At 43.7% G+C, this 272,265-nt stretch overlaps 8 protein-coding genes and 1 pseudogene across 26 annotated transcripts; 4 read left to right on the top strand and 5 right to left on the bottom strand.

The window, feature by feature from the left end:
- Nucleotides 1-52,410: 52,410 nt before the first annotated feature.
- On the bottom strand, nucleotides 52,411-57,351 carry LOC121556346 (junctional adhesion molecule 2A-like). The gene is made up of 10 exons (XM_041870253.2): nucleotides 57,049-57,351; nucleotides 55,056-55,121; nucleotides 54,533-54,643; nucleotides 54,201-54,350; nucleotides 53,896-54,083; nucleotides 53,672-53,780; nucleotides 53,387-53,497; nucleotides 53,277-53,295; nucleotides 53,100-53,136; nucleotides 52,411-52,917 (listed from the first exon to the last, which is right to left on the bottom strand). The coding sequence occupies exons 1-10, from the start codon at nucleotides 57,095-57,097 to the stop codon at nucleotides 52,879-52,881; spliced, it is 879 nt and encodes a 292-aa protein (XP_041726187.1). The 5' UTR covers nucleotides 57,098-57,351; the 3' UTR covers nucleotides 52,411-52,878.
- Nucleotides 57,352-82,568: 25,217 nt separating this feature from the next.
- Nucleotides 82,569-84,299, top strand: mettl21cb (methyltransferase 21C, AARS1 lysine b). The gene is made up of 4 exons (XM_041868939.1): nucleotides 82,569-82,641; nucleotides 83,263-83,426; nucleotides 83,618-83,735; nucleotides 83,882-84,299. Exons 1-4 carry the CDS (start codon nucleotides 82,569-82,571, stop codon nucleotides 84,277-84,279), a joined length of 753 nt encoding a protein of 250 aa, XP_041724873.1. The 3' UTR covers nucleotides 84,280-84,299.
- Nucleotides 84,300-86,335: 2,036 nt separating this feature from the next.
- On the bottom strand, nucleotides 86,336-93,893 carry LOC121556355 (annotated as a pseudogene).
- A 742-nt stretch (nucleotides 93,894-94,635) lies between these two features.
- LOC121554249 (transcription factor Dp-1) lies at nucleotides 94,636-118,401 on the bottom strand. 6 transcript variants are annotated; one of them, XM_041867723.1, is made up of 13 exons: nucleotides 118,308-118,400; nucleotides 117,398-117,465; nucleotides 115,919-115,997; nucleotides 115,713-115,779; nucleotides 115,236-115,339; nucleotides 110,096-110,217; nucleotides 108,381-108,546; nucleotides 106,134-106,280; nucleotides 99,039-99,107; nucleotides 98,459-98,610; nucleotides 97,907-98,073; nucleotides 95,836-95,917; nucleotides 94,636-95,730 (listed from the first exon to the last, which is right to left on the bottom strand). In XM_041867723.1, exons 2-13 carry the CDS (start codon nucleotides 117,433-117,435, stop codon nucleotides 95,592-95,594), a joined length of 1,332 nt encoding a protein of 443 aa, XP_041723657.1. In that variant the 5' UTR covers nucleotides 117,436-117,465; nucleotides 118,308-118,400; the 3' UTR covers nucleotides 94,636-95,591. The 6 variants fall into 6 exon arrangements, with proteins under 6 accessions (XP_041723657.1, XP_041723663.1, XP_041723669.1 ...); XM_041867729.1 differs by having other exon boundaries at nucleotides 118,362-118,380; XM_041867735.1 differs by lacking the exon at nucleotides 117,398-117,465 and having other exon boundaries at nucleotides 118,308-118,401.
- Nucleotides 118,402-119,902: 1,501 nt separating this feature from the next.
- Nucleotides 119,903-127,041, top strand: LOC121554285 (DCN1-like protein 2). Of its 7 annotated transcripts, none has more exons than XM_041867807.2 (7): nucleotides 119,903-120,051; nucleotides 121,909-122,125; nucleotides 123,799-123,967; nucleotides 124,430-124,560; nucleotides 124,771-124,853; nucleotides 124,987-125,083; nucleotides 125,591-127,041. In XM_041867807.2, exons 2-7 carry the CDS (start codon nucleotides 121,951-121,953, stop codon nucleotides 125,671-125,673), a joined length of 738 nt encoding a protein of 245 aa, XP_041723741.1. In that variant the 5' UTR covers nucleotides 119,903-120,051; nucleotides 121,909-121,950; the 3' UTR covers nucleotides 125,674-127,041. The 7 variants fall into 7 exon arrangements, with proteins under 7 accessions (XP_041723741.1, XP_041723732.1, XP_041723749.1 ...); XM_041867798.2 differs by lacking the exon at nucleotides 119,903-120,051 and adding an exon at nucleotides 120,176-120,616; XM_041867815.2 differs by lacking the exon at nucleotides 119,903-120,051 and adding an exon at nucleotides 120,183-120,620.
- Nucleotides 127,042-129,621: 2,580 nt separating this feature from the next.
- Nucleotides 129,622-136,018, top strand: LOC121554319 (growth hormone-regulated TBC protein 1-A). Its single transcript, XM_041867837.2, has 8 exons — nucleotides 129,622-130,134; nucleotides 132,382-132,527; nucleotides 132,663-132,827; nucleotides 133,124-133,248; nucleotides 133,515-133,611; nucleotides 133,941-134,113; nucleotides 134,195-134,380; nucleotides 135,670-136,018. Exons 1-8 carry the CDS (start codon nucleotides 130,061-130,063, stop codon nucleotides 135,772-135,774), a joined length of 1,071 nt encoding a protein of 356 aa, XP_041723771.1. The 5' UTR covers nucleotides 129,622-130,060; the 3' UTR covers nucleotides 135,775-136,018.
- A 520-nt stretch (nucleotides 136,019-136,538) lies between these two features.
- On the bottom strand, nucleotides 136,539-146,397 carry LOC121554329 (lysosome-associated membrane glycoprotein 1). The gene is made up of 6 exons (XM_041867848.2): nucleotides 146,032-146,397; nucleotides 139,881-140,083; nucleotides 139,661-139,789; nucleotides 139,122-139,188; nucleotides 138,574-138,741; nucleotides 136,539-138,337 (listed from the first exon to the last, which is right to left on the bottom strand). Exons 1-6 carry the CDS (start codon nucleotides 146,084-146,086, stop codon nucleotides 138,198-138,200), a joined length of 762 nt encoding a protein of 253 aa, XP_041723782.1. The 5' UTR covers nucleotides 146,087-146,397; the 3' UTR covers nucleotides 136,539-138,197.
- An 8,314-nt stretch (nucleotides 146,398-154,711) lies between these two features.
- On the top strand, nucleotides 154,712-160,036 carry LOC121554376 (T-cell surface glycoprotein CD3 zeta chain-like). Its single transcript, XM_041867937.2, has 7 exons — nucleotides 154,712-154,820; nucleotides 157,987-158,081; nucleotides 158,291-158,335; nucleotides 158,469-158,540; nucleotides 158,644-158,679; nucleotides 158,864-158,923; nucleotides 159,257-160,036. Exons 1-7 carry the CDS (start codon nucleotides 154,763-154,765, stop codon nucleotides 159,407-159,409), a joined length of 519 nt encoding a protein of 172 aa, XP_041723871.1. The 5' UTR covers nucleotides 154,712-154,762; the 3' UTR covers nucleotides 159,410-160,036.
- A 4,759-nt stretch (nucleotides 160,037-164,795) lies between these two features.
- LOC121554336 (POU domain, class 2, transcription factor 1-like) lies at nucleotides 164,796-184,949 on the bottom strand. 8 transcript variants are annotated; one of them, XM_041867928.2, is made up of 16 exons: nucleotides 183,995-184,949; nucleotides 182,721-182,792; nucleotides 182,186-182,277; nucleotides 178,088-178,183; nucleotides 177,046-177,228; nucleotides 176,691-176,777; nucleotides 176,100-176,229; nucleotides 175,826-175,917; nucleotides 175,548-175,721; nucleotides 175,219-175,360; nucleotides 174,962-175,116; nucleotides 174,445-174,636; nucleotides 174,194-174,299; nucleotides 173,737-174,064; nucleotides 171,378-171,478; nucleotides 164,796-167,712 (listed from the first exon to the last, which is right to left on the bottom strand). In XM_041867928.2, exons 1-16 carry the CDS (start codon nucleotides 184,023-184,025, stop codon nucleotides 167,438-167,440), a joined length of 2,256 nt encoding a protein of 751 aa, XP_041723862.1. In that variant the 5' UTR covers nucleotides 184,026-184,949; the 3' UTR covers nucleotides 164,796-167,437. The 8 variants fall into 8 exon arrangements, with proteins under 8 accessions (XP_041723862.1, XP_041723805.1, XP_041723814.1 ...); XM_041867871.2 differs by having other exon boundaries at nucleotides 176,082-176,229; XM_041867880.2 differs by having other exon boundaries at nucleotides 174,445-174,639; nucleotides 183,995-184,948.
- Between the last annotated feature and the right edge of the window lie 87,316 nt (nucleotides 184,950-272,265).

A 272,265-nucleotide genomic window follows, 5' to 3' on the forward strand; every position in this document is an offset into this window, starting at 1 on the left:
TCTGTCCTCCACTCGTTACCTGTATTAATGGCACCTGTTTGAACTTGTTATCAGTATAAAAGACACCTGTCCACAATGGCCAAGACCAAAGAGCTGTCAAAGGACACCAGAAACAAAATTGTAGACGTGCACCAGGCTGGGAAGACTGAATCTGCAATAGGTAAGCAGCTTGGTTTGAAGAAATCAACTGTGGGAGCAATTATTAGGAAATGGAAGACATACAAGACCACTGATAATCTCCCTCGATCTGGGGCTCCACGCAAGATCTCACCCCGTGGGGTCAAAATGATCACAAGAACGGTGAGCAAAAATCCCAGAACCACACGGGGGGACCTAGTGTATGACCCGCAGAGAGCTGGGACCAAAGTAACAAAGCCTACCATCAGTAACACACTACGCCGCCAGGGACTCAAATCCTGCAGTGACAGACATGTCCCCCTGCTTAAGCCAGTACATGTCCAGGCCCGTCTGAAGTTTGCTAGAGTGCATTTGGATGATCCAGAAGAGGATTGGGAGAATGTCATATGGTCAGATGAAACCACAATATAACTTTTTGGTAAAAACTCAACTCGTCGTGTTTGGAGGACAAAGAATGCTGAGTTGCATCCAAAGAACACCATACCTACTGTGAAGCATGGGGGTGGAAACATCATGCTTTGGGGCTGTTTTTCTGCAAAGGGACCAGGACGACTGATCCGTGTAAAGGAAAGAATGAATGGGGCCATGTATCGTGAGATTTTGAGTGAAAACCTCCTTCCATCAGCAAGGGCATTGAAGATGAAACGTGGCTGGGTCTTTCAGCATGACAATGATCCCAAACACACCGCCCGGGCAACGAAGGAGTGGCTTCGTAATAAGCATTTCAAGGTCCTGGAGTGGCCTAGCCAGTCTCCAGATCTCAACCCCATAGAAAATATTTGGAGGGAGTTGAAAGTCTGTGTTGCCCAGCGACAGACCCAAAACATCACTGCTCTAGAGGAGATCTGCATGGATGGGCCAAAATACAGAAAACGTTTGACCTGTGTCATTGCCAACAAAGGGTATTGAGAAACTTTTGTTATTGACCAAATTCTTATTTTCCACCATAATTTGCAAATAAATTCATTAAAAATCCTACAATGTGATTTTCTGGATTTCTTTTTCTCATTTTGTCTGTCATAGTTGACGTGTACCTATGATGAAAATTACAGGCCTCTCTCATCTTTTTAAGTGGGAGATCTTGCACAATTGGTGACTGACTAGATACTTTTTTTCCCCACTGTAACCCTAGGTGTAAAATAGTAAATAATGTCTATTTCTCCGAAAGTTTTAAAATGTCAAGAAGAGTAAAACAAGGTTGTCCACTATCGGCATATCTATTTATTATGGCCATCACAATGTTAGCTATTAAAATCAGATCCAATAATAATATCAAGGGATTAGATATCCAGGGCTTAAAAACAAAGGTGTCATTGTACACTGATGATTCATGTTTTCTCTTAAATCCACAACTTGAATTCCTCCACAGCCTCATAGAGGATCTAGATACCTTTTCTAACCTCTCTGGATAACAACCAAATTATGATAAATGTACTATATCACGAATTGGATCACTAAAAAATACAATTTTAAAATTACCATGTAGTTTACCAATAAAATGGTCTGATGGTGATGTGGATATACTCGGAATACATATCCCAAATGAAATAAATGATCTCACTCCAATATATTCTAATAGAAAGTTAGCAGAAATAGATAAGATATTGCTACCATGGAAAGGTAAATACCTGTCAATTTGTGGAAAAATCACCCTGATCAACTCTTTAGTATTATCCCAGTTTACCTATTTGCTTATGGTCTTGCCTACGCCTAGCGAACAGTTTTTTAAATTATATGAGAAAATAATATTCAATTTTATTTGGAATGGCAAGCCAGACAAAATTAAACGGGCCTATTTATATAATGAATATGAATTCGGAGGACAGAAATTATTAAATATTAAAGCATTAGACCTATCACTAAAACCTTCAGTCATACAAAAGTTATACTTAAATCCAAACTGGTTTTCTAGCAAATTAGTAAGATTGTCTCACCCCATGTTCAAGAATGGCCTTTTTCCCTTTATTCAGATTACAACCTCTCACTTTCAGTTATTTGAAAAGGAAATAATCTCCCAAATATCACTATTTCTAAAACAAGCCATAGTAAATTGGTTGCAATTTCAATTTAATCCTCCAGAAACTACAGAACAAATAATGCAACAAATATTGTGGTTAAACTCCAATATACTAATTGATAAAAAAACTTTATTTTTTAAAGAAAAAAATAATAGATATAATCTTCATAAATGATATCATAGGTAGGACTGGTGGAGTTATGTTGCACCTGCAGCTAACAAAAACATATGGAAATGTCTGCTCTACCCAAAATTACAACCAAATAATTGCAGCATTACCGCAAAAATGGAAGAGAAAAGTGGAAGGGGGAAAAAGTAAGGAACTTGTCTGTCGCGCCTGCATTAAAGAACATAATTGGTTAAAGAAAATTGTGATAAATAAAAAAGTATACCAGTTTCATTTAAGGACCAAAGGATTGACAGCCGTCCCATATAGATTGCAAAATATTTGGGAAGAGATATTTGACGTACCGATTCCATGGCATAGTGTTTATGAACTGATACGCAAAACGACTCCGGATTTTAAAAAAACAAACAATTTAATTTATTTTATAAAATTCTTGCTACCAATAGAATGTTATTTATATGGGGGATACAATCTTCCCAGCTCTGCAGATTTTGCTGCGAAGAGACAGAATCATTAGATCATTTGTTACTGTCCATTTGTCACAACTTCCTCCGAAGCTGCCTCCTCTCCTTGTTCGGGCAGGCTTCGGCATTCGTCGTCACCGGCCTTCTAGCCACTGCCGCTCCTCTTCTCATCATTCCATTCGTTTTGTCTTGTTTTTTACACACACCTGGTTCATATTCCCTGATCAGTCCCTGTATAAGTATTCCCTCAGCCCCCCATGTCTTTGTGTGTGACTGTTTCCATGTGGAGGTGCTCGGTGCCTCTGCCCCCCATGTCTTTGTGTGTGATTGTTTCCATGTGGAGGTGCTCGGTGGAGCATTATGTACTTTATCGCCGGGATATTCACCCATGTGTTTTGTTTTCCCCAGTGCGCCGTTAAGTCGCACTGTAGTTGTTTTACGCATTGCTGCGAACCGCTGTATTGGCCGAATAAACCATTATTCTGTGATTTACACCTCCTGCACCTGACTCCGTCCAATTCACCCACTACAGAATCACACACCCAACAGCATGGAGTCAGCAGGAGCGGGGAATATGCCTGTAGTCTTTGAGCGGGTCCGGGAGCATTCCAACATGTTAGCCAGCTTGGGTGAAGCGATGGATCGGGTTCTCCAGGCTGTCCAGCGCCTGAAGAGGAGAGGACCCAACCCTGCGGAACCAGCTGAGCGACCAGATCCAGCCACCCACACACCAGCACCCAGAGGTATTCACTTGTCTCGACTGAGGGAATACGATGGGACAGCGGCCCGCTGCCAGGGTTTCCTCCTGCAGCTGGACCTCTATTTCATCACCATCAGCCCTGCTCCATCGGATCGGGAGAAGGTGTCCGCCCTCGTCTCCTGCCACTCGGGGAAAGCCCTGGAGTGGGCCAATGCGGTCTGGAGTGAACGGAGAGTTCGCTCGCCTCTTCCGGGCAGTCTTCGATCATCCCCCCGAAGGAAGAGAGGCGGGCGAGTGTCTGGTCCATCTGAGGCAGGGGACGAGGACCGCGCAAGACTTTGCCCTGAAGTTTAGAACTCTAGAAGCTGGGTCCAGGTGGAACGAGCGGGCCCTCATCGACCACTTCCGGTGCAGCCTGCATGAGGACGTCCGAAGGGAGCTAGCCAGCCGGGATACCACGTTGACCTTCAACCAACTGGTGGACATGGCCATCCGGTTGGACAACCTGCTGGCTTCGAGAGGACGTCCTGGAAGGGGCCTGCCCGTTTCACCCCCCTTCAACCCGGATCATGTTCCGATGGAGCTGGGTGGTGCAGCGTTCCGGAAGAACGGAGGACGACAGATCCAGTGTCACTCTTGTGGCAAGAGGGGACATTCTGCTGCACGATGTCATCAGAGTTCCTCTGGTTCTGGAGGTGGCAGGCAGGGCACTCTCGCGTCACCCCAGGTAGCGCAAACCCACACTCGTTCAGAGCCCTCTGCTGCACATTTCACCATCCACGTCAACTTCCCTGACTACACGGTAATTCCTCAGTGTAAGGCACTGGTCGATTCAGGCGCAGCTGGGAACTTTATGGACAGGTCTTTAGCTCTTAGTCTACGTATTACATTGGTTCCCCTGTCCATTCCATTGCCCATCAAAGCACTTGACAGTCGACCATTAGGGTCAGGTTTTGTTAGGGAGGTTACAGCACCAGTCACTATGATTACGCAGGAGACCCATGGTGAGCAAATCACCTTTCATATTCTTGAATACCCCGATTTCCCTGTTGTGTTGGGCCTTCCCTGGCTAGCACTACACGACCCCACCTTTTTATGGCCGCAGAGGGTTCTCACGGGGTGGTCGCGAGAGTGTCAGGGAAGGTGTCTAGTTGTTTCCATTGGTGCGACCACGGTGGAAAGTCCAGACACTACCTCCACCGTGCGCATTCCCCCCGAATACCTCGATTTGGCGCACACATTTTCCAAAATGCAGGCGACCAAATTACCACCCCATCGGGCGGGGGATTGCGCGACAAACCTCCGGTTAGACACTGTGCCTCCCAGGAGTCATGTACAGTGGGGAAAAAAAGTATTTAGTCAGCCACCAATTGTGCAAGTTCTCCCACTTAAAAATATGAGAGAGGCCTGTAATTTTCATCATAGGTACACGTCAACTATGACAGACAAAATGAGAAAAAGAAATCCAGAAAATCACATTGTAGGATTTTTAATGAATTTATTTGCAAATTGTGGTGGAAAATAAGTATTTGGTCAATAACAAAAGTTTCTCAATACTTTGTTATATACCCTTTGTTGGCAATGACACAGGTCAGACGTTTTCTGTAAGTCTTCACACGGTTTTCACACACTGTTGCTGGTATTTTGGCCCATTCCTCCATGCAGATCTCCTCTAGAGCAGTGATGTTTTGGGGCTGTCGCTGGGCAACACGGACTTTCAACTCCCTCCAAAGATTTTCTATGGGGTTGAGATTTGGAGACTGGCTAGGCCACTCCAGGACCTTGAAATGCTTCTTACGAAGCCATTCCTTCGTTGCCCGGGCGGTGTGTTTGGGATCATTGTCATGCTGAAAGACCCAGCCACGTTTCATCTTCAATGCCCTTGCCGATGGAAGGAGGTTTTCACTCAAAATCTCACGATACATGGCCCCATTCATTCTTTCCTTTACACGGATCAGTCGTCCTGGTCCCTTTGCAGAAAAACAGCCCCAAAGCATGATGTTTCCACCCCCATGCTTCAGAGTAGGTATGGTGTTCTTTGGATGCAACTCAGAATTCTTTGTCCTCCAAACACGACGAGTTGAGTTTTTACCAAAAAGTTCTATTTTGGTTTCATCTGACCATATGACATTCTCCCAATCCTCTTCTGGATCATCCAAATGCACTCTAGCAAACTTCAGACGGGCCTGGACATGTACTGGCTTAAGCAGGGGGGACACGTCTTGCACTGCAGGATTTGAGTCCCTGGCGGCGTAGTGTGTTACTGATGGTAGGCTTTGTTACTTTGGTCCCAGCTCTCTGCAGGTCATTCACTAGGTCCCCCCGTGTGGTTCTGGGATTTTTGCTCACCGTTCTTGTGATCATTTTGACCCCACAGGGTGAGATCTTGCGTGGAGCCCCAGATCGAGGGAGATTATCAGTGGTCTTGTATGTCTTCCATTTCCTAATAATTGCTCCCACAGTTGATTTCTTCAAACCAAGCTGCTTACCTATTGCAGATGCAGTCTTCCCAGCCTGGTGCACGTCTACAATTTTGTTTCTGGTGTCCTTTGACAGCTCTTTGGTCTTGGCCATAGTGGAGTTTGGAGTGTGAATGTTTGAGGTTGTGGACAGGTGTCTTTTATACTGATAACAAGTTCAAACAGGTGCCATTAATACAGGTAACGAGTGGAGGACTGAGGAGCCTCTTAAAGATGAAGTTACAAGTCTGTGAGAGCCAGAAATCTTGCTTGTTTGTAGATGACCAAATACTTATTTTCCACCATAATTTGCAAATAAATTCATTAAAAATCCTACAATGTGATTTTCTGGATTTTTTTTCTCATTTTGTCTGTCATAGTTGACGTGTACATATGATGAAAATTACAGGCCTCTCTCATCTTTTTAAGTGGGAGAACTTGCACAATTGGTGGCTGACTAAATAATTTTTTTCCCCACTGTATATCCCCTGTCGCAAGCTGAAACGGAGGCTATGGAGAAATATGTCTCAGAGTCCCTGGGTCAGGGGTTCAAACGTCCCTCCACTTCACCCACCTCCTCAAGTTTATTTGTCATGAAGATAAAAGATGGGGGTCTGCGCCCTTGGATTGATTACCGTGCACTTAATCAAACTACCATTCGATATAGTTACCCTCTACCTCTAATTTCCTCTGTTATCGAATCAATGCATTGGGCGCGCTTCTTCACGAAATTAGATCTCAGGAGTGCGTACAACCTGGTGCATGTCCGGCAAGGGGACGAATGGAAGACAGCATTTAGTACAACCACGGGGCACTATGAATACCTGGTGATGCCGTACGGGTTGATGAATGCTCCATCAGTCTTCCAGTCCTTTGTGAACGAGGTGTTTCGGGACATGCTTGGTCGCGGTGTGGTGGTCTACATCGATGACATCCTGGTGTATTCCACTACGCGCGCCAAGCATGTGTCCCTGGTTCGCAGAATGCTTGGCCGACTGTTGGAGCATGACCTGTATGCCAAGGCTGATAAATGTCTGTTCTTCCAACAATCCGTCTCCTTCCTCGGATACCACATCACCACCTCAGGTGTGGAAATGGAGGAAGACCGCATTTCAGCCATGCGTAGTTGGCCGACTCCAACCACGGTAAAGGAGGTGCAGCGCTTCATTGGCTTTGCCAATTACTATCGGAGGTTTATCCAGGGCTTTGGTAAGGTCGCAGCCCCCATCACCTCTGTGTTGAAGGGTGGGCCGTCCCGGCGCCGCTGGTCTGCTGAGGCTGACAGGGCTTTCAGTAACCTGAGGGCTCTGTTCACCTCAGCCCCGGTACTGGCCCATCCCGATCCATCATTACCGTTCGTAGGGGTGGTCGATGCATCCAAGGTAGGGGTAGGCGCTGTCCTATCCCAACGCTCGGGTACGCCACCCAAGCTCCGCCCGTGCCTTCTTCTCTAAGAATCTCAGCCCGGCGGAGCAGAACTATGACGTTGGTGATCGGGAGCTGTTGGCTGTTGGCTGTTGTCAGAGCCCTGACAGCGTTGAGGCACTGGCTCGTCTGGACTGACCACCGTAACCTGGAGTACATCTGGGCATCGAGGAGGCTGAACACTCGCCAAGCCAGGTGGGCCTTGTTCTTCACCCGGTTTGATTTCACGATGTCCTATATACCAGGCATGAAGAACATGAAGGCAGACGCACTGTCACGGCTGTACGACACAGAGGAGAGGCCCATTGACAACACCCCCATACTCCCGGCCTCCTGCATTGTGGCGCCGGTTGTGTGGGTGGTAGACGCAGACATAGAGCGGTCATTACGCACAGAGCCATCTCCACCTCAGTGCCCCGCTGGGCTTCGTTACGTGCTACGTCCCCCTCCTCTGGTCACCCAGGCATTTGCCGTACAGTGCGCTGCCTGACCGGGAAATACTATTGGCCTACCTTGGCTAAGGATGTGAGGGTGTATGTCTCCTCCTGCTCGGTGTGCGCCCAGAGTAAGGCACCTAGGCACCTTCCAGCGGGTAAGTTACATCCCTTACCAGTTCCACAACGGCCATGGTCCCATTTATCCATTGATTTCCAAACTGATCTTCCCCTCTCTCAGGGTAACACCACCATCCTGGTCGTTGTGGACCGCTTCTCTAAAGTCTGCCGCCTCCTTCCTCTGCCCGGTCTCCCCACGGCCCTGCAAACTGCGGAAGCCCTGTTTACTCATGTCTTCCGGCACTACGGGGTGCCAGAGGACATCGTGTCTGACCGGGGTCCCCAGTTTACGTCCAGGGTCTGGAAGGCATTCATGGAACGTCTGGGGGTCTCGGTCAGCCTGACCTCTGGGTTTCCCCCCGAATCTAATGGGCAGGTGGAACGGGTGAATCAGGATGTGGGTAGGTTCCTGCGGTCCTACTGCCAGGACCGGCCGGGGGAGTGGTCGTGTTCTTTCCAAGGGCCGAATATGCCCAGAGCTCTCTCCGCCACTCCCCCACTAACCTGTCACCAATTCAATGTGTTTTAGGGTATCAGCCTGTCCTGGCACCGTGGCATCAGAGCCAGACCGAAGCTCCTGCGGTGGACGACTGGTTTTGGCGTGTGAAGGAGATGTGGAACGCCGCCCAAGTCCACCTCCAGCTGAGCCCGTGGTTTGTGGGGCCGTTCAAAGTGAGGAGAGTTAACGAGGTTACGTATAGGTTGCTACTCCCTCCTGATTATAACGGCGCCGGAGAAGATGGCTGCCGTTTTACAGCCCTCTAACCAATTCTACTATTATGTGTGTTTTTTGGCATTATTTGTAATTGATTCTGTACATAATGTTTCTGCCACCGTCTGTTATGACCAAAAAAAAGCTTCTGGATATCAGGACAGCGATTACTCACCTCGTATTGGATGAAGATTTTTTCTTCAACGAGTCGGACGCGAAGGATAACCTACAGACACCTGACAAGGCCCAAATCCCCGTCATTCACATGAGAAAGAGACAGAGTGTCACGATCGTTGGAGGAAGTGGACCAATGCGCAGCGTGATGAGTGAACATACTTTTAATTTAGATTCACCACACGAACAAAACAACAAAATGATACGTGAAGTCCTAAGTAACAGACACAAACCATACACGGAACAAGATCCCACAAAACACTGTGGAAAACAGGCTGCCTAAGTATGGTTCCCAATCAGAGACAACAAGCAACAGCTGACACTCGTTGCCTCTGATTGAGAACCACCCCGGCCAACACAGAAACACATGAGCTAGATACAGAACCTAGAACACAAACACAATGAAACAACACACCCTGGCTCAACATAACAGAGTCCCAGAGCCAGGGCGTGACAGTACCCCCCCAAAGGCGCGGACTGCGACCGCGCCAAACATAAACCGAACAGGGAAGGGCCGGGTGGGCATTCCTCCTCGGAGGCGGTTCCGGCTCCGGGCTTGACCACCACCCTCCGTAGCGCCCCTGGTCCGGTCTGGCCCCGCTGGCTGGAGCTGGACTGGACATCGGTGGAGCGGAATGCTTAAGCTCCGATGTGGAGCAGCTGACCGGTACCTGACCAGGCACCGGTGACCCCGGCACGGGCTGTGCCGGACTGACGACGCGCACCACAGGCTTGGTGCGGGGAGCAGGAACGAGCCGGACCGGACTGACGACGCGCACCACAGGCTTGGTGCGGGGAGCAGGAACGAGCCGGACCGGGCTGACGACGCGCACCACAGGCTTGGTGCGGGGAGCAGGAACGGGCCGGACCAGGCTGACGACGCGCACCCCTGGCTTGGTGCGGGGAGCAGGAACGGGCCGGACCGGGCTGACGATGCGCACCACAGGCTTGGTGCAGGGAGCAGGAACAGGCCGGGTCGGGCTGGCGACGCGCACCATTGGCTTGGTGCGGGGAGCAGGAACAGGCCGGGCCGGGCTGGCGATGCACACCAATGGCTTGGTGCGGGGAGCAGGAACAGGCCGGGCCGGGCTGGCGACGCGCACCATTGGCTTGGTGCGGGGAGCAGGAACAGGCCGGGCCGGGCTGGCGATGTGCACCATAGGCTTGGTGCGAGGGACAGGAACAGGCCGGACTGCACTGGGAACACACACCACTGGACTTACCCGGGGATCAGGAACGGGCCGGACCGGACTGGCAACACACCTCAGTACCTCTCGCCGTGCCTCTTCATTTCCCTTCCCTCTACTCGCCAATGGCTCCCGTAACCCAGTGGCCTTCTCTCCTCGTCCACTAACTCGCCCCTTATCTGCCTCCAGCAGCCCCGTCGTCCACGGTGTGAGCCCCCCCCTAAACATTTTTTGGGTTTGTCTCTCAACCCGTGGATATGGCCTCCATGGCTCTCGCCAGACTCTCCATCCTCTGCTCCCAAGTCCAACCTCTCTCCTCCTCACGCGGTTTGACCCAGTCGAGGTGGATATCCGCTAGAGTTACCTCTGGCGTTGGCTCCTGGACACGCTGCTTGACCCAGTCGAGGTGGATATCCGCTAGAGTTCTCTCTGGCGTTGGCTCCTGGACACGCTGCTTGGTCCAGTTATGGTGGGATCTTCTGTCCCGATCGTTGGAGGAAGTGGACCAATGCGCAGCGTGATGAGTGAACATACTTTTAATTTAGGTTAAGGCTGATCATGGCTCACATCCACACCATTATCCCAGAAACCCTAGACCCACTCCAATTTGCATACCGCCCCAACAGATCCACAGATGATGCAATCTCTATTGCACTCCACACTGCCCTTTCCCACCTGGACAAGAGGAACACCTACGTGAGAATGCTATTCATTGACTACAGCTCAGCGTTCAACACCATAGTGCCCTCAAAGCTCATCACTAAGCTAAGGATCCTGGGACTAAACACCTCCCTCTGCAACTGGATCCTGGACTTCCTGACGGGCCACCCCCAGGTGGTAAGGGTAGGTAACAATGCATGGCCAGGCATGACTCCAGCACCTTCATTAAGTTTGCCGACGACACAACAGTGGTAGAACTGATCACCGACAACGATGAGACAGCCTATAGGGAGGAGGTCAGAGACCTGTCCGTGTGGTGCCAGGATAACAACCTCTCCCTCAACGTGATCAAGACAAAGGAGATGATTGTGGACTACAGGAAAAAAAAGAGGACTGAGCACGCCCCCATTCTCATCGACGGGGCTGTAGTGGAACAAGTTGAGAGCTTCAAGTTCCTTGGTGTCCACATCACCAATGAGCTATCATGGTCCAAACAAACCAAGACAGTCATGAAGAGGGCACGACAAAGCCTATTCCCCCTCAGGAGACTGAAAACATTTGGCATTGGTCCTCAGATCCTCAAAACGTTATACAGCTGCACCATCGAGAGCATCCTGACTGGTTGCATCACCGCCTGGTATGGCAACTGCTCGGCCTCCGACCGCAAGGCACTACAGAGGGTAGTGCGTACGTTCCAGTACATCACTGGGGCCAAGCTTCCTGCCATCCAGGACCTCTATACCAGGCGATGTCAGAGGAAGGCCCTCAAAATTGTCAAAGACTCCAGCCACCCTAGTCATAAACTGTTCTCTCTGCTACCGCACGGCAAGCGGTACCGGAGCGCCAAGTCTAGGTCCAAAAGGCATCTCAACAGCTTCTACCCCCAAACCATAAGACTCCTGAACAGCTAATCATGGCTACCCGGACAATTTGCACTGCCCCCCCACCCCCACCCCGTCCCCCTCTTTTATGCTGCTGCTACTCTGTTTATTATTTATGCATAGTCACTTTAACTCTACCCACATATTACCTCAATTACCTCGACTCTGCACCGGTACCCCCCTGTATATAGCCTCCCTACTATTATTTTATTTTACTGCTGCTCTTTAGTTATTTGCTTTTATTTTTTTTGCTTAACACTTTTTTTTATTTGTTTTACATTGCATTGTTGGTTAAGGGCTTGTAAGTAAGCATTTCACTGTAATGTCTACACCTGTTGTATTCGGCGCATGTGGCAAATAACATTTGATTTTATTTGATTACCGTATTAACCCCTCGTTTCAAGTATCTCTCCTCAGGCCGGTGGTGGCTGGTTCGCTCCAGGAGTCTGAGGTGCGGGAGGTCCCTCTGCCCCCTCTGGACATCGAGTGTGCCCCGTCGTACTCTGTCCGTTCCATCCTGAATTCGAGGCGTCGGGTGGGGGGCCTTCAGTACCTCGTGGAGTGGGAGGGGTACGGTCCGGAGGAGCGGTGCTGGGTCCCGGTGAGGGATGTCCTTGTGTGTGATTGTTTCCATGTGAAGGTGTCGATAGCTTGGTGGAGCATTATGTACTTTATCGCCGGGATAGTCACCTGTGTGTTTTGTTTTCCCCAGTGCGCCGTTAAAGTCGCACTGTAGTTGTATTACGCATTGCTGCGAACCGCTGTATTGGCAGAAAATAAATAAACCATTATTCTGTGATTTACACCTCCTGCGCCTGACTCCGTCCAAATCACCCGCTACACCATTTGTAGCTTGTTATTTTCAATTTACAATCTGTAGAAACAATGAGAATAGAAGGGTTCAGAACTTTTGTGAAACATCACAGTACAGTTGAAAAATGTATGGAAATAGAAATCGTATATGGATGGTGTTAAGAGATAGATGGGAGGTGTTGAATGGAGCTGAAGGATGGGACTAATAACAACTAACAGCAACTAATAACAACAAGATAACTAATGTAGAGCATACTGTGTCCATAATAAGTATATAGGTTATAGGTTGAGAGCTTTTGTGAAAGAGTTAGAAAGATATGGCATAGAGAAGCAAAGCGGATGGACATCATGAAAATGATCGGAGAGGTTGAGGGTAGAGGAAGTTCAGGAGTAAAAAACAAACAAAATAGAATTATTGTAAAATTCACTGTGTCCATAACATTTATATAGTATGTATAAGCTGGAAGTAGAGGCCTAAGCGTTGTTGTTCACTAGTTTACTCCAATTAGGGAAGGGGTGGAAAAAAATGTATGCACTCACTAACTGTAAGTTGCTCTGCATAAGAGCGTCTGCTAAATGGCTAAAATGTAAATGTAAAATGGGTGGAGGGGTTGGAAAGTAATAAAGGGAAATATATATTTTTAAAGGATATGTATATATATGTATGTACACCACTGTTCAAAAGTTTGGGGTCACTTAGAAATGTCCTTGTTTTGAAAGAAAAGCAATTTTTTTGTCCATTAAAATAACATCAAATTGATCAGTGTAGACATAGTTAATGTTGTAAATGGCTATTGTAGCTGGCAATGGCTGATTTTTTTATGCAATATCTACATAGGCGTACAGAGGCCCATTATCGGCAACCAACAGTCCACCATTGACTGGTTACATCAATATGTGTCTTAATGTTGATGTTACGTTGGTGGTGATATTTAGAGAATTATTTATTTGTTTCAGGGTAGGTTTTAGCAAAGTGCAGAAATGCCTTCTTTCCAATAAGTCTGGGCCATACAGTGGCTTGCGAAAGTATTCACCCCCCTTGGGGGTCAAGTTTTCTGTTTTCTTGTCTTATTTCTTGATTGTTTCACAATAAAAAATATTTTGCATCTTCAAAGTGGTAGGCATGTTGTGTAAATCAAATGATACAAAACTATTCAAACCCCCCCCAAGGCAAAACTGCACCAGCTCCTTCAAGTTGGATGGGTTCCGCTGGTGTACAGCAATCTTTAAGTCATACCACAGATTCTCAATTGGATTGAGGTATGGGCTTTGACTAGGCCATTCCAAGACATTTAAATGTTTCCCCTTAAACGACTCAAGTGTTGCTTTAGCAGTATGTTTAGGGTCATTGTCCTGCTGGAAGGTGAACCTCCGTCCCAGTCTCAAATCTCTGGAAGACTGAAACAGGTTTCCCTCAAGAATTTCCCTGTATTTTGCGCCATCCATCATTCCTTTAATTCTGACCAGTTTCCCAGTCCCTGCCGATGAAAAACATCCCCACAGCATGATGCTGCCACCACCATACTTCACTGTGGGGATGTTGTTCTCGGGGTGATGAGAGGTGTTGGGTTTGTGCCAGACATAGCGTTTTCCTTGATGGCCAAAAAGCTCACTTTTAGTCTCATCTGACCAGAGTACCTTCTTCCATATGTTTGGGGAGTCTCCCACATGCCTTATGGCGAACGCCAAACGTGTTTCCTTATTTCTTTCTTTAAGCAATGGCTTTTTTCTGGCCACTCTTCCGTAAAGCCCAGCTCTGTGGAGTGTACAGTTTAAAGTGGTCCTATGGACAGATACTCCAATCTCCACTGTGGAGCTTTGCAGCTCCTTCAGGGTTATCTTTGGTCTCTTTGTTGCCTCTCTGATTAATGCCATCCTTGCCTGGTCCGTGAGTTTTGGTGGGCGGCCCTCTCTTGGCAGGATTGTTGTGGTGCCATATTCTTTCAATTTTTTAATAATGGATTTAATGGTGCTCCGTGGGATGTTCAAAGTTTCTGATATTTTTTTATAACCCAACCCTGATCTGTACTTCTCCACAACTTTGTCCCTGACCTGTTTGGAGAGCTCCTTGGTCTTTGCGGTGCCACTTGCTTGGTGGGGCCCCTTGCTTAGTGGTGTTGCAGACTCTGGGGCCTTTCAGAACAGGTGTATATATACTGAGATCATGTGACACTTAGATTGCACACAGGTGGACTTTATTTAACTAATTATGTGACTTGTGAAGGTAATTGGTTGTACCAGATCTTATTTAGGGGCTTCATAGCAAAGGGGGTGAATACATATGCACGCACCACTTTTCCGTTATTAATTTGTTATAATTTTTTATTATTTAGTATATTAGTTATTTTTTACATTTCACTTCACCGATTTTGACTATTTTGTGTATGTCCATTACATGAAATCCAAATAAAAATCAATTTCAATTACAGGTTGTAATGCAACAAAATTGGAAAAAATGCCAAGGGGGATGAATAGTTTTGCAAGGCACTGTATTTACTGTATTACTAAATACATTTTGAATTGTGTTTAGTTGACAATTCAACCAAATATCAACATTTAAAGGACATGTATCTACTGCTTGGATAGTTCCATCTGAGCCACTAGCTTAATCCCATTCTTTAGCTTGAGACATGAATCCAACATATAATTTGTAAATTGTCGACAAGTTAATGGGCTATTTATTCAGGCTTTGCCTGATGTCCTTTGTGGTGGGCTATCTCATGAATTGATGTGATGTATTTAGGTGAGCGGACACCTGGGGCTCCCATACCCTATAATTCTATATCTTTGTGTGACTAATTCGTATACAAGTAGACCAGAGGGGCCGCGTCCCTGATTGGCAGATGAGTGGCAACCCAGATTAGAAGCACCTGCTGCTCATCTGTTGTTCTTTACAAATGCTGTTTAGAATTAAAGAAAATTGTACCTACACACTGAAAGCTGTAAAGCCGAAATGTCTGTGTACGCTATCCCTGATGCAGTAAACATTTCAAAACATAGAAAAATGAAGTAAGCTTTATGCAACATATTTTTGAGTGCGAACCAATTACACCTCTTTGTTTGTCTGAATTTGCGGGTTTTACACACCAGCCAAGCTTCCGGGAGAGTGCAATGGTTCTCTTTTGATTATTTCTTGTATTTCAAAGGTGACATTGAATTGTGTTTGGAATTGTGTTTTTTCAGAACAGGTTAGTCTATCTTTAAAAAATCCCAGTAGATCCATGCATATTCTTTGCAGTCATTAAATCATGATGATCAAACTATCTAAAGGTGCAAAATGATGGGCAATTACTCTTTTATGCATATTTCACAAACGATTTCATACACATAGTTCACATATAATTCCTGATTAAAGAAATACAATTAAAATAAGCACATTGTGTGCAGGATTCATTCATTGGTATCATCACAATCCAATTCCATGTATTCAAAACACAAGCTGGTTTCCTCATAGTTTTGGGGACTTTCCATTGGCGCACAGAAACACAATTCACAATAGAAATAAGGAAAGTTGAATCCAATGGAGGAACACAACTGATATTGATGTATAGCCCTCATTCCAGATCAAAGCAAAGCTCTATAATGATAGGTCACAATGTTTGAGATTTCTTTTTTTTTGTTGAAATATTTTTGTATTATACAGTTTTTACTGTGTCCCAATCTTTTTAATTAACTTTGATTTTTTCAGGGGAACCCAACTTAGACCAGTGTCTCATTTACAATGGTGCCCTGAGGACAAAAATTACATAAATACAACAACAAAAATATTTTAATAATAATAATAATTCAGGTAGGCACTTTCCTTCATATGATGTGTGAGTGCCCTGTAGTTCATAAAAATAAATTTAAAAAATGCATGAATGTAAATATTAAATGCTTCGCATCTATAATAATAATAATAATGATAACATCTACTATGTTACTTAACGATGATAGCTCCTTGATTCTCTCAATCAATCAGACGATTACTGCTGGCAGGCAGCACAGCCTCAAAAAATATGTATCTTAGATGGCAAACACCTCACTCTCTTCCAATTCGCCATTGGTGAGATGATGATTGACTTAGAAGTAACCCAAAGTTACTTAGAAGAAACCCAACTTCATAAAAATTTGACAATGCCCATTGCCTAGATCTTTCCCTATATTGTACATGGTATGACACTGATTGGGTGATTTAGACTTTTGTGCACTAGTATTTACTGATTGCTGGAAACAGTGAACACAATTGCACACATTTCTCTTCTGATGTAAACAATGTGTTAATATTCTGTGAATAAAACACTTAGCAGTGAATTTTGTATTCACTGATGACATTTGTATTTATTGTTTTGCAAAAGGGTGTCTAAGATGTGCAAGTCAGGTACTAAGGCAAGGAAATGATCAGAAGTTCTGTAAATGCAGTTGAGCATTTGATCATTGCTGTTCTGCTATAGATACATTTCAAAAAAATTTATATAGATATTAATTGCCCATAATTACGCACCTTTGGATAGTTTTACTTCCAATTTTGATCATCGTGATCTAGTGACTGCAAAGAAAATGTATTGATCTACTGGAATACAAATATTTTAAAAACGTTCTGTTTTGTGTCCTTGGACTCAACAGATAAGTATGGTTGCGTTAATCGTTTTGCAGGCAGTACTGTTCTTTTGATGAATGTATTTCCAATTTTTAAGGTATAATATAGTTTTGATAAATGTATTTATGTTTTGAGAAGGCAACTACATTTTGAAAACGCATTTACTCTTTTGCAAAAGGCCACAGTTCTGTGTCTTGTGGACTCTGTTTAGAAAAGTGACAACACTGTTCCAAAAAAATGCTTGTACGCAATTGTTTTCAACCAAATGTCACACTCTCCCTCTTTCCCACTGGGCTTGAGGCACAGTGGGATGTAGTGGAGGGGTTAGAGTGCCAGTGAGTAATCTACTAGAAAACTACACTGCCTCCTCCCCCTTTCCCTCATCCATCCCCTCTCCCACTCATTTTCTCTCCCCCCCTCCTCACCCTCCTCCCTACACAGAGGCTGGTGGTGCAGCTCTGATCCAATCTGACCAGACAACTCTGGGGACAGAGGACACACAGCTAGGGCTATTTCAACACTCAGGGCACATACATACACGTACACAGCCCACACACACATACTCTCACACACATGCAAAGGTCACAGTGTGACTAACTGACTGACTGACTGTGTGACTGAATGAGTGACTGATAGCAAGAGAGTGCCATGGAGATTACACTTTTCACAGACACAGAGGTCACACTCACAGTGATGAAGGAGGGAAGAGAGGTTGGAGAGAGGGTGAGAGAAGGAGAGACCCTCCACTGGGACAACAGTCGTAATCAATGGGAAAGAGGGGTGAGGAGGGAGATTGAGAGAAAGAGAAGAAGGCAGTCAAGAGGGAGGTTACAATCAAAAGGAGAGAGTGATGTAGGAGGACTGAAAGACCGAGACTTGGATAAGTTGATTGTTGAGAGCGAGAGAGAGAGAGCGAGAGAGATGGAAAAGCGAAAAGAGAAGGCTGGAGTAGAGTTGTGACATTTTGTACTTCCTGTAATCAGGGAAAGCGCTCTCTCTCATCAGATGCCCTGAGGTAGATATACCTTCTCCTTTAATCACAGAGTCAGACAGAGAGAGGGAGGAGAGAGGGGGGGGACAAAACTTCTCTCTCATCTCCACTACTCTCCACTTCTCTTTGTTTCCTGGACGGTCTTTGAATGGGGCACATGGCCGTGAACTAGTGACACATTTTAATGCCAGGTGTAGCTACGACTTGCCCAGATATGATTGTAATGTGATCCTCTGTAGTCGTATCTGTTCATCCCAGCCAGGTATAAGCAGGATATGTTCTGACATCCTGACAGCTCTCTCCGTCGCCCAACTCCCAACCCTTTGTTACCTAATAATCCACTTCTCCCAACCGAGCATCCCACAGGATTAGGAGGGCCATCTCCAATAATCCACCAGAATTGTGTAATCTTCTGAACACAACAAAACCTCCCTATTTGAAGTCATGGCTCTTTTAATTTCCTAAAACTGCAGTTCTGTTGCTACCTTGTGATCGTACCAAAGTGCATTACATAAATGAGGTATAACTGCTGTAGAAACTGGATATGTTAAAAATAAATGGTGTTTATCTTACTATGATATCCCTGACAGTTTTATGGTTTAATCATTGTTGTGTTGAAGCACCATTATGTGGCTGGCTGAGTGTAAGCCTCTCTGTCTGTTTGTCTGTGAGACTGGGCTGTTTATTCACCTGATGAATATTCATCCGGTTTGTTGTGGAAAAGTCAATCCAAAGATTAAGGCAGAGACTATTTAATGATTTAATAGACAAATATTTAATACAAGCAGCTGCAGGGGAGATCTACCTCTGATTTCACAGGGAAGAATTCAAAGAATAAATGGTTCCATGTCCCTTATATAGTGGGAGGTAATAATACAATCATATTGTTTACACAACAGTTCTTTCAATAGAAGCAATGGTTCCGGAACACAATGGCTGTGTAGGGTGCAGACATACCAGGAGTCTATGAAAGGCATAACATCACAGTCCAACACAGAACATATCACCCCATATTCTGCCACCACAGGTTGATTTGAAAGCCGAGAGAGGCCTGTGTCTCTGTCTGTCTGTCTCTGTCTGTCGGTGTGTGTGTGTGCATCCGTGAGTGTGTGTGTGTTGTGAGGGATATTGATGATCTGAGGGCCTTAAGGCGACTCAAAGCACATAGCAATCAGGTCTTATCATGGTCTCCTTGGTCAGCTAATCACTCCCAGACAACCACACAGGTACCACCTCCTCACCACTCTACACATATTCTGAATCCCATATCAACCCCTATCCCCTACACAGGTATAAGCAATATGGAGAAAATTCAATCCAGCTAATCAAAAGGCGAAGTGTAGCTATTACCATATATTTTCAAGTCTACAGTTAGCAGTAAATGCAGAAAACCCAATTCCTCAAATAAAAATACAATTGAATGGCATGTAAGGCACGGACACACTGGTAGCCTTTGCCGCCCGAGAGTACTTAGCCCCTCTGAATAGAGTGCCAGACGTAATTTTAGAACCGAGTGCAAACCGATTCAACATGTAGAAACAGGCGATAATATCGTCAGAAAGACTCCTACCGGCGGACGGTCCCTAAAACAAACTGCGCCGAATGAACGGCAAACGAACGGCAAACCTTCATTCGGTGAGATGTGTTTTCTCCTTAACGAAAGATTTGTATCCACAAATAAATGTCTGGCATACACATATCACAGCCTATACACATCTCAAGGAAACATGAAACCTTGTGGGTATCAAGGTGTAAGCAATATAGAGAAGATTCCACCCAGAAGGCAAGGTGTAGCAATTACCATATTGCTTAAACCCAAACTTGTCAAGTCTTCAGAAGTGGAAGATTTAACCTGCTGAAGCAGTTGGTAACGGAGCTCTCTGAATCCTTGCCAGCAACTTATCAGGCATAAGTGTCCAATAACACACACGCTGACCAATGGAAGGAGAACCAAGCGTACATTGTCCCTACTCTGAATGATGTCACCCTACTGCGGAGGTGCAGGAGGGTGAGGGTCTGCTGCTGTCTTTCTAGACCCCAGAACTAGGGGAGTTCACGGTAGTGGGAAGAAAGGCGATGTACACAATACTTCTCTTGCTATGTCTCTCAGAATGACCTTCTTGATCCAAACCAGTCAGGTTTCAAGACTGGTCATTCAACTGAGACTGCTCTTCTCTGTGTCACAGAGGCACTCCGCACTGCTAAAGCTAACTCTCTCTCCTCTGCTCTTGTCCTTCTAGACCTGTCTGCTGCCTTTGATACTGTGAACCATCAGATCCTCCTCTCCACCCTCTCCACCCTCCCCGCTCACTCTTGGATTGCGTCCTACCTGACCGGTCGCTCCTACCAAGTGGCGTGGCGAGAATCTGTCTCCGCACCACGTGCTCTCACCACTGGTGTCCCCCAGGGCTCAGTTCTAGGCCCTCTCCTATTCTCGCTATACACCAAGTCACTTGGCTCTGTCATATCCTCACATGGCCTCTCCTATCATTGCTACGCAGACGACACACAACTAATCTTCTCCTTTCCCCCTTCTGATAACCAGGTGGCTAATCGCATCTCTGCATGTCTGGCAGACATATCAGTGTGGATGACGGATCACCATCTCAAGCTGAACCTTGGCAAGACGGAGCTGCTCTTCCTCCCGGGGAAGGACTGCCCGTTCCATGATCTCGCCATCACGGTTGACAACTCCGTTGTGTCCTCCTCCCAGAGTGCGAAGAGCCTTGGCGTGAACCTGGACAACACCCTGTCGTTCTCCGCTAACATCAAGGCGGTGACCCGATCCTGTAGGTTCATGCTCTACAACATTCGGAGAGTACGACCCTGCCTTACACAGGAAGCGGCACAGGTCCTAATCCAGGCACTTGTCATCTCCCGTCTGGATTACTGCAACTCGCTGTTGGCTGGGCTCCCTGCCTGTGCCATTAAACCCCTACAACTCATCCAGAATGCCGCAGCCTGTCTGGTGTTCAACCTTCCCAAGTTCTCTCACGTCACCCCGCTCCTCCGCACACTCCACTGGCTTCCAGTTGAAGCTCGCATCTGCTACAAGACCATGGTGCTTGCCTACGGAGCTGTGAGGGGATCGGCACCTCCGTACCTTCAGGCTCTGATCAGTCCCTACACCCAAACGAGGGCATTGCGTTCATCCACATCTGGCCTGCTGGCCTCCCTACCTCTGCGGAAGCACAGTTCCCGCTCAGCCCAGTCAAAACTGTTCGCTGCTCTGGCACCCCAATGGTGGAACAAGCACCCTCACGACGCTAGGACAGCGGTCACTCACCACCTTCCGGAGACACTTGAAACCCCACCTCTTTAAGGAATACCTGGGATAGGATAAAGTAATCCTTCTACCCCCCCTTACCCCACCCCCCCAAAAATAAAAAATAAAATAATAATAATAATATTGTAAAGTGGTTATCCCACTGGCTATAAGGTGAATGCACCAATTTGTAAGTCGCTCTGGATAAGAGCGTCTGCTAAATGACGTAAATGTAAATGTAATGTAAATGTAAAGGTGTCGCGTGCGTCCTTCCTGGAAGGGGTGAGATCAACGAGGTGGGCCACTTTGTTTGGACCAGGCGCTTTCCCGAAAGGCTGCTGGCGGTCTCTATATAAGCTGCCAATTGATAAACAGACAGCTGACCTCCAATGGAGGATAATACATGGGGTGATAGCCACCAACTGACATCTGGTGCACCTAGATCCTAGCGTTGGGGAGGGGTGTCCATTCTGTCCCGAGTCTGAGTTGCTAGCGCATTTTTTTGTACAATGTCCCAGACTGGAGGGGCTGTTTACACCGTTAACCAGCTGGTTTTCTGCCTTGGAAGAGGTCTTCTCTTCCCGGCTGTTCGCTTTTAGACCGAAGTACAGTTTTAGGCTCAGGGGACTGGTAGTCCTACTTAACTTCATATCAGGAGCACCCAAGCTAGCTATCTGGAAGACCAGGAAAAATTGCATACAGGGACAGGGGTCTGTGGATGTGGTGGGAATGCTCAAGGGGATGCTGGCAGCAAGGCTGAGGGTTAAGTATGCCCATTAGAGGCTGGTGGGGAACCTTAGGCTCTTCATTGGTACATGGGGCATTGTGCTCTGTCAATGAGGAGGGAGATCTGGAGTTTTTAAATGCTGTTTACCATGTTTTCTCTTACAGGCTGGTACTTTTTGAGCATGGCATATGAGGGCTGAATGGTGATGTGATGTACTGTAGTGTGGCGTCTTGACCCAATAAAGGGGATTTAAAAATTTAAAAAAATATATATAATAATAATATTTCTCTATCCTCTCTCTCTCTCTCTTTCCTCTCACTTTCTTGCTAAGTCTCTTCTCTCTCTCGGGGGGATAAGTTAAAAGCACATTACTGGGGCTACCTGAGAGCTGAGGATTCTTGCTGAATGTTAAACAGTCTTATCAAATGGCACTCTGCATGACATCGAAGGGCCCTAGACATTGCTTGTGTCACGAATTCAGCCGAGGCTGCCCCTCCTCCTTGCTCGGGCAGGTTTCAGCGTTCGTCGTCACCGGCTTACTAGCCACTACCGCTCCATTTATCATCACTCCATTTGTCTTGTCTTGTCTTGTCAATCACACACACCTGGTACTCATTCCCTCATTAGTCTGTGTGTAAGTGTTCCCTCTGCCCCCTTGTCCTTTGTGAGTGATTGTTTGTTGTGAGAGTGAGTAGCTCGGTTGAGCTACTATTTTCTTGTATGCAGCCAAGGTTGATCTTCCCTTGTGCTAGTTTCGTTCTGTCGCTATATGCGCTACATTATTGTACACTGAATAAACTCTTGATTTCTGTGTTTTACCTCCTGCGCCTGACTCCGTCATTCACACCTCATCACAGGTTGTCATAGGCAGGCTAATTTCTGTCATCTGTTCAACTTCATATTCAAGATGATCTTTTAAAATATTATTCCAAATGATGGGGAATTCATTTTTAACACGTTACAACACACGTGCACACACACTGTCTCACCACATGGTTTTCAATCTCAAATCCGACTGTGTCATAAGTCTTCATATACAGGCTCAGCCATGGGTGAAGCTTGTAATGATTAGTTTGGGACGCCTGGATCAATATGTGAGCTGAGCTCCATATCGGCAGCTGGGGAGATGGTGTGTGTTTTCTGATCAGGCGCAATGGTGCAGGAGTTATGACTCAGAGGCACTGCAGCATTAAATACCCTGTACACACACACACTCCACTCTCCTGAACTGAACATAAATATGGTCCACAGTGCTGAGTCAGAGGCCAGAATAACATAGTTCTCTATTGAACAACAAAACATTGTTTTTCCTGGTCCTTATTACACCTGGTCCTACTAATAAGGTTTCATAAAAAGGCGCCTCTCAGAAGGTCCTATTACAGTCATTAGAAATTAACAGACAAACTCTCTGTTCCCATTGTAACTAGCTAGCATGTTATTGTCAGAGTCCTTTAAAGCAACAAATCCCTTTGAAAATGGCGTATGAGGCATCAATATGAGTCAGAAACGGTTATTCTAGTGTCAAAATTGACTACAAAGTGTAAATAGGATAATTTTGGTCATAAAATTGAGTTTTGAACATCCGTGCGTCACACTCAGTAAATGAAGGTTGGGCTTTGATTTGACAATGTCCATTTGCCCACTAACATGGGGTGAACAGCTGCAGTGATTGCTCTCTATCCCAGCAGTACCAACTGTTCACATAAGACAAAACGTTGCACATCCTCGGCCAAAACGTCAAAATTAATTACAGATTTCTTGAGTTCGGTTAGATTCATTCTGGGGATTTTGAGGAAGTGAAATAGGCTTCCGCGTCTACAGTGTCTCATGTGGGACAAACATCATTAACCAAATGCGGAATCGGTCAGGAAACACACCTCTAAGACTGAAATCTAATTTTTCTAATGGACAACAGAAAAACATGTGCCAATTGGTGTGTTCAGTGGCTCTTTAAGACTGATACTGTGCAGTGGTAGCTCGGTTGGTAGAGCATGGAGCTTGCAATGCCAGGATAGTGGGTTCAATTACCCATACGTACAAAATATATGCACGCATGACTAAGTCGCTTTGGATAAAAGCATCTGCTTTCTAAATATTAATCGAAACCAAAACTGAGAATAGATACTGAGAAACATTTGCCAAACAGATTAGTGAAACAGTCAAATGGCAACAGAAACATTGAAAAATAATGAACAGAACCAATACTTAAACAAACATAGACATGTATTACACACACCACACAGAGTTACTGTATTTCACTTACGCACGCACGTGCACACACACATACTCGGGCGCGTCCTCAGAGCATGCGCAGACCAGCTAGCAGATTCTCCATGGACATATTCAACCTCTCCATGTCCCAGGCTGTAATCCCAACATATTTCAAAGTGACCACCATTGTTCCAGTCTTCAAGCAATCTAAAGTAACCTGCCTCAATTACTATCATCCTGTAGCACTCACACATCATCATGAAGAGTTTTGAGAGACTGGCTGCATCACTGCCTGGTACAGCAAATGCATTGCCCTTGACCGCAAGGCTCTATAGAGGGTGGTGCAGACGGCCCAGTCCATCACTGGTGGCAAGCTCCTACCATCTAGGACCATATCTCAGACTGGACAATAAAAAGAAAAGATTAAGATGGGCAGTCTGAGATATGGCTTTTTCTTTGCAACTCTGCCTAGAAGGTCAGCATCCCGGCGTCGCCTCTTCACTGTTGATGTTGAGACTGGTGTTTTGCGGGTACTATTTAATGAAGCTGCCAGTTGAGGACCTGTGAGGCGCCTGTTTCTCAAACTAGACACTCTAATGTATTTTTTTTTTACCCCTCTCAATCAGAAAGATTTCTGGCTCCCAGGTGTCTTTTATACAGGTAACGAGCTGAGATTAGGAGCACACTCTTAAAGGGAGTGCTCCTAATCTCAGTTTGTTACCTGTATAAAAGACACCTGTCCACAGAAGCAATCAATCAATCAGATTCCAAACTCTCCACCATGGCCAAGACCAAAGAGCTCTCCAAGGTTGTCAGGGACAAGATTGTAGACCTACACAAGGCTGGAATGGGCTACATGACCATCACCAAGCAGCTTGGTGAGAAGGTGACAACAGTTGGTGCGATTATTAGCAAATGGAAGAAACACAAAATAACTGTCAATCTCCCTCAGCCTGGGGCTCCATGCAAGATCTCACCTCGTGGAGTTGCAATGATCATGAGAACGGTGAGGAATCAGCCCAGAACTACACGGGAGGATCTTGTCAATGATCTCAAGGCAGCTGGGACCATAGTCACCAAGAAAACAATTGGGTACACACTACGCCGTGAAGGACTGAAATCCTGCAGCGCCCGCAAGGTCCCCCTGCTCAAGAAAGCACATATACAGGCCTGTCTGAAGTTTGCCAATGAACATCTGAATGATTCAGAGGAGAACTGGGTGAAAGTGTTGTGGTCAGATGAGACCCAAATCGAGCTCTTTGGCATCAACTCAACTAGCCATGTTTAGAGGAGGAGGAATGCTGCCTATGACCCCAAGAACACCATCCCCACCGTCAAACATGGAGGTGGAAACATTATGCTTTGGGGGTGTTTTTCTGCTAAGGGGACAGGACAACTTCACCGCATCAAAGAGACGATGGACGGGGCCATGTACCGTCAAATCTTGGGTGAGAACCTCCTTCCCTCAGCCAGGGCATTGAAAATGGGTTGTGGATGGGTATTCCAGCATGACAATGACCCAAAACACACGGCCAAGGCAACAAAGGAGTGGCTCAAGAAGAAGCACATTAAGGTCCTGGAGTGGCCTAGCCAGTCTCCAGACCTTAATCCCATAGAAAATCTGTGGAGGGAGCTGAAGGTTCGAGTTGCCAAACGTCAGCCTCAAAACCTTAATGACTTGGAGAAGATCTGCAAAGAGGAGTGGAAGAAAATCCCTCCTGAGATGTGTGCAAACCTGGTGGCCAACTACAAGAAGTGTCTGACCTCTGTGATTGCCAACAAGGGTTTTGCAACCAAGTACTAAGTCATGTTTTGCAGAGGGGTCAAATACTTATTACCCTCATTAAAATGCAAATCAATTTATAACATTTTTGACATGCGTTTTTCTGGATTTTTTTGTTGTTATTCTGTCTCTCACTGTTCAAATAAACCTACCATTAAAATTATGGACTGATCATGTCTTTGTCAGTGGGAAAACGTACAAAATCAGCAGGGGATCAAATACTTTTTTCCCCTCACTGTACATATATACATACATCCATACACACACATATCCTTTTTTAAATGATATTTCCCTTCATTACTTTCCAACTCCACCACCCCTTCCCCAATTGGAGTAAACTAGTGAACAACAACGCTTAGGCCTCTACTTCCAGCCCATACATACTATATACATTTTATGGACACAGTCAAATTCTACAATAATTATATTTTGTTTGTTTTTACTACTGAACTTCCTCCGATCATTTTCATGATGTCCATCTGGTTTGCTTCTATATGCCATATTTTTCTAACTGTGCTCTTTCACAAAAGCTCTCAACCTATAACCTATATACTTATTATGGACACAGTATGCTTTACATTAGTCATCTTGTTGTTATTAGTTGTTGTTATTAGTCCCATCCTTCAGCTCCATTCAACACCTCCCATCTATCTCTTAACACCATCCATATTGGATTTCTATTTGCCATATATTTTTCAACTGTACTGTGATGTTTTACAAAAGTTCTGAACCTTTCTATTCTCATTGTTTCTACAGATTGTAAATTGAAAATAAACATTTTTGCTAAAAGTATTATTATATTATTGATCGATTGACTATGACTTTTCAGATCACCCAGTAGTGCTATCTGCAGGGTTAGATCCAGGTAAATATTGCAATCCGTTAGCCATTCCTGGACTTCTCTTCGCAGCAAAATCTACAGAGCTGGAAAGATTGTATCCCCCATATAAATAACATTCTATTGGTAGCAAGAATTTTATATAATAATTTAAATAGAAAAATTCTAAGTTTTGAATCCGGCGTCGTTTTGCGTATCAATTCATAAACACTATGCCATGGAATCGGTACGTCAAAAATCTCTTCCCAACTATTTTGCAATCTATATGGGACGGCTGTCAATCCTTTGGTCCTTAAATGAAACTGGGATACTTTTTAATTTATCACAATTTTCTTTAACCAATTATATTCTTTAATACAAGGCCTTACTTTTTCCCCCTTACACTTTCCTTTTTCCATTTATGCGGTAATGCTGCAATTATTTGGTTGTCATTTTGGGTAGAGCAGACATTTCCATATGATTTTGTTAGCTGCATGTGCGACATAACTCCACCAGTACTACCGATAATATCATTTACGAAGATTCTACCTTTTTTAAACATTTTGTCAAAACAAAAACTTTTTTTATCAATTCGTATATTTGAATTTAACCACAATATTTGTTGCATTATTTGTTCAGTCGTTTCTGGAGGATTAAATTCAAATTGCAACCAACTTTCTATGGCTTGTTTTAGAAATAGTGATATTTGGGAGATTATTTCCTTTTCAAATAACTTAAAGTGAGAGGTTGTAATCTGAATAAAGGGAAAAAGGCCATTCTTGAACATTGGGTGAGATAATCTTACTAATTTGCTAGAGAACCAGTTCGGATTTAAGTATAACTTTTGTATGACTGAAGCTTTTAGTGATAGGTCTAATGCTTTAATATTTAATAATTTCTGAACTCCGAATTCATATTCATTATATAAATAGGCCCGTTTAATTTTGTCTGGCTTGCCGTTCCAAATAAAATTGAATATTTTTTTCTCATATAATTTAAAAAACTGTTCGCTAGGTGTAGGCAAGACCATAAGCAAATAGGTAAACTGGGATAATACTAAAGAGTTAATCAGGGTGATTTTTCCACAAATTGACAGGTATTTACCTTTCCATGGTAACAATATCTTATCTATTTCTGCTAACTTTCTATTAGAATGTATTGGAGTGAGATCATTTATTTCATTTGGGATATGTATTCCGAGTATATCCACTTCACCATCAGACCATTTTATTGGTAAACTACATGGGAATGTAAAAATTGTATTTTTTATTGATCCAATACGTAATATAGTACATTTATCATAATTTGGTTGTAATACAGAGTGGTTAGAAAATGTATCTAGATCCTCTATGAGGCTGTGGAGGGATTCAAGTTGTGGATTTAAAAGAAAACATGAATCATCAGCGTACAATGACACCTTTGTTTTTAAGCCCTGGATTTCTAATCCCTTGATATTATTGTTGGTTCTGATTTTAATAGCTAACATCTCGATGGCAATAATAAATAGATATGCCGATAGTGGACAACCTTGTTTCACTCCTCTTGACAGTTTAAAACTTTCGGAGAAATAGACATTATTTACTGTTTTACACCTAGAGTTACTATACATGATTTTAACCCAATTCATAAGAGATTGTCCAAAATTGAAATGCTCCAGGCATTGATATATAAACCCCAGTCATACTTTATCAAATGCCTTTTCGAAGTCTGCTATGAATAGTAGGCCTGGTTTCCCAGATTTTTCATAGTGTTCTATTGTTTCCAGTACTTGCCTTATATTATCTCCAATGTATTGCCCATGTAAAAAACCTGTCTGATTAGAATGAATAATGTCCGACAATACCTTTTTTATTCTATGCGCTATACATTTAGCTAGAATTTTTGCATCACAACACTGAAGTGTAAGGGGCCTCCAATTTTTTAATGGACTGGATCTTTATATTTTCCACTTGTATCCTGTTTCAGTAATAATGAAATCAGACCTTCTTCTTGAGTGTCTGATAATCTACCATTTACATAGGAGTGGTTAAAATATGCTAATAACGGTCCTCTGAGTATATCAAAAAAGGTTTGGTATACCTCGACTGGTATGCCATCCAACCCTGGAGTTTTCCCGGACTTACATTTACATTTATGTCATTTAGCAGACGCTCTTATCCAGAGCGACTTACAAATTGGTGCATTCACCTTATAGCCAGTGAGATAACCACTTTACTATATGTTTTTTTTTTTTTTTTTTTTGGGGGGGGGGTAAGGGGGGGTAGAAGGATTACTTTATCCTATCCCAGGTATTCCTTAAAGAGGTGGGGTTTCAAGTGTCTCCGGAATGTGGTGAGTGACTCCGCTGTCCTGGCGTCGTGAGGGAGCTTGTTCCACCATTGGGGTGCCAGAGCAGCGAACAGTTTTGACTGGGCTGAGCGGGAACTGTGCTTCCGCAGAGGTAGGGGGGCCAGCAGGCCAGAGGTGGATGAAAGCAATGCCCTCGTTTGGGTGTAGGGACTGATCAGAGCCTGAAGGTACGGAGGTGCCGTTTCCCTCACAGCTCCGTAGGCAAGCACCATGGTCTTGTAGCAGATGCGAGCTTCAACTGGAAGCAAGTGGAGTGTGTGGAGGAGCGGGGTGATGTGAAAGAACTTGGGAAGGTTGAACACCAGACGGGCTGCGGCATTCTGGATGAGTTGTAGGGGTTTAATGGCACAGGCAGGGAGCCCAGCCAACAGCGAGTTGCAGTAATCCAGACGGGAGATGACAAGTGCCTGGATTAGGACCTGTGCCGCTTCCTGTGTAAGGCAGGGTCGTACTCTCCGAATGTTGTAGAGCATGAACCTACAGGATCGGGTCACCTCCTTGATGTTAGCGGAGAATGACAGGGTGTTGTCCAGGGTCACGCCAAGGCTCTTCGCACTCTGGGAGGAGGACACAACAGAGTTGTCAACCGTGATGGCGAGATCATGGAACGGGCAGTCCTTCCCCGGGAGGAAGAGCAGCTCCGTCTTGCCGAGGTTCAGCTTGAGGTGGTGATCCGTCATCCACACTGATATGTCTGCCAGACATGCAGAGATGTGATTCGCCACCTGGTTATCAGAAGGGAGAAAGGAGAAGATTAGTTGTGTGTCGTCTGCGTAGCAATGATAGGAGAGGCCATGTGAGGATATGACAGAGCCAAGTGACTTGGTGTATAGCGAGAATAGGAGAGGGCCTACAACTGAGCCCTGGGGGACACCAGTGGTGAGAGCACGTGGTGCGGAGACAGATTCTCGCCACGCCACTTGGTAGGAGCGACCGGTCAGGTAGGACGCAATCCAAGAGTGAGCCGCGCCGGAGATGCCCAGCTCGGAGAGGGTGGAGAGGAGGATCTGATGGTTCACAGTATCAAAGGCAGCAGACAGGTCTAGAAGGACAAGAGCAGAGGAGAGAGAGTTAGCTTTAGCAGTGCGGAGAGCCTCCGTGACACAGAGAAGAGCAGTCTCAGTTGAATGACCAGTCTTGAAACCTGACTGGTTTGGATCAAGAAGGTCATTCTGAGAGAGATAGCAAGAGAGTTGGCTAAAGACGGCACGCTCAAGAGTTTTGGAGAGAAAAGAAAGAAGGGATACTGGTCTGTAGTTGTCGACATCGGAGGGATCGAGTGTAGGTTTTTTGAGAAGGGGTGCAACTCTCGCTTTCTTGAAGACGGAAGGGACATAGTAAGTGGTCAAGGATGAGTTGATGAGCGAGGTGAGGTAAGGGAGAAGGTCTCTGGAAATGGTCTGGAGAAGAGAGGAGGGGATAGGGTCAAGCGGGCAGGTTGTTGGGCGGCCGGCCGTCACAAGTCACAAGATTTCATCTGAAGAGAGAGGGGAGAAAGAAGTCAAAGCATAGGGTAGGGCAGTGTGAGCAGGACCAGCAGTGTCATTTGACTTAACAAACGAGGATCGGATGTCGGCAACCTTCTGTTCAAAATGGTTGACGAAGTCATCCACAGAGAGGGAGGGGGGGGAGGAGGATTCAGCAGGGAGGAGAAGGTGGCAAAGAGCTTCCTAGGGTTAGAGGCAGATGCTTGGAATTTTGAGTGGTAGAAAGTGGCTTTAGCAGCAGAAACAGAGGAAGAAAATGTAGAGAGGAGGGAGTGAAAATATGCCAGGTCCGCAGGGAGTCTAGTTTTCCTCCATTTCCGCTCGGCTGCCCGGAGCCCTGTTCTGTGAGCTCGCAATGAGTCGTCAAGCCACGGAGCAGGAGGGGAGGATCGAGCCGGCCGGGAGGATAGGGGACATAGAGAGTCAAAGGATGCAGAAAGGGAGGAGAGGAGGGTTGAGGAGGCAGAATCAGGAGATTGGAGGGAGAAGGATTGAGCAGAGGGAAGAGATGATAGGATGGTAGAGGAGAGAGTAGCGGGAGAGAGAGAGCGAAGGTTGCGACGGCGCATTACCATCTGAGTAGAGGCAGAGTGAGTAGTGTTGGAGGAGAGCGAGAGAGAAAAGGATACAAAGTAGTTGTCGGAGACATGGAGGGGAGTTGCAGTGAGATTAGTAGAAGAACAGCATCTAGTAAAGATGAGGTCAAGCGTATTGCCTGCCTTGTGAGTAGGGGGGGATGGTGAGAGGGTGAGGTCAAAAGAGGAGAGGAGTGGAAAGAAGGAGGCAGAGAGAAATGAGTCAAAGGTAGACGTAGGGAGGATAAAGTCACCCAGAACTGTGAGGGGTGAGCCATCCTCAGGAAAGGAACTTATCAAGGCGTCAAGCTCATTGATGAACTCTCCAAGGGAACCTGGAGGGTGATAAATGATAAGGATGTTAAGCTTGAATGGGCTAGTGACTGTGACAGCATGGAATTCAAATGAGGAGATAGACAGATGGGTCAGGGGAAAAAGAGAGAACGTCAACTTGGGAGAGATGAGGATTCCTGTGCCACCACCCCGCTGACCAGATGCTCTCGGGGTATGCGAGAACACATGGTCAGACGAGGAGAGAGCAGTAGGAGTCGCAGTGTTTTCAGTGGTAATCCATGTTTCCGTCAGCGTCAAGAAGTCGAGGGACTGGAGGGTAGCATAGGCTGAGATTAACTCTGCCTTGTTGGCCGCAGAACGGCAGTTCCAGAGGCTGCCGGAGACCTGGAACTCCATGTGAGTCGTGCTTGCAGGGACCACCAGGTTAGAGAGGCAGCAGCCACGCAGTGTGAGGCGTTTGTATAGCCTGTGCGGAGAGGAGAGAACAGGGATAGACAGACGCATAGTTGACAGGCATAGTTAAAGTCTTTAATTGCATCCAGAAGTTCCTCCTCTGTAATTTCACCTTCACATGAGTCTTTCTGTATGGCTGTTAATTTTACATTATCAATAGAAAAACATCTCTACAATTTGCTTCAGTTAGAGGAGATGGAGGTGACTGAAATTAAAACATATGCTTAAAGTACTTTGTTTCCTCCTTCAAAATATCATTTTGTCATGGGTGACTCCGTCATTTGTAACCAGATTCAATAAATTATTTTTGGTAGCATTCCTATGTTGAAGATTAAAAAAGAATTTGGTGCATTTTTCCCCATATTCCATCCAGTTTGCTTTATTTTGATAATATATTACACTTGATATTTCTTGAATAAGTTTCTCCATTTCTTTTTGTTTTTCCTCTAATTTATTCTGAGCCTCTATGTTACAGTTTTTATTGCTATCCATCTGTTCTGTTAGACCTTCTATTTCCTTTGTTAGTGTGGACTCTTTTGACCCAAATTGCTTTTGTTTTTGAGATGAGTACTGAATTGCATGGCCTCTAAAGGCACATTTAAAGGTGTCCCATACAATATTGGGATTTGCTGTACCTATGTTATGTCAGAAAAAATCTGTTATAAATTCCTCTGTCCTAGTTAAAAACAAGTTATCATCCAATAGGCTTTGATTAAAATCCCAATTTCCTCGCCCACGTGGAAATTCAGTAAGAGTAATTTATATTCCAATTATATGATGGTCCGACCGCATTCTGTCCCCTATTGTCAAGGCGTCAGTGTAGGACGAAGTCAGGCGCAGGACACAGAGCTAATCGAAAAACGTACTTTACTCGTAGGTATCTTAATGAACATACCTCCACGCAGGGAGGAACAAACCCGCTCACAGATGACAACCAAAACATGGACAAACACGCACAACACACAGTGTGAGCCAGAGGGTTAAATAGGGAAGACCTAACTACATGATGGGAAACAGGTGAGACCAATACAGACAAAACATGTCAAACATAGAAACATGGATCGGTAGCAGCTAGTACTCCGGTGACAGCGAACGCCGAAGCCTGCCCGAGCAAGGAGGAGGGGCAGCCTCGGCTGAATTCATGACACCTATCAACACTTTTTAAACTTTTGGTGCCAACGAGAATGACATCAGAAAGAAGTCAAGACGACTAGCTTGATTGAGTCTCCGCCATGTACAGTGGGGAAAAAAAGTATTTAGTCAGCCACCAATTGTGCAAGTTCTCCCACTTAAAAAGATGAGAGAGGCCTGTAATTTTCATGATAGGTACACGTCAACTATGACAGACAAATTGAGAATTTTTTTTCCAGAAAATCACATTGTAGGATTTTTAACGAATTTATTTGCAAATTATGGTGGAAAATAAGTATTTGGTCACCTACAAACAAGCAAGATTTCTGGCTCTCACAGACCTGTAACTTCTTCTTTAAGAGGCTCCTCTGTCCTCCACTCGTTACCTGTATTAATGGCACCTGTTTGAACTTGTTATCAGTATAAAAGACACCTCTCCACAACCTCAAACAGTCACACTCCAAACTCAAACTATGGCCAAGACCAAAGAGCTGTCAAAGGACACCAGAAACAAAATTGTAGACCTGCACCAGGCTGGGAAGACTGAATCTGCAATAGGTAAGCAGCTTGGTTTGAAGAAATCAACTGTGGGAGCAATTATTAGGAAATGGAAGACATACAAGACCACTGATAATCTCCCTCGATCTGGGGCTCCACGCAAGATCTCACCCCGTGGGGTCAAAATGATCACAGGAACGGTGAGCAAAAATCCCAGAACCACACGGGGGACCTAGTGAATGACCTGCAGAGAGCTGAGACCAAAGTAATAAAGCCTACCATCAGTAACACACTACGCCGCCAGGGACTGAAATCCTGCAGTGCCAGACGTATCCCCCTGCTTAAGCCAGTACATGTCCAGGCCCGTCTGAAGTTTGCTAGAGTGCATTTGGATGATCCAGAAGAGGATTGGGAGAATGTCATATGGTCAGATGAAACCAAAATAGAACTTTTTGGTAAAAACTCAACTCGTCGTGTTTGGAGGACAAAGAATGCTAAGTTGCATCCAAAGAACACCATACATACTGTGAAGCATGGGGGTGGAAACATCATGCTTTGGGGCTGTTTTTCTGCAAAGGGACCAGGACGACTGATCCGTGTAAAGGAAAGAATGAATGGGGCCATGTATCGTGAGATTTTGAGTGAAAACCTCCTTCCATCAGCAAGGGCATTGAAGATGAAATGTGGCTGGGTCTTTCAGCATGACAATGATCCCAAACACACCGCCCGGGCAACGAAGGAGTGGCTTCGTAAGAAGCATTTCAAGGTCCTGGAGTGGCCTAGCCAGTCTCCAGATCTCAACCCCATAGAAAATCTTTGGAGGGAGTTGAAAGTCTGTGTTGCCCAGCGACAGCCCCAAAACATCACTGCTCTAGAGGAGATCTGCATGGAGGAATGGGCCAAAATACCAGCAACAGTGTGTGAAAACCTTGTGAAGACTTACAGAAAACGTTTGACCTGTTTCATTGCCAACAAAGGGTATATAACAAAGTATTGAGAAACTTTTGTTATTGACCAAATACTTATTTTCCACCATAATTTGCAAATAAATTCATTAAAAATCCTACAATGTGATTTTCTGGATTTTTTTTCTAATTTTGTCTGTCATAGTTGACGTGTACCTATGATGGAAATTACAGGCCTCTCTCATCTTTTTAAGTGGGAGAACTTGCACAATTGTTGGCTGACTAAATAAACATTTTTCCCCACTGTATATCTCACTAGATCAGGATATTTAAGCCTCCATATATCTACTAGTTCTAATGTATCCATGACATTCATGATTTCCTTAAGAGCATGATGGTGATTGTTTGTAGTGTGATTTCCTTTACGGTCCATTGAGCTATTTAAAACGGTATTATAATCTCCCACCATAATAATAGAGTCTTGAATTGCTTGCAGAGTTGATAATTTATTATAATAATAATAATAATATGCCATTTAGCAGACGCTTTTATCCAAAGCGACTTACATTATATATATTGTCAAAGAAGTGTGGATCCTCATTATTTGGTCCGTAAAAGTTAATGAGCCATATCTGTTTATGGTCCAATAACATATTTAAAAGAATCCATCTACCTTGCGTATCTGTTTGGACAATTTGCACATTCGGATTGAAATTACTGTTCATTAATATCATCACCCCTTTTGAGTTTCTTTGCCCATGGGAGAAGTATATTTCGCCACCCCATTCCTTTTTCCACGCAACTTCATCTAGAATTGTTGAATGAGTTTCCTGTAAACAATAGATATTATATTCCTTCTCTTGGAGTCATGTAAATATTGTTCTTCTTTTGTTATTATCTGCTAAGCCATTACAATTATTACTGGCTATACTTATTTCACCACATACCATAATGGGATACTAGTTTCAAATCTATTTATCTTTATATATGTTTGTAAATTTACCAATAAAAAATACCATAGCGATTGACTGTCCATGTAGCTGTATCATGATATTTGCATTGCTACTAAGTAACCCTCCAGTGATCAGCATACCACCCCCGTCCCCCCGAATCCCTAGGCCCCCGAGAGGCCAGGACCCATCCATCAAAAACAGCACACAGTGCCACCCACAAAACAGAAGCAGGTCATCCGCCAAAAGCATTTCCAATGCTCTCACCTCAATATATATACATTTGAAGTCGGAAGTTTACATACACTTAGGTTGGAGTCATTAAAACTTGTTTTTCAACCACTCCACACATTTCTTGCTAACAAACTATAGTTTTGGCAAGTCGGTTAGGACATCTACTTTGTGCATGACACAAGTCATTTTTCCAACAATTGTTTATAGACAGATTATTTCACTTATAATTCACTGTATGACAATTCCAGTGGGTCAGAAGTTTACATATATTAAGTTTACTGTCCCTTTAAACAGCTTGGAAAATTGCAGAAAATTATGTCATGGAAGCTTCTGATAGGCTAATTGACATAATTTGAGTCAATTGGAGGTGTACCTGTGGATGTATTTCAAGGCCTACCTTCAAACTCAGTGCCTCTTTGCTTGACATCATGGGAAAATCAAAAGAAATCAGCCAAGACCTCAGAAGAAAATGTGTAGACCTCCACAAGTCTGGTTCATCCTTGGGAGCAATTTCCAAACGCCTGAAGGTACCACGTTCATCTTTACAAACAATAGTACACAAGTATAAACACCATGGGACCACGCAGCCGCCATACCGCTCAGCAAGGAGACGCGTTCTGTCTCCTAGCGAATAACGTACTTTGGTGCGAAAAGTGCAAATCAATCCCAGAACAACAGCAAAGGGCCTTGTGAAGATGCTGGACGAAACAGGTACAAACGTTTCTATATCCACAGTAATACAAGTCCTATATCGACATAACCTGAAAGGCCGCTCAGAAAGGAAGAAGCCACTGCTCCATAACCGCCATACAAAAGCCAGACTACGGTTTGCAACTGCACATCGGGACAAAGATCGTACTGTTTGGAGAAATGTCCTCTGGTCTGATGAAACAAAAATATAACTGTTTGCCCATAATGACCATCGTTATGTTTGGAGGAAAAAGGGGGATGCTTGCAAGCCGAAGAACACCATCCCAACCGTGAAGCACGGGGGTGGCAGCATCATGCTGTGGGGGTGCTTTGCTGCAGGAGGGACTGATGCACTTCACAAAATAGATGGCATCATGAGGAAGGAAAATTATGTGGAGATATTGAAGCAACATCTCAAGACATCAGTCAGGAAGTTAAAGCTTGGTCGCAAATGGGTCTTCCAAATGGACAATGACCCCAAGCATACTTCCAAAGTTGTGGCAAAATGGCTTAAGGACAACAAAGTCAAGGTATTGGAGTGGCCATCACAAAGCCCTGACCTCAATCCTATAGAACAGTTGTGGGCAGAACTGAAAAAGCATATGCGAGCAAGGAGGCCTACAAAGATGACTCAGTTACACCAGCTCTGTCAGGAGGAATGGGCCAAAATTCACCCAACTTATTGTGAGAAGCTTGTGGAAGGCTACCCGAAACGTTTGACCAAGTTAAACAATTTAAAGGCAATGCTTTAAATGTATTTGGCTAAGGTGTGTGTAAACTTCCGACTTCAACTGTGTATATATATAGCTATTTAAAAATATATATCCATTCAAATATCTTGCATATCTTATTTTCCATCATTATCGATTAATATGCGTAATAATGTCGGCAGTTCATGCGTAGGATTTTAACCTATAACCCGGATTGCCATTGTATTACGTTACATTTTTGAAAAGCAATTATTATTTTAGTAAACAATTATTGTGGTTCATCCTATATTCTCCCTAACATCCTTACCCCCTTGCAACAGATGTGGGATAAACATACACGCACATACTCTAACACACTCAACCCCTTTCCTCCACAATCAACCATAAGATCAGATGCTCAATGGTTGTTACATCCCAGAGCCCAACTCAAAAAAGGACCTGATTTACGAAAGCATATACAGTTACAGCTGTTTGAGAAAGCATGCAAGATTGAGCAAAAATGGACACCAATGTGAGATTAGATTAATCTATTTAATCTATGTCAAGTCCTAGGTGATGGAGATCAGATCCAAACTAGACTAATCTATTTGTCCTCTTGCTCAGTTGTGCACCAGGGCCTCCCACTCCTCTTTCTATTTTGGTTAGAGACAGTTTGCGCTGTTCTGTGAAGGGAGTAGTATACAGCGTTGTACGAGATCTTCAGTTTCTCAGAACAAGAATAGACTGACGAGTTTCAGAAAAAAGTTCTTTGTTTCTGGCCATTTTGAGCCTGTAATCAAACCCACAATTGCTGATGCGCCAGATACTCAACTAGTCTCAAGAAGGCCAGTTATATTGCTTCTTTAATCAGCACAACAGTTTTCAGCAGTGCTAACATAATTGCAAAAGGGTTTTCTAATGATCAATTAGCCTTTTAAAATGATAAACTTGGATTAGCAAACACAACGTGCCATTGAAACACAGGACTGATGGTTGCTGATAATGGGCCTCTGTACAGTGAGGGAAAAAAGTATTTGATCCCCTGCTGATTTTGTACGTTTGCCCACTGACAAAGACATGATCAGTCTATAATTTTAATGGTAGGTTTATTTGAACAGTGAGAGACAGAATAACAACAAAAAAATCCAGAAAAACGCATGTCAAAAATGTTATAAATTGATTTGCATTTTAATGAGGGAAATAAGTATTTGACCCATCTGCAAAACATGACTTAGTACTTGGTGGCAAAACCCTTGTTGGCTATCACAGAGGTCAGACGTTTCTTGTAGTTGGCCACCAGGTTTGCACACATCTCAGGAGGGATTTTTGCCTCACTCCTCTTTGCAGATCTTCTCCAAGTCATTAAGGTTTCGAGGCTGACGTTTGGCAACTCGAACCTTCAGCTCCCTCCACAGATTTTCTATGGGATTAAGGTCTGGAGACTGGCTAGGCCACTCCAGGACCTTAATGTGCTTCTTCTTGAGCCACTCCTTTGTTGCCCTGGCCGTGTGTTTTGGGTCATTGTCATGCTGGAATACCCATCCACAACCCATTTTCAATGCCCTGGCTGAGGGAAGGAGGTTCTCACCCAAGATTTGACGGTACATGGCCCCGTCCATCGTCCCTTTGATGCGGTGAAGTTGTCCTGTCCCCTTAGCAGAAAAACACCCCCAAAGCATAATGTTTCCACCTCCATGTTTGACGGTGGGGATGCATAGGCAGCATTCCTCCTCCTCCAAACACGCCGAGTTGAGTTGATGCCAAAGAGCTCCATTTTGGTCTCATCTGACCACAACACTTTCATCCAGTTCTCCTCTGAATCATTCAGATGTTCGTTGGCAAACTTCAGACGGGCATGTATATGTGCTTTCTTGAGCAGGGGGACCTTGCGGGTGCTGCAGGATTTCAGTCCTTCACGGCGTAGTGTGTTACCAATTGTTTTCTTGGTGTCTATGGTCCCAGCTGCCTTGAGATCATTGACAAGATCCTCCCGTGTAGTTCTGGGCTGATTCCTCACCGTTCTCATGATCATTGCAACTCCACGAGGTGAGATCTTGCATGGAGCCCCAGGCCGAGGGAGATTGACAGTTATTTTGTGTTTCTTCCATTTGTGAATAATCGCACCAACTGTTGTCACCTTCTCACCAAGCTGCTTGGCGATGGTCATGTAGCCCATTCCAGCCTTGTGTAGGTCTACATTTATAACATTTTTGACATGCGTTTTTCTGGATTTTGTTGTTGTTATTCTGTCTCTCACTGTTCAAATAAACCTACCATTAAAATTATAGACTGATCATTTCTTTGTCAGTGGGCAAACTTACAAAATCAGCAGGGGATCAAATACTTTTTTCCCTCACTGTAGATATTCCATAAAAAATCATCCGTTTCCAGCTACAATACCCGTTTACAACATTAACAATGTCTACATTGTATTTCTGATCAATTTGATGTTATTTTAATGGACTAAAAAATTGCTTTTCTATTGAAAACAAGGACATTTCTAAGTGACCCCAAACTTTTGAACGGTAGTGTACGCTGTAACGGTTTTGACTTGAGGTTATTTATAGGGGTGCCAGGTAGGTTGTGCCTACCAGAGAAAGCATGGGTTTCTCCTTTTAGTTTGGGAGGGAATGAGTCCCATCTGGTCCGTCAAGTCACACCAATACAAAGGACTTATGTAAAAGTCAAGATGGAAATATACTTTTCATAAACCCCTTAAAACCTTGGAAAGAACTTCAAACAAGTGTATTCTTTTGCGTGGTTGTATTAACAACATAAATGATCACACACACCCACACACAACAATATAACAAATCAATGCACTTATGTTCATTTAGAAATGTCCTGTACCTCGGGCATAAAAAAGAGTCCAGCCCGGTAAATAAGTTCAGTGACTCAAGTGACCTTAGTCCCGCAACGTTTGTCCGTAGCATAAACCCAGTATATTCATACACTCAAAATAACACTTATTTTGTAACACAACTATAAAGCGTATCAAAGACTACCCAAAGAATAATACGTCCTCACAACTACATAAATCACAGTATACATCACCCCAAACAAATGAAATACCGTGTACAAAAAGTTGTAGTCAGTCGGTCAGTCAGACAATCCGCCAACAGCTCTCCAGCGGAGAAAAGGCCACGAAAACCAACGGAGAAAGTTGTAGTCAGTCGGTCAGTCAGACAATCCGCCAACAGCTCCCCAGCGGAGAAAAGGCCACGAAAACCAACGGAGAAAGTTGTAGTCAGTCGGTCAGTCAGACAATCCGCCAACAGCTCCCCAGCGGAGAAAAGGCCACGAAAACCAACGGAGAGTTGTAGTCCACAGACGCACAGAGTGGATCCAATCCTGGGTAAACTCGCTTTAAGGCTACAAAACACACTGTAAGGCAACAAAACAAACGTCATGGCGAAGCTTCATCAACTGAAGGTAGTACACATCCTCATTCATGTCTCAATCACAACTTTTTTCTTTTGCGCAGCTGATGCTGGCTATTTAATGAGGAATTAAAGGGGAAGCGCCCTATTAGAAGGAGAAGCACTGAGACGGTTCAGAAATATTCAGGGCCGTCACACACCCCCTCCCCTGGAAAAAGCCGACCATTGCCCGGGAAGGCAGATCTTGGTCGGGGAAACCGAGAAAGGTCTCCTCATCACTTTCCTCTACAAAAATATTCATTACTTTTTGGCGCTCACGCTCCTCAGCTGAGGGGTCACAGGCATTAAGCCGTGAGACTTCTGGGTCTGGGAATCCGAGAAAAGTCTCCTTACTTTCCTCTTCAAAGATCTCCAGGACCTTGCGGCGCTCAATCTCCTCCAATTCCTCAGCCGAGGGGTAACAGGCCTTAAGGCGTGAGACATGGACAACGCGCATATCTTCACCTGTGTCCTCTTTCACCACTCGGTAGTTCACAGGGCCCATCTGCTCCACAATCCTATATGGTCCTTGCCATTTAGGAGCGAGCTTGGCCGAGAAGAATTGTTCAGCTTTCGAGTAAGGATGAGAGCGAAGCCACACCCGATCACGAAGCTGGAACTGCATGTCTCGTCTGTTCTTATCATAATTTCTCTTCTGCTTGAGTCGAGCCTGGATCATGTTCCTTGAGACAAGAGCTCTCAAGTCGTGGAGATGGACTACCTGGTCATAGCAAGCAGCGTCTGGAGTAAGCTGCTGGGGCTGTAGCACCATATCCAAGGGTCCTCGGAGGAGACGACTTAAGTTCAGCTCTGCAGGTGTGACTCCAGTGGACTCTTGCACAGCAGAATTCAGGGCAAATCGAAACTCGTGAAGGTGCTTGTCCCAGTGTTTGTGCTGGGTCCCTACATAGGAAGCAACCATTGTCTTCAAGGTTCGATTTACTCTCTCAGTGAGGTTGGTCTGTGGGTGATAGGCTGTGGTCAACTTCTGTCTCAGGTTCCATCTTTGGCAGGTCTCTCCAAAGAGATCAGAGACAAATTGGGAACCTCGATCAGACAGGATGTAATCAGGCACTCCCCAGCGAGTCAAGATCTCTTTCGTAAGGATGTTAGAGACGGTCCTCGCTGTGGCCTGACGCAGGGCAAAGAGCTCAACCCACTTGGAATAGTAATCAACAAAAACAAGCATGTACACATTCTGATTGGAGCTTCTAGGAAATGGACCCATCAAATCCACTCCTAACATTTCCCAAGGTCGGGTAACCACAGTTTGCTGCAACTTGCCAGCAGGTTTTCTACCTTCTGGTTTGTACATTTGACAAACCTGACAGTTTCGGATATGTGACTTCACATCCATACTCAGATGTGGCCAGTACAGTAATGCTTGCAAACGTTTGTAGGTTTTGAACCTGCCCAAATGACCAGCTAATGGGTCTTCATGGAAATGTTGAAGCAGTTGAAGGCGTAGAGTTTCAGGTATGTACATTTGGTAGAGTGTTCTGTGAGGTAGTTGTACAACTCGGTAGACTTTGTCTTCAATGATGGTCAGCTTTGTGGTAGGGTTGACCATCTTTTCTCCATCTTCCAGGATAGTCTGGTACAAAGCCTGTACTTCTGGATCATCCTGTTGGGCTTTCCAAATGACCTCATCAGAGATGGGAAAGTCAGTTTTGGGTGAGTCTCGACTGCTAGACAGGACAGTAGCACATGTAAGATGAGGGCCACCATTACCACAAGCAGGAGCTCTGGATAAGGCATCTGGAACAGTGTTGTATTTTCCTTTCCTGTATTCTACTGCAAAGGTGAACTCTTGCAACCGTAGAGCCCATCTGATGAGCCTGGTGCTTGGTTTGTTGGTCTTGAACACCCACACAAGGGAGGAATGGTCAGTGACCACAGTGAAGTGTCTTCCCTCCAGGTAGTACCTCCACTTTTCCAAAGCCCAGACAACTGCAAGGCACTCTTGCTCGGTTGTGGAGTAGTTCCGTTCTGCTCCATTCAATGTCCGACTGGCGAACGCTAGCACTTCTTCAGTACCAAGTCCAGTCTGTTGGACTAGGACAGCACCAAGTCCAACATCACTTGCATCAGTGTAAACAACAAAAGGGAAATCAAAGTTGGGATAACCCAAAATGGGAGGTGTGACGAGGTGTCGTTTCAGGGTTTCAAAGGAGTTCTGGCACTCTGCCGTCCATCGGAATTTCGCTCCTTTTCGCTTCAACCCGTTGAGGGGTTCTGCCACCTGGGAGAAGTTCCACACAAACCGATGGTACCATCCAGCCATCCCAAGGAACCGTTGAAGGGCCTTGAGTGTGGTTGGCACAGGGAAGTCTTGTACAGCCTTGGTCTTTTCAGGATCCACATGAATACCATCACAAGACACAATATGGCCAAGGAACTTCAGGGAGGTTTGGCAGAAGTTGCTCTTCTTCATGTTCACTGTCAGACCAGCTTCTCTTAGCTTGTCCAACACTGCTTGAAGGTCTTGAAAGTGTTGCTCTCTGTTCTGGGAGTAGATAATTATATCGTCCAGGTAGACGAAACATATCTTCCCTTTGAGCTCACCTAACGCAATCTCCATGAGTCTTTGGAAAGTGGCAGGTGCATTCTTTAATCCAAAAGGCATCACCTTAAAGGAAAACAAGCCCTCAGCACAGACAAAAGCAGTCTTGTCCTTGCTTTCCTGGTCCATCTCAACCTGCCAATAGCCACTATTGAGGTCAAGGGTAGTGAACACAACAGCGCCAGACAATGACTCCAGGATCTCGTGGATGGTGGGAAGAGGATAGGCATCAGTCTGGGAAACATTGTTGGTCTTCCTATAGTCCACACAAAATCTAAGACCACCGGTCTTTTTTGGAATGAGGACAACAGGAGCAGCCCAGGGAGAGGAGGAACGTTCTATTATATCTTGTGTCAACATATCATTAATGAGTCCCTTTTGGATGATTAGCTTCGCTGGGGACAAACGATATGGCTTTTGCTTGATCGGCATTTCCTGTGTAAGGAATATTTTGTGCTTCAGGAGTCCGGTGCGTCCTAGCTTTGAAGTACACACATCAGCATTATTCTGCAGCTGTTCCAACAGCCTTAACTCCTCTGGCTGTTCCAGCTGAGCTCTTCTTACCGCCTGTAAAAGGAGATCATCAGAAGGATTACCCAGGGTTAGTGGTACCGTAGCAACGGCAGAGAAGACTGCCACATTTGGACCCCAATCATGTAACTTTGTAACTTCTGATTGGAAGAAATGCTTCTTGCTCGGATTGTTTGGAAACCAGTAGCAATTGTGTGCGATATCAATCTGGACACCGCTGAAGTACATAAAATCAATTCCCAACACGACAGGAAAAGCAAGGTTCTTGGTTTGTAGGATAACCGAAGGAATCATATAGGAGCGGTTACACAGGCGGAACTCCACCTCACTCCATCCAAGTGGTCGTTTAGCCTCACCGTCAGCCAGATACAGTGGACCTTCTGTCCACGGCTTCAAGTTGTATTTTGGACCTTGAACCTCCTTCCACAGTTTCTCATTGAGCAGTGTGTAGGATGACCCGGTGTCCAGGATGGCTCTTCCTGTCCATGGGCCTATGGACAGGGGTAACACCAGCTGGTGTGGTATTAACTGAAAGGAAGGGGATGTCGGCGGGGGGCGTAGGCAGTGACTCTTGAGGTTTCAGCTCTGGTCAAAGCACCCAGAGTAGGATGGTCGTTCCTGCGAAGTGTGTTAGGTGTGTTGGCCTGTTGTGATTTGTGGTTTCTGGAAGGGTTTACTTGATACGGTCTTGGACATGTAGCTGAAGAATGTCCCTTTTGGCTACATCTCCAACAGAACATGGGAGGGGTCTTGGCTGGAGACTCTGGCTGTGGTTGATGATCTGGCTTGGGTAACTGTTTGGGTGTCTGTTTCTTTCTCTGTTCATATTGCTGTTGGCATTCTCTGTCCTTCTCGAACTGCTGTCCCAGGCGAACCAGTCCATCGACAGTGGTGACTCTTTCTCTGAGTTGACTGGCTAGTAGTGGGTTGATGTTCTTCAAGATCAACTTAATGACCTCTTCCTCCTCAATGCCAGGTTTCCACCTTCTGCACAGGGAGTGGTAACCGTATGCAAAGTCACGGATATTCTCATTCTCCCTTTGCACTCGATTCCTGACTCTGTCTGCCAGCTCATCTGTGTAGTCCTCAGACAGAAATGCAGAGGAAAACTTGGCCTCAAAGTCAGCCCAGGAGGTAGTGGTGAGACGTGCCACATCCCACCAGTCTCGAGCTGTCCCATGCAACACATTCCTCAATGTGGCAAGGAGTTCTTCGTCAGCCAGGGGATTGAGGGCAAGAAAGTCATGACATCTTTCCAGATACATTAGCGGATCAGGACTGTCATCCTTTTTCCCAAAGGTGGGAAATTGCAATTTAATGGGCATCGCTCCCACATGACGTCTACTCAAATCACCATGAACAAAAGAGCTAGGAGGGATTGAGGAAGTAGAGGGTGAGGGAGTTATGGGACCATGAAAATGAACACCAGGATGCATGGTGGATTGCATCCTGCAAGGGGGTGGCTGCAGCATGGCCTTGTCTTGGCTGTTCTGAGGTGCCCGCTTGGCCCTCAGTGGTCTGAACAGAAGTGGACACAAGAGAAGCACTGTGCAAGGAGTTGTGCCTAATGGAGGCCATGTCAACAGACACATCATCCAACATTTTAACACAATTAGAGAGCGCTGTCTGCAAGTGGTCTACAGTGTTAACCAGGGGAGAAAATACAGAATTGACGTCCTTGAGGACCTCAGTGTGATGATGTTGCAGGCGCCACTGGAGAGTGGCAGTGAGTTGGCTTTGTTGGTAGTCAAACTGCCTGTCCATGGCACCAGTAATTTCCTGTCTTCCACTCTCACTGAGCTCTGTCAGAGTGTGAGTTAGAGTACTCAGTGAGTTTCTGAATTCCATGGCACTCTGTTGTTGCTCTACACTCAGACATTTGAATTTATGATGGATTAGAGTTTGGAGATGTTGTTGAGTCTTACGAATATCAAGGATGTCACCTTGAAGTTGTAAGACTACAACCTCTGGAGATAAACCAGACAATGGAGGAAGGTTGGGCGTCAGAGGGAGGGCTAGCTCAGTACTTTCACACAGATCCATGTCAATAAGTGAGTTACTAGTTAGACCTGTGGCCTGAGGTCCAGACCGAGCATTTAGATTCCCAGGGCTCTGGCCCAAATCAACTCCATTATTTCCAGTCACATTATGATTTGTATTGTTGGCTCGGTAGTCAGAATGGCCCTGTGTATTCCCATTGACTGGTAGGATATGGATGAGCACATTTTCTTGTAGTGAATCCATTATTTTAATTCCACTCAAAAGATTTGCTTTGGTTAGTTCTCAATGTTGAGGTCCCATCTGGGGTGCCATTTTTTATGTAACGGTTTTGACTTGAGGTTATTTATAGGGGTGCCAGGTAGGTTGTGCCTACCAGAGAAAGCATGGGTTTCTCCTTTTAGTTTGGGAGGGAATGAGTCCCATCTGGTCCGTCAAGTCACACCAATACAAAGGACTTATGTAAAAGTCAAGATGGAAATATACTTTTCATAAACCCCCTTAAAACCTTGGAAAGAACTTCAAACAAGTGTATTCTTTTGCGTGGTTGTATTAACAACATAAATGATCACACACACCCACACACAACAATATAACAAATCAATGCACTTATGTTCATTTAGAAATGTCCTGTACCTCGGGCATAAAAAAAGTCCAGCCCGGTAAATAAGTTCAGTGACTCAAGTGACCTTAGTCCCGCAACGTTTGTCCGTAGCATAAACCCAGTATATTCATACACTCAAAATAACACTTATTTTGTAACACAACTATAAAGCGTATCAAAGACTACCCAAAGAATAATACGTCCTCACAACTACATAAATCACAGTATACATCACCCCAAACAAATGAAATACCGTGTACAAAAAGTTGTAGTCAGTCGGTCAGTCAGACAATCCGCCAACAGCTCTCCAGCGGAGAAAAGGCCACGAAAACCAACGGAGAAAGTTGTAGTCAGTCGGTCAGTCAGACAATCCGCCAACAGCTCCCCAGCGGAGAAAAGGCCACGAAAACCAACGGAGAAAGTTGTAGTCAGTCGGTCAGTCAGACAATCCGCCAACAGCTCCCCAGCGGAGAAAAGGCCACGAAAACCAACGGAGAGTTGTAGTCCACAGACGCACAGAGTGGATCCAATCCTGGGTAAACTCGCTTTAAGGCTACAAAACACACTGTAAGGCAACAAAACAAACGTCATGGCGAAGCTTCATCAACTGAAGGTAGTACACATCCTCATTCATGTCTCAATCACAACTTTTTTCTTTTGCGCAGCTGATGCTGGCTATTTAATGAGGAATTAAAGGGGAAGCGCCCTATTAGAAGGAGAAGCACTGAGACGGTTCAGAAATATTCAGGGCCGTCACAACGCTCAGAGACAGTTTCTATTTCCAAGCAATAAGACTGCTGAACAGCTAATCAATGGCTGACTATCTACACCCACGGACTATCTGCACGGACTTTATGCACACTCATTAACTCTATCCACGCACCCAGACACTCTCGCACCCACACAACCTGGCACACTCACATACTGACGCTCACACACACATACACACACTATCACCATATACATTGCTGCTACTATTTATGATATTTATTTATTTATTTTACCCTTATTTTATCAGGTAAAATTACTGAGATGAATGAGCCAATTGGAAGCTGCTGAGTCACTTTAAACCCTGATTAAACGTACATTGCTACCTCAACTATCACCAATATCCTTGCCATTGATACTGTGACTGGTATTGACCCTGTATATAGTGTATATATTCATTTTTGTATTTATCTGTGTACTCCTGAGTGGCACAGTGGTCTAAGGCACTGCATCGCAGTGCTAACTGTGCCACTAGAGATCCTGGTTCGAATCCAGGCTCTGTCGCAGCTGGCCGCGACCGGGAGACTCATGGGCGTCGCACAATTGGCCCAGCGTCGTCCAGGGTAGGGGAGGGAATGGCCGGCAGGGATGTAGCTCAGTTGATAGAGCATGGCGTTTGCAACGCCAGGGATGTGGGTTCGATTCCCACGGGGGGCCAGTATAAAAAAAAAAATGTATTCACTAACTGTAAGTCGCTCTGGATAAGAGCATCTGCTAAATGACTAAAATGTAAATGTATCTATTCTCATGTGTATTTTATCTTCTAACTTAGTATTATTGCATTGTGAGGAAAAACTTGCAAGTAAGCATTTCACTGTACTGTTTACACCTGCTGTATCATGTTCAAGTGACAGAAAAACGTTGATTTTATTTGACACACACTAACACACTCACGCACGCTTGCACGCGCACACACACATACAGACACACACAGTGTAGTAGTAGGCCCTCTCTTGGCATTGTGAGAGGTCCTGCCAATGCAGTTTTAATGGGGCTCTGATGGCTTGTCGTCAGGCAGGGATTAAATGTTTTAATGTTGCTATTTCTCACTCCACTACTTTCAGCCTGGGAGAAGTGGGACTAGGGCACAGCCTTGGGGTTACAGAGCTCTAACTGGAACTAGAACCAGAGTTATTATAGCTATCCATTCCTTTCCAAAAACGCTTAGGAGTGGCTTAAAGGGATACTATGGGATTTTGGCAATGAGGCCCTTTATCTACAGTACTTCCCCAGAGGCAGATTAACTTGTGGATACCATTTTTATGTCTCTGTGTGTGCAGTTTGAAGGAAGTTGCGTTAGCGCAATGACTGGAATTCTATGGGTATAGCGTGCTAGCAGATACCCATAGACTTCCAGTCATTGTTTGCATTGGCTCACGAACTACCTCTAACTTCCTTCATACTGGACACCGAGACATAAAAATGGTATCCACGAGTTGATCTGACTTTAAGGCATGAGGAAGTAAAGATGAGAGAATGGGGTAGATGGGGGAGGGAGTGATTGAGAGATGATGGGGAGGTGAGGGTACGGGGTTGAGAGAGAGGTGAATGATGGGGGAGAGGGGTTATGGGGAGATGAGGGGACATGGGGGAGCAGTGAGGATTCTGAGAGGAACACAGAGGGTATTTCACTGTACCCTCACACACAGGGGAACGTTCCCATAGCTACCCCCGAGAGAGGGAGAGTGGGGGTGAGAGTGGAGAGGGAGTTAAGAGTTGAGAAACCCAAGAACACACTCAACACTGAGGGACCACAGCTCTAATGAAGGGTACAGGAACTGTGAGTGTATTTCTAAGTACGGCCAGGAGTGCCTGTGTGCCTGTGCGCGTGTCTATGTGTATGTGTGTGTGTGTGAGGAGGTCAGTTCTGGTGACTATTTAAAAGGACATTCTACTCCAAAATGAATGAAAATAAAATTATGCTGACATCTAGAATATAATTTCCCCCTCCAGAAATGAGCCCAATAATATATTGGTCCATATTATCAGGCAACTGTGCTATTTAGCAATAAGCATTATCACCTACAGTGGGGAAAATAAGTATTTAGTCAGCCACCAATTGTGCAAGTTCTCCCACTTAAAAAGATGAGAGAGGCCTGTAATTTTCATCATATGTACACGTCAACTATGACAGACAAAATTAGAAAAATAAATCCAGAAAATCACATTGTAGGATTTTTTATGAATTTATTTGCAAATTATGGTGGAAAATAAGTATTTGGTCAATAACAAAAGTTTCTCAATACTTTGTTATAAAGCCTTTGTTGGCAATGACACAGGTCAAACATTTTCTGTAAGTCTTCACAAGGTTTTCACACACTGTTGCTGGTATTTTGGCCCATTCCTCCATGCAGATCTCCTCTAGGGCAGTGATGTTTTGGGGCTGTCGCTCCTTCGTTGCCCGGGCGGTGTGTTTGGGATCATTGTCATGGTGAAAGACCCAGCCATGTTTCATCTTCAATGCCCTTGCTGATGGAAGGAGGTTTTCACTCAAAATATCACGATACATGGCCCCATTCATTCTTTCCTTTACACGGATCAGTCGTCCTGGTCCCTTTGCAGAAAAACAGCCCCAAAGCATGATGTTTCCACCCCCATGCTTCACAGTAGGTATGGTGTTCTTTGGATGCAACTCAGCATTCTTTGTCCTCCAAACACGACGAGTTGAGTTTTTACCAAAAAGTTCTATTTTGGTTTCATCTGACCATATGACATTCTCCCAATCCTCTTCTGGATCATCCAAATGCACTCTAGCAAACTTCAGACGGGCCTGGACATGTACTGGCTTAAGCAAGGGGACACGTCTGGCACTGCAGGATTTGAGTCCCTGGCGGCGTAGTGTATTACTGATGGTAGGCTTTGTTACTTTGGTCCCAGCTCTCTGCAGGTCCCCCCGTGTGGTTCTGGGATTTTTGCTCACCGTTCCTGTGATCATTTTGACCCCACGTGGTGAGATCTTGCGTGGAGCCCCAGATCGAGGGAGATTATCAGTGGTCTTGTATGTCTTCCATTTCCTAATAATTGCTCCCACAGTTGATTTCTTCAAACCAAGCTGCTTACCTATTGCAGATTCAGTCTTCCCAGCCTGGTGCAGGTCTACAATTTTGTTTCTGGTGTCCTTTGACAGCTCTTTGGTCTTGGCCATAGTGGAGTTTGGAGTGTGACTGTTTGAGGTTGTGGACAGGTGTCTTTTATACTGATAACAAGTTCAAACAGGTGCCATTAATACAGGTAACGAGTGGAGGACAGAGGAGCCTCTTAAAGAAGAAGTTACAGGTCTGTGAGAGACAGAAATCTTGCTTGTTTGTAGGTGACCAAATTCTTATTTTCCACCATAATTTGCAAATAAATTCATTAAAAATCCTACAATGTGATTTTCTGGATTTTTTTTTCTCATTTTGTCTGTCATAGTTGACGTGTACCTATGATGAACATTACAGGCCTCTCTCATCTTTTTAAGTGGGAGAACTTGCACAATTGGTGGCTGACTAAATACTTTTTTCCCCCACTGTATAGCCCAACTGATGCAGCATAGTGGCTATAAATAAATAGGCTGAGGATTGCCCATCTGCATTTACCCTATTGGGCTCATCATTAGCTAGATCACAAACTCTAAACATTATCTTGTTGCTAGTTAGCAACATATTGATGACTTGAATGTCCCCAAAATACATTCCACTGGCACTCAGTCAGGGATCATGTACTGTGAATATAATGTAGGCCTACCTGTTAGGCTACACCTGACCTGTGTTTCATTAAGCTCCGGTCTCCCCTATGCATTCAACTCCAATGGTGCCATTGACCAGCGCTAACACGCATAAACAATGCTGCTGCTAGAAACTCTGGTTCTAAAATGGTGCGGTTTACTCATTTTTGGGATTTGAGAAATAAGTGTAGTAACACTAGAAAGCTCTGTCATCCTCCTCTTTTATCAGTGGCCATCAAAACTGCTTTCAAAGTTGTGTTTTCCCGCAACTGCATTAAGAATGTTGTACAATGACTGGGCATGCATGTTTCTCTCCCTGTGCGGCACTCACAATTTGAAAGCATAGAATTCAACATTCGCATAACCAAAGGTACCGGGTCTCAGCTCCACCTGGCTCTCATTTGGATCATACACTCTTAGAAAAAAGAAGTGCCCTCTAGAACCTTAAAGGGTTTTTCGCCTGTCCCCATAGGAGAACCCGTTGAAGAATGTTTTTTGGTTGCAGGAGGAACCTTTTTGGTTCCAGGTAGAACCCTTTTGAAGGTTCTACCTGGAACCAAAAATGGTTATCCTATGTGGACAGCAGAAGAACCCTTTTGCAACCCTTTTTTCTAAGAGTGTAGGTGCCTGGTTTTGAACCTGGTGGGACAGGTTAACCCCTGCATGCATGCGTATGGGCACACATGCATATGTGTGTTTGAGGACAACCTATGGTCCCCTGCCAGTACAAACACACTCTCTCTGCCAAACTCCAGCTGCCTAGAGACTCTGGTGTGCTCTGTGGAAACATATAATACAATACTGTAAGTGGAGAAAACTCATATTGGAAACAATTCATTACATTGCATACTGTCATTATATTTAGCTATGAAGAGTACTAAAGCACATGTGTTTGTGTATGTGTATTTGAGCATCTTTGTGAGTGTGTGTGTGTGTTAGACATGAAAATGAAAGGTGGAACTGTGATATTTCCTCAGAGGGGTGTGTCAGAAGATGTGTGTTGTGCCACCTGTCTGTTCAGAAGGGAGCAACATTTTGTAGAACAAGATATGATATTCTGTCATGCAGAATTCAATTGGGCATCATGTCAGCTCTATTCATTACATTTATCTGCAACGCTTCACCTTACTTAGTACACTCCAGATGTGATGTCTCAGGAGCCTGGGCCCCACTCTATTGTGATGCTTCCTGTTTTTCTTCCTGAGTTAAAGTCTGTTTTCTCAGTGTGATGTGATGATGCTGCCTTGCTAACTGTTTTCTCAGCGCAATGTGATGCAATGCTAAAAAGGCTGTGTAACAGAGGCAGGCACAGAGAGAGACAGTGCAAGGACACATCTTTGAGGAGACTTTGTTTCAGGCTTCTGGCTGACAGCCATCACCTTCCACACACGCGGTAGCAAGACCACATTTACACATACGTTGGAAGAACACACTCACACACAAGCGCATGTGCACAAACACAAGATCACGCATGGGCAGACACACAAACACATACTCTAAAAAGTTATTGAATTGATGCGCAGAAAAACTGTTCAAAACCCTATATGTAGAGGCAGCAGAATAACAATAAAATAATAATAATAATAATAATAATAGTGCCATTGTTTGTAGACCACTAATAGATACTATTATACTGTATACAAGTTGACAATCTTTGCTAAGGTCTTGGTGCAGTCTGCCCCAGAGAAATATCCTACACTGTACCGCCACCTGGTGGTTCAATCATGTAAAAAACAACTGGAGGAAGATTTGTGCCTGATTACAGCTTGAACACTTTTTACCTACCTACCTCTTTGTTCCTTATAAATTATACAACATTTAAAAACTTAATAGGATCAGTATGAGGTTCATGGCCAAACATATCATTTTGTCAAATAGGAGGCATGTGGTAAAATAACTTTAATTAAAAACAAGCTATCTAAAAATAGTCAGTGCATACAGTCACATATCCTTCATCACACAAAAACCCTGTCGGCTACATCCAAAGCCGCAAACAAATACTTAAAAAACATAATTATAAAAGCATCTCTGTAAAACAACAATAATAATACACGTCATTGCTTCTCAATACAGTCATATAAAGAGCAGAATTTGCTATAAAGCACACAAATAGAAGGGTACAGCATGTGACATTTTTTCTGTGAAAAATATATAATTGTGCTTCATCCTTTGGCCACTAGGTGGTGTAAGCAAGCTAAAATATGTCTGTTGCACAATCTCTTCATTCATCCATCCATCCACCCAGTGTGTGTGTGTGGGGGGTTGTGTGATATCACTGCCTCAAGCTTTGATTTGGGCTTCAAGCTTTTGAACAGTGATATCACTGCCTCAAGCTTTACAGAGGAAACCCTCAAATCATGAAGGACTGGGTGTGTTCGTAGTTCTTGGGCTGCAGAAAGGGAAAGAGTATCTGTCAGTTCACTAGATCTGTTACTATTATCAACAACTCAGTCTTATCAACACAGTGATGTGGTCAACAACTGCTCAAAGAACAGTCCAATGTAAAACATGACCACTTCTCTACCAAGCCAATACTGATAGTAGAAGAACTAGGGTTGAGAACACACTCACGTTTCTGGTGGGAGGAGGTGGATTGTAGGAGTTGGTGCTAAAAGAAAAAAGACAAACACCACAATTAATTATTTTATTTTTCAGATTTTTTTTCTGTAAAGAATAGCTTTAACTAATGAAATGAACTAATGAAAAACACCATGATAAGTTCCCAGAATGGTTGTCTGAAACACTAACCTTCTTCCTTTGTGCTCCTCTGTTGGAAAACATGAAGAACAGGACAGTTAGAAAATATTGTTCATTTTATCAGCCAGTCACAAGCTCAGTCAGTAGTGGTAAGTACTCACTCTTTTTGCAGCAGCCCCGTCGATGACAGAGACACACACCCAGGCAGCACATGACAATGAGCAGGAAGAGACCTACAGCTCCGGCTATCAGTGTCGTCATACTCAACTCATCTGAAAGAGGGGGCACAGAGTGACGAAGAGATGTGATAGGGGCAGAGAGAGAAAGGCAAGAACGTTAAGGAGGATTGATGATTGGAAAAGAGAGAGAGGGTGAAAAAAAGGAAAAGAAAAGACAGAAAGGGTTCAAATTTCCACAAACATTCTAACACACTGGATTGTACATACATTCTATGACCTTCATGTGATGGGCCACACAGCTCTTGGGCGCCCCCACGCTGTTGGATGCCTCACAGCGGTACTGGCCTGAGTCGGCCTTGGACACACTCTTGAACTTCTGCTCCGGAGACACACAGAGAGAGGAGAGAATTGGTGAGGACAGAAAGAGAGTGTGTAGTGTGATAAAACATAATTAACGTGCCTTTGAACCACCTCCATTACATGTTACTCACCAGTGTTCCCTTGTCAGTGTCCATGCTAAAGGAGGTGTCAGTTGTGTGTGTGGTGCTCAGGGCCTTGTTGTCTTTGTACCAGATGTAGGTAGGAGGGGGTACACTGAGTTTGTCCTTACAGTGGAGCTCTACCCCTACCCCAGACAGCACTGAGCTGGGCACCTCACAGGACGGGGTGTGGGGGGGCACTGGGGGAGGAGGATAGGATTACTAACGACAGCACAAAGGCCCCTCAGCACAAATACACAGACATCCTCAATCTCTCTCTCTCACACACACACATCCACACGCACACACACGCTCACCCAGTACGTTGAGGGTGACGTTAATCTCTCCCAGGTTGGTGTGGTCTGCTGGAGCACTGACCTCACAGCGGTACAGCCCAGAGTCCTTCTGGGTAACGGCGTGCAGCGTCACCGTCGCCCCCTCGATCTTGGCCCGACCTGCAAAGGATCCTGGGATACCACAGGGGTCAAGGGTTACAGAGATGAGAGAGAAGGGGTAAAGAGAGGAAAGAGAAGAGGGGGAGGAATGTAGTGAGAGATGGAGGAGAGGTGGAGTGGTGCAGTAGAGTAGAGCCAGGGAAAAGGTTGAAGAAAGAGCGGCGAGGAGGAAAAGAGAGAGGTCTAGTAGTTACCGCTGAATTTGCCATTGAAATAAACAAAGGTGATGTCCTTCCCTTTCTTCTTCCACTCGATACGAGGGTTAGTCTCCTTCTCTGTCTTGAACTGACAGGATAGCACAGCGTCTGACAGAGATAGAGACACATTTACATTTTTAGTCATTTAGCAGACGCTCTTATCCAGAGCGACTTACAGTTAGTGAATAATTTGTTTTATTTTATTTTTTATACTGGCCCCCCGTGGGAATCGAACCCACAACCCTGGCGTTGCAAACGCCATGCTCTATCAACTGAGCTACATCCCTGCCGGCCATTCCCTCCCCTACCCTGGACCAATTGTGCGCCGCCCATGAGTCTCCCGGTCGCGGCCGGCTGCGACAGAGCCTGGATTCGAACCAGGATCTCTAGTGGCACAGTTAGCACTGCGATGCAGTGCCTTAGACCACTGCGCCACTCAGGAGAGAAGGACACTGAACAGCTCATGAACTGTCACAATTCATCCCCTCCCTTCCTATTGATCATCTTCCTCCTCTCTTACCTGTGTTCTCATGGACCACCACTTTGGCCTTACGGGTGCTCACTGTCAGAGAGAGGGAGGCAGGACCTGAGACAGCGAGAGAGCGACAGCGAGAGAGAGAGAAAGAGAGAGAGAGAGAGAGAGAGAGAGAGAGAGAGAGAGAGAGAGAGAGAGAGAGAGAGAGAGAGAGAGAGAGAGAGAGAGAGAGAGAGAGAGAGAGAGAGAGAGAGAAGTGATTCATGCGTAAATAATACACACAGCAGCACTAAACGTTAACTATTTGTAGCATCGTTTCTAACTTCAAACTTTCTTAAATACAAAAACTTTATGTAAACATTGTCTGAACTGAGATGTGTACTACACAGTCCAGATTGGGCTGAGGGGGGTATTTCAGAAGATATTTGTTTGAGAAAGAGGAGACAAAAATCCAGACACAGACAGACAAAGAGACACACACACAATGCAAATTCTCATTCCCTTACTATACACACTCACTAACACATGTACACACACACAGAGCGAGGCAGAGTAAACCCACAGAATGGAAATGTCCTGGTACCTGGTGTTACCAGCAGGAATGTAGTGTGTAGGAGGAATGGAGGTGATGGATGGCAGACTACTGATCTCTACATGACCTGATTAACCTACACACACACACACTTAAACTAACATAGGAATACACACATACTGAAACAACACACAAATATCAACACAGGCAAACACATTATCTGGGAGATTATTTGTTTATATTCTCTCTCTCTCTCTCTCACAAACATTTTACATTTTAGTAATTCAGCAGACGGTCTCATCCACTTACAGTAGTGAGTGCATACATTTGTATACTTTTTTGTACACTCGCAGACAGCAGATGGAGACGGCTGCTGGTCATCCACTATCACTTCAAGGTCCCTGTCCTTAATCTTTTTGACTCTGTGTTTGTGGTGATGGGGGGGGGGGGTCCCTCTACACAAAGCCCCTCTGTTTCACAGTAACTTTACCCTTGACAGAGGGCTTTTAACTCTCTCTCTCGCTATCACACACACACATCAGTCATCTAACCCTAACTGTAATTGCTGATATTACATCACATTTCTTTGGACCAGTGAACAGTGATAACCCTTCCCATGGCCGTTTGGAAGAACAACCTCAAACACTACAGAGAGTCTATAACCATTCCAGATAGCAACTGATTGATTCCATCTCTGGCCAATTAGAAACTGGGTCATGGAGGGGCTATCAACAACATTAAACAGGACCATCGCCTGCCTACACCAGGCATCAGAGAGATTGGCTCTCAAGAGCCCTGGAGCCCCTCAGAGGTCTGGCCTTTCATCAGCCTCTGGATCTCTGGGTCTCTGGGCTTGGACAGCATCAGAGGGTCTAATGTAAATAGAAGATCTGTACGATCCCTGTCCCACTCTTCCCAACCCCAACGCATGCCCATCCCAATCCCTAAACACATTATACACCAAACCTAACTGTTTAAAGTGTGCTCAGTCTCAGGGACATACAATACATATATATAGCTTACATACACGCACACACACACACATGCACACACACACACACACACACACAGCTTGATGGAAAATGAAGTGGGGGGCTGTCAATGTTTTGACCCATAGTTGCACCACACTTCCCCAAACCATCTTGCTGCTCAATGTGTACATTTATGTTTTTAAAACTGTAGTGCACTGTGGTTTATGTTGTAAATGTTTCTGAAACTTTGTGTGCTGCTATTTTGGCCAGGTCTCTCTGGTAAAAGAGATTGTTCATCTCAATGAGACTAACCTGGTAAACTAAAGGTAAAATAGATCGAAAATCATCAAACATCAACACCATAGCCTGTATGGTATTGAATAATACTATCCTGTATTAGTCATATGTATGAATGTTACAGTATGCATGACTGTTCATTGACTCCCCTTGAAATCGTATTTTCAGTCAAAATATCCATTAGGCCAAGATAAAACAAATAACAGGCTGCATCTCCATCTAAAATACAAATACTCACTCTGCACCAAGACGAAGAGGATAAGAGACAAAATTCCCATGCTGTCCATAGTTCTTCCAGTGAATTGAAATATCCTAGAATGATGTTTGAGTGTCTGAGAACTTACGCTCCAGACAAGACTGATGAATTTCCAGACTTTCAGAAGTTCTTGAAGTTTTCTATGTGCGCGCTCCCGATGGAGACCATCTCATCTTGCGGAGATACTCAGCGCGCGCTCACCACGACACAAGCGTCTGTGGTTTTGTCTATAGTTGGCAAACGTTTTGTCCTCGAGGAGGATTTTTGTCTGTGTATTTCGGCCAACAGAATATGTAGGCAGTAAACGGTTATGAACAATGTTATTAACGAATAATGGGCCAATTGATATACTGTCGCAATACACCACCCAGCAAACACACAACCATCTCACAACGTTCTCTAAAAGTTGTGGGACTTAAAGATGCACTATGCAGAAATCGCTCCACCATTTCCTGGTTGCTAAAATTGTAATAGTTTGCCTAATTTCAGCTTATGTGACAAAACAAGCAAGTATAGTGTAGAGAATCACTGTACCATCTACTAAACCTCTGTGAAATATATTTTCCATAACCAAAAATATTGTATTTTGAAATTAAAAGCTGCAAAAACTAAACTTAAGAACGGGAAGCATAGAAATAGCACACATATAACATATCTACTGCGTCTTAGACTTGCTTTCAATGAGAATGGCAGAACTATAACACACATTTCTATGTGAATTTGGTTGGGTCGCCCAAAAAGTGACATGTTGCAGCTTTAATGTGTCATTGCTACTACCATGTATGTTAGATATAGCCTACAGTAGCCAAAATAGTGATAAATTAGTAATTTTCTACCAATTTGTTGCACACATCTTTTCTCTATCAATTTGTGACAAAGGTGTACTTTTCTTGTTGTCTTGTTGTGTTAACTAGTTCTAAGTTGTGGTAACATTAATATTTGTGTTTGTGCTCATTGTACAATCTAGGCTACAGCACTGTTTTTGAGAATTGAGATATTTTGTATGTTTTTATTTTATAAATTTGTGGTTGTTATAAGTAGGGCCATGCTTTTTAGGCACTTTGTATGGCACTTTGCTTTTACCGATATTTCCAGCATTATCCACTAGTGTTGCTGCAGCTAGAAAATCATAGGAAATGTTATTTAATTGAGACAAGCTGTCTCCAATCAATCAATCAATCAATGTCTGGAGTTGCATATGTTTGGCGGGGGGAAGGCCTGAGCCAGGGTAGACGTAGCTCTGCGAATGTTGATTGCACAAAACCTATTATTTGGCAGGGAATGCTATTTGTAGATTAGTGATTCTACTACACCACACTTTGCTCAAGCATATCCTCTCCAACAGACTCGGAAGTTGTAGCAAAAAATGTGTCAATTAGGGGCAGTTAAAGGTGAGAGTCAATGAAACCAACCAAGTATATTGTAGCAAATTCGGGTGTAGCCCCGACCGGGACTTGAACTGGGGTCTAGCGAGGTTTGGACCTCTTGGAGGAACAGTTAAGGTGTTGCTTTGACAGTTGCTGGACATTACAGGAGGCTGCTGATGGACGGATGGCTCATAATAATGGCCAGAACAGAGCAAATGGAATGACATCAACCACATGGAAACCATGTGTTTGATACCATTCCACTAATTCCGCTCCAGCCATTAACACAAGCCCGTCCTCCCCATTTAAGGTGCCACCAACCTCCTGTGCTGGCGCATGCACACACACAGATGGAGTTGAGAAAACACACTGCCATTGTTCTGTCCTATAGATGGAGGTGGCTTTGGGAGGTCTATAGGCTCCACACACACACACAGGGGATCAGAGTGGGACAGCTGGTTGGGCTACTGTGTCTCTGCTCCCCTAGATCATGGGTAATATGTGTCTCACCACTCACATTCACTCAGACAAGTACATACTGTCATACATTTAACATGTAGGTACATTCACACATTCACACACACACACTGCTGTGGCACCTGTTCCCAAGCCACTGTCTGTGCAGCTGCTGTGTTGAGAGAGGACCCTGCTGCTGTTAGCTCAACACACACACACACACACAACATATGATGGAGGGGTTGACATGAAACCCCATTGCCATTACCCACAACCATTCCCTCTGACCACAGGGAAACATTCATCAACAGCTATACCATATTTACTACCTTTTCTTGTCAGGCCACTAAAATGGATAAGAGACTGATTACAAAGCGCAAAGCTGCAATAAATACAGTAGCAGATCAAAGTTCACAAAACAAAACGTGAGTGATAGATTAATGACAGGCTGATAGATAAAGATATACTGTACATGCAGCGTAATTCCTTGTTTTTGCTAGCAATTGTTTTAGGAACTTAAGCTAAATTATCTGTAAACTAAACTAATAAACACTGAAGGGGAGGGGCTATTGGGTTGCTTTAAGACTGGACCTCAGTCTCTTGTCCAGTGTCCTGTCAGACCTCTTTGTTCTGTAGTGACCTGAATCAGGAGGTTGATCCCTAGTGGGATTGGACCAGTGGAGGCTGCTGAGGGGAGAACGGCTCATAATAATGACTGGAACAGAGCTAATGGAATGGCATCAAACCATGTGTTTGATGTATTGGATTCCATTCCACCGATTCCGCTCCAGTTTTTACCACAAGCCTGTCCTCCCCAATTAAGGTGCCACCAACCTCCTGTGGATTGGACCATACTAGCCAATACTGTACTTCTGTCTGAACAAGGACCATACTTTTGACCACATCCCAAACCAGGAAAAAGACTTGGCCCTAGTCATGAAGACATACAGTGGGGGAAAAAAGTATTTAGTCAGCCACCAATTGTGCAAGTTCTCCCACTTAAAAAGATGAGAGAGGCCTGTAATTTTCATCATAGGTACACGTCAACTATGACAGACAAATTGAAGAGAATTTTTTTCTCCAGAAAATCACATTGAAGGATTTTTAATGAATTTATTTGCAAATTATGGTGGAAAATAAGTATTTGGTCACCTACAAACAAGCAAGATTTCTGGCTCTCACAGACCTGTAACTTCTTCTTTAAGAGGCTCCTCTGTCCTCCACTCGTTACCTGTATTAATGGCACCTGTTTGAACTTGTTATCAGTATAAAAGACACCTGTCCACAACCTCAAACAGTCACACTCCAAACTCCACTATGGCCAAGACCAAAGAGCTGTCAAAGGACACCAGAAACAAAATTGTAGACCTGCACCAGGCTGGGAAGACTGAATCTGCAATAGGTAAACAGCTTGGTTTGAAGAAATCAACTGTGGGAGCAATTATTAGGAAATGGAAGACATACAAGACCACTGATAATCTCCCTCGATGTGGGGCTCCACGCAAGATCTCACCCCGTGGGGTCAAAATGATCACAAGAACGGTGAGCAAAAATCCCAGAACCACACGGGGGACCTAGTGAATGACCTGCAGAGAGCTGGGACCAAAGTAACAAAGCCTACCATCAGTAACACACTACGCCGCCAGGGACTCAAATCCTGCAGTGCCAGACGTGTCCCCCTGCTTAAGCCAGTACATGTCCAGGCCCGTCTGAAGTTTGCTAGAGTGCATTTGGATGATCCAGAAGAGGATTGGGAGAATGTCATATGGTCAGAAATATAACTTTTTGGTAAAAACTCAACTCGTCGTGTTTGGAGGACAAAGAATGCTGAGTTGCATCCAAAGAACACCATACCTTCTGTGAAGCATGGGGGCTGTTTTTCTGCAAAGGGACCAGGACGACTGATCCGTGTAAAGGAAAGAATGAATGGGGCCATTTATCGTGAGATTTTGAGTGAAAACCTCCTTCCATCAGCAAGGGCATTGAAGATGAAACGTGGCTGGGTCTTTCAGCATGACAATGATCCCAAACACACCGCCCGGCAACGAAGGAGTGGCTTCGTAAGAAGCATTTCAAGGTCCTGGAGTGGCCTAGCCAGTCTCCAGATCTCAACCCCATATAAAATCTTTGGAGGGAGTTGAAAGTCCGTGTTGCCCAGCGACAGCCCCAAAACATCACTGCTCTAGAGGAGATCTGCATGGAGGAATGGGCCAAAATACCAGCAACAGTGTGTGAAAACCTTGTGAAGACTTACAGAAAACGTTTGACCTGTGTCATTGCCAACCAAGGGTATATAACAAAGTATTGAGAAACTTTTGTTATTGACCAAATACTTATTTTCCACCATAATTTGCAAATAAATTCATAAAAAATCCAACAATGTGATTTCCTGGATTTTTTTTCCTCATTTTGTCTGTCATAGTTGACGTGTACCTATGATGAAAATTACAGGCCTCTCTCATCTTTTTAAGCGGGAGAACTTGCACAATTGGTGGCTGACTAAATACTTTTTTTCCCCACTGTACATTTGCAGTTCAGAAAACAGGTTTGGCCAAGTCCATTGTCATTAAATCTATAATCACATTCAAAATACCCAAAGGAAATTGACAAGTGCAGGATCACAAAACAATGACCACTTTACAGTTAAATTGCCATTCTGTAGCCTGATGTTATACATTTGCCGCTGTGAGAAGTAGGAACTACATTCACTATGGAGGATGGCGTATACCGTAACCGCATAGCAATCCAAAGGTTGCATGTTCGAATCTCTTCAGGGACAACTGTAGCATTTTAGCTAACCATTTTCCTAACCTTAACCTAATTCTCCTAACCTTTTACATACATTTTCCTAACCTTTGTCATTTTAGTTCTCCTTACCTTTTATGTAAATTCTCCTAACCTTTGTCATTACAATGAAAAAAGCAGCCTGGCCTCAGAGAAAGACATATAATGCTATTCCTCCTCCAAGATGTATGATAAGCTACGTTATACAATTCGTATGATATTGTACAACCAGGTGAGGCGTATGATACTATAGATCCTCTATTTTCATATGATATTGTACGACCGTTATTCCATTCATAATGTAACCTAACGTAACGCAATATATCATAATAAATGAATGGAGGGAAACATAATGCATACCAAATCCTACAAATTGCCCTGAGACCAGGTTGTGTCTTGAGTACTCTGTGTTTCTAACTGTTATTTCTCTCCCTGTCTAGATGAATATGAAGACTCTGGTCTTGTCTATCAGGGTTGTTTTGCTCAACACGATCAGATTTCCACCATAAAACAAATGTCCAAAAATAGTAGAACCAGCTCGCCTGCTTTTACTCTATGATTTGACTATTATACACTACCAGTCAAAGGTTTGGACACAGCTACTTATATTTTTTTTTTTTTTTTTTTTTTTAGTCATTTAGCAGACGCTCTTATCCAGAGCGACTTACAGTTAGTGAATACATTTTTTTTTTATACTGGCCCCCCATGGGAAACGAACCCACAACCCTGGCGTTGCAAACGCCATGCTCTATCAACTGAGCTACATCCCTGCCGGCCATTCCCTCCCCTACCCTGGACGACGCTGGGCCAATTGTGCGCCGCCCATGAGTCTCCCGGTCGCGGCCGGCTGCAACAGAGCCTGGATTCGAACCAGGATCTCTAGTAGCACAGTTAGCACTGCGATGCAGTGCCTTAGACCACTGCGCCACTGCGCCACTTATCTTTATCTTTACTATTTTTTACATTGTAGAATAATAGTGAAGACATCAAAACTATGAAATAACACATATGGAATCATGTAGTAACCAAAAAAGTGTTGAGCAAATCAAAATATATTTTAACTTCAAATAGCCACCCTTTGCCTTGATGACAGCTTTGCACACGATTGGCATTCTCTCAACCCGCTTCATGAGGTAGTCACCTGGAATGCATTTCAATTAACAGGTGTACCATGTTAAAAGTTAATTTGTGGAATGTATTTCCTTCTTAATGCGTTTGAGCCAATCAGCTGTGTTGTGACAAGGTGGGGGGGTATACAGAAGATAGCCCTATTTGGTAAAAGACCAAGTCCATATTATGGCAAGAACAGCTCAAATAAGCAAAGAGAAATGACAGTCCATCATTACTTTAAGACATGAAGGTCAGTCAATACAGAACATTTCATAACCTTGAGGCAATTGTGAGAAGAATCTAGCTGAAACCTGCTGAACTGAACCATCCGGAGCAGGAGAAACCAGAAGAACTGAGCCTTCCAGTGCAGGATACACCCGAAGGGCTGAGCCCTCTGGTGCAGGAGAATCTAGTGGAACCCAGCCTGGATGTGCAAGTGATTCCAGTAAGACATGAAAAGCCTACTGAATGGATGCCAGTGGTACAGGATAAACCAGAGACATAAGACACTGTGGAGCTGGAGAAACAAGTAGAGAAGACCCAGGAGGATCTAGTGGAACTGAGCCATGTCGAGCAGTGGAAACTAGAAGAACTGAGCCTTGTGAAACCTGATGGGCAAGAGAAACCAGAAGAACTGAGCCCTGTGATCCCTGTCAAGCAGGAGAAAGCAGAATAACTGATCCCTGTGAGCCCTGTCAAGCAGAAGAAACCAGAAGAACGGATCCCTGTGAGCCCTGTCGCACAGGAGACACTGAAGTAAGATGCGGCCCCTGTGATGGAAGAGGAGTTGGTGGATGTGGGCCCAGCAGCAGAAGATGCTCAGCCTGAGCAGGAGATGGAGGCTGAGATGGAGGAGGATCTACTGAGGATGGAGATGGAAGATCCAGAGATGGGGAATCTAGAGATGGAAGAAGCAGAGACGAGGAAAATACAAGATCCAGAGCAGGGGTTAGATATGAAAAACCAGAGATGGAGATGGGAAAACTAGAGATGGAAGAACCAAAGATGGCAAAAGATAAGCCAGAGATGGAGGAACCAGAAGTACAGATGGAAACAAGGGTAGAAATGGCACCTGAATTAGAAATGGAGCCAGAGGAGGAGATGGCACTTGCAATGGACAAGGGGCTAACTCAACAAGAGGAGGGCCCTCTTATGAAGGGTGAATATGTGATGGCTGAAGAGCCAATCATGGAGTTGGAACCACTACCAGAGGACAGTCTGATTGAAAAGTATGGGAGAGGAGGCAGGCCTATGGATGGCAACAAGATGGCTCCAGAGATGATGTATCAGTTTTATCTGGAAGAGGAGCCAATGTCAGAACTGGAGCCATTGCTAGGGGAGGGGCCTGGTTTAGAGGAAGACGATGAGTATGTAATGGCGGAACAACCAAATCATGGAGCTGGAGCCTGAGATTAAGGAGATAGCTTTTGGAGAGTATCGAATCATGACAGATTACACCATCACGGGGGAGGAGTCAGTGATGGAACTGATGTAAGACATGGAGCCTATGATGGAGGGGGAGTACTTCTTGGCTGAGGAACCAATCATGAAGCTGGAACCTGAAATGAGGGAGGCGTCTTTCCCTCAGCATTATTCAAGGGCAGACTCGGCTGTGATGGTAGAAAAACCAATGATGGAGTTGGATCCTCTAGAACAGGGGTTCCCTAACTTTTTCACTCGGGCCCCCTTTCCAGCATTGGGGAACATCCCGCACCCCACCTGCACGCGCGCACACGAGCCACGTCTATTTCTATGGGCACAAGCACTGTTCATGACACAAACTGTTCACACCCCTCTTGTTGGCATAGAACATTTTGGAGGTTTAAAGCTTATTTCCTGCAATTCTACACATTTTGTCATGGGTGCAAAGAAAATGTAGCAGTTTTAAAGCTAATCTTCTTGCAATTCTATACATTTTGCCATGTCTAATGTGTATTCATGTGATATTTGAGAAATTAAAACAATATCTATGGGCTAAAAAAACTAAATTTAAAAAAAAGCTGACTAACATGGCAAGAGGAACTGAAATTTCGAAATTGCACTTTGTGCATTCTACTATTACAACTTTCAAGAGTAAGTTTAAAGCCAGACTCAGTTCCTTTAAAAAATAATTTTTAAAAAGTTTGGGAACCACTGCTCTAGAAGGTGAGAGGACTCTAAGGGAAGAGTGTTTACTATTAGAGGAGAGGTTTCAAGTAAGGGAGAGGCCTCTCATGGAGCAGCCAAGGATGGGCGAGGGCCCCATGACGGACGGAGCGGCGTACATGGGAAAGGGAAAGGGGGATACCTAGTCAGTTGTACAACTAAATGCATTCAACTGAAATGTGTCTTCCACATTTAACCCAATCCCTCTGAATCAGAGAGGTGCGGAGGGCTGCCTTAATCAACATCCACGTCTTCGGCGCCCGGGGAACAGTGGGTTAACTGCCTTGCTCAGGGGCAGAACGACAGATTTTTACCTTGTCAGCTCGGGATTCGATCCAGCAACCTTTTGGTTCCTGGCCCAATGCTCCTAACCTCATGGGGAGGAGCCAGAGCCCTCAGAGGCAGTCTTTAAATATGGAAGAGGGGGGCTAATGGAGAACATGGACTTGAACCCACAGGTGAGAGGGATGGGAGGGAGAGGGGGAGGAGGGGGTACACACACACACAAGTACATGTAGAATAATGTTGCAATTCTGCTTTCTACCACAGGGAGGAGCTCCTGCAGTGGTGTGGTCCTGGAGGGTAAATGCTACCAATTATTCAGAGGCCCAAAGAAGGCTGCTGATGCGGAGGTGAGTAGGAACTCATTCCTCCTGTTTCATGTTGTATTTAGTTTTCTCAATCTCTCCAGCTTGTCTCTTTCTGAATCGTTCACCATCTCTAATGCAACAAACATGTACACATTTAATCAGTGTTTTCTCTGCTCCTCTGCAGTTCTACTGCCAGGCTAACTTCCCTCGTGGCCACCTGGCATCCATCACCAGTCAGACCATCCACAGACAGGTCATGGACCTATTGATTCAGCAGAAATGGGAATACACACGCACCTGGGTCTGAGGGCTGCGCTACCTGGACGTGTGTGTGCGCATCCTGTGTTTTTTCATATTTGGTTAGACACTATTTTCTATTCTTTGCTCTGTCAGACTGGTCACTTCATCTGGTTGGATGGTACCCACTGGCCTGAAGATAGGCTGCCTGGCGAGCCCAATCACATGGCAGGAGTGGAGGACTGTCTGGAGCTTCTGGCAGTTGGTACATATGACTGAAAGCCAACTAATCATGCAGTGTATTCTTGAAAATATGTCCATATTACGTATGGGATATGGCAGGATAGCTATGGATAGTATAATGACGTATACAATTTAATAATACTTTGCTGTTCTGTTAGGTGGGCTATTATTCATTTGTTTGTTTTCTGCTATTCAGGAAAAAGGAAGTTCAATGATATGCCATGCTGGGATCTGCGAGCGTTCGTCTGCTCTTACCCTGTCTAGAAACGGAGTAGGATAAAGTTGCCCCTACTAGACACTGATCGAAGATCAGATTGCATTCTTCACCCCAATGTTGAGGATTTGGGGTGGGTAAGCTGATCCTAGATCTGTACCTAAATGCATCCTCTATCCTGAGCTCTAGGAACACAGCGGTCTCAAATTCTGTGGCCCTTGCACTATGGGTAGAAAGACAAATTCAACTCCATCTTTCTTCGAATCAGATTGCTTATTCATCCAAAACCATTTTACGTTGCCAATTATTTTAATGATTACTTCATTGTCAAAGTGGGCAAACTTAGGCAGGAAATGCCAACAATGAACAGTGAGCCATCGTATTCATGCATTAAAAAAACTAATAATGAAAGAAAAGCATTGCAAGTTTGAATTTTGTAAAGTTAGTGTGGGAGATGTGGAAAGATTATTGTTTTCGATCAATAATGACAAACCTCTTGGCATTGACCAACTGAGGATGGTAGCTGACTCTATAGCCTCTCCTATCTGTCATATCTTTAATCTGAGCCTAGAGGAAAGTCTTTGTCCTCAGGCCTGGAGGGGAGCTAAAGTAATTCCGCTACCCAAGAATGGTAAAGCGGCCTTTACTGGTTCTAACTGTAGACCTATAAGCTTGCTGCCAGCTCTTAGCAAACTGTTGGAAAAAATGGTGTTTGACCAAATACAATGCTATTTCTCTGTAAACAAATTAACAACAGACTTTCAACATGCTTATAGGGAAGGGCACTCAACATGTACTGCACTGACACAAATGACTGATGATTGGCTGAAAGAAATTGATAATAAGAAGATTGTGGGAGCTGTACTGTTAGATTTCAGTGCAGCCTTTGATGTTATTGACCATAACCTGTTGTTGAAAAAACATATGTGTTATGGCTTTTCAACCTCTGCCATATTGTGGATTCAGAGCTATCTATCTAATAGAACTCAAATAGTTTTCTTTAATGGAAGCTTCTCTAATGTCAAACATGTAAAGTATGGTGTACCACAGGGCAGCTCTCTAGGCCCTCTACTATTTTCTATTTTTACCAATGACCTGCCACTGGCATTAAACAAAGCATCTGTGTCCATGTATGCTGATGATTCAACCATATACGCATCCGCAACCACAGCTAATGAAGTCACAAAGAATTGCAGTCTGTTTTGGAATGGGTGGCCACTAATAAACTGGTCCTGAACATCTCTAAAACTAAGAGCATTGTATTTGGTACAAATCATTCCCTAAGTTCTAGACCTTAGCTGAATCTGGTAAAGAATGGTGAGGCTGTTGAACAAGTTGAGGAGACTAAATTACTTGGAGTTACCTTAGATTGTAAACTATCATGGTCAAAACTGACTATCCTACCGATCCTTGACTTCGGCGATGTCATTTACAAAATAGCCTCCAACACTCTACTCAGCAAATTGGATGTAGTCTATCACAGTGCCATCCGTTTTGTCTCCAAAGCCCCATACACCACCCACCACTGTGAACTGTACGCTCTTGTTGGCTGGTCCTCACTACATGTTCGTCGTCAAACCCACTGGCTCCAGGCCATCTATAAATCACTGCTAGGCAAATCCCCGCCTTATCTTAGCTCATTGGTCACCATAGCAGCACCCACCCGTAGTCTGCGCTCCAGCAGGTATATCTCACTGGTCATTCCCAAAGCCAACACCTCCTTTGGCCGCCATTCCTTCCAGTTCTCTGCTGCCAATGACTGGAACGAATTGCAAAAATCTCTGAAGCTGGAGACTCTTATCTCCCTCACTAACTTTAAGCATCAGTTGTCAGAGCACCTTACCGATCACTGCACCTGTACACAGCCCATCTGAAATTAGCCCACCCAACTACCTCATCCCTATATTGTTATTTATTTGCTCTTTTGCACCCCAGTATCTCTATTTGCACATAATCTCTTGCACATCTAGCATTCCAGTGTTAATACTAATTGTAATTATTTTGCACTATAGCCTATTTATTGCCTTACCTCCATAACTTGCTACATTTGCACACACTGTATATATATTTTCTGTTGTACTTTTTTTTGACTTTATGTTTTTTTACCCCATATGTAACTCTGTGTTGTTGTTTTTATCGCACTGCTTTGCTTTATCTTGGCCAGGTCGCAGTTGTAAATGAGAACTTGTTCTCAACTGGCTTACCTGGTTAAATAAAGGTGAAATAAAAAATAAAATAAAAAATATAGATTCAATGGTTGTAAAGATGGGGAGAGGTCAGTCCTTTATAAAGAGATGCTCTGCTTTTTTGACACCACACTCCAAAAAGCAAGTTCTGCAGGCTCTTGTTTAGTCTAATCTTGATTATTGTCCAGTCGTGTGGTCCAGTGCTGCAAGGAAAGACCTAGTTAAGCTGCAGCTGGCCCAAAACAGAGCGGCACGTCTTGCTCTTCATTGTAATCAGAGGGCTGATATAAATACTATGCATGCCAGTCTCTCTTGGCTAAGAGTTGAGGAGAGACTGACTGCATCACTTCTTATTTTTATAAGAAACATTAATGTGTTGAAAATCCAAAATTGTTTGCATAGTCAACTTACACACAGCTCTGACACACACACTTACCCCACCAGACACGCCACCAGGGGTCTTTTCACAGTCTCCAAATCCAGAACAAATTCAAGAAAGCGTACAGTATTATATAGAGCCATTATTGCATGGAACTCTGTTCCATCTCATAATGCTCAAATAAACAGCAAACCTGGTTTCAAAAAAACAGATAAAGCAATACCTCACAGCACAACGCCTCTCCCCTATTTGACCTAGATAGTTTGTGTGTATGTATTGATATGTAGGCTAAGTGTGCCTTTAAAAAGAAATGAATGTAGTTCTGTCCTTGAGCTGTTCTTGTCTATTAATGTTCTGTATTATGTCATGTTTCATATTTTGTGTGGACCCCAGGAAGAGTAGCTGCTGCTTTTGCAACAGCTAATGGGGATCCTAATAAAATACAAAATACCAAACCTGTGGCCTCTCTTGAACCTAAACTGTCAGTTCCACTCTGAATCTCAGGAAGTTTCCAGTTTGAGCAACTTGGGATTCAGTTACCTGACTTGGTGAAAGCCATTTTTAAATGTGTAACTGCATTCACACTGTAAGATATTATTTCTAAACTTCTAAATGATGTTATATTTTGAAGACAGGAGAACTATGTTCATATGTTAATGTATTTTAAAGCCTTGAGACATGGATTGTGTATGTGTGCCATTCAGAGGGTGAATGGATGGGCAAGACAAAATATGTAAGTGCCTTTGAACAGGGTATGGTTGTAGGTACCAGGCGCACCGGTTTGAGTGTGTCAAGAACAGCAACGCTGCTGGGTTTTTCATGCTCAACAGTTTCCCATGTGTATCAAGAATGGTCCACCACCCAAAGGACAGCCAGCCAACTTGACACAACTGTGGGAAGCATTGGAGTCAACATGGGCCAGCATCCCTGTGGAACGCTTTCGACACCTTGAGTCCATGCCCCGATGAATTGAAACTGTTTGATGGCAAAAGGGGATGAAACTCAATATTAGGAAACTGTTCCTAATGTTTTGTACCCTCAGCGTATACAACCCATATATGACTCACATACAGCCCATATTAGTCCCATACACTACACGGCCCATATACAGCGTTCTCTTCATCGGCCTCACAATTCCAAACATTCCAGTGTTTTCTGCATGTCGTCTGTAGGATTAGGGAAGAGCTACTCTGTCCAAGCGAGCGTTAGTTCCCGGGCCAACAGTCTCCCATGGCGTCGAAGGCTGCATACATCCAGCTCTAGTATTTTAACTCTATCTCATTGTCCACTGGGATGGTAAATAGTGTGTGTGTATCTGTGTGTGAATATGTGCAAGTGTCTATGAGAAGTTGAAAGAATAGACTGAACTACTGTACACCCATCCACATATCGCCTTAAGAATTAGAGGAGCTTAGCACCCACAGAAACACACACACACACACAGTATAAAGCCTGCTGAGACTCACACATAGCTGTGTATGAGTGTGACTCATTTTCCATTGGACTACAGAGGCTGTTAATGGGCTTCTGAGAAAGAGGCAGCATTAGCAGCTCTCAGGTGACAATCAACCCTGTCTAATCATTTTAATCACTAATTACCACACACACAGAGAGATATCACACACAAACTCATAATACAAATTCTCTCACCTACAAACACAAACTGAAATGGGCACCCATGCTCTCTCTCCCACTCCATCCCTCTTTTGCTCTCTGTCTAATTCCAGGCAGTGGTTGAGAAAGGCAACCTATCACTGTGAGACAATTGAGGCCTGTTTGGGTGATGATCAGAAACAAGGTCATTGTTCATGCACCGGGAACCAGGCCATTGGCAGGGTTTATGAGATCAGCCCTCACAATACAACTCCAATCTATTACTGGCATTGAAATCTAGACCAGCTTTGCATTGCATTACATGAAAATGGCAACCTTATTCAATCATATCTGGAGATTAAACACATTCAGGCCAGGTTAGTCACATTCACTAAACAGAGTGTTCCTCTGAAGAATGTTATACTGTTGAGCCCTTTCACCACTCAATTTCCATTGAGAATGCTTTTCAGTCGAGGACTAACCAAATATAAAATAACAAACAAAACAAAAAAAGGTTGAAAAAAATAATACATTTTCTGGGATTTAAAATTGGCCAAATAATGTATTAAAAAAATATATATTTAATAAATGTTCAATACATTCAAACATATTACAGAATGTATTTAAAATGTATACTAAACAAAAATATAAACGCAACATGCAACAATTTCAATGATTTTACAGAGTTACAGTTCATATAACGATATCAAGCAATACATTTAAATAAATTAATTACACCCTAATCTATGGATTTCACATGACTGGGCAGGGGAGCAGCCATGGGTGGGCCTGGGAGGGCATAGGCCCACCCACTGGGGTGCCAGGCCCAGCCAATCAGAATATGTTTTTCCCCACAAAAGGGCTTTATTACAGACAGAAAGACTCCTCGGTTTCATCAGCTGTCCGGGTGGCTGGTCTCAGCCGATCCCGCAGGTGAAGAGGCCAGATGTGGAGGTCCTGGTCTGGAGTGGTTACACGTGGTCTGAGGTTGTGAGGCCGGTTGGATGTACTGCCAAATTCTCTAAAATGACATTGGAGGCAGCTTATGGTGGGGAAATTATCAACAGCTCTGGTGGGCATTCCTGCAGTCAGCATGCAAATTGCACGCTGACTGTGTGACAAAAATGCACATTTTAGAGTGGCCTTTTATTGTCCCCAGCACAAGGGGAACCTGTGTAATGAACATGCTTTTTAATCAGCTTTTTGATATGCCACACCTGTCAGGTGTATGGATTATTTTAGCAAAGGAGAAATGCTCACTAACAGGGATGTAACAAATGTGTGCACAAAATTGAAGAGAAAAAAGCTTTTTGTGAATATTGAAGATTTCTGGGATTTTTTATTTCAGCTCATGAAACATGGGACCAACACTTTACATGTTGCGTTTATATTTTTGTACAGTATATATATATATATATATATATATATATATATATATATATATAAACAAAGCAAAAAAATAAACGTCCTCTCACTGTCAACTGCGTTTACAGTGGGGGAAAAAAGTATTTAGTCAGCCACCAATTGTGCAAATTCTCCCACTTAAAAAGATGAGAGAGGCCTGTAATTTTCATCATAGGTACACGTCAACTATGACAGACAAAATGAGAAAAGAAAATCCAGAAAATCACATTGTAGGATTTTTAATGAATTTATTTGCAAATTATGGTGGAAAATAAGTATTTGGTCAATAACAAAAGTTTCTCAATACTTTGTTATATACCCTTTGTTGGCAATGACACAGGTCAAACGTTTTCTGTAAGTCTTCACAAGGTTTTCACACACTGTTGCTGGTATTTTGGCCCATTCCTCCATGCAGATCTCCTCTAGAGCAGTGATGTTTTGGGGCTGTCGCTGGGCAACACGGACTTTCAACTCCCTCCAAAGATTTTCTATGGGGGTTGAGATCTGGAGACTGGCTAGGCCACTCCAGGACCTTGAAATGCTTCTTACGAAGCCACTCCTTCGTTGCCCGGGCGGTGTGTTTGGGATCATTGTCATGCTGAAAGACCCATCCACGTTTCATCTTCAATGCCCTTGCTGATTGAAGGAGGTTTTCACTCAAAATATCACGATACATGGCCCCATTCATTCTTTCCTTTACACGGATCAGTCGTCCTGGTCCCTTTGCAGAAAAACAGCCCCAAAGCATGATGTTTCCACCCCCATGCTTCACAGTAGGTATGGTGTTCTTTGGATGCAACTCAGCATTCTTTATCCTCCAAACACGACGAGTTGAGTTTTGACCAAAAAGTTCTATTTTGGTTTCATCTGACCATAAGACATTCTCCCAATCCTCTTCTGGATCATCCAAATGCACTCTAGCAAACTTCAGACGGGCCTGGACATGTACTGGCTTAAGCAGGGGGACACGTCTGGCACTGCAGGATTTGAGTCCCTGGCGGCGTAGTGTGTTACTGATGGTAGGTTTTGTTACTTTTGTCCCAGCTCTCTGCAGGTCATTCACTAGGTCCCCCCGTGTGGTTCTGGGATTTTTGCTCACCGTTCTTGTGATCATTTTGACCCCACGGGGTGAGAACTTGCGTGGAGCCCCAGATCGAGGGAGATTATCAGTGGTCTTGTATGTCTTCCATTTCCTAATAATTGCTCCCACAGTTGATTTCTTCAAACCAAGCTGCTTACCTATTGCAGATTCAGTCCCAGCCTGGTGCAGGTCTACAATTTTGTTTCTGGTGTCCTTTGACAGCTCTTTGGTCTTGGCCATAGTGGAGTTTGGAGTGTGACTGTTTAAGGTTGTGGACAGGTGTCTTTTATACTGATAACAAGTTCAAACAGGTGCCATTAATACAGGTAACGAGTGGAGGACAGAGGAGCCTCTTAAAGAAGAAGTTACAGGTCTGTGAGAGCCAGAAATCTTGCTTGTTTGTAGGTGACCAAATACTTATTTTCCACCATAATTTGCAAATAAATTCATAAAAAATCCTACAATGTGATTTTCTGGATTTTTTTTCTCAATTTGTCTGTCATAGTTGACGTGTACCTATGATGAAAATTACAGGCCTCTCTCATCTTTTTAAGTGGGAAAACTTGCACAATTGGTGGCTGACTAAATACTTTTTTTCCCCACTGTATTTTCAGCAAACTTAACATGTATAAATATTTGTATGAACATAACAAAATTCAACAACTGACACATAAACTGAACAAGTTCCACAGACATGTGACTAACATAAATGGAATAATATGTCCCTGAACAAAGGGGGGGTCAAAATCAAAAGTAACAGTCAGTATCTGGTGTGGCCACCAGCTGCATTAAGTACTGCAGTGCATCTCCTCCTCATGGACTGCACCAGATTTGCCAGTTCTTGCTGTAAGATGTTACCCCACTCTTCCACCAAGGACATTTCTGTGTGGAATGGCCCTAGCCCTCACCCTCCAATCCAACAGGTCCCAGACATGCTCAATGGAATTGAGATCCGGGCTCTTCGCTGGCCAAGGCAGAACACTGACATTCCTGTCTTGCAGGAAATCACGCACAGAACGAGCAGTATGGCTGGTGGCATTGTCATGCTGGAGGGTCATGTCAGGATGAGCCTGCAGGAAGGGTACCACATGAGGGAGGAGGATGTCTTCCCTGCAACGCACAGCGTTGAGATTGCCTGCAATGACAACAAGCTCAGTCCGATGATACTGTGACACACCGCCCCAGACCATGACGGACCCTCCACCTCCAAATCGATCCCGCTCCAGAGTACAGGCCTCGGTGTAACGCTCATTCCTTCGACAATAAACGCGAATCCGACCATCACCCCTGGTGAGACAAAACCGCGACTCGTCAGTGAAGAGCACTTTTTGCCAGTCCTGTCTGGTCCAGCGACGGTGGGTTTGTGCCTATAGGTGACATTGTTGCCAGTGATGTCTGGTGAGGACCTGCCTTACAACAGGCCTACAAGCCCTCAGTCCAGCATCTCCCAGCCTATTGCGGACAGTCTGAGCACTGATGGAGGGATTGTGCATTCCTGGTGTAACTCGGGCAGTTGTTGTTGCCATCCTGTACCTGTCCCGCAGGTGTGATGTTCGGATGTACCGATCCTTTGCAGGTGTTGTTACACGTGGTCTGCCACTGCGAGGACGATCAGCTGTCCATCCTGTCTCCCTGTAGCGCTGTCTTAGGCGTCTCACAGTACGGACATCGCAATTTATTGCCCTGGCCACATCTGCAGTCCTCATGCCTCCTTGCGCAGATGAGCAGGGACCCTGGGCATCTTTCTTTTGGTGTTTTTCAGAGTCAGTAGAAAGGCCTCTTTAGTGTCCTAAGTTTTCATAACTGTGACCTTAATTGCCTACCGTCTGTAAGCTGTTAGTGTCTTAACGACCGTTCCACAGGTGCATGTTCATTAATTGTTTATGGTTCAGTGTTTAAACCCTTTACAATGAAGATCTGTGAAGTTATTTGGATTTTGACCCAGAGTTACCTCTGCTGCAGAGGATAAGTTCATTAGAGTTACCAGCCTCAGAAATTGCAGGCCAAATAAATGTTTCACAGAGTTCAAGTAACAGACACATCTCAACATCAATTGTTCAGAGGAGACTGCGTGAATCAGGCCTTCATGGTCGAATTGCTGCAAAGAAACCACTACTAAAGGACACCAATAATAAGAAGAGACTTGATTGGGCCAAGAAATACGAGCAATAGACATTAGACTGGTGGAAATCTGTCCTTTGGTCTGATGAGTCCAAATTTGAGATTTTTGGTTCCAACTGCCGTGTCTTTCTGAGATGCAGAGTAGGTGAACGGATGATCTCTGTATGTGTGGTTCCCAACGTGAAGCATGGAGGAGGAGGTGTGATGGTGTGGGGGTGCTTTGCTGGTGACACTTTCAGTGATTTTTTTAGAATTCAAGGCACACTTAACCAGCATGGTTACCACAGCATTCTGCAGCAATACGCCATCCCATCTGGTTTGGGCTTAGTGGGACTATCATTTGTTTTTCAACAGGACAATGACCCAACACACCTCCAGGCTGTGTAACACTAACCTTTTGCTTCCCTTTGATATGTTAAGTAGAAATTATGCACCAATATTGCATTTTAAAAGCCTGTTTTATGAAATGAAGTGCCCTTTAATATAGACCACATGGAGAATTCAATAAATCACATTTTCAATATGAATAAAGACTTGCATTTTGTCCCACTGTGCACCCTCTGACTTCTAGGAAGATTTTAGCCCACTTACCACACAAAATACTCAAAGTTTTCACCATCATTATAAAGCCCAAGTTATTTTGTTTCTTTGATTAAGTTATTTCTAAAGATTATTATTGATTTAATTTGATAAGTGATTCATTTACGTCTGTCCCTCATTTTAAAGTCAACCCTGTTACGTGAACTGAACTCTCATTTTAATATGGTTTAACTGTTCCTTTTTAAATATTTCAGACCTACACTTTGACTTATTGTGGAGCATGCACTATGTATAGTTTTTGTTTAAAATCTTTTTTTTTTTTTATCCAATGAAAAAAAGACTTATTTTATTTTTTATTTTATTAAGCTGAAGAGTGGCACTTACTATAGTTATTTTTTTCTTGAAATGGGAAAAAGTTTTTGTTTATGAAGTTGAACATGTGCTCTTTATGACGGAATATAAACATTTGGTGAAATACGTTTTCTTTTTTTCACCATCACTATTTTAATTATATTACTGGCTTGGTGGCCCAAAAATGTGATTCCGTTGATCAATATGTCAAGTCTAATTTAACAAGCCGAATTAGGAACCACTTTGGCCACCCTGTAGGCTAGATATCATAGCCATGCATTTCTGCAATATTGTCAGGCATTACATGCATTTGAGAAAAGATGCAAATGTCTCTACATGTATTTTAAATACATTTTATGTCACGTTAAATATATTGAAAAACATTTTTTTTCTGCTATGGGTAGGCTTAATCTGTGTCTGAGAAACTGTCCCTCTGTATTAAACCAGTGTTTTTGTATTCCATTGATATGAAACTTATTCTGCAGCTGTTGCTACTGTGCGTGTGTGTGTGTGTGTGTGTGTGTGTGTGTTTGTGTGTGTGCATGCGTGTGTACGCACGCATGTCTGTGTGTGTGTACAGTCTCTAAGCCCAGACACACCTGTTTCTGCAGAGGGCTATGAGAAGGAATAAGCCCGCAGCCTGCCTGACTAACACACATAGACTCTACTCCATCAACCCTCAGTCATAAACTACATGAGCTATAGGCCCATCCATATTTGGCATACTCTAGCCTCTCAACTGTTCACCAGACATCCACTGCCATAGTCTCACTGAAAGACCCCAAACCAACTGTTTACTGTTAGTCAAACAAGACTGGTCATATAAATGACAACTACATCTCCCACATAGCACAGTCCCATGATCTATTCTGCTCACCTGTCTCTCTTGGATACAACTGGGATGGTATTAACTCACATGGTATTCCATGCCTCTCCAGATCAGCTATTATCCAGCGGAGTGACAGGAGATCAGAATCCTCTGATCTCCTGTCTCCTCAGTCCTGCCCATCAAAGATCTGCTCATAAAAGAGGAAAGGCATTGAAACAGGCTGTTCTGTTCTCCTGTACATAATCACCAATCAAACAACCCTCTTACTGCCTAACATAAAACATAAACTATTTGAGTGATCCTGTGCTTTGACTGGTATGAGTGTTTTGATATTGAGCAATATCATTTACATGACAACGAGCCTGGCTTATAGATTTACAGACTCAGAAATCCTGTCATCTGTTAGTGTCAGCTGGCTCTAGTCTGTGTGTGGTTATTCGTGCATGCATTTGTGCGAGAAAGAGAGGGATGGTGGAATAGAGAGAATACAGGCCAGGGAGATAATCAATGATAGAGAGAGAGAGAGAGAGAGAGAGAGAGAGAGAGAGAGAGAGAGAGAGAGAGAGAGAGAGAGAGAGAGAGAGAGAGAGAGAGAGAGAGAGAGAGAGAGAGAGAGAGAGAGAGAGAGAGAGAGAGAGAGAGAGAGAGCGAGAGAGAGAGAGAGAGAGAGAGAGAGAGAGAGAGAGAGAGAGAGAGAGAGAGAGAGAGAGAGAGAGAGAGAGAGAGCGAGAGAATTGTGGTGAGAGAAACAGGAGAGGAGAGACAACTCATTCCCTGGTCAGTGCTGACAGGGAGGAGAGGGGGTCATGTCCGGGTCAGCGATACTTGACCCCACAAACTAACATCACACAAAACACTAACTTCATAAGATTTCCACAAAGTGCAAAGTGTAATCTGAGCCATAGGCAGTAACCACGATAGAGAGCAAGGGCACCCTTAACGCATGCCTATCTAACTCTAAGTCCATATCTCATATTATTGTCATACTCTCATAAGTCTGGTTTAAACGGGCTGCAGGTAGTCGATATGGGATCAAACCATGTTTTCCAAACTTAGTGGAGGAGGGTATTGCAACTCAGAGGCTCTAAAAACATTCCTAATGGGGGTTGCAAAATACTGCTGGATTTCATTTCATGACACCGCACCACACACAAAGGTGAGAACAATGAGGTCGGAGTCATTAAAACTCGTTTTTCAACCACTCCACAAATGTCTTGTTAACAAACTATAGTTTTGACAAGTCGGTTAGGACATCTACTTTGTGCATGACACAAGTAATTTTTCCAACAATTGTTTAGAGACAGATTATTTCACTTATAATTCACTGTATCACAATTCCAGTGGATCAGAAGTTTACATACACTAATGTTGACTGTGCCTTTAAACAGCTTGGAAAATTCCAGAAAATGATGTCATGGCTTTAGAAGCTTCTGATAGGCTAACTGACATCATATGAGTCAATTGGAGGTGTACCTGTGGATGTATTTCAAGGCCTACCTTCAAACTCAGTGCCTCTTTGCTTGACATCATAGGACAATCAAAAGAAATCAGCCAAGACCTCAGAAATAGAATTGTAGACCTCCACATGTCTGGTTCATCCTTGGGAGCAATTTCCAAACGCCTGAAGGTACCACGTTCATCTGTACAAACAATAGTATGCAAGTATAAACACCATGGGACCAAGCAGCCATCATACTGCTCAGGAAGGAGACGCGTTCTGTCTCCTAGAGATGAACGTACTTTGGTGCGAAAAGTGCAAATCAATCCCAGAACAACAGCAAAGGACTTTGTGAAGATGCTGTAGGAAACAGGTACAAAAGTATCTATATCCACAGTAAAACGAGACCTATATCGACATAACCTGAAAGGCCGCTCAGCAAGGAAAAAGCCACTGCTCCAAAACCGCCATAAAAAAGCCAGACTACGGTTTGCAACTGCACATGGGGACAAAGATCGTACTTTTGGAGAAATGTCCTCTGGTCTGATTAAACAAAAATAGAACTGTTTGGCCATAATGACCATCGTTATGTTTGGAGGAAAAGGGGTGTGGCTTGCAAGCCGAAGAACACCATCCCAACCGTGAAGCACGGGGGTGGCAGCATCATGCTGTGGGGGTGCTTTGCTGCAGGAGGGACTGGTGCACTTCACAAAATAGATGGCATCATGAGGAAGGAAAATTATGTGGATATATTGAAGCAACATCTCAAGACATCAGTCAGGAAGTTAAAGCTTGGTCGCAAATGGGTCTTCCAAATAGACAATGACCCCAAGCATACTTCCAAAGTTGTGGCAAAATGGCTTAAGGACAACAAAGTCAAGGTATTGGAGTGGCCATCACAAAGCCCTGACCTCAATCCTATAGAACATTTGTGGGCAGAACTGAAAAAGCGTGTGCGAGCAAGGAGGCCTACAAAACCTGACTCAGTTACACCATCTCTGTCAGGAGGAATGGGCCACAATTCACCCAACGTATTGTGGGAAGCTTGTGGAAGGCTACCCAAAACCTTTGACCCAAGTTAAACAATTTAAAGGCAATGCTACCAAATACTAATTGAGTGTATGTAAACTTCTGACCCACTAGGAATGTGATGAAAAAAATAAAAGCTGAAATAAATCATTTTCTCTACTATTGTTCTGACATTTCACATTCTTAAAATAAAGTGGTGATCCTAACTGGCCTAAGACAGGGAATTTTGACTATGATTAAATGTCAGGAATTGTGAAAAACTGAGTTTAAATGAATTTGGCTAAGGTGTGTGTAAACTTCCGACTTCAACTGTATACAGTACCAGTCAAAGGGTTGGACACACCGACTCATTCAAGGGTTTTTCTTTATTTTTATTATTTTCTACATTGTAGAATAATAGTGAAGACATCAAAACTATGAAATTACATTTACGTCATTTAGCAGACGCTCTTATCCAGAGCGACTTACAGTTAGTGAATACATTTTTTTTTTTATACTGGCCACCCGTGGGAAACGAACCCACAACCCTGGCGTTGCAAACGCCATGCTCTATCAACTGAGCTACATCCCTGCCGGCCATTCCCTCCCCTACCCTGGACAACGCTGGGCCAATTGTGCGCCGCCCATGAGTCTCCCGGTCGCGGCCGGCTGCGACAGAGCATGGATTCGAACCAGGATCTCTAGTGGCACAGTTAGCACTGCGATGCAGTGCCTTAGACCACTGCGCCACTCAGGAACACTCATAACACATATGGAATCATGTAGTAACCAAAGAAGTGTTAAACAAATCAAAATATATTTTATATTTGAGATTCTTCAAATAGCCACCCTTTGCCTTGATGACAGCTTTGCACACTCTTGGCATTCTCTCAACCAGCTTCACCTGGAATGCTTTTCCATCAGTCTTGAAGGAGTTCCCACATATGCTGAGCACTTGTTGGCAGCTTTTCCTTCACTCTGCGGTCCGACTCATCCCAAACCATCTCAATTTGGTTGAGGTCGGGGGATTGTGGAGGCCAGGTCATCTGATGCAGCACTCCATCACTCTCCTTCTTGGTAAAATAGGCCTTACACCGCCTGGAGGTGTGTTGGGTCATTGTCCTGTTGAAAAACAAATGATCGTCCCACTAAGCCCAAACCAGATGGGATGGCGTATCGCTACAGAATGCTGTGGTAGCCATGCTGGTTAAGTGTGCCTTGAATTCTAAATAAATCACTGACAGTGTCACTAGCAAAGCACCCCCACACCATAACACCTCCTCCTCCATGCTTTACGGTGGGAACCACACATGCAGAGATCATCTGTTCACCCACACCGCGTCTCACAAAGACACGGCGGTTGGAACCAAAAATCTCCAATTTGGACTCCAGACCAAAGGACAAATTTCCACCAGTCTAATGTTCATTGCTCGTGTTTCTTTGCAGCAATTCGACCATGAAGGCCTGATTCACACAGTCTCCTCTGAACAGTTCATGTTGAGATGTGTCTGTTACTTGAACTCTGTGAAGTATGTATTTGCCCTGCAATTTCTGAGGCTGGTAACTCTAATGAACTTATCCTCTGCAGCAGAGGTAACTCTGGGTCTTCCATTCCTGTGGCAGTCCTCATGAGAGCCAGTTTCATCATAGCGCTTGATGGTTTTTGCGACTGCACTTGAAGAAACGTTCAAAGTTCTTGAAATTGTCCGTATTGACTGACCTTCATGTCTTAAAGTAATGATGGACTGTCGTTTCGCTTTGCTTATTTGAGCTGTTCTTGCCATAATATGAACTTGGTCTTTTACCAAATAGGGCTATCTTCTGTATAGGCCCCTACCTTGTCACAACACAACTGATTGGCTCAAACGCATTAAGAAGGAAAGAAATTCCACAAATGAACTTTTAAGAAGGCACACCTGTTAATTGAAATGCATTCCAGGTGACTACCTCATGAAGCTGGTTGAGAGAATGCCAAGAGTGTGCAAAGCTGTCATCAAGGCAAAGGGTGGCTACTTTGAAGAATCTCAAATATAAAATATATTTTTATATGTTTAACACTTTTTTGGTTACTACATGATTCCATATGTGTTATTTCATAGTGTTGATGTCTTCACTATTATTCTACAATGTAAAAATAGTAAAAATAAAGAAAAACCCTTGAATGAGTAGGTGTGTCCAAACTTTTGACTGGTAGTGTACATGGAGAGTGACCCTCTGGTATCAGACACCAGTGCCCGCTGAGCCCTCCGAACCGGAGTACCCTGGCCATTCCCTGGTATGGGCACTGTGTTGCCAAGTCTGCTGTTAAATTTGGACTAGCAGAAAGTTATCCTCCGCTTAGGTTCTACACTAACCCGGATACACACAGACGCACACACCAGTGGAGGCTGCTGAGGGAAGGACGGCACATAATAATGGCTGGAACGGTACAAATGGAATGGCATCAAAGACCTGGAAACCATGTATTTGATACCATTCCACTCATTCCGCTCCAGCCACTACCATGAGCCCGTCCTCCCCAATTAAGGTGCCACCAACCTCCTGTGGCACACACACATAAACATCTTTGAACATGGTGACTTCACTTGGCTCCATGTGAGTGGGATCAGTGGACAGTGGAGAGGGCTTTAGTCAAAGTGGGGGTCTGGCTTTAGGCAGCATATCTGTCTCCCGCTCTCTCTGACTGTTACTATCATACTAGCTAAGTCTGACATTCCCTCCCTCCCGTAATTATAGCTCAGTGTTTTGGAGGGCGTGTTTAAAGGGATGCTGGCCAGTTATAAACACAGGATGCAGAAGGACAGTCACAAAGACAGAGAAAGAGACCACCACCTCACACAGATCTGTATTACATATCATACATCATCCCATCTTATCTCATGTATTCTGTTCAATTTCATTCAACTTTATTAATCTCTCTGGAGCATGAGTCATTGAGTCTGCAAGCCTCCTGAACATTAATATGTGGATATTAATGTGTTTGCATGTGTCTGTAAAAGCCTTGTTACATTCTAACTTACTGGTATTAATGATGCTCCATTCTGATACTTACTAACACCATCTTAGTGATGTGAAGTCTGGTGATTGTATGTGTGGAGAAGGGAAACTGTAAGTGCATGGAACTGAGGGAGGTCGGTGATGTATTCCCTTTCAGAGCCTGAGAGGACTGCTGCTGATGGTTGGTTAGAAATAAGTATTTATTTGGGCCCGAACCCAGACAACCAGACCCAGGGGAGATAGGGTAGCAGCAGACTCACCATTGCCCAGTCCAAGCTTTCTTGGCTGGGGTAACAGACTTCCATAGGCTGCCCACACATGTAGGATAACAAATACAGTATTCACACACACACACAAACACACTAGTGCGATGGAGGCACACACAAAGTCAACTAAAGTGTAGTCTAATGTCAACAGTGTTCTGTGACGATGGAGACCTCCTCTACAGCCAAACAGTCTGACCAGGAGGTTCCCAAGAAAGAGAGGACAGATGGAGAGCCTGGTGAGAACAGGGAAGAAGAAAAGACACCACAGGTGGTGGAAAATGGAACGGCCGGTGAAGGAAAGCAGTGGTTTCCTAACCTTAACAGTAAGGAATGGTGACTGATCTAGTGGAGAAAAAAATATGAACTAACACTCACTCCTACTAGCACAGACTTTGCTGATGACTACTTTATTGAGGAGAAATGTACTATGACTGTGATATGTGGTTGTCTCACCTAGCTATCTTAAGATGAATGCACTAAATGTAAGTTGCTCAGGGTCAGAGCGTCTGCCAAATGACTAAAATGATTTTAGTTTTGGGAACAGAAAACTGTATTGAGATCAAATGTTTTATCGGTGAGAAAATTAGCAGAATGTTTGCAAAAATCCATCTCACTGCATCTTCTCCCACTGCCAGCCACTTGGCTTCCTCTCATCACCAAATTTGGTGGTGAGTGGAAATGCCAACCGGATGCTTCAGATTTATACATCCTGTGAAACATCTGTCTCATTGTTCGATCTGTGGTTGTGTGTAATGGTCAGTCTTCTGTTGTGACCATGTGTAGTAGTGATTATTAAAATGTTGGCCGTCCAGTGTTGTGTAGAGTAACTGGTTGTATTGTGGTCCTGTCCTCTACAGTGGTGTCTGACCGTAAGCAGATGGCCGTGGAGGCGTTGGACAGACGGAACGTCTGGGAGCCCAGTGTTTACTACACCCTGGGAAAGGAGTCCTTCTTCATCGCTGGTCATGAAATATGCATCCGAGAGTCTCTGGACTCCTACGGCGCCCTCATCTGGCCGGGGGTGAGTTCTACAGATGCTCACCGACAGTGGAATATGATGATAGAAACACATTTTTACAAGGAAGAATGTAAACGCAATGCACTTAATTCATATTGACTGATCTGGATTTACTAACAATCATTGTGTTGATAGTTGATCGTAGTCATGATGATGATTATGATAATGCTGATGATGATTGTGTGTGTATGTAGGCGGTGGCTCTAAGTCAGTTCCTGGAGAATAACCGGCAGCAGGTGAATCTCCTGGATAAAGCAGTTCTGGAGATCGGGGCAGGGACAGGCTTACTGTCTATTGTGGCGAGTCTACTGGGTGAGTCTGTCCATCAGTCTCTTAGTCAGTCTGGCTAACTATATATTGGCCACTGGCCAGTCTACTGGGTGAGTCTGTCAGTTGGTGACATGGTTTGACAGACTGATTAATTTGACTGATTTGTTCCCTTGTGTCCTGTTTTCCAGGAGCCTGGGTAACGGCCACCGACCTGCCCGAAATCCTTCCCAACCTGACCTTTAACCTCTCTCGGAACACCAAGAGCCGCTGCCGCTACACGCCCCAAGTGACTGCCCTCACCTGGGGTCAAGACCTCGAGAGAGACTTCCCCTGCACTTCCTGTCTCTACGACTATGTTCTGGCAGCCGATGTGGTGTATCACCACGACTACCTGGAGGAGCTGCTGGCGACCATGCGCCACTTCTGCAGACCAGGAAGTGGCACCACGCTCCTGTGGGCCAATAAGGTGAGGTTTCAGTCGGACATGAGGTTCAAGGAGCGCTTTGAGAGTTGTTTTAATACGACGCTGCTGACAGAGCTAAAGGAGGGGGACGTGCGGATCTACAAGGCCACGGCACGGGAGTGAGAGAGAGGAAGAGACGATAGAAGTGGAGGGGATAGTGAGAAATTAAGGAGAAGAGGGATGGAGAGACCAGGGAGGAGAGGAGCTAGACTCAGAGGAAAAGAGGTGAGAAATAGAAAGAAGAGGTAGAGGTTGTTCTCCACTGTGGATGAAACAGGAGCTCACTAGCTCACTACAGAGAACGGACCGCCTGGAACCCATTCTGTTGTGCCAAGTCATCCTCGGGATGGGTACGTTCACCTCATCAGCATAGACTTATTAGACAGACAACAAAAGCGGATTCTATGTTTCAATGACATTCCTGTGAGCTACATTATATTTACAATCTGTGTCATGCAGAAACTCAGAACCCAAAATAACAAAAAAACATGTGACTTTTCAAAATGCTATTTTATCTACCTGTGTTTTTTTTTCTTCATACATTTGATAGTGACAAATGTTATGTTAATAAATTTGCCTTGCACTAGTGTGAAAAATGTGTTCCTTTCTCCCCACGTACACATAGTCTGCATTGACAACACAGATATACTGAAAGTTACTGTAAAAAATCTACAAGAGACAGTATCACCTCCATTTACGACAATGGTTTACAGACTAGTTTAATAAGAAGCTAAACACTAATATTTATATACAGTGCCCTCCTGAATTATTGGCACCCTAGGTAAATACGAACAAAAACGGCTGTGAAAAAATGTCATTGTTGTTTATCAGCTTGATCTTACACTGATCTTACACTGTAATGATCATATGAATCCATCCTTTCAAAGAAAATAAAGTCATCAACAAATCATTATCTTATTCAGAAACATGCATGTCACAATTATTGGCACCCCTGCATTTAGTACTTTGTGCACCCTCCCTTTGCCAAGATAACAGCTCTGAGTCGTCTACTATAATGTTTGATGAGGTGGGAGAATTAAGACCATTCCTCCATACGGAAACTCTCCAGATCCTTCAGAGTCCTTGGTCCTCGCTTGTGGACTCTCCTCTTCAGCTCACCACACAGGTTTTCAATGAGGTTTAGGTCTGGGGACTGGGATGTCCATTGCAAAAGCTTGATTCTATGGTCAGTGAACCATTTTTGTGTGGATATGGAGGTATGCTTTTGATCCAATGACGACAAAGTTTTAGCCTCCTGGCAGAAGCCAGTTTTCCCTTTTGGCCTAAATCTCCTGGTACTTGATGGAGTCCATGATGCCATGTACCCTAACAAGGTTCCAAGGGACTTTGGAATAAAACAGCCCCACATCATCACAGATCCACCACCATACTTCACAGTAGGGATTAGGTTATTTTCTGCATGCCCATGGCTCTTTTTATACCAAACCCACCTCTGGTGTTCGTGCCAAAAAGCTCTATTTTAGTCTCATCAGACCATATAATCTGGTCCCAATCAAAGTTACAATGACATTTAGCAAACTCCAGGAGCTTGCATGTGTGGTTAGGTGACAGCAGAGGCTTTCTTCTGGCAACCATTCCAAATAACTTGTTGGCATGGAGGTGGTGTCTAATTATAGTTTTGGAGACCCCAAGATGTAACCAACTTCTGCAATTCTCCAACTGTGATCCCTGGATATTTTTTTGCCACTTAAACAATCCTTCTCACTGTGCATGGGGGCAAAATACACTTACGTCCTCTTCCAGGCAGGTTCAGCACAGCTCCAGTTGTTTTACATTTCTTATTGCCTTAATAGTGGAAATGGGTATTTTCAGGCATGTAGCGATCTTTTATAGCCATTGCCTGATTGATGAAGATCAACTTCTCTAATTTCATTTGTGTGTTCTCTGGCCTTTCCCAGGTTGATGGATGACTAAGTGAGTTTAGCCTGTGCGTCACCTCATATTTATACCCCAGTGAAACAGTGAGTCTTGGATGAACTTTTAAAAGTAAAATCTTAAATCAGAATATACATCAATTAGATTTTGTTCATACGGATTTCTAGGTGTGGCAATAATTGTGACACGCATATTTGAATAAAATAACTATTTATTGATGCCGATTTCTTTATTTAGATTTTTTTTTACTCAATTAAAAGGTTAGATTCATATGGTATTTTGAGTGTAAGATCAAGCTGATAGACAACTACATTTTTTCACAGCCTTTTTTGTTAATATTTACCTAGGGTGCCAATAATTCAGGAGGGCACTGTATATTTACAGAACGGCAAGATTTCATGTTTCTTAGCACATTTCACTAGTGCTAGTGAGTTATACTACCGGTTTGTTACGTTTCATTGCAGAATCAGACGGCATCTTTCCTTTTCTTTATTTTTCCCTCTCACTCACTCACACACACACACACACACACACACGTCTTGATGATGCCAAATGATCTGTCTGTATGCTTTGAGAATACAGAATAATATCTATTGCTGAGCCCAACTGAATTATGGAGGTCCAAAGCCCTTTTAATAATCTCACTCTAGGATCAGCGAAACAGTCTCTCAGTCTCAACCAATGAGCAGTCCATACCACTCAAGTGTTCCATCTCCATGGCAAAGTTGATGTGTCCAGGTGTCATTGTCACGAGGGCAGTGTATGTCCCCATCAAGTCCTCTGAGGTTTGGATTTTATGACAGTTTTTCCCTTTGTGATATCATCAGTTGGAATTTTCCATTACTAGTGTACTAAACACAACATCACCGCAAAGGGCTACGGTTGGTCTGGTCCGGAATGTCTGCGCTCTGCATTTTTCGTCCTTTGTTTCCACAGCGACTGTCACGCCAAGCAGCAGGTGGATGACTTGGGCTGTTCCAAGATAGACTCCCTGCGCAGGTCGTTCGGAATGGCGCCTGCGGGTCCCCACACGTTGAGCTCGCCATAGATCCCGGTCTCGATCATCTCCTCCTGCCAAGGGATGGGGATGTTTCCAGAGGAGGACTCGTTAAAGAACACACGGTCAGGGTCGTCCAGCCCCACCCCCTTCACCGAGGAGAACTCCCCCACAGCATCCAGGTCCTTGGCGTAGACCACCTTGGAGTCGGGGACAAACAGAGGGAGCAGGATGCCTGTAGAAGAGAGGGGAGGGGGTTAGAGAGACTTGCAGAGGAAACTTCATAGGGCGGGATGGTGCGGGATGGTGTGCTTCTGAAGTCTGTCTTTGTGGCAGCTGTGGGATGACCTACAGTTGAAGTTGGAAGTTTACATACACTTAGGTTGGAGTCATTAAAACTCGTTTTTCAACCACTCCACAAATTTCTTGTTAACAAACTATCGTTTTGGCAAGTCGGTTAGGACATCTACTTTGTGCATGACACAAGTAATTTTTCCAACAATTGTTTACAGACAGATTATTTCACTTATAATCCACTGTATCACAATTCCAGTGGGTCAGAAGTTTACATACACTAATGTTGACTGTGCCTTTAAACAGCTTGGAAAATTCCAGAAAATGATGGCATGGCTTTAGAAGATTCTGATAGGCTAATTGACATGATTTGAGTCAATTGGAGGTGTACCTGTGGATGTATTTCAAGGCCTACCTTCAAACTCAGTGCCTCTTTGCTTGACATCATGGGAAAATCAAAAGAAATCAGCCAAGACCTTATAAACTAAATTGTAGATCTCCACAAGTCTGGTTCATCCTTGGGAGCAATTTCCAAATGCCTGAAGGTACCACGTTCATCTGTACAAACAATAGTACGCAAGTATAAACACCATGGGACCACGCAGCCGTCATACCGCTCAGGAAGGAGACGCGTTCTGTCTCCTAGAGATTAATGTACTTTGGTGCGAAAAGTGTAAATCAATCCCAGAACAACAGCAAAGGACCTTGTGAAGATGCTGGAGGAAAAACAGGTACAAAAGTATCTATATCCACAGTAAAAACGAGTCCTATATCGACATAACCTGAAAGGCCACTCAGTAAGGAAGAAGCCACTGCTCCAAAACCGCCATAAAAAAGCCAGACTACGGTTTGCAACTGCACATGGGGACAAAGATCGTACTTTTGGAGAAATGTCCTCTGGTCTGATGAAACAAAAATAGAACTGTTTGGCCATAATGACCATCGTTATGTTTGGAGGAAAAAGGGGGATGCTTACAAACCGAAGAACACCATCCCAACTGTTAAGCACGGGGGTGGCAGCATCATGCTGTGGAGGTGCTTTGCTGCAGGAGTGATTGGTGCACTTCACAAAATAGATGGCATCATGAGGAAGGAAAATTATGTGGATATATTGAATTAACATCTCAAGACATCAGTCAGGAAGTTAAAGCTTGGTCGCAAATGGGTCTTCCAAATGGACAATGACCCCAAGCATACTTCCAAAGTTGTGGCAAAATGGCTTAAGGACAACAAAGTCAAGGTATTGGAGTGGCCATCACAAAGCCCTGACCTCAATCCTATAGAACATTTGTGGGCAGAACTGAAAAAGCGTGTGCGAGCAAGGAGGCCTACAAACCTGACTCAGTTACACCAGCTGTCAGGTGGAATGGGCCAAAATTCACCCAACTTATTGTGGGAAGCTTGTGGAAGGCTACCTGAAACGTTTGACCCAAGTTAAACAATTTAAAGGCAATGCTACCAAATACTAATTGAGTGTATGTAAACTTTTGACCCACTGGGAATGTGATGAAAGAAATTAAAGATGAAATAAATAATTATCTCTACTATTATTCTGACATTTCACATTCTTAAAATAAAGTGGTGATCCTAACTGACCTAAGACAGGGAATTTTGACTAGGATTAAATGTCAGGAATTGTGAAAAACTGAGTTTAAATGAATTTGGCTAAGGTTCCGACTTCAACTGTACATAGAAACCAAGCAAAATTATAATGGCCCAAATACAGCCAACATTTAGAATTTACCATTTGGTTCAGTTATCACTTGGAATTAGCATCCTTACCTGCGTCTAGTCTCCTCCAGTGGATGCCGCTGAAGAAGGGGTGTGCCCTGATCTCGTCACAGGTCCCGTTCTTGAAGCCTGGTCTCTGGTCCACCTGTTTCTCCAGCAGCCCAGAGCAGATGGACTTGCCGTTCTCACTGAATGTCTCTGGGTAGACTACCGTCCCGGTCATGATGCACTCCTTCAGCTCTTCCTTCTCAACCTGACCAGAAGACGACCGCAGGTTAGAGACATTACATCAAAGACCAACTCCGGGCCAGGAGAGCTACTGGGTGTACAGCTTTTTGTTCCAGCCCTGCACTAACACACCTGACTCAAATAATCATGGTCTATGAATGAAGATTGAAAAACAGGTGTGTTAGTGCCGAGATGGAACAAAAGCCTTCAGACTCCAGTGGCTCTACAACACGACCAGAATTGGAGACCTCTGACTTAAACGGATTAGCCTTCACACTTATCCAGTGTGCACTTTTCAGTTTGAAGAGTGAAGGCATGAAAGGGAGGAGGAATAGAGTGGGTTACCTTCTCCCCTCGTTCCCTGAATGGGTTCTTGGCGGCCATGAACTCAAACATCGTAACCCCCAGGGTGAAATAGTCCACTGAGGTGTCATACTTCTTCCCCTTCAGCAGCTCCGGGGCTATGAACCCTTGGGGCAGAGGACAAAAGGTTAAAAGGTCAGTCACAAGAGCCAGAATGGCGCTTCTTGGAGACACTAAATGTGAGACCCATTGTGAGATGAGGTCGGGCAGTTGAGACTGACCTGGAGTTCTGCCATAGCCTTTGATCTTTGTCTGGTCCTTTTTTAGTTCCACAGCCAGACCCAGGTCAGAGATACGCACATTACCTAAGGACAACATTTGGCCAACGTCGCATCACATCACACAAACGTGTGTGTATCTCAGTGTGTACCTTCATTGTCCAGGAGAACGTTCTCAGGTTTGAGGTCTCTGTAGATGATTCTCTTCTGGTGAAGGTGCTCCATGTGTAACAGTACTCTTCTTGCGTTGTGTACAATCAATCATCAACACAAACTCCATCTTGTAACACCAGTCATGGAGCTTTATTCTGATAGGAACAGCACAAAATTGCACGTCATGCAATGCACGGCTCACCATCCAACTCTGCACTCACGCACGCTGGTTTGGTGCTTGTTCACTGGGACATGTAGTTACCAAAATAATACAATTACAATATAATATCTTTAACAATGTACCTGATAGGAACAGCACAAAATTGCACGTCATGCAATGCACGGCTCACCATCCAACTCTGCACTCACGCACTGTACAAAATATACAAACCCCCCACCAGACACAGTAAGTTGCTAGCTAGTATTAGCTGGAATTCTCTACAACAAAATGCACAACAAATATTCACCAAAAAACGCTGCATCTTATGTGTGATGTTCGAATAACATTTACAAACAAATTGATATAAATTATACATTTACATCATCACTTGAGAGTATAAAAATCACTTCTGACGTACAGTGCTTTGCAACCAACAACTTACCGCTGGTTTGGTGCTTGTTCACTGGGACGATTCTAACTGAAACATCCTCCCTCGTAAGTAAGCTACGCAAACCAGCCAATAAGATGCCATGTTGAGTAGGTGAAGGCAAGACAAAACCAAAAACTCATTGGCTTAACAATAAAGTGGCAAGGGGAATCACCAATATAACCCTGTTCCACATGCCCTGGATGATCTGGGCAGCTCCTCAAACCCTGGGTTGTTCTCATCCACCAGGTAGATGTGGTATCTGGGGCAGAACGGGAACAAAAATGTTACAGATCTATCACAAGAAACAACAAATAGGATAGTTCCTGTGGTGTGTGCATGCGTTTACTTCAGGTCGCCTCCATTCATGATGGTCATAATCAGACAGAGCTCATCCTTTGTCTGAAAAGCGTAGGCCAGGGACACGATGAAACGAGACTGTGAACCCTGGCAAGGATCCTCTTCTCCACCATCGCTCCCTAAAGTAGAGGAGGGGGACAAACATGACAATAGCAACCATCACTCACAAATTCATACCGGTAGTCCCTGTTCGATTACTTTTAAAATGCGTCCTTCCTTCCTTGAAGTAATCACTGATCTAACATGGCTGGATAGGTGAAAGCTATGACATGGAATCCTTGCTTTCACGTTATATCAGTGATTGTCATGAGGAATGAGGTATTTTAACCATTTTCAAACAGGGCCCTGGACTAGATGTCAAGGACATGAACTAACCATCCCCAGCAGTTCCATTGAGAACAGCTTTCCCTAAAGCTCTCCGTAATCTCTCTATCCCTGTGCTGTGTTTAATACAGAGGGCTAAAACGGAGGCAAATGTGATTAACACCATTATCTCCTCATCACTTACTGGAGAACAGGTACTGTAGCCTACATCAAAACTGCTAGTAGCTTAGTGGGTAAGAGCGTTGTGCCAGTAACCGAAAGGTCGCTGGTTCTAATCACCGAGCCTACTAGGTGAAAAATCTGTCGATGTGCCCTTGAGCAAGGCACTTAACCCTAATTGCTCCTGTAAGTCGCTCTGGATAAGAGCGTCTGCTAAATGACTAAAAATGTAATTGTAAGTCCATGAGCATAACCATTTCCACTCGAGATAACGGGGTTCTAACAGTCACAGAGGCAGACACTGTAGCACTACCCTCCATGTCATTAGTCATTGTGTTTACAATCCTACTCTGATCTAGCATTAATAGTCTACAGAAGCATACTGTATTCTTATTAACTAATTTCCCCTTTGGATATTATCTTCTCTCTCTCTCTCTCATATCAACTACAGCAGTGGTCACCGATTGAATGTTCGATCTTCAAGGCATTCCTAGTCGATCACCAAACATTTCTGTAGATAAGCCAATGATAAAGGCATTTGCTTGCGCCCCTTTTTTCGAGTTGCGCTGTTGCCGGTAGGTGCACTAGATTCAGAAGCCCTGCGCACAGGGTAGGCAAAGCGTTCCCATTTTGAACAATTTATTTTGTCTGAAGACAAACTCCGCCTACCCGGCGGACGGTGAGATCTGTGGCTACTGCGCTGGCCAATCAGATCGCTCAAATCACCGTTCCTACAGCTTCCAAGACCCTGGCCACAACAAAGTTTGATACTAGCCTACGTGAGATTTCATACGTTTTTAAACCATGACCAGAGAGAGACTGTAAAATATGTTTTATTCTTGAGTGAGTTCATGTCTAAGTTTTATTCAACACTATTACAAAACATAAAACGTGCTTCTCTCTACTTCCACTCACGCTGCAGCTGCAATGAATGAGTAGCCAAGTGAATCGATAGCCCTGCGTTTTTATTATTATTAGCAGCTCGTCGTGTATATTTTTATAGGAGTATTTCACTTTCTCTGGTCATAGGAACAACATGAATGTGTGCTTAAGGCAGATGCGGTGCGACTCGAGTGTCGCCATCAGGTGGAAGACTGTCCCCTTTCTCTGGTCATTCTCCGGAGGAAAGGAAGGAGAGAGCAGCGACCGTGAGATGCGGAACCTCAGCTGCTCTCTCCCTCCCTCCACGAGATCCGACTGGGGAAAATCGTTTAGAACGGTCATCCAACTCGGAAACTCGGGCATCTTCCTAGAGCTCCGACTTCCCGACCTGAAGTACACTTGGCGTCATGATTTGACATCGTTTTTTCCCCCGAGTTCCCAGTTGTCTTGAACGCACCATGACCATCAGATGCAGGTAACATCAGTCCAGTAAATTAAAAAAGCTAATTTGCAAATTATTTCAATTTATGCTCAGCTGTGCCTCGCAAGTGCTACACCAACTGACATATTTTGTTATCAAAGCTCGAGTTTTGAAATATAATAGGGCCTGCAGAGAATAACAATATTGCCAGGCATTTAGCCAATATGCTGTGGTAATGTATTAGGCCTACTGCACAAACCTCATTCCTACATACGTTTTTATTAGGTAAAAAAATTATGAGCAGTAGATCTCAGCTTGCTTTCTGACTGCATAAGTGATCTTGACTCAAAAAGGTTGATGACCACAACAACAGTAAACATCAGTAGACTAGAGACTCCAGTTCAGGTGGGGCATACCAAAGACAAACTACCCTCCCTCCCTCCCTCTCACCTCATAGCTTTTCTGCTTCTCCAGCCTCTACTTGTTGAGCTTCTTGCAGGCGTACAGTTTCCCCGTGGCCTTCATCTGGCAGGCAGACACCTCTCCGAACCCCCCCTTCCCCAGCACACGGAAGTCCAGGAACCAGTCTTGGTCCATGGGCTGCATCTCCAGCCACTTCCACTGAAGGAACCTCTTCAGGAACATTCTCTCCAGGAAGAAGGTGTAGGGAGCCCAGCACTGAGGCCAGTGTTTGGGCAAAGAGGCTGTCCCCAGCCATCTGCAGGGCCTCCTTCACCTGGGTCACAGTCTCCGGTGTCAGAAAGAGACAGTAGAGCTTGGCTGAGGACACCAGGTAGCGCTGGATGATCCTGGATGCCTTCTGGGCCCGGTCCGATTCTTCTGCCAAGTCGTACTCCTCGATGTCCCGCCACAGCCGGCAAGGACCGTGGTATTCGGTTGCCGCCTCAAGGAACAGGCGTTTGCCAATGGGCTGCTCCACGCAGACTGACTGGAAGGCCATGTCCAGGGTTTCCTGGAGGCCCTCACACACTGATGTGGGGCAGCTTGAGGCGGGTGTGGTACTTCTTGTCACGCAAGGCCTTCAGGTTGGAGCCATCGAAGCTGCCACGGGCATTGATGTAGGCCGAGTTGGCAACCACCGTGGTCAGGCTGCCCAAATCCATGGCAATGGAGGGAGATGGGGTGTCTGCGACAGCACTCAGAGGGAGAGTATGGTGAAGGAGAAAGAGGGATAGGGTGAGATGAAGTTAAAATGTGAGAGTAAAAGGTGGTAGAGAAAGGGAGTGAAACTGTTAAAGGGAGGATAAGAGAAGGGTAAGATATAAGATGAACAGAGGGAGAGACAAAGGAGATCAGTGCCTTCAGCAGGACACAAGATCCTCCTCCTGTCCCAAGGCATACTTCCTGAGCACTTTACCAGTCTCCCTCACACTCCTGACAACACCTTTCAGACAGTTATGCTTTTATCCACTAACTCCCTAATACCGCAGACTGACAGTGAGCCCAAGCTGAAACTGATGTATTCAGTCACTGTGGCTGGAGTAGCACCTGTTATCTAAAGAACAAGATGCAGGGGTGCAGCACAGTATAGGGGGGACATGCGCAGGGTCTAAAATGGACAACTCTCGACCCTTGGGAAAGGCCCCTGGTCCTCAGATATGAAAGGTACAGACAGGTGAAAGCAAAATGGTTATAGCTCCCTCTAGCCCTCAGTTTTTCCATCATATCACTCACACATTCAGCTCAGGATAGTCGCCCAGGGCACCATTATTATAACGCAGTCAATTAAAACGGACTTCCCATTGGATTTAATATGTTTGACACATTTGAGGTTATTACAGTCCTAGCTCAGCTATTGAAGCCAATTGAGGGAGAAAAAAAAAATGGCACAAACGCTCACTGAAGTCAACTTGTTAAAACATTCTCTATATTTAATTTTCAAACTTATATTAGATTACAGAAAAGGTATTTTGGAAGAGTCAGTACATGGGTTGTTCAGTTTGAAAAAGGAGATCTTCGAAGGGAGTCCATAGAGACCTACACAACCCACATATTTGATACATCGATAATGTCCAGGTCTTCCTTCCGACACTGACCTGTAAAAGATGCTATAAACTACAATCTTCACAGGATCCGTTTACATCATTTCACAAACAAAGCTTAACATTTTCCTATAGTTAGCGTGGGCAGGAGTTATTTTCCTCGCTGGTGCCGGTCATTTGTAAACACTACCACAAGGAACAGAAAAGCAGCTTCCTACAGAACGAGAGGAAGCTAGCCCAACACTGGGGGGAGCAGATAAAAATTCTCTGCTTGAAATCAATGCCACAAATAGCAGTGGGGGGTGTAACAAAATAGTGTCCACACTTTCAAAAGGGGAGTCTCAATCTTTCTTAGGGCGTTGTGGCAACTAAAAATCGGCCATTTTGGATCCAGTAGGTGTCTCTGAGCCAGCGTTCTGGGGGCAGTTGCACTGGCAGCCATCTTGAAACAATGGTTCGCCATCGAGTCTGTCCAACGTAATCAAAACATAATAAAGATAACTATTTCACACACAAGGAACACTATACATTCTCCAACAGCAGTGAGATGTCTGGAAGATTTTTTTGTTGTTGCTTTATTCTCCAGCGGGATGGCTTGCCAAGAAGAGGGTGATAATACACAGAAAGGACGCAGCACAGTGCCAAAGCCATAGACCACACTTCCCAGAGAGCCATTGGCTATCATGTGATTTAGGACCCCGCTCTGAGAAGAGGGTTGCACAGCCTCCATACTCAAACATTCTTCAACGCCCTTGAGAAAAAGCGACAGAGAGATGCAGAGACAGACTGCTTGTTGGAGAGGCGTGGAGTGGCAGGAGGTTAATCTTCATCGTCGTTCTCATCAAAGTCATCCTCCTCGTCATCATCCCCCATGTACGACACAGGGGTCTCAACACGGGAGCCGCTGTAGTGAGAGTCATTAGAGCTGGAGGCCAGGGTACCATCTGCACCACTGTCACTACAGAGAGAGATAAGAGGGAGAGGAAAAGAGTTACCATATATGTCTATGTGAACGTGCTGAAGGCCACCCTAACTAGGGCAACAGTAGAGGAGAGAGACTCACCTGCCCTGGCCATGATGGCGCCCCCCGTTGGTGGAGGATCCTCCAGTGATGTAGACTTTACTGATGGGGCCCTGGGCCATCTCTGCGTGAGACAGTAGTACACACGTTCACATACATACAGTAAGGGAAAAAAGTATTTGATCCCCTGCTGATTTTGTACGTTTGCCCACTGACAAAGACATGATCAGTCTATAATTTTAATGGTAGGTTTATTTGAACAGTGAGAGACAGAATAACAACAAACAAATCCAGAAAAACGCATGTCAAAAATGTTCGAAATTTATTTGTGGTCCTCTGTAGCTCAAATTGGTAGAGCATGGCGCTTGTACCGCCAGGGTAGTGGGTTCGATCCCCGGGACCACCCATACGTAAAAAATTTATGCACACATGACTAAGTCGCTTTGGATAAAAGCGTCTGCTAAATGGCATATTATTATTATTTGCATTTTAATGAGGGAAATAAGTATTTGACCCCTCTGCAAAACATGACTTAGTACTTGGTGGCAAAACCCTTGTTGGCAATCACAGAGGTCAGACGTTTCTTGTAGTTGGCCACCAGGTTTGCACACATCTCAGGAAGGATTTTGTTCTACTCCTCTTTGCAGATCTTCTCCAAGTCATTAAGTTTTCGAGGCTGACGTTTGGCAACTCGAACCTTCAGCTCCCTCCACAGATTTTCTATGGGATTAAGGTCTGGAGACTGGCTAGGCCACTCCAGGACCTTAATGTGCTTCTTCTTGAGCCACTCCTTTGTTGCCTTGGCTGTGTGTTTTGGGTCATTGTCATGCTGGAATACCCATCTACGACCCATTTTCAATGCCCTGGCTGAGGGAAGGAGGTTCTCACCCAAGATTTGACGGTACATGGCCCCGTCCATCGTCTCTTTGATGCAGTGAAGTTGTCCTGTCCCCTTGGCAGAAAAATACCCACAAAGCATAATGTTTCCACCTCCATGTTTGACGGTGGGGATGGTGTTCTTGGGGTCATAGGCAGCATTCCTCCTCCTCCAAACACGGCGAGTTGAGTTGATGCCAAAGAGCTCGATTTTGGTCTCATCTGACCACAACACTTTCACCCAGTTCTCCTCTAAATCATTCAGATGTTCATTGGCAAACTTCAGACGGGCCTGTATATGTGCTTTCTTGAGCAGGGGGACCTTGCGGGCGCTGCAGGATTTCAGTCCTTCACGGCATAGTTTGTTACCAATTGTTTTCTTGGTGACTATGGTCCCAGCTGCCTTGAGATCATTGACAAGATCCTCCCATGTAGTTCTGGGCTGATTCCTCACCGTTCTCATGATCATTGCAACTCCACGAGGTGAGATCTTGCATGGAGCCCCAGGCCGAGGGAGATTGACAGTTATTTTGTGTTTCTTCCATTTGCGAATAATCGCACCATCTGTTGTCACCTTCTCACCAAGCTGCTTGGCGATGGTCTTGTAGCCCATTTCAGCCTTGTGTAGGTCTACAATCTTGTCCCTGACATCCTTGGAGAGCTCTTTGGTCTTGGCCATGGTGGAGAGTTTGGAATCTGATTGATTGATTGCTTCTGTGGACAGGTGTCTTTTATACAGGTAACAAGCTGAGATTAGGAGCACTCCCTTTAAGAGTGTGCTCCTAATCTCAGCTCGTTACCTGTGTAAAAGACACCTGGGAGCCAGAAATCTTTCTGATTGAGAGGGGGTCAAATACTTATTTCCCTCATTAAAATGCAAATCAATTTATAACACTTTTGACATGCGTTTTTCTGGATTTTTTTTTTGTTACTCTGTGTCTCACTGTTCAAATAAACCTACCATTCAAATTATAGACTGATCATTTCTTTGTCAGTGGGCAAACGTACAAAATCAGCAGGGGATCAAATACTTTTTCCACCTCACTGTACCTTAGAGAGAACCACACAGGACCTCATTTCTCATAGCCAATGTACCCCGAATTACCAACATGTTTAAGTATTTCATGCCCAATTCATCTCACTTACTTTGATAGGGATTGTGTGTAGCTCAATTACTTCATCTATGCCTTTGAAATGTAAGCATGCACTATGATCCCTGACCCCTATGACTTCTGACCTGTGACGTAGGGCTCCAGGGCTTTGGGCACCAGGCTGCGTGCCACCTTCAGGTCCTCCGGGGAACACTTGCCCACCTCCAGGCCACAAGCCATGCCCATGCGCTTCAGCACCTCAATGTCATCGTGGATCTCAAACATGCTGTCAAAGTTGAACAGGTACTCAAACCTGAGAAGAGAAGGAAAGGGAGAGGTGAATATAATGGCATGGTTAGAACATGAATGAATGGAAAACTTTCAATCCTGGGAAAAACTTGATTGGGGTGTTGCCATTGCCTCAATACGATACTTTATTGGGGGGCGGCAGGTAGCCTAGCGTTTAAGAGCATTGGGACAGTAACCGAAAGGTCGCTGGTTCGAATCCCTGAGCTGACTAGGTGAAAAATGTGCCCTTAAGTAAGGCACTTAACGCTAATTGCTCCTGGAAAAGTGTCTGATAAATGACATTTTTTATTGTCCATTTACATGGAAATTAATTTTGTGAAAATTCTGTGGGACAAAATAAAATGGCTTTACATTAATTAAGTTGATGATCAATTTACACAGTCACTCACTTGTCGTTGGAGATGCTGCAGTCGATAACGGTCTTCTTGCTAGTGTTAACAATGATGAACGGGAGGTGGATGAGAGAGTTGGGGGGTGGAGGTCTGTTGGTCTGCTGTTCTGTCTGTCGGTTCCGCTGAACCAGGTTCTTAAAGGCTATTTGCTGCATGAGGGGATCAGGGAGAGAACATTAGAACAATGTTAAAATGCCAAATCAGCAGTTGAAACAATAACAAAGCATTGTCACCGCCACTGTTTCGGTAAAAAGCTGAGGGATGGGGCTCGAGAAATGTAACCACTCAAATTCAGACAAAGCTATGGATGAAAGGACATATCAAAATTATAGTTTTAACCAGTAAAACAGGCTTATATTTTGGGTTCTGATGGTACGGTAGTTCAACTAAGCTCATGGGGCATTTCTACATTATATTCTTCAAGAATCAAATGGGTACATATTAATTAATACGTTTAAAAAAACTGCTGATAGCACCTTTAAGACAAGCTGTGGTCTTGTATATGCTTGCCTTTATCAGTGATTGTATTGTTGTTGATGAGGTAAGCTAGTCCTGTAATATGAGGCAAGCTGATCACCTGTAATATAAGCTCTTGGAGTTGTGACTGCTTCTGCTTGATTCTCTCCAGTCGCCTTTGTCTCTCCACCTACAGAGGAAGAGCAGAACACAGCCAGGTTGTGAGAGCGTAAAAGAAAAGAGGGAGTGAGGGAGAGGAGAGTTCATGGTTTACCAGGTGTGTGTGTATACAGTGAGGGAAAAAAGTATTTGATCCCCTGCTGATTTTGTACGTTTGCCCACTGACAAAGACATGATCAGTCTATAATTTTAATGGTAGGTTTATTTGAACAGTGAGAGACAGAATAACAACAAAAACATCCAGAAAAACGCATGTCAAAAATGTTATAAATTGATTTGCATTTTAATGAGGGAAATAAGCATTTGACCCCCTCTCAATCAGAAAGATTTCTGGCTCCCAGGTGTCTTTTATACAGTTAACGAGCTGAGATTAGGAGCACACTCTTAAAGGGAGTGCTCCTAATCTCAGCTTGTTACCTGTGTAAAATACACCTGAGCACAGAAGCAATCAATCAGATTCCAAACTCTCCACCATGGCCAAGACCAAAGAGCTCTCCAAGGATGTCAGGGACAAGATTGTAGACCTACACAAGGCTGAAATGGGCTACAAGACCATCGCCAAGCAGCTTGGTGAGAAGGTGACAACAGTTGGTGCGATTATTCGCAAATGGAAGAAACACAAAAGAACCGTCAATCTCCCTCAGCCTGGGGCTCCATGCAAGATCTCACCTCTTGGAGTTGCAATGATCATGAGAACGGTGAGGAATCAGCCCAGAACTACACGGGAGGATCTTGTCAATGATCTCAAGGCCGCTGGGACCATAGTCACCAAGAAAACAATTGGTAACACACTACGCCGTGAAAGACTGAAATCCTGCAGCGCCCGCAAGGTCTCCCTGCTCAAGAAAGCACATATACAGGCCCGTCTGAAGTTTGCCAATGAACATCTGAATGATTCAGAGGAGAACTGGGTGAAAGTGTTGTGGTCAGATGAGACCAAAACCGAGCTCTTTGCCATCAACTCAACGTGTTTGGAGGAGGAGGAATGCTGCCTATGACCCCAAGAACACCATCCCCACGGTCAAACATGGAGGTGGAAACATTATGCTTTGGGGGTGTTTTTCTGCTAAGGGGACAGGACAACTTCACCGCATCAAAGGGACGATGGACGGGGACATGTACCGTCAAATCTTGGGTGAGAACCTCCTTCCCTCAGCCAGGGCATTGAAAATGGGTCGTGGATAGGTATTCCAGCATGACAATGACCCAAAACACATGGCCAAGGCAACAAAGGTGTAGCTCAAGAAGAAGCAGATTAAGGTCCTGGAGTGGCCTAGCCGGTCTTCAGACCTTAATCCCATATAAAATCTGTGGAGGGAGCTGAAGGTTCGAGTTACCAAATGTCAGCCTCGAAACCTTAATGACTTGGAGAAGATCTGCAAAGAGGAGTGGGACAAAATCCCTCCTGAGATGTGTGCAAACCTGGTGGCCAACTACAAGAAACGTCTGACCTCTGTGATTGCCAACAAGGGTTTTGCCACCAAGTACTAAGTCATGTTTTGCAGAGGGGTCAAATACTTATTTCCCTCATTAAAATGCAAATCAATTTATAACATTTTTGACATGCGTTTTTCTGGATGTTTTTGTTGTTATTCTGTCTCTCACTGTTCAAATAAACCTACCATTAAAATTATAGACTGATCATTTCTTTGTCAGTGGGCAAACGTACAAAATCAGCAGCGGATCAAATACTATTTTCCTTCACTCTCATATATATATATATATATATATATATATATATATATATATATACACATGTATACGGCAGGTAGCTTAGTGTGTAAGAGCGTTGTGCCAGTAACCGAAAGGTCGCTGGTTCTAATCCCCGAGCCGACTAGGTGAAGAATCTGTCGATGTGCCCTTAAGCAAGGCACTTCACCCTAATTGCTCCTGTAAGTCGCTCTGGATAAGAGCATCTGCTAAATGACTAAAATGTAAATATATACATACACACTGTCACGAGAATTTTGTTATCTCAATGGTTGAAGTCAAACACTTCTTAAATCTTTGAATAATTACCAGAAATTAATTAAACAAAAGACCCAATCCTGCAATGGTCAGCCTTTATTCATTGAGCGCACTCTGCAACAAAATGGTCGTACAATCTTTTTATACACACACTCGTTAGAGGAAAAATCCCACCCCGCTTTAGGCGGGCTGTATTTTTCCACTGTACACATCTTGTAAGCTCACACCTTGGTTTAGCTCATGTGATTTCCCTCTGCTCTCCTGACCATCAGGTCACACATACACACACACACGTTCTTATCATAGTCTACTCCTTGCTCGGGCAGGCTGCATTTTTTAGTTATCACCTTTTCACTCCCCCTTCCCTGTGTGTTTTTGGAACCAGTCTCCTGTTATTGGTTTCAATCGTTTTGCACTTCTGCTTGCCTAATTCTGCTTGTGGTCCTCTGTAGCTCAGCTGGTAGAGCACAGCGCTTGTAACGCCAAGGTAGTGGGTTCGATCCCCGGGACCACCCATACACAAAAATGTATGCACGCATGACTGTAAGTCGCTTTGGATAAAAGCGTCTGCTAAATGGCATATTATTATTACTACAAGACAAATACTCTGTTGCTGGGATATAAACACATTTGATTAACTCTCTAAGCTCTAGTCTACTAATTAGTCATACATTATTAGTTTAACTGAGGGTGTGACATTTTAGTCATCTTACTCACACATTTCTTTATCACACACACAGTGCATTCGGAATGTATTCAGACCCCTTGACTTTCACATTTTGTTACATTAGCCTTATTCTAAAATTGAAATTATTTTTTCCCTCAATCTACACACAATACCCCATAATGACGAAGCAAAAACAGGTTTAGAAATGTTTGCTAATTTACATAAGTACTCAGACCCTTTAATATGAGACTCGAAATAGAGCTCAGGTGCATCCGCTTTCCATTGACCATCCTTGAGATGTTTCTACAACTTGGAGTCCACCTGTGGTAAATTCAATTGATTGGACATGATTTGGAAAGGCACACCTGTCTATATAAGGTCCCACAGTTGACAGTGCATGTCAGAGCAAAACCAAGCCATGAGGTTGAAGGAATTGTTCGTAGAGCTCCAAGACAGGATTGTGTCTCCATCATTCTTAAAATGGAAGAAGTTTGGAACCACCAAGACTCTTCCTAAACCTGGCCACCCGGCCAAACTGAGCAATCGGGGGAGAAGGGCCTTGGTCAGGCAGGTGACCAAGAACCCAATGGTCAATGACAGAGCTCCAGAGTACCTCTGTGGAGATGGGAGAACCTTCTAGAAGGACAACCATCTCTGCAGCACTCCACCAATCAGGCCTTTATGGTAGAGTGGCCAGACGGAAGTCACTCCTCAGTAAAAGGCACATGACAGCCCGCTTGGAGTTTGCCAAAAGGCACCTAAAGACACTCAGACCATGAGAAACAAGATTATCAGGTCTGATGAAACCAAGATTGAACTCTTTGGCCTGAATGCCAAGTGTCATGTCTGGAGGAAACCTGGCACCATCCCTACGGTGAAGCATGGTGGTGGCAGCATCATGCTGTGGGGATGTTTTTCAGCAGCAGGGACTGGGAGACTAGTCATGCTCGAGGGAAAGATGAACAGAGCAAAGTACAGAGACATCCTTAATGATGAAAACCTGCTCCAGAGCGCTCAGGTCTTCAGACTGGGGCGAAGGTTCACCTTCCAACAGGACAATGACCCTACGCACACAGCCAAGAAAAAGCAGTAGTGGCTTCGGAATAAGTCTATGAATGTCCTTGAGTGGCCCAGCCAGAGCCCGGACTTGATCCCGATCGAACATCTCTGGAGAGACCTGAAAACAGCTGTGCCGCGACGCTCCCACTCCAACCTGATAGAGCTTGAGAGGATATGCAGAGAAGAACGGGAGAAACTTCCAGCCTGTTTTTGCCTTGTCATTATGGGGTAATTGTGTGTAGATTGATGAGAAAAAAATAGTAATTAAAATCAATTTTAGATTAAGGCTGTAAAGTATAAAACAAAAATGTGGAAAAGTCAAGGGGTCTGAATAATTTCAGAATTCACTGTACAAATACACTGAACAAAAATATAAATGCAACAATTTCTAAGATTTTATTGACTTACAGTTCATTTAAGGAAATCAATTTAAATAAATTCATTCGGCCCCAATCTATAGATTTCACATGACTGGGAATACAGATATGCATCTGTTGGTCACAGATACCTTCATAAAATAGGGGCGTGGATCAGAAAACCAGTCAGTATCTGGTGTGACCACCATTTGCCTCATGCAGCGCGACATCTTCGCATAGAGTTGATCAGGCTGTTGAGTGTGGCCTGTGGAATGTTATCCCACTCTTCAATGGCTGTGCAAAGTTGCTGGATATTGGCGGGAACTGGAACACTCTGTCGTACGTCGATCCAGAGCATTCCAAACATGCTCAATGGGTGACATGTCTGGTGAGTATGCAGGCCATAGAAGAACTGGGACATTGTCATGCTGAAACATGAGGTGATGGCGTGGATGAATGGCGCGACAATGGGCCTCAAGATCTCATCATGGTATCTGTGCATTCAAATAGCCATCGATAAAATGCAATTGTGTTTGTTGTCCGTAGCTTATGCCTGCCCATACTATAACCTCACCGCCACCATGGGGCACTCTGTTCACAGCGTTGATGTCAGCAAACCGCTTTCCCACACGACGCCATACACGTGGTCTGCGGTTGTATGGCTGGTTGGACGTACTGCCTAATTCTCAAAAACAACATTGAGGCTTATTGTAGAGAAAGGACCATTTAATTCTCTGGCAACAGCTCTGGACATTCCTGCAGTCAGCATGCCAATTGCACGCTCCCTCAAAACATGAGACATAATAATAATAATAAGCCATTTAGCAGACGCTTTTATCCAAAGCAACTTACAGACACAGTCATGTGTGCATTTTGTGCCCAGCACAAGGTGCACTTGTGTAAAGATCATGCTGTTTAAATCAGCTTCTTGATATGCCACAACTGTCAGGTGGATGGATTATTTTGGCAAGGAGAAATGCTCCCTAACAGGGCTGTAAAATTTGTGCACATAATTTGAGAGAAATAAGCTTTTCGTGAGTATGGAAAGTTTCAGGGATATTTTATTTCAGCTCATGAAACACTTTACATGTTGTGTCATATTTTTTTAAAATATATATACACACAGTATCTCACAAAAGTGAGTACACCCCCACATTTTTGTAAATATTTGAGTATATCTTTTCATGTGACACCACTGAAGAAATGACACTTTGCTACAATGTAAAGTAGTGAGTGTACAGCTTGTATAACAATGTAAATTTGCTGTCCTATCAAAATAACTCAACACACAGCCATTCATGTCTAAACCGCTGGCAACAAAAGTGAGTACACCCCTAAGTGAAAATGTCCAAATTGGGCCCAATTAGCCATTTTCCCTCCCCGGTGTCATGTGACTCGTTAGTGTTACAAGGTCTCAGGTGTGAATGGGGAGCAGGTGTGTTACATTTGGTGTCATCGCTCTCACACTCCCTCATACTGGTCACTGGAAGTTCAACATGGCACCTCATGGCAAAGAACTCTGAGGATCTGAAAAAATTAATTGTTGCTCTACATAAAGATGGCCTGGGCTATAAGAAGATTGCCAAGACCCTGAAACTGAGCTGCAGCACGGTGGCCAAGACCATACAGCAGTTTAACAGGACAGGTTCCACTCAGAACAGGCCTCGCCATGGTCGACCAAAGAAGTTGAGTGCACGTGCTCAGCGTCATATCCAGAGGTTGTCTTTGGGAAATAGACGTATCAGTGCTGCCAGCATTGCTGCAGAGGTTGAAGGGGTGGGGGTGGGGGGGGTCAGCCTGTCAGTGCTCAGTCCATACGCCGCACACTGCATCAAATTGGTCTGCATGGCTGTCGTCCCAGAACGAAGCCTCTTCTAAAGATGATGCACAAGAAAGGCCGCAAACTGTTTGCTGAAGATAAGCAGACTAAGCACATGGATTACTGGAACCATGTCCTGTGGTCTGATGAGACCAAGAAACTTATTTGGTTCAGATGGTGTCAAGCGTGTGTGGCGGCAACCAGGTGAGGAGTACAAAGACAAGTGTGTCTTGCCCACAGTCAAGCATGGTGGTGGGAGTGTCATGGTCTGGGGCTGCATGAGTGCTGCCGGCACTGGGGAACGTTCTCCACGGCGCTTCCAGACTCTGTCACGTCTGTCACATGTGCTCAGTGTGAACCTGCTTTCACCTGTGAAGAGCACAGGGCGCCAGTGGCGAATTTGCCAATCTTGGTGTTCTCTGGCAAATGCCAAACGTTCTGCACGGTGTTGGGCTGTAAGCACAACCCCCACCTGTGGACGTCGGGCCCTCATACCACCCTCATGGAGTCTGTTTCTGACCGTTTGAGCAGACACATGCACATTTGTGGCCTGCTGGAGGTCATTTTGCAGGGCTCTGGCAGTGCTCCTCCTGCTCCTCCTTGCACAAAGGCGGAGGTAGCGGTCCTGCTGCTGGGTTGTTGCCCTCCTACGGCCTCCTCCACGTCTCCTGATGTACTGGCCTGTCTCCTGGTAGCGCCTCCATGCTCTGGACACTACGCTGACAGACACAGCAAACCTTCTTGCCACAGCTCGCATTGATGTGCCATCCTGAATGATCTGCACTACCTGAGCCACTTGTGTGGGTTGTAGACTCCGTCTCATGCTACCACTAGAGTGAAAGCACCGACAGCATTCAAAAGTGACCAAAACATCAGCCAGGAAGCATAGGAACTGAGAAGTGGTCTGTGGTCACCACCTGCAGAACCACTTCTTTATTGGGGGTGTCTTGCTAATTGCCTATAATTTCCACCTGTTGTCTATTCCATTTGCACAAAAGCATGTGACATTTATTGTCAATCAGTGTTGCTTCCTAAGTGGACAGTTTGATTTCACAGAAGTGTGATTGACTTGGAGTTACATTGTGTTGTTTAAGTGTTCCCTTTATTATTTTGAGCAGTGATATATATAATACACATACACACACACACACACACACACAGACTCACCTCTAGGTTCTGGCACTCCTGGGCCGAGTTGGTGGGCAGACCGATCCACTTGATCTCCTTCTTCTCTTTAGAGATTATGTTCATGGCCATGAGCACATTGAGCGCATCATACACACGCCTACGGATATTCTTCTGGTCATACACATGCTACAAGGAGAGGGGGAAGGGGTTAATCTGACTCCTGTGTGTGGGCAGAGAGCTTCCTTTGGGTTTGTTGTCATAATTATCATGTGGGTTTGTCATAATGAAACCAGAGTGTGCTAAAGCCTAATTCACAACTTCCGTTTCCGCATGGTCCGCTTGAGTGAAATGATGCAATATCAAACATCCGCTCCAGTCCACACTCCGAAATCTCCGCAGGACTTTACAAGGAGGTGGATGAAGCAGAACACTGAGGACGGGAGCGGATGTTCGATGTCCGAACACCAAAAGCAAAAGTAGCGGACGTAAATTATGCTTGAGGAAGACCATGTCAGAATAACTTCATTTCCTAAGTATGTTTGTTGTGCCTGATATTGTGATGTCATATAGAGATTTGTATTGTCTAAGGGTAAGGCTGAAAAACGTGATGATTTGTCAGAGACAGAGTGATGTCATAAAGAGGAGTTCTGAGAGTGATGCAACAATGGAGAATTCTGTCTGACAGTGATGCCATAATTAGGAATTCAGACAATGTGTGATATACCGTAATTTTCGGACTATAAGCTACGCCTTTTTTCCAATTTTTCAACCCTGCGGCTTATATAACGGTGCGGCTAATCTATGGATTTTTACAGCTAACGGCCACTAGAAGACCTCCTAAATCTATGGATTTTACAGGTTACAGTCCACCAACTTTAACTCTATGGGCTCTATGACCGGTCTGCGCCCCCCACCTTTAAGCGGCGGGCTCCAGCAGGAAAAGCTGGAGGCCGGAAAAGAGTGAGACAGGTAGCGCGCAAAAGTAAAAGTGGTACGAGAGACAGAACGAGAGACAGACAGACAGACATTACGAGAGCGTTTGTGCAAAGGAAGTTTTCATGCACAAACCCTCATTATGGAAAACAAACGTAGAAATGCATATGATGCAGCTTTTAAGTTAAAGGCAGTCAATCTGGCTGTCAAAACATCCACGATCATTAACGGGTTCCAAAAGGCTGGACTGCTGCGTGATGAAGAGGAGGACGCCGCCACAGCTGAGGCCCTTCAGAGGCTGTTCGATTCCGACAGTGACGAAGAGGAGTTCGTTGGTTTTGAGAGCGACAACGAAGGAGAGAGGAGTGGCTGACGAAGCCACCCTGAGCCTGTTCGTTTCCGACACTGAAGATGAGGACTTTGGTGGTTTTAGTACGCAGGAAGAAGACGGAGATGAGGATTAATGACTTGACTTTTCTGGTTACAGCCGTGTACTGCACCTTAGCCTAAAAGATGAAGACGAGGATTAATGACTTTTCTGGTAGGCTGATTACCGTATATTTTAAGCAGCCGTGTTGCTGCAACTTTAGGCTTACGCGCTTACTGTCGTGTTACAGGCACTTTATTTTGCACTTTAAAAAAAACACATTTAATTTAGCCATTGATATTGCCTCGTCAAGCGCTGTAAGCTTTGTTTTTTGAATGGTACTACTGTAGGCTATAATGTAGATAAATATTCAAAGATGTGCACACTTTTTCAAGGTTTTTCAAAAATAACCAAAGTTAAGTGGTTAAATGATTGTGACGCTATTAACTAATTTTGCTGGGGAACCCCTAGCACTCCCTCAAGGACCACTGGTTGAAAACCACTGCCGGTATGTGCGCTGGGAGCGCACCGTTTAAGTTTGAAAGTTGAAAAGTTTGTGTGTCTGAAACGCTATGTGATACAGTACAGTTTACACAGCACAGTATATGTTCTGTAGCTACTATTGCACTAAATGGTAACACTTGAATACGTTATGCAAATATGCAACTTGTTTGTTGAAATGTTAATAAATGGGAGCTTCCTCAAGCAGCCATCTCTTTCCCGACAATCCCCTCTGTGCACGAACCCTTACATATGGTAATTAAACATTAAAACACCTGCGGCTTATAGTCCAGTGCGGCTTATATATGTACACATCATTCAATATCATTCAATTTAGCTGCTGCGGCTTATACTCCGGTGCGCCTTATAGTGCGGAAAATACGGTAATTCTCTATGACGTCAGAGAAAGTAAATCCATAAAGACTTCCCCAGCCTGTTTTGAGGAAGAGCCCTGTGCATTATGTGCATACAGCTGCAGAACTCACAGAGTCGTTGGGGGAGATGTGGTTGTCTGCAGCGCTGAACTCTGCCACCAGCTCATCTGCTACCTCGTTGTAGGTGGTGACACCCTTCTTCTGCACCTTCTCACACACCTTCATGGAGAAATGCCTCAGGCCCTTGCCATTCTTCTCCCCCTTCTTACCACGCTTCCTATGGACAAAGGTGGTTAAACACAGCTATTTACTTCTAGATTACACTGGCATATCACACAGGCACACAGAATAAATAAACTGGTCTAAAACCAGCTACAGTGAGGGAAAAAAGTATTTGAAGGGAGTGCTCCTAATCTCAGCTTGTTACCTGTATAAAAAGACACCTGTCCACAGAAGCAATCAATCAATCAGATTCCAAACTCTCCACCATGGCCAAGACCAAATAGCTCTCCAAGGATGTCAGGGACAAGATTGTAGACCTACACAAGGCTGGAATGGGCTACAAGACCATCGCCAAGCAGCTTGGTGAGAAGGTGACAACAGATGGTGTGATTATTCGCAAATGGATGAAACACAAAAGAACCGTCAATCTCCTTCGGCCTGGGGCTCCATGCAAGATCTCACCTCGTGGAGTTGCAATGATCATGAGAACGGTGAGGAATCAGCCCAGAACTACATGGGAGGATCTTGTCAATGATCTCAAGGCAGCTGGGACCATAGTCACCAAGAAAACAATTGGTAACACACTACGCCGTGAAGGACTGAAATCCTGCAGCGCCCGCAAGGTCCCCCTGCTCAAGAAAGCACATATACAGGGCTGTCTGAAGTTTGCCAATGAACATCTGAATGATTCAGAGGAGAACTGGGTGAAAGTGTTGTGGTCAGATGAGACCAAAATGGAGCTCTTTGGCATCAACTCAACTCGCCATGTTTGGAGGAGGAGGAATGCTGCCTATGACCCCAAGAACACCATCCCCACCGTCAAACATGGAGGTGGAAACATTATGCCTTGGGGGTGTTTTTCTGTTAAGGGGACAGGACAACTTCACCGCATCAAAGGGACGATGGACGGGACCATGTACCGTCAAATCTTGGGTGAGAACTTCCTTCCCTCAGCCAGGGCATTGAAAATGGGTTGTGGATGGGTATTCCAGCATGACAATGACCCAAAACACACGGCCAAGGCAACAAAGGAGTGGCTCAAGAAGAAGCACATTAAGGTCCTGGAGTGGCCTAGCAAGTCTCCAGACATTAATCCCATAGAAAATCTGTGGAGGGAGCTGAAGGTTCGAGTTGCCAAACTTCAGCCTAGAAACCTTAAATGACTTGGAGAAGATCTGCAAAGAGGAGTGGGACAAAATCCCTCCTGAGATGTGTGCAAACCTGGTGGCCAACTGCAAGAAACGTCTGACCTCTGTGATTGCCAACAAGGGTTTTGCCACCAAGTACCAAGTCATGTTTTGCAGAGGGGTCAAATACTTATTTCCCTCATTAAAATGCAAATTAATTTATAACATTTTTGACATGCGTTTTTCTGGATATTTTTGTTGTCATTCTGTCGCTCACTGTTCAAATAAACCTACCATTAAAATTATAGACTGATCATGTCTTTGTCAGTGGGCAAACGTACAACATCAGCAGGGGATCAAATACTTTTTTCCCCCTCACTGTAGGTGCTCAAATAATGGACAGAGAGAAGAGGGTGCCTCATGAGTGACCTGCCAGGATGTGGGGCAGGTATTTGAGGGTGTGGGGTAGCCACTCACCCCGATGACCAAGGCGAAGCGTCGGCCGGCTGGCTCTGTGTGAGGAACTGGGAGCTGGGTGTGTGAGGGCTGTTCACCAGTATGGCACTGGAAACACTGGGCCTCTGAGGCGTACCAATCACCTACAGGGAGAGGGGGGAAGAGAGAGCTCAACCATTTCAGTTTTAGAGTAAAGTAGATAATCTTTATTATCCAATAGAGCAAATTGCTTTGCAGTAAGCTGTAAAAAACACACAGTACCAGTCAAAAGTTTGAACACACCTACTCATTTTTACTATTTTCTACATTGTATAATAATAGTGAAGACATCAAAACTATGAAATAACACATATGGAATCATGTAGTAACCAAAAAAGTATTAAACAAATCAAAATATATATTTTATATTTGAGATTCAAATAGCCACCCTTTGCCTTGATGACAGCTTTGCAGACTCTTGGCATTCTCTCAACCATGATGTAGTCACCTGGAATGCATTTCAATTAACAGGTGTGCCTTGCGCAAAGTGAATTTGTGGAATTTCTTTCCTTCTTAATGCGTTTTAGCCAATCAGTTGTGTTGTGACAAGGTAGGTGTGGTATACAGAAGATAGCCCTATTTGGTGAAAGACCAAGTCCATATTACGGCAAGAACAGCTCAAAAAGCAAAGAGAAATGACAGTCCATCATTACTTTAAAAAGACATGAAGGTCAGTCAATACAGACAATTAAGAACTTTGAAAGTTTCTTCAAGTGCAGTCGCAAAAACCATCAAGCGCTATGATGAAACTGGCTCTCATGAGGACCACCACAGGAATGGAAGACCCAGTGTTACCTCTGCTGCAGAGGATAAGTTCATTAGTTACCAGCCTCAAAAAAATCAAAAATATATATATATATATATATATATATATATATATATATATATATATATATAGGCAATTAACCGCACCTCAGATTGCAGCCCAAATAAATTCTTCACTGAGTTCAAGTAACAGACACATCAACTGTTCAGAGGAGACTGCGTGAAATCAGGCCTTCATGGTGAAATTGCTGCAAAGAAACCACTACTAAAGGACACCAATAAGAAGAGATGTGCTTGGGCCAAGAAACACGAGCAATGGACATTAGAACGGTGTAAATCTGTCCTTTGGTCTGATGAGTCCAAATTTGACATTCTTGGTTCCAACCGCCGTGTCTTTGTGAGACGCAGAGTAGGTGAACAGATTATCGCTGCATGTGTGGTTCCCACCGTGAAGCACGGAGGTGGTGTGATGGTGCTTTGCTGGTGACACTGTCAGTGATTTATTTAGAAATCAAGGCACACTTAACCAGCACGGCTACCACAGCATTCTGCAGCGATACGCCATCCCATCTGGTTTGCGCGTAGTGGGACTATCATTTGATTTTCAACAGGACAATGACCGAAAACACCTCCAGGCTGTGTAAGGGCTATTTGACCAAGAAGGAGAGTGATGGAGTGCTGCATCAGATGACCTGGCCTCCACAATCACCTGACCAACCCAATTGAGATGGTTTGTGATGAGTTGGACCGCAAAGTGAAGGAAAAGCAGTCAAAAAGTGCTCAGCATGTGGGAACTCCTTCAACACTGTTGGAAAAGCATTTCAGGTGACTACCTCATGAAGCTGGTTGACAGAATGCCAAGAGTGTGCAAAGCTGTCATCAAGGCAAAGTGTTGCTACTTTGATTTGTTTAACACTTTATTGGTTACTACATGATTCCATATGTACTATTTCATAGTTTTGATGTCTTCACTATTATTCTACAATGTAGAAAATAGTACAAATAAAGAAAAACCCTGGAATGAGTAAGTGTCCAAAATGTTGACTGGTACTGTATGCATGCATGCATATACACTACCGTTCAAAAGTTTGGGGTCACTTAGAAATGTCCTTGTTTTCGAAAGAAATTAATTTTTTTGGTCCATTAAAATAACATCAAATTGATCAGAAATACAGTGTAGACATTGTTAATGTTGTAAATGGCTATTGTAGCTGGAAATGGCTGATTTTTAATGGAATATCTACATAGGCGTACAGAGGCCCATTATCAGCAACCATCAGTCCTGTGTTCCAATGGCACGTTGTGTTTGCTAATCCAAGTTTATCATTTTAAAAAGGCTAATTGATCATTAGAAAACCCTTTTGCAATTATGTTAGCACAGCTGAAAACTGTTGTGCTGATTAAAGAAGCAATAAAACTGGCCTTCTTGAGACTAGTTGAGTGTCTGGCGCATCAGCAATTGTGGTTTCGTTTACAGGATCAAAATGGCCAGAAACAAAGAACTTTCTTCTGAAACTTGTCAGTCTATTCTTGTTCTGAGAAATGAAGGCTATTCCATGCGAGAAATTGCCTTCTTGGGTATGACCCTACAAGCTTGGCACACCTGTATTTGGGGAGTTTCTCCCATTCTTCTCTGCAGATCCTCTCAAGCTCTGTCAGGTTGGAGTGGGAGAGATGTTAGATCAGGTTCAAGTCCGGGCTCTGGCTGGGCCACTCAAGGACATTCAGAGACTTGTCCCAAAGCCACTCCTGCCTTGTCTTGGCTGTGTGCTTAGGCTAGTGACGACTATTGCACTATCTGATGGTCTGGAGATTGAAAAAACGCTTCCGTCTCTCAGTCCCAGCTTTGATGGATCTGTACGGTCTCTGCATTCTAGATGGTAGCAGGGTGAACAGGCCATGGTTTGGGTCACTTAGGTCCTTGATGATCTTCTTGGCCTTCCTGTGACACCGGGTGCTGTAGATGTCCTTGAGGGCAGGCAGTGTGCCCCCGATGATGTGTTGGGCTGATTGCGCCACCCTCTGGAGAGCCCTGCGGTTGCGTGCAGTGCAATTGCTGTACCAGGCGGTGATACAGCCTGACAGAATGCTCTCGATGGTGCATCTGTAGAATACGTTTGTGAGTTTCTAAGGTGCCAAGCTGATTTTTTTCAGCCTCCTGAAGTTGAAGAGGTGCCGTTGCCCCTTCACCACGCTGTCGGTGTGGAGGGACTATTTCAGGTCCGAGGAACTTTAAGCTTTTGACCCTCTCCACTGCTGCCCCGTCAATGTTGATGGGGGCGTGCTCTAGAGCTGGGCGATATGGACAGAAATCCATATCGCATCAACTTAAGCAATTTATCGCAATAACAATATATAGAATTATACATAAATGTGCACCACAGCTAAAAATATTTTTTATAAAAAACTACTACTTTGATGGTTGCAGCCATCAATTGTCAAATTAACAATCACCCATATTAGCAAACTTCAAATCTCTAGTATAGGCTACTCATTGTGATGAACGATATCAGCAAAATGCCTGCGATAAGTGATCGGTATGGTCGGCATCAATAATTTTCAGTATATCGTCCCAGCTCTAGCGTGCGCTCTCTGCAGTCTCCTGTAGTCCACGATCAGCTCCTTCGTTTTGTTGATGTTGAGGGAGAGGTTATTTTCCTGGCACAACTCCGCCAGGGCTCTCACCTCCTCCCTGTAAGCTGCTCATTGTTGGTAATCATGCCTACCACTTGTGTCGTCAGCAAACTTGATGATCAAAATTGGAGACGTGCATAGCCACGCATTCATGGGTTAACAGGGAGTACAGGAGGGGGCTGAGCACACACCCCTGTGGAGCTCCCGTGTTGAGGATCAGTGTGGCATTGGTGTTGTTGCCCATCTTCACCACCTGGGGTCGGCCCGTCAGGAAGTCTAGCACCCAGTTGCACAGGGAGGGGTTCAGACCCAGGGCCCTGAGCTTAGTAATAAGCTTGGAGGGCACTATGGTGTTGAAGGCTGAGTTGCAGTCTATGAACAGCCTTCTTACATAGGTATTCCCCTTGTCCAGGTGGGATAGGGCAGTGCAATGGTGATTGAGTCGTCCGTGGATCTGTTGGTGTGGTATGCAAATTGTAGTGGGTCTAGGGTGTCGGTTGACATCTTGAAGCAAGTGGGGACAACAGACTGGGATAGGGTGAGATTGAATATGTCCATAAACACTCCAGCCAGCTGGTCTGCACATGCTCCGAGGACGCAGCTTGGGATGCCGTCTGGGCTGGCAGCCTTGCGAGGGTTAACACACGTGAATGTTTTACTCAGTGGCCTCAGAGATCAGGAGCACGTCAATACTATTCCCAGAGGCGACACGGAACATTTCCCAGTCCGCGTGTTCAAAACGATCTTGAAGCATAGATTCTGATTGGTCAGACCAAAGTTGAACAGTCCTTACTACAGGTGCTTCCTGTTTAAGTTTCTGCCTATAGGCGGTGAGGAGCAGGATGAAGGCGTGATCTGATTTGCCGAAGGGAGTGCGGGGGAGGGCCTTGTAGCAGTCCCGGAAGGGAGAGTAAAAATGGTCAAGTGTGTTCTCTCCACGTGTAGCACTGGAGATGTATTGGTATCATTTTCCTCAGATTTCCTTTATTAAAGTTCCCAGCTACAATATGCAGTTTCCAGTTTGCACAAAGTCCAGTTTAGTTCCTTGAGAGCCGTCGCGGTGTAGGCTTGTATATCACAATGTTTTATGAGTACATATTACGATAGGACAAAGGTTGACATCACCCAACTTTAGGTGGGTGTATCTCCCACAAGACCAGAAGGAGAGCTGGAAAGAGCATTATGCAGCTGACTCATAATATATCAAGTGCCTGTGATGGAGTGAGTCTTCTCTGAGGTGAAAATAACTTCCTGGTTATTGAAGTAGGGAAGGCAGGCCAGGTACGTGATGAATTTTACTGTCTGCCGGCCAGCCATCAGGTGATGCCTAAACTGATTCCCTCTATGTACATATTCTCATGTATGTAATGGGATGGTGTGTAATCCTGCTGACTGCAGAGGTTGATCAGCTTAAGCTCACCCCCGGACACCTCACAATGCTAATGGATGGGGCTTATGAAGTGTGTGTGTGTGTGTGTGTGTGCCTATAAACTGATAGGTTGCAGCTATGAAGAGCTTTGGGAAAGTGTATGCAAGTAGTGAGCTTGCAATTAAGCAGGTTGTGCTTGCAATGTCTGAGAGCAAATATCAACTTGCAATCTACCACACTGTCTCAAAATAAAACACTTTTTCATCAAGTATGTGGTTGTAATATCACTGTATTGCTGGGCTTTGCAGTATATTTCTGTCCATTCAGGTAAATGGTGCAGGTAGATACACTCACCATGTGTGGAGCAATGTTGACATTGGAGAGCCCCAGTGTTTTGGGCAGTAGTTGTTTGGCCACAGGGATGGACGCAGGATGGACAGCAACCAGAGACAGGACACCTGGGAAGGGGCAGAGTAAACACTAGGGTCAAAAGGGTAACCTGGAACCACTGTCCACAAAATGGCTGCCTCTCTTCATATCCAGGTAGATGGTTACAGAGAACAGGAGGCCCTATGGGATGCAGACTTACAAGCCCATGTAAGGGAAAACAATTATCTGAGGGTACACAGATCTTTAGAACACCTGCACTGTGTGATATGGAAACCCGTAATAAGATTAGCTGAAAGTTGGGAGGGGAGTAAAACGAGACAAGCTTCTTCTGTGTAGTCTTATTGCCCCCTGCTGTTGAGTTGAGGACATATACCGGACATAGACACCGGGATTGAATGACACTGATCTGTATTCTGGAGCACAACACAGTGCTTTGCTCACCTTTACTAGGACTCAGATTCTGGTCAATAAAAACCTTCAGTTCTCCATTGGTTTCCATCAGACCAACCTGTGGGGAAGACACCATCAACATCTACTCCAGTAAAATTTCAACAGCTGGTCTCTGTATTGAATCTCTCAAATGTCTGTAAGGCCCCCAGGACCAGGGTGGAAGAACACTGCGTCTGGTTCTCTCTGATCAGACTCACATCTTTGGCCATCATCCTGTCGGAACTAAGTATGGCTCTGTCTGAAGAAAGGGAACCTCTGATGTCACCAACGAGTTCCCTGAAACAGAACAACCATGATACAGCAGCGGAGTGTGTAATGCAATGGGTAGAGCTGGATTTTTTGCTGTCAGTGCATAAAAGTACACTGTGGAAACTACCCATTTAAAGTTGGAGTTAACCTGAATAATTCCAAGATTGCATTGGACAAAGCAGGACGACTTTGGTATTGGGTGCAATTGAGCAAAAAAAAAGATAATTGCGGATGTGCAAAAAATACAATAATTAACCAGTAAATTCTTCCCCTCCCTTGTTAGTTTGTTAGGCCTCGGGGTGTTATGAGGTTTTGCAATTTTATTTTATTTTTTATTTAACCTTTATTTAACCAGGTAAGCCAGTTGAGAACAAGTTCTCATTTACAACTGCGACCTGGCCAAGATAAAGCAAAGCAGTGCGATAAAAACAACACAGAGTTACATATGGGGTAAAAAACATAAAGTCAAAAATACAACAGAAAATATATATACAGTGTGTGCAAATGTAGCAAGTTATGGAGGTAAGGCAATAAATAGGCTATAGTGCAAAATAATTACAATAGTATTAACACTGGAATGCTAGATGTGCAAGAGATTATGTGCAAATAGAGATACTGGGGTGCAAAAGAGCAAAATAAATAACAATATAGGGATGAGGTAGTTGGGTGGGCTAATTTCAGTGGTCACTGGTATCATGACAATGTCACACGGGTGAACTATTGCACATGTATACGAACTGCATATTCTACATGAAATGTTTGCAAAGGTAGGCAGCAGATTTCATTATTGATCAAGAAGCAAGGCCGCTTGTATGCAATCAATATATTGCACAAAAGCACTAGCTGGCTACCTCGCTATAGCCTGAACAAAAACATTGCTAGCCGACCAAATTGTCTTTGGAAAGCAATTTCAATTGCATATTTCAAAGTGATGAGTTCGATCAGCTGTGATAAGTATCAAACGTCCTCATTTTTATATTTCTGATATCTTACCATAACTTTTATCATGCAAACTGTAAGGCCTAGTAGGTGTTGTTGACCACGTCCTAGACCGAGATTCCCCACGAAGTTTACAAGGCTGAGCAGAAATTGCTAGCCAGCTACAACAATACACGATGCCTGGCTGGCTGATTACTTTTTATATGGGAATTTGTTTCTTTCCAGCATTCCGCGATAACTAACTCAAGGGACTAACTGATGCTAACTAGCTAGCAAGCTACCTACCTAACGTTAGCATTAGTGATATTACAGGCTAGCTAGTTTAGAGGCACATTTTGAGACTATTCCGAATGCAATTGACGATTGTGTAGCTATAAGAAAACGGGTTCAAGTATATAATCCGTGCATTATAATAATAAAAGCCAACACCTGCATTTGCAAGCAGGAATTACCGAACAATGTAAAGGTTTAATTTGATGTGCACTTACGATTGCACTCTTTTCTTCGGCGGCTGTTTTGTTGGCATCGAGGACAGAGGAAGAGGAGGTCTAAATCCCTATCGCCAAACAGGAAACAAAACTATACGTCAAATTATCATGATTCTGAAACAATGAATTTAAGTTTCTAAGCAATTCAATACTCCACGCCTGAGATATGCCCACAAGCATACTTTGACCAGATTTCTAGTCAATCATGTCTCAATCTCAAAATGGATGCTTTTCCAAGTAACATCGCTAGCCAGTTAGCTAATAACTATGAATGAAATTAATAGCGCTTGGATGCCTCGGGCGTAAATGGTAAAAATAGCTAAATGGTGTAGTTACCTAGCTATAATCTAGCTGTCGTGCAATTAGTAAATGGTCGGTAGGTGAACACTAGAAGATTACGGTTAGCAAGTTAGGACACCACTTTGTCTGCTAACCTTATATTGTAGGAATAGATCTGCAACCATCAATGATACCGACATATTTCATAAATATAGCTAGCTATGTTTGCGATGCTTGACAAACGTACAAGAGAAAGTGACTGAGTTATATTAACTAGGACTGGCTAACTACAATAACGCGATTAATATTTTGATTATCATTACATTTACGTCATTTAGCAGACGCTCTTATCCAGAGATGATGGGCTTGGTACAGCTAGCCAGCCATTATGGCTATCTAACCAGTATTGCGATTCTAGCTAGTTGGGTAAATTAGCCAACGTTAGCAAGCTGGTTAGCCAACGCGGTCAACGCACTAGTTAGCAGTAGCAAGTGGTTAACTAACTTGCTAACATAACAAGCTATCTCCAAGTTTCAAAGCAGATAGGCTATCTTTTCAAGAGATCGCTAGATAGACAAATCAACCTTTCGAATGTCAAATGTATAAATGCCCCTTTTCAATCGATAAATACCTAAGTCTATTGACTTTGCTAGCCGTTAGCTCGAGATTCGCGTTCAGCTGTTACCTTCCACAGTCCTAGTCTGAAAACCAATCTTGGCGGTGTCTAACATCTGAAGTTTCGGATTGGATAGCTTTAATATGACGCAGGCAATCCATGCTGCTAAAGCCACGCCTTTGGCGCTTTCTGATTGCTTCGCGCGCTAGGACCTCCTATCCCGCGTTCTCCCATTGGTCTCCAGCTTTTGAGCGTTTCAGGAGCCTTTTCCGGGATTTAAAACTGAGTAACAATACATGTAAAATATTTTTTTAATTGGTATAAATGTCAAACAAACGGCTAGTAACAGTAAGAAGCTATTCGAAAACATCGCAAATCAGAGGTCAATGTCATAAGTAATATGTTCAGTAATATAGTTGCCTAGCTGGTATACATGCTCACCTGGCTCAGTTGGTAGAGCATGGCGTTTGCAACGCCAGGGTTGTGGGTTCTCCCACGGGGGGCCAGTATGAAAATGTATGCACTAACTGTAAATCGCTCTGGATAAGAGCGTCTGCTAAATGACTAAAATGTAAATGTATAAACACACTGATCTAGGAACAGCTCATATTACCTGAATATTTACCTTAACCTTTGGGGGTAGTTGCAGTACTGACTTTAGATCACTGGTCAGAGAAAACCTCATCCAGCACCGTTAGTGTTCTGACCCCTTATGTCCCAATCCTTTATTTTTTCTTGTGACAGGTGATGAACTGTGTTGATTGGGGAGTCAACTGTAAATTGTCTATTGTATATTACAACCACAACACTCAACATAGTTTACATTTTAGTAATTTAGCAGACGCTCTTATCCAGAGCGACTTACAGTTAGTGAGTGCATACATTTTCATACTGACGAACACATATATTTAGTGGAGAGAATGACACTGTTCAGAGAAAGACTTAGTTAAAAAATAAGCATGTGGTGTTTGTGTTGAAAATACCTTATGGAACTTTTTTGGTATTTGTGTTGAGAATAACTTATGTTCAATACATTACATTTTTATCTGATTGTGAAGGTGAGGTCTCATCTTTAAAAGTAATCATTTGAGCATAACCAAGCACACCACAACAACAACAAACAGGTTTTTTTTAACACACTGTCTGACAACCATATGCAGAATGGTAGCGCAACCCTGATTCATTGAGTGAGATAAAACGCCCTTCTCAGCTGAGCCTCCCAGTCCCAGCTCCGTCATTAATGACCCCCTCCAACCTGTTATCGTAGAGAGAAAGATATGTGAGTTGAGTCCTCCAAACCTCACCTGCTAGTCACACACACAAAAAGACAAACGTCCAACACATGCAAAATAGGCCCTAACTCACATTTAGTGATGCTGAATCGTGTGGATGGATGCCAGTTGTGAGAAAATGTTGCAAAATAAGAAGGTTATGTGGGAGATTTCTGTTGAGGGATGCATGTAGGCTACATTTTTGACTGCTATCGCCAATCTGAATATTAGGCTGCATTTACACAGGCAGCCCAATTCTGATATTTTTTTCCACTAATTGGTCTTTTAACTAATCACATAATATCTTTTCACTTCTCAGCTTTCAAGGCATGAAGAAACTCCCCTCATGACGTCAGCTTTACTTGGATATTGGGAAATGTGGCTGGTTTGTTTCTTGATGTGGCAGAACAAATTTGCAGCCCCACACAATTTCTACAAACCCACGACCAATATTTCACCAACCTCGACGGTAGGCCTACCTGCCTCAGGTATGTACTTTAATCGAACAGTCTGGTAATGAGCTTTGTGTACATAAAGAAGCGCGTCTTCAACTTCCAGCTTTTTAGATTGGTAACGTTAATCCAATAAGCGACTGTAAATTGAATGCTGACACCGAGACAAGTTTATTAATATGATAGCAATAGGTATTTAGGGGTCGAACATACATTTACAATTAATTATGGTTTTAGCACACATAAGAAAAATACTTGTTGATCTTAGACTTGCTAGCTAACTACTTCCGAAACAAACATACATTGCATTTCGTGATATGTAGTCTTCGTGGCCGATCGGTAGCCAGATCAGTTGTCATCCTTCTCTTTCGTAGATTTTTGATTGATACAGTGGCATCCATATCTAGGTTTGCGTATAACTCGAGTCCACTCGACAATTGCTACTTGTCTAAATGTAATTGTTATCCCGTGACATCTGTAGGTTATTTACTGAAATGACCTCGACGCGCAAAGTCTGTACAAGCCAAGGGCTGTCAGTGCTTCCGCGCAAGCGCATTATGAGCGACTGGCTAACAAATTGGTAAAAAGCCGTGTGAAAATGGTAGGTAAGAAGAACATTAATAAACACAACCTCAAGCATAAACCGCTGCGGTGATGTTGAACCCCGGGAATATAACATGTTGCGCGAGGTATAAATTATTCCGTCGCGTCTCACGGGCTGTCTCCTGCCTGTCTGTGTTGCCATTGTTGAGCTGTTTCACTTGACTTATTTACCAGGGAAAGGAAAGGAAGGTCAGTTGGTGGTATTTTGAGACCTAGAACTGCATTCTTCCAGCGCGCAGCTAGCTGGCTACGACTCCCTTTTTGGTAGTCTGGAAATGCGAGCCAGTCAGACGCTCCATGTTGAGAAGTTGGTCGTGGTTGACGGCGGTGGCCAAGCCGGACCAGTTAGCGAGCAGGACGGATACTGTTTTCTCGCACACCCGTGAAATATCCTATGGACGCCCGATCTGTTGATGCATGTTTTTGTTGATTACGTTTCCGTCCGAGGTAGTTGTCGCTTTTCACTCACACTCTCAACAGAGTAGTTATAGCCGACCTAAAATCCACTCTATTGTGAAGGAAGTTCACCGTGGAGTTTAGTCAGCTAAGTAGTTATCAGTCTAGAGTTATCGGACACTCGGTGATCATGGGGTAGCATCGTTTACAGTTGTTGACTGTCTATTAAAATAGATGCATGTCTCGAAGTTATGGAAATATGCCTAACTTTTAACACGCAAGCAGGACTGCATTACATGTTTAATTGTGCATACACTCAGTTTGAAATGAGCACACCTGGTCACTTCTTCATTACACAATCTGCTTAGTGCTTACTCTGCAAAGTTGGAAATAACCCCTGTATATCTGGCAGTAGCATGGTGTGTTTGGGACCATGGGACGCCCTGGAACAGTTGAACAGTGAGGTCCCGTTGATGGCATCCCACTACTCGTGTTACATTACATTCCACCAGACTCCCCATATACTGGGGGCCTTCTGGGGTGCACATGCTCCGAGCTTACCCAACGTTCTCCACTCTCAGAATAGTTCTAGGTCTGCCTTGCTTGTTGACTGGACGCCCAAAGTATTGCCCACAGCTTGTTTGCTTGTCTGTCTACTGCTATCTGTTTGTCGACTTGTATCTCATCATCATACGAAGTGAGTGAGTGTCTCTGTCTGTCTGTCTGTGACCATCTACCCTTGTGTCCGGTGTCCACATGACTTCGGCCTGAATGTCTGTGGATGTGTGTGTGTCCCTGTGTATCCTGGTGTGCGTCTCAGTGTGTGTGTGCGTCCTGCTGTCGGTGCTGCCCGGTCTCTCGGTGTCTGACAGCCCGTGTCCTGTCTCCGTGCAGCATAAGCTGAAGTCTTCGCAGAGGGACAAGGTCCGGCAGTTCATGTCCTTCACGCAGGCTGGGGAGAAGACTGCCACTTACTGCCTGACCCAGAATGACTGGAAACTAGAGGTGGCCACAGACAACTACTTCCAGAACCCAGACCTCTACTACAAGGAATCAATGAAAACTCCTGTGGAGAAGAAGAAGCTGGAACAGCTCTACAACCGCTACAAAGGCAAGTGGGGGAAGTTATGGAGGAATACAGCACGTAGAGATTGTGTGTCAAAGGTTATGTGTGTGTTATAGGTTAGTAAGTGTGTGTGTAGTATGTATTTGTGGAGTTATGCATTGTATTGGTTATCTTGTTCACGAGAAGAGGAAATTTGTGTTTGAGAGTCTCTCAAATCCCTAAGATAGTGTGTGTGTGTTTGTATACAGTTGAAGTCGGAAGTTTACATACACTTAGGTTGGAGTCATTAAAGCTCGTTTTTCAACCACTCCACAAATTTCTTGTTAACAAACTATAGTTTTGGCAAGTCGGTTAGGACATCTACTTTGTGCATGACACAAGTCATTTTTCCAACAATTGTTTACAGACAGATTATTTCACTTATAATTCACTGTATCACAATTCCAGTGGGTCAGAATTTTACATACACTAAGTTGACTGTGCCTTTTAAACAGCTTGGAAAATTCCAGAAAATGATGTCATGGCTTTAGAAGCTTCTGATAGGCTAATTGACATGATTTGAGTCAATTGGAGGTGTACCTATGGATGTATTTCAAGGCCTACCTTCAAACACAGTGCCTCTGCTTGACATCATGGGAAAATCAAAAGAAATCAGCCAAGACCTCAGAAAAAAAAATTGTAGACCTCCACAAGTCTGGTTCATCCTTGGGAGCAATTTCCAAACGCCTGAAGGTACCACGCTCCTCTGTACAAACAATAGTACGCAAGTATAAACACCATGGGACCACGCAGCCGTCATACCGCTCAGGAAGGAGACGCGTTCTGTCTCCTAGAGATGAACGTACTTTTGGAGCGAAAAGTACAAATCAATCCCAGAACAACAGCAAAGGACCTTGTGAAGATGCTGGAGGAAACGGGTACAAAAGTATCTATATCCACAGTAAAACGAGTCCTATATCGACATAACCTGAAAGGCCGCTCAGCAAGGAAGAAGCCACTACTCCAAAACCGCCATAAAAAAGCCAGACTACGGTTTGCAACTGCACATGGGGACAAAGATCATACTTTTTGGAGAAATGTCCTCTGGTCTGATGAAACAAAAATAGAACTGTTTGGCCATAATGACCATCGTTATGTTTGGAGGAAAAAGGGATGTTCAAGCTTGGTCACAAATGTGTCTTCCAAATGGACAATGACCCCAAGCATACTTCCAAAGTTGTGGCAAAATGGCTTAAGGACAACAAAGTCAAGGTATTGGAGTGGCCATCACAAAGCCCTGACCTCAATCCTATAGAAAATTTGTGGGCAGAACTGAAAAAGCGTGTGCGAGCAAGGAGGCCTACAAACCTGACTCAGTTACACCAGCTCTGTCAGGAGGAATGGGCCACAATTCAACCAATTTATTGTGGAAGGCTACCTGAAACGTTTGACCCAAGTTAAACAATTTAAAGGCAATGATACCAAATACTAATTGAGTGTATGTAAACTTCTGACCCACTGGGAATGTGATGAAAGAAATTAAAGCTGAAATTAATCATTCTCTCTACTATTATTCTGACATTTCACATTCTTAAAATAAAGTGGTGATCCTAACTGACCTAAGACAGGGAATTCTTACTAGGATTAAATGTAAAGAATTGTGAAAAACTGAGTTTAGATGTATTTGGCTAAGGTGTATGTAAACTTCAGACTTCAACTGTATACCTGTCATTCCACAGATCCCCAGGATGAGAATAAGATTGGCATCGATGGCATCCAGCAGTTCTGTGACGACCTCACCCTGGACCCGGCCAGCATCAGTGTCTTGGTGGTGGCGTGGAAGTTCCGGGCCGCCACCCAGTGCGAGTTCAGCAAGAAGGAGTTCCTGGATGGCATGTCCGAACTGGGGTGAGCGAGTGGTGAAGTCATCACTCTGCGACATAGCTCCGTTTGGTGGCATGACAGTGTGTTATTGGTTATTGCCAGTGCATGTTATTGTGGTGTTTGTTGTTAGTGTGTTCACATGGTGGGGAGAGGTTCTATATTTAGACTCAGTCAACCTTGGCATTAATACTGTGTGTCTTCATGTTTTGTGTGAAGCCAAGCCAGCGTAGGTTAGCTCTGGGTCTTATTTAGTAGGCACAGAACAGGAACATGTTTTTAAATGGAAATTGAAAATAAGTGTTCTTATTTTATCCTGTTTTGTGCCTACTGAACACGGCCCTGGGGAACCCAAAAGATCGGTAGCAGATCATAGCAAAAGAACAGTTTAGGAACCACTGGATTAGTGAGGTGTGTGTTTATGTAATTGTTTTGTGTTTTTGATTGATTTATCCACTTACTTGCCCACTGTATTTATCTTCTGTCCAGTTGCGACAGCCCAGAGAAGTTGAAGGCTCTTCTTCCCAGGTTAGAACAGGAGCTTAAAGACAGCGGCAAGTTCAAGGACTTCTACCAGTTCACATTCAACTTCGCCAAGAACCCTGGACAGAAGGGTTTAGGTAAGCGCAGATGAAAGTTAGTTACATTAGTGTTCACAAGAGTTACTGTAGTTACATTAGTGTTCACAAGAGTTACTGTAGTTACATCAGTGTTTCTCAACTCCAGTCCTGAGGACACTGAGGGTCTGCAGGCTTTTGTTTCAACCCAGTGTGAACACATCTGATTAAACTATAGTGAGATAACAAGGTGTGACTCTGGCTGTGTTTCAGATCTAGAGATGGCTGTGGCCTACTGGAACCTGGTACTGACAGGCCGCTTTAAGTTCCTGGACCTCTGGAACAGGTTCTTATTGGTGAGTGAGTAATGTTATGCATCCCAATCTAACATTACATTTTGAGCTGGACTCCTTGTTTTGTTATGTACATCCTGTGTCTTGTTTTCTGCTGTGCACTTTTCCCACTTTCGTTTTCTCATGTTTTTTATAGGAACACCACAAACGGTCAATTCCCAAAGACACATGGAACCTACTCTTGGATTTTGGCAACATAATCGCAGACGACATGTCAAATTACGACGAGGAGGGTGAGTTTAAAACCTCTGGTTACCTGGAGTGTATTCAATAGGGTATAGAGTAGTCATGGTTCATTGCTGTCTGCAAAAGTGCAATACACTGAATGTTGCTCTCAACTGAATATACACAATGACAGACTGCAGTAGTCATCAAACCTGGTCCTGGAAAGCTACTGAGTGAGCAGGCTTTTGTTCCAGCTCAGCACCAACACACCTGATTCAGCTAATCAAGTTTGTGATGAGCCGTAAATTAGTTGAATCAGGTGATTCAGTACTGGGCCGAAACAAAAGCCTGTAGACCCTGCAGCTCTCCTGGACCAAGTTTGGTGACCAGAGACCACTGCTCTAGATGAGACACTGATTTAAGGTTAGTTTTGTGTTTTCCCCCAATGCCTACAGTTAGGATGTAGAGAGTCAGCTGTTTTGAGATCTGTGCTAAGGGCAACTTCTACCTGGAGCAAGGGATGGATTAAGACAGTCAATAAAGTGACCGCTAATCATACGTCTCCTTCCTGTCAGGGGCGTGGCCAGTTCTCATAGACGACTTTGTGGAATTCGCCCGGCCGATCGTAACGGGATCCAAACGCAAAACCCACTATTAACAACCCAGCTCTTGAAAGAGGGGCAGAACTTTGGTTCCTCTTCATTGACTTTGTAGGAATTTTTTTATAGACTTTTTAAGAGGAAACCAGAGAAACACTTGAAACCGTGACACCGCACAACTATCAGGTAACCCAGCTATGAGGGATGAGTGAGAGGAAAACACAGGAAGCAAGGCTTTATTTCTGTACTTGTTTGATGGGAGTCACCACGTGCACATTACCAGCTGGCAGTACATGTCCCAGCCTGAGGGCCAGCCGGGAAGAGGCCTTGGGGATATCAGTGTTCCAGGCAACGCTCCCTTTGGAATCTCAGTATTCCAGTGAAGAGGAGAAAAGGAGAGTTGCCTCCCCTGGCACGCTCTCTCTCTTGCTCTCTCTATCTGCTCTCTCAGCTCTGGGAATTCGGATTGAACATTTTTTGTGTGTTTTTGGGGTTGATCCTTGTTAGTTAGCTTTGTGTGGCACGCAGGGCTCTGAGGGGACTGTTCAGAACAGGCCTTGTTTCTAACCCAAACACTTTGGGACAGACAGAGCGGCTTGCAACGTTTGCTCACGACACCAGCGTCAACAAAACTGTTACAGTTATATACTGTATATATTATACTGTGTCTTTTAAAACAGTATGTACAGAGAATTATATGAAGAATAATATAAATAAGTTACATTTATAATTATAAGAGTTTAAACTTTTTGTGTAAATTAAAAAGATCTGGTATATGATGCCTCAATAAGATTTGATAGAATTGTAGGTCTGGTGTGTACCAAGTCGTCATTTTATTTGACAGTTTGGGTTCGAAAATGGCAACATTCTGTGTTTTTAGAATCTTTTTTTGGTTCACTTTTATATTTGTTTAAACAAATACATTTCAGCCATTGAAGTAAATAGACCATGCTTCCTCTAAATGGTTGTCCCATTCAACATGTATATTAGGGAAGGGCTGTTCATTCTGGCACGCAAGGACTGAAATTCTGTTCTTGTTGGAGGTTTGGATAAATAAAAATGAAATGCTGTGTCTGCTGGCCAATTAATGACACTAATTGATCAATTAAGTGTAAGGCACAAAAGACAAGCAGGACTGTGGACCTCAGTGACTGTAAATTGTGCACTTCTGCATTATGTAATTTCAACACCCCAAAAACAACCACCAAGCAGTCACTAGGGGGCACTGTTTGTCACGCATGTGTGCGTGCGAGAGGGAGTGCTTTGGACAGGGCTTACATGTGTTGAAAAGGACCCTGCCGCCCATCCATTTAGTATTAAAGCCTTTGTGACAAGCATTATTTACACTATTTGTCATTCAATAATCATACAGATATTGTTAGTTTGGAAAGGAATATTGAATAAAGCATGTTTTTATCAGAAGTGAATGGGCTGTTCTGCTGTAATGTGATGATTGTCTCATGTTTTAATTGTGTCTCTATTGCTATTAGCAAAATTTTTGAATGTTTCACCCTACTGAACACATCTCTTCTGATCCACCCCAGCGGACTCAAGCTACACACACACAGCATCATGAGTATTCAAGACCCTGTCCAATTAGCTGTTGCCCTCTCCCTCCAGTACTGTCTTCCTCCTCCACAAGCACCTGAGCTTCATTTACACATCACACAAGGGCCTTATTCAGGAGGTTGAACATGTCACAGAACACTCCGATATAACCTACTGTATTGTGTAGATTAGAACATACATTCTCTGTGTTGTGGTACAAGACTAGAATTTGGACTAATGGAAGGTTACTAGACTGATGGAGGGAATGAGCAGGTAGCTATACTGAATCGTTGGCATCATTACTTGTGTAATGTTTTACCAACATAATTACATTTGCTATGGGTTTATTATCACCATCCCAATGTTGCCCTTAGGCACAGATCTATGATCTGCTTAACCTACCTTTTCCAAACCCTAACCTTAACCATTACGGGAAAACAAAAACTCATACTACTCAAATGTGCTACTTTTATACACCCAGAATGCAATGTTTACTTTGTTGATCAACTACTGGCTACTGGAGAGAGGAAAGTAGGTCACAGTCTTTTGTGAGTAAATAAATACATAACACTGACATAAAGGCACAAGTGGCATCTTGCTATCACGGCTTGATACAACAAAGAAGACCATTGAGGATGGAAAGCAAAATGCACTATTTAGACATTCATTTTTTTCTCACTTGATCATCGCAGTTGACACTTTAAAGCTGGTGAAGTTCAAAAACGCCCCCAAGCTCACAGTCCTTATAATAGATAGAGCCGTGAAAAACAGCAGTAGACTATAGGAGAAGGGTGCAACTGCAGGCCGCAATTCGGGGCATTCCTGCATGTGGGCATTTCTGCCTCTTTACTTCTATTGGTCCATTTTTAAGTTATAATAATACATAATAATAATATAATATGCCATTTAGCAGACGCTTTTATCCAAAGCGACTTACAGTCATGCGTGCATACATGTTTTGTGTATGGGTGGTACCGGGGATCGAACCCACTACCTTGGCGTTACAAGCGCCGTGCTCTACCAGCTGAGCTACAGAGGACCCCTGCCTCCAGTACATTGGCGGGAGGCAGGGGCGCTCCAGTACAGTAGATGGCGGTAATGCACCGATAAACCCCACAGAAGAAGAAGTCTCTGAGATGTTTCTACAACTTGATTGGAGTCCACCTGTGGTAAATTCAATTGATTGGATGTGATTTGGAAAGGCACACACCTGTCTATATAAGGTCCCACAGTTGACAGTGCATGTCAGATCAAAAACCAAGGCATGAGGTCGAAGGAATTGTCCGTAAAGCGCCGAGACAGGATTGTGTCGAGGCACAGATCTAGGGAAGGGTACCAAAACATTTCTGCAGCATTGAAGGTCCCCAAGAACACAGTGGCCTCCTTCATTCTTAAATGGAAGACGTTTGAAACCACCAAGACTCTTCCTAGAACTGGCCGCCCGGCCAAACTGAGCAATAGGGGGAGAAGGGCCTTGGTCAGGCAGGTGACCAAGAACCCGATGGTCACTCTGACAGAGCTCCAGAGGTCCTCTGTGGAGATGGGAGAACCTTCCAGAAGGACAACCATCTCTGCAGCACTCCACCAATCAGGCCTTTATGGTAGAGTGGCCAGACAGAAGCCACTCCTCAGTGAAAGGCATATGACAGCCTGCTTGAAGTTTGCCAAAAGGCACCTAAAGGACACTCAGACCATGACAAACAAGATTCTCTGGCATGATGAAACCAAGATTGAACTCTGTGGCCTGATGGCCAAGCGTCACGTCTGGAGGAAACCAGGCACCGCTCATCACCTGGCCAAAACCATCCCTACGGTGAAGTATGGTGGTGGCAGCATCATGCTGTGGGGATGTTTTTCAGCGGTAGGGACAGGGAGACTAGTCAGGATGGAGGGAAAGATGAACGGAGCAACGTACAGATAGATCCTTGATGAAAACCTGCTCCAGAGCGCTCAGGACCTCAGACTGGGGCGAAGGTTCATCTTCCAACAGGACAACGACCCTAAGCACACAGCCAAGACAACGCAGGAGTGGCTTCGGGACAAGTCTCTGAATGTCCTTGAGTGGCCCAGCCAGAACCCGGACTTGAACCCGATCTAACATCTCTGGAGAGACCTGAAAATAGCTGTGCAGCGACGCTCCCCATCCAATCTGACAGCTTGAGAGGATCTGCAGAAAATAATAGGAGAAACTCCCCAAATAGAGGTGTTCCAAGCTTGTAGCGTCATACCCAAGAAGACTGGAGGCTGTAATCGCTGCTAAAGGTGCTTCAACAAAGTACTGTGTAAAGGGTCTGAATACTTATGTAAATGTGATATTTAAGTTTTTTGTTTTTAATTAATTCTACATTCATGCAGGAACCAATGGGATGCTCAAGGGGGGGGTGTTCATGAAGGAACCAATGGGATGCAGTCCATGCAGGAACGCCCCGAATTGCGGGCTGCAGTTGCACACTATTGGACTATAGGCCTACTGGGCTGAATGTAGAATTTACTGAATGGATATATACCTGAGGTGTGGGGGAGTTTACAAAGACCAAAGTCCCGCCTCCCGATTAATCATTGGTGAGGTAGGGGAGGGGAATCGTATTCATTTATGGGCTGAAGAGAGGTGGTAGATTAATGGACTTTTCCATGTTTGTTTTTTTCAAAATTTTATGACGATATTTATTTCACATTAGCCTGCAAGTTGTTTCGTGACATTGATTGCTCCTGATTAACTTTTGAGCATCCCGTGTCGTTACAGTCCGTCGTGTTTTGCTCCCGCTGACTGGCAATGTATGGTAGTAGGCTATGGCTTTCTGATGTAACTGCAGCTATTGGAGTTGGTGGATCAGAAAATTAAGTTCGAGAGTGCGTTTTGACATTTTACCGACAATTCCGAGGAGTAGGCTACCCGCTATGGAGAGTGAAACGAACGGTAACATCTCGATCACTTCCCAACTTCACCTGAACAGCACCAATGCGAATGACAGGTAGGGTCCTAACGGTTGTGACATTTCCTTGTATGAATTATGTTGTTGCATTGACGAGTATCATACATTTATTTGTCGCCGACTTATCTGTGATGAAAGCTTGTAATGATCAAACAATTTTTGGCAATGAAAAGTTATACAGCATCTGTCATGATGTTGTGCATCAGGTGACAACGTCATGGCATGACAATAATTAACCAGGTGGGCTTTTAGTGTAGGCCAATCAGCTGGCTTTAACTTTACACTGTCTATGTCACTAAGTTGACATTTACCAGCTGAATTGCCATTAAGTACACAATTGTGAAACATCTACCTTTTGTTTTATTGCATGGTATGTATTGTTGGGGTGTTTGAACTTCTCTCTCAAGATCTTCCTTCTTTTGGCTTGGTTTTTGATATGCAGTTTCATTCTCTAGGGTTGTAATTTAACACGGGTTGATTGAACATCATGTCATCTAGTCCAGGTTATTGTAGCTAAGGCTTGGCCAATGTCAAGTCATCTGACTATCACTATGCTATAAGTTCCAAGCTTTTAACCCACACTGGCATCCCTCTGTGATCAATGCAGTCTACTGGGTCTAGAATGTGGGTCATATACAGTGAGGGGAAAAAAGTATTTGATCCCCTGCTGATTTTGTAAGTTTGCCCACTGACAAAGAAATGATCAGTCTATAATTTTAATGGTAGGTTTATTTGAACAGTGAGAGACAGAATAACAACAAAAAAATCAAGAAAAACCCATGTCAAAAATGTTATAAATTGATTTGCATTTTAATGAGGGAAATAACTATTTGACCCCCTCTCAATCAGAAAGATTTCTGGCTCGCAGGTGTCTTTTATACAGGTAACGAGCTGAGATTAGGAGCACACTCTTAAAGGAAGTGCTCCTAATCTCAGTTTGTTACCTGTATAAAAGACACCTGTCCACACAAGCAATCAATCAATCAGATTCCAAACTCTCCACCATGGCCAAGACCAAAGAGCTCTCCAAGGATGTCAGGGACAAGATTGTAGACCTACACAAGGCTGGAATGGGCTATAAGACCATCGCCAAGCAGCTTGGTGAGAAGGTGACAACAGTTGGTGCGATTATTCGCAAATGGAAGAAACACAAAATAACTGTCAATCTCCCTCGGCCTGGGGCTCCATGGAGTTGCAATGATCATGAGAACAGTGAGGAATCAGCCCAGAACTACACGGGATGATCTTGTCAATGATCTCGAGGCAGCTGGGACCATAGTCACCAAGAAAACAATTGGTAACACACTACGCCGTGAAGGACTGAAATCCTGCAGCGCCCGCAAGGTCCCCCTGCTCAAGAAAGTACATATACAGTGCCGTCTGAAGTTTGCCAATGAACATCTGAATGATTTAGAGGAGAACTGGGTGAAAGTGTTGTGGTCAGATGAGACCAAAATCGAGCTATTTGGCATCAACTCAACTCGCCGTGTTTGGAGGAGGAGGAATGCTGCCTATGACCCCAAGAACACCATCCCCACCGTCAAACATGGAGGTGGAAACATTATGCTTTGGGGGTGTTTTTCTGCTAAGGGGACAGGACAACTTCACCGCATCAAAGGGACGATGGACGGGGCCATGTACCGTCTAATCTTGGGTGAGAACCTCCTTCCCTCAGCCAGGGCATTGAAAATGGGACGTGGATGGGTATTCCAGCATGACAATGACCCAAAACACACGGCCAAGGCAACAAAGGAGTGGCTCAAGAAAAGCACATTAAGGTCCTGGAGTGGCCTAGCTAGTCTCCAGACCTTAATCCCATAGAACATCTGTGGAGGGAGCTGAAGGTTCGAGTTGCCAAACGTCAGGCTCAAAACTTTAATGACTTGGAGAAGATCTGCAAAGAGGAGTGGGACAAAATCCCTCCTGAGATGTGTGCAAACCTGGTGGCCAACTACAAGAAACGTCTGACCTCTGTGATTGCCAACAAGGGTTTTGCCACCAAGTACTAAGTCATGTTTTGCAGAGGGGTCAAATACTTATTTCCCTCATTAAAATGCTAATCAATTTATAACATTTTTGACATGCGTTTTTCTGGAATTTTGTTGTTGTTATTCTGTGTCTCACTGTTCAAATAAACCTACCATTAAAATTATAGACTGATCATGTCTTTGTCAGTAGGCAAATGTACAAAATCAGCAGGGGATCAAATATTTTTTTCCCTCACTGTAGATCCATCGTTTTTTTCTGTGTGTGTGTTCTCAGACTGACCCTGCATTATCTCTCTAGGGTGGACTCATATGGGTTTGAGATGCCTGAGGGTTATGAGTCCTATGAGGAGATGATGGCTGAGTATGTAGCCGTGCTCACCAGAAGGTCCACCAAGTGGTCCAAACTCCTACAGGGGAAAGGCCACATGGAGAAGAACCTGAAGGGTGTGATGCATGCACACACACACACATACACAGAGAGAGGGAAAAACACACAACACATACACATATTGAATAATGATTTGCATTCTATATTTGCATTATGAGTTTTGACTGTAGTCATGGTTTCGGTTCTCTTAGTGAAGCGGTACGTGCGTAAGGGTGTGCCCAACGAGCACCGAGCCCAGATCTGGATGGCAGCCAGCGGTGCCCAGGAGCAGCTGGAAAAGAACCCAGGGTACTACCACTCTCTGCTTGGCACCGAGCAGCAGCACGATGCCAAGCTGGAGGAGACCGTCAGGATAGGTACTGTAAGCCCATTGTATTCACCTCTACTAAACTCCCCCCACCTGCCGTGGATGCACCTGGGTTGCAATATAAAATGTTTTATGGGCGAATCCACGCCAGCGGAGGCGGAAAATATTGCAGCTATCTCTGATTGTTCGGACAATTGTTAAACAGGAATTTCATTGGTAGTAAGGATGTTTAACATGCATTTTACATTTGTATCACAAATTTTCTTCCATTTGGTGTCTAATGAACGAGACCCTGATGCTTCCTTCACGATGATTGGCTGATGGTTGAGTGCCCTGTCTCGGCAGACATGCACAGGACGTTCCCTGACAACGTGCAGTTCCGGAACAGCTCAGAGCCCTGTCTGCAGAAGGCCCTGTACAACGTGCTGCTGGCATATGGACACCACAACCAGGCTGTGGGATACTGCCAGGTACTGGGCCTTATAGATACTATAAATCATCTGTTGGATGGATTTCACCAGTCTCCTGTGTCTGTCTTGCTTACCTTTGTTTACCTAACATGTGTACAGTACGTCTACTGTCGCCTCTTCTGTGTGTACCTGTTCTGTCTGCCTGTGGCTGTAATAACTGCCTATACCTCACCTGTCCTCTAAAGTGTGTGCATTGTGGGTACATACCATGTGTGCACAGGTTTCTGTGTGTGTGAAGGGAGTTATTGTTTCTTTCTCTATTCTAGGGTATGAACTTCATTGCAGGCTACCTCATCATCATCACTAAGGATGAAGAGAAGTCCTTCTGGCTCATGGACTCTTTGTTGGGAAGAATACTCTCCGGTTAGTCCCACACACTCCTGTTGTCTGTCTGTCTGGTTGTGTGAGAGGATATGTGTGGTGAAGTTTGCATAGTCATAGTAGTAGACCAATTTGTTTGTTGAGGATTCTCCCTTCTGTGTATTTTGGGAGCTGCTTCTGGAATAGCACCATGGTCACGTGGCTTGTGGTAAGACTGTGTTTGTTGTTGGTATGTCAAGCTCACATTACGAGATGAGCAAACGCAGGATGTATCTTAGGTTCCAGGATATATACCATCTATGTACACACACACACAACCTCTTGTCGCACACTGAACTGAATTAACCTGAGCTGTCCTTGTTGTGTTGTAGACTACTACAGCCCGGCCATGCTGGGGTTGAAGACAGACCAGGAGGTGTTGGGCGAGCTGGTGAGGGTCAAAGCCCCGGCTGTGTGCCAGGCCATGGCCCAACACAATGTCATGTGGACCCTGGTGGTCTCCCGATGGTTCATCTGCCTCTACATCGATGTCCTGCCTGTAGAGGTGAAGCGGATTGGGGTAGTGTGTGATGTGTTGGTAAAGTCTGGGTCTAATTATTATATTTTGTCTTTTTCTTTCGCTCAGACGGTTCTGCGGATCTGGGACTGCCTGTTCTACGAGGGTTCTAAGATCCTGTTCCGCGTGGCCCTGACTCTGATCCGCCACCACCAGGCTGAGATCGTGCAGGCCCGCTCCATGGTAGAGCTGTGTGAGCGCTTCAAACTGATCACCCAGGGAGCCTTCACAAACGACTGCCACACCTTCATGCAGGTAAGCTACTCCAGAAGAGAAGTAACCATAGGCAAAGATCTAGGATCTGTTCACCATATACAAATACTAACCTTAAAGGTCCAATGCAGCCATTTCTATCTCAATATCAAATCATTTCTTACTGTGATTGTTTTAAATTAAAATGGTCAAAAAGAAACAAATAGCTTCTCAAACAATAATTTTGCTCGGACTGTCTGGGAGTGGTCTGAGTGGGGAGGGGAAAACTGAAAACCAGCTGTTATTGGCAGAGAGGTTTGGAACTCTCTTTCTTATTGGTCTGTTAACTAATTTACCACCTGGTGATGTCACCAGGCATGCCAAAACGCCATCCCACCAAAACAGGCTGAAATTTCAGGTGGTCTGTTCAAACAGCTCTTACACGAAAAGGGCATTATCATAATTTTCACAGTTTTATTCCAACCTCATAGTGTGGAAATATATTTTAAAAAACACATGTTCGACTGCACTGGGCATTTAACAAAAAGCACATCTCAATAGGTGGTCTAGGTATGACATGGCACAAGTGGGTGGGAGGGCCCTGACCTCTATTGCTCCTCTATTGTTCCCACAAGCAAGGGGGAGGCCGATGAGAGTTAACGCATCAGACCAACTCCTTGAATAGCCAACTCTTGAAGTTTGTCTAAAACAGGGGTTCCCAAACGTTTTCACTCAGGCCCCCTTCCAGCATTGGGGAACATCTTGCGCCCGCCACATCTATTTCTATGGGCACAAGCACTGTTCATGACGCAAACTGTTCACACCCCTCTTGTTGTTGGAGAGAATATTTTCAGTTTTAAAGCTCATTTTCTTGCGACTCTATAGATTTTGCCATGTCTAATGTGTTTTCATGTGATATTTGAGTGACTGAAACGTTACAACAATCTATGGGCTAAAAAAACTAGCTCAAATGTTAGCTGACATGGGCTTGTTGATCTGGACATTTCTGATGAGTTATAAATAGCTCTCTAAGGTATGCAATGACTGACATGACAAGAGGGAAACTGATGATGCACTATCCAATTTCAAAATTGCACCTTGTGCATTCCCCACAGTTTGGGAACCACTGATCTAAAAAACAATTTTTACCCTTAAGTGTGTGTACATTACGATTTATATTTGGGATATTGTTTTTCAACAGGAAAAGGTCAAAAATAGCTGAAGTGCGTCTTTAACCATGAGTAAGGAAATGCAAAAGAGACTTTAGATCAGCATCTATGGACAACTTCACCAGTGAACTCTGGTCCACAAACAGTTTACAAATGCCTTTCTCCTTTTCCTGATATTGACAGGAAATCTTCAGGGAACCAGGAAGTCTCTCCATGGCAACCATCACTAAACTAAGGGAGACATGCCGAGAACGCATAGTGGCTGAGATGTCCAGACTCCGCCCTTGACCACTCCTCCACCACTAATAACCTCTCTAAGGCAATCACCCTGTAGTTATCCTGGGCTTGTTCCAGGTCATCTTCATTGCGCTACACAGATTATCAGATCTAACAACATCTGGAGAAATGTTTAATATCTCAGGAACCACTATAAATATGATGACATGGCAATCACTCTTCTGAGATTGTAGTACCCCCATCTAGCCAAAGATTATTCTTTGTGTTGTAAAAAGCATTAAACAGTAATTCTGTACTTTTTGCACTTTTCCTGTGGTCCTATGTAGTCCAATTCTCCCCAAAGTGTACCATCTTCAACTCCGGAATTACCTGGGGAGAAAGATGTGGTGAAAACTCTCAAGCCCATACTTACACCATCCCAATGCTTTAAAATCCATGATGGAGAGTGAGCAAGTGCACACTTATGCCCGAATCCTAACTTGAAGTGTGCATGTAAGTTTGTGCAATCATTTTGCATTGACATCAATGAATGATTTACGCAATATGTGTGTGCGATCATACCTCAAGTTCGAATTTGACTGGCTTAAAGGGTAGGGAATTGGACCGAAGTCTTTCTCGACTCTATTTGCAACAAATGGCTGCTCTCTCACTGTTACCTTTAATTGCAAGTTAATTACTGTCGATTAAAAGTGAGAATTTAAGCAAAATGTATCACGTAGCCTATCACTTTGTTCTCCAAGCTTAGCGATTTGTGTTCCCAAATACAAGCAATCTTGAATAGAACCAAGGGTTATATCAAACACCACAAGACAAACTGTACATAGAGCTCATTCCTCAGCTCCTTTTTATTGGCCTCCGCTTTTAGAAAACAATTAAAACATTATCTTTAAAACCTTAAGGGCTGGATTCAATCTGTATTGCGGAACAGCCGCATTAAAATGAAGGTAATTTCTGATTGAGTTGACATATGCAGCGCTTAACGTTAATGCAGTCTCCGAACGCAGGAACATTTCAATCTCGCTATGACGCAGATCTGATACAGATTGAATCTAGCCCTAAATCACTACATATGGATATTAACACTTCTAGATGAGGGGTAGAACAAAAATGCACATCATTTTTACTTCCCCCTTTCACTACAAACAATGTATCCTCTATGATCATTCAATAGGCCAGGCAAATCCCCAAAAAATAATGTCCCTAACAAGTCACGCTGTGTAGAGCGAAAAGCTGTGTCCCAAATATCACCCAAATAAGATGTGCACTACATGGGGAATAGGGTGTCTGTCATTTGAGACATATAATATATATATATATATATATATATATATATATGAGTGAGAGAAACAATAACATTGGCATAGATCCCATCCTTCTTGTAAGTGGCGAGGCACAGATTCCATTTGGCAAGGGCATTTCAAATTATTTTGGGGTGGCAAAATTCTGTCCTTTCTAAAATGGCGTTGTACTATTGACAGTAACTCCAACTCCCTAAAATTGTTCTAACTATAATAGCCCGAATCCTAACTTAAGAAAACAACCTATAACTGAACTATTCACTCAAATGTCCAGTTACATTTTGAGCTAGTATTCGGCCTTTGTGAACACCATGTAACTTTACTGTAACAACCACTCCCCTTAATATATCACTGGAAGTACCAACAAAAAAAAGTAGCAAAAAAAATCACTGTGTATTAATAATGTAACTATAATTGGTAGTACCAGTATTCATAAAACCAGGTTTAAGTCACTGCTACGAGGGGAAAAGCACTGGCACATAATACATTTCCTCCACTGTGCCAACATGCTGAGTAACAGCATTTTCATCCATATCATCTTTAGGTTAGGTAGTAACATGGTAGTCAAGTTTCATAACTGCCATTGTACAGTGCAATGAAATTCCAATGTGTAAGTAGAGCATACGCCCACCACGTCCCTTCATTCTAGTGTAGCATGACGCTCGTTCTGTCAATTCAGTTTCAGTTCATTGTTACACTCCCTCTTGCCCCGCAAATGTACTAATCAGACGCAAGGTGGAGATTCCAAGTTATTTAGGGGGTAGGGGCTATAGGGTTGTTTGTGGACTGGGCTAGTGTTACTCTCTGATCACCATAAATTAATGAGTCCCTCTCTCTGCAGACCTCAACTGCTTTACCATCAAATTACCTCAATCCATTCCTAGAGGAACCCAAAGTGCTTTTGTCAGAGACCAGTAAAATGTAAGCATGATAAAATACCATAGGCTACGCAGAGTGAGTGTGGATTATTATTCAGCATATGGTTTGAGCACTCCACCACACCATCCCCTCCTGCAATGTTAAGTGACTGTGTCAAGAGTGTTTTGTTATGTCATTACAATCTCTCAGCAGATTCCCTTTTTTTATTATACAGTCCTGAAAGCGCAAATCGACCCCATGAAGGGGAGGAGGTGGCAGCAAGGATTCTAGGGTAAGACCAGTTGACAGGTAGTAATGTCAGATAGTCTGGTACCCGGCGTGGCTCCTCTTCCTGCCGATAAGGTAGGCCACAAGGACAATGAGGACCAGGCTGGCCAGCGCAGCGCCCACGATGATGGGGATCAACATGTCATCCTCATCCAGCTGACACTCCTCCGCTGGAGGGATTGAGAGAGACAGTGAGAGAGGGGGAATGAGATACACCAATGGAGAGAGAAAGAAAATGGTGGAAAAAAAATAAGAGATGGAAAGACAAGAAAAAGCAGAAGTTGACTGAGTGACCATCATTATAATCTAATTATTACTCCAATCTCAGAAATGTGGATAACAACCACCTTCCTAAAATAACACATTTTAAATGGTGACAGTCCCATAGTAACACCCAGTACAGTACCTGCTCCAAACTGGTCCCTGGTTAGGCCGAAGGGCTGCACCTGCAGCTGGAAGGTGTTGAGAGAGAAGTTCACAGCCACAGCCAGAGTCTGCTCTTCATGACACACGTAACTATGCCCCAGGGTACCGCGCAGGTAGTCCAGACTACTGTTACTGGCTGAGAAGGGCTCTGGAGGGACGACAGGGAGAGCGAGATATGTTGAGAAGAAGGGATGGAGGTAGAGAAGGAGGGCGAGGTTATGGGTGGCGTGAGAAAGGGAAGAGAAAACTGAATATAATGGAAAAGAGGATGAAAAGAAAGGAAAGGGAGGGCTGTGAAAAAGGAGAAAGAAAGGATGGGAGAGGCGGATAAGGACAAGAAGAAGTTACAGTAGGACCAGGTGGGGGATGCATTGTGGGAAAGGGAGGATTATAGAGGGGTGTCAACACTGGAAAAACTGCATACATGACAGACTGAGGTTATAAGAGGATAGATGGATCATGTGCATGCATTATTCACTAGATTAAATGCTGCACAGATGATCTGTTGAACTATGGATCCAGACTCACCACTCATGTCCAGCCAGACTGCAGACAGGATCACTCCACTCAGGTGGTACTTACTGGACGTGGCATTCTGCAGACACAAGAGAACCAATGATGACACACAGGATTACAGAGCCAAACCCACTCCATTTAAGCCAGCATGGAACAATCCAAGTCATGAGTGCCTGTTTTCTGCTTGTTCATGAGGCTCCATCTTGTGTTAGTGCGGAAAGGTTTGTACTACTGATACAGAAGACTACCTTATTTATGCATGTACTGATGAGAAAAAGAATAAACCAATCATCATGTAGAGATCAGTAGTCTGCCATCCATCACCTCCATTCCCCCTACACACTACAATCCTGCTGGTAACACCAGGTACCAGGACATTTCCATTCTGTGGGTTTACTCTGCCTGTGTGTGTGTACAGTAAGGGAATGAGTATTTGTATTGTGTGTGTGTGTGTCTCTTTGTCTGTCTGTGTCTGGATGAGGTGAAAGGTACAGCCAAAGAGAGAACGAGAGAAAGTAAAGAGAAGCAAAAAAAGGTAAGAGAGCTCTGACCAGGGAGAAAAGGAAGGTGAGGTTGGTTTTCTCCTCATCAGCCATCAGCATCAGGGTGGCACTGTCCGAGTCACATGACCCTGAGCTCTTAGTCACGTTGGGCTGGAGGTTCACCACGTCTTGCACAGTCTGCACACACAGGACAAGACACGGGTTGGTGTGAGAGTGAGTGAGTGCCTAGGCTGCAAGTACGTGCAAGTATGTGTGTCCGTGTGCGTACATTATTGAGAGAGGCAGAGCTGAAGCGGATGTTGAGCTGCAGTCCCATACGGGCCATCAGACAGACGGTCCCGTTGCCATTGGTTACAGTGTAGTTGCCCCTCTCAGGCCGGGCTGGGGGCGCAGGAGGCAGAGCCGTGGTTTGAGGGGCAGCAGCAGTGGGCGGGACATCAGTGGCAGCAAAGCTCTGATGCAACGTGACCGCTGTAATGATGTAACACTAAGTCAATTAAGTCAAACAGCCAATGCCAGTCTACAATCACAGACTCCATGCATGGATAGAAAAAAGATACAGCTCGGTCCGATCCTTAGCTAGCTGGTGGTTAGGTCTCACAGGGTGCATCTCATTAGGCTTGAGTGGCCTCCTCTCCTCTGCCATATTTGCATAGATGTGAAAGAACTTGACCTCTGCAGGCATTCATCACCATAATGTTGCTTTCACCTATCATGTGTTATCATCAGATAAATGCAGACGAAGGAGAGGAGATGAAGGGAGCCACTTGAGACTATTGAGATGCACCCATTGAGTAGGTCAGTAACCTTGGGGTAATGTTGTGGCTAATTCCTTTAATGGGTTGGCTTAAAACTGGGTGGTAACAACAACAAACAACTCTGGTTCCATTTATTTTGCAGTCACATGAAAATTCCAAAAGCTTTAGTGGGTCACACCACAAAAAGTTTTTTAAAGAACCATTTGAATGAAGAAGCATGTCTGTTCTACTTGGTTCATTTCTACAATACAGTCACTTTCATCATTATTAGCCTCATGTGGCTTCCAAGGCTACATCATTACTGATGCCATCGCTCAAATTCTCTTCGGCTGATGTCCGTCTATCTCTCTGTGCACAGAAAAATACTACTGAACACTGTCACTACTACCTTGCTTTTGAACCAAGGTATGAATAAAGGAGGAAAACTTAGCCTAAAATGTCAAAAATATTCAGCAACTCTTGGAGAACAATTTTAGTTGTGGGTTTACTCTGCCTGTGTGTGTGTACAGTAAGGGAATGAGTATTTGTATTGTGTGTGTGTGAAATGGACAAAAATCCATATCACGATAAATTGACTGAATCACAATAACGATACATTTTTAACAGTGTGCACCAGTTCCTATTTTTATATTACCCTTAAAACTACTACATTTTAGTCATTTAGCAGACGCTCTTATCCAGAGCGACTTACAGTTAGTGAGTGCATACATTTTCATACTGGTCCCCCGTGGGAAACGAACCCACAACCCTGGCGTTGCAAGCACCATGCTCTACCAACTGAGCTACACAGACACCTACTACTACTACTACTACTACTTTAAATGTTGTGGCTATCAACTGTGCTGTTGGCAATAGCCCATATTAGCAGATTTAGTCATATCCATGGTTACCTATTTACTTATGGCCCTGCCTACAGCGAAATACTTGTATTTATTTATTATATGAGCAAAAAAATATTCCACCTTATTTGGAACGGCAAGCCAGATAAAATTAAACAGGCCTATTTATATAATGAATATGGAGGGCAGAAATGATTAAATAAATATTGGACCTCTCACTAAACGCTTCAGTCATACAAAAGCTATACTTAAATCTGAACTGGTTCTCTAGCAGATTAGTAAGAATGGATCACCCAGTGTTCAAGAATGGTCTTTTTCCCTTCATTGTAGATTACAACCTCTCACTTTCGGTTATTTGAAAATGAAATAATCTCCAAAATATCGCTATTTTTAAAACAACCATAGAAAGCTGGTTGCAATTTCAGTTTAATCTAGCAGAAAAGAGAACAAATATTATGGTTAAACTCAAATATACTAATCGATAAAAATACAAAATAAACATCCAGTACCAGTCAAAAGTTTGGATACACCTACTCGTTCAAGGGTTTTTCTTTATTTTTTTGCTATTTTCTACATTATAGAATAATAGTGAAGACATCAAAACTATGAAATAACAATAATGGAATCATGTAGGAACCAAAAACGTGTTAAACAAATCAAAATATATTAGAGATTCTTCAAAGTAGCCACCCTTTGCCTTGATGACCGCTTTGCACACGCTTGGCATTCTCTCAACCAGCTTCATGAGGTAGTCACCTGGAATGCATTTCAATTAACAGGTGTGCCTTCTTAAAAGTTCATTTGTGGAATGTATTTCCTTCTTAATGCGTTTGAACCAATCAGTTGTGTTGTGACAAGGTAGGGAGGGTATACAGAAGATAGCCCTATTTGGTAAAAGACCAAGTCCATATTATGGCAAGAACAGCTCGAATAAGCAAAGAGAAACGACAGTCCATCACTACTTTAAGACATGAAGATCAGTCAATCTGGAAAATGTCAAGAACTTTGGAAGTTTCTTCAAGTGCAGTCGCAAAAACCATTAAGCGCTACGATGAAACTGGCTCTCATGAGGACCGCCACAGGAAAGGAAGACCCAGAGTTACATCTGCTGCAGAGGATAAATTCATTAGGAGTTAACTGCAAAATTAAGGCAGTTATACATTTTAAAAACATAACACATTCATAATAGATTTCACAACATATTAAGTGTGTGCCCTCAGGCCTCTACTCTACCACATATCTATAATACAAAATCTATGTGTACATGTGTGTATAGTGCTTATGTTATTGTGTGTTTGTATGCATGTGTCTATGTTTGTGTTGCTTCAAAGTTCCCGCTGTTCCATTAGGTGTATTTGTATCTGTTTTTTAAATCTAATTTTACTACTGGCACGAGTAACTTGATGTGGAATAGAGTTCCATGTAGCCATGGCTCTATGTAGTACTGTGCGCCTCCCATAGTCTGTTCTGGACTTGGGGACTGTGAAGAGACCTCTGGTGGCATGTCTTGTGGGGTATGCATGGGTGTCCGAGCTGTGCGCCAGTAGTTCAAATAGACAGCTCGGTTCATTCAACATGTAATACAAGTAGTCACAAATACAAGTAGTGATGAAGTCAATCTCTCCTCCACTTTGAGCCAGGAGAGATTGACATGCATATTATTAATGTTAGCTCTCTGTGTACATCCAAGGGCCAGCCGTGCTGCCCTGTTCTGAGCCAATTGCAATTTTCCAAAGTACCTCTGTGGCACCTGACCACATGATTGTGGTCAGGTGCGACAAAACTAGGGCATGTAGGACCTGCCTTGTTGATAGTGCTGTTAAGAATGCAGAGCAGCGCTTTATTATAGACAGACTTCTCCCCATCCTAGCTACTGTTGTATCAATTTGTTTTGACCATGACAGTTTACAATCCAGGGTTGCTCCAAGCAATTTAGTCTCCTCAACTTGCTCAATTTCCACATTATTCATTACAAGATTTAGTTGAGGTTTAGGGTTTAGTAAATGATTTTTCCCAGATACAATGCTTTTAGTTTTTGAAAGATTTAGGACTAACTTATTCCTTGCCACCCATTCTGAAACTGACTGTTCAGAAGAGACTGCATGAACCAGGCCTTCATGGTCAAATTGCTGCAAAGAAACCACTACTAAAGGACACCAATAATAAGAAGAAGAGACTTGCTTGGGCCAAGAAACACGAGCGCAATGGACATTAGACCGGTGGAAATCTGTGCTTTGGTCTGATGAGTCCAAATTTGAGATTTTTGGTTCCAACCACCGTGTCTTTGTGAGACGCATATTAGGTGAACGGATGATCTCTGCATGTGTGGTTCCCATCGTGAAGCATGGAGGAGGAGATGTGATGGTGTGGGGGTGCTTTGCTGGTGACACTGATTTATTTAGAATTCAAGGCACACTTAACCAGCATGGCTACCACAGCATTCTGCAGCGATACGCCATCCCATCTGGTTTGCGATTAGTGGGACTATCATTTGTTTTTCAACAGGACATTGACCCAAAACACACCTCCAGGCTGTGTAAGGGCTATTTGACCAAGGAGAGTGATGAGTGCTGCATCAGATGACCTGGCCTCCACAAATCACCCGACCACAACCCAATTGAGATGGTTTGGGATGAGTTGGACCACAGAGTGAAGGAAAAGCAGTCAACAAGTGCTCAGTATATGTGGGAACTCCTTCAACACTGTTGCAAAAACGTTCCTCATGAAGCTGGTTGAGAGAATGCCAAGAGTGTGCAAAGCTGTCATCAAGGCTACTTTGAAAAATCTCAAATATATTTTGATTTGTTTAACACTTTTTTGGCTACTACATGATTCCATATGTGTTATTTCATAGTTTTGATGTCTTCACTATTATTCTACAATGTAGAAAATAGTACAAATAAAGAAAAAACCTTGAATGAGTAGGTGTGTCCAAACTTTTGACTGGTACTGTATTATTATTTTTTTTAAACAATATTATATTTGTAAATGATGTAATAAATAGGAGTGGTGGAGTTGTCACACATGCAGTTAACAAAAATATATGGGAATATCTGCTCTATCCAAAATTACAACCAACTGATTGCAGCATTACTGCAAAGATTGAGGAGGCAAGTGGAAGGGGTAGAAGTAAGGAACTTGTCTGTCGGCCCTGCATTAAAGACAAAAATTGATAAAAGAAAATTGTGATAAATAAGAAAGTATACAAGTTTAATTTAAGGCCAAACAATGGACAGCTGCGCCATACAGCTTTCAAAATGGTTGGGAAGAGATTTGCGACGTACTGATTCCATAGTTTATGAGCTGATACACAAAACGACGCTGGATTCAAAACGTAGAGTTTTTCAAATTTAAAATTATGATACAAAATTCTTGCAACCAATAGAATGATACATATATGGGGGATACAACCATCCCAGCTCTACAGATTTTGCTGCGAAGAGACAGAATCATTAGATCACTTGTTTTGGTACTGCCCTTATGTAGCTTGTTTTTGGTTGCAGGTTCAGGAATGGCTGAAGAATTGCAACATTTACCTGGAGCTAACTCTGCAAATAGCACTGCTGGGTGACTTGAAAAGCCATAGTCAATCAATCAATAAAATAATACTCTTAGCAAAAAAATGTATCTTTAATTTACAATCTATAAAAACTATGAGAATAGAAAGGTTCAGAACTTTGGTGAAACATCACCGTTGGAAAAATATATGGCAATTAGAAATCAAAGCTGGATGGTTTTCAGAGATAGATGGGTGGGGTTGAGGGTAACTAAAAAATAAAAATAAATAAAAAATGGAATAGTGTAAAATGTATGTATAAGCTGGAAGTAGAAGCCTAAGTATTGTTGGCCATTAGTTTAATCAAATTAGGGGAGGGGTCGTAGGGTTAGGGGAAAATAATAAAGGAAAATATATTTAATACAACATATATTTATTTAAAATATAGCCTATACTTACCAAAACAAAATATATGGGCGATTGGAAATGATGCAGACAATTACATTGATAGAAGCCACAAGCTGCATTATTAAAGCTGACCTACTCCCTAAGAAAAAAATTAAGTTAAAGCTACTTTATCGTTATTATTGATATCAGTAAAATGTCCTCGATAAATCATTGGTTCGTCTGTATCGATCACTTTCGGTTTATCATCCCAGACAATATATTTTAATGATCAAACAATCAGTTCCATTGTATCACTGATCTGTTTTCCCCTTTGTCTCTCTTATTACCTCTGTCTATCAATTTCCCCAATATCTTGATATGATCTTAGTTGGCTGTACCCATTTAAGTCACATATAGGCCCAGTTTGTCCTACAATGAGAAGATTACAAAGGACAGGCTGTACGAATGTTATTGAGATCTAATACCTTGGCCTTTTACAGCGCATGACCACCAGCTTCTATCCCAAAGCACATTACTAAATAGGTTACTTGCCAAGAAACAAGCAGAGAATGTAATAAACAAAACAACTATGAGTGCAGTGACACATCAATAATGATACAGGCCATAATGTCTACAGTTTATTTTATTTTTATCACTAGGCACAGCACTTTTGAATCACGTGAGGTGCCCATTGACACAAAAGCGCACATGCACCGCTTGACTTTGTCATGCACGAGCGCCACTAAGCAAGAAAAACAACTCAGTATGGCCCCGCATCGACCTGTAACCTAGGGCAATGCAAGTCGTAGCGCAAACGAAGAAACAGCTTTACATTAACCAGCAAACGAGGTTAAAATAAGTTAGAGGACAGAATTCTGGTGTATTCTCTTGTAGTTAGATTCATTGTATTTATTGTGCCCATCTAGCATCTATACTCACCTAAAAACGCGATGAACGCCAGGGACAAGAGTTGTTTGCGGCTATGTTGTTTCATATTTTTGTTCGGTTTTTTGCCAATGCGAATCACAACAACATGCACACGACACAGAGACAGGAATGCAGGACGGTCAGTGAGCTAGCTTTGCTAAAAACAACGCAAACCCACTGCTCGTGCTCTCTCTTTACTGCCGCGAGCCAGAATACTCTGGAAACAAATCTTCGGAAAGAATTATTTTCCCTTTGATGTTCTCTTTTTGCTTTAGTTAGTGCCGATTAAATTCACGTTCGTGGTGTTCGGACCGTCACACACCACGGATAATTTCTGCTCTGCAGTGCAGAAATTACAACCCGTCCTGTAACGGAGAGTTTAAGAACCGCCCAGAATAATCACGTGACGTGGGTAGTGATTCATGTTGACGTTCAACAGCTGTGGAGTTACAGATGTGAAGTTGGATACAATGTTGCACTGGAGATGTAATGTTGGAAGTGACGTGTCTGTATTTGGTATTTTGGTCAAGGTAGTTGCCTCATTGTAATAACAATGATACCGTTTTCTCCATACAGGCTTTTTTTCTAAAAAGAAAAGAAGGAAAAAAAGAAGAGCATATTCGTTTTGAAACCAGCTGCAAACATAAAATGTGGCCCATAGGCCTACTCCATCACTCTCTTCACTCATGAAATGTTCCTATTGAAAGAGCATTTTTGCTCATCATTCAGACCAGTGGTGAACCACCTTCCATAGTCAGATGATGATCATCCCCTTGCTATTTACCCCCTTCTTCACCTCAATTAGGCATATTGACCACTCCAGCTGCAACCTCTAACCTCCCTTCTGATCTCCTTCAAGTCTATAATGTCTAAAAAAAGGGATGAGGAAATAATGAAATTAAGGCACACACACACAGGTCATGATGGTCTATGGTGCATTTTACAGGGTCATCATTTTTTGTGGTACTTTTTACCCCTTTTTCTCCCCAATTGGTAGTTACAGTCTTGTCCCATCGCTGCAACTCCCGTATGGACTCGGGAGAGGCGAAGGTCGAGAGCCATGCGTCCTCCGAAACACGACCCCGCCAAGCCGCACTGCTTCTTGACACACTGCTTGCTTAACTCAGAAGCCAGCCGCACCAATGTGTTGGAGGAAACACCGTACAGCTGGTGACCAAAGTCAGCGTGCATGCGCCCGGCCGCCACAAGTGTCTCTAGAGCGCGATGGGACAAGGATATCCCAGCCGGCCAAACCCTCCCCTAACCCGTGACGACACTGGGCCAATTGTGCGCCGCCTCATGGGTCTCCCAGTCGCGGCCGGCTGCGACACAGCCCGAGATCGAACCCTGGTCTGTAGTGACGCCTCTAGCACTGCGATGCAGTGCCTTAGACCACTGCGCCACTCGGGAGGCCCCCACAACCATAACATTAACACATGTGCCATGCCATACAATGCCATAAAACAACGGATTCTTCACCAGTCTGCCTTGAAGAACAAACACAGCCATCACGGAGAAACTGAAACTGTTTAATAACGTAATCATGTTGAATGTTGATTTGACCGTTGTTGACTGACTATAATTTTACCCAATCCCTTTGCTTGGCTTTCTCTTTTCTAATGACCAGACACTGGTCACAGCTCCCTCCCTCCCTCCCTCCCTCCCTCCCTCCCTCCGTCTTTCTCTTTCTCTTTCTCACTCACTCACTCACTCACTCACTCACTCACTCACTCACTCACTCACTCCCTTGTGTTGTTAGGTTTATTATAGCCCAGAGCTGGCCAGTGGCAGAGCATATTTCACCTTGGACAGAGGGTAAGAACTGTAAATAGAAACAGAATGTCAGTGTTGGGGAAGCTACTCTGAGAATATAGTTTACCAAGCTACCAATTACTTCAAACTGGAAGAAGTTAAGCGACACTAAAGTTACCCTTATGTTTCACCGAGTAGTGGCTGAACAACGACATGGATAACATAGCTGGCGGGATATAGGCTACATCAGCAGGATAGAACAGCGGTCTGTATATATTTGTAAACAACAGCTGGTGCACGAAATCTAATATTAAGGAAGTCTCGAGGTAGAGTATCTCATGATAAGCTGTAGACCACACTATTTACCAAGAGAGTTTTCATCTATATTTTCGTAGCTGTCTATTTACCATCACAAACCGATGCTGGCACTAAGACTGCACTCAATGAGCTGTATAAGGCCATAAGCAAACAGGAAAACGCTCATCCAGAGGGAGCGCTCCTAGTGGCCGGGGACTTTAATGCAGGGAAACTTAAATCCGTTCTACCTCATTTCTACCAGCATGTTAAATGTGCAACCAGAGGGAAAAAACTCTAGAACACCTTTACTCAACACACAGAGATGCGTACAAAGCTCTCCCTCGCCCTCCATTTGGCAAATCTGACCACAATTCTATCCTCCTGATTCCTGCTTATAAGCAAAAACTAAAGCAGGAAGCACCAGTGACTCGGTTAATAAGGAAGTGGTCAGATGACACAGATGCTAAACTACAGGACTGTTTTGCTAGCACAGACTGGAACATGTTCCGGGATTCTTCCGATAGCATTGAGGAGTACACCACATCAGTCACTGGCTTCATCAATAAGTGCATCGATGACGTCGTCCCCACAGTGACCGTACGTACATACCCCAACCAGAAGCCATGGATTACAGGCAACATCTGCACTGAGCTAAAGGGTAGAGCTGCCACTTTCATGGAGTGGGACTCTAACCCGGACGCTTATAAGAAATCCCGCTATGCCCCCCGACGAACCCTCAAACAGGCAAAGAGTCAATACAGGACTAAGATTGAATCGTATTACACCGGCTCCGATGCTCGTCGGATGTGGCATGGCTTGCAAACTATTACAGACTACAAAGGGAAGCACAGCCGCAAGCTGCCCAGTGACACGAGCCTACCAGACTAGCTAAATCACTTCTATGCTCGCTTTGAGGCAAGCAACATAAATGATGCATGAGAGCATCAGCTGTTCTGGATGACTGTGATCACGCTCTCCGTAGCTGATGTGAGTAAGACTTTTAAGCAGGTCAACATTCACAAGGCCGCAGGGCCAGATGGATTACCAGGACGCGTACACCGAGCATGCGCTGACCAACTGGCAAGTGTCTTCACTGACATTTTCAACATGTCCCTGACTGAGTCTGTAATACCAACATGTTTCAAGCAGACCACCATAGTCCCTGTGCCCAAGAACACTAAGGTAACCTGCCTAAATGACTACCGACCCGTTGCACTCATGTCTGTAGCCATGAAGTGCTTTGAAAGGCTGGTCATGGCTCACATCAATACCATTATCCCAGAAACCCTAGACCCACTCCAATTTGTATACCGCCCCAACAGATCCACAGATGATGCAATCTCTATTGCACTCCACACTGCCCTTTCCCACCTGGACAAGAGGAACACCTACGTGAGAATGCTATACAGCTCAGCGTTCAACCCCATAGTGCCCTCAAAGCTCATCACTAAGCTAAGGACCCTGGGACTAAACACCTCCCTCTGCAACTGGATCCTGGACTTCCTGACGGGCTGCCCCCAGGTGGTAAGGGTAGGTAACAACACATCTGCCACGCTGATCCTCAACACAGGGGCCCCTCAGGGGTGCATGCTCAGTTCTCTCCTGTACTCCCTGTTCACTCATGACTGCATGGCCAGGCACGACTCCAACACCATCATTAAGTTTGCCGACGACACAACAGTGGTAGGCCTGATCACCGACAACGATGAGACAGCCTATAGGGAGGAGGTCAGAGACCTGGCCGTGTGGTGCCAGGATAACAACTTCTCCCTCAACGTGATCAAGACAAAGGAGATGATTGTGGACTACAAAAAGGGGAGGACTGAGCACGCCCCCATTCTCATTGACGGGCTGTAGTGGAACAGGTTGAGAGCGTCAAGTTCCTTGGTGTCCACATCACCAACAAACTATCATGGTCCAAACACACAAAGACAGTTGGGAAGAGGGCACGACAAAGCCTATTCCCCCTCAGGAGACTGAAAAGATTTGGCATGGGTCCTCAGATCCTCAAAAAGTTATACAGCTGCACCATCGAGAGCATCCTGACTGGTTGCATCACTGCCTGGTATGGCAACTGCTCGGCCTCCGACTGCAAGGTACTACAGAGGGTAGTGCATACGGCCCAGTACATCACTGGGGCCAAGCTTCCTGCCATCCAGGACCTCTATACCAGGCGGTGTCAAAGACTCCAGCCACCCTAGTCATAGACTGTTTTCTCTGCTACCGCACGGCAAGCCTAGGTCCAAAAGGCTTCTTAACAGCTTCTACCCCCAAACCATAAGACTCCTGAAGAGTTAATCATTGCTACCCGGACTATTTGCTGCTACTCTCTGTTTATTATCTATGCATAGTCACTTTAACTCTACCCACATGTACATATACCTCAATTACCTCGACTAACCTGTTGCCCCGCACATTGACTCTTTACCGGTCCCCCCTGTATATAGCCTCCCTACTGTTATTTTATTTGACTGCTGCTCTTTTATTTGTTATTTTTATATTTTACTTAATCAATTTTTTACTTAACACTTATTTTTCTTAACTGCATTGTTGATTAAGGGCTTGTAAGTAAGCATTTCACTGTAAGGTCTACACCTGTTGTATTCGGCGCATGTGGCAAATAACATTTGATTTAATTTTAAGAAAAATATAGTTTATCTATCATTCCAGTGTTAATACGAAATTGTAACTATTTTGCACTATGGCCTATTTATTGCCTTACCTCCATAACTTACTACATTCGCACACACTGTATATATATTTTCTGTTTTATTTTTGACTTTATGTTTTGTTTACCCCATATGTAACTCTGTGTTGTTGTTTTTATCGCACTGCTTTGCTTTATCTTGGCCAGGTCGCAGTTGTAAATGAGAACTTGTTCTCAACTGGCTTACCTGGTTAAATAAAGGTGAACTAAAGTTATTATGAAAAAGTAGTTCACATGCTTCGTACACAACAGGTGTAAACTAACAGTGAAATGCTATATAATGAATATGAACTAGGTGGGTAGAGATTATTAAATATAAAAGCACTAAACCTCTGTCTAAAAGCTTCACTTATACAAAAGTTTTACTTTAACCCAAAATGGTCCTCAAGTAGATTACTAAGAAAAGCTCATCCATTGTTTAAAAATTGCCTTTTTGCCGTTGTGCAGATTGCCATATCTCATTTTCGAATAATAGATTTTTTGAAAGATGAGACGTTGAGGATTATAATAAATACTGATTTGATGTCATACAAGCAAGCCAAACACCTGTGAGTCCAAATGTGCACTTCACATTTCCATATCATAAACCTCATGTCATATACAGTGTCAACGTTTATGATCACTATGTTTGATGTACAGTTACAAGATGACATGGCGTCATACCCTGGGTTGTCCTGAACAGAATGAGCCTATGTTTGTTGTAGTGTGATTCAAATTTGCCACGGACCATGCATCTGAATGCACTAATGACTCCAGTCTATGTGCTACAAAATACGCTGAATTGGCTTGTGAAGGCCTAATACTGTAAAATCGTATTTTATAATTTAGCTAGTCATGGTGGCAATAGAACAAGCTTTCAAATTATGCCCACCTGACCCAGATTGCGATTTATAATGGATTGCGTAAACAATAACAGTAATTGTGTAAATCCATGTCTTAATTACTGTCAAAGATAAACGGTTGAGTTTGATATAATTTGAAAGCTTATTAACAGGGTTGTCAGACTATTCTATGATGTCTTGGGGAAAAACATTTTTAAATATAAAATTATATCATTTTTTAACCTTTGATGTCAATTATCTAAAAACGCATCAACTCTGATTTTTATCATTTTTACAAATGTTGTAGCTTAGACACTATTTTACATCATCTGAGGTGTTTGTGTTGTCCAGTCATCGGTTGAGACACAGCATACTCTTCAATACAGGGTGGGTGTCATTTCAATAATAATAATACAAATATTAATAGAATGGCCCTATCCCTTCAGACCACTGCAATTTAGCTGGTACACCATTCAAATGTAAATTTTATCTTTAACTGTCTATTACTACCAGAAAGATGGCTGCCGGTCCACCCACCATTGAATGTCAACTTGAAAAGGAATGTCTGTTCTATTATCTATTTTTCTATGATTTGAATAGATTGACAGCTAAATGTATAACAATGGATATTCCCACTTAAGTCAACATTCTCTGATGTGTGGACCTCCAACCATCTTTGTGGTACCATTTGAAAGTTGAAATGTACATTATATTCACATGTTATGACATTTATCAGCCAAAACATGATACCCAGTCTGTATTCAAGAGTATGCTGTGTCTCAACTGATGGCGGAAACAGCACAAACACCTCCGAAGATGTAAAATAGGGTCTAAGCTACAACATACAGTGGGGGAAAAAAGTATTTAGTCAGCCACCGATTGTGCAAGTTCTCCCACTTAAAAAGATGAGAGAGGCCTGTAATTTTCATCATAGGTACACGTCAACTATGACAGACAAAATGAGAAAAAACATTCCAGAAAATCACATTGTAAGATTTTTAATGCATTTATTTGCAAATTATGGTGGAAAATAAGAATTTGGTCAATAACAAAAGTTTCTCAATACTTTGTTATATACCCTTTGTTGGCAATGACACAGGTCAAACGTTTTCTGTAAGTCTTCACAAGGTTTTCACACACTTTTGCTGGTATTTTGGCCCATTCCTCCATGCAGATCTCCTCTAGAGCAGTGATGTTTTGGGGCTGTCGCTGGGCAACACAGACTTTCAACTCCCTCCAAATATGTTATATGGGGTTGAGATCTGGAGACTGGCTAGGCCACTCCAGGACCTTGAAATGCTTCTTACGAAGCCACTCCTTCGTTGCCAGGGCGGTGTGTTTGGGATCATTGTCATGCTGAAAGACCCAGCCACGTTTCATCTTCAATGCCCTTGCTGATGGAAGGAGGTTTTCACTCAATCTCACGATACATGGCCCCAATCATTCTTTCCTTTACACGGATCAGTCGTCCTGGTCCCTTTGCAGAAAAAACAGCCCCAAAGCATGATGTTTCCACCCCCATGCTTCACAGTAGGTATGGTGTTCTTTGGATGCAACTCAGCATTCTTTGTCCTCCAAACACAACGAGTTGAGTTTTTACCAAAAAGTTATATTTGGTTTCATCTGACCATATGACATTCTCCCAATCCTCTTCTGGATCATCCAAATGCACTCTAGCAAACTTCAGACAGGCCTGGACATGTACTGGCTTAAGCAGGGGGACACGTCTTGCACTGCAGGATTTGAGTCCCTGGCGGCGTAGGTGTTACTGATGGTAGGCTTTGTTACTTTGGTCCCAGCTCTCTGCAGGTCATTCACTAGGTCCCCCGGGTGGTTCTGGGATTTTTGCTCACCGTTCTTGTGATCATTTTGACCCCACGGGGTGAGATCTTGCGTGGAGCCCCACATCGAGGGAGATTATCAGTGGTCTTGTATGTCTTCCATTTCCTAATAATTGCTCCACAGTTGATTTATTCAAACCAAGCTGCTTACCTATTGCAGATTCAGTCTTCCCAGCCTGGTGCAGGTCTACAATTTTGTTTCTGGTGTCCTTTGACAGCTCTTTGGTCTTGGCCATAGTGGAGTTTGGAGTGTGACTGTTTGAGGTTGTGGACAGGTGTCTTTTATACTGATAACAAGTTCAAACAGGTGCCATTAATACAGGTAACGAGTGGAGGACAGAGGAGCCTCTTAAAGAAGAAGTTACAGGTCTGTGAGAGCCAGAAATCTTGCTTGTTTGTAGGTGACCAAATACTTATTTTCCACCATAATTTGCAAATAAATTCATAAAAAATGCTACAATGTGATTTTCTGGAGAAGAAAATTCCCCACTGTATATAAGCAAAAAAATAAATCTACACTATCACCTGTTGATATCAATGGTACACCCTAGAGATCAAGTTATTCTGTACCATAGCTTTGAAATGTTTTGATAATTTGATGTCCTTGCTCACTGTCTACAATAGTGGAGCTGGCACCTTGCCATGGTGGGGTAGATTGCACATTTTTGTGACATGACCCTGTGGGCTGTAACAAAAGGAACCAAATTTAGGCTCCTGCAGGTTTAACAATCCAGTTGTGCCAATAATCACAGTAATGCTTACCCTCTCGTTCATTATTGCTCTATTCGACAGTTGGAGGAAGCACACAGTACCTTTAGAAAATTACGTTGATTTTAGATTCATAGGCTGTCTGTTGATAAAGCATGAAATCTGTTACAAATGGAGGGACTGAGGTGCTGAACTTACACTATGGAAAAACAAATGCGAAGAGAAAGAGATAAGGACATAGATAGAGAAAGAGAGTGGTGGTTAGAGAGAGGAATAGACAATGAGATAGAGGGGGAAACTAAGAAAGAAAAAGACAAGTATATATGCTTAGGAAGGTAAAGAAATAAGATGCTTAGATAGATGGAGAGAATGTAGGAAAGAGAGAGAGGGGGCAGATACATTGGTGTCAGTGCAGCCACTTCCTGTGATCAGAGAGAGAGGGGGCAGATACATTGGTGTCAGTGCAGCCACTTCCTGTGATCAGAGAGAGAGGGGGTGAGAGAGAGAAAGAAAAAACTAAGAGAGCCCTCTAGAGCCCCCGCCCATCATTCAGCCCAGGACAGAAAGAGAGGGATCATCGCCTGTGTCCTTGTAGAGAAACAGAGAAAAGAGGAAGCATGACCCTTCCATGGAGGACAGGTGTCATGCTGATGCTGATGCTTTTGTCTTCTGCAGGTAAGTGCCAACCTAGCTGTATTACGGTAGTCACTAAATAGCCATGGTAGACTGAACAGAAGTGGCGATACCATCAAAACTGTTCAGCAAGTATATGAGCTGTTTGTTCTGAATTTATGTGTGAGGGCTAAGGTTAGGAAAATGGTCCATTAAAGTTGTGTGTGTTTGGTTAGAAAGTGACTATCATGCTTTCTAGTGTGGCCAGATAGTACGTTTCCTGTACTACCGTTTATATGCTCTGTCCAACGCCCTCCGATGGCGTTCCTCTCCCACCCTCACCGCCTTCACTCCTTACCCACCCAGAGGTGCTCTGTCCTGGGTACGAAGAGTGCCCCCCCCCTGGTCAGGAGAGAGAGGCAGGCTCCAGGAGATATAGTGCTCTGTGCCCTACCTATCTGTTCATGTTTGTGATTGCGTGGCTACGTTTCTAGGCATCTATTTTTAGTCTGTGAAGAACATGAAAGCTTAGACGTGGCCTTGTTCGTTTCCGCATTACCAGCAAGGCAAAGTCACAGACATACACATATGAGAGAGAAGCACCTGTTGGTGTTTGATAACTGAAAACTGGAGAGTGATTATTCTGAGACAAAGTTGCTGCTGAGTAATGAGGGGGACTCAATAGTGAATTTGAAATAAAGTCGTTGATGCAAAATCAAAACTAAGAAAAAGTAAATATTTCCAGTGAAGCAATCCGAACATACCATACATTGACGTGTGCAGGTCAATATCCTCAATTAGGTGTGTGTGTGTGTGTTTGCTGAGAATTTTCCTGCAAAGAAGGAAATGCAAACTTGTAGTGTATTTGAATTTTAAAAAGGCCTTTAATGTTTGTAGTTTCCACTTTGACATTTCAGACTTGATTTGCCCTAACGAAAAATTTATCAACCCCTAAAAAATGTATATTTATTATAACCCACATAATAATTCACATTTCCTGTTGCTGCAGGATTATTTTCTTGCTGTAGCAAGATCTTACATCTGTATAAATGTAGATGATCACCAGCTGGCCCCAGCTAAATGTTATGGTCTCATGCATTTCCCCCCACACCTTTCTCACACGCACATATACACTAATAAGTGCAAGCAACTACCCCACCAATGGCTCTATTTCTCACAACACAGCTTCTGTAGAAACCACTGAACTACATACTGAGGCCCACAAACCACAGAAAGATTGAGATAGAGAGCTTCCCCTTCTTACTGACAGGGAGACAGGTATCTATATTTCCGATGACATGCAGACTTTCTCTTACTTTAGTGTACTGTACTAAAATGTCTACCATTTCCACCTATGGTACAGCTCTGTGCTCAGTACTACCCCATTCACCCTTCTAGTTAAGTATCCATGCACCTGTTTACAGTTTTTCTCAATCGAGTACAAGCATTTTTTGGAACAATGTTGATTTTCAAAACAGAGTCCACAAGACACAGAACTGTGGCCTTTTGCAAAACAGTAAATGCATTTTAAAAATGTAGTTGCTTTCTCAAAACATAAATACATTCATCAAAACTATATTATACCTTCAAAATTGGAAATACTTTCATCAAAAGAACAGTACTGCCTGCAAAAAGATTAACGCAACCATACTTATACTGTATCTTGAGTCCAAGCACACAAACAGAAAGTTTGTCTGTCTTTTTAAAATTCCAGTAGATCAATACATTTTCTTTGCAGTCACTAAATCATGATGATCAAAATTGGAAGTACAACTATCCAAAGGTGCAGAATTATGGGCAACTACTCTGTTTTTTATGCAATTTTCACCAAACAATTTCATACACATCAAATCAAATATTATTCCTGATTAAAACAATTATAATAACCACATTGTGTGCAGGATTCATTCATCGGTATCATCATAATCTAATTCCATGTATTCAATACAAAGGTTGGTTTGCTTATAGTTGTGTAGACTTTCCATTGGCGCACAGAAACGCAATCCACAATAGAAATAAGGAAGTGTAAATGCAATGGAGGAACACAACTGATATGAATGTATAGGCCTCAATCCACACCAAAGCAAAGCTCTATAATGGAAGGTCACAATGTTGGAGATGATGACTTAGGAGTAACCCAAAGTTACCAAGAAGTAACGCAACTTCATTCTCTGCATCTCTGCATGTCACCAATATTGTAAATCATTACAATTAGACAGTCCCCATTGCCTAGATCTTTCTATATATTGTACATGGTATAATTGCAGTAGTTTTACTGATTGCTGGAAACAGTGAGCACAATTGCACACATTTATCTTCTGATGAAAACAATGTGTAAATATTCTGTGAACAAAACACTTAACAGTGAATTTTATAGTTATATAAAATTTTGCAAAAGGTGGTCTAAGGCAAGAAAATGATCAGAAATTCTGTAAATGTATTTGTGCATTTGATCATTGCTGTTCTGCTCAAAACGGTGCCTGAGGAAGGCCCGCAGCATCATCAAGGACCCCACACACCCCAGCCACGAGCTGTTCTCTCCTTTACCATCGGACAGACGGTATTGGAGCATGAGGTCTGATACCAACAGGCTCAGAGACAGTTTCTATCTACAAGCCATTAGACTGCTGAACACTTGAACTGGACCAGCACTGACTCTCTGCACCTTAGCACACATGCACTCACTCACGCACACACCCACACAGATATACACTCATCCACACACACGCACACACATTCATGCTACACACACATCACAACTGTGGCTACTAGACTTATTTATTATTGATAAATACTGCATAATTTAAACACTTGCCCACCAATCCCTCCTTCACCAAAACACATGTAAATATTGGACTATAAATTGTGCCTTCCTGTATTATACTTATGTTAAAATCTTTATTATATTCTACTGAGCCATTTACTTTATGTTCGTATTCTTATATTTTATTATTTCTTATTGCTGTTGCATTGTCGGGAAGGAACCTGTGAGTACCATCCATTTAATTTGATAGTGTATACTATGTGTATCCTGTACATACCACTAATAAAACTTGAAACTTGCTATGGATACGTTTCAACACAGATCCAAAAATTGCCTGTACGCGTTTAAGAAAAACTGTAACTTACTTTGTTTATTTATATATTATTATACCCCCCTCCCTCTCTGCGCTCGTCTGTGTGGCCTGTCTGTGTTTTAAAGACTCTTCATCTTCTGTGTGCCCTGTAGAGGCTTCATTAAATGAACCGGTCATCTGCTATATACTGGACGGAGTCCTGATTCTCTACTCCATCATCACCACCGTGCTATTCTTCAAAGTGAAGGTGAGTCACAATACAGGTGGTAGAGTGCCACCCACCCTTCCATTGTCTACCAATGGTGAGGTACTAGTTATTCAAGTGTATACAGTGAGGATGAGTTAGTGCACAGGTTACAGAGGCGTGTTATCTTACAATTGAATACATATAAATGGATGTAGAACAGTGTTATCAACTCCTTGTTTCTGACGCTCCCCTCTTCTCTCTGTCTGCAGTGGTGCCAGTCTGTACCTGAACCTGAGGAGGAATCCACATATGCAGTGAGTTTCCTACAACGTCCCATACCTTTTGTGTCTGTGTGTATGTGTCTGTGTGCAAGCAAGTGTGTGTGTGTGTATATGGCATCATGGACATGACATGGTACTGACATTCTGAATATATGTTTTTGTAAAGGAACTCCTGACAGGTCCTATTGCTGACGACTATGAGGATCTAAGGACTGACCAGACTGCAGCTACAAGACAGGTGAGTGAGAGGGCTATTATGACTACTGTGTGAGAGAGGCCATGTTCTAATTCTGAGCACAGTCTTGCTAATGTGTGCTAATGTTTGTGGTTGTCCCTCTTAGAAGCACAGACAGGAAGCTAGTAGTGACACATACCAGGTAAGGACTACTCCTTATATACAGGCTTATTACCATGTTCCAATGCTGAGATGTTGCAGAACACTGTGATCCTGAATGCAGCCAGTGTTTTGGACAGGTTCATCCACTACTGCAAGCCTTCCATTCCAGGGGCTCTTTATTAATTCAATGACCAATACCATAGAACTTGTGTTTTGTTCTCTAGGCTCTCCAGGTAAAAGATGATGAGAGTGATGCCTACCAGGTGATCAAGTCCAAGGGGAGGGTAAGAGTCAGTCAGTTCACTCACATGGAACATGACATTCAGGAAATAACTGTCCCCTGTGCTGAGTCATGTGAACTACATATCTGCATTGTGACATAGAACATTGAAAGTCTATAGGTTATGTACATTTGAGAAATGGAAAGATGAAATCTCCACTCTGCCATCCATACCCTATAGTGTGGATAGTCATCAGCGTGTCACAAAACTGCTATCAAACTTACATGACAAGACTAGGGCAACTCAAGTGAAATGTTGTCGTCCAATTTGCAATCCGTAGAATAGCTCTGAAGGCTATTAATCTACACATTCTTCCTGTGGGTTCTCTCTTCTCAGACTCGCAAGAAGGACAAGGCCAAGAAGGCCCAGGTCCCCCAGGATCTCAGACCCGGCCCTCCGCCCCGCCACCACCTCCACACTGATCTGACCCAGTCAGCCCTGGGCACGGAGGACGCTGTTGACTCCACTGGCAGCTCTCCCCTGCACTGATCCCAGTCAGCTTATATCTCTGAAGAGAACCTTCTATACTGTTATCTGCTTTCTGGCTATAGCAGTCTTCTACTCCTGAGCTCAACTCCCTGCCCTGTTATTGCATGTTACAAATCAGCAGAAAAGTGTGCATGTCTTATCTACGTGTATTATCATGTCATTTGTTAAGTTTATTGACCGCTTTCTGTGCCCTTTATGGCTGTATGTGGTAATCTTGATATTGTGACCATAATAAAAGACATTGCCTGTTCAAATGTTAAAACACTTGGAAAATGGTTTAATGTGTTTACAACAAAGAGAACTGTACAGTTACAGTAAAATATTATGTTTATATTATATATATATATATATATATATATAAACAAACAAACAAAATACAGCAGACAAATGCATCAAATCTACCATGTATCCTGATTCACATACTTGAAAATGTTCTACACAATCTTTCAGTTCTATATGCCACCACCCGCCATGTCTGGAGGGGGGCGTTTCATAGTCGGATCTCAGGCATGTGTCCGTGTAGCAATAGTGAGCAGTGTTCTAGTCCATAGTGGAACGGTGGAACCGCGCGGCACAACGAAAGAGTGGCTCCCAGAGTTCTAGAGTGACAGACGGGGATTATTCAGAGGAAAGACTACAGAGTCTGGGAGGATACAGTGGACACATTCCTTTAGTTTAGCCCAAGCTTAGTTTACAGAGGAAGAATTATTAATGATTTTACAGAATGCATTTCTCAAAAATCCACAAACAGAAGTAATATGTACAGGTTTACCTTTTTTTTTTTCTAGTTTATTTTTTCAGCCATGGTCACTTGGGCCGTGTTAACTGATATGATCACACACATAATTTGACACACCCAAAACATACAAAAATACTATATCTTTAACCTACCAAGAGTAAGACAGTTCTGCAATTAGTTCCATGCTGTGGCAGAAAAAGAGCAATACACCAAACAAACGAGAAGTTTTAAAACATACTTTTTTTCATTTAGGTTTCTCAGAAATATACATCTATGCTTTGGAATTACTGAGGCTAGAACTAAAGCCAGTGCTGGGTTTGTCTCTTAATATACAAGCTGCAGGGTGAGAGGAAGGGAGAGAGAGAGAGAGAGAATGAGTGACAGGACAGAGTTATCTTTGGTATCTGCGTTTGTAAAACATTAAATATTTGGATATTTTTGCATTGGGATAATGCTTGTGAGATCCTACAACTCCCCACTTGGAATAAAGCATCAAACAAAGCTTCCCTGGGACCCCATTGGCCAAAGGGCTTAGCCAATCGGACATAGGCCATACAGAGTGAAGGACCATGATGCATAGTGTCACAGCTGAACAGAGAGAATCGAGAAACAGAGTAAGAAATGAGGGAGGGAATGTAAGAAAGAAAACACAGTGGTGAGACAGAGACACGGACAGTGTATCCTAGAACCAGAGAATGTGTATCCTAGAGACAATGTATCCTGGCAACTACAATGCACTGACTGGGAGCCAAACAGACACACTGTATCCAAGAGGCAGAAACAGTGTATTTTCGTGACAGTCTTTGAACATGTGTGTCCTAGCAACAGTCCTTGAGCAGACAGACAGACAGACAGTGAGTCCTGAGCATAAACAGTGTGCACAGGATCAACCCTCAGTGTGTATTAACAAACATCACCCAGCCACCACGGGAATGGATAATTGACCTGTCCATCAGAGAAGCCCACTTTACCCCTCCACACTCAACCTATCCCCATCCACAGGCACTGCTACAGGTGCCAGTGTTGATCACGGTGCACACACACAGCTCTGCCATACAGGTGTATCGACTTTACAGGTGCACACAGCTGAATGTGTGTCTCGTGGGATAGTGAGGCAGAGAGGGGTGAGAGATGGTGAAGTCCATATACAATCACATTAGAAGTCTTTGGTTAACGTTCCCACAGGAAAGAAAGAGAGCACAGCGAGATAGAGTGCCACCAGTTGAACAGACACACACACCAACATCTACATTCAGAATCTAAATTAGAATAAAATAGGGCCAGTGTGTTTAGTGAGACTGATGGGAATGCTCTTCTTGTAAAAAATTATAATTAAAAAAGCAGACATTCTGGTACTGGTGCGTGTCTCCCCCCGGTGGCTGCAACTGACACTTTAAACTAAAAACGGACACCTGTGGGCTTCTCTGACAGGACCTTGTTGTTTATGTCGTTTTTTAAATATTCAGTTTTACATTTTTATTTCTAAAGTAGATTAAAGCAAGTTTCACTCAGTCTCGAGTTAAAAATGAGGTATACAACAGCTCCCTTAACCAAGCTAGTTACCCCAGACTTACTGGTGCTGTTCTGCCAGACCACATGCATCAACACAGATCCACTTCTAGAGCATCAAACAAACCAGAGAGAGATCCAGATCCACAACTGCACAAGTCAGTTACTCAGAGGAAACACCTATTCAATATTCTCATCCCCATCTTCCCTTGAATGCTTTTATCATAATTGTATCTTTGTAAACTGAAAACAAATGCACCATCATGGTCTGCAGTCAGCCCTCCCTTCTCTCTCTCTCTCTCTCTCTCACACACACATACACACCTGCTGGAGTTCAGTTATTAGTAAAGCTTTTCTACAGGTATTCCCACCTGTATGAGTCACCCCTAAAATCATAGGTAGCAACATAACCACGCCAGAACAACACACACCCAAATTATGCCCAAAGCACACTGAATCTTTTCAGCAAAGACCTATGCACTGAGTGAGCTAGCAAAACACAAAAGCTAGCGAGGAGGTAGCCTCTCTCACTAGATTACTCTCATACACTGTCGCACAAACACCAATATGCTACAATGCTCGTCTTCTAAATAACGATAAGGCATAAATGTCAATGTTAATCTTTTGTCAAACTAAGAAAGACAGTGATCTTGCCCTCTCATGCTATACAAAACAATTAAAGGCATTAGTAATAAAAAACATTCAAATGATTGTTAAAAACAGCACAGCAAATCAAGTCCATAGTAAACCAAACAACCACAGAAAAAAGATGAAAGATTAAGATCAGGCGCTTCAGTCTGTTTGTTCCCCTAGCAACCGCACAAGCAGGGACTGTCCGATTGAAGCACCACAGCAAGCCCCTCCCACTCAACAGACCACACCCACACATGTAATGGGCACAGGTGTCCGCAACTCACGCACCAAGGGGGTGCGGTCAAAGTTTTTGGTCTTGACATTAATAAAAATACGTATTTTTTGTATTTTTTTGTATAAGCATGACAAAACACTACATTCAGTCTTGATAACATACTTGTTCAAATATAAAATATGAATATCTTACATGTGTTGTTATATATATATATATATATACATACACTACCGTTCAAATGTTTGGGGTCACTTAGAAATGTCCTTGTTTTCGAATGAAAAGCAATTGTTTTGTCCATTAAAATAACATCAAATTGATCAGAAATACAGTGTAGACATTGTTAATGTTGTAAATGGCTACTGGAGCTGGAAACTGCTGATTTTTAATGGAATATCTAAATAGGCCCATTATCAGCAACCATCAGTCCTGTGTTCCAATGGCACGTTGTGTTTGCTAATCCAAGTTTATCATTTTAAAAGGCTAATTGATCATTAGAAAACCCTTTTGCAATTATGTTAGCACAGCTGAAAACTGTTGTGCTGATTAAAGAAGCAATAAAACTGGCCTTCTTGAGACTAGTTGAGTATCTGGAGCATCAGCAATTGTGGGTTCGATTACAGGCTCAAAATGGCCAGAAACAAATAAGTTTATTCTGAAACTCGTCAGTCTATTCTTGTTCTGAGAAATGAAGGCTATTCCATGCGAGAAATTGCCAAGAAACTGAAGATCTCGTACAACGCTGTGTACTACTCCCTTCACAGAACAGCGCAAACTGGCTCTAACCAGAATAGAAAGAGGAGTGGGAGGCCATGGTGCACAACTGAGCAAGAGGACAAATACATTTGTGTCTAGTTAACAGTGAAGAGGCGACTCCGGGATGCTGACCTTCTAAGCAGAGTTGCAAAGAAAAAGCCATATCTCAGACTGGCCAATAAAAATAAAAGATTAAGATGGGCAAAAGAACACAGACACTGGACTTTTTCTTTGCAACTCTGCCTAAGTCAGCATCCCGGAGTTGCCTCTTCACTGTTGACGTTGAGACTGGTGTTTTGCGGGTACTATTTAATGAAGCTGCCAGTTGAAGACCTGTGAGCCGTCTGTTTCTCAAACTAGACACTAATGTATTTGTCCTCTTGCTCAGTTGTGCACCGGGGCCTCCCACTCCTCTTTCTATTCTGGTTAGAGACAGTTTGTGCTGTTCTGTGAAGGGAGTAGTACACAGCGTTGTACGAGATCTTCAGTTTCTTGGCAATTTCTCGCATGGAATAGCCTTCATTTCTCAGAACAAGAATAGACTGACGAGTTTCAGAATAAACTTATTTGTTTCTGGCCATTTTGATTCTGTAATCGAACCCACAATTGCTGATGCTCCAGATACTCAACTAGTCTCAAGAAGGCCAGTTTTATTGCTTCTTTAATCAGCACAACAGTTTTCAGCTGTGCTAACATAATTGCAAAAGGGTTTTCTAATGATCAATTAGCCTTTTAAAATGATAAACTTGGATTAGCAAACACAACGTGCCATTGGAACACAGGACTGATGGTTGCTGATAATGGGCCTCTGTACGCCTATGTAGATATTCCAAAAAAATCAGCCGTTTCCAGCTACAAAAGCCATTTACAACATGAACAATGTCTACACTGTATTTCTGATCAATTTGATGTTATTTTAATGGACAAAAAAATGGCTTTTCTTTCAAAAACAAGGACATTTCTAAGTGACCCCAAACTTTTGAACGGTAGTGTATATTTATCTCTAATCCTCTAGTCGTTCCTCAGATAAATATTTCAGGTAACTTCCCATGGCCAATGGCTCACCAAGCTACCACACTTCACGATTGGTTTGTGACTACAAACAGCACTACAAATAGGACTACAAGTCCCATTCAGCCTGCCATGACCTCAAGGACAGAAAACCTGTGAAGTGAGCAGCATCGAGACATCAACCCAGCCGCAGAGAGAAAGGCTTTCACTTTGCTTTGGCAAGGACCACAAAATAATGTCAAACTGTTAAAACCTGGAAATATCCCATAAGTAGTAGTACTAGAAAACAGCAGTAGTAGTTTGTCCTAGTTTGAGATAACGATTACTCTTTTGTTTATCTTGTACAATTCACAATTTTTTTTTTTTTTTTAATGGCAAGCCATTCAGTACTTGTGCCAGTGGAGGCTGATGGGAGGAGCTATAGGAGTACGGCCTCATTATAATGGCTGGAATGGAATCGATGGAACGAGTCAAACACGTGGTTTCCATATTTTTGATGTGTTTGATACTGTTCCATTGATTCCATTCCAGCCATTACACTGAGCCCATCCTCCTATAGCTCCTCCCACCAGCCTCCACTGACTTGTACATTCTACAATATTCTACGGGTGTGAGATTTCTTAAAGTGAACCTAATGTTTAAGTGATGCTGAGGTATTCAGTCAAATTAATTCAAGGGTAAAAAAGGAGCACATAAATGTATTAGCGTAGAGAGATGTCTCTGCTTTTTCAAACTAGGCAGTCATTCATCTGCCTACGTTAGGGCCGATAGAACAACACTACTGTTGTGTGGGGTTGTTGTTACGAAAGGGGCAGCTCGATAAGGGCGGCACAGGGGCTAAGTTGCTTGGGTACAGGTCGGAGATCTTGACAGGTCCGAAACATCTTTATTGGTGCTGACAGTGGATGAGCCCCCAAAGTAAAGCTAGTTGGGCGATGAGAGGAAGGAGAGAGGGCTTCAACCACGTGACCTGAGAGGATGAGGTTAGAAAGCTAGAAGAAGAAAACGCGCAGGTCCTTGTTCCTTAGAAGAGGGTTAGAGGTGGGGGATGCAAAAAGGATTCAAATAGGTGGGTATAAGAGGAGAAGACTTGTCAGTAGTAGTGTGTAGGATAGTGATCGTGTGAACAGCAACTTGCTCGCTCACACAGGCACAGCAGCTAGTGAGAAAACAACTTTGGTTCAAGCTTTTTATTTCATGGCTGAGGATTGGTAGAAAAACTAAAACGGACAGCCCCTACCTGATTATTGAACGCCTGACTACAGTCCAAACTGCTGCCAAAGCAGATATATCAGTCTAGAAAGGATCACAACACAGTCCGCCATATCATCATAGGGGGAAACGTAGAGAAACAGGACAGAGTATTGAGGGCAAGCACCCATTGATATCATATAACCACTACCATTCAAACCTAAACACCACTCAAATATATTAACTTTATATAGGGAGACAATACCCCTGACCTCCCTTCTTCCCATCCCTTTCTATTTGGATATTTGCGCTGCCACTTTAAAGCTGAGCAGGGAGAGCCATAGTCAAATTAAAAAATACGTTTGTCTTTGGAAAGTGATCATCAAAATATTGCATCTTTATCTCCAGTTGTCTAGAGGGAGAGCTTGTACTCAAATATTTGGACTAGGCTAAGCTACACTGACAATACACAGCAATAGTTAACAAATATTTTTGGTACATCTTGTAGTAAGCCAGTTAAAAGACTGCAGAAATAAAGGACCTTAAAAAAAAAATTATAAATGGGACAGAAAGTTTAACTTCTCTAAAACAGGCAGACTGCAGTTCATAAATCCAGTTTCTTTTGGTACAGATACTATGCACAAGTAGATAAAGCAGAATAAAAAATATATATTGGAGCAAAAACAGACAACGACCCCATCTACCTCACACCAACATCATCCAGTTGGCATGAAAACCATACAGACATACCAACTGACATAGCCGTCAGAGAACACTCAGGCATAGAACTCCATGTATCATACAGCTAACCCCCCATCACACAATCACCACCCGACTATCTGACATGGGACTGCAGGTACGTATGCAAACCAGTTAAAGCTCTAAGCGTTATCATTTCAGTAATTCCATATCAGTGTCTACGGTCTGCACCTAGACTACGATTTACAAAATGGTGGCAGGCAAAATATATTTTTTTATATAAACAAACTCAGTGTTACCAGACAGAGAGGGCCAGAGAGAGAACACATGGTCAACCCCGTTCCTTAAAGCAACAATAACCATTATATCGGCCATTTATTATTACTTGGTTTTAAAGCCTTATAACCACGATTAGAAATTGATATACTGTATATCGGAGTTAAAGCTTAAATTAATGTTAGACGTACAAAGTTCTGAAAATGTCCACTAAAACAAGAGAAAACAAACTAATCACCTCTAAAATATAACTTTGATATGATTTGTGCTGAGGCCTGTCCAACAGAGCCTCTGACACCAAACAAATTCAAACTATCGACTGGGAAACACGCAAACCCCCCTTTTAGTGATGATGTAGATTGTGATCTTAGTAGTAAATCATTTTTGTTAGAAGAAAAAAACATCCAAAAAGTAAAATCAAATTTTTGGTTAGAAGTATTTAAGAAGAAGTTCTGAACAGGGAAGAGGAAGATATATACTTTTGAAAAAGGTGACAGGAAAGAGAGAAAGCTAGGTAGTCCCTCTGTTATTTTCTCAGGGGCCACAAGGAGCACAGACCATAGAGTTCAAGATGATCCTGCCTCAGAAAATGGCCGCCCCAGTCCTCCTGTGTGACCCGCTGCGTACAGCGACAAAAACATCCAGGGAGTCGCACATCATTTTTGGAGTACAAGGGAAAAGAGAAAATGAAGAATGAAATAAAAACGTAAAATATAAATTCCAACCCTCTTCACAGAGGGTTTCTTTTTGGTGGCAGCAAAAGGATTAAATAATGATAGATGACAGGCAGAAGGACAAGGAGGAAGAGGATAAAGAGGTGGATTGAGCCAGTAGCCTAAGGCCAAATCTTAAACAACAGCCCTATTCCCCATATAGTGTCTTACTATGGCCAGAGCCATCCATATCGTACGCTACATTTAACCAAAAGTAGTGCACTAAATAGAGCATAGGGTGTCATTCAAGGCAATTCGAGCCTTCAGCTTCACTGGGCCTTGGAGGCAGTGGTGATGGTGGAGGCGGGCACTGGAACGGTCGCCGTGGTGACCTGGTGGTTGGCTGTGACCTGCAGGGCCCCTCCCCCGGCCGCTCCGGCCGACACCAGGCTGACGGGGTTGCTGGTGAGCAGGGACAGGTTCTGGGGGTTCAGGAAGAGGGGTTGCACCAGGTTGGAGGTGCTGCCGGCCGAGGTGTTGGCAAACAGCAGGTTACCACTCCCGTCCAGCGAGGTGATGGGGAGAGTGCCACCCGATGCCAGAGCTACAGGGGGAGGAAAGGAGGGACAGAGGGGGTTACCTAGCTATTTAGCCATCATCAGTTGGAGAAAAGTTACAGTAACTGTGGATTGATGGGGATGGGTAGTGTAGCTAGCTAGCTGCCGGAGCTGTGAAGAGTTCTGATTACGTCCCGGACACAACGATGTCAGTGACAAGACAAACGTGTGGGGAAGACAAGGAGGACAGGTGCACTAGTTTCAGGTATAGACTAGTTATACAGGTAAATAAATGTAAGGCAGTGGTTTTCAACCTGTGGTCCGCACATTTTTTACGGAAGAGGTTGGGAACCGCTGGTGTAAGGTACAGAGCAATGAGAAAGGTACTCTTAGATATATTGAGGTTGGACAGACAGTATTAGTTCCAGCTATATAATATGAAAATAGCACATGTATATACAGTGCCTTCAGAAAGTATTCGCACCCTTGTGACTTTTTCCACATTATGTTGTGTTATAGCCAGATTTTAAAATGTATTACATTGAGATTTTGTGTCACTGATTTACACACAATACCCCATAATGTCAAAGTGGAATTATGTTTTTACAAATGTTTACAAATTAATAAAAAATGAAAAGCTGAAATGTCTTGAGTCAATAAGTATTCAACCTTTTTGTTATGTCAAGTCTAAATAAGTTCAGGAGTAGAAATGTGCTTAACAACTCACATAATAAGTTGCATGGACTCTGTGTGCAATAATAGTATGAAGTATGAAAAATGTATGCACTCACTAACTGTAAGTCGCTCTGGATAAGAGCGTCTGCTAAATGACTAAAATGTCAAATGTAAATGTAGTATTTAACATGATTTTAAAATGACTACCCCATCTCTGTACCACACACATATTCAACCACAAAGACCAAGGAGGTTTTCCTATGGTTCGGAAAAAAGGGCACTTATTGGTATATAAAAATAAAATAATATCCCTTTGAGCACGGTGCAGTTATTACTTTAACACTTTGGATGGGGAATCAATACAACCAGTCACTACAAAGATACAGGCACCCTTCCTAACTCAGTTGCCGGAGAGGAAGGAAACTGCTCAGGGATTTCACCTTGAGGCCAATGGTGATTTTAAAACAGTTACAGAGTTTAATGGCTGTGATAGGAGAAAACTGAGGATGGATCAACATTGTAGTTATGCCACAATACTAACATAAATGACACAGTGAAAATAAGGAAGCTTGTACAGAATAAAAAATATTCAAAAACATGCATCCTGTTTGCAGTAAGGCACTAAAGTAATACTGCAAAAAATGAGGCAAAGAAATTAACTTTTTGTCCTGAATATAAAGTGTTATGTTTGGGGCAAATCCAACACAACACATCACTGAGTACCATTCTTCGTATTTTCAAGAATGGTGGTGGCATCATGTTATGGGTATGCTTTCATCGGCAAGGACTAGGGAGTTTTTTAGGATAAAAAGAAACAGAATAGAGCTAAGCACAGGCAAAATCCTAGAGGAAAACCTGATTTAGTATGCTTCCTAACAGACACTTCTAGACAAATTCACCTTTCAGCAGGACAATAACTAAAAACTCAAGGCCAAATACACACTGCAGTTGCTTACCAAGACGACATTGAATGTTCCTGAGTGGCCTAGTTACAGTTTTGACTTAAGTCAGCTTGAAAATCTGTTGCAAGACTTGAAAATGGCTGTCTAGCAATGATCAATAACCAACTTGACAGAGCTTGACAAACTGTTTAAAGAATAATGGGCATATATTGTATAATCCAGGTGTGCAAAGCTCTTAGGCACTTACCCAGAAAGACTCACAGCTGTAATTGCTGCCAAAGGTGATTCTAACGTATTGACTCTGGGGGTTGTATACTTATATAATCACTTTATATTAGTGTTCTATTTTCCATAAAAAAAATATATACACTACCGTTCAAAAGTTTGGGGTCACTAAGAAATGTCCTTGTTTTCCATGAAAACATACATGAAATGAGTTTGAATAGGAAATCTAGCAAAATGCATAGGAAATGTAGTCATTGACAAGGTTAGAAATAATGATTTTTAATAGAAATAATAATTGTGTCCTTCAAACTTTGCTTTCGTTAAAGAATCCTCCATTTGCAGCAATTACAGCCTTGCAGACCTTTGGCGTTCTAGTTGTCAATTTGTTGAGGTAATCTGAAGAGATTTCACCCCATACTTCCTGAAGCACCTCCCAAAAGTTGGATTGGCTTGATGGGCACTTCTTACATACCATATGATCAAGCTGCTCCCACAACAGCTCAATAGGGTTGAGATCCGGTGACTGTGCTGGCCACTCCATTATAGACAGAATAACAGCTGACTGCTTCTTCCCTAAATAGTTCTTGCATAGTTTGGAGCTGTGCTTTGGGTCATTGTCCTGTTGTAGGAGGAAATTGGCTCCAATCAAGCGCCGTCCACAGGGTATGGCATGGCGTTGCAAAATGGAGTGATAGCCATCCTTCTTCAAGATCCCTTTTACTCTGTACAAATCTCCCACTTTACCACCACCAAAGCACCCACAGACCATCACATTGCCTCCAACATGCTTGACAGATGGCATCAAGCACTCCTCCAGCATCTTTTCATTTGGTCTGCGTCTCACAAATGTTCTTCTTTGTGATCCGAACACCTCAAACTTCAATTCGTCTGTCCATAACACTTTTTTCCAATCTTCCTCTGTCCAGTGTGTGTTCTTTTGCCCATCTTAATATTTTCTTTTTATTGGCCAGTCTGAGATATGGCTTTTTCTTTGCAACTCTGCCTAGAAGGTCAGCATCCCGGAGTCGCCTCTTCACTGTTGACGTTGAGACTGGTGTTTTGCGGGTACTATTTAATGAAGCTGCCAGTTGAGGACCTGTGAGGCGTCTGTTTCTCAAACTAGACACACTAATGTATTTGTCCTCTTGCTCAGTTGTGCACCGGGGCCTCCCACTCCTCTTTCTATTCTGGTTAGAGCCAGTTTGTGCTGTTCTGTGAAGGGAGTAGTACACAGCGTTGTACGAGATCTTCAGTTTCTTGGCAATTTCTCGCATGGAATAGCTTTCATTTCTCAAAACAAGAGTAGACTGACGAGTTTCAGAAGAAAGTTCTTTGTTTCTGGCCATTTTGATTCTGTAATCGAACCCACAATTGCTGATGCTCCAGATACTCAACTTGTCTCAAGAAGGCCAGTTTTATTGCTTCTTTAATCAGCACAAAAGTTTTCAGCTGTGCTAACATAATTGCAAAAGGGTTTTCTAATGATCAATTAGCCTTTTAAAATGATAAACTTGGATTAGCAAACACAACGTGCCATTGGAACACAGGACTGATGGTTGATGATAATGGGCCTCTGTACGCCTATGTAGATATTCCATTAAAGATCAGCCGTTTCCAGCTACAATAGCCATTTACAACATCAACAATGTCTACACTGTATTTCTGATCAATTTGATGTTATTTTAATGGACATAAAAATTGCTTATCTTTCCAAAACAAGGACATTTCTAAGTGACCCCAAACTTTTGAACGGTAGTGTATATAAAAAATAAATATTTCACTTTGTGTAGATCGATTGCAAAAAATGACAATTAAATTCATTTTAATCCCACTTTGTAACAACAAAATGTGGAAAAAGTCAAGGCACTGCATATGTGTGAGATGCAGAGTAATTAAACAGGTGTACTTGCCGCTCCATAGACCTTGGATGGTGGCCAGAGTGTTGTTGCTCAACATGGCGGGGTTTATAGCCCCTCCAAGCCCACCCGGAGCCAAGCTCAGCAAGGCCCCTCTACACACAGAGACAGGTATAGTCAGACAGACAGAGACACAGTGATTCCAGTAGAGATTACCCTGAATTCCTTATTCCTCCCTCAATCCCTGAGATTGTGATGATCATAGCAATGAGCATTTAACTGCAACTATTCCTACTATGACTAGATATACAGTACCAGTCAAAAGTTTGGACACACCTACTCATTCCAGGGTTTTTCTTTATTTTTACTATTTTCTACATTATAGAATAATAGTGAAGACATCAAAACTATTAAATAACACATCTGGAATCATGTAGTAACCAAAAAAGTGTTAAACAAATCAAAATATATTCTATATGTGAGATTCTTCAAATTGCCACCCTTTGCCTTGATGACAGCTTTGCACACTCTTGGCATTCTCTCAACCAGCTTCATGAGGTAGTCACCTAGAATGCATTTCAATTAACAGGTTTGCCTTCTTATTAAAGCTGATTTTGTGCACCAGCTGTTGTTTACGTTTGACATTTTAGTCATTTAGCAGACGCTCTTATCCAGAGCGACTTACAGTTAGTGAGTGCATACATTATATTTTTAGTTTTCATACTGGCCCCCCGTGGGAATCGAACCCACAACCCTGGCGTTGCAAACGCCATGCTCTACCAACTGAGCTACATCCCTGCCGGTCATTCCCTCCCCTACCCTGGACGACGCTGGGCCAATTGTGCACCGCCCCATGGGTCTCCCGGTCGCGGCCGGCTACAACAGAGCCTGGATACGAACCAGGATCTCTAGTGGCACAGCTAGCACTGCGATGCAGTGCCTTAGACCACTGCGCCACTCGGGGTACAAATATACACAGACCGCCACCCCTTGTCTTACCGGAGTCAGCCGTTCTATCCTGTCGATGTAGCGTATATCCCGTCAGCTGTATGTTGTCCATGTCGTCGTTCAGCCACGACTCGGTGAAACATAAGATATTACAGTTTTTAATGTCCCGTTGGTAGGATAACCGTAATATTAGGTCATCTAATTTATTTTCAAATGATTGAACATTGGCTAATAGGATTGATGGAAGAGGCAGTTTACTCGGTCGCCGTCGGATCCTTACAAGGCACCCCGACCTACGTCCACGATATCTCTGTCTCTTTCTCCTGTGAATGTCGGGGATTTGGGCCTTGTCGGGTGTCTGTAGGATATCCTTCGCGTCCGACTCGTTGAAGAAAAAATCTTCGTCCAATACGAGGTGAGTATTCGCTGTCCTGATATCCAGAAGCTCTTTTTGGTTATAAGAGACGATGGCAGAAACATTATGTGCAGAATAAATTACAAATAACGTGAAAAAACACAATAATAGTACAATTGGTTAGAGGGCTGTACAATTAATGGTCAAATTGCTGCAAAGAAACCACTACTAAAGGACACCAATAAGAAGAAGAGACTTGCTTGGGCCAAGAAACACGAGCAATGGACATTATACCAGTGGAAATGTGCCCTTTGGTCTGGAGTCCAAATTTGAGATTTTTGGTTCCAACCGCCGTGTCTTTGTGAGACGTGGTGTGGGTGAACGGATGATCTCTGCATGTGTATTTCCCCCCGTAAAGCATGGAGGAGGAGGTGTTATGGTGTGGGGGTTCTTTGCTGGTGACACTGTCTGTGATTTATTTAGAATTCAAGGCACACTTAACCAGCATGGCTACCACAGCATTCTGCAGCGATACACCATCCCATCTGGTTTGGGCTTAGTGGGACTATCATTTGTTTTTCAACAGGATAATGACCCAACACACCTCCTCCAAGAAGGAGAGTGATGGAGTGCTGCATCAGATGACCTGGCCTCCACAATCCCCTGACCTCAACCAAATTGAGATGGTTTGGGATGAGTCGGACCGCAGAGTGAAGGAAAAGCAGCCAACAAGTGCTCAGCATATGTGGGAACTCCTTCAAGACTGTTGGAAAAGCATTCCAGGTGAAGCTGGCTGAGAGAATGCCAAGAGTGTGCAAAGCTGTCATCAAGGCAAAGGGTGGCTATTTGAAGAATCTCAAATATAAAATATATTGTGATTTGTTTAACACTTTTTTGGTTACTACATGATTCCATATGTGTTATTTCATAGTTTTGATGTCTTCACTATTATTCTACAATGTAAAAAATAGTAAAAATAAAGAAAAACCCTTGAATGAGAAGATGTGTCCAAACTTTTGACTAGTAGTGTACATGGGCACTTGAAATCTCTTCATGTAGTTTGAGGTGTGCTGTGATCCTGCTCTGATACCCACTCCCCATCCTACTCACCCAGGTGTGAACTGCGAGGATGCCATCAGTCCTGGGTTAAGCCCGGCCATGGCGGCGTAACTAGCGCTGGTGGGTAACTGGGCAGCGCCTTGCAGGGCCGCCGACAGCCCCGGTCCAGCCACCATCACCTGACCTGTCCCCAGAGTGGTTGCTAGGGACGACGGCGCCTGCGTGACCACCGTGTGCTCCTGGGTTCCACCTGTCTCTGCCGCCGTGGCCTGGAGAGCCGTGGGGGAGGGGCTTAGCGAGGGTGAACTGGTCACCACGGTAACCATGGGTGCCGTAGAGATGACGGATGCCGTGTTTGTGGTCGCTCCGATCGTCGTGCCTGAGACGGAATGGGAGGGTGGTGTTTAGTTTTTAAGTACGAGGTGGGAAATGGGAAGGGAATATTGAATCCTAACTTGAGATTTCTTTCTTTCAAATATGATCCTGTCCCTCCCCTGTCCCTGTGTACCTGTCAAGGTAAGGCCGGAGACGCTGGTGCTGGTGAGAGGCATCACCTGGTTTAAAGTGAGTGTGGTCGGTGTGTTACTGGTCACAAGGCTTGCCGTACTGGCCACCTGCACCAGGGAAGGAGAAGGAAAGGGCTTGAACATGGAATAGAAAAAATACACTTCACTTGTGTGTGTGTGTGTGTGTGTAGTGCCTGTGTACACTGTGTATGTGTGTGTGGTACATGTACATGCCAGTGTGTTTTGTCAATACCAAGGGGCTAGTGGGGGTGAAGATGGTTTTGATGGGGGTGCTGCCTGTCCCTGTGATGCTGTGTCCGCTGCTGGGGGGGTTGATCCTCTTCTCTTTTTGCCGACGGTTACAGAACCACACCCGGATCACCTCCTTCTCCATGTTGAGCTGGTCAGCAATTATGGTGATCTCCTCAGAGGTAGGTTTTTGGTTCTGCTTGAAGATGGCAAAAGACCAGGGATTCCCTTTCAGTATGGGGCAGTTTCTTTCAGTATGGGGCAGTTCCTTTCAGTATGGGGCAGTTCCTTTCAGTATGGGGCAGTTCCTTTCACTATGGGGCAGTTACTGTCAGTATGGAGCAATTACTTTCAGTATGGAGCAGTTACTTTCAGTAGGGCAGTTTACCAGATACGCTGAATGAACAGTCTATTCCATTTAATTTGATTCCCTTCCTAACGGGTTAGGTGCTAAAGTTGGTTGATGAGGTAAGTTAGAGAAGACAAGTGAGCGCTAATCTAGACTGTAAAATTTTGCTCACCTCCAGAAAGCTCTTTTCTAAGGCCACGCGGATGTTGGTCTCGATGCTGGTCCTCTTCTTGCGTCGGCGGTTGAGCCCCTCAATACCCAGGCCGGGGGAGCCCAGGCCGCAAGGGCTGGACAGGGCCAGGTCAGACGACAGATTCTCGGCACAAACAGCACCGCGACAAAGGACAGGGACAGAGGTAAAGACCAGGTACTCCGCAGTGCACAATACAGTACAAACACACACAGCTGTCGGTCAGCTCAGGGACATACCTGCATCGTTGAGCCACTTCTCCAGCAGTGGCTTCAGCTTGCACATGTTCTTAAAGCTGAGGTTCAAGGCCTCGAAGCGGGAGATGGTGGTCTGGCTGAAGTCGTTACCATACAGCTTCCCCATGGCCAGGCCAACGTCCCCCTGTGAGATACAGAGAGAGGGTTAGGAAGAGCTCTGCTATTAACACAAACACACGCATGCACACTCATGCATGCATATACCCACACACACCTTAGTACAGCTTGCTAACACCCCCAACCACACACACAAAATGTACACACACCTTCCTACAGCTCCCTCACAACCCCAACCACACACACACACACACCTGTGTGAAGCCCAGTTTGATGCGTCTCTGTTTGAAGGTCTTGGCAAACTGTTCCAGCTCCTCCAGGTCGCTGGGCTCCTCCAGACTGGGCGTGTCCAGGCGTTTGGGCGGGGTCTGACTGAGGGACAGGGGCTGGATGGGCGTGGCTGCTATCGTGTGGGACGGAGTCGCTGGCTACAGGACGGGAGTATGGGGTTAGGGCTGAAAGGAAATGACAAACTAAACATGGTTCAAGTGTTTGAAACATGGTAGTTATAGTTGTAGTTGCAGTGTCTGACCTGTGAGGCGAGGTTGATGCTTGGCTGAGTCTGCAGGAGGTTGGCTTGGCTTTGAGGTAGTTGAGTTAGAAGATTCTGGGCTTGCAGGAAACCTGTTGAGAGAATTATGGAGAACATTTAAGAGGTACGAAGGGAGGGTGAGAGCGAGGAAGGGCGAGTGTGTATGTTTGTGCATGTGTGTGTGCGTGCCTGTGTCTGTGTGTGTGTGTGCATCTCTGTGTGTGTGTGTGTGTATGTGTGTGTGTGTAGTACATACTCTGCGTTGTGTACATACTCTGCTGGCCCTGCGGCGTCTGTGAGATGATGAACTGGCCAGGCTGCAGCTGGGTGGCGATGTGGTGGCCAGGTTGAACCAGGACAAACTGGGGCATGGTCAGGTTCTGCTGTTGCAGCTGCTGTAACTGCTGAAAGTCCTCACACACACACACACACACACACAACGGGAGAGAGGAGAACACATTACTACAGGTACACACAAACACTTTTAGTCACACACACCACTCATGCTGCTGTTGGTCATCTCACACACACATATACAGGGAGTGAGGAACCCTTGTAACTACAGGGAAACAAGTATTCATAAGTATAGTCCTACAGGTAAGAGTGGTACAGGCCTACTAGAGGTAATAATGTAACTGCTGCCTGCAGGCCTTTATTCTAGCTTTATTCTACAGGTACACTCCTTCATACAACAGAAATCAACAGAGGAAAGTTCTCATTAAGCTTCCACGGGGAGAAAACGTTACAATGTACTAAAGGTACAGCATACTTATAATCATTCATTTAGCAGTGTTATACATGAGTACTACTAGGTAGATTATACCGGTCCAGTCATTCATATAACAGTGATATAAAGGTGTACTACAGGTAGGTAACTGCTGAAGGTCGCCATCTCATACGGGTATCCCAGCTGGCTTAGCTGGCCTGGGAGATGAGTAGAGACAGAGGGAATCTGAGGGGGAATGATGTGAACATTACAGCTCTGTGTTTCCTGCATATTCAATTGATGACACTGTGGCTATTATATGTTTTGAAGCAGTATTGGGTTTGACTTCAGGATTTTATTTCACACCCCATTCTAGAGTAGGTAGCAGGATACTCTGCCCCCCTGCAGATCCCGTCTAGCCCTAGTGATGGGGTTGTGTGTGAGTGTCTGTGTGTTTGTGTGTGTGTGTGCGCATGCACATTCTCATGTGTTTGTGTGTGTGTCTCTCTCTTACAGAGGTGATCTGGACGGGCTGGGACAGGGGCAGCTGTGTGATGGGGGTGGCTGCGGAGGCAGAGATGCTGGCCCCCGTGGTGCTGCTCTGCTGGCTGGCTGATTGCTGCTGCATGGCTGCTGCCAAGAGCTGGGCCTGGGCCTGCTGCAAAAACATCTGCTGCTGCGCTGGAGACAGGGTCAACTAGAGAGAGGGAAAGTAAGAGGAGGGGGGGTGGGGGGGTAGAGATAAAGAGAGAGCAAAAAAATATAAATGAGTGAGCGGTTGGAAGAGAAACAATAGTTTGTCAAGACAAATGCTCCTTACCATTCATTTCAAAAGGTCAAAGGACTTTCAAGTTGCAAAGGACTACAAAACTAGCAGTACATGTGATGCAGTGACTGAGTGCCTAGGGCCCAACATATGGAGAGAGGAGAGGACATGCAATTGGACAGAAGATGATTTTGGTGTTTGGGGAGGTTCTCATTGCAGCCACTGGCTGTCTGATCCTCAAGTCACATGACAACGACAGAATGATCACGGATGAGTATGACGCCTGGGCTCCCGGTCGCACACACTCTCGCTCGTGCACACACAAACCAAAAGATGGTACCAGGGTGATGTGCGTCGTGGGGTTGGCATGATTGAACACGTGCACAAGCACACACAGGCTACGTCCCAATACTCTTCTCTCAGTTCCTCCCACCCACACTGATCATAGCAGGAATTGGTAGAATTAATAAGGTAGGTAGATCAATTCCCATTCAATCTTTATATCAAAAATCACTGGTCGCTAAGGGGAGGAAACAAGGAAAATAGTATTTGGACATAACCCCACCCTTTCTCTGGGTGTATCTCAATAGTCTCAAATAGTCTCCTTCCCTTCATCTGCACTGATCTGAGAACAGTGACACCAATATGGTGGACGATGCCTACTGGGCATTTGCTATTCTTTCAGATCAGTGCAGATGAGGGAGAGGAGATGAGGAAGCCACAGAGATTCAGCACATTACAGACAGACAGATGAACCGACAGGCAGGCAGGCAGACAGCATGCCACTTACTCCAGCTATCTGTCCCCCAGCCAGCATGAGCTGGGCATGAGGCAGCACGCCCTGCTGGACGGAGGTCGGAATTGCACCCAAGTCTTCAGACTTGGACTAGGAGCAGAGTACATAGGATAATCTTATATAGAATAACCTACCCAGATACATGTCATATAGACACAGAGCTATGGTACAGGCGACTCCTGATAAGTGTAAACACTGTTTGAGTGCAATACAGTTTTCCAGTCCCAGTTCAACTGCATTCTTTTACATTGCTCCTGATAACGGCATGTTCCTGTTAAGTCCATTCTCAAGCCGTTGCATTTATCAGGAGTCGTCTGTACACTATGTCGATCTGTTTTTGAATAATGATGTTGACTGATACTTATTGTATGCAGATGCCCTAATTCTTGCAACTATACCTGTCAGATTCTTGATTAGAGATAATGAGCAAGACCCATATTTTACTTTTCAACATTGGAGTGTAGAAGAGGATAAACATATACACACCAAGACAAAACACTCCCACACACTCATACAGACTGCCACATATACACAAAAACAGGGTTTCAATAATAGGTAGCATATTGAAGGTATTCTCTAAATAGAAAATAATCTACATGAGAAAAGCAGGAGAGGAATGTACTGTAGCCTACAGAGAACAGAGAGAGGAAGGAGGGAGTGGTGAGTGGAAAAGTTCATTTAAAAAACTGTTATGCAGTGCATGTAAATTCTGCATAGATTTGCATATTCTCCGCCATCTGTTTCCGAGCAACCGCAGAGCAGCTAATTAGCATACAGGGTTGATTAATCTGCCTTGTTGCCAGGCGATACCGAGAGAGCCTGGCTCATTTAAATGTACTGTTACTGTGTGTGTGTGTGTGTGTGTGTGTGTGTTAGAGCTGGGACGGTAAACCGAAAATTACCGACACTGCCTTCCTCTTACCGAAGCATTTTGCCTATGACGGTAATCTTCTGTGATTTTGCTACACAACATTCCTGTAGATTGTTGTAAAACCATTATTTGGTCAACGGTTATAGCCTATGCATTATGTTGATTCCTGCTATGAAAGTATCTGCCTGTCCCCATTTCGCTGTCGGCTGCTGTGTGAGCAAGCCACTCTCCCTCCCTCTTCCCACTGTGAAGCACAAGCATATGACCGTTGCTCAAAACGTACAGCTGAAGTCGGCAGTTTACATACACTTAGGTTGGAGTCATTAAAACTTGTTTTTCAACCACTCCACAAATTTCTTGTTAACAAACTATAGTTTTGGGAAGTCGGTTAGGACATCTACTTTGTGCATGACACAATTGTGTGACACTCTGGCTCCGGGACTTTTATATTTGAGCCAGGGTGTATTTGTTTTGTTGGGGTTTGGTTTGGTTATGTTGGGTTTTGGGTGTATTTCTTGTTTGCAGTTCTGTGGGGTTCTTTTCTAGGTTTGGTCAATGACTCCCAATCGGAGGTAACGAGTGTCAGCTGTCGGCTCGTTATCTCTGATTGGGAGCCATATTTATTCTGATTGTTTTCCTGTGGGAATTGTGGGTTTTTGTTCCTTTTGGTCAGTGTACCGTGGACTTCATTGAGTCGTCTTTTGTTTGTAGTTCGATAACGTTTATTTAATAAAGTCATGTTTCTTGGACACGCTGCGCCTTGGTCATACTTGGACGACATAGACGACCGTGACAAATTGTTTACAGACAGATTATTTCACTTATAATTCACTGTATCACAATTCCAGTGGGTCAGAAGTTTACATACACTAAGTTGACTGTGCCTTTAAACTGCTTGGAAAATTCCAGAAAATGATGTCATGGCTTTAGAAGCTTCTGATAGGCTAATTGACATCATTTGAGTCAATTGGAGGTGTAACTTTGGATATATTTTAAAGCCTTCCTTCAAACTCAGTGCCTCTTTACTTGACATCATGGGAAAATCAAAAGAAAGCCAAGACCTCAGAAATAAAATTGTAGACCTCCACAAGTCTGGTTCATCCTTGTGAGCAATTTCCAAACGCCTGAAGGTACCACGTTCATCTGTACAAACAATAGTACGCAAGTATAAACACCAAGAGACCACGCAGCCGCCATACCGCTCAGGAAGGAGACGCGTTCTGTCTGCTAGAGATGAACGTACTTTGGTGTGAAAAGTGCAAATCAATCCCAGAACAACAGCAAAGGACCTTGTGAAGATTCTGGAGGAAACTGGTACAAAAGTATCTATATCCACAGTAAAACAAGTCCTATATCGACATAACCTGAAAGGCCGCTCAGCAAGGAAGAAGCAACTGCTCCAAAACCGCCATAAAAAAGCCAGACTACGGTTTGCAACTGCACATGGGGACAAAGATTGTACATTTTGGAGAAATGTCCTCTGGCCTGATGAAACAGAAATAGAACTGTTTGGCCATAATGACCATCGTTATGTTTGGAGGAAAAAGGGGGGACTTGCAAGCCGAAGAACACCATCCCAACTGTGAAGCACGGGGGTGGCAGCACCATGCTGTGGGGGTGCTTTGCTGCAGGAGGGACTGGTACACTTCACAAAATAGATGGCATCATGAGGAAGGAAAATTATGTGGATATATTGAGGCAACATCTCAAGACATCAGTCAGGAAGTTAAAGCTTGGTCGCAAATGGGTCTTCCAAATGGACAATGACCCCAAGCATACTTCCAAAGTTGTGGCAAAATGGCTTAAGGACAACAAAGTCAAGGTATTGGAGTGGCCATCACAAAGCCCTGACCTCAATCCTATAATGTGTGGGCAGAACTGAAAAAGTGTGTGCGAGCAAGGAGGCCTACAAACCTGACTCAGTTACACCAGCTCTGTCAGGGGGAATGGGCCAAAATTCACCCAACTTATTGTGGGAAGCTTGTGGAAGGCTACCCGAAACATTTGACCCAAGTTAAACAATTTAAAGGCAATGCTACCAAATACTGAGTGTATGTAAACTTCTGACCCACTGGGAATGTGATAAAAGAAATAAAAGCTTAAATAAATCATTCTCTACTATTATTCTGACATTCCACATTCTTAAAATAAAGTGGTGATCCTAACTGACCTAAAACAGGGAATTTTTACTAGGATTAAATGTCAGGAATTGTGAAGAACTGAGTTTAAATGTATTTGGCTAAGGTGTATGTAAACTTCCTACTTCAACTGTAATTGCGGGAAAAATACAGTTTTCAAAGCAACTACTGTTGTTCTAGTTACAAAGGAGAGTCACAGCTTTCTTTGAGTATGTCATGTATTTCTCACCTCTTGAATTCATGGCACAACTTTACAACCAGAGTAGGCTGTAGTTAGTATGATTTTGATGTGCCCGTGCTCAAAGCAGTGCACGCCATTTACATCAAGTAGCCTAGACCTTTTGTAGGACATTAGCCTACATTTACTGATAGCTTAATGAATTAGCCTACATGGCTATGTAGCAACAATATCATATTTAGAGTAAGCAATCTAGCTAAGTGTTTTGAGTTCCCACTTCCTCAAGTAATATAGGCCAATATGCACAAAGATGTCGGCAAATTCTCTGAAGAGCCAAAAAGAAATCTGATCATTCTGGATCCTATTTTGACAGGTTACACATCAAAATATCAATCATGCATTCCCTGGATATGTTAGATGAAATTGCTTACTTTCTGAATCATGGCTACCATCACAGCTTTCTTACTTGGAACTGAAAAAAAAGTATTCTAGAGCCCTGCCACTAATGTAACGTAACTGTCAATAAAAATACATATAGTTGTATTTATTGTTATCAAGTAAAATGGTTACATTTTTCACAATATTACTTTTTGTCCATATCACCCAGCTCTAGAGAGAGAGTGTGTGTGTGTGTGTGTGTGTGTGTGTGTGTGTGTGTGTGTGTGTGTGTGTGTGTGTGTGTGTGTGTGTGTGTGTGTGTGTGTGTGTGAGTGCGTGCGTGGCTCTGTTCTGTTGGCATGTCTCTGTCCCAGCCTCAATTCTCATTTCAACTACACTTCTGCCAGCCTGGGCACGAGCCACAAATATACCCACATATACTCAATCAGATCACACAGACACACACACTCTTCTGGTAAAAGCAGCAAACCTGTGTGTGTTTTGGTCTGAGTGAGTGAGTGTGTTACCTGTTGGAGGAGAGCCTGAGCATGTGCATTGGTGATTGCGTTTGTGGCCTGCACCGTCTGCCTCTGAAAGTCCAGTCCATTCGTTTGGACTCCTGAGAACAGAAACGCAATCAAGTCATCAGGAAAAAAACTCTCCCATACACACACACACTTTCACATTTGCACACACAGCACACACAAATCAACACGTGTGAACATAATACGCACACAAGCACTGAAGTAGCCTCTAATTACAGCAACAGCACAACAACCCACTTAACTTTCACTGAATCTCTCTCTCTATTAGGTATCTCAATCAACACTACAAAAACTCTGTGGGACAGGCATAGCAGTGAGACCCAGGGGCGTGTTCAAAGGGCACCAAACAGGACTACAGGTTTTCAAACAGAAGACCATTACCTGAACTTAGAGTCTAATAACCAAGGACATTTTTGTTGTCCGTTTGTGACTATTTTAAACTGTTTGTGCCTCCTGAATGCGCTCCAGATACGGGCAGGCAGAGCAATGCAGCAGCAGGTCACAGCAGGTAACTCACCTGCGTTTCCGTCCCCACTCTGACTCTCCATTGCACATTTACTAGTTTCTGATGGATTACTCATTTTAGAATCTGAAAGAGGCAGACAGACAAACAGACAGAGAGAGACTTTCACTCAACTGTCATTGATCCTCTAAAAGCAACGCCCCACCATCCCATTCCAAAACAGCCCCTAAAGCCCACATCTTATAAATATCCGATGTCGTATGCCGTACTTAATACAATGAAACCAGACACCTCCCACTCCTTCCAACAGAGCCTGATAATGTTTTCTAATGGGCTACACCCCCACAACTACCTCTAGCCTACATGCAGTGTATTTTCCCATAGAAAACGGGGTAAAAAAAATTGCACCAGGTAACAATTGCACTATTAGGAAGCCCCATTTAATACAGTGACAATCAACACTCTGGGCTCCCGAGTGGCACAGCGGTCTAAGGCACTCCATCTCAGCGCTTGAGGCATCACTACAGACACCCTGGTTCGATTCCAAGCTGTATCACAACTGGCTGTGATTGGGAGTCCCTTAGGGCGGCGCACAATTGGTCCGGGTTTGGCCGGTGTAGGCCATCATTGTAAATAAGAATTTGTTCTTAACTGACTTGCCTAGTTAAATAAAGCTTAAATAAAATAAAATAAACATCATCAACCATGGCAAATAGGATACCTTGAAGCATGCCTTTACATCCATAAAAGCCCAGCAGGATAATGTTTTATCCCCTTTTGACTTGTTCCTTGATGATTTCGCTCTCTCTCTCACACTCACACACATACACGCACACACATTTTAAATACTTTATTTGAATCCACCAATCAAATTGACAAAAAAAGGATCCAAACATGTCAAAAGGTCCCTGTATGAATGGCATTTAAGGGTACAGAAAGCACCTCATTCTCCAAACAGCTAGGCTGCCCACGACAGCTGAAACAGAGCAGTACCTAGCTAATTGCTTTGCCCTAGTTTTTGTCAGGCCCGCAATCTGGAAGCCACACACTGCAAGCCTGTGTACGTGGCCGAAACGGCCAAATATCAGTGCCATCAGCTTGCACCTACACCTGAGGCTGTCCAAGTGTGCCACGAGGGGCTGGTATTTAAGCAACTTCTCGGCAAAGGCCTGCTCCATGTGGCCGTCAAATGAGCAGCCCACTTCCAAAATGAGCACCTCCCCCTGGCCTCCCCCCACAACAACGATATCTGGCGTATTTGGCACACAGGAAAACACATCATCATCAACATCACAAACACACACACAACACCAGACCCCATGACTCACCCACTTCTGTTGAACCTGTATTTTCCAGCATGCTTGCAAAAGCTGGCGGCGGCAGATAGGCTTGGTTCCACCGGACAGCACACTGCCCCTCCTCTCCCTACTCCCTCTCTTCACTCTCCACTGGTCAGTGCAGAGTCCAGTCAAACTACAGCTACACACACAAGACACAGACAGACTGGCACAGTCCGCTGAACGCTCCACTGAACAACAGTGAGACACAGCCTCAGCATTCCACTTAAGCCAACAGGTTTTAAACTAACAGCTCTCCCTCACTCTCACTCGCTCTTTCTCTACCTCTCTTTTCTTCTCAACCGTCTCCCTCCTTTTCCCTCCCTCTCTCTCTCTCTCTCCGGTGCGTGCCAGGATTGTCACGACTACTGAAAAAGTTATCTCCCTTTCTTTCTGGAAGAAACAGAAACAACGAGTGCAGCTGGCGCCTCTCTCCCTCCACCCACCCCACTCTATAATGAAGTATAATCAGTATTCAGCTGATTAAAGCTGTATGCAAATCAGGCCCTACTTCATTAGCGATTCAGGGCTTTGAAGTCCTGTGAGCGACTCATTTCACATCGGGCTCTGAAAGCTTTCTGCATAATTTAAAACCCATAAATATGTATCATGTCATTAGCATATTAATTGGATGGCTTTTTGGAGAACAATAAAAAACAGGGGAATAAAAAAGAGAAAAAAAAGAAAAGAGAAGTCCGGGCTCAAACTAAGCCCAATTACTGGCAGAATGCAGGCAGCAGAGTAATTAAAGGGATGGAAACAACTGGCCAGAATTCAGTGTGATGGCTGTCGGCAGTGGTCTGGGCATGTTGGCGTGGAAAGGTGGTGGGTGCGAATAGAACTAATAGAATGTCTCGGACTGCTGGTCCCAAACTCTGCCAGGAGTCACAGAGACCAGGCCTGGTTATTAATGAGGGGGTGGAGGTGGGGGGAATAAATAACTCCACATTAATCCACCACGAGCCCGTCATTACTACCAGACCCCCGTGGCAATGGCATTCCACTCTGCACAACAACTGAGACAGAGAGAGCGAGAGAGAGAGAGAGAGAGAGAGAGAGAGAGAGAGAGAGAGAGGGGGGTAGAGGGTACTATTGGCTATGTTTATGAAGCGTGTCAAGATTAGCATATTTAGATTAGCTTTAAATTCCATTAGGCTAGTTGTTCGTATTCAGAGGGCTTTTTTCCCCATCTCACTCTTTTTAATTTAGCGTAGAAGAACATGTCTTGGAAATTAATGTAGCGGGCAGGCAGGCGCCGACTGACAGAGTGGGATGTCAAAGCAATGTTAAAATGAAATCTGACTGTTTTCAGGGGTAGACCTCTGAAAAAGAGGGGGACGATCGTGTTGCTTAGCCTTGCTCAGAGAATCCTCAACAAAAAACTAAACCAAATTATTTTATTTTCTTGGCTCCCTAACTACAACCCTTCCAACCTCAATCACAAAAGACTGATATTTATCACACTAGTGACCAAGACAAACAGAGACTGAAGAAAGGGCATGACAAAGCAGTAGGGACAGTAATCAACAGTAGGGACAGTAATCAACAGTAGGGACAGTAATCAAACAATAGCCTAAAAACAGTGTTTTTACAGTTGCAGTGTGGGACATTATTAGACTAGTTTGTGGTACTTTTTCAAACAAGGATGCTATTGGCTAACCATTTTCTTCAGAAGGCCGATTTAGGCCAGGATCCGAAACTTAAACCCGCTTTCTCAAAGCCCCAGCAAATGTTTCAACCACTAACTCTCCAAGTGTGAATTTGTTGATGGAAAAAATAAGGTTCCCTCCAATGAAACAAGGACAGAGATACCCAAACAACAGACGCCCTATCTTCCTCCTTCCAAACCACAACCATACATTACTATACCCCTCTTAATGCAAAAAAACACAAAAAAAACAGAAGGGTTCAGAGGCAAAGAGAAGTAAGGAGAAAGGCACTTTATTTAAACCACAGTTGCTAGGGTGGCTCGCAAAATCCAACTGTGGAACGAACAATTCATTATGCAAATATTTTAGCAGAGAGAATTTTTAATAGGTAACTCATTAGCACTTTTTTATGGAGAGGCTGAGTGAATATTGAGGAACAGCTAATGTGAAGAGAGACATTCAACGTGAGGCATAGCGAGCGTAGAATAATAAGCATATTCAAATTCCACTGACATTTAACTTCACCCATGGTATGTAAGTCACGGCAACACTTCAAACTAAGTTCCCATTAATATCATATTGCTGAGTTGAGCCTATAGGCCTGAACTACTTTGTTAATACAGCACTTAGCATGTAACAGTGTCTGCATTAAGGAATTTCACTGTTCTACAATTATGGTGACCAAATACACTGCTCAAAAATATAAAGGGAACACTTAAACAACACAATGTAACTCCAAGTCAATCACACTTCTGTGAAATCAAACTGTCCACTTAGGAAGCAACACTGATTGACAATAAATGTCACATGCTGTTGTGCAAATGGAATAGACAACAGGTGGAAATTATAGGCAATTAGCAAGACACCCCCAATAAAGAAGTGGTTCTGCAGGTGGTGACCACAGACCACTTCTCAGTTCCTATGCTTCCTGGCTGATGTTTTGGTCACTTTTGAATGCTGGCGGTGTTTTCACTCTAGTGGTAGCATGAGACGGAGTCTACAAACCCACACAAGTGGCTCAGGTAGTGCAGCTCATCCAGGATGGCACATCAATGCGAGCTGTGGCAAGAAGGTTTGCTGTGTCTGTCAGCGTAGTGTCCAGAGCATGGAGGCGCTACCAGGAGACAGGCCAGTACATCAGGAGACGTGGAGGAGGCCGTATGAGGGTGGTATGAGGGCCCGACGTCCACAGGTGGGGGTTGTGCTTACAGCCCAACACCGTGCAGGACGTTTGGCATTTGCCAGAGAACACCAAGATTGGCAAATTCGCCACTGGCGCCCTGTGCTCTTCACAGATGAAAGCAGGTTCACACTGAGCACATGTGACAGACGTGACAGAGTCTGGAGACGCCCGTGGAGAACGTTCTGCTGCCTGCAACATCCTCCAGCATGACCGGTTTGGCGGTGGGTCAGTCATGGTGTGGGGTGGCATTTCTTTGGGGGGCCGCACAGCCCTCCATGTGCTCGCCAGAGGTAGCCTGACTGCCATTAGGTACCGAGATGAGATCCTCAGACCCTTTGTGAGACCATATGCTGGTGCGGTTGGCCCTGGGTTCCTCCTAATGCAAGACAATTCTAGACCTCATGTGGCTGGAGTGTGTCAGCAGTTCCTGCAAGAGGAAGGCATTGATGCTATGGACTGGCCCGCCCGTTCCCCAGACCTGAATCCAATTGAGCACATCTGGGACATCATGTCTCGCTCCATCCACCACAGACTGTCCAGGAGTTGGCGGATGCTTTAGTCCAGGTCTGGGAGGAGATCCCTCAGGAGACCATCCGCCACCTCATCAGGAGCATGCCCAGGCGTTGTAGGGAGGTCATACAGGCACGTGGAGGCCACACACACTACTGAGCTGTTAGGCCTACTGCTGCTAGGTAGCTCTCTCTCTGCTCTCTCCCTCCCCTCTGTCTGTCCTTGATTGCAGGAGTGAAGTCTGGTGTGCGGGAGTCAGGGTTCCAGCTGCAGCTCATTCACCATAATCACCTCAGCCTTTAAGACCCGGTCAAACTTTCCACTCATCGTCAGATCATAGTCAAGACAACCATATATTTGGAACCTGACTCCTGCCTCCGCTTCACTCCTGCCACCACCATCCTGCTCTCCACTATCGGGCCTCTCCTTTGGACTCACCACGGACACTAGGACATTACGGTACCACACCTGCCCTGACCTGGATCTGTACCCTCCCTGTAACCTGGACTTGCTCTTCCCCATTTATTGGAAACCTGGACTATTGAACATTATAATAAACCTGTTAAAACTTCTCTGGCTTAGTGTACTTGTCTGCATTTGGGTTCTATCCAGTTAAATCATAACAGTATGATCTGACCAACATGAACCCAGCAGACAGTAGCTCGGATACCACCCCAGAGTGCACTCAAATTTGGACTGCCATAGCCAATCAGGGCATTCTACTTGGCCAACATGATACCCTGTTTAAGACGATTGCTGAGGACAGTCAGGTGCTGCTTAATCAGGTTCAATTACTCACCAATCAAGTGTCTGCTCTTACTACCCCTTCAGCCCAGATCAGAGAGCCTTTTGTTCCTGCTCCAGAGCGCTATGACGGGAACATGGGAACCTGTGGCGATTTTTTTGACTCAATGCTCGTTAGTGTTTGAACAACAGCCCCTCACCTACGCCTCAGAAAGAGCCCGTATTGCCTACCTTTATCAACTCTACTGAGCGGTTCCGCTCGTGCCTGGGGATCCGCGGTCTGGGAGAGTCAGTCGGACATTTGCAACGCTTTACGTGGCCTTCACCACGGAGATGAGGAAGGTTTTTGACCACCCCGTACGAGGCAAGGAGGCTGCGAAACGGTTGTTTTCTCTTCGGCAGGGGGCTCGTAGTGTGGCGGAGATGGCAGTGGAGTTTCGGACTTTAGCAGCAGTGAGTGGTTGGAATGACGAGGCATTACAAGGAGTGTTCATCAATGCTTTGTCTGAGACTTTAAAAGATGAATTGGTGTCATATGATGAATCGCCTACGCTGGATAATCTTATTTCACTCACTATCAGGTTGGATAACCGGATTCGGAGCGCCGCGGGAGAGGAGTGTTAGTTCCAAGCAACCTGTCTGTCATCAACAAACTCCTTCCTGCATCGTCCCTACGGAGAGAGCCGTGTCTTCCCGAGTCGATACGAGGAGCACTGAACCCGAAGCCATGGAGGTGGGTGGGTGCACGGTTGTCCTCAGAGGAGCGTGCACGTCGTATTCAGGCTCGGGTCTGCCTGTATTGTGGAGAAGCTGGTCATTTCGTTCCTTCCTGCCCAGTTCGTCCGGGAAAAGGGCCGGCTCATCATTTATGGGAGAAGTTTTGGTGAGCCGAGCAGCGGATTCTTCCTCTTCTCCCCGCATTCTGCTCCAGGCATCCCTCCAGTGGCAGTCCCAGAATTTCTCTGTTAGTGCGCTGATTGACTCTGGTGCCGACGAAAGCTTTTTGGATAGAGAGTGGGCTCAACAAATGGATTTGGAGACTGTTCCTATGGACTGTCCGCTGCAGGCTAAGGGTCTAAATGGACAATTGTTGACCCGCATTACCCATCAGACTGTTCCTGTTTGTCTTAGAGTGTCGGGAAATCATCAGGAGAACATTCAATTCCATATTATCGACTGCCCACAGACTCCCTGGTCCTTGGTATCCCCCTGGCTCATAAAACACAATCCACACATTGATTGGGTGACAGGTAGCATTGTTTCATGGAGCACATTTTGTCATGTGAATTGTTTGTGTTCTGCTCAGACTCCTGCCAGTACTGTGCCTCAACCTCCACTGGAGTCCATGGATCTTTCTGCTGTTCCTGACGTGTATCATGACCTGGCATCCGTTTTCTGCAAACACAGAGCTACTTCTCTTCCTCCTCACCGGCCTTACGACTGCGCCATTGACCTCCAGCCAGGAGCCCCGCTCCCCAGCAGTCGCCTGTACAATCTCTCCCGGCCGGAGACGGAGGCTATGGAGAACTACATTCGGGACTCCTTGGCGGCAGGTATTATGCGTCCTTCCTCGTCACCTGTAGGAGCGGGATTCTTTTTGTTGCTAAGAAGGATAAGACCCTCAGACCCTGTATTGATTACCGTGGACTTAACAACATCACCATTAAGAACAAGTATTCTCTGCCTTTGATTAATTCTGCTTTTCCCCTCCTTCATGGTGCTACCATCTTTACGAAACTGGATCTACGAAATGCGTATCACCTGGTGCGCATTCGTAAGGGTGATGAATGGAAGACTGCCTTCAACACACCCTTGGGACATTTTGAGTATCGGGTTATGCCTTTTGGGTTGTCTAATGCCCCTGCTGTTTTTCAGGCACTAGTCAATGATGTCCTTCGGGACATGTTGAATCGGTTTGTTTTTGTCTATCTGGATGATATCTTGATTTTCTCAGAGTCCTCCCAGGAACATGAACTGCATGTGCGCCAGGTGTTGCAAAGGTTGTTGGAGAACAAACTGTTTGTGAAGATGGAGAAATGTGAATTTCATGTGTCTGAGACCTCTTTTGGGTTACATCATAGCTCAGGGGAGCTGCGGATGGACCCAGCTAAGATCTCTGCTGTCACGGACTGGCCAGCTCCCTCTACCCGCAAACAACTTCAACGATTCCTGGGGTTTGCGAACTTCTATAGGAGGTTCATCAAGGACTACAGCCGCATTGCGGCGCCACTCACCGCTCTCACCTCCATCTCACGACCGTTCGCTTGGAATGAAGGGGGCCGAATCAGCGTTCGAAGAACTGAAACATCGCTTCGCCTCAGCTCCCATTCTGATGCAGCCGGACCCCGACCGCCAGTTTGTCGTGGAGGTGGATGCATCCGACACTGGGGTAGGTGCAGTGTTGTCACAACGTTCTCCTGAAGATAACAAACTGCATCCCTGTGCTTTTCTCTCAAGGAAACTTTCTCAGGCAGAGAGGAATTATGATGTTGGAAATCGTGAACTGCTCGCCGTTAAGCTGGCTCTCGAGGAGTGGCGACATTGGTTGGAGGGGGCGGAACAACCCTTCATCGTTTGGACGGATCATAAGAATCTGGCTTACCTCCAGTCAGCGAAGCAGCTCAACCCCCGTCAAGCCAGGTGGGCACTATTTTTTGGGAGATTCAATTTTTCTCTGTCTTACCGTCCTGGGTCACGCAACGTCAAGCCTGACGCCCTGTCTCGTGTTCATTCGGCTGTTGATACTGGTAGTAACCCTGAACCCATTTTGCCTCCTACCTGCAGTATTGCAGTCATCACATGTGACATCGAGGGATTGTTAGACAGGCTCAACATCATCAAGCTGACCCTGGGAGGGGTCCTCCTAACCGGATGTTTGTCCCTGAGTCTGCTCGCTCCCAGGTACTTCAGTGGGCTCACTCGTCTCCCCTTACCTGTCACCCTGGAGTTTCGCGGACCCTTGACTTTGTGCGACGGAAGTTCTGGTGGGCCACGATGGAGGCGGACACTCGAGCCTTCATTGCTGCTTGTACGGTATGTGCACGAAGTAAAAACTCCACCCAGGCCAGCGCTGGTCATCTACGACCTCTACCTATACCCAGCCGGCCCTGGTCGCATACTCGCTATGGATTTTGTCACTGGACTTCCCCCTCATCTGGTAAGACTGTCATTCTTACGGTGATTGATCGTTTTCTAAGTTCGCTCATTTTTGGCCCTACCTAAACTGCCCACTGCCAGAGAGACGGCTGATATTTTGGTTGAACATGTGTTCCGCTCTCATGGTCTACCCACGGATATTGTCTCTGACAGGGGTCCCCAGTTTGTCTCCCAGGTGTGGAAAGCTTTCTGTAAAGCTTTGGGCATTACATCCAGCCTGTCCTCTGGATATCACCCCCAGACCAACGGGCAAGCCGAGAGAGCGAACCAGGAGATGGAGACCGCACTTCGCTGTGTCACTGGGTCTAACCCTGGGTCATGGAGCTCCATGCTCCCCTGGGTGGAATATGCTCATAACACCTTGACTAACGCTTCCTCTGGTTTGTCTCCTTTTCTGTGTGCTCTGGGTTATCAACCTCCCCTGTTCCCTTCCCAAGAGAGGGAACTTGCGGTACCCTCGGTGCAGTCCCACATGCGCCGCTGCTGCAAGGTCTGGAGGAAGGCCAGGGTAGCTCTGTCCCGAGCTTCGGCGTACATGCAGAGGCAAGCCAACCGTCACCCGGTCCCAGGCTCCCGGTTACTCTCCTGGTCAAGAGGTATGGCTGAAGTCACGGGACCTTCCATTGAAGGTGGAGTCGAAGAAGATGGCGCCTCGTTTTATAGGACCGTTCAAGATACTGTCTATTGTTAACCCCTGCGCGGTTAAGCTACAGCTTCCTGCCTCCCTACGGGTTCATTCCACCTTTCATGTTTCCCAGATTAAGCCTGTGTCGGTTAGCCCTTTGTGCCCGCCCTCTCGTCCCCCTCCTCCGCCCAAGATCGTGGGTGGGGGTCCGTCTACACTGTCCGGCGACTTCTGGATGTTCGCCGCCGGGTCGTTGGTTTCCAGTACCTGGTGGATTGGGAGGGTTATGGTCCTGAGGAACGTTCCTGGGTGCCCAGGAGCTTCATTGTGGATCCTGCTCTGGTTCGTGAGTTTCATAGGTTACATCCTGATAAACCCTGTCGGCCGCCAGGTGGCGTCCGTAGAGGGGGGGGTACTGTTAGGCCTACTGCTGCTAGGTAGCTCTCTCTCTGCTCTCTCCCTCCCCTCTGTCTGTCCTTGATTGCAGGAGTGAAGTCTGGTGTGCGGGAGTCAGGGTTCCAGCTGCAGCTCATTCACCATAATCACCTCAGCCTTTAAGACCCGGTCAAACTTTCCACTCATCGTCAGATCATAGTCAAGACAACCATATATTTGGAACCTGACTCCTGCCTCCGCTTCACTCCTGCCACCACCATCCTGCTCTCCACTATCGGGCCTCTCCTTTGGACTCACCACGGACACTAGGACATTACGGTACCACACCTGCCCTGACCTGGATCTGTACCCTCCCTGTAACCTGGACTTGCTCTTCCCCATTTATTGGAAACCTGGACTATTGAACATTATAATAAACCTGTTAAAACTTCTCTGGCTTGGTGTACTTGTCTGCATTTGGGTTCTATCCAGTTAAATCATAACATGAGCCTCATTTTTACTTGTTTTAAGGACATTACATCAAAGTTGGATCAGCCTGTAGTTTGGTTTTCCACTTTAATTTTGAGGGTGACTCCAAATCCAGACCTCCATGGGTTGATAAATTTGATTTCCATTGATAATTTTTGTGTGATTTTGTTGTCAGCACATTCAACTATGTAAAGAAAAAAGTATTTAATAAGATTATTTCATTCATTCAGATCTAGGATGTGTTGTTTAAGTGTTCCCTTTATTTTTTTGAGCAGTGTATTTTTCCATTTGTCCTATCGATCATGTATCTCTCTCCTACTATTAGATCTTTTAAAGCAAGACGTTTTGCCACCAACTTTAGCACTTTTTGCCAACTTTTATTTATATCTGAAATGTAATGCAACAAATCCTGTACTTTTATTTCTGCCAACTAACCTAGTCATGATTGAGGTAATATGTTTAAAATGTCCCGCCAGCCCCTCAGTATAAATGTACCCTATCATCTTAACAGCTTTGGCACGCATTCAATTATGAACATTCTATTGTTGTTCTCTGACATCAAACTTGTCCTTGTTATTATGAAAAAGTATAAACCTGGTATAAACACAAAAACGGCAGTCTGCATGACATCAAAGCAGCCTGGTCCAAATAGCACTGCTACATTTTTTTTGCACCAAAAAAAAACATCTGTTTAAAATTGTATTTAGGATATGTAAATCTAGCAAGCCAGGCAACTAAAAGCAACTTTCTAGACAATGTTTTGGTTTGTTGCTGTTTTTTTTAGCTAACTTACCTATCTAGCTAGCCAGCTCATTACAGTGAGGTACAAAACATTAGGAACACCTTCCAAATATTGAGTTGCACCCCTCTTTGCCCTAAGAACAGCCTCAATTTGTAGGGGCATGTACTCTACAAGGTCTCAAAAGACTCCAATGCTTCCCGCAGTTGTGTCAAGTTGTCTGGATGTCCTTTGGGTGGTGGACCATTCTTTATACACATGGGAAACAGCTGGTGTGAAAATCCCAGCAGCGTTGCAGTTCTTGACACACTCAAACCGGTGCACCTGGCACCTAATATCATACCTCGTTCAAAGGCACTTCAATATTTCACCCTCTGAATGGCACACATACACAATCCATTATCTCAAGGCTTAAAAATCACTTTAACCTGTCTCTTCCCCTTCATCTACAATGATTGAAGTGGATTTAACAGGTGACATCAGTAAGGGATCATAGCTTTCACCTGTATTCACCTGGTCAGTCTATGTCATGGAAATAGCATGTTTTGTAGACTCAGTGTAATTACCTAGCTACAGATTGGTTATATCACATTATCTGAAGTACAAAGATTTTTGGTGTCCATTACTGGACATTATAGGAAAGCCCCATACAAACCACCGCAATAGATTTTTCAACTAACCTGTATTTGCCGATACTTTTTAAATTATTTTTAAGAGAAGATTTTAAATAGCCAATATGGCAGCGTACATGTTGTTGGATTACTTCATGGAGCAAAAACATTTATAATATAAATAACGGAGCATTTTCTCAATTCAAACGAACCACCTGCAACATTTATAAGACACACTATATAAAAGTATGTGGACACCCCTTCAAATTAGTGGATTCGGCTATTTCAGCCACACCCACTGCTGACAGGTGTATAAAATCGAGCACATAGCCATGCAATCTCCATAAAAAAAACATTGGCAGTAGAACGGCCTTACTGAAGAGCTCAGAGACTTTCAACGTGGCACCGTCATAGGATGCCACCTTTCCAACAGGTCAGTCCGTCAAATTTCTGCCCTGCTAGAGCTGCCCTGGTCAACTGTAAGTGCTGTTATTGTGAAGTGGAAACATCTAGGAGCAACAACATCTCAGCCGCAAAGTGGTAGGCCACACAAGCTCACAGAACGGGACCGCAAGTGCTGAAGCGCGTTCCAAACTGCCTCTAGAAGCAACATCAGCACAATAACTGTTAGTCGGGAGCTTAATGAAATGGGTTTCTATGGCCGAGCAGCCACACACAAGCCTAATATCACCATGCGCAATGCCAAGCGTCGGCTGGAGTGGTGTAAAGCTCGCCGCCATTGGACTCTGGAGCAGTGGAAACGCTAGAGTGATGAATCACGCTTCGCCATCTGGCAGTCCGAAGCACAAATCTGGGTTTGGCGGATGCCAGGAGAACACTACCTGCCCGGATGCATAGTGCCAACTGTAAAGTTTGGTGGAGGAGGAATAATGGTCTGGGGATGTTTTTCATTGTTCGGGCTAGGCCCCTTAGTTCCAGTGAAGGGAAATCTTAACGCTACAGCATACAATGACATTCTAGACGATTCTGTGCTTCCAACTTTGTGGCAACAGTTTGGGGAAGGCCCTTTCCTGTTTCAGCATGACAATACCCCCGTGCACAAAGCCCGACCTCACTAATGCTCTTGTGGCTGAATGGAAGCAAGTCCCCGCAGCAATGTTCCAACATCTACATATATTTTTTTTTACATTAGTGGAAAGCCTTCCCAGAAGAGTGGAGGCTGTTATAGCAGCAAAGGGGGGACCAACTCCATATTAATGCCCATGTTTTTGGAATGAGATGTTTGATGAGCAGGTGTCCACATACTTTTGGTCATGTAGTGTACTTCTTTGCCCGAATCAAGAATGAAAAAAGTATTGCCAAATACAGGTTAGTTGAAAAATCTATGGCGGTGGTTTGTATGGGGCTTTCCTGTAACATCCAGTAATGGACACCAAAAATATTTGGTTATATCACATTATCTGGTAGCTAATAATTACCTGAACATATCTGGCAACATTTTGAATTTAACTGTAGCCAACTTTTTATTCACCATAACAGGAAAATGAACAGAAGATTAACACATTACAAGGTAATTATTTACAAATTATTTACAAGTATGGCGAGATGCTAACTTACTGTTTGTGGATGTGAAGAAATTAAAGCAGTTATTAAAGCATTCTGTCCTATCAGAGAAATGTAGAACTTGATCAATGCTGCTTGCTGCTTCAGGTTACCATGACAACGGCTGCAACAACAGGGTCAAAGTTGAATCTCTTTGCTCAGTTGTCGCCGAAGTAGTGGTTCTGACTAGAGGGAGTACAACTACGACCGGAAGCGACTTTTTCGTAGCAAGTTAGGAGAACTTACACATCAGGTTAGGATTATTAACGTGTCAGGTTAGGAGACTTAGGTTAAGGTTAGTAAAAGTGTTAGAGTTAGTTAAAATGCTATCCTAACCTGCTATGAAAAGTCACTTCCGGTCGTAGCTGTACTCCCTCTAGTAACAACCCTAAGTAATGGCTATATAAAAGGTGAATGCCTACAAGAAAGAGGTAAAGATGAGCTGTTTGAAAGGGGATTATATAAACATTTTCCAATTGTTTTTACAGGCAAAATTCTGTGAATACTATGTGAAAGAAGTATTAGAGTGGCCTAGCCCAGTGTTAGCAGGGCTACTGGCAAACCTGATTAGGCCTATAGTACATTCCAAAAAATATACCTGAACTACACTATATATTTTCTCTATCTATGCTATATTTCTTATTCGTCTTTTGTCCCTTTGAGAACCTTTTTGGCCTTCCTCTTGTCCTAGCCTAGGCTACATCCCACACAGCTGTCTGGACCCTTAGTTTACCAGATTAACTTTACCATGGTAATCTAGTACCAAGCCTACCTACTATCCATCTAGTCACATACTGTATAGTACATCACTATGTGCACATGACACGCTCCTCTCGAACTCCCACTCTAGAACAGCTTGTCTGTATGTACTTCATGCATACTTTTCAGATGCCTTGCATCTATTACTGAACATAATGCATTATTCATGAAAACCATGTTTACTTCCTGAATATTCATGGGGGGAACTCTTGGGATGGAATGGGGTAAAGATGTAAAACTGGGAGGAAGTGAGGAGGGTGAGTGTGAAAACGAGAAAATAATTTCTCACCACAAAGTAGCTTAGTTTATAATTGACCCAATTTTGTTCTAAAAGCCCCTTGTTTTTTTTGTGTTTTTTTTTTACAAAGGACTTACCGAATGCTTCCCACAACAATACAGGAACCCAACAAAATAAGTGAATGTTGTGCTACAGTGACAAGGATAGCCTGATTTCACACTTTGCAAAAAGCACAAGACACAACACAGCAATATGAATAAGATTATCTTTAATAAGTAACAGGGATGCAGCCTACAACTAAAATATGGACACACACACAAACGCCTAGCCTAAGCAGCAAATAGTTTGCCTGGCTACCCAAACTCCTTGCTCCGGCCAAACGCTACGCCATGCCCACGGACGTTAGTTTCTTCTCCGCAATAAGTCTGGATCTGAGTACCTCCCCGATGATTTCTAGAACGCATACACACTCTAACCATTCTGTTTGGTCCCATTAACCGATGGGTTGGGCCAGAGCCATAACACACGTGGATAAAGCAGCGTTTAAAAAATGTGTCATCGGCTTTGATACTCTGATTGGTTAGTGATGATCCAATCACTGATGACTTTGTTTTGTACAACACTCATTTTGACATCACCACAAATTACTTCAAAAATGGCAGTCTTAGACTGAAGTACAGTATGTAGCGACCATATGTAGCGAACATAGGGCAGCGGAAGAATTCAGTTTGAGTCATCAGGCAAGCAAATTGTGTAGTTGTCATATCTTTTGGAAAATGTGTTTGCTGGCTAGAATGTTCATAAAAGTTGAAGAAGGGCGACAATAGCCCTATAATATGACATCACATCGTGAGCAAAAAGGTTTTAGGCTACTTCAGCAAATCTGTATGTTTGTCTGGAGTGTTTATTATCACGGTGAAAAACAGTGGCATGAGAAAATAAAATGGGTGGGAACCCTTGTCTGCCCCTTCATCAAACTGAGACCGAGGACATTAATGGATTTGTGCCTCTCTTGTGCCCCTGGCTGTCACCGAAGTACGCATCACTACCCTGCCCGGGGGAAAAAATGGCACAGGTAGGCTGGGCCTCGCGGACATGGATTGCAAAGAAACGGCATTCAAAACAGATGCTGAAGACGGGAATTAATCTAAACAAGAGGTGGGGAAATCCAAGGCATCGTTTTTAAATATCGGAAACCTCCCCAAATTAGGCATTCTACTGAAGTTTTTAATATATTCAGTCTGCGTAAACAAACGCAACCGATACAGACGCACACACAGAACTCAAATCAAGACAAGAGGGACTCGGTGGTCTGGGGTGAAACTTCAAAGCTTTCATCCAAACTCAGACTGTAGCGAATGGCGAGACAATGGCGGCAACTATTTTTTCCCTTTCGACCATGAATGTTTTTAGTGGATTTACGGCGGCAGGAGCAGCCTCTATATAACTGTCAATGCTATATTTTTGGGGATTGTGGTCAATTTAAATAGGCAAAATAAAATAAATTGAAACTCGTTTATTACTTAAAACACATCCAGTAGGTAGGCAGCACCATATTACTTAAAACACATCCAGGAGGTTGGCAGCACCAAGACGTCCTAAACAATGCTAAACAGTACTATTTAGGCTATACATTTCATAAAGCGTTTAGGATTTTATCTATAGGCTAAAGAGAGTAGTACTATTGTTGATATCACGCTTCTGGCAAAGAAAGCGTGAAAGCTCACGGGCTAGGTGCTGAAAATGGGCAGATTGTAGCTGCCACCATGGATGAAAAAAAGATGGGTTAGCCTACTTTGTCTTTAGCCTACTGTTAATCTAAAAACATGATTCATAGGCATATAAGCCAAAGAGAGACATTAGTCATTTTCTATAACCGCTAAACTAAAGGTTTTGACATATTTTGCGGGGAACGCGAGATAATGTCGAATAGTTCATGGGATATGCTGAACTCCGCATTCTCTATGACTACGTTATTATGGTCGGACAGGCCCACATGAATAACACAACACAGGCTACAACGTCTGCATCGAGCACAAAGGCTGGGAACATATAAAAACACGCTGCGGCCCTCCGACATCAAGCAAGTTAGCTTCTCGGCTTCCCATTATGCTACTGTAAATACGATTATAATGTAATATGCACAGCCGCTGGCTGTTGTTGGAAAAATGAATATGCAAACCTCCTCCAAGAAGCAGGTAGGTTCACGCCACACACAAAGCCGATCTGCCTAGTTTTAGTAGCCAAGCTAGCCACCTTATCAAGCTAGTACAGCTACAGTACAGTATTTGAGCAATATCTGAATATGGCATGTATAAAAACTACAATCACGTCGCCGATTACTAATAAAATATGCTAAATCGCATTTGTAGACAGGAGTATGAATATGTAGCAGTGTACAGCGGTCTAATCACACAAAGGGAGGCATGTTTTTTTGCCTTTAATTTGTCATCGCACTGCAATAGCCCGTTTACCCCTCTGTCAAATATCTGCTAGCTGTGAATTAACTCAAATGACGCGTACAACAGCAACACTGGGCTAACTAATTTTGTTGTCGCGTTTCTTCTGTGCTACATGGGTTGAGAGAAAAAGTGTTTGAATATGTAAAATTCTGTAATGATTACCTGGTCCTGAACTCTCATCTTGACTCGCTGCTCCTCCGTCCGCCATTTTGAATATTTAACCCGAAATCCCATCCCTGGTAGGAGGAAAGGTATAAAACTACACACACCCCGCACGACTCATGTGCTAGTGCACTGTATTTACCTGATAAATAAAAGTTGAAAAAAGTATGCATAAATTATGTTTTTATAATCATGTTATTATGTTTGCATGTGTTTATGTAACCCATGTTAGTAATATTCATATTAGCCTACTAGGCTAAAGTAAATTTAACTAAATGCATCTTCAAATATCCTTAATGTTGTCGGCTGCAAATATGGTATAATATGTAAGAAATAATCAATGCGCGGCTATTATGCGTTCTATCGAAAATAATGAATGACGTGGAAGGTGTTGTTCCACGACCCGCTAGCTGAACTGACCTTCCAGGGTCAGAGAGCCCCTAGTTGATTATTCCTTTTATGCCATGGCTATAATTTAACACATTTGCCACTTGAAATGTGTCCAACATCCACTAACCAAACCATTAGTCCTAGCTTGCTATTATGAAACTCGAATTCAACAATGGCAATAATGTTTTCAATTAGACTTTTGCATTAAAAAGCAGCTTAAACAAAACATGTAAGAATTAACTATAGCCATTGAATTCTACCATGCCTATATACAGTGCTTTATAGGGAATTATAAAATGGGTGGGTCGAGCCCTGAATTCTGATTGGCTGACAGCTGTGGTATATCAGACCATATACCAAGGTTATGAGAAAACATTTTTACTGCTCTAAATACGTTGGTAACCAGTTTATAATAGCAATAAGTCACCTCTGGGGTTTGTGGTATATGGCCAGTATACCACGGTTAAGGGCTGTATCCAGGCACTCAGCGTAGAGACGTGCTTAAGAACAGCCCTTAGCCTTGGTATATTGGCCACATACCTCACCCCCTCAGGCCTTATTGCTTCATTATACAACAGGTGGGTCTAATCCTGGATGCTGATTGGTTAAAACCGCATTCCAGTCAGTGTCTATTCCTCAAGTTACCACCGGCTAAGTCTATGATGTTAAAATGCCAATTTACTCAGTTCCATCCGACTGCGCACTCCACTGTCTCATCAGCTCAGCCAGGCAATTTATATACTAGATCTATAATGTAAAAAGCATCTAGACATTATCTCCCATTTCTTTTAGACTAGCATTTGGTTTTCAACAGCAGAGATCTGTAATAACCTTGCTATCAGACCATATACCAAGGGGTCGCTGCTTGAGGGCATTATCACTTTTATACAACGGGTTACCAACATTTTCAAATAATGATTGACATATTTTCATAAAAAACATTATTTTGATGAATTTATTCATACTATTTCATCCTTCCAGAATATATAGTCCCGACACAAATCTAGGGTTGCTACCCAAGCCGGCTGGTCGTTCGTTCTATTGGTTCGGTTGCCAGAGATGTGACCCAGTCGCTCAGCCTTTTTGTTCTGTATCTACGGACGCGACTCAGTCATTCGTTCTAAATGTTCCATTGCCATATTGGTTGGTAACGTTCTTATCCCTTGCTTGCTAGCTAGCCAACTATGGCTAACTTAGTCACGTCAAACAGTGCAGCCAGAATAACAACGACGTAGTTGCATTTGTTTAAGCTGTTTTCCAGTTACATTTATTTGGATACATCCATAACAATGAGCTAATGATGCGCAATTTCACCTGGCATAGAAAATGTGCTCTCTCGTCAGGACACTGTTGTTCGAGAGCTAGCCAATAACACAGCTAACACAATCACTTCAAACTGAAGCTGGAAAGACTTCAAACTAGCTGCATTGTTTCGTTTGACCTGTTGTCTATTGATAGTTCCATAAAAAATATGCTGATTCATGATATCGACTGGCTGAGAAAAGCTGCCTACCTGTCTGTCTCATCCCGACTCCTGACACGTTAATTACTATGGGACAGCTGGAGATCGAATTTGAATATTGAAACATTGTTGCAAATGTCGGAGAGACAGACAGCAAGGTTTATACAAATCTCCACTGTTGAAAACTAAATGTTAGTCTAAAAGAAATGTGAGATAATGTGTAGATGCTTTTTATAGTGGAGATCAAGTTTATAAACTGCCTGGCTGGGCTGATGAGACAGTGGATTGCGCAGTCAGATGGAACAGAGTAAATAGGCATTTTAACGTCATAGATTTAGCCAGTGTTAACTTGTGGAATAGACACCAGCTGAAATGCGGTTTTAACCAATCAGCAGTCAGGAATTAGACTCACCCGTTGTATAAGGTTGAAAAATACCACGGCTGTCAGCCAATCAGCATTCAGGGCTCGAACCACCCAGTTTATAATATGCAATATTCTACCATATTTGCAGCCTACAACATTAAGGATATTTGAAGATGCATTTAGTTTAATTTACTTAGCCTAGTAGGCTAATATGAATATTACTAACATTTTCATAATAGCAAGCTAGGACTGATGGTTTGGTTCGCTAAACTAGCAAGTCTGTTTTTTTGGTTACACAAGCAACTACTGTAGCTATCTAGTAAACTTGCTAGCTACTTCAGTGGATGTTGAACACATTTCTACCGGGAAATGAACACATTTCTTGTGGCAAATGTGTTAAATTATAGCCGTGGCAAATGTGGCAAATGTGCAAATTATAGCCATGGCAAATGTGTTAAATTCTGTGTTAAAGTATAGCCAGTTCCACTCCACAAGCGCGTCATGGAACACACCTTTCACGTCTTTATTTTCCATAGAACGCATAGCCCCTCGTTGTTTATACCTTGCTTTAATTATATTATCCATAATGCATTGTTTGTGTCTGTAAGTGTATGTGAATTTGTATAGGCCTGTTCTAAACTGTGCTTGTGTGCCCGCGTGGTACATAGGCCTGCAGGCTGCAGTAGCATACTGTAATAGCCTAGACTATATGTGGGTTCAGACTCCGTTTTTTTATATCAATAGAATAACAGCAAGGGTGGTCTCCTGAGGTTTTCCTCTAAACTCCATCTTCTTTGAACTTTATTTTGATCTTCAGGCAGTCAAGTTGAAACATCTAAGGATCCTATTGACATATCTTTGTGATGACGAATTGAAGTTGAGCGAGATAGTCATTTCTCAACTTAACTGTAGGTCTATGTTATGAGTAGGCTACTAGGGCCATGCTTTTTGGAGCGGAAATGGAGTCACAGTGCTTTTATCATTATTTCTAGAATTATCCACTAGTGTTTCTGCAGGTAGAAATCCTACGAAATTGACACAAGCTGTCTCCAACCAAACAATCAAATAACATTTTATTGTAAAAAATCTAGTAACATTTTATTTGTCACACGCTTCGCAAACAACAGGTGTAGACTCACAGTGAAATGCTTACTTAAGGCCCCTTCCCAACAATGCAAGAATAAAAATATTGAACAAATTATAACACAATAAATAAATACACAATGAGTAACGATAACTTGGCTACATACACGCAGTGGTGGGAAAAAGTATGCAATTGTCATACTTGAGTAAAAGTAAAGATACCTTAATAGAAAATGACTCAAGTAAAAGTGAAACTCACCCAGTAAAATACTACTTTTACATTTACATTTAAGTCATTTAGCAGACGCTCTTATCCAGAGCGACTTACAAATTGGTGCATTCAACTTAGGATAGCCAGTGGGACAACCACCCCCCTTTTATTTTTATTTTTGTTATTATTCTTATAATTTTTTTTTATGGGGGGGTTGGGGAAGGGAGGGGGGTAGAGGGATTACTGTTATACTATTCCAGGTATTCCTTAAAGTAAAAGTCTAAAGGTATTTGGTTTTAAGTGTACTTAAGTATCAAAAGTAAATGTAATTGCTAAAATATACTTAAGTATATTTTTGCTTAATATATGAATTATTTCAAATTCCTTATATTAAGCAAACCAGATGGCACCATTTTCTTGTTTTATTATTTACGGATAGCCAGGGGCACACTCCAACACTCAGACATAATTTACAAACGAAGCATTTATGTTTATTGAGTCCGCCAGATCAGAGGCAGTAGAGATGCCCAGGGATGTTCTCTGGATAAGTGTGTGAATTGGACCATTTTCCTGTCCTGCTAAGCATTCAAAATGTAATGAGTACTTTTGGGTGTCAGGGAAAATGTATGGAGTAAAAAGTACATTATTTTCTTTAGGAATGTAGTGAAGTAAAAGTAAAGTAATGTACAGATTTTTACTTAAGTACTTTACACCGCTGCATACATGGGGTAGCAGTACCATGTCGATGTGCAGGGGTACAAGGTAATTGAGGTAGATACAGTATGTACAATACATACAATATAGGTAGAGTTAAAGTGACTAGGCAACAGGATAGATAATAAACAGTAGCAGCAGCGTATGTGATGAGTCAAAAAAGTTAGTGCAAAGAGGGTCAATGCAGATAGTCCGGGTAGTTATTTGGTTAACTATTTAGTAGTCTTATGGCTTGGGGGTAGAAGCTGTTCAGAGTCCTGTCAGTTCCAAACTTGGTGCATCGTTACTGCTTGCCGTGCGGTAGCAGAGAGAACAGTCTGTGACTTGGGTGGCTGGAGTCTTTGACAACATTTAGGGCCTTCCTCTGACACCGCCTGGTATAGAGGTCCTGGATGGCAGGGAGCTCGGCCCCAGTGATGTACTGGGTCGTACGCACTACCCTCTGTAGTGACTTGCAGTTGGATGCCAAGCAGTTGCCATACCGAGCGGTGATGCAGCCAGTCAAGATGTTCTCAATGGTGCAGATGTATAACTTTTTTGGGATCTGAGGGCCCATGCCAAATCTTTTCAGCCTCCTGAGGGGGAAGAGGCATTGTCATGCTTTCTTCACGACTGTGTTGGTGTGTGTGGACCATGTTAATTCCTTAGTGAAGTGGACACCGAGGAACTTGAAGCTCTCGACCAGCTCCACTACAGCCCTGTCGATGTGGATGGGGGCGTGCTTGGCCCTCCGTTTCCTGTAGTCCACGATCAGCTTCTTTGTCTTGCTGGTTGTGATTGGACATGATTTGGAAAGGCACACCTGTCTATATAAGGTCTCACAGTTGACAGTGCATGTCAGAGCAAAAACCAAGCCATGAGGTCGAAGGAATTGTCCAAATCAAATCAAATTTTATTTGTCACATACACGGGTTTAGCAGATGTTATAGCGGGTGTAGCGAAATGCTTGTGCTTCTAGCTCCGACAGTGCAGTAATATCTAACAAGTAATATCGAACAATTTCACAACATATACCCAATACACACTAAACTAGTAAGGAATAGAATTTAAGAATATATACATATATGGACAAGCAATGACAGAGCGGCATGTAGAATATTATAGAATAGAACACAGTATATACATATGAGATGAGTAGTGCAAGATATGTAAACATTATTAAAGTGACTAGTGTTCCAATAGGCAGCAGCAGCCTCTAATGTGCTAGTGATGGCTATTTAACAGTCTGATGGCCTTGAGATAGAAGCTGTTTTTCATTCTCTCGGTCCCAGCTTTGATGCACCTGTACTGACCTCACCTTCTGGATGATAGCGGGGTGAACAGGCAGTGGCTCGGGTGGTTGATGTCCTTGATGATTTTTTTGGCCTTCCTGTGACATCGGCTGCTATATGTGTCTTGGAGGGAGGGGAGTTTGGCCCCGGTAATGCGTTCGGCAGACCGCACCACCCCCTGGAGAGCCCTGCGGTTGTGGGGGGTGCAGTTGTCATACCAGGCGGTGATATAGCCCGACAATATGCTCTCAATTGTGCATCTGTAAAAGTTTGTGAGGGTTTTAGGTGCCAAGCCGAATTTCTTCAGCCTCCTGGCACCACACTCCCAGAGCCTTCACCTCCTCCCTGTAGGTGGTCTCGTCATTGTTGGTAATCAAACCTACTACTGTTGTGTCGTCTGCAAACTTGATTATTGAGTTGGAGGCGTGCTTGGCCACGCAGTCATGGGTGAACAGGGAGTACAGGAGGGGGCTGAGCACGCACCCTTGTGGGGCCCCAGTGTTGAGGATCAGCGAAGTGGAGATGTTGTTTCCTACCTTCACCACCTGGGGGCAGCCCGTCAGGAAGTCCAGGACCCAGTTGCACAGGGTGGGGTTCAGACCCAGGGCCTCGAGCTTAATGATGAGCTTGGAGGGTACTATGGTGTTGAATGCTGAGCTATAGTCAATGAACAGCATTCTTACATAGGTATTCCTCTTGTCCAGATGGGATAGGGCAGTGTGCAGTGTGATGGCGATTGCATCGTCTGTGGATCTATTGAGGCGGTAAGCAAATTGAAGTGGGTCTAGGGTGACAGGTAAGGTAGAGGTGATATGATCCTTGACTAGTCTCTCAAAGCACTTCATGATGACAGAGGTGAGTGCTATGGGGCGATAGTCATTTAGTTCAGTTACCTTTGCTTTCTTGGGTACAGGAACAATGGTGGCCATCTTGAAACATGTGGGAACAGCAGACTGGGAAAGGGAGAGATTGAATATGTCCGTAAACACACCAGCCAGCTGGTCTGCGCATGCTCTGAGGACGCGGCTAGGGATGCCGTTTGGGCCGGCAGCCTTGCGGGGGTTAACATGCTTAAATGTCTTAATCACGTCGGCCACGGAGAAGGAGAGGCCACAGTCCTTGGTAGTGGGCCTCGTCGGTGGCACTGTGTTATCCTCAAAGCGCAGAAGAAGGTGTTTAGCTTGTCTGGAAGCGAGACGTTGGTGTCGGCGATGTGGCTGGTTTTCCTTTTGTAGTCTGTGATTGTCTGTAGACCCTGCCACATACAGTGGGGAAAAAAAGTATTTAGTCAGCCACCAATTGTGCAAGTTCTCCTACTTAAAAAGATGAGAGAGGCCTGTAATTTTCATCATAGGTACACGTCAACTATGACAGACAAAATGAGGAAAAAAATTCCAGAAAATCACATTGTAGCGATTTTTAATGAATTTATTTGCAAATTATGGTGGAAAATAAGTATTTGGTCACCTACAAACAAGCAAGATTTCTGGCTCTCATAGACCTGTAACAACTTATTTAAGAGGCTCCTCTGTCCTCCACTCGTTACCTGTATTAATGGCACCTGTTTGAACTTGTTATCAGTATAAAAGACACCTGTCCACAACCTCAAACAGTCACACTCCAAACTCCACTATGGCCAAGACCAAAGAGCTGTTAAAGGACACCAGAAACAAAATTGTAGACCTGCACCAGGCTGGGAAGACTGAATCTGCAATAGGTAAGCAGCTTGGTTTGAAGAAATCAACTGTGGGAGCAATTATTAGGAAATGGAAGACATACAAGACCACTGATAATCTCCCTCGATCTGGGGCTCCACGCAAGATCTCACCCCGTGGCGTCAAAATGATCACAAGAACGGTGAGCAAAAATCCCAGAACCACACGGGGGGACCTAGTGAATGACCTGCAGAGAGCTGGGACCAAAGTAACAAAGCCTACCATCAGTAACACACTACGCCGCCAGGGACTCAAATCCTGCAGTGCCAGACGTGTCCCCCTGCTTAAGCCAGTACATGTCCAGGCCCGTCTGAAGTTTGCTAAAGTGCATTTGGATGATCCAGAAGAGGATTGGGAGAATGTCATATGGTCAGATGAAACCAAAATAGAACGTTTTGGTAAAAACTCAACTCGTCGTGTTTGGAGAACAAAGAATGCTGAGTTGCATCCAAAGAACACCATACCTACTGTGAAGCATTGGGGTGGAAAAATCATGCTTTGGGGCTGTTTTTCTGCAATGGGACCAGGACGACTGATCCGTGTAAAGGAAAGAATGAATGGGGCCATGTATCTTGAGATTTTGAGTGAAAACCTCCTTCCATCAGCAAGGGCATTGAAGATGAAACGTGGCTGGGTCTTTCAGCATGACAATGATCCCAAACACACCGCCCGTGCAACGAAGGAGTGGCTTCGTAAGAAGCATTTCAAGGTCCTGGAGGGTAGCCTAGAAACCATGCTTTGGAGGGAGTTGAAAGTCCGTGTTGCCCAGCGACAGCCCCAAAACATCACTGCTCTAGAGGAGATCTGCATGGAGGAATGGGCCAAAATACCAGCAACAGTGTGTGAAAACCTTGTGAAGACTTACAGAAAACGTTTGACCTGTGTCATTGCCAACAAAGGGTATATAACAAAGTATTGAGAAACTTTTGTTATTGACCAAATACTTATTTTCCACCATAATTTGCAAATAAATTCATTAAAAATCTTACAATGTGATTTTCTGGATTTTTTTCCTCATTTTGTCTGTCATAGTTGACGTGTACCTATGATGAAAATTGCAGGCCTCTCTCATCTTTTTAAGTGGGAGAACTTGCACAATTGGTGGCTGACTAAATACTTTTTTTCCCCACTGTACGTCTCGTGTCTGAGCCGTTGAATTGCGACTCCACTTTGTCTCTATACTGATGTTTTGCCAGTTTAATTGCCTTGCGGAGTGAGTAGCTACACTGTTTGTATTCTGCCATATTCCCAGTCACCTTGCCATGGTTAAATGCGGTGGTTCACGCTTTCAGTTTTGCGCGAATGCTGCCATCTATCCACGGTTTCTGGTTTGGGTAGGTTTTAATAGTCACAGTGGGCACAACATCACCTATACACTTCCTGATAACCTCAGTCACCGTTTCAGTGTATTCGTCTAGATTATTTTCGCAAGCTACCCGGAACATATCCCAGTCCGCGTGATCAAAACAATCTTGAAGCGTGGATTCCGATTGGTCAGACCAGCGTTGAATAGTCCTTAGCACAGGTATTTCCTGTTTGAGTTTCTGCCTATAGGAAGGGAGGATCAAAATGGAGTCGTGGTCAGATTTGCTGAAAGGAGGGCGGGGGAGGGCCTTATAACCATCCCGGAAGTTCGAATGGCAATGGTCGAGGATTTTAGCAGCGTGAGTACAACAGTCGAGATGGCCATAGCTCCAAAGCAGGATTGTGTCGAGGCACAGATCTGGGAAAGGGTACCAAAAACATTCTGCAGCATTGAAGGTCCCCAAGAACACAGTGGCCTCCATCATTCTTAAATGGAAGAAGTTTGGAACCACCAAGACTCTTCCTATAGCTGACTGCCCGGCAAAACTGAGCAATCGGGGGAGAAGGGCCTTGGTCAGGGAGGTGACCAAGAATCCGATGGATTCCAGAGTTCCTCTGTGGAGATGGGAGAACCTTCCAGAAGGACAACCATCTCTGCAGCACTCTACCAATCAGGCCTTTATGGTACAGTGGCCAGACGGAAGCCACTCCTCAGTAAAAGGCACATGACAGCCCGCTCGGAGGTTGCCAAAAGGTACCTAAAGGACTCTCAGACCATGAGAAACAAGATTCTCTGGTCTGATGAAACGAAGATTGAACTCTTTAGCCTGAATGCCAAGCATCATGTCTGGAGGAAACCTGGCACCATCCCTACGGTGAAGCATGGTTGTGGCAGTATCATGCTGTGGGGATGTTTTTCAGCGGCAGGGACTGCGAGACTAGTCAGGATTGAGGGAAAGATGAACGGAGCAAAGTACAGAGAGATCTTTGATGAAAACCTGCTCCAGAGTGCTCAGGACCTCAGACTGGGGCGAAGGTTCACCTTCCAACAGGACAACGACCCTAAGCACACAGCCAAGACAACGCAGGAGTGGCTTCGGGACAAGTCTCTGAATGTCCTTGAGTGGCCCAGCCAGAGCCCGGACTTGTACCTGATCTAACATCTCTGGAGAGACCTGAAAATAGCTGTGCAGCGACACTCCCCATCCAACCTGACAGAGCTTGAGAGGATCTGCAGAGAAGAATGGGAGAAACTCCCCAAAACAGGTGTGCCAAGCTTGTAGCGTCATACCCAAGAAGACTTGAGGATGTAATCGCTGCCAAAGGTGCTTCAACAAAGTACTGAGTATGTAAATGTAATATTTCAGTTTCTTTTAAATACATTTGCAAACATTTCTAAAAAACAGTTTTTGCTTTGTCATTATGGGGTATTGTGTGTAGATTGGTGAGGAGAAAAAAAACAATTTAATCAATTTTAGAAAAAGGCTGTAACGTAACAAAATGTGGAAAAAGTCAAGGGGTCTGAATACTTTCCGAATGCACTGTATGCCATTTAGCAGAAATGTTTATCCAAAGAGACTTACATTTTAAGTAAGGGTGGTCCTGGGAATCAAAACCACTATCCTGGCGTTGCAAGCGCCATGCTCTACCAACTGAGCTACAGAGGACCTCCTTAACCATTACGCCAAGAGGTCTGACCATCGCTACGGTATGTCATCCCGGTAACCTACCCCAACTTTGAGAGTGGGCGTGTCATGGAACTCCACTGCTTCTGGAGCTCTGAGAGACAGAGAGACAGACAGGGATACATGAGAGAGAGAGACAAAGAAACACACAACAAAAAAAGATAGAAACAAGAACACGCCAACCTCATCCTATCACCCACACCACTCCCACTCCAACACACTCCTCACCCAACTGTCCACCACCACATCCTGACCCAGAGAGGAGAGCAGAACAGCTCTTTACCCTTGAACATTATCCTGCTTAGCTTTGTTCCTCTTCTTCCAGTAGCAGTAGATGACAATCCCCAGGACCAGGACCCAAAGTAGAAGCAATTTAACTTACCTGGCACTTCCTTTTTATTTTACTTACAACTCTGTTCTGCTTTGCATGGAGTCCCTTGGCTGCAAGAATGTTCTATCCATCCTATCCACAAATTATTTATGCATAGTAGTACACAGGGACTGGTCTCTAAATTACATTCTCTGCTACTTAAAATTACTCATAAACCAATCCCATCCCATGCATCATGGAAGAAATAACTTTCCGTATGTAGTACTGTAACTAATTGCTAATTGGACCAGAGTTTGGTCCAACATATCAATTTCATCAAGAAACCCCAACCACCAAATGATACATTACACTTTTGCCCATAGAATGTACTGCACACCATGCAAAGTATTTAAGATGAAAGCTAGACAAACCCCACATTTCTCACTGTGCCCTCAGGGGGCTCCTGTCACATTTTTTCATATGGTTTGGGAGTGCCCAGGGGTTTTACATTTCTGGAGTTGTGTTTCATCCGGTCTTTCTGTCATAATGGGTATAAATTTACCATGTTCACCATCTATTTTGTTGTTAAATGATGACACTACTTTAGACCTATCTGTCAAACAGCGACTTATATGGCTGGATGGATTAACAGCAGGCAAAAAATGAAAGCCTCACGTTGGCAGGCTCCTCATTCTTTAAGCAGACAGCAGTGGCTGCTATCATTCATGGACATTATAAACATGGAAATATCTGTAGGACGCATGTATGGGGCGAGTGAAATAAACAAATTTGCTCTTTCATCTAACTTTGGGTTGGGGAAGTCCTGTGGGTGGAGCTGGGATGGGAACTGTTTGTCTTGCTCGGTCTTGTCACTTGTTTGTCTGCCCATGTGTACCTGTTTTGTAAAAATAATACAAACATTTGATCACAAAAAAATAATACTCACAGGGTATACTGAATACTCACGGGGCATGACAGTGGGAGTAAAGTTGGAGCTGGCAGAGTGGATCTTGTTGGTTGCCGTGCAGATGTAGAAACCAGAAGTCTCCATAGAGATATTGAAAAGAGAGAACTGCACGGAAACCTCTGAAAGAACAACAAGGAAATTAGGAAGTTAAAATTTGGAGAGGACAGCTGCACGTCAGTGGAGGCTGCTGAGGGAGGACGACTCATAATAATGGCCGTAATGGTGAATGACATGGTATTGAACACATGGTTTTAATGTGTTTGATACCATTCCGTTCACTACATTCCAGCCATTACACTCCAGTCATTATTATGCGTCTCCCCTCGGCAGCCTCCACTGCTGCACGTACACACTGATTTAAAAAATGAGGATGTTTTGCATAAAAAACTCTGCCATTATCCTATTGATTGTTCAAAGTAAATCTGAACACACACACACAGTACATACTCTCAGTGGTCCTAGGTGGGGGTGTCCAGTACTCTGCTTCACCCTGCACCCTGACTACAGGCACAGAGTGAGCCACTATACAGCTGATTCAAATAATCAAAGCTTGATGATTAGTTGATCATTTGAATCTTGATGTCCAGTTGACCGTTGTTAGAGTAGAACGAGGCAATAATGATCTGCATGAACAAGGGAGACAAAATAATACACATTCTGCACATACACACTGCAATGCACACACTCTGTGGTCAAATAAGTACACTGTATCTAGTCCTCTTAGCAATTATGCCTTAGCATGTCCAACTGTGGCGAAAATTCCATCTACGTAATTAAGATAAATTATCTTCACTTGACCCAACTGTACTCCTTCTATTGATCTTAATTTCAGAATCTACCTTTTTTGTTAAAAAAAATCTAGAAACAAGGCAAGAGGTGCAACCATTTTGACATTAAGCAAATGGAGCAATCCCTTAAAACATCCTTCATCTCTTGTCTTCTGACTGACCTTTGGATCATCATCAGAGTTATCCATGGACCATGAGATGATGACCAATGAGTTGTCTGGCCTGGCAGGTATGAAACTACATGTCAGGGTGACATCATCGCCAGTGGTGTAAAGTACTTAAGTAAAAATACTTTGAAGTACTACTTAAGTAGTCTTTTGGGGTATCTGTACTTTACTATTTATATTTTTGACAACTTTTTCTCCACTACATTCCTAAAGAAAATGTGTACTTTTTACTCCATTACATTTTCCCTGACACCCAAAAGTACTCGTTACATTTCGAAGGCTCAGGCAGGACAGCAATATGGTCCAATTCACACACCTATCGATACTTTTAGACTTTTACTCAAGTAGTATTTTACTGGGTGACCTTCACTTTTACTTGAGTCATTTTCTATTAAGGTATCTTTACTTTTACTCAAGTATGACCATTTAGTACTTTGTCCACCACAGATCGCCTCACACAGCTTCGTATTTAGGTTGTGGAATTGTCACCTGTAGGCCCCTGGCAGAGGATAATCGCTTACAAGTACATTGTCTGATCCCGTGTGGTTCAGTTGGTAGAGCATGGTGTTTGCAACTCCAGGGTTGTGGGTTTGATTCCCATGGGGGACCAGTAAGAAAATCTGTGCACTCACTACCGTAAGTTGCTATGGATAAGTATCTACTAAAATGTGAATGTATACCAGTTGCATATCATTGTATAGGCCTAAGCATTTTTTAAATACAAAATTCTGGCATAAAGAATAACTTACACACACTAAACAAGGATATACTGAACTCACAAATGATGACATGATTAAAAAAAACAGTTGGAAGCCACCAAGGGGCCAGGGTTCCGATCTGGAATCACGCTTTTGACTCCACCTACAGTATTGCTTCGGTACTGCAGTTTAACTGAGTCATGGCGAGAAAGACAATTCCCATAGAGAGTCAAATTTGAACATTCCTAATAAGACACTTTAGTCATCACCTTTGTGCATAAAAAAATCAATTGAATTATTCAAATTCTTGTCGCCCATCACTCACAGCCGAAGATGTCAACATTTTATATTCATGCTCTGAGGTCATGACCCCAGCTAGCCAGGGGAGGTGCCGGTTGGCTTGATTAGCTGTCCACCTACTCTGACAGAGTTCCCGGAACATGTTCACACGATACTGCTGTCTATCCTGTGCACACTGAGTGCTAGTGAGCAGGCGGAATAATCCCAGTAAGAAAGATGACAGCAACCACGAAACGGCATATGCGAACTGTAGTAGATTATGTTGAAAACAAAGGTTGGCCATCTTGGAGGCAGTCTCTAGTTCTTATTATACCTGTGGAAACAACAGTAAACGTCTTCCCACACAAATTATGCATCACCCCCCCCTTGGGCCAACTGAGATATCGTGTGTGATTAACAAATTTAAGTCGTCAGGTGAGTGTGACAACAGATTATTCATTATATTGACGAGACACTCAAGTGGCCACTCTAACAATGAAAATAAATGTCTTTAAAAAAGTATCTTTAGCTAATCCACTCTCTGTTCTCCATGTCATGTGCCAAATACTCTTTGGCAATGACAAGGAGTGGCAAGGAGTGGAATGTTAGCTAAAGAGACTGGGGGGGGGTGCTGAGGATAATTTTTCTCTGCTCTTCTGATTAGTATTTTTTCTCCGCTCATACAGGAGTACTAAAGGCCTAGTGCACTAATTTGGTGGAAACATATTTTTTTAAATAATCATTTTTGTTAATATTATTTTATCAGGGGGTGCTGCAGCACCCTCAGCACCCCTACTTCTGGCGGCTATGGTACTCAGACTAAAAGGCAGTCAGGAGGAGGCAAGATCAGGTGGGACCATTCTAGCCAATGAGAGAGCAGATACGCCTGTAAACAACAGGCACAACTCTGATACAAAGTGATTTTTCCTCAAAGTTGCCTGGATGTCAAGTGTCCTACTTATCAGTACACGCTTAACAACCTAAGCACTACGAAACTTCTATTCGATCAAATAAACCACACGTAGCAAAATAAGCCATAACATTTTTTGTTAACCAAATTCAACACTCTCATTGTCCTCCATACAAAAACTCCTTGCTTGGTGATCGAAGAAAAAAGGCAACCGGCTGGAGAAGACAGATTTTGGGCCCAGTTATCCCTCTCCCTTCGCCTCTTCCTCTCTTGTGTGACTCACAAATTTCAGTTAATTACTATAGCTCCCGCCTTGGCCTATCAGTGTAATTTTGTAAATGCTGGATCTCTATGGCAAGACGCATCATTCACCCAAGTTTCTTCAAAATCGGTCCAGTGCTGTCTGAGATATCGCATTTGCGGTCCCTTTTACATCGTGACGTATTTCATTACGCCGTAGGTCATCTTCATGCAATCTTGTCCGCTACTGGACGGAGAGCATTTGCTGCGATCAAGACAACTGGGAACTCTGGAGAAAAAAAACTGTCTGACTGTGAAAATTGTTTCGAGCGGTTATTTAACTCGTAATTCCAAGTCGGAAACTATGGAATTTCTAGAACGCCAACCTGAAGATCACTGATGTCATGATTTCACTTTGTTTTTTGTTTGCGTTCCCAGATGTCTTGAAAGCACCAAATGTACTGGTTTCACAACCCAAGACAAGATGGAGGAGAGGCTCGTGACCACAACCATGTCTTTCCAGGAGACGTGCAGTACCAGCAAATCTTCTGCAAGAGGACCAAACAGTTGGTGGTTAAGAAGCCCTACGCCACTTTCGTCAGTCTTATCCAGCTGGTCGTTCACCACAGACAGAACAAGACTATCGCCATAAGCACAAAGAGTCTCAGCTTCCCCAGCCCACCATTGCCAGTGTTCCGAAGCCAGTAAAAGGACTATGACTGCGTTTACACAGGCAGCCCAATTCCGTTTTTTTCCCTCACTAATTGTTTTTTTGACCAATCAGATCAGTTCTGAAAAAGATCTGACGTGATTAAGACCAATTAGTGGAAAAAAGACCAGAATTGGGCTGCCTGTGTAAATGAAGCCAGTGTGGCTCAGCATAAGACAGTGTTTCCCAAACTCGGTCTTGGGGACCCCAAGGGGTGCACGTTTAGTATTTTGCCCTAGCACCACACAGCTGATTCAAATAATCAAAGCTTGATGATTAGTTGATTATTTGAATCAGCTGTGTAGTGCTAGGGCAAAAAACAAAACGTGCACCCCTTGGGGTCTCCAGGACTGAGTTTGGGAAACCCTGGCATAAGACCATGTAGAACAGGGGTCTCCAACTCTGTTCCTAGAGAGCTACCCTCCTGTAGGTTTAGCTCCAACCCCAGTTGTAACTAACCTGGTTCAGCTTATCAACCAGCTAATTATTAGATTCAGGTGTGCTAGATTAGGGTTGAAGTAAAAACCTACAGGACTGTGGCTCTCCAGGAACAGGGTTGGAGAGCCCTGATGTAGAACCACCATAAAATAAATATGGATATTTTCTATCAGTCTTCTAAATTTGTCAGCCCTTATGGATTCACAGAAGATATGAATATAAGCTGTACATGGCTCTGTAGCATCAAACAGATGCTAGACATTCAGATTGACAAATAAACATTATTTGGATATTTAAAATACAGGTGTGTACACTATTTAATGCTAACTCAAGAGAACTGGGTATTCAACAATGTTATATGGTAAAAGTAACATACAATTGTATGTTACTTTTAAACAGTGTAGTACAGTTCAGTGTGTCCGAGTGTGTCTCATGTGTAGAGACACACAAGTGCAGAGAACTGTAGCTACAGATTGTTACACCAGATAATGTGATTTACCCAAAGATTTTTGCCGACATCTTGTCCATTTCAAGTCTTCTTTCGTCAAATAAAATCACATTTTATTGGTCACATACACATATTTAGCAGATGTTATTGCGGGTGTAGCGAAATGCTTGAAAATCATTGATCGAGACAGGTGGGTGTCCACCCCAAAGTGCTGCATGTCATGATAACAGAGACCTGTCTTGATCAATGAGTGAGAAGACTTGAAATAGACACGATGGCAGCACACATATTGATGGATTACTTTATGGACCAAATAAAGTATTTTCATAACGGAGCATTTTCTAAATTCAAACTGACCCCCTGCAACTGGACAGGGACATTTTATGAGACTCCTGTTTCCCCAAATCAAGGACAAAGACAGCATCGCTAAGGTTGGTCGAACATTCTCTGTGCTACAGTACCTATCCTGTAACTCCCAGTAATTGATACCAAAAATCTTTGGTTAAATCACATTATCTGGTGTAACAATCTGTAGCTAAGAGAACTGGTGATCAGCAGATGATGGGAGAGGTGGTCATGATGAAATTGCCATTCCAAAGAAACATACAGTAAGTTTAGGGACTACTTGTAAAGCAGTGGGAGGAGTGTTATGATCCAACTGCCATTCAGCTCCTCATGAGTCATCTGCTTGAAGTACAGCATAATGTCTAATCCCTCGAGAGGGATACAGTGTACAGGATATAGTTCTGCTACAATGACCTACGCAGGCAAAGGAATTCTGTTTCTGTATTACATTTTTTAAAATTTTAGTCATTTAGCAGACGCTCTTATCCAGAGCGACTTACAGTTAGTGAGTGCATACATTTTCATACTGGCGCCCTGTGGGAAATGAACCCACAACCCTGGCGTTGCAAGCGCCATGCTCTACCAACTGAGCTACAGGGGACTGCATCTAGAATCCACTCCAGGAAGATGCCCAGGCGCCACATGGTATTTTCTGTAAGACAAAAAACAAACAAAATATACTCTACTCTTACAGTTTGAAAAACAGTTGAACCGTGCCAGCATAACATCAACATTTAGGTAGACTAGTTGAACATGCATACATGTGCACAGACAGAGATTACATTTACAACAATATCTAGCCTAATAGAAATAAATAGGGCATAACCCTCAACGTTGGCACAGTGACCAGACTGTAAAAATGAGCCTAGGTAGGTAGCATCTACCTACAGCCATTATTTACAAGAGTAAATTGTTGTATTATTGTTTCTCCTCACTGTTTGCTAGTAAACTTGATAAGCAATACTTGTTATTTACATCCATTTGGAATCCTATCTTGCGTCATGCCTATAATTCTGTTGAAATGCATCCAAGGTCATAATCATAACCAATGTCAACCCTCGTCAATTATTTACATAGATTTATGTTAATTATGTTACATAAATTATGTTACATATTATGTTACATAGATAGCTAGTAAATGACTTACAGTTGCTGATGCGACACGTCTGCTAACAAGTTACAAATGCGAGGCGTGGCGCAAGTTAGCAGGCCCCAGAATAACTAGCGGCTAGCTGTAATTTCAAATTCTATGGGGATGACCTGCGGGGGCCCCCAAAGCCCATGGGCTGCGGGGGAGTGTGGTACGCCAGTGCTCGTTGGCCAAAGCCTATGGAGAAATGAATGGGGGATTTGTCGTTTTTTATTTTTTACCTCTGGTTTGTTCAGCCATTCCTATTGGGGAAATTAATGGGAAAAATTGGGGTTTTGGGATAAATGCTGAAAACAAGGTCTGAGGTTAACACAGGCTTAGGAGATCTTATACGTTTTGTTCTATGAGATAATATCAGTCAGTTACCATAACCTTTTTTGAATTATGAAGCCTTTATGTGCCTTATGTGCTTGTTTTGATTACATAGCCTAAATGCTTCAAAATTCACAAAAAGTGATGTTAGCTGATGAGGATTATCTCATAGAACAAAGCGTATAAGATCTCTTAAGCCTGTGTTTACCACAGACCTTATTTTCGGCATTTATCCAAAAACCCTTTGGCCAACACGCTGAGTTGGTGCCTACAAAAAGACTGCATTACTATTGCTCTCTATTTAAGATGGGAAAAATGAATGCAGTTGCACAGTCATCATGGGGGAAGTACTGCGACTGGGTGTGGCTTTGTGAAAAGGCGGGCACAGAGGTCACTGTAATATAGGCAATTGATTGGCCCATTCATTTATCACCTGGGCAGGGCACCTGGGAGCCTACAGGGAAAAGGTGCGGTAGGTGCCTGCGATTTGGTTTACCTGAGTGAGGTGCGCTTGGAGCTTCAATATTGGATATTCGACACCCGAGAGGACGGCTATAGTATTCCTGTGGGCGATTGAAAAGGGAAATTCGACAATGAGACTTTTAATTTTTGCAGGTATGAGTAGCCCTCTCGATTTCTGCTAAATCTTTCATTTATCCATGCAAAATCCATTCTGCTAGACTACTGTTGGGTGAAGTCTTCTTCTTCTTTAAAGTTTTATGGCAGACTACACCTATTGGTGGATTGCCTCCACCTACCGTACAGGGTATTGAAACAAAACAAAAATTATATATTCCATTGCAGGAAGGGGGGGGACCCGAGATAATACAAAAATAAATCAAAACAACCATCTCATTCCTTCAGTCACATTCAAATCACATCCCTACACAGGCTCAGGTGCCTGTGAGGACGGAGTATTCATCGACAGGATTCCTTGTGATGCGTCTGCAGAAAAGTTCCTGAGTCCCAAAAAAACGCTCAGCCGCACTCACAATGATGCCTATTTTCTCTGATTTCCTCTCCGTTTGTGCTGTGCAGTTGATAACCAAAGCAATAAACGCTACAAAGTCCACCTTCTTTACATACAACATGTCAGGATCCCTCTGTTGACAAGGAACATCATCTTGTGACTCTACTCCTACTACCATTACTTCAGCTTCACGCCTTTCTTCCACTCTTCTCAATGCCTCCGGATAGGATACATTCTGGACAGCCCTTATTCTTGCCACCCCCGTCTCCTTCACTCTAACAGGTCACTTCAGAAATTTGGGTGCATGTTCAACACCACAATTGGAGAATTTAGGCTCAGCTGGCATATACAGTGCATTCGGAAAGTATTCAGACTGGCGAATATATGATCACTTCCCCAAACCTTTCTAAGATATTTCCACTTTTGGTTGATAAGCTGTAGGTTATCAGTTTGCAACTGTTTTTGTATCATGTCATCAATTGTGAGTTCAGTATATTCTTGTTTAGTGTGTGTAAGTTATTCTTTATGCCAGAATGTAATATTTCAAAAATGCATAGGCCTATACAATGATATGCAACTGGTATACAATACAATTGAAAGTGATTTTGAGAACTCTTGAGTATTGAGATTAAGAGAAAATGACTAATTTCCTTTTCAATGTTATCCTCTGCCAGGGGCCTACAGGTAGGTGACTATTCCACAAAATAAATATGAAGTTGCGCGAGGCGATGATGTCACCCTGACATGTAGTTTCATACCTGTCAGGCCAGACAACTTGTTGGTCATCATCACATGGTCCATGGAGGCTGACAACCCTGATGTTGATCCAAAGGTCAGTCAGAAGAAAAGAGATGAAGGATGTTTTAAACTAAGGAATGGCTCCATTTGCTAAATGTAAAGGTTCTTGCACCTGTGGGTGCTGTTTCTAGAGAGACGGAAACACAAAGCTATATGCTGAAATAAAGATCAATAGAAGGATTACAGTCTTGAGGTCAAGTGGAGATAATTTATCTTAATTCTGTAGATGGAATGTTTTAAAAGGTGGACATGCTAAGTCATTATCGCCATAAGGTCTAGATACAGCAAACTTGTTTGAGTGTGTGCACTGCAGTTTGCAGAATGTGTATGTATTATTTTGTGTCTCCCTGGTTCATGCAGATCATTATTGCCTCCTTCTACTCTAACAATGGTCAACTAGACATCAAGCCTTCCTATGAGGCCCGAGCAGAGATGACCCATGACGTCCCTGGAGGGCAGAGCACCCTGACCCTGCACCAGCCAGCTGACCATGCAGGAGAACCGGCTGTGGCAATGCAGGGTCCAGATCCCTGAAGACGACAAGGGGAAGCTGTCCGCCACCACCCAACTGGTGGTCCTGGGTGAGAACAGCAGCCCATGTAGAGAAATAGTATGATGGATGAAACGGTTTAATCTGTGTAACCCCCCTACTGTGCCCCCACTGTAAAAGGCTCTGCATGGTCAATCCGAAATCTGCAGTGGCCATACAGCATTTACTGCGATACAGCCTCTGTAGAAAGAAGTATGAACGCCCTGTTCATACTTCTTGCACTTCACGTAGCTGAGCAGAGCTGTTGTCAAGGAAGTGAGTTTGTGTTTATACAGGACCTCCCGCCCCCACCTACCGTCAACCAATCATGTTAATGCGGAGCTATACAAGCATTGTTTCAGAATTTGGGAGGCGCAGAGAGTATTGGTCTTCACAAAGTTCGCTGCCTCAGTGTTATGAGATATTTTTGTCAGATGTTACTATGATATACTGAAGTATAATTACAAGCATTCCATAAGTGTCAAAGGCTTTTATTGATAATTACATTAAGTTTATGCAAAGAGTCTATTTGCAGTGTTGACCCTTCTTTTTCAAGACCTCTGCAATCCGCCCTGGCATGCTGTCAATTAACTTCTGGGCCACATCCTGACTGATGGCAGCCCATTCTTGCATAATCAATGCTTGGAGTTTGTCCGAATTTGTGGGGTTTCTCAATGGGATTAAGGTCAGGGGAGTTTCCTGGCCATGGACGCAAAATGTCGATGTTTTGTTCCCCGAGCCACTTAGTTATCACTTTTTCCTTATGGCAAGGTGCTCCATCATTCTGGAAAAGGCATTGGTCGTCACCAAACTGTTCTTGGATGGTTGGGAGAAGTTGCTCTCGGAGGATGTGTTGGTACCATTCTTTATTCATGGCTGTGTTCTTAGGCAAAATTGTGAGTGAGCCCACTCCCTTGGCTGAGAAGCAACTCCACACATGAATGGACTCAGGATGCTTTACTGTTGGCATGACACAGGACTGATGGTAGCGCTCACCTTGTCTTCTCCGGACAAGGTGTTTTCCGGATGCCCCAAACAATCGGAAAGGGGATTCGTCAGAGAAAATGACTTTACCCCAGTCCTCAGCAGTCCAGTCCCTGTACCTTTTGCAGAATATCTGTCCCTGATGTTTTTCCTGGAGAGAAGTGGCTTCTTTGCTGCCCTTCTTGACACCAGGCCATCCTCAAAAAGTATTTGCCTCACTGTGCGTGCAGATGCACTCACACCTGCCTGCTGCCATTCCTGAGCAAGCTCTGCACTGGTGGCGCCCCAATCCCGCAGCTGAATCAACTTTAGGAGACGGTCCTGGCGCTTGCTGGACTTTCTTGGGCGCCCAGACGCCTTCTTCACAACAATTGAACCTCTCTCCTTGAAGTTCTTGATGATCCGATAAATGGTTGATTTAGGTGCAATCTTACTAGCAGCAATATCCTTGCCTGTGAAGCCCTTTTTGTGCAAAGCAATGATGACGGCACATGTTTCCTTGCAGGTAACCATGGTAACAGAGGAAGAACAATGATTTCAAGCACCACCCTCCTTTTAAAGCTTCCAGTCTGTTATTCTAACTCAATCAGCATGACAGAGTCATCTCCAGCCTTGTCCTCGTCAACACTCTCACCTGTGTTAATGAGAGAATCACTGACATGATGGCAGCTGGTCCTTTTGTGGCAGGGCTGAAATGCAGTGGAAATGTTTTTGGGGGATTAAGTTCATTTTCATGGCAAAGAGGGACTTTGCAATTAATTGCAATTCATCTGATCACTCTTCATGACATTCTGGAGTATATGCAAATTGCCATCATCAAAACTGAGGCAGCAGACTTTGTGAAAATTAGTATTTGTGTCATTCTCAAAACGTTTGACCACGACTGTACACTAAGAAACAAAGATAAATTACATAAAGAATGATGGTAAAAAGCTTTGGTGCACCTTAAATGAAATTATGGGCAAAAAGGCTAACTCAGCTCCATCATTCATTGAATCAGATGGCTCATTCAACACAAAATTACTAATATTGCAAACTAATTGAATGATTTTTTCATTGGCAAGATTATCAAATTTAACCATGACATGCCAGCAACAAACGCTGACACTACACAGCCAAGTATAACTGAACAAATTCTGAAAGACAAGCATTGTAATTTTGAAAAAATGATTGTTGTCTATCAGCAATGACAAGCCACCGGGGTCTGACACCTTGGATTGGAAATTACTGAGGATAATAGCAGACGATATTGCCACTCCTATTTGCCATATCTTCAATCTAAGCCTACTAGAAAGTGTATGCCCTCAGGCCTGGAGGGAAGCAAAAGTAATTCCGCTACCCAAGAATAGTAAAGCCCCCTTTACAGGCTCAAATAGCTGACCAATCAGACTGTTACCAACCCTGAGTAAACGTTTGGAGAAAAAAATTGTTTTACCAGATACAATGATATTTTACTGTAAACAAATTGACAACAGACTTTCAGCATGGTTATAGCGAAGGACATTCAACAAGCACAGCACTTACACAAATGACTGATGATTGGCTGAGAGAAATTGATGATGAAAAGATTGTGGGGGCTGTTTTGTTAGACTTCAGTGCGGCTTTTGACATTATCGATCATAGTCTGCTGCTGGAAAAACATGTGTTATGGCTTTACACCCCCTGCTATCATTTACATTTTACATTTACGTCATTTAGCAGACACTCTTATCCAGAGCGACTTACAAATTGGTGCATTCACCTTATAGCCAGTGGGATAACCACTTTACAATGTTTTTTGTTTTTTTTTGGGGGGGGTAGAAGGATTACTTTATCCTATCCCAGGTATTCCTTAAAGAGGTGGGGTTTCAAATGTATCCGGAAGGTGTGAGTGACTCCGCTGTCCTGGCGTCGTGAGGGAGCTTGTTCCACCATTGGGGTGCCAGAGCAGCGAACAGTTTTGACTGGGCTGAGTGGGAACTGTGCTTCCGCAGAGGTAGGGGAGCCAGCAGGCCAGAGGTGGATGAACGCAATGCCCTCGTTTGGGTGTAGGGACTGATCAGAGCTTGAAGGTACAGAGGTGCCGTTCCCCTCACAGCTCCGTAGGCAAGCACCATGGTCTTGTAGCAGATGCGAGCTTCAACTGGAAGCCAGTGGAGTGTGCGGAGGAGCGGGGTGACGTGAGAGAACTTGGGAAGGTTGAACACCAGACGGGCTGCGGCATTCTGGATGAGTTGTAGGGGTTTAATGGCACAGGCAGGGAGCCCAGCCAACAGCGAGTTGCAGTAATCCAGACGGGGAGATGACAAGTGCCTGGATTAGGACCTGTGCCGCTTCCTGTGTAAGGCAGGGTCGTACTCTCCGAATGTTGTAGAGCATGAACCTACAGGATCGGGTCACTGCCTTGATGTTAGCGGAGAACGACAGGGTGTTGTCCAGGGTCACGCCAAGGCTCTTCGCACTCTGGGAGGAGGACACAACAGAGTTGTCAACCGTGATGGCGTGATCATGGAACGGGCAGTCCTTCCCCGGGAGGAAGAGCAGCTACGTCTTGCCAAGTTTCAGCTTGAGGTGGTGATCCGTCATCCATACTGATATGTCTGCCAGACATGCAGAGATGCGATTCGCCACCTGGTTATCAGAAGGGGGAAAGGAGAAGATTAGTTGTGTGTCGTCTGCGTAGCAATGTTAGGAGAGGCCATGTGAGGATATGACAGAGCCAAGTGACTTGTTGTATAGCGAGAATAGGAGAGGGCCTAGAACTGAGCCCTGGGGGACACCAGTGGTGAGAGCACGTGGTGCGGAGACAGCTTCTCGCCACGCCACTTGGTAGGAGCGACCGGTCAGGTAGGACGCAATCCAAGAGTGAGCCGCGCCGGAGATGCCCAGCTCGGAGAGGGTGGAGAGGAGGATCTGATGGTTCACAGTATCAAAGGCAGCAGACAGGTCTAGAAGGACAAGAGCAGAGGAGAGATAGTTAGCTTTAGCAGTGCGGAGAGCCTCCGTGACACAGAGAAGAGCAGTCTCAGTTGAATGACCAGTCTTGAAACCTGACTGGTTTGGATCAAGAAGGTAATTCTGAGAGAGATAGCAAGAGAGTTGGCTAAAGACGGCACGCTCAATAGTTTTGGAGAGAAAAGAAAGAAGGGATACTGGTCTGTAGTTGTTGACATCAGAGGGATCGAGTGTTGGTTTTTTGAGAAGGGGTGCAACTCTCGCTCTCTTGAAGACGGAAGGGACAAAGCCAGCGGTCAAGGATGAGTTGATCAGCGAGGTGAGGTGCTATATTGTGGATAAAGAGTTACCTGTCTAATAGAACACAGAGGGTGTTCTTTAATGGAAGACTAGCCACCTCCTCTAATTACCAGCTCCATCTGCACATTTGTTTAAGAAACTCAATATCTTGTCTATTTATAACAATATATGACAATTATGCACTTTCATCTACAAATATTCATACCTCCCAGACAGTTTACTTAAACCCTTCAATGGATTCTTTCAGGTTAATTCTGAAATCCATCAATATAACACAAGACATTGCGATAACCTTCACCCTCCCCGATGCCGCACCTGACATAGTCAATTCTCTATCAGATACAGAGGTACCATACTCTGGAATTCTTATCTTCACATTGCCAAAATCTCATCATCCCTCAATAACTTCAAGCGAAGACTGGGGATCAGCCTGATGAACCAACCTGGGTTGACTTCAATGTGCCAATGGAAACGAGGCTTTAGTCTACCAGCTGTTTGAAAAGACCGCCTGAAATTTCAGCCTGTTTTGGTGGGATGGAGTTCTGTCATTCCATGGTGAATTGCCATGCGGTAAATTAGTTAATAGACCAATAAGAAAGAGTATCAAAACCTGTCTGCCAATAACAGCACATCAGTTTCCCTTCCCCACTCAGACCACTCCCAGACAGTCCTAGCAAAATTCTTGCTTGAGAAATTGATCTTTGCTAAGAAGCTATTTTTGTTTATTTTTTACTATTTTAATTGAAAACAATCACAGTAGCTAGCTTTACATCTAATTGGCCACAGATTTTCATGCAAATATTCTAAAATCCGCATAAAGAAAATCTGCAAATTTTTCACCAAACTGACTTGTTGCGGATAAAAATCAGTGCGTGATGGCGTAGTGCCCACAATGTACTTAGTCATTTTAAGTTTTCATGTACCGAATAAAAATGTAATGTTAAATGTGTTTCCATCGCATTTTCAACTGTAACGATAGTTTTGTCACAAAACCTGTTGCGTTAAATAGCAAATGTGCCTACTCTTGTGACGAGTACTGAGGATACAAAGAGGCAGGACGCAGATGCAGGAATCAACAAGGTAAAGGTTTACTTAACCATGAGAAAGAGAATAACAAAGAGCGAGTAAACAACACGACGCTAACAATTACACACAACAATGACTGAACAGTCCAGGGCTATATAGTGTTGGTGATGAGATGATGAGGTGCAGGTGCGCTGGAGGTGATTAGGGTGCATTGGGTTTCCATTCCTGTGTTGCCAAGGTGGTGCGCGCAGACCGGTGTCTCAGTAGACCGGCGATTCAGAGCGCCGGAGGGGAGCAACGGGAGGAGACGTGACAGTGGCCCCGATCTTCTCCAGGAAAGCCTTCCACACTCGGGAGGTGAATTGGGGGCCACTGTCCGAGACGATGTCCTCCGGAAGTCCATAGTGCCGGAAGACCTGTTCGAACAGGACCTCAGTGACCTGGAGAGCAGAAGGAAGACCAGTTATTGGCAAAAAACAGCATGATTTTGAGAACCGATCTACGACCACCATGACTGTGGTGAAGCCGTCAGAACGTGGGAGGTCGGTAACAAAGTCTATGGACAGGTGTGACCAAGGTAGCTGAGGCACTGGTAGAGGAACTAGTTTGCCTGCCAGGGCGTTCCGAGGTGTCTTCGTTTGGGCACATACGGAACAGGAGTTGACATAGCGAGAGACATCAGTAGCCAAGGTGGGCCACCAGTATTTTTGTGATAGAGAATGCAGGGTGAATGTAATACCGGAGTGCCCTGCCGTAAGGGTGGTGTGCGCCCAGATCAGCAGGCGGTCACGGACACTGGTGGGGACATACATTGGCAGGCGCTGGGTCCTCCTGAGCCGCCAGGCGGATGTCTTCGTCCACAGCCCAAACGACAGGTGCAACAATGAGAGACAGGGGCAGGATAGGGACCCCCAGATCCTTCCTTTCTCCGGTATGGTGCATCCTGGAGAGTGCGTCGGCATTCACATTCTGGGATCCTGGGCGAGTAAGAAATTGGGCCCACCTGGCTTGAAGAGAGTTCATCCGTTTCGCTACCCGTATGTGCTCCAAATTCCGGTGGTCAGTAAGAATCTGGAATGGATGGACTGCGCCCTCCAGCCAGTGTCTCCATTCCTCCAGAGCGAGGACCACCGCCAACAGCTCCCTGTCTCCAACTCCATAGTTCCTCTCTGCGGGGGGTAAGCTTTTTAGAGAAAAAGGCACATGGATACATTTTCTCTGGCTTACCTTGCCGCTGGGAGAGGACTGCACCCACGCCCTCCTCAGATGCGTCCACCTCCAGGATGAAAGGACAAGATGGATCTGGGTGTTTTAGGATGGGCGCTGTGGTGAACCTCTCCTTCAGCCTCTTGAAGGCAGCATCAGCCTCAGGGTTCCAGACCAGCTTCTGAGGCCCACACTTAAGGAGAGAGGTGACCCGGGCGGCTATGGAGCTGAAGGACCTGATGAAATGCCGGTAGAAATTGGCGAAGCTCAGGAAGCTCTGGAGGCCCTTGATGGTGGTGGGGACTGGCTATGACCTGACGGCGTACGTCTTCTCTCTTTCCATGAACACCCCCTGAGGACTGATCCTGTATCCCAGGAAAGAGATGGCCTGTTGGTGGAATTCGCATTTCTCCCCCTTCACCAACAGGCTGTGTTCCCGGAGGCGGAGTAGGACAGCTCTGACGTCCCTGACGTGCTCCTCGAACGTAGCCGAGTAGATCACCGTTATGGGAACTAAAAACAATGGTTTTCTGATAGGAGATGACGTAATACTCACGGAGTGGCGACGGGAGTCATACCGCCTAGATTGGGAGCCGCCAGGAGATCTGTGGTCTGTGGTGGTATAGGGGGCGCTGCCCACCTCCATATGTGAGGACTCGGAGGCAGGGTAGCTTCCATAGCTCAGATGGGGTGAGCGTCGAGGCTCCGGGAGGTGTTGGGAACGCTGTCTGTCTCTCAACATGTCGTCAAGACGGATGGACGTGGCGATGAGGGTATCAAGGTCCATCTCGTCGTCCCGACATGCGAGTTCCGTCTTGATGTCCTCCCGTAAGCCTCTCCTGAAGCCTCTCATTCCAGCCGGAAGATGCCGCCACTGTGCGAAAGCTCAGAGCGTACTCGGACGCGGGCCCCTCTCCCTGTTGTAGCTGGAGGAGATGCTCACCCCCGTCCTTTCCCTCCATGGGATGATCAAACACCGCCCTGAACCGAGCGAGGAAGGTGGAGTAGGGAAGCGCCACGGCCTCACCTCCTTCCCAGACTGCCGTGGCCCAAACCAGCGCCTTTCCTTTAAGTAGCGAAATCACAAGCGCTATCCTGGCTTGGTCAGATGGATATGCCAAAGGCTGACGCACCAGATTAAGTGAAACCTGTAGCAGGAAGCCGCTACATTTAGTAGTTTTACCGTCATAGCGCTCCGGTAGGGCGAGGGGTCCCTTAGAAGTTGGTGATAGTTCCTAAAAAAAAAAGAAATCTGGTGCATTTGGAAAGTATTCAGACCCCTTTACTTTATCCACATTTTGTTACGTTACAGCCTTATTCTAAAATTGATTAAATAAATAAACATCCTCATCAATCTACACACCATACCCCATAATGACAAAGTGAAAACAGGTTTTTAGAAATTTTTGCAAATGTATTAAATATAAAAAACATACTTTATTTACAAGTATTCAGACACTTTAATATGAGACTCTAATATGAGCTCAGGTTCATCCTGTTTCCATTGATCATTCTTGAGATCTTTCTACAACTTGATTGGAGTCTACTTGTGGGAAATTCAATTGATTGGACATGATTTGGAAAGGCACACACCTGTCCATATAAGGTCCCACGGTTCACAGTGCATGTCAGAGCAAAAACCAAGCCATGAGGTCGAAGGAATTGTCCATAGAGCTCCGAGGCACAGATCTGGGAAAGGGTACCAAAAGATGTCTGCAGCATTGAAGGTCTCCAAGAACACAGTGGCCTCCATCATTGTTAAATAGAATAAGTTTGGAACCACCAAGACTCTTCCTAGAGCTGCCTGCCCAGCCAAACTGAGCAATTGGGGGAGAAGAGCCTATGTCAGGGAGGTGACCAAGAACCCAATGGTCACTCTGACAGAGCTCCAGAGTTCCTCTGTGGAGATGGGAGAACCTTCCAGAAGGACAACCATCTCTGCAGCACTCCACCAATCAGGCATTTATGGTAGAGTGGCCAGACGGAAGTCACTCCTCAGTAAAAGGCACATGACAGCCTGCTTGGAGTTTGCCAAAAGGCACTTAAAGACTCCCAGTCCATGAGAAACAAGATTCTCTGGTTTGATGAAACCAAGATTGAACTCTTTGGCCTGAATGCCAAGCGTCATGTCTGGAGGAAACCAGGAACCATCCCTACGGTGAAGCATGGTGGTGGCAGCATCATGCTGTGGGAATTTCTTTCAGCTGCAGTTACTACGAGACTAGTCAGGATCGAGGGAAAGATGAACGGAGCAAAGTACAGAGAGATCTTTGATGAAAACCTGCTCCAGAGCGCTCTGGACCTCAGACTGGGGTGAAGGTTCAGCTTCCAAATGGACAATGACCCTAAGCACACAGCCAAGACAACGCAGGAGTGGCTTCGGGACAAGTCTCTCTGAATGTCCTTGAGTGGCCCAGCCAGAGCCCGGACTTGAACCTTATTGAACATCTCTGGAGAGACATGAAAATAGCTGTGCAGTGATGCTCCCCATCCAACCTGACAGAGCTTGAGAAGATTTGCAGAGAAGAATGGGAGAAACTCCCCAAATACAGGTGTGCCAAGCTTGTAGCGTCATACCCAAGAAGACTCAAGGCTGTAATCGCTGAGTAAAGGATCTGAATACTTATGGAAATGTGATATTTTGTCACGATCGTCGGATATAGAGGACCAAGGCGCAGCGTGGAAGGTGAACATACTTATTTATTAAATGAGACACGAACAAAACAACAAATCGATACGTGACGTCCACAGGTGCAAAACACAAACAAACACGGAACAAGATCCCACAAACACTGTGGGAAAACCACCTGACTAAATATGGTTCCCAATCAGAGACAACCAGCAACAGCTGATACTCGTTGCCTCTGATTGAGAACCACTCTGGCCAACATAGATATACAAAAACTAGACTAGACACAACGAGCACAAAACATAAACTCTACACACCCTGGCTCAACTTAAAAGAGTCCCTAGAGCCAGGGCGTGACATATTTATACATTTGCAAAAGAAAAATCTAAAAACCTGTTTTTGCTTTGTCAATATGGGGTATTATGTGTAGATTGATGATGAAAAAACAAACAATCAATTTTAGAATAAGGCTGTAACGTAACAGAATGTGGAAAAGGTCAAGGGGTCTGAATACTTTCCGGATGCACTGTATATATTGTATACATACTGTGTATGTGTATATATATACACTACCAGTCAAAAGTTTGGACACACCTACTCATTCAAGGGTTTTTCTTAGTGAAGACATCAAAACTATGAAATAACACATATGGAATCATGTAGTAAACAAAAAAGTGTTAAATCAAAATGTATTTTATATTTGAGATTCTTCAAATAGCCACCCTTTTGTCACGCCCTGGCTCTGGGGACACTTGTATGTTGAGCCAGGGTGTGAGTTTCATTTGTTTTTCTAGTAGTTGTATTTCTAGGTTGGCCAGAGTGGTTCCCAATCAGAGGCAACGAGTGTCAGCTGTTGCTGGTTGTCTCTGATTGGGAACCATATTTAGACAGGCTGTTTTCCCACAGTGGTTGTGGGATCTTGTTCCAGTGTGGTTTGTGTTTAGACCGTGGACGTCACGTTATCGTTTTTGTTGTTTTGTTCGGTTATTCACTAATAAAGAGTATGTTTGCCTTCAACGCTGCGCCTTGGTCCTCCTCTGTTCCCGACGATCGTGACACCTTTGCCTTGATGACAGCTTTGCACACTCTTGGCATTCTCTCAACCAGCTTCACCTGGAATTATTTTCCAACGGTCTTGAAGGAGTTTCCACATTCTGGTTAGAGCCAGTTTGCACTGTTCTGTGAAGGGAGTAGTACACAGCGTTGTACGAGATCTTCAGTTTCTTGGCAATTTCTCGCATGGAATACCCTTCATTTCTCAGAACAAGAATAGACTGACGAGTTTCAGAAGAAAGAAAGTAATCGAACCCACAATTGCTGATGCTCCAGATACTCAACTAGTCTCAAGAAGGCCAGTTTTATTGCTTCTTTAATCAGCACAACAGTTTTCAGCTGTGCTAACATAATTGCAAAAGGGTTTTCTAATGATCAATTAGCCTTTTAAAATGATAAACTTGGATTAGCAAACACAACGTTCCCTTGGAAGACAGGACTGATGGTTGCTGATAATGGGCCTATGTAGATATTCCATTAAAAATCAGCCGTTTCCAGCTACAGTAGACATTTACAACATGAACAATGTCTACATTGTATTTCGGATCAATTTGATGTTATTTTAATGGACAAAAAAATTGCTTTTCTTTCAAAAACAAGGACATTTCTAAGTTACCCCAAACTTTTGAACGGTAGTATATATACAGTGAGGGAAAAAAGTATTTGATCCCCTGCTGATTTTGTACGTTTGCCCACTGTCAAAGACATGATCAGTCTATAATTTTAATGGTAGGTTTATTTGAACAGTGAGAGACAGAATAACAACAAAAAAATCCAGAAAAACGCATGTCAAAAATGTTATAAATTGATTTGCATTTTAATGAGGGAAATAAGTATTTGACCCCTCTGCAAAACATGACTTAGTATTTGGTGGCAAAACCCTTGTTGGCAATCACAGAGGTCAGACGTTTCTTGTAGTTGGCCACCAGGTTTGCACACATCTCAGGAGGGATTTTGTCCAACTCCTCTTTGCAGATCTTCTCCAAGTCATTAAGGTTTCGAGGCTGACGTTTGGCAACTCGAACCTTCAGCTCCCTCCACAGATTTTCTATGGGATTAAGGTCTGGAGGCTGGCTAGGCCACTCCAGGACCTTAATGTGCTTCTTCTTGAGCCACTCCTTTGTTGCCTTGGCCATGTGTTTTGGGTCATTGTCATGCTGGAATACCCATCCACGACCCATTTTCAATGCCCTGGCTGAGGGAAGGAGGTTCTCACCCAAGATTTGACGGTACATGGCCCCGTCCATCGTCCCTTTGATGCGGTGAAGTTGTCCTGTCCCCTTAGCAGAAAAACACCCCCAAAGCATAATGTTTCCACCTCCATGTTAGACGGTGGGGATGGTGTTCTTGGGGTCATAGGCAGCATTCCTCCTCCTCCAAACACGGCGAGTTGAGTTGATGCCAAAGAGCTCGATTTTGGTCTCATCTGACCACAACACTTTCACCCAGTTCTCCTCTGAATCATTCAGATGTTCATTGGCAAACTTCAGACGGGCCTGTATATGTCCTTTCTTGAGCAGGGGGACCTTGCGGGCGCTGCAGGATTTCAGTCCTTCACGGCGTATTGTGTTACCAATTGTTTTCTTGGTGACTATGGTCCCAGCTGCCTTGAGATCATTGACAAGATCCTCCCGTGTAGTTCTGGGCTGATTCCCCACCGTTCTCATGATCATTGCAACTCCACGAGGTGAGATCTTGCATGGAGCCCCAGGCCAAGGGAGATTGACAGTTCTTTTGTGTTTCTTCCATTTGCGAATAATCGCACCAACTGTTGTCACCTTCTCACAAGCTGCTTGGTGATGGTCTTGTAGCCCATTCCAGCCTTGTGTAGGTCTACAATCTTGTCCCTGACATACTTGGAGAGCTCTTTGGTCTTGGCCATGGTGGAGAGTTTGGAATCTGATTGATTGATTGCTTCTGTGGACAGGTGTCTTTTATACAGGTAACAAACTGAGATTAGGAGCACTCCCTTTAAGAGTGTGCTCCTAATCTCAGATTGTTACCTGTATAAAAGACACCTGGGAGCCAGAAATCTTTCTGATTGAGAGGGGGTCAAATAGTTATTTCCCTCATTAAAATGCAAATCAATTTATAACATCTTTGACATGCTTTTTTCTGGATTTTTTTGTTGTTATTCTGTCTCTCACTGTTCAAATAAACCTACCATTAAAATGATAGACTGATCATTTCTTTGTCAGTGGGCAAACGTACAAAATCAGCATGGGATCAAATATATTTTTCCCTCACTGTATACAGTGGGGAGAACAAGTATTTGATACACTGCCGATTTTGCAGGTTTTCCTACTTACAAAGCATGTAGAGGTCTGTCATTTTTGTCATAGGTACACTTCAACTGTGAGAGACGGAATCTAAAAAAATCCAGAAAATCACATTGTATGATTTTTAAGTAATTAATTTGTATTTTATTGCATGACATAAGTATTTGATCACCTACCAACCAGTAAGAATTCCGGCTCTCACAGACCTGTTAGTTTTTCTTTAAGAAGCCCTCCTGTTCTCCACTCATTACCTGTATTAACTGCTGTTTGAACTTGTTACCTGTATAAAAGACACCTGTCCACACAATCAAACAGACTCCAACCTCTCCACAATGGCCAATACCAGAGAGCTGTGTAAGGACATCAGGGATAAAATTGTAGACCTGCACAAGGCTGGGATGGGCTACAGGACAATAGGCAAGCAGCTTGGTGAGAAGGCAACAACTGTTGGCGCAATTATTAGAAAATGGAAGAAGTTCAAGATGACGGTCAATCACCCTCGGTCTGGGGCTCCATGCAAGATCTCACCTCGTGGGGCATCAATGATCATGAGGAAGGTGAGGGATCAGCCCAGAACTACACGGCAGGACCTGGTCAATGACCTGAAGAGAGCTGGGACCACAGTCTCAAAGAAAACCATTAGTAACACACTACGCCGTCATGGATTAAAATCCTGCAGCGCACGCAAGGTCCCCCTGCTCAAGACAGCGCATGTCCAGGCCCGTCTGAAGTTTGCCAATGACCATCTGGATGATCCAGAGGAGGAATGGGAGAAGGTCATGTGGTCTAATGAGACAAAAATATAGCTTTTTGGTCTAAACTCCACTCGCCGTGTTTGGAGGAAGAAGAAGGATGAGTACAACCCCAAGAACACCATCCCAAACGTGAAGCATGGAGGTGGAAACATCATTCTTTGGGGATGCTTTTCTGCAAAGGGGACAGGACGACTGCACCGTATTGAGGGGAGGATGGATGGGGCCATGTATCGCGAGATCTCAGTAAGAGCATTGAAGATGGGTCGTGGCTGGGTCTTCCAGCATGACAACGACCCGAAACACACAGCCAGGGCAACTAAGGAGTGGCTCCGTAAGAAGCATATCAAGGTCCTGGAGTGGCCTAGCCAGTCTCCAGACCTGAACCCAATAGAAAATCTTTGGAGGGAGCTGAAAGTCCGTATTGCCCAGCGACAGCCCCGAAACCTGAAGGATCTGGAGAAGGTCTGTATGGAGGAGTGGGCCAAAATCCCTGCTGCAGTGTGTGCAAACATGGTCAAGACCTACAGGAAACGTATGATCTCTGTAATTGCAAACAAAGGTTTCTGTACCAAATATTAAGTTCTGCTTTTCTGATGTATCAAATACTTATGTCATGCAATAAAATGCAAATTAATTACTTAAAAATCATACAGTTGAAGTGTACCTATGATAGAAATTACAGACCTCTACATGCTTTGTAAGTAGGAAAATCTGCAAAATCGGCAGTGTATCAAATACTTGTTCTCCCCACTGTGTGTGTGTGTGTGTGTGTGTGTATGTGTATATATATACACACATATACATACACATATATTCACATATATATATACATACATACATACATACATACACTGAGTGTACAAAACATTAGGAAAACCTTACTAATATTGAGTTGCACCCCCTTTTGCCCGCAGAACAGCCTCAATTCGTTGGGGCATGGACTCTACAAGATGTCGAATGCTTCCCACAGTTGTGTCAAGTTGACTGGATGTCCGTTGTTGGTGGACCATTCTTGATACACACAGGAAACTGTTGAGCATGAAAAACCCAGCAGTGTTGCAGTTCTTGACCCACTCAAACCGGTGCACCTGGCACCTACTACCATATTCTGTTCAATGGCACTTAAATCTTTTGTCTTGCCCATTGGGCACACATACACAATCCATGTCCTAAGACTTAAAAATCCTTCTTTAACCTATCTCCTCCCCTTCATCTACACTGATTGAAGTGGATTGAACAGGTGACGTCAATAAGGGATAATATTTTTCACCTGGATTCACTTTTTTATTTTATTTCACCTTTATTTAACCAGGTAAGCCAGTTGAGAACACGTTCTCATTTACAACTGCGACCTGGCCAAGATAAAGCAAAGCAGTGCGGTAAAAACAACAACAACAACAGTTACATATGGGATAAACAAAACGTACAGTCAATAACATAATAGAAAATCTATATACAGTGTGTGCAAATGTAGTAAGTTATGGAGGTAAGGCAATAAATAGGCCATAGTGCAAAATAATTACAATGTATTATTAACACTGGAATGATAGATGTGCAGAAGATGATGTGCAAATAGAGATACTGGGTGCAAATGAGCAAAATAAATAACAATATAGGGATGAGGTAGTTGGGTGGGCTAATTACAGATGGGCTGTGTACAGGTGCAGTGATCGGTAAGCTGCTCTGACAACTGATGCTTAAAGTTAGTGAGGGAGATAACAGTCTCCAGCTTCAGAGATTTTTGTAGTTCTTTCCAGTCATTGGCAGCAGAGAACTGGAAGGAATGGCGGCCAAAGGAGGTTTTGGCTTTGGGGATGACCAGTGAGATATACCTGCTGGAGCGCATACTACGGGTGGGTGTTGCTATGGTAACCAATGAGCTAAGATAAGGCGGGGATTTGCCTAGCAGTGATTTATAGATGACCTGGAGCCAGTGGGTTTGGCGACAAATATGTAGTGAGGGCCAGCCAACGACAGCGTACAGGTCACAATGGTGGGTAGTATATGGGGCTTTGGTGACAAAACGGATGGTACTGTGATAGACTACATCCAATTTGCTGAGTAGAGTGTTGGAGGCTATTTTGTAAATGACATCGCCGAAGTCAAGGATCAGTAGGATAGTCCGTTTTACGAGGGCATGTTTGGCATCATGAGTGAAGGAGGCTTTGTTGTGAAATAGGAAGACGATTCTAGATTTAACTTTGGATTAGAGATGCTTAATGTGAGTCTGGAAGGAGAGTTTACGGTCTAACCAGACACCTAGGTATTTGTAATTGTCCACATATTCTAAGTCAGACCCGCCGAGAGTAGTGATTATAGTCGGGCAGGCGGGTGCAAGCAGCGTTCGATTGAAATGCATGCATTTAGTTTTACTAGCGTTTAAGAGCAGTTGGAGGCTTCAGAAGGAGTGCTGTATGGCATTGAAGCTCGTTTGGAGGTTTGTTAACACAGTGTCCAATGAAGGGCCAGATGTATACAAAATGGTGTCGTCTGCGTAGAGGTGGATCTGAGAGTCACCAGCAGCAAGAGTGACATCATTGATATACACAGAGAATAGAGTCGGCCCGAGAATTGAACCCTGTGGCACCTCCATAGAGACTGCCAGAGGTCCAGACAACAGGCCCTCCGATTTGACATATTGTACTCTATCTGAGAAGTAGTTGGTGAACCAGGCGAGGCAGTCATTTGAGAAACCAAGGCTATTTAGTCTGCCAATAAGAATGCGGTGATTGACGGTGTCGAAAGCCTTGGCCAGGTCGATGAAGATGGCTGCACAGTACTGTCTTTTATCGATCGCGGTTATAATATCGTTTAGGACCTTGAGCGTGGCTGAGGTGCACCCATGACCAGCTCGGAAACCAGATTGCATAGCGGAGAAGGTACGGTGGGATTCGAAATGGTCGGTGATCTGTTTGTTAACTTGGCTTTCAAATACTTTTGAAGGGCAGGATGGATATAGGTCTGGAACAGTTTGGATCTAGAGGGGGATGACCTTTGAAGAGGGGGATGACCGCAGCAGCTTTCCAATCTCTGGGGATCTCAGACGATATGAAAGAGAGGTTGAACAGGCTGGTAATAGGGGTTGCAACAATTTCGGCGGCTTGGTCAGTCTGTCAGTCTTGGTCAGTCTGTCATGGAAAATGTTTTGTACACTCAGTGTATATGGGTCTTTCTATAAACTAGGGTACCAGTGAGGATTTCCTATGCTGGACAACTTGTCACAGCTGTTGATAAGTCATTGATACTAATCTGCAAATAGCTGTTGGACAGTTTTCTGTATAGAAATCTCAGAAATGCAGTAACATTTCGTATCTCCATTTGTTAGGTGGTGAAAACAGTTTTCATGGGCACACAAATAGGCAAAAATGTATGCAGTTGCAAAATCGAATGCTTTTAACCGAAATAGTTATCTTACCTTGATACTTAAAACCTAAATGATACTGTCATCAACGTGGTTCTTCAATAATTATGCATAATACTTGTTGGATGCGCATTTGGTGTCAAGCTGTTTTATTACTCTGTGATATTTTCACACATCATCAGATCCAGGAAGCAATTGCAACAACAGCCGAAGTGCAGAAAGAAAGGTGTTCGCAAGGAATGTCCAGAATATTTTGGTGTCTTATTGCTTATGCTGGTGAAGACAGTTGTGCCTGGATCCATGTTGGATCTAATATCCCTAGCAAATTGCTGTTGATCATCTGTTGTCTGCTTGATTTACAGCAGGGTCTCGTTAGATGTCATGTTTTGTGCCTCAGATTGTACACAGTCTGTGCTCAATTGTGTAGACTATTGTGCAACACCAAATGCTATTCCTATAAATCATTCTGGATATTCTGCTAAATGATGTAAATGTAAATGTAAATAATGACAACAAATTGCATAGCCTAGTGGGCTTCTTCACAATATATGGTAATGAAATAACATGACAAATACATTTTGGTTTCCATGTCACACCTGCAATTTTAAAAAATACAAAGGGCTTGAAGCAGCCTACTTGAATTTGGAGCTCAGAATATGAAGTACTGGAATATCCTCAATTTGGTGCTTGAAAATTATTTGTAATTATTGTAGCAAATTTATAAGTTCTGCTCCCTTACAATTATCTGTGATTAAATTTTTTATCAGTTTTTGTGAGAGATGTGGCCACTTTCGTTTGTTTCCCGGCACTTTAATGGAAGGGTGTTGCGCTACTCTGTTGCGGTAAAACCACGTGCGGTTATTATTAGGACGACAGTATCTAATGTTGGCTTCAACTTGGCTTTCCATACAAATCCTTGGTTTTTGGTCGCTTTCTCATTATAAAAACAGCTATGGCGAGATTCAAATGGTGATATTAATGCTACTACTATTCATGGATTTATTATATGTGCCTGCGTCGGCCACATAGGCTACAGAAAAATCGCCATGCATGCATCCAATTTATTTAATCAGGCATGTCCACATTATTCTCACATATTTTAGAATGTAATAATAATTTGAATATCAATGCATTGTCATGGCCTAAAATAGTAATTATTCTAGGCCCTATATGTACAAAGCTGTCAAAGTTGCGAAACCTTTCAGGTCCAGTAGAGGTGAGGCGCCTCCCGGTGGCAGCATTCACTTTCAGTCACTCCGCCAAAACTCTGATGCGGTAAAGAGGTCAATGGAAATGCGTGGGGGAAAGCTCCCGAATCTCCTCATTGCCCCCCGGCAAAATGTTTCAAATTTAGGCTATTGTTTATGTGTATTTCAAACTATGTTGAGGTAAAAATTGGAGTATAATGCTTGTATGTATGTCAACCCCAATATATGTTCATGCCATCGTCACTGATCAACTGCATTGCAGTTAAAAACGACTTTGACTACCACCACCAATTTTCTGTGTGCTACCTATAGTACCAGCTTATACGAACGGGAGTTAGCATTTAGCAGTCACTTCATCTAAACCTGAAAATGAACAACTTCTAAATGTTATGCAGCGAAAACATCGAAATATATCCAAATCAGACTTTAGTAACCACATTGTGGGCCTGTTACAATACATCAATCATGACAGATTTGACGAATATCAATTTTGTTAGATCAGATTTGTTGAATGTGCGCCAATCCGGCGTCCTTCTGCTATCCCCCACGGGCTCCGTTCCATTGACCTCTTACCAATGACGCATTTTCATGAGTGGTTACTATGGCAATTCAAGATGGCAATTCAACATTGCTTTACCCATAAACGTTGTTCAAGAGCAAAATACAAAAAATAGATATGTTTCTGTTACAAGCACATGTTTAGTATTAGTGGATTGAATACATGTCTTTGCTCAGCTTTACTTCCGGAAGTGTTTCCATTATCCTTTAATGTAAAGCTGCAATAATCATTAACTTAAAAGCTGAGGGATGGGGCTGGAGAAATGTAAACACTCAAATTCATAGACAGAGCTATGGATGCAAGGACTGACCATCTATGATCTCAAAATCATAGTTTTAACCATGTTTTGAGGCTATATAGTGTATTTTTTTTACAAACAAAAGAATAAAACAAACTTGTATTTTGGGTTCTGATGGGGTACGACAGTTGATCTAAGCTCATGGGGCATTTATAAGTTTATATTCTTCAAGAATCAATGGGTACATATTCATTTATAAGTCAAAAAATGTATGTGCAACTGCAGATTTTCCCCTTTTAAGCTAACGGCCTGTCCGACCCTGTAGTGCAGCTCTAAGCAAGCATGAGGTGTCAGATCTGCTGGCTACTAGCTAGCGGCTAACGTTAATAGAAGTTAGCTAGTAGCGTCACATCGTACCTTCAGACGAAACCCAGAGGAAACTCAAGAATTGCTGGTATCTAAAATCACTATCTGGTCTCTTCACTCGATGATCAACTCTTCGTAGTCACTCACACAGTTTATATGCTACACACACTCATTATTTACAGTCCAGCAAACGGTCACAGCTGTCCACCATTAACCGGGGAACAAAATCACCTCAGAATTACACAGTTACCCACTCTAACTTCAAAACCAGCCCAGTCCCCTCCCCCTCACGCTTGCTATTGGTGGAAACGGACTGAACTCTTGCTTTACCCAATCGAACTGCCCCATTTGTGCCATCTACTTTGGCATTAACTGGTAGCAGTAAAGGGCCTGGGCCCGGTTTCCCAAAAGCATCTTAAGGCTAAGTTCATCGTTAGATCCATATCTAACGATGAACTTAGCCTTAAGATGCTTTTGGGAAACGGGCCCTGGGCTACATCTGTTTAAAGATGGAATAGATACTTAAATTATATGTCTTGTCATGTAAAGCAAAATACCCACCACTGCTTAGGCGTTCTCAAAGTTTCCTTCACTGCCCTCTACTGGACTACTTTTCAAATGACACAACATGATGTGATGTTTCCTTCCCTCTCCAGTGGCTCCCTCTGTGCCTGTCGTCAGGGTACAGGGCGAAGCAGAGTACTGGACCAACATCAACCTGACCTGTGTGTCTGAAGAGGGCTCCCCCACCCCCACCTACGGCTGGAAGACCTACGATGTCAGGAACACCCCCAGAGCATTCCCACCTAGGACCACTGAGAGTATGTGATATGATGTGATGTGGTGTGTGTGTGTGGTCAGCTTTACTTTGTGCAAGCCATAGAATAATGGCAGGGTTTTTAGCAAAACTTCCTAATTTGTTTATCAGTGTGTACGTGCAGCTGTATTTAAACTTTAACTTCCTAATATCTCTGTTGAGACTTCTGGTTTCAACATCTGCACGGCAACCAACCAGATCCGCTCTGCCAGCTCCAACTTTACTCTCATTGTCATGCCCCGTGAGTATTCAGTATACCCTGTGAGTATTGAGTATTGAGTATTGCGCTTGCTATTTGTTTGGACATGTAAGTGGAGATGGGTTGGAAGCTGCATTAGGTTTGGAGCGATGACTGAATCAAGGCCTCTGAAACTCAGGCACCGAGTTCCATTTATCAACAAGACTTCCAGTCTTGCCATCAGACTCCTTTTTCCTAATCCTCTCTTTTTCCTAATCTTCTCTTTTTTTGCTTCTCCTCCTCCTCTTCTATCACTCTACCTCTTCCCTCTTTAGAATCCATGAAGATGGGGGCGAGGGCGGGCATCATTGGACTGGTCCTAGCTGGGGTCCTGGTCCTGGGGATTGTCATCTACTGCTGCTGGAAGAAGAGGAACAAAGCTAAACAGGAGAATGTTCAATGGTAAACAGCTGTTCTGCTCTCCTCTCTGGGTCAGGATGTTATGGTGGACAGTTTGGTGAGGGGTGTGTGGGAGTGGTGTGGGTGAGAGGACGAGGTTGGTATGTTCTTGTTGTCTTTGTCTTTCTTTGTTTTGCACTCTCATGTCTCCCTGTCTGTCTCTCTGTCTCTCAGAGCTCCAAAAGCAGTGGAGTTCCCTGACACGCCCACACTCAAAGTTGGGGTAGGTTACCGGGACGACATACCGGATGACAGGACCAATACGAGACGAGAGGGGAGATGGACTGCGATGACCATAGCGTTAGAACAGATCGCAGTAAAGGCCGTAAGGAGAATTCTGATGACAACCGCAACAACTACACTGCTCAAAAAAATAAAGGGAACACTTAAACAACACAATGTAACTCCAAGTCAATCACACTTCTGTGAAATCAAACTGTCCACTTAGGAAGCAACACTGATTGACAATACATTTCACATGCTGTTGTGCAAATGGAATAGACAACAGGTGGAAATTATAGGCAATTAGCAAGACACCCCCAATAAAGGACTAGTTTTGCAGGTGGTGACCACAGACCACTTCTCAGTTCCTATGCTTCCTGGCTGATGTTTTGGTCACTTTTGAATGCTGGCGGTGCTTTCACTCTAGTGGTAGCATGAATGCTAGAGTATATCTGAACCCATCTTTCGCCTCTGGCTCAATAGGGCCAGCCAAATCAGTGTGCACAAGCTCAAGAGCTGCTTTTGCCTTTTCATCAGGCTCTCTGTTTCTGCTCTGAACAAATTGTCCCTGTGTGCAGATTTCACAGTTGAGGGTAGATTTGTCAATCTTACCTATGATTTTCATTCCCTCTGTCACATTTTCTAACTTTGACACATCCTCAAAATTACAGTGGCCAAGAATGTTGTGCCATGTGTGAATATCATAGCACCCATGACATCCATCATAATTTTCATCACTTACAGTGTTAAGATAGTAAAGTCTATCGTACTCCTCGATGTCAATAGTGGTACCGTTCTTGTGGATGAGCTTGTTACACCCCTGTCGAAAGTTGACTGAAGCTCCGTTGGCTGTCGCTGCTTTAACAGAGAAAATGTCCTGTGGAAACGACGGCACGTACAGCGCCTTCGTCAGCGTTGTTTTCACCCGACGGCCCGTGTTGTCTCTCAGGTAAACCTCCGCTGCACCTCTCCTCTCCGCGACACCATTCGTTCTTGTTCCATCAGCCAGCTCCACGGAATGTTTTTCCGGTTTGAAAGTCTCGTCAAACTCCTTAAACTTCCCGATGTCCGTGACTATATGTGACGTTGCTCCCGTATCAACCATCAGCCCTTTTTGTTTCAGTCCACGAACCTGACAGTCACTTATTCTGAATGCAAATGTGTGGCCTTCAGCATCTGTTGCTTGTTTCATATTGTCTCTTCTTTTTCGTCTGCAATTTGCGTCAGTATGAGTGGAGCTCTTGCAAAAACTACACCACTGTCTCCGTTCTCTGCGCTCTCCAGTAACGGTACATTCCCGGGCCTTGTGCCCTTTCTGGCCACAGTTGAAGCAGGTTATCTCGGTCCCTTTATCTCTTCCTCTTGGCCAGCTAACTTTAATGTTACTTGCTTTCATCACGTTGTCGTCAGTGGAAATGGCGATAAACTTCTCGGTGCTTTCATAGCTCCTCAACTTGGTTTTGAACTTGCCATAAGTTGTCGGCTCGTCACTCTGCGTTATGTGGATGGCAAACGGCTTAAATGATTCGGGCAAACCTTTCAGAATCATTGCAATCAACAGCCCGTCACTTAAAGTCTCTTCAGCATTCCTCAGTGCTGTAATAGCCGTCTCAGCATGAATGATATAATCCGTAACACTTTCGTCAGCGGCTTTCTGAAGAGAAGTTAGCTTAGTGTAGAGGCTAATCACACGTGGCTTCCCTTTACCTGCATAATGTTCCCTCAATATCTTCAACGCTTTTCTCCCATCATCTGCTGCTTCTCTCATTATCAGGGAAAGACTTTTATCATCCAAAACCTGTATCAATTCGGCGTAGGCTTCTTCATTTTTCTCTCCGTCATCTTCATCCACGCTCAATATGGTGGCCTTTAGCCCTAGCAAACGCAAGTGCCCCAAAAACTTCGTCTCCCATAACTCATAGTTTTTTTCATCTCCGTCTAAACATAATCTATTCCATCGGCTTCCATGTTCCCTCCTGGGCCCTTAACCTGTTGGTGCTGTCATCTTCAGGACAGGAATACCGGCTTACTTAACGGAGGAATAAACACACATGTTCATCGTTGGTGTTTCAACCAGAACGGGGGAAAATGCCCTTTCTTTACTTTCGCACATGCGCAGTTGTACATCTCTCATAGGGCATGACTGTACCAGTGTAAGAACACAATTTAATAACATATTAGTCTATATGTTAACACTGGTGTACTTGATGACCCCACCATTGTATAAAATGTTTTGGAAGCTATAGAAATGCATTTATTAATATCTACATTCGCTTTTGCCACATGTATTATATTACAGACACCTTAATGCATACTTTTAAATTATATTATGTGAACTAAACATACAAATATAAAATATATATATTTTTAAATCCTTAAAGTATATACATTTTTGATTACTAATGTTATTGTCCACACAGTAAGTGTCCACAAAAATAAGTATTTTTGTCCTTAAAACATTTAATTGAAATACAGTAGAATTGCATTCATTCCCATAGAGCTCCACAGTGGATGTATCATAATATCCATAAAACCTAGCGGTCAAACAGGGAAATGGTTCCAATTGTTTTTCCACCATACATTTTTCCCATAGGGGGATTTTAGAAACACTTCAAATAAGGACTGTGTTTCGTGTAGGCTTTCCCTGATGTGACGTTTTGATAACCATGTAAATCTCTCTCTGACAAAGTGACTATCAATATATTATAGCCTACATCTTTTGATTACAATGCACAGTTCTGACTGTCTGCCTGGTGACCGACATGCCTACCTATGCCTGGCTGTGTGCCCCTCCCATTTCTCTCTCTCTCCCTCGCTAGCTCACTCTTTCTTTCTTTGCTGTGAAAAATGCGATTGTTTGTGTTCTCGAAGTAGACTACGGCAAATAGTTTCCTCCGTTGCAAGAATACTGAATCTTAGGAGTTGAGGAGTTGATTCGTAGCTGAATCAAAGCTTAACATCCAGAAATGCGAGTCGACGGGCAAGGAGTCAACGAATCGATTTGCCGCTAGAAATGTGTTAATTTGCCGGTAGAAATGTGTTCAACAGATAGCTACAGTAGTTGCCTTGGTAACCAAAAATACTTGCTAGCTTAGCTAACCAAACCAGCAGTCCTAGCTTGCTATTATGAAAATCGAATTCAACAATGTTTTCAAATCGACTTTTGCTTTCAAATTGAAAACATTGGCATTGTTGAAATCGATTTGCATAATGGCAAGTTAGAACTGATGGTTTGGTTAGCTAAACTAGAAAGTCTGTTTACTTGGTTACCATGGCAACTATTGTAGCTACTGTATCTATACTGAACAAAAATATAAATGCAACATGCAACAATTTCAACGATTTTATTGAGTTACAGATCAGAATGCCGTGAACCAAGCGTTTGTGAGTTCAAATCCCAGGGCATCACAAACTGATACCTTCTGCGCCTCGACCTGTTGCTTTGCCCTGTTGTTTCTGAAGTTTTACTTTGTTTTATTTTAATTGTATAAGTGTTTGTGTCAACACCTGCTACCAACTAGCCAGCTAGCTAGCTAGCTATGTTGCAATGGAGCCCACTTCGCCTGGAATAGCTAACAAACGTTTCCAGCGCTTTAGAAGCTGTGTTTATTACGCTCTTGTCTGGGACAATATTGACAATCCGGAGTTCCAGTGAGGCAATTGTTTGCTAGCGGAGGATTGCAGGAATGAGGTGGCTATGCTTAGCAAGCAAACTTTTTCGTTCTCAACTCCTATGGCTGGATGCCACTCGGGCCTGATGGATGTTTCGCCGCCTTGTAATCTGTCCCTATCCGAATGTGCTACCTGGAACTTGCCTGCCAAGGAAGTCGTCTCCATCTGCTTCTCCTCCTACATCTTGTAATGAAGTAGATGGAGAACAGCAAAAAGACTGTTCCAATCAGCACTGGTCCCATGTCACAAGTCGTGGAAACCGAAGGCAGCGGCATGCTGCTAAGCGGACAGGAGTGACTGCGAGATGTTCGAAGCAGATTGACATAAGGAATAGCTTCGCTGCACTGGTGCCTGATCTACCTGTGCCTTCATCGCTAGGATTGCCTGTGTCTGCGGCGGCGGTGCTGATTCCAACTACACTGACTCCAAGAGGGGCTTCGCCGTCGAGTTCGGCTCCTTTCCCTTTCTCTGGATCTGACGGGGCACTGCCTGCTGTGGGAGGTCTGGACCTGTCGCCGGGAGCAGCGGGGGCGTACGCTCTCCTGCTTCTCGTGGACCCGTAAAAGGTTCAACTAATTGTATGAGGGGTAGGAATGGGCGGATTTCTCCATTTCCTTCTCCGGGCGTTGTATTGGGCAGTTCAATGGTGAGAAATGTCTCAGTCCCTGGAGAAAAAACAGTGTGCTATCCAGGAGCATGAGTACAGGACATCAATAAGCTGCTCCCAAACATTTTTAACCAGCATCAGGAAATTGAGTCTATCATAGTTCATGTGGTATTCAATGACATTATGAAGTGCAGCTCAGAACAGCTGAAGACGGATTTTAAAGAACTGATTGGGTCACTGCTTGACACCAACAAACACCCCATAATATCTGGCCCTCTGCCCTCCCTAAATTGTGGCATTGAACATTCCAGCAGACTTTTAGCCCTCCATAACTGGCTACGAGACTATTGCAGCTCTGTGGGTGTAACATTTATTGACCATTTTGATACCTTCTAGAAACAAAGCTTGTTTTATAAGGAGGGTGGGATCCACTCAAATCATTTGGGTTCCTGGATCCTTTCACAGCATTATAAGGCTGTGTTGAGACAATGACTTATCAATGACCCAAGCCCAGCTCAGTTAATCTCTACCATTGTGTCGCTGAGTTGTCATAATGCTTCAGCAAATGTACATTATCCCAGGGGCATTGGAAGACACAATGTAAGTAACCTAATTTATGTCCCTCTAACTGCCCTGAATGCCACAGCTATTGTATGCAGAAATCACGTGCCTATGAGCCAGAGTTATACTGTTAGCACTGAGGCAGTGTGCCCTAGTAGGAAGTCCATTGTGTGCAGCTCACCCTACACTAACATAAATAGCATGAGCGTGTCTACTTCTGCTAAGCTTCCCAGTAAAGCAATGAAAATAATCAAGCATCCCAGAAAAGTGCTAAAAATTGCCCTCGTTAACATATCTAGCCTAAGAAACAAGGTTCATGAAGTCAATAACTTGTTAGTAACAGATTACATTCATATTCTGACTCTCTGAAGCTCACTTAGATAATACCTTTGATGATACAGTGGTAGCAATACATGGTTATAACATTCACAGAAAATACAGAAATGCCAATGGGGGCGGTGTTGCGGTCTATGTTAAGAACCACATTCCTGTAAAGCTTATAGAGGATCTCATGTTAAATACTGTTGAAGTAATATGGCTACAGGTTTATCTGCCTCACCTAAAGCCCATTCTTGAGGGAAGCTGCTATAGACCACCAAGTGCTAACAGTCAGTATCTGGATAATATGTGTGAAATGCTTGATAATGTATGTGATATCAACAGAGAGGTATATGTTCTTGGTGATTTTCAATATTGACTGGCTTTCATCAAGCTGCCCACTCAAGAAAAAGCTTCTAACTGTAACCAGTGCCTGCAACCTGGTTCAGGTTACCAGGGTAGTTACAAACAGGAATGAAATCATCAACATGTATTGATCACATCTTTACTAATGCTGCAGAATTTTGCTTTAAAGCAGTATCCAAATCCATCGGATGTAGTGATCATATGTAGCCAGATCTAGGAAAACCAAAGTTCCAAAGGCTGGGCCTAATATAGTGTATAAGAGGTCATATAATAAGTTTTGTAGTGATTCTTATGTTGATGATGTAAAGAATCTTTTGCTGGTCTGTGGTGTGTAATGAGGAGCAGCCAGACGCTGCACTTGACACTTATGAAATTGCTTATTCCAGTTACTAATAAGCATGCACCCACTAAGAAAATGACTGTAAAAACTGTTAAATCCCCTTGGATTGATGAGGAATTGAAAAATTGTATGGTTGAGAGGGATGAGGCAAAAGGTATGGCAAATAAGTCTGGCAGCACAACCGATTGGCAAACGTACTGCAAATTGAGAAATCATGTGACTAAACTGAATAATAAAGATAAGAAGAAGCTATACTATGAAACAAAGATAAATTATATAAAGAATGATAGTAAAAAGCTTTGGAGCACCTTAAATGAAATTTTGGGCAAAAAGGCAAACTCAGCTCCATCATTCATTGAATCAGATTCATCACAAAACCCACTGATATTGCCAACTACTTTAATGATTTTTTCATTGGCAAGATGAGCAAACTTAGGCATGATATGCCAGCAACAAACGCTGACAATACACATCCAAGTATATCTGACCAAATTATGAAAGACAAGCATTGTAATTTTGAATTCCATAAAGTGTGGAAGAGGTGAAAAAAGTATTGTTGTCCATCAACAATGACAATTCATCAGGGTCTGACAACTTGGATGGAAAATTACTGAGGATAATAGCGGATGAAATTGCCACTCCTAATTGCCATATCTTTAAGCCTACTTTAAAGTGTGTGCCCTCAGGCCTGGAGGGAAGCAAAAGTCATTCCGCTACCTAAGAATAGTAAAGCCCCCTTTACTGGCTCAAATAGCCGACCAATCGGCCTGTTACCAACCCTTAGTAAACTTTTGGAAAAAATGGTGTTTGACCAGATACAATGCTATTTTACAGTAAAGAAATTGACAACATACAGTTGAAGTCGGAAGTTTAATAATAATAATAATAATAATAATATGCCATTTAGCAGACGCTTTTATCCAAAGCGACTTACAGTCATGCGTGCATAAATTTTTTCGTGTATGGGTGGTCCCGGGGATCGAACCCACTACCTTGGCGTTACAAGCGCCGTGCTCTACCAGCTGAGCTACAGAGGACTACATAAGTGTGTTTACATACACTTAGGTTGGAGTCAATAAAACTTGTTTTTCAACCACTCCACAAATGTCTTGTTAACAAACTATAGTTTGGGCAAGTCAGTTAGGACATCTACAGTGAGGGAAAAAAGTATTTGATCCCCTGCTGATTTTGTACGTTTGCCCACTGACAAAGAAATGATCAGTCTATAATTTTAATGGTAGGTTTATTTGAACAGTGAGAGACAGAATAACAACAACAAAAATCCAGAAAAACGCATGTCAAAAGTGTTATAAATTGATTTGCATTTTAATGAGGGAAATAAGTATTTGACCCCCTCTCAATCAGAAAGATTTCTGGCTCCCAGGTGTCTTTTATACAGGTAGTGAGCTGAGATTAGGAGCACACTCTTAAAGGGAGTGCTCCTAATCTCAGCTTGTTACCTGTATAAAAGACACCTGTCCACAGAAGCAATCAATCAGATTCCAAACTCTCCACCATGGCCAAGACCAAAGAGCTCTCCAAGGATGTCAGGGACAAGATTGTAGACCTACACAAGGCTGGAATGGGCTACAAGACCATCGCCAAGCAGCTTGGTGAGAAGGTGACAACAGTTGGTGCGATTATTCGCAAATGGAAGAAACACAAAATAACTGTAAATCTCCCTCGGCCTGGGGCTCCATGCAAGTTCTCACCTCGTGGAGTTGCAATGATCATGAGAATGGTGAGGAATCAGCCCAGAACTACACAGGAGGATCTTGTCAATGATCTCAAGGCAGCTGGGACCATAGTCACCAAGAAAACAATTGGTAACACACTACACCGTGAAGGACTGTAATCCTGCAGCGCCCGCAAGGTCCCCCTGCTCAAGAAAGGCCATATACAGGGCTGTCTGAAGTTTGCCAATGAACATCTGAATGATTCAGAGGAGAACTGGGTGAAAGTGTTGTGGTCAGATGACACCAAAATCGAGCTCTTTGGCATCAACTCAACTCGCCGTGTTTGGAGGAGGAGGAATGCTGCCTATGACCCCAAGAACACCATCCCCACCGTCAAACATAGAGGTGGAAACATTATGATGTATTTCAAGGCCTACCTTCAAACTCAGTGCCTCTTTGCTTGACATCATGGGAAAATCAAAAGAAATTGTAGAAAAATTGTAGACTGCCACAAGTCTGGTTCATCCTTGGGAGCAATTTCCAAACGCCTGAAGGTACCACGTTCATCTGTACAAACAATAGTACACAAGTATAAACACCATGGGACCACGCAGCCATCATACTGCTCAGGAAGGAGACACGTTCTGTCTCCTAGAGATGAACGTACTTGGGTGTGAAAAGTGCAAATCAATCCCAGAACAACAGCAAAGGACCTTGTGAAGAGGCTGGAGAAAACAGGTACAAAAGTATCTAAATCCACAGTAAAAAAACGAGTCCTATATCGACATAACCTGAAAGGCCGCTCAGCAAGGAAGAAGCCACTGCTCCAAAACCGCCATAAAAAAGCCAGACTATGGTTTGCAACTGCACATGCGGACAAAGATCATACTTTTTGGAGAAATGTCCTCTGGTCTGATGAAACAAAAATAGAATTAGAAGCATCTCAAGTATAAAATATAATTTGATTTGTTTAACACTATTTTGGTTACTACATGATTCCATATGTGTTATTTCTGTCAAAAGGGGTGATGTGTACGCACCAGTGAAGTCAGGCGCAGGACACAGAGGATCAGGATGACTACTTTACTTCAAGTTAACACGCACAATACAAAAGTCTCCACAACACTGGAGGAGTAACACGCTCAGTGCGTAAAAGGCGAACTAGATATGCCGAACATCAAACAGGACAAAATGACAATAACACACAAAGGCCAAACGTAAAACAAGGGAACTTACAGTGGGAAAAAAGTATTTAGTCAGCCACCAATTGTGCAAGTTCTCCCACTTAAAAAAGATGAGAGAGGCCTGTAATTTTCATCATAGGTACACGTCAACTATGACAGAAAATGAGGAAAAAAAATCCAGAAAATCACATTGTAGGATTTTTAATGAATTTATTTGCAGATTATGGTGGAAAATAAGTATTTGGTCAATAAACAAAAGTTTCTTAATACTTTGTTATATACCCTTTGTTGGCAATGGCACAGGTCAAACGTTTTCTGTAAGTCTTCACAAGGTTTTCACACACTGTTGCTGGTGATTTTGGCCCATTCCTCCATGCAGATCTCCTCTAGAGCAGTGATGTTTTGGGGCTGTCGCTGGGCAATACGGACTTTCAACTCCCGCCAAAGATTTTCTATGGGGTTGAGATCTGGAGACTGGCTAGGCCACTCCAGGACCTTGAAATGCTTCTTATGAAGCCACTCCTTCGTTGCCCGGCGGTGTGTTTGGGATCATTTTCTTGCTGAAAGACCCAGCCACGTTTCATCTTCAATGCCCTTGCTGATGGAAGGAGGTTTTCACTCAAAATCTCATGATACATGGCCCCATTCATTCTTTCCTTTACACGGATCAGTCGTCCTGGTCCCTTTGCAGAAAAACAGCCCCAAAGCATGATGTTTCCACCCCATGCTTCACAGTAGGTATGGTGTTCTTTGGATGCAACTCAGCATTCTTTGTCCTCCAAACATCGACGAGTTGAGTTTTTACCAAAAAAGTTATATTTTGGTTTCATCTGACATTCTCCCAATCCCTCTTCTGGATCATCCAAATGCACTCTAGCAAACTCAGACGGGCCTGGACATGTACTGGCTTAAGCAGGGGGACACGTCTGTACTGCAGGATTTGAGTCCCTGGCAGCGTAGTGTGTTACTGATGGTAGGCTTTGTTACTTTGGTCCCAGCTCTCTGCAGGTCATTCACTAGGTCCCCCCGTGTGGTTCTGGGATATATGTTACACAATCAACACAAAATAAGTAACAGGTGTACAAACTAGACAACACAAGACAAACACCGAAACATCGATCGGCAGTAGCTAGTACTCCGGGGACGACGAACGCCGAAGCCTGCCCGAGCAAGGAGGAGGAGCAGCCTCGGCGGAATCCGTGACAGTACCCCCCCCTTGACGTGCGGTCCCAGCCATGCGCCGACCCCGGGCTCGGGGACGGCCAGGAGGACGCGGAGCAGGGCGAGTGGGATGACTCCGGTGGAACTCCGTCAGGAGGGAGGGATCTAAGATGTCCCTCCTAGGCACCCAGCACCGTTCCTCCGGACCGTACCCCTCCCACTCCACGAGATACTGCAGACCCCCCATCCGACGTCTCGAATCCATGATGGACCGGACTGAGTACGCCGGAGCCCCCTCGATGTCCAGTGGGGGCGGAGGAGTCTCCCGTATCTCATTGTCCTGGAGTGGACCAGCTACCACCGGCCTGAGGAGAGACACATGGAACGAGGGGTTAATGCGATAATCATTTGGCAGTTGTAACCTGTAACATACCTCGTTCAATCTCCTCAGGACATTTAAATGGCCCCACAAACCGCCGACCCAGCTTCCGGCAGGGCAGGCGAAGGGGCAGGTTTAGAGTCGAGAGCCAGACTCGATCTCCAGGTGCATACACTGGACCCTCACTGCGGTGGCGATCGGCGCTCGCCTTCTGCCTACGGATAGCCCGCTGCAGATGGACATGCGCAGCGTTCCATGTCTCCTCCGAGCGCCGAAACCATTAATCCACCGCAGGAGCCTCGATCTGGCTCTGATGCCAGGGTGCCAGAACCGGCTGATACCCCAACACACACTGAAAAGGGGTCAGATTCGTAGAGGAGTGGCGAAGGGAGTTCTGGGCAATCTCTGCCCAGGGGATATACCCCGACCACTCCTCCTGCCGGTCCTGGCAATAAGACCTCAGAAACCTACCCACATCCTGGTTTACTCTCTCCACCTGCCCATTACTCTCAGGGTGGAAACCCGAGGTAAGGCTAACCGAGACCCCCAAGCGTTCCATAAACGCCCTCCAGACTCTAGAGGTGAACTGGGGACCTCGATCAGACACTATATCCTCAGGTACCCCGTAGTGCCGGAAGACGTGAGTAAACAGGGCCTCAGCAGTTTGTAGGGCAGTAGGGAGACCCGGCATTGGGATGAGACGACAGGCCTTAGAAAACCGATCCACAACGACCAGAATAGTGGTATTACCCTGGGAGGGGGGAAGGTCCGTGACAAAGTCTACCGATAGGTGAGTTCACGGCCGTTGTGGAACGGGTAGGGGTTGTAACTTCCCCCTGGGCAGGTGTCTAGGCGCCTTACACTGAGCGCACACCGAGCAGGAGGAGACATAAACCCTCACGTCCTTTACCAATGTTGGCCACCAGTACTTTTCACTAAGGCAGTGCACTGTCCGGCCAATACCAGGATGTCCAGAGGAGGGTGACGTATGAGCCCAATAAATTAGTCAATCTCCGCATCGACCTCCCACACCACCGGTGCCACCAGACAAGACTCCGGCAGTATGGGAGTGGGCTCAATGAACCTCTCCTCTGTGTAATATCGCCGGGACAGGGCGTCTGCCTTAACGTTCTGTGACCCTGGTATATAGGTGAGCTTAAAGACAAACCGGGCCAGAAACATGGCCCACCTAGCCTGACGAGGGTTCAGTCTCCTAGCTGCCCGGATGTACTCCAGGTTACGATGGTCAGTCAGAATGAGAAAAGGGTGTTGAGCCCCCTCAAGCCAATGCCTCCACACCTTTAGGGCTTGGACCACAGCTAGCAGCTCCCTGTCTCATTACGTTCCGCCGGGCTGAGCTTCTTAGAGTAAAAAGCACAGGGCCGGAGTTTAGGAGGCGTGCCTGAGCGTTGAGACAGTACAGCCCCAATACCCGCCTCTGACGCGTCCACCTCCACTTGGAACGCCAAAGAGGGGTCCGGATGTGCCAGCACCGGGACCGAGGTGAACAGGTCCTTCAGTTGTCTAAACGCCCTGTCCGCCTCAGCCGACCACTGCAAACGCACCGGGCCCCCCTTTAGCAGGGAGGTGATGGGAGCCGCTACCTGTCCAAAACCCCGGATAAACCTCCGGTAGTAATTGGCAAAACCCAAAAACCGCTGCACCTCCTTAACCGTGGTAGGAGTCTGCCAATGACGCACGGCTAAAACGCGGTCAATCTCCATCTCCACCCCTGACGCGGACAACCGATGGCCCAGGAAGGAGATGGACTCCTGGAAAAACTAGCATTTCTCTGCCTTCACATACAAGTCATGCTCCAACAGCCTACCCAACACTCGACGCACCAGGGCCACATGCTCGGCTCGTGTAGCAGAGTATACTAGAATGTCGTCAATATACACCACTACACCCTGCCCATGCAAATCCCGGAAAATCTCGTCCACAAATGATTGGAAGACTGAAGGAGCATTCATTAACCCGTATGGCATGACGAGATACTCATAGTGACCCGAGGTGGTGCTAAATGCTGTTTTCCATTCATCTCCCTCCCTAATGCGCACCAGGTTGTAGGCGCTCCTGAGATCCAATTTTGTGAAGAAGCGCGCTCCGTGTAATGACTCCGTCATACTCGCAATCAGAGGGAGAGGATAACTGTATTTAACAGTGATCTGATTGAGACTACGGTAATCAATACACGGGGCGCAAACCTCCATCCTTCTTCTTCACAAAAAAGAAACTCGAGGACGCAGGAGAAGTGGAGGGCCGTATGTATCCCCTGTCTCAGAGACTCGGCGATGTATGTCTCCATAGCCGCCGTCTCCTCTTGAGACAGAGGATACACATGACTACCGTGAAGTGCAGCACCTGCCTGAAGGTCTATCGCACAATCCCCCTGTCTATGAGGTGGCAATCGTGTCGCCCTCTTCTTACTGAACACGAGTGCCAAATCATCATACTCAGGAGGAATGTGCAGTGCGGGCATTTGGTTCGGACTTTCCACCGTGGTCGCCCCTACGGAAACACCTATACACCGCCCAACACACCGATCAGACCACTCCCTGAGAGCCCTCTGTTGCCACGAAATGGTGGGGTCATGAGAGATTAACCAAGGAAGCCCCAGCACCACGGGAAACGCAGGAGAGTCGATCAGATACAACTGTATGATTTCCTCATGACCCCCCTGCGTCTTCATCTTTAGTGGCGCCGTGACCTCCCTAATTAAACCTGATCCCAAAGGACGGCTATCTAGAGCATGAATAGGAAAAGGCACATCTACTGGTAGGAGGGGAATCCCTAACTTAACACAGAAATTACGATCAATAAAATTCCCAGCTGTGCCTGAATCGACTAGCGCCTTATGCTGGGAATGAGATGAAACCTGGGGAAATTCAACTTGAATACAAAAGTGAACAACAGAGAGCTCTGGGTGAGTTGTGCGCCTACTCACCTGAAATGACTCATCAGTGCGTGAACTGTTGCCTCGATCCCCAGGAGACCCTCCCCAGCACCGAGCCGCAGTGTGTCCTCTACGGCCACAGTTGGTGCAGGGGACGGCCTCTCTCCGGGTCTCTCTCCTCCTCTCTCTAGCACCAGCACCCCCGAGCTCCATAGGGCTCGGCTCGGAGGTGCTGGGGGATGGAATGGACGGCCCCAACTCCGGACGTCCGCGGGTAGCCAGCAGGGTATCCAGACGGATCGACATGTCCACCAACTGATCGAAGCTTAGGTTGGTGTCCCTGCAGGCCAACTCTCGGCGAACGTCCTCTCGTAGGCTGCACCGATAGTGGTCGATGAGGGCCCTCTCATTCCACCCCGCATTAGCCGCCAGAGTCCGGAAGTCCAGGGCGAACTCTTGTGCGCTCCTCTTCCCCTGTCGGAGGTGGAACAGACGCTCCCTGCCGCTTTACCCTCTGGGGGATGATCGAAAACCGCCCTGAAGCGGCGGGAGAACTCCGCATAGCTGATGGTGGCAGCGTCTATTCCCCTCCATTCGGCATTGGCCCACTCCAATGCCTTGCCGGATAGACAGGAGATGAGGGCGGAAACGCTCTCGTATCCCGAGGGCGCCGGGTGAATGGTTGCCAGGTAGAGTTCTACTTGAAGTAGGAAACCCTGACACCCGGCTGCGGTGCCATCATATGCCCTCGGGAGCGAGAGCCGAATCCCACTGGACTCCGGAGATGGAACGACGGGTCTGGCCGATGGTGGTGGTATTGTAGGAGGAGGTGTGGGCAAGCCTCCTCTTTCCCATCGGCTCAGAGTGTCCATCACATCTTGCATGGCGGTGCCAAGTCTACGGATCATGGCGTCCTGGCTGCTGACACGATCCTCCAGAGACTCAGTTACCACCGCTGGTCCTGCTGACTCCATGGTAGTGTGTTATTCTGTCAAAAGGGGTGATGTGTACGCGGCAGTGAAGTCAGGCGCAGGACACAGAGGATCAAGATGACTACTTTACTTCAAGTTAACACGCACAAAACAAAAGTCTCCACAACACTGGAGGAGTAACACGCTCAGTGCGTAAAAGGCGAACTAGATATGCCGAACATCAAACAGGACAAAATGACAATAACACACAAAGGCCAAACGTAAAACAAGGGAACTTATATGTTACACAATCAACACAAAATAAGTAACAGGTGTACAAACTAGACAACACAAGACAAACACCGAAACATCGATCGGCAGTAGCTAGTACTCCGGGGACGACGAACGCCGAAGCCTGCCCGAGCAAGGAGGAGGAGCAGCCTCGGTGGAATCCGTGACAATTTCATTGTTTTGATATCTTCACTATTATTCTACAATGTAGAAAATAGTAAAAATAAAGAAAAACCCTGGAATGAGTAGGTGTGTCCAAACTTTTGACTGGGATTTAGGAGATTTATTCCATCATACAAAATGCTTCTCCTTACTTGACTGTAGTTAGCTAACTTATTAAATTAGTATCCACTCTATTGCGTAATAAGTACTCTATACTGAACAAAAATATAAACGCAACATGTAACAATTTGAGTTACAGTTCATAAAAGGAAATCAGTCAATTGAAATAAATTCATTAGACCCTAATCTATGGATTTCACATGACTGGGATTACAGATATGCATCTGTTGGTCACAGATGCCTTAAAAGAAAAAGGTAAGGGCATGGATCAGCAAACCAGTCAGTATCTGGTGTGACCACCATTTGCCTCATGCAGCGCGACACATCTCCTTCGCATAGAGTTAATCAGGCTGTTTGTTGATTGTGACATGTGGAATATTGTTCAACTCCTCTTCAATCGCTGTACGAAGTCGATGGATATTGGTGGGAACTTGAACACGCTGTCGTACACGTCGATCCAGAGCATCCCAAACATGCTCAATGGGTGACAGGCCATGGAAGAACTGGGACATTTCAGCTTCCAGGAATTGTGTACAGATCCTTGCGACATGGGTCCTTACATTATCATGCTGAAACATGAGGTGAAGGCGGCGGATGAATGGCATGACAATGGGCCTCACGATCTCGTCACGGTATCTCTGTGCATTCAAATTGCCATCGATTAAAATGCAATTGTGTTTGATGTCCTTAGTTTATGCCTGCCCATACCATAACCCCACCGCCACCAGGGGCACTCTGTTTACAACGTTGACTTTGGCAAACTGCTCGCCCACACAATGCCATACACGTGGTCTGCGGTTGTGAGGCTGGTTGGACGTACTGCCAAATTCTCTAAAACGACGTTGGAGGCGGCTTATGGTAGAGAAATTAACATTAAATTCTCTGGCAACAGCTCTGGTGGACATTCCTGCAGTCAGCATGCCAATTTGAAGCTCCCTCAATTTGAGACATCTGTGGCATTGTGTTGTGTGACAAAACTGCACATTTTAGAGTGGCCTTTTATTGTCCCCTGCACAAGGTGCACCTATGTAATAATCATGCTGTTTAATCAGCTTCTTGATATGCCACACTTGTCAGATGGATGGATTATCTTGGCAAAGGAGAAATGCTCACTAATAGGGATGTAAACATATTTGTGCACATTTGAGTGAAATACGTTTTTTGTGCGTATGGCACATTTATTTTATTTCAGCTCATGAAACATGGGACCAACACTTTACATATTGTGTTTATATTTTGGTTCAGTGTAGTTAACATGAGCTAGCCAACATGCATTGCTTCTGACATGCCACGATCCTGCTTGCTTTACATCTGACAAATATTTAGCTACCTAGATAGAAATGGTTTATGATAATTGTAGTTTAGTTCATTATCTAGCTAGCTAGCTATAAGTGTAAAACTGAGTCTGGCTGTAAAATGCAGCTAGCTAGCGAACTCGACATTATCAGTTTTAGCCAAGCTAGCTAGCGTGATACTCTGTAACGTTAGCTTACCATACATTTCTGGACAACTGGACATTCCTCTCGCCCCTCTCGGTCGACTCCTTCTTGCATACTCTCGTCTCTTGGTCTTCTTCTAGGTTCAAAACTATATGGCTGTAGTCCAGTGCCTTATTGTCAAAGTAACCGACTCGTAACACAGCCATCTGGTACAGTCAATGGCTCAGTGTTCCAAAACTGTTCACCCGTTTCTACGTCAAGCAAGGAAAATGTTCCATTTGTTCTTTTTGTGTGTTGTTATGGTGCAGGTGTGGCATATAAATATTTTATTTCCAAAAAGTGACATACAGTTGAAGTCGGAAGTTTACATACACTTAGGTTGGAGTCATTAAAACTAGTTTTTCAGCCACTCCACAAATTTCTTGTTAACAAACTATAGTTTTGGCAAGTCATTTTTCCAACAATTGTTTACAGACAGATTATTTCACTTATAATTCACTGTTTCACAATTCCAGTGGGTCAGAAGTTTACATACACTAAGTTGACTGTGACTTTACACCGCTTGGAAAATTCAAGAAAATAATGTCATGGCTTTAGAAGCTTCTGATAGGCTAATTGACATAATTTGAGTCAATTGGAGGTGTACCTGTGGATGTATTTCAAGGCCTACCTTCAAACTCAGTGCCTCTTTGCTTGACATGGGAAAATCAAAAGAAATCAGCCAAGACCTCAGAAAAACAATAGTACGCAAGTATAAACACCATGGGACCACGCAGCTGTCATACTGCTCAGGAAGGAGACGCGTTCTGTCTCCTAGAGATGAACGTACTTTGGTGTGAAAAGTGCAAATCAATCCCAGAACAACAGCAAAGGACCTTGTGAAGATGCTGGAGGAACCGGTACAAAAGTATCTGTATCCACAGTAAAACAAGTCCTATATCGACATAACCTGAAAGGCCGCTCAGCAAGGAAGAAGCCACTGCTCCAAAACCTCCAAAAAAAGGCCAGACTACAGTTGGCAACTGCACATGGGGACAAAGATCGTACTTTTTAGAGAAATGTCCTCTGGTCTGATGTAACAAAAATAGAACTGTTTGGCCATAATGACCATCATTATGTTTGGAGGAAAAAGGGGGTGCTTGCAAGCCAAAGAACACCATCCCAACCGTGAAGCACGGGGGTGGCAGCATCATGCTGTGGGGGTGCTTTGCTGCAGGAGGGACTGGTGCACTTCACAAAATAGATGGCATCATGAGGAAGGGAAATTATGTGGATATATTGAAGAAACATCTCAAGACATCAGTCAGGAAGTTAAAGCTTGGTCGCCAATGGGTATTCCAAATGGACAATGACCCCAAGCATACTTCCAAAGTTGTGGCAAAATGGCTTAAGGACAACAAAGTCAAGGTATGGTCAAGGTAAGTTCTATGGTATTGGAGTGGCCATCACAAAGCCCTGATCTCAATCCTATAGAACATTTGTGGGCAGAACTAAAAAAGCGTGTGCGAGCGAGGAGGCCTACAAACCTGATTCAGTTACACCCACTCTGTCAGGAGGAATGGGCCAAAATTCACCCAATTTATTGTGGGAAGCTTGTGGAAGGCTACCCGAAACGTTTGACCCAAGTTAAACAATTTAAAGGCAATGATACCAAATACTAATTGAGTGTATGTAAACTTCTGACCCACTGGGAATGTGATTAAATAAATAAAAGCTGAAAAAAATCATTCTCTCTACTATTCTGACATTTCACATTCTTAAAATAAAGTGGTGATCCTAAATGATCTACGACAGGGAATTTGTACTAGGATTAAATGTCAGGAATTGTGAAAAACTGAGTTTAAATGTATTTGGCTAAGGTGTATGTAAACTTCCGACTTCAACTGTATCATATTGATACATAGCTATCTGTGCTACACATTATTGTTTGGGGGGTGATAATGTGAAACATGGCCTTTAAACTTTGAACAAGTTCTGTCATACTGAACGCAGCCCAGGCAAATACAATCGATCAACGTGCTGTGGCATTGATCTACCAGTGGTGTTAGACACCCCCTCATCATATTGGAGGAATAAATACAGAAATAAATAAATAAATGAAAAAATAATATAAATGAATGAAATGAAAAGGTGGGATTCGTTATTTAATTATCTATTTATGTGTGCAATAATTCACCCATTTATTTATCTATTTGTTTCTATTTATTTATTCATTTAATTCTAATTACGGCAGCTTTGGTCCTCCATACATGTTGACTCCAATGCTTCCCACAGTTGTGTCAAGTTGGCTGGATGTCCTTTGGGTGGTGGACCATTCTTGATAAACACAGGAAACTGTTGAGCATGAAAAACCCAGCAGCGTTGGAGTTCTTGACACACTTAAACCAGTGCGCCTGGCACCTACTATCATACCCCGTTCAAAGGCACTTAAATATTTTGTCTTGCCCACTCACCCTCTGAATGGCACACATACACAATACGTTGCCTCAATTGTCTCAAGGCTTAAAAATCCTTATTTAACCTATGTCCTCCCCTTCATCTACACTGATTGAAGTGGATTGAACAGGTGACATCAATAAGGGATCATAGCTTTCACCTGGATTCACCTGGTCAGTCTATGTCATGTTTTGTACACTCATGTTTTGTACACTGGGTCTTTCTATAAACTAGGGTACCAGTGAGGATTTCCTATGCTGGACAACTTGTCACAGCTGTTGATAATTCATTGATACTAATCTACAAAAAAATTTTTATGGCATTACATTAACATATAAAGGGGGAACATAGCTATATTCAATCAAATCCACGAGTTGATTTAAAACCTTTCTCATGGTTGGTGTCTTGACGGATTTGCCTAAAATCGTGTGACATAAAACATTACTTTTCTGTCCTTGCATTAATGGCAGTGTAAATTGTGGTGATATGATATATTAAGCATTGATCTAGCTGTTGGACAGTTTATTTGTATAGAGATCCCAAAAAAAATGCAGTGTAACTAAGTGACATTAGTTTATCTCTTTATGTTACGGGGTGAAAACAGTTTTAATGTGAACACAAATGTATGCAATTGCAAAATCGAATGGTTCTAACTGAAAGAGTTATCTTACCTTGATACTTAACCTAAATGATACTGTCATTAACGTGGTTCTTCAATAATTATGCATAATACTTGTTGGATGCGTATTTGGTTTCAAGCTGTTTAATTACTCTTTGATATTTTCACACATCATCATCTGATCCAGAAATGAATTTTCTGATTGACAGTCAAGTGATGAACAACTGTTGTAATAGCGCATGCGATGCAACAACAGCCGAAGTGCTGAAAAAAAGATGTTCACGAGGAATGTCCAGAATATTTTGGTGTTTTATTCCTTACGCTGGTGAAGACAGTTGTGCCTGGATCCACATTGGATCTAATTGATGTTGATCGTCTGTTGTCTGCTTGATTTACAGCAGGGTCTCGTTAGATTTAGCAGAAAAAGCATCAAGGTAATGAGTTCATGTTTTTGTGCCTCGGATTGGACAATTGTGTAGGCTATTGTGCAACACCAGACGCTATTCCTATAAATCATTCTGGATATAATGGCAACAAATTACATAGCCTTGTGGGCTTCTTCACATGACAAATACATTTTGGTTTCTAAGTCACACCTGCAATTTTGAACAATACAAAGAGCTTGAAGTAGCCTACTTGAATTTGGAGATCAGAAATTCAAGTACTGGAATTTCCTCAATTTGGTGCATGAAAAGTCCTTGTAATTATTGTAGCCAATTTATAAGTTCTGCTCCCTTATAATTATCCATGATTTCATTTTTTATCCGTTTCTGTGAGAGATGTGGCCACTTTCATTTGTTTCCCGGCACTTTAATCGAAGGGTGTTGCGCTACTCTGTTGCGGTAAAACCACGTGCGGTTTTTATGAGGACGACAACATCTAATGCTGGCTTCAACTTGGCTTTCCATACAATCCCTTCCATTACAAATTATTTAATCAGTTATTATTCTCACATACAGTGGGGAAAAAAGTATTTAGTCAGCCACCAATTGTGCAAGTTCTCCCATTTAAAAAGATGAGAGAGGCCTGTAATTTTCATCATAGGTACACGTCAACTATGACAGACAAATTGAGGGGAAAAAATCCAGAAAATCACATTGTAGGATTTTTAATGAATTTATTTGCAAATTATGGTGGAAAATAAGTATTTGGTCACCTACAAACAAGCAAGATTTCTGGCTCTCACAGACCTCACAGACCTCTTCTTTAAGAGGCTCCTCTGTCCTCCACTCATTACCTGTATTAATGGCACCTGTTTGAACTTGTTATCAGTATAAAAGACACCTGTCCACAACCTCAAACAGTCACACTCCAAACTCCACTATGGCCAAGACCAAAGAGCTGTCAAAGGACATCAGAAACAAAATTGTAGACCTGCACCAGGCTGGGAAGACTGAATCTGCAATAGGTAAGCAGCTTGGTTTGAAGAAATCAACTGTGGGAGCAATTATTAGGAAATGGAAGACATACAAGACCACTGATAATCTCCCTCGATCTGGGGCTCCAAGCAAGATCTCACCCCGTGGGGTCAAAATGATCACAAGAACGGTGAGCAAAAATCCCAGAACCACACGGGGGAACCTAGTGAATGACCTGCAGAGAGCTGGGACCAAAGTAACAAAGCCTACCATCAGTAACACACTACGCCGCCAGGGACTCAAATCCTGCAGTGGCAGACGTGTCGCCCTGCTTAAGCCAGTACATGTCCAGGCCCTGTCTGAAGTTTGCTAGAGTGCATTTGGATGATCAAGAAGAGGATTGGGAGAATGTCATATGGTCAGATGAAACCAAAATAGAACTTTTTTGGTAAAAACTCAACTCGTCGTGTTTGGAGGACAAAGAATGCTGAGTTGCATCCAAAGAACACCATACCTACTGTGAAGCATGGGGGTGGAAACATCATGCTGTGGGGCTGTTTTTCTGCAAAGGGACCAGGACGACTGATCAGTGTAAAGGAAAGAATGAATGGGGCCATGTATCGTGAGATTTTGAGTGAAAACCTCCTTCCATCAGCAAGGGCATTGAAGATGAAACGTGGCTGGGTCTTTCAGCATGACAATGATCCCAAACACACTGCCCGGGCAACGAAGGAGTGGCTTCGTAAGAAGCATTTCAAGGTCCTGGAGTGGCCTAGCCAGTCTCCAGATCTCAACCCCTTAGAAAATCTTTGGAGGGAGTTGAAAGTCCGTGTTGCCCAGCGACAGCCCCAAAACATCACTGCTCTAGAGGAGATCTGCATGGAGGAATGGGCCAAAATATCAGCAACAGTGTGTGAAAACCTTGTGAAGACTTACAGAAAACGTTTGACCTGTGTCATTGCCAACAAAGGGTATTCTATATTTGGCCCTATATGTAAAATTATACAATTGTATAACATTGGGGTCCTTGAAAAAGTCCCTGAAAGTGCTTGAAATTGACTAGCTAGCTAGCTATCATCATAAGGGTTAGACTTCAGGCTTAGCCTACATTAATTCTTGCAATCAACGGCCAGTAGCCTTACTATTTTTAAGAATCATAGCTATCACAGATAAAAATACATAATATATCTACATATCTAGCTATGTAGTTAGCTAGTGTAGTGTATTAAGATTATGTCTTTGTTAAATGTTTTTCATGAAGAAATGGAATGTTGGTTATGTTAGTATCAAAAGGCAATGTTTAGTATAATGTCACATACAATAGACAGGAAGTGTGTTGTAAACTGGTGATTGGCCAGAAGAGGGAGCCCATCTTGTTGCATTGTTTATAAATAGGGGTACACGAAGAAGAAAGGGCAGAGCAGCCATTAGAATTGGAGGACACTGCTCTCCAGACCTCGCGAGTCTGTTACTCATGCTGAAGCTTGTGATCTGAATAAACCTTATGATCAACGTTCCGTATGAGCAGACTCCTTTTGTTCATCAGCAATAATTGCCACCACTCACTCGATACGACAAATGGCGAGCTTGCCAGGAGTGGTTCTGCAATCCTTCTTTGCTGCATTTGGAGTCGCCAAGCTAACTCAAGCTAACTTCGGTCTGGAGTCATGACCCGACCAAACGCAGCTAAGTTGTTGGTTTTGTTACTGCTTGTGTACACTGGAGGAATGTACCATTATGACCGTGCCTCAGGTGGTGTTTTTGCTGATGACTGGGGTCTGGCTAATCATTATACAAATTTTAAAAATAGCGCAAAAGTGGTTAGAGTTTAGGGATTGTTTATAGAGATGTGTTGCTTGAATAGTAAGTCAAGAACAGTCGGGGCCAAGATATGTATACAATTTTAGAGCATTGCAGGTTTAGATAAGCCCTCGTGACGAACGGGGCGACCACCAGGGTGGGCCAAAATCCTGGCAACGCATTATGAGTTTCAGGTCAGTCTGGGACTGGGGTTGGTGGGACATTTCTTGGGGATGGCTTGCTCAGCTTCTGTCCGACGGGATATTTGCATTGGGGGGGATCGCTCGTAGAAATAGTCATACCCACGGCAGAAAAAATTTAGGACAAACGAAACAGTACTCAATTAAAGACGCAATGCGGGGTTTGTTACATGTTGTAGGCCGCAGTTGGCTAAAGGCTAATGCTAATGCTAAATGCTAAATGTGTGTGGTGTCACAGTGTACCTAAAGCTACGGCTAAATGCTAATTGCTAAATGCTAATTGTGTTGCGTGCTACATGATAACCTCAACCTTAGAGGTCCACTGCGATGGATTCAAGCCTCTTAAACTTGTTTGTATGTGGTGGAACTGAAAGTTCTACGCAAATGTGAGCTCTGGTATGTGTAATTGTGTGGGTATAAGGTATAAAATAGTGACGCTGTAGCGTAATGGAATCGTATCATTGAATGTATGCGCATGCGTTTAATTTTGCGACACTACACTACAGAAAGGGGGAGTTTATGGCACGAGATTAGGACACGTTTTGGTTTACGGCACTAAACTACAACACGAGGGTATTGTAAAACTACAAAACAAAATGGTGGGTACAGGTCATAGGTCCCATTTGGCGTTACCCTGCAAGGGAAAATAGACAGACAGAGGAGAAATTTTAACACGAGTATTCTAGTTGTTACATCGGCGATGGTTAAAGATGAAACTTGTTTTGTGACCTATTGAATTTATACATTAAATATATGTTGGCGAAGTATAATGCATTGAATTAAATGACGGATTAAAATTAAATAAAAATGTTTTTGAGCGATCTATTTAGTTCTGAGGTTAGTCTTAGAGTGAATAATGGGTGAACGAAGGAATATTGAATATGGTTGAAATAACTCAGTGATTGCATTAACTACTAAAAGCTGTTTCTGTGTCTTTGTCCCTTGTCATGAGAGACAGGAGAGAGGGGGAGCGAGGAGATACAGGAAGTGATCACGTGACGCGGCCGAGGATCAAGTCAAAAAAAAAAAAAGGTTTTGAGACTGTTACAAGATATGTGATGTTATGACAATTTTACATAGGCTTGGCAAATACTATTTCATTAAAAATTGCATTTTGGAAGCTCTCTGCATCACTGGGGTTTGATGGGAATTGTAGTATTGAAGGGTTAGAGGCTTTGTTTTTGGGGGATTGCTTTGAAGTTGACTAACTACATTTACTTGCATTTGATGGGTTGTGGTAAGATAGCCAACACTAATTGATAAATTGGTGATATAGGAATAAAAAATTGGTTTTAAATTATTCATAATTTTTAATTGAGTTTTTAATTGGTTTTTTATTTTTAATTAAATGGTTTTTGAATAAGGCATTTAATTGAATTTTTTAATATTCATATTTTATTTTATTTTATTTTTGGGGAGGAAAAAAATAAATAAAAATTTAACAAATAAAATAAAATAAAATATGAATATTAAAAAATTCAATTAAATGCCTTATTCAAAAACCATTTAATTAAAAATAAAAAACCAATTAAAAACTCAATTAAAAATTATGAATAATTTAAAACCAATTTTTTATTCCTATATCACCAATTTATCAATTAGTGTTGGCTATCTTTTTTTGGGGTTGTTAGGGTTATATTAATAATTTAAGGGGGGAAGCCATAGGCTATACAGTCTAAAATAACATAGTTCACAATAAAGGAATATAAAAGGGTTGATATAGGGGAAAATTGACTAAAATAGTAATTCTTTAACTAAAGTAGTGTTAGGAGAAACTAATGGCAGATGTTAGTACACCTTTCTCACATACGGATTCAGCAAAAAGACACCCACCTTATGAGAAGGAAGCTTTCAGTGATCATCCAGGAGGGTGATTGTTGCATCAGAGATGAAGATGAACGAATAATAGATAGAGGACAAGCAGAAACGACTGATAAAGATGAATCCAAAACTCCAGAAGGAAGAAAAACCGAGATGTCTGGGAACTTAAAGAAGATGAGGATGATGAAGATGAGAGTGATTGAGAGAGGTCATGGGTGGATATGACTCTGTGATCAGAAGGAAGTTGGCAAGAGAGAAACGAAGAAGGATACACGAGATTTGATCTCTGATGAAAGTTGAACGAAGAAGGAGACAAGAGATTCGAGTTCTGATGAAGAAAGCGATGAAGATTTGGAGATTAAAGGTGCTTTATGTTCAAGAGGATTTTATCCTACAATGACTGGCAAAGAAGAAATAGAAGGCCGAGGCTTATCAGGCCTGGAGGAAGCGACGACTTTGGGAGAGGTAAGAGAGCTAGAGGAACAGCTCGAGACGCTGAAGATACAGAAGAGGAGAAACTGCTGAGAGGATCCCAAGAATTGGAGAAGAACAAAGAAGAAATAGAAGAAGGAGGAAGATTTCAGCTACACTTCCAGCAACTTTCAGAAGACTGTTATAATTGTGGACAGATTGGTTACTTGGGATGGAAATGCGCCAGGAGAAAACAACAGAGGAAGATAAAGGAGCAAGTGAAGATCACCTGTTAGTGCCTAGAAGAGACGAAGGGGGGTGTCAGCTGAGAGAATCGATTAGAGAAGAAGAGAAAATAGCTAACAATTGAAGTTAGGGAATCAATGGAGCTCTGCTATAAAAATCAAAGAGAAATCAAAATAGACATACTAATATTAGAAGATACTGTTATGGCAGTGTTGGGAAGAGATGCATTGTTTAAATTGAATTGTACAATAAGATGTACACTAGACGACTGGGTTTTTGGGAATCATTTGCTTAAAAAAGATAATATCATAGGAAGGATGATAATCTATTGTTCTGTCTATTAGACAATCTGTCTGGAAAAATAAAGTTAAAAGGGGTGACTATTATTCTGGGTTACATTCTTACACTAAGAGATTTCAGGCTAGGCTAAAAGGTGTTTAGTCGTTTGCCAAGTCTGTGTGTAATAAGTCAAAGGCAGGTGGGGAACTTTCCCAATCACATATTCTAACATTTGGTGGTAAAGGGATTTTGTGAATAAATCAGGGGAAAGGGTTTTAAAGATTAGGAGGAAAAGATTAGATTAAAATAAATTAGGAGGACTAGGTTGAAGGAACTCTAAGACAGTAAGCTAAGTTTCAAAGTTAGTAGTAAGAGAGAGAGAGAACAGTAGTGAATGACACTTTAGAGTAGGAAGATCAAGGTAATTATAGGTGTTTTTTGTGTAATCAAAAGTTTGAAAGTCAGGGATTATAGAGAGGACTGAGATTTGGGGGAAAAGTGACACTAGTGGTGATAGATGGAAGTACAAGCAGAGACAACTTTTCTTTGGGGAAAATTAGGAGTAACTAAGGACATTAACACTTCAGTCTATTATAACAACAGTGAGAAGCAAGTTAACTCTTTCAACATTGATAGTTATTAAAGCCATAAATATATCGCATTTGATTATAAGGGAACCAATCGCTCCAGTGCCAATTTTAGGGTTAGGATGGGGACGTTTCTTCCATATGGAGAGATAATTATGGCGAATAAGTATTGTTATCAGGACCAGGAGTAGAAGCTGTTGCACCTAGTCAAAGGAGGTATAGTTTGGAAGAGGTTAGGAGTGACTGTTCACTTATTTGGCGTAATGTTACAGAGAAAGGTCAGGGAGAATATATGTGTATTTATCTAGTACAAGCATTAAAATTTGTTCCGGTTAAGAATTATTGGTTAAAAGGCTATGTAATTCGTAAAGTGACGCTTAGGATGGAAGATTTGAAATCTGTTGAAGCTTCCGCAGTCACCGAGGGAGTTCAGGAAGAGTAGATTATAGTAGTCACTCCAACAGTAGATAATACACAGAGGATAATGGGAACTGTTGCACTAGAAGTAATTAGGGTTGATACAGCAACTAAGTCAACTACTTTAATGGTAACTTTGGAAGGGATTAATGATACGATGGCAATAGCAAATGTAGGGAGTATGACATCGACAACAACTTTTCTGAAATTAAATGGGGAATTTTAGACTCATGGGGTTATGTTACGGATGGAGAGTGCTGTCAATGATAGTACGAATAGGGTTAAAATAGGAGAGCAGATAGTGGTAGAGAGAATATAGATTCATCATGGAGGACAGGTTGATTTTAATGACAGACAAGGAGAGGTATCTGATCAGTACCGCTCGTTAGGGGAGAGAGAAACTAAAGGGAGTAGTTTGATTCTTCTGTTGTGAAAATTAGAGATAGATAGGCAGCTCATTCTGTAAGATCAGTGAGGAATCTTGAGGGTCCATGACTGGTGAGAATTCCAGTCAATATTGGGGTGATTTTGGTATGATTTATGAATCAAAGGGGGGAATAGGTTTATGTGATTCATGCATCATTTATAGATCATTTTTATATTCTTAGTTGATATTGATGGTCAATTTGAAAGTGTTTGTTTTGCAAAAGATACTGTTTGGTCGTTTCTTTTTCTTCCAGAAGCATTTGGGGGAACATGTGGAGATTGAAATACTCAAACAAAGACAATATGAAGGGACAATATGACTGGAGGAGATGAAACAAGGAGGGTGTGGCTGATTCCATCATCAACAAGTCCATTGGAAGAGGAGACTACAGGGAGATGAAGTGTAGTGGACTACATTCCAGTGTTTGCAATGAAATATAGACATGTGTAATACATAATTGTGTCATATTCTTAGGGATTAATTTTTGTAGAATGATGTTTGATGTTATTGAATACATGTGAGGATCTTAGATGTTTTTGTTTATTTCGTGAATGTTTAGGGACAGAGAGGCTAGGAAGGGAGAGTTTCACTGTACGGTCCAATGGGTTGACCAGCCTTACAGTGGATGTTTTTGGATAGGATTTTGTTTGCAGGGGCTTACATGTGTATTTAATTGCATCATACTTTCAAATGCATTTACATGGGTTATGAGTTTATCTGGAGTACCGAAGGTGGTTGCCTGGGGCAGAGGGACCGTGAGAGAATTTTACTGTCTTGATTGACATGGATGGAAGGTTGCCGGACAGTTTTTCGCTCTTACACTCCATAAAGATTTGTTCATATTTCATAGTAATGTATTCATACTTCATAAACAGTTGTTCATATTTCATAGAAGGGTATTTACACTCTAGAGGAGAATGTTTTTGGTTTAAGGTTAAAGATACTCAATAAGATAAATTGTTACTGGTCATAATCCTATTGTTGTCGAGACTTTTTAGTTTTGTCTCGAAGGGGGGAATATGTAGTGTATTAAGATTATGTCTTTGTTAAATGTTTTTCATGAAGAAATGGAATGTTGGTTATGTTAGTATCAAAAGGCAATGTTTAGTATAATGTCACATACAATAGACAGGAAGTGTGTTGTAAACTGGTGATTGGCCAGAAGAGGGAGCCCATCTTGTTGCATTGTTTATAAATAGGGGTACACGAAGAAGAAAGGGCAGAGCAGCCATTAGAATTGGAGGACACTGCTCTCCAGACCTCGCGAGTCTGTTACTCATGCTGAAGCTTGTGATCTGAATAAACCTTATGATCAACGTTCCGTATGAGCAGACTCCTTTTGTTCATCAGCAATAATTGCCACCACTCACTCGATACGACACTAGCTAGCTAATAATTACTGTAGCTAGCTAGCTAGCTATATGGAAATCATACATTTTACTGGTAAAATAACAATTCTGCAGCAGCCATCTTCTGCCTGGCTGGCTAGCTAGCTTCATTTCTAATCACTAGCCAGTTCATTTTAGCTAGGTCTAGCTCATACCTAATGACAAATGTCCTTCAAATTGTCAATATGAGTATTTTATTTTGTAGCTACAGTTATCAATGAAAACATGTACATAAAAAAAGAGAAGACACGACAAGAGCTAAATCAAGTAGCTAGGCTTGTATTGGCTCATTGTCTACTCGGCTTATCAAAATGTAATTTCACAGACTCATCTTATCAATCGCAAAAAGTACTCTAAAATGTACATATTATAATTACCAACAAAAAAACTAATTGTATACAGTTTCTTACCTTAATATTGGTGTCTTGATCTCAATGACAGAGCTGTCAAAGTTGAGAAACCTTTCAGGTCCAGTAGAGGTGAGGCGCCTCCCAGTGGCAGCATTCACTTTCAATCTCTACACCAAAATCCCGATGCGGTAAAAATCGGAGTATAATGCTTGTATGGATGTCAACCCCAATATATGTTCATGCCATCGTCACCAATCAGCTACATTGCAGTTAAAAACGACTGACTACCACCACCGATTTCTGTGTGCTAGCTATGCTACCAGCTTATAAGAACGGGAGTTAGCATTTAGCAGTCACTTCTTCTAAACCTGAAAGGAAACAACTTCTAATTGTTATGCAGCGAAAACAGCCAAATATATCCAAATCAGACTTTAGTAACCACATTGTAGGCCTGTTATAATACATCAATCATGACGGATTTGACGAATATCCACTTTGTTAGATCAGACTTGTTGAATCTGCGGCAATACGGCGTCCTTCTTCTATCCCCCACGGTCTGTGTTCCATTGACCTCTCCTACCAATGACGCATTTTCATCAGTGGCGCTACCCATACCTCTAATAAACGTTGTTCAAGATCAAAATACTAAAAACAGAGATGTTTCTGTTACAAGCACATGCTTAGTATTAGTGGATTGAATACATCTCTTTGCTCAGCTTTACTTCCGGAAGAATTTCCATTAACCTTTAATTTAAAGCGGCAATCAGCAGTTGAAACAATAACAAAGCTGTTTCAGTTAAAAGCTGAGGGATGGGGCTGGAGAAATGTAACCACTCTCAAATTCATAGACAGAGCTATGGATGCAAGGACTGACCATCCATGATATCAAAATCTTAGTTCTAACCATGTTTTGAGGCTATAGTGTTTTTTTACATTTACATTGTTTACAAACAAAGGAGTAAAACAAGTTTATATTTTGGGTTCTGATGGGGTACAACAGTTGATCAAAGCTCATGAGGCATTTATAAGTTATATTCTTCAAGAATCAATGGGCACATATCATTAATTTATAAATCCAAAAATAGATGTTCAACTGCAGATTTCCCCCTTAAGCAAACGGCCTGTCCGACCCTGTAGTGCAGCTGTCAGAAAGCATAAGGTGTCAGACTTGCTGGCTACTAGCTAGCTTGAGTTGGCTAGCTAGTGACTAACGTTAATAGAAGCTAGCTAGTAGCGTCACGTCGTATCTTCAGACGAAACCCAAAGGAAACTCTAGAAATGCTGGTATCTAGAGTCGCTATCTGGTCTCTTCACTCGATGATCAACTCTTCTTAGCCACTCACACAGTTTATATGCTACATACACTCGTTATTTACAGTCCAGCAAACGGTCACAGCTGTCCGCCATTAACCGGGGAACTTTGCACACTCTTGGAATTCTCTCAACCAGCTTCACCTGGAATGCTTTTCCAACAGTCTTGAAGGAGTTCCCACATATGCTGAGCACTTGTTGGCTGCTTTTCCTTCACTCTGCGGTCCGACTCATCCCAAACCATCTCAATTTGGTTGAGGTCAGGGGATTGTGGAGGCCAGGTCATCTGATGCAGCACTCCATCACTCTCCTTCTTGGTCAAATTGCCCTTACACAGCCTGGAGGTGTGTTGGGTCATTGTCCTGTTGAAAAATAAATGGTTGTCCCACTAAGCCCAAACCAGATGGGATGGCGTATCGCTGCAGAATGCTGTGGTAGCAATGCTGGTTAAGTGTGCCTTGAATTCTAAATAGATTACAGACAGTGTCACCAGCAAAGCACCCCCGCACCATAACACCTCCTCCTCCATGCTTTACGGTGGGAAATACACATGTGGAGATCATCCATTCACCCAGCGTCTCTCAAAGACACGGCGGTTGGAACCAAAAATCTCCAATTTGGACTCCAGACCAAAGGACACATTTCCACCGGTCTAATGTTCATTGCTCGTGTTTCTTGGCCCAAACAAGTCTCTTCTTATTATTAGTGTCCTTTAGTCGTGGTTTCTTTGCAGTAATTCGACCATGAAGGCCTGATTCACACAGTCTCCTCTGAACAGTTGATGTTGAGATATGTCTGTTACTTGAACTCTGTGAAGCATTTATTTGGGCTGCAATTTCTGAGGCTGGTAACTCTAATGAACTTATCCTCTGCAGCAGAGGTAACTCTGGGTCTTCCATTCCTGTGGCGGTCTTCATGAGAGCCAGTTTCATTATAGCGCTTGATGGTTTTTGCGACTGCACTTGAAGAAACTTTCAAAGTTCTTGAAATGTTCCGTATTGACTGACCTTCATGTCTTAAAGTAATGATGGACTGTTGTTTCTCTTTGCTTATTTGAGCCATTCTTGCCATAATATGGACTTGGTCTTTTACCAAATAGGGCTATTTACTGTATACCCCCCCTACCTTGTCACAACACAACTGATTGGCTCAAACGCATTAAGAAGGAAAGAAATTCCACAAATTAACTTTTAAGAAGGCACACCTGTTAATTGAAATGCATTCCAGGTGACTACCTCATGAAGCTGGTTAAGAGAATGCCAAGAGTGTGCAAAGCTGTCATCAAGGCAAAGGGTGGCTATTTGAAGAATCTCAAATCTGAAATATATTTTGATTTGTTTAACACCTTTTTGGTTACTACGTGATTCCATATGTGTTATTTCATAGTTGTGATGTCTTCACTATTATTCTACAATGTAGAACATAGTAAAAAATAAAAATAAAACCTTGAATGAGTAGGTGTTCTTAAACTTTTGACCAGGAGTGTATGTTTGCTTGGTTATCATGGCAACTACTGTAGCTATCTAGTGTAAACCTGCTAGCTACTTCAGTGGATGTTGAACAAATTTCTACCGGCAAATGAACACATTTCTAGCGGCAAATTTGTTAAATTATAGCCATGGTATAAAAGGGATAATCAACTCGGGGCTCTATGTGTTTTCTGGAACACACCTTCCATGTCGTTCATTATTTTCCATAGAACGCATAGCCCCTCGTTGATTATCCTTTACATAATGCACGCTCTAGAATGCCCTTCAAGCCAATCAGAAACGAGTATTCCACTGTAGCCACTGGTTGGCCATATTGGCACTCCCCAGAAGAAGCAGTCCTCCATAGCAATGACTGGAATTCTACAGTATTTCAATTAAATGTTTCAAGGACAAAATTACATGTATTTAAGTTTTTTTTTTTGTAGTGTGGACAGTAACATTAGAACTTTCTAAAAATTCTACACTAATGATTTAAAAAAATATATATGTTTTAGTTTTTATGTTTAGCTCACATAATATAATTTAAAAGTATGCATTAAGGAATAAACGTGGCAAAAACAAATGTAGACATTTTATAAATGCATTTCTATAGCTTCCAAAATATTTTTTTACAATGGTGGGGGAGTGCCAAGCCAAGATGGAGGAGCTGTGGATTCAAAACAGCACCCCCTGTCAGTCAACAGGTGAATATATACATAATTGGTTGTGACTCCATGTGGTCAATAACTGTAATGAGTATGTGTGTAATCATGGAATGGTTTTGACTCTGTGCTATGTCTTTTAATAATGTTTTTGTGGTGAAAGTAGGCCTACATCCTTTTTATTTTCTAGTAATTATGTAAATCAATAAATTAACAGTCTGGTTAAGTATGATTTATGGCAATGCAATGAAAATAATTATGTAATTTAATAACTGAATTTGTATTAATTTTATTTAATCAA

The sequence above is a fragment of the Coregonus clupeaformis genome, chromosome 4 (assembly GCF_020615455.1).
Source record: "Coregonus clupeaformis isolate EN_2021a chromosome 4, ASM2061545v1, whole genome shotgun sequence".
Taxonomy (NCBI): Eukaryota; Metazoa; Chordata; class Actinopteri; order Salmoniformes; family Salmonidae; genus Coregonus; species Coregonus clupeaformis.

Coding starts and splice junctions, on each gene's coding strand:
- LOC121554329 (XM_041867848.2), bottom strand. CDS start 146,086: ATGAAACAACATAGCCGCAAACAACTCTTGTCCCTGGCGTTCATCGCG. Junction 139,790..139,880: donor GCTCTGCCTCTCTCAATAAT/GTACGCACACGG, acceptor CTGTGTGTGCAG/ACTGTGCAAGACGTGGTGAA. Junction 138,742..139,121: donor AGTCTGGCTGGACATGAGTG/GTGAGTCTGGAT, acceptor TCGTCCCTCCAG/AGCCCTTCTCAGCCAGTAAC.
- mettl21cb (XM_041868939.1), top strand. CDS start 82,569: ATGGAGACCTCCTCTACAGCCAAACAGTCTGACCAGGAGGTTCCCAAG. Junction 82,642..83,262: donor GAGGACAGATGGAGAGCCTG/GTGAGAACAGGG, acceptor TGTCCTCTACAG/TGGTGTCTGACCGTAAGCAG. Junction 83,427..83,617: donor GCGCCCTCATCTGGCCGGGG/GTGAGTTCTACA, acceptor GTGTGTATGTAG/GCGGTGGCTCTAAGTCAGTT.
- LOC121556346 (XM_041870253.2), bottom strand. CDS start 57,097: ATGGACAGCATGGGAATTTTGTCTCTTATCCTCTTCGTCTTGGTGCAG. Junction 54,351..54,532: donor TTTCAATGGCAAATTCAGCG/GTAACTACTAGA, acceptor GTGGTATCCCAG/GATCCTTTGCAGGTCGGGCC. Junction 52,918..53,099: donor CACCTCCTCCCACCAGAAAC/GTGAGTGTGTTC, acceptor CCCTTTCTGCAG/CCCAAGAACTACGAACACAC.
- LOC121554336 (XM_041867861.2), bottom strand. CDS start 184,025: ATGCTGGAAAATACAGGTTCAACAGAAGTGG. Junction 174,300..174,444: donor TCACCCCCACTAGCCCCTTG/GTATTGACAAAA, acceptor TCCCTGGTGCAG/GTGGCCAGTACGGCAAGCCT. Junction 167,713..171,377: donor CATCCAAGGTCTATGGAGCG/GCAAGTACACCT, acceptor CTCCCCCTGTAG/CTCTGGCATCGGGTGGCACT.
- LOC121554285 (XM_041867774.2), top strand. CDS start 121,786: ATGTCTGTGGATGTGTGTGTGTCCCTGTGTATCCTGGTGTGCGTCTCA. Junction 124,561..124,770: donor CCCTGGACAGAAGGGTTTAG/GTAAGCGCAGAT, acceptor GCTGTGTTTCAG/ATCTAGAGATGGCTGTGGCC. Junction 124,854..124,986: donor TCTGGAACAGGTTCTTATTG/GTGAGTGAGTAA, acceptor TGTTTTTTATAG/GAACACCACAAACGGTCAAT.
- LOC121554376 (XM_041867937.2), top strand. CDS start 154,763: ATGACCCTTCCATGGAGGACAGGTGTCATGCTGATGCTGATGCTTTTG. Junction 158,082..158,290: donor TGCTATTCTTCAAAGTGAAG/GTGAGTCACAAT, acceptor CTCTGTCTGCAG/TGGTGCCAGTCTGTACCTGA. Junction 158,680..158,863: donor CTAGTAGTGACACATACCAG/GTAAGGACTACT, acceptor TTTGTTCTCTAG/GCTCTCCAGGTAAAAGATGA.
- LOC121554249 (XM_041867723.1), bottom strand. CDS start 117,435: ATGCCAACAAAACAGCCGCCGAAGAAAAGAGTGCAATC. Junction 115,340..115,712: donor GAATCTGAGTCCTAGTAAAG/GTGAGCAAAGCA, acceptor GCCCCTTCCCAG/GTGTCCTGTCTCTGGTTGCT. Junction 99,108..106,133: donor AGGAGTGCCAGAACCTAGAG/GTGAGTCTGTGT, acceptor CTTCCTCTGTAG/GTGGAGAGACAAAGGCGACT.
- LOC121554319 (XM_041867837.2), top strand. CDS start 130,061: ATGGAGAGTGAAACGAACGGTAACATCTCGATCACTTCCCAACTTCAC. Junction 134,114..134,194: donor TCGATGTCCTGCCTGTAGAG/GTGAAGCGGATT, acceptor TCTTTCGCTCAG/ACGGTTCTGCGGATCTGGGA. Junction 134,381..135,669: donor ACTGCCACACCTTCATGCAG/GTAAGCTACTCC, acceptor TGATATTGACAG/GAAATCTTCAGGGAACCAGG.